The sequence below is a fragment of the Podarcis erhardii genome, assembly GCF_964252035.2.
Source record: "Podarcis erhardii genome assembly, chromosome: Z".
NCBI lineage: Eukaryota > Metazoa > Chordata > Lepidosauria > Squamata > Lacertidae > Podarcis > Podarcis erhardii.
Window position 1 is genome coordinate 41,044,769 of NC_138504.1, and position 204,822 is coordinate 41,249,590.

The window sequence follows — 204,822 nt, forward strand, 5'->3', positions numbered from 1 at the left end:
GGTTCCTTATGTAGCCAAACCAGCATCATACATGTACAAATGGGAGGTACATGACGCATGGCACTCAGCATCTGGTGTGTCCTCAACTGCGTAAATTGAGCCTTCCAAGTAAGAATGGAACTGCCTGTGCCCACTTACTAGAGAGAATAAGTACCACCAGGTCAGCTGGATGTACAGTACTTCTGAGTGAAATGTGCTACCTTATTAAAGGCAAGAAATGTTTATTTATTATTTATGTATTTATTACAATTTTGACCCAGGATCTGACTGATACACTTCTCTCAGAATAGTTATGCAAACATCTGTTTTCTTGGGGTGAGGAATCTCTTGCAGACAGCTTTTGAGACAAATTGAATGTGGTGTTGGCACAGTTCACTATCTTGCTGCACTATGTTTTTTCAGATTGCAGGACATGGGACAGAGTGGCTAGCAGCAGAGGGCAGAAATCCAGCTTGTGTAAGGTCTCCCACTGCAGGTTCCCCAGGAAAAGCTCTGGCTGTTGAAGGGAGAGGCGCTGCGCTAGACAAAATAGTTGGCAACCCTTACATGTGATAAAAGAAATGTCTAAAATAGTTTGGTATGCTTATGTATAGGAGTAGGCCATAATTGGAAGCGGGTTGAAAATAAATCTGCCACTTTCATAATTCCTAGAATGCTGAGCATATACCTTTAAACCATAGTTTAATTTAAGTGTGATGTACGACCCACTATGTTGGCAGCGAATGTGTGTTGTTGTTGTTTTTAAATCATTTGGAATATTCTGGATACTGAACCACATGATTTGAGTTCTGGGGCATGAACTGCGGACACATTCTCATTACAGTGGTAACTCAGGTTAAGTACTTAATTCGTTCCGGAGGTCCATTCTTAACCTGAAACTGTTCTTAACCTGGAGCACCACTTTAGCTAATGGGGCCTCCTGCTGCTGCTGCGCTGCCGGAGCACGATTTCTGTTCTCATCCTGAAGCAAAGTTCTTAACCTGAGGTAATATTTCTGGGTTAGCAGAGGCTGTAACCTGAAGTGTATGTAACCTGAAGCGTAAGTAACCCGAGATACCACTGTACTATGTATTAAATACGTTTATGATCTCAAGAATCCTCATCACAAATAGGCCCAGTTTGCTGCAGCTAAGCTGGTCCAGATCTGGTCCATGCATGAATGTTGGTTAATCTGGAACTGCAAAAAGAGCAGAGAGGTTTCTTGCATCTTTAATACAAACAGATATATTATGTCTTTAGTTTTAGTGGACTGGAAGAAAACAATTTATCAGATCCATTAAGCATTATCCTCTCCTCTCCTCTAAAGACAGAGGGATAGTGTGGCATAGTGGTTGTACCAGCATCTTGGGGACCAAGATTCATATCACTACTCTGCTATAAAGGCTCATTGGGTAAGCTTATACTGTACCAATCATCATCTAACCTTCCTCACAGGGTTGTTGTGAGGATAAAATGGGAAGGTGGATGTTATGTACTGAGTTGAATAGGATCCAAACTGCAGCAGTCTGATTGGTCCTAGAACAATAGGATCCAAAAGGCGGCAGTCTGATTGGTCCTAGAACAATAGGATTCAGAATGCAGCAGTCTGATTGGTCCTAGAACAATGCAGCAGTATGATTGGTTGGCAGGAACTACCCAATCATGCTCCAGATAGAAGTGAATCCACAATCTGATTGGCTTACAGTAGAAATCCGGAATTAGCCAATCATGTGCAGCCCATTGTGTAAATAATGTATATAAAGCAGATACTTTGAGGGGACTTTCATTCATTCCTCCTCACCACTATGAGCTGAATAAAGAGCATGAAATCACTTTGTGACTCTGAGTATATTTCAGTGGAGAACCCTGTGTGCCACTGTAAGTTCACTGGAGGAAAGATGTGATATATATGTAATAAATATGTACTTATTAGATGGGGGGAGGAAGTGTTATGAGGTATATATCCACTTAACATGTGAACTCAATGTACGTATAGTTCTAAGAAGGGTACAATCTTTTGTGTAGAGCCAGGCTATCCATCAATTAAAAACACATGTATACCTTAGAAAAAGTTATGATAAAATGGGCACAAGATATTGGTCATAACATTATGTTCGCTAACTGGGAACGGTTGTGGACCACCGGTTTGAAATTTACGGCATGTAGTGCCATAAGAGAGAATATTATGAAAATGATTTACAGGTGGTACATGACCCCAGTCAAGCTAGCAAAAATCTATCACCTGCCTGATAACAAATGTTGGAAATGTAAAGAAACGGAAGGAACTTTCTTTCACCTTTGGTGGGCCTGCCCGAGGATTAAGGCTTTCTGGGAAATGATATATAATGAACTGAAAAAAGTATTTAAATACACTTTTCTAAAGAAACCAGAGGCCTTTCTTCTGGGTATGGTTGGCCAATTGGTGTCAAAGAAGGATAGAACTTTTTTTATGTATGCTAGAGCAGCAGCAAGAATACTCATCGCAAAACACTGGAAGACACAAGATCTACCCACCCTGGAAGAATGGCAGATACAAGTAATAGACTATATGGAACTGGCAGAAATGACCGGCAGAATCCGAGATCAAGGAGAAGAGTTGGTGGAAGAAGATTGGAAGAAGTTTAAAGTTTATCTACAAAATCATTGTAAAATCTACGAGTGCTAAGGGCAGTGTAAATGAAATGATGGGGTTCTAGTGATTAAGATAAGTAAGAGTATAAAGGGAAAGATAAAGGATGAAAACGAATATGAATGAGCTTGCTGGAAAAACTTTTAAAGTGGAATACAAGAAGGGAAGGCGGGAGGAAGTAAGGAAAATAAGGTTTTGAAGACTACTGAAATGAACCAGAGTTTTCTTTTTAATTTTTTTATTACTATGTTGAATCCTTTTTATGTTTTTTTCCTTTTTTCTTTTTATGATTCTTGATGTTGTTTGTATTTCTGATGTCTGTTGTTTGTTGTTTCGGAGTTTTTTTTAATCTTTTGTAAAACTTAATAAATATCATTTAAAAAAAATATAGAAAAAGTTTGGTTTATCACACAGAAATGAAAAGAGACAGAATATTCATGTGCTGCTTCTGAAAACAAGGGTGCAAATATGCAGGCATCAAATAATCATTCAGTATGTACACTGTAATAAGAATTTAAGGTCTCAAATATATACAGTGGTACCTCGGGTTACATACGCTTCAGGTTAGAGACTCCGCTAACCCAGAAATAGTGCTTCAGATTCAGAACTTTGCTTCAGGATGAGAACAGAAATTGTGCTCTGGCGGTACGGTGGCAGCAGGAGGCCCCATTAGCTAAAGTGGTGCTTGAGGTTAAGAACAGTTTCAGGTTAAGAACGGACCTCCGGAACGAATTAAGTACTTAACCTGAGGTACCACTGTACAGTCATATCTCGGGTTACGAAAGTTGCAGGTTGTGTGTTTTTGGGTTGCGGACCATGCTGAACCCGGAAGTACTGGAACCTGGAAGTACCAGGTTATTTCCAGCGCTCGTGCATGCACAAAAGCACAAAATGACAACGTGCACAGAAACACTGAATTGCATCACACGTGTGCGCAGATGCGGCGCTTCAGGCTGCAAATGCTGCGGGTTGCAAACGTGCCTCCCACACGGATCATGTTCGCAACCCAAGGTATGACTGTAAATTAAATGTTCATAAATTTACACAGCAAACACATACATAAGTTTGTAAATGATTGTCTGAAATTACTGTACAGGAGAACAATCCTGAAACCATTTTGACACTCCCAAATTGACCTCAAATGTTTCTCTGCAAGGAGGAAGGAAATGGGAAAGCCTCTCCATTGTCCTTTGCTTACTGGTCTTTAGGGCATCTTTGTGTATGAATAGGGTGAGCCTGTGACCTGGATTCAGGAATTAAAATATTTACCATCACAAAAGATGGCCAGGCTGCCCAAGTGAGCAATCACTGGCCATCATCAGGTATCCTGGCAGACAGGATTTCTGTTCTAGACCATCTCCTTCTGTGATGTATGTATGATGTTTTTGGGGATGGTCATGAGCTACAGGGTGGGCAATTTCAAAAGTCTATATAAGGGCTTGCACACCATTGTTCTGGGTTCCTCCTGCCTCCTGCATGTGGTGAGTGAGGACCCTGTTGCAACAGCTTTAATAAAGATCAGGCTTACTATTCAATATTCTCTGGCTGGTGTTATTTTCACCTACCGATAGGGAACCCACTTAAGGACACTATATGGGCTCTTGGATACCCTTGGATAAGCGAAAAGGAGCAGATTTTGTTTACATCAACACACACCTTGATTATAGAGAAAAAGGGATCCCTAACTATGCCAAAAGTATGGAGAGTGAGTGCAACAATTTGTGACAGTTTCACAAGAAAAGAAATAAAAATAGGGGAGGAGTACATGTGATCTATTGGACGCTGGTGGCACTGTGGATTAAACCACAGAGCCTAGGACTTGCTGATCAGAAGGTCGGCAGTTTGAATCTCCGCGATGGGGTGAGCTCCCGGTGCTCGGTCCCTGCTCCTGCCAACCTAGCAGTTCGAAAGCACGTCAAAGTGCAAGTAGATAAATAGGTACCACTCCGGCGGGAAGGTAAACGGCATTTCCATGTGCTGCTCTGGTTCGCCAGAAGCGGCTTAGTCATGCTGGCCACATGACCCGGAAGCTGTACACCAGCTCCCTCGGCCAATAAAGCGAGATGAGCGCCGCAACCCCAGAGTCGGTCACGACTGGACCTAATGGTCAGGGGTCCCTTTACTTTTACATGTGATCTTGGAGCAAGCGGAACACAAAGACATTGATTTGAGATCTGTGCCTTCTACAAGAGTTAAGCTCCCATCTTCAGAATCCTATGCCAGGAAGGCAACAGTCTTGCACCCATTCTTTGGTCTGTGAGCCAGAAAAGTGAGGAGTGGTCCTTCAAATCACAGTGGAGCTAAGAGGGGTTCCTGATAGGGCTCTGAGCTGACTTAGATAGAAAATTCAGGCTTTAAGTATAGTTTAAACCCAAGTAAACTCTATGGAAATGGGAGAGGGCTTTGTTTAGTGAGTGAATAACAACACACCCAAGTCCTTTGAATTATTGTTTCTTCTTTCTAGTGCACTATTCATAGAATGTAGCATTAGAAGAGACCTCTAGAGTCATCTAGTCCAAATCTTTGCAAATGCAAGAATCGCAACCAAAGCATCCATGACTGATGGCCATCCAACCTCTGTTAAAAACCTCCAAGGAAGTAGAGTCAATATCTAGGATGGGAAACTACTATCCTGATTCAATCCTAAGCAACAATTTAAATCAACAGCATAGTCTATTGCCACAAACAGCTAAAAACATGATGATTCCATAACAGGCCTGGGTTTGAATTTGTTAGTATTGCTGAAACTCACTTGTGCATCCTATTTAAGCGATGGGGTCCCCCCCACCATGGTAATTGTCAGGGTTAGTAAAAATGACATTTGAGAGAGGTGGAAAGATTTGAGTTGCATCTCAAGCAAGGAAACAAACAGAAACAAAGATTAGCAACAGGTGAAGGTTTCTAGAAACCACAAGACTTATGCAGTGGAGTTGAAAGCCCCAAGAAACCCATCAGCAGCAATTGAAGGAGAGGGAAGTGGTTTGATGAGGGCCTAACATTTTCTGTGTGTTTAAAAGAATTTTCCACATGTCTAGCTCTTTCATCACATATATATACCAGTTCCTCATAGTTGCCTATAGTGGTGGCTCATATGCACTGGGGACTATTTTCCAGGGACAGCCCTGGAATTACAAAAGCCATTGTTGTCCCATTCCCAGCTCTGAGCCTTCTTCCCCTGGGGGTTCCCCGAGTGGTGCCTCCCATCTCTCCTCTGCATCCAGATGGAGGAGAAATTTGATTTTGTTTGCATTTTAATGAGTAACTACCTGATTTGTACTTCTCAAATCAATGTGTGAACTGACATGGCTGTCCTTCAAACTATGCATTTTCCCAAATTTTGCAATGCAAAAGAGTACAGTACATATAAAGAGGCATATTAAGAGAAATTTGCATAGGAATGCATATATTAGTGAAAATAGCATATAAATATACATTGTATTGGGAGAAAATGTTTGCAAAAAGATGTATATTAGTCAAATGTGCATATAAAAATGTGTTTACATGAAAATGTTAGTTAATTCTGATGCAAATTTTTAAGAAGAAACTTGCAAATTGCTGCAAAAATACAAACTGAATTTAAGATTGAGAACATGAGGAATGGAATTGACTGCAGTGTGGAACTTACTTCCAAGAAAACATGCATTGAATCTGGTTGCATGGAACCATTCCACTGGCCTTTTCTGTTCCACTCTTGTAAATATGTTCAGGATTTTAATCCTGTTCAACCTAGCGGAGATATTTTCCACTGTGCTGTGTTTGCAGAAGGCTCAGCCTTCCTCCTCCTCCTAGTCTTTTGAAGGTGTGTATGTGTCTCATAAAAATAAAAACTGATAGACTAAAGGCTGAAGCCATGCCCTAAGGAACACAATAGCGGCTGCATCAGTCCAGTGCTTTTTGAGACAAAGGATATGTTCTTATCAAGACAGAATACCTTTGAAAGCTTTGTTTCACCTTGGCAAGATTAAGAGCAATAAAAACTTTTATGCAGTGTAAGAGCTTAAGAAGAGTCCTGCTGGATAAGGCCAATGGCCCATCCAGTCCAGCAGCCTCCTCTGCATGGCAGTCAGCAGAGGAGGAACACAATAGCACTCTCCTGTTCAAGATCTCCAGCAATTGTGTACCCTCCAACTGTTCTCCAATGAAAATAGAGACATTCTATTCAACACCAGGAAGCTTCTCCCCACATTTGAGAGCCAGCTTGGTGTGGTGGTTAAGAGCGGTGGACTCGTAATCTGGTGAACTGGGTTCGATTCCCTGCTCCTCCACCTGCAGCTGCTGGGTGACCTTGGGCCAGTCACACTTCTCTGAAGTCTCTCAGCCTCACTCACCTCACAGAGTGTTTGTTGTGGGGGAGGAAGGGAAAGGAGAATGTTAGCCGCTTTGAGACTCCTTCGGGTAGTGATAAAGCAGGATATCAAATCCAAACTCTCTTCTTGATCTTGCCACACTCATAGATGTCATATACATGTATACATCTGCCGCCTTGAGCCAATTACAACCTCTCAGCTTAACCTACCTCACAGGGTTGTTGTAAAGAAAAAAATGTGTGAGGGAAGGGATCATGTAGAACACTTTCAACAGATAAATGGAATTAAATAAAAATTTAGCTGTAAACTGCCTTGAGTCCCTGTCAGGGAAAAAGGCAGGGAACAACAATGGAAACTGAGAAAAATCAGGAACCTACAAGACAGGAAATCCTACTGAGCTCAGTAGGGCATAGTTCTAAGTAAAAATGTTTAGGATTGCAGTATAAGGCTGCCCAATCGCTATGCCATTCGGTGGGATTTCATTTCTTCACGTGCCAAATTCAGACATAGTGTACAAAACTTTTCCTCGACTAAAGTTTGGCTTTCATAATGTGTTTTTTCTCCTCTTACTTTTCTACATTATATGCTCTCTCTTTATTGGGAAATACAGTGCTTTTTTCTAAAAATAAAAAAAAAATGTTTAGAGATACTCTCATTTTCCTACTCATATTGAAATACTGCCCCTCAATGAGGCCAAACTTAGATTCACAAAATATTTAGGGGTATGCGCCTCCCCAAAAAAGCACTGGGGAAATACAACTCAGCATTGCTATTTTTGTAATTTTGATTGCGTTTTTTCTTGTTTGTACTTTTAATTTTACTATTATGTACTGAGTTGAACAGGATCCAAAATGAAGCAGTCTGATTGGTCCTAGAACAATAGGATTCAGAATGCAGCAGTATGATTGGTCCGCAGGAGCCACCCAATCCAGCTCCAGGTGGAAGTGAATTCACAACCTGATTGGCCTACAGGAGAATCCCGGAGTTAGCCAATCACGTGGGGCCCATTGTGTAAATAATGTATATAAAGCAGATATTGTGGGGGAACTTCCATTCCTCCTCACCACTATGAGCTGAATAAAGAGAATGAAATCCACTCTCGATTCCGAGTACTGTATATTTCATTTACATTAATAAAAAACTTCATTTTTCAACCACAGGTTGTAAATATATTTAGTGGCCTGCATTTCTGTTCTGCAATGATTCTTTGTTTCATTAAGCATCTCTACCTCCAACTACAGGCCTGCTTTTGCTTCTGTTTATTTAGAAACTGGCCCAGTGATTGAAATATAATCCCATAATGTGCTTGCCATGTGCCACTGTGACCAAAGGCTGCAACTTTTGTTGCTGCACATTTTTGTTTAGCTTGGCATAATTTAATTCTAAAACTTGCCAGTTGAACCTCTTGCCTTCCCAAAAGCCCAGCTTTTATTTTATTTTTTCACTCTGTCTGAGCTGATACAGTTTCTTCTCCAGCCTTTCTGCTGTGGTGCTTGGATGCCCTCTAGCAGTGACAGATATATAGATATATATTTTGGGCCAGAATCAATTCAACCACAATACAACTGATAGTGATCACACAATTGCCTCATTTTCTCATATGATGTTTGGGCACGTGGCTCATATATTAATCACCCCACATACTCTTCCTACCAGCTTGTGATTCCCTGATGATGTTCTATCATATCTGCCAACACGTTACGTTGTGTTGCTCCTTTGTGAGCTGATTTAGGAGCTGATTTTTGTGAGTGTTTCTGTGTGGTCCAGTGGATAGTGTGTTGGAGTTGGATTGGGTTGATGAAGAAAGGAGGAAGGCCCAGGTTTAGATCTTTGTTTAGCTGTAGTGGGAAAGGATTTTGAGGCAGACATCCTGACCCACACCTAGCAGAATCAGCAAGAGGGCCCACAAACACAGCAGGGCTTGTGTGCCACATTTTGAAGTACAGTACTGTATCTGGGATGCAGGTGGCGCTGTGGGTTAAACCACAGAGCCTAGGACTTGCCGATCTGAAGGTCGGCGGTTCGAATCCCCGCGACGGGCACATCAAAGTGCAAGTAGATAAATAGGTACCGCTCCGGTGGGAAGGTAAACGGCGTTTCCGTGCGCTGCTCTGGTTGGCCAGAAGCGGCTTAGTCAGGCTGGCCACATGACCCGGAAGCTATACGCTGGCTCCCTCGGCCAATATGAGTGCCGCAACCCCAGAGTCGGTTACGACTGGACCTAATGGTCCGGGGTCCCTTTACCTTTACCTTTGCTGTATCTAACGTCGTGCACATTACCATTGTTAACGGAGAAATCTGAGGGCTCCCTTGGACAAAAAAACCCCAAGGACACCAGCCAGGAATACCAGAGCAAAACAGCAGTCAGTAGGCTTGGTCTTTATTGAAGACTGTCGCAACAGGACTCCCACAAGGCGGAACAAGATGGAAGCCCCGAACAAAAGAGCCCCCAAACTTTTATTAGCTGCTTATCCCCATGTTACATGCACCCCCAAACTACATCACTCAGACATCACGGTTACATCATGAAAGGGGAGGTCTGGTGGCAATAATCTGAGCATCCTGGACCCTGCCCCATGGTTCTCCTTGCCCTCCACCAAACACCCACCAAGTGTAACAAAAGAGATATTTACATTTCCCCATTTCCCAGCCAAGTTAATTACACCCTTTTGTCTTCATCTGGGTTTGTTATTTCTGGAATGGCTACCTGTCTGGGACTCAGGTATCAGGATGCCAGGGATTATCACTCAGGCAGAGGGGCTGCTGAGTAGCTGAGCTCACATGTCTATATGAATTTCTTAAGTTTTCCCTGTGAGCCAGTACATAGATACATTTATCAGTGAATTGTTACATTTGGTATTGTGCAGCAAAGGCCTTTTGAATAGATAGGAAGAAACTGTGATGAAGTGTTTTGTGGGGACAAATCACAAAAGTCACAAAAGTGATTGTGCTGATTTTGGTAGTGGGCTGCATGTGCATGATATCTGCTGGAGAGGCAACCCCCCCACCTATACATAAATTCCTGCAACACCATCAAAATGAGTGCTGGTAAGGAGGTTATTTAAGACTAGAGCCTAACATAATTGAATTGCTTCACTGCTTAGTCAAGAAGATTATTGCAATTGTGCCCATTGTTTTCTGGAACTTGTCTCTGATAACTCACTGCTGGTCACTATTCCCACCCCACCCCCACCTTTTAAAATACCGATTTTATTTATTTTAATGGAACAGAAGGTAAATTTTGAGAAAACAATTGTTACCACAGTAAACAACAAACAAATTTTCCTGATAAAACTACAGACTTTTATCATACCATGTGTTACAAGTTTCATTTGAATTTGATTCCTCTAAGAGATCAAGCCACATTTTCCTATGAGTACTGCCACAGTCTGAACAATTTATGTATTCAATAAACATTTGCCATATGTTATAAAGTAAATATGAATTGTGTTTGCCCTTTGCTTGTCACGATTTTTGAGAATTGGGAATGTTTGTTCTAATTTAGTAGTTTGAGTTACAGATAGGTAGCCGTGTTGGTCTGCCATAGTCAAAACAAAACAAATTCCTTCCAGTAGCACCTTAAAGACCAACTAAGTCAGTTCTTGGTATGAGCTTTCGTGTGCATGCACAGTGTATCTGAAGAAGTGTGCATGCACACGAAAGCTCATACCAAGAACTGACTTAGTTGGTCTTTAAGGTGCTACTGGAAGGAATTTGTTTTGTTTTAGTAGTTTGAGTTAGATAGAGTTGTCATTCTTCATGTTTTTTTAATCAGGATGATTGGTCCATCACCACAACATACTCTTTTTGAAGGGAGCTTCAGGATTCTATTCCAACCCTGAAGAGCTTCTACCAGTCAGTGTAAACAATACTGAACTACATGGGCCAATGCTCTGACTCAATATGAGACAGCTTCCTCTGTCTCTCTCCCTCTCTGTCACCCCCGACTCTAGCCTGGTCATTTTATATATAGTTGAACCCCTGGCAGTTGGATTTAGAGGACACCATCACCTTGCTGGTAACAGACTCCAAATTATTTTTAATATGATTTGAGCTTTTTGGTTTCCATGCTTATTCAGTATCCAGCTATAGCCTGAAACCCAAACAATACATTATGAGAAATTTGTAGCACCCCCTTCTCCCTTGCACATAGAAAATTAGCAGGTCATGGAGTGGCTAGGTCAAATTACTTCACTTTGAGAGATAGCTTTCTATGTGAACTTTTTTTTGAGGGGGGAATAGAGGAATATTCATGGACCCTTTATTGGGTCCATGCACCACATAATAGCCCTTAATTCAAGGCACTGGGTCAGCAAAACCTCCTTCTTTTAATTATTTTTGAGACTGGAAGCAAGTATGAAATGGATTTTATATCTGCCAGTTAATTAGCACCCAGAAAACAAAGACTGCTGGAGGATGAAAAAGCACTAATTAACAGGCTCCTTTTGGACTTTTTGGGGTGGAAAAAAAAAGAACAAACTTGTGATGACTGGGACTGAAGATTGGGAAAACACTGCTGAGCAGATTGAGAAATAGCTGGATATTATATTGAAACACAGCTAGATGTTATCCTGGAGTGTATATTTTGACTACAGTGGTACCTTGGTTTTCGAACTTAATCCGTTCTGGAAGTACGTTCTTAAACCAAAACCGTTCTTAAAGGGAGGCGTGCTTTCCCTAATGAGGCCTCCCGCTGCCGGTGCCCTTTCACTGTTTGGATTCTGTTCTTAGACTGAGGTAAAGTTCTCAAACCGGGATACTACTTCCGGTTTTGTGGAGTTTGTAAACCAAATCGTTCTTAAACCGGACTGTTCTTAAACCGAGGTACCACTGTACTTTGAATAATCTTTATGTACATAATTGGTAGATGGAGAATTGGAAGCCCTTCTTATATCTTATCTCTCTTTCTTCTATGAATTCTAATTCTTGTTTTCTTCTGCTAACTCTACATTTATGTTTTCTTCTTTGATGTTTCCTATTTAGGATTAATGAGGATACACACAAGAGGGTAATGAGTGGAAGATAAAGGGCCCTGAGTGAGGGAAAGGGTAGAGAGGATCTTTGAAGGTGGGAGCCTGGGGAGAAAGGGAGAAGCTCCCAAGTGGGGGCTGTGAGGGCTCACCCTTCTTGTGTGGAATAAAGGTTAAGACACAGCCTTGATAGAGGGCTTTGTATTAATTTATACTTCTTCATCATATTCTTCATCATATTCATCATCTTATTCTATCTTTTCTCTCTGCTTTATTTTAATTTAGCTTCGTTTGGCTTTTATTGTATTCTCTGTTGAAAACTTTTAAATAAAAAAAAAAATCGATTTTTTTTTTTAAGCTGCATTCTTAGGTTGATGTGCAGACCAGTGAGGGTGGGGATGTCTGCACATGATGTCTGTACAGTGGTACCTCGGGTTAAGTACTTAATTCGTTCTGGAGGTCCGTTCTTAACCTGAAACTGTTCTTAACCTGGAGCACCACTTTAGCTAATGGGGCCTCCTGCTGCTGCTGTGCCGCCGGAGCACCATCTCTGTTCTTATCCTGAAGCAAAGTTCTTAACCTGAAGCACTATTTCTGGGTTAGCGGGGTGTGTAACCTGAAGCGTATGTAACCTGAAGAGTATGTAACCCAAGGTACCACTGTACTGTAATCTGATTTGTTTCCCTGCAATGAACTCCTGTTCACTGAATATGTGATTTTGTAATTTTTACAGCATTCCTGTGATTGAAGCTGTGTTCCTGGAGTTGTTACAAGCATTGCTGCAATTATTTCATTGCGTTGGGTCACCTTTTGATCTTATACTTTGTATTTATATGTTGCTTTATAGTCCTCTTCTCTATAAAATTACTATCAATTAATGGTGAAATAACCTCTGGTTGAAAACGCATGTGCGTTTCAACGTTTACCTAAAGCGGGACCAAAAAATATTAAGCTGCTAGGAGCTTGCTAAAGGCCGAAATTCAACTTGTAAAGCTGGCACTCAGGAAAAAGCTTCACCCGTTGAATTCCTGCCTACTGGGCCTCCAAGTCCAGAGCGTGAGTAGAAATGCGTCAACATTCAGTAGTGCAAACAATCATCCTCCACAGTAGAGGATGATGATTTTGGGGCGTGTGTGTTTGCGGAGGCTGAGGGGTCGGGATGAGGCCTTGACCAGCGAGAGGAGCCAACGAGCTCTAAAGCGGAGCCGATTCAGCTCTTTAAAAACAAGGTCTAAGACGCGCCCGCCCACTTCGCGCGTCGTTCGCAACAGCGCATGCTCCCAAACAATGAAAGAAAAAAAAATCCTCCCAAAGGAAACACCGAGACTCTCCTATCTTTATCTTTATCTTTTTTTTTTTTTTTTTTTTTTTTGCGTGCGCGCAGGCACTTGGCTGTGCGCACGCGCACCCGTCGCACCTCCCCGAAGGTCAATCTTTCTTTCTCCCCCCCAAAAAACCACACCCCTAGCATTGCCCTTTTTCCGCTCCGCCTCTTCTCCCCCGGCTACTTCGATGATTGGTCCCTTTCCTGGTTATCACTGTCAACGGAACTCTCTTTTTTTTTTTTGTTTCTCGTTTTTATTTTCTGGGTTGGCATCAGCCGCTCGCCCGTATTCCTTCCGCCTCCTCCCCTCCCCTGCTTGAAGTGAGGCGATTTTCTCTGCGTTTGTGTGTCTGTGTGTGTGTGTGGTCGGTTTTTTTGCGACAGGACGTTGCGGCTCTTCTTCCCACCGCCCCCCTCCCCTCCTCCCGCCTCCCTCCGTCAGTAGGGGGCGGGGAAACCCCGTGTAAGGGGTGGCCGCCATCTTGGACAGAGTGTGTTGTGCGAGCGGATTGAAAGGAGCAGAGGAGGGGCGGTGGCGAGTGGCAGTAACAGCAGCGAGGGACGAGTGGGGGTGGGGGAAAAAGAAAGAAAGGAGAGGAGCTCGCTGCGCGCGCGCAGACACAGGCCCCCACCTCCCCACCCACAATACCCAGAGCACGCGTAAGGCGGTGGTGGGGCCGGCGCCAGACCGAGTCTCGAACCCGGAACGAGAAGGGGAGGAGACCTCCCTTGTTGCTGCCGCCACAGCCGGAACCAAGCTGCCCAGTCACCAGTCCCTCGGACCCAGGTAGGTTTGTCGAGGCCTAGCCGGGTTTCAAGGCCTCGCAAGGGGTTGCCTGGCAACCGGAGGCGGGGTGGGGGGGCACTTGACCCCTCCCTCTCTTGGCTGGGTGGTGGTGAAGGGGGGCTTTTGAGGAAGGGTCTGCGGTGAGTCTTGAGGGCGCCTAGGCCTCCTCCTCCTCCTCCTCCTCCTCCTCCTCCTTTGTATTGCGTGTTAGAGGCCTGCGGGTGCCCAGGCCTCCCCTCCCTGCTCACCGCTTTGCAGGTGGGCCCACCACACCCAGCTCCAGAGGAAAGGGGGAGGCCTCCGCCCGTGCAAAACCGCCGCTCACGTTTGCCTCCCTTGGAGATGTGCCCTTTTCCTCTCTCTTAACTTGGCGGGGTGGGATTGAAAGACTCCCACCCCGATCCCTTCCCGTTTCGCCCCCGCCCCTACCTGTGCATGTTTATTCGGGTGTTGCTCTTGCACAGGTGTTGCCCTCCCGGATAAGGTGGGCTGGATCCGGACTTGGTCCTGTTCAGAGCAAGCCCCACCATAATCCTGCGGGGCTTCAGCATCGTTGATTTCAATTGCCAGCTTGAGCTCGATGGGCCTGAGTCAGGGGGAGGATGTGAGGAAGAGCCCTGCTGGATGAGGCCAAGGGAGGCCTATGTAGCTCAGCCTCTCTTTCTCACAGGGGCTAAGGGGATGCTTCTGGGAAGGCTACAAGCAGGGTCCGAGTGCAACAGCCCTCATTCCTTCTTGTCACCCCCAGCAACTGGTGTTCAGAAGCGTACTTGCTCCCAAGAGTAGGGAAGGAACATAGCCATTGATAATCCTACCTTTCATAAATGTGCCTAATCTTCTTTTAAAGCCAACTCAAGAGGCCACCACTACCTCTTGAGGTGAGAATTCCATAGTTCAGCTCTAGGCTGTGTGAAGAAATGATTTTGTTCTGCTCTGTCTGGGCTTTCCCAATATTTAAGTTCTAGTATTTTATGAGAGAGGAAGAAAGACTTCCTCTTTTATCCATTTTCTCCACATCAGCCTTTGTAAGTATTGAAGATGCATATCCCACTGGGCTCGATGAGCCTTGTCTCCCCACATCCCCGTGCAAAAAAAGTAAGGGTTGCAGCCTAACATGGCTACTCCTGGCTTTAATAGATGCTCCTCTATGTGGTATTTGCTTCTTGCACTACACAGATTCTAAGTTGTTGAGCCCTGTGTCTCAAATATTGATAAGTGCCTTGTAGAGTGAATAATGCTGCTACTAGGGAGTGTGGTGCTCACTCCGGGTGTATTGGTGGGTGGTCCTTATTCCCATGGAATCTAGGTGTATTGTTAAGTGTAACTGCCCTGCTAGAGGGTGGAATATGTTTGCGTGTAGCTTATATAGGCCTAATTTCTTGCAGGGGGCAAGGAGGAAAAAAATAGGGAAAGTGGGTGGCAGAAAGAGAGAGAGAAAGGAGTACCCCCACCAATCTTTTCTTTTTGATGTGGCCCATTTTGGCTCTGGGTTTACCAGTTGCCAGTATACAGGCTCTTTTGATTACTTCTGAGCCCTTGACAGAAAAAAGGTTGCTCACCCATATATGGCAAACTTCTTCTTATTTGAACTCTTTATGTGGGTCTTGAGGTCAGCCCATCTCTAAGTCTAAGGGGATAATATGACACAAATCCAATAGATGTGTATCTGATTTGTATGCAGATTAATGATAGGTGCTTATTTCTATAACAATTTTGTTATATGCACCTGTAAGTGTCAGGGTGTGTCTGAGGCACATCACCATTTATGACCAGTCTGCTTGAAAAGGCATTGTGGAAAGGCCTGTTATGCAAATGCGTAAGACAGGCATTGCAGACATTGCATTCTATGTGAATGTGTGTGTGTTTCATGCATGATGTTTTAATACATGGTGATAGTCTCTGTGATAATGAGAAAAGCTTGTGTGCCTTTAATTTGCACATTTGTACAGTTATATGCACTGGGAATCTATTATGCAGGGGAACATCGTGCAGATTTCCCTTGTTTGTTATCTAGACAGCGTGTGTGTCCATGCACACATGCACACAATTTATAGCTCTGTAAAAGTGCTCATTATGTGCTAGTTGTATTACGTTGGCATACAACACAGTGAAGAATGAATAACAAATAGAAAATGTCTGAGGTAGCGTAGTTGGGCTGCAGCCCTATACCCACTCACCTGGGAGTAAGCCCAAATGAACTTAATTGGAATAGATTTGCATAGAATTGAACTGTAAAATTTGGATCTGAACTTAAAAAGGTACTAAGTGGCAGTATGTGCATCATTTACTAGCGCTCTAATTTTCACAGTTTAGGTTGTGCAATCCTTACTATATAACTAACTGTAGTAGTACTTCCTCAGTAAGAGAAATAGCAGATTAAGTGCTTCTGTTTCTTAATGTGTAGGATGAACTGGGTGCATTCCTCCCTCTCTCATACTGTATGTAAACAGTAGATCCTTAATGAGGGATAGGCTGTGCTTGTTTATACACTCACTTTTTCCTATGAGCATTCAGGGTGAATGTAAGTAAGCCTTTAATATGTACACTTTAAGTTGCAATTGACATGGCAGTCGATTGCTAATAATGAAAAGGAATTATTATTTCATATTAGAGAGAGCAAAGTTTTGCTTTATGGCTTTGTATAGTTAGAGAGTTTAATGTTGCAAGGCGAAATCCTGGAATATATTTTTCACTCTATCAGCAGGGTCTTTTAGAAAGCTTCATAGAAGGGAACTCACCAAAAAGTTTGATTTATGGTTGCTAAGGCATCCACATTTACCCTGCTTACATGCAGTTTTTTCCCCCTTCCACTGAAATGGCTGCTTTCTAATGAAATACTCAAAAGAAATCTCATTGAACTCAGATTCTAAGAACGCATGCTTATGTGAAATCCTTTGAGTTAGTTTCAGGAACTTCAACGGACACGAAAAAGAATCAAATGAGAATTGTCATCTGTGCATCCTAGATGTGTGTGCATCCTGGAGTGTGACTGCGTGAATGTGTGAGAATAGCTTCCCCCTGTATCTGCCTTTCCATGGGATATCTGCCTTAAACTCTGCATTTTGGGGAAACCTTGTCAGATTCAATTGCTGTGCCTCCATCTTGATGTCTGTGCTTAGAAATGGAAGTGACTGCATGTATTTTAGTTTAGTTGGTAATGAGCGTCTTGATTTTCACACAACACTAAGCCATAGTTTATTAAACTGATTTATTAAACCATGGCTTAGCAATGGTCTGCCAATTAACTAGAATTTGAAGCCTTTATTTGTTATTGGCTTACAAACCTGGTGTTAAGTGTGAACAGCAGGATTTTTTTGCCCATTCCACACTAGATGCTCACCTAGCTAAAGGCATGAGGTAAGAGCAGTGGTAAGCCATGGTTTGTTCAATCATCTGTGGGACAACTCATGGTTAACTTGTGTTATTAGCTAAGGCTTTAGTGAACCATGGCTTAGCATTATGTACAAACGTGGCCAGTGCTAGAGAGTTCATATTTTTTCCTATACTGATGTATGTGTTGTGGATTCATAACATTTAACATTCATAACATTTATTTGGATCATAAACTTTCTAAAAGGACAGTGGTGCTGTTACTACAGGCATACTTATGCAACGGCCATGCTTTTATACAGAGTTCTTATCTAAATCTGCTTTTTTAAGCACAATTGGGAATAAATTACATTGAGCCAGTGTTAGAAACTGAGATATGAAAACTAGGAGCTAAATGGCATCTTAAACCTAGATTATGGGCGCAACAACAGAATGTCTAGGCATACTTTTTTTATAACAAGAATACAAAGCTAAAAATGAATGAGTGGCTAGAAGTGGGGAAGCAGAAAAGGTCCTCCTTTCCTTCCACTCTGCAGACAAACCCTGGATTCTCTCTGTACCCCCTTTCCTTCATATAAATATATCTTATATGAAGAGCCAGTGTGGTGTAGTGGTTAAGAGCGATGGACTCGTAATCTGGGGAACCGGGATTGCCTCTCTGCTCCTCCACATGCAGCTGCTGGGTGACCTTGGGCTAGTCACACTTCTTTGAAGTCTCTCAGCCCCACTCACCTCACAGAGTGTTTGTTGGGGGGAGGAAGGGAAAGGAGAATGTTAGTCACTTTGAGACTCCTTCGGGTTGTGATAAAGCGGGATATCAAATCCAAACTCTTCTTCTTTTTCTTCTTCTTGGCACCACAATTAAAGCATATTAAATGCATATATAACTGATGGCAGAGACATCCACCTTGAGTGTCCAGTTCGCAAACCTAAGACTTAAGGGTCCTTCAATGATCCCACTCCAAAATGTGTTCTGATTTTAAGCATCACTGTTAAGAGTCTGAGGTAGATAACACATTAACATTCACTACTTAAACCATCATAACTAACTGACTAGTATATTTCAAATTAAATGTTTTACTTGGGAGGAAGCCCCATTGAACTTGGTAGGGATTTACTTCTGAGTAACAGTGGCAATTTTAATCTGAAATCTTAGGCGCAGTACTGCACCCAGAACTCAGAAACTGCTCGTGTTCATGAAAGTCTTGTCGCAAAATGCGCCTGGAACACTGGGAGTTTCGAACGCTGCATTGAGCTTGGTAGGACTTGAATAAGAATAGAGCTGCAAGTTGATTTAAGAGTACAGTGGTACCTCGGGTTACATACGCTTCAGGTTACATACGCTTCAGGTTACAGACTCCGCTAACTCAGAAATAGTTCTTCGAATTAAGAACTTAGCTTCAGGATGAGAACAGAAATCGCGCAGCAGCAGCGCGGTGGCAGCGAGAGGCCCGTTAGCTAAAGTGCTTCAGGTTAAGAACAGACCTCCAGAACGCGAGGTACCACTGTACAGGGGAACATTATTTCAAGAAATACTTGCTGCTTGAAATTTCTGAAGTTACACATTGGCCACACCCTAAGCTGCAGTTTAATGTAAAAGTATGTATCGTCCTGTGCCACTTCCATCACACAGGTTGAAGGTTCATATGCTGGAATGCTCCTTCACGTGCACTTATTCTCTCTCTCCCTTTCCCAGTGAAAAATGTCAGGATGAACCCAGTTTTTCTCCCAACATGCTAGTTTCTACAAAAGGAATCTCCTCCTCCATCTAACTTATGATCCCCTCCCCTCCTCTCCTCTCCCCTCCCCTCCTGTCCCAAGGTGGTTTAATGCGGACACAGGTTTTACAGTCTCAAAGAGAACAGTGTCTTTGATGTGTGCACATGTTGCCGGAATCTTATGCCAAACAGAATGCAACAGATGAATGTATTCTTTCCTGAGGTGTAAGTCAGTCAAAACATTCTTGCATGCTGTGGGAATCTTAATTCACTTTCCTTCAACAGCTCTGATTTGTGTATCATATATATTCAGAATATATACAGCTCCTTTCAACCACTTGTCAAAGATAGTAGGAGTTGCAATCCTACAAAGTCTTGAAGGGCTGCAGTTTACCTGTCTTACGTTCTCTTCTCCAGGAGTTAATGACTTCATTTGGATTTCATGGTAAACAGTGAAAGGGTTTGTGCGTTATTGCTGCAGCTGGAGGGAGGAGCTTTCACTTACGTTTTTGATTAACCACAGTTTAGAGTCCAAACTCTAAACAGTGGTTAATCTTAACTGTGATTTGTTGGAACTACAAGCGAGTTTCATAAGCAACGTTTTGGTGTTGGCTTGTTATAAATCATAGTTAAGCTGGTTGCATTTGGGAGACAAATGCTAAGCTGCGCTTAATTAAAATAAAATGGAAGTGAAAGCTTCCAGATTATTCATTGTAGCTGTGCTAGAGGGGGAAGTGCAGGAACCTAAGCTTGTTCCTGTTGCAATAATAGTTATATCCTGACAACCTAAAGTAGCCAATAAAAAAATGACATTGCGTATTTATTAGCAGCCATACGGGTACAGCACCAGGTAATAGTTAAAAATCACCTTATGTCATGGATATGCTCCCCAAAATTCCTCAGTACAGTACAGTACCTCATGTTACGTTTCCTTCATGTTACATTCTTTCAGGTTATGTCCCGTGGCAACCCGGAAGTACCGGAAAGGGTTACTTCTGGGTTTTGCCGCATGCGCACAAGCGCCAAATCGCGCCACATACCTGCGCAGATACAGCGCTTCAGGTTGCGCTCTTTTCAGGTTGCGAATGGGCCTCCAGAATGGATCCCGTTCGCAACCAGAGGTACCACTGTAATTATAACTGTCACAACTACAGTTTTTGCACATTGTTAGGCTGTGGTCATAGTAAAATCCCCTTGAATTCAGTGAGTTTCAGTCCTATTTGGTAAGGTAAGAATCCCCAGTAGTGTTAACTGGGATCAAAAATTGGACATGTTTGAGGCCTTTGTTAACACATTCAGTCAGTATTTGCTTTGTTTAGCAGTATTTGTTAATGACTGACCTGGAAACAAAAGTATTGATTTAGCCTATTAACTGAGGGTGGCTCCTCTGAAGAGGGATAGTGTTAATGTTGGTAATTAAAGGATGACCACTATCTAGGATTGCTTTGTACTAATGTTTAAAAGACAATCTTATGTATGAAACAGAATAGAGGCCCTAAGATCAATTAATGCTGATGTTCCCAAATTGTGGCTTATGAGCTTCATTCAGGTGGTCTGTGAATGTTCATAGTGATTTTCAATTTTATTTTTATTGCTTCTGTTATTTCTTATATTGTATTTTTTGTGTTACAATTTAAATTCTGCGGAATTTCAGTTGTCATACAATAAAATGCAATATAAGAAATAAAAATCAACCAAAAAATTTGAAAATTATACAGCATCTAGCACAACACATTAAAATTGTTACAATGTACATAAAAAATCATTAAATGGTCTGCTAATACACTTGGCCATATTCAAGAGGTCCATGGGGGAAACAAGTTTGGGAGCTCCTGATTTAGTGCTTATGAATGCAACTCAGAAGTAAAAAGGTGTATGTATGGAACAGAAGATGCTTTTGAAGATTTTTCCTCTACCAAGTTATTCTGATAATCTTCAGAGTTGGTGTTTATTTGTCTTGTGAGTGACGGTTGCAAAAAGTTAACAAAACCAAGTGTCATATGATACTCCCAATACGGACTAGCCTCAGTTGGTGTCATTCATAAATACAGCAGGCTGTCATGTGTAACAATAAAACACTGACTTCGCTGTGGTATAGTGCGCATGCTCTTCAGTGCAAAATTGATGAATTCAAATCAGGTGATGGAACAGGATCTTGTGATTAATAGCTGAAGTTTGCTCTTGGGGAAATGTCTGAGTAGAAATTGAGGATGACATAAGAGCAAACTTTGAAGTTGCTGGTTTATCATAGCTATATAGTGGTACCTTGGTTCTCAAATGCCTTGGTTCCCAAACACCAAAACCCGGAAGTAAGTGTTCTGGTTTTTAAATGTTTTCCGGAAGTTGAATGTCCGATGCGGCTGTCGGCTATTGTTTCCGGGGCGCCTGCACCACTCAGAAGTGTGCCTTGGTTTTTGAACATTTCGGAAGTTGAACAGACTTCCGGAACAGATTAAGTTTGGTTTGTTTTTGCTATTTATTTTGCATTTTTGTTTTTGAGGCTTTTTGGTTAATTTGTTTTTGTGACTGTGTGGAACCCAGTTCAGCTACTGATTAATTGATTATGTGACTGTCAAAATGAATAAAAGCTCCTCATCCAAACAATGACTATCATCAGTGCAGGTAAGGAAAAAAGTTAATTTTAATTTTTATCATCTGTAATACAGCCTTATTTATTTTATAATACAATACATTGATTATTGCTTTCATTTTATGGATCAACAGTCTCGTTAGATTGTAAAATTCATGTTAAATTGCTGTTTTAGGGGTTGTTTTTAAGAGTCTGGAACGGATTAATCCGTTTTGCATTACTTTCTATGGGAAAGTATGCCTTGTTTTTGGAACGGACTTCCAGAACGGATTAAGTTTGAGAACCAATGTACCAATGTAAGTGATCCAGCAGTTGTACATTCTAGTATTATGTCTATGAGAGGGTATCCCATTTTAAATGATTGCTGGTGCCTGCTTCCAGCATTCAAAACTCCGAGAAAAAGGAGGACCCTTTTCTGCCTTCCCACTTCCAGCCGCTCTGAAGACTGGAAAAGAGACCCTCTTAAGAATATTAGGTGGGCTGGCAGGGGAAGCATGGCTTTGTTTTTTGCAGCCTTCAAATGAGGACTAGACCATATGAAAAATGAATATAAGATTTTAGCTGCAGTTCATTCATTTTCAGCTTTGTATTCTTCTTATAAAAAGTATGTCTAGACATTCCATTGGTGTGCCCATAACCTAGGTTTAAGGTGCCATTTAGCTCCTAGCTTTCTAACACTGCTACTTCATTCTTTTTTCCTTGACAGTTTGCAGCAAAGGAGATACTGCATTCTCCTTGGAAAATTTTAAACTTATTTCAGCAATACATTATACTGGGAGGGGGAGAGCTTATTTAACTTACTCATAGATCTTTTAGTGCTGTAGCTCACATGAATGTGCTCCCCATGGTAACATTAGCAACAATTGAAGTTTGCCTGGGTTTCCCCTTCCACTCACAGTTGTGGGCTAATTTTTTATGGGGGGGGGATGAAAGGGATGGCATGTTTAGGTGAGAGTGAAGACTTTGGTGGCTTCTTCCACCCAAATTGTACCTTACCTCTCCCAAAAGGAGCCTTGATGGACCCCTACCCCAACCCCTTCTCCAGTAAAAGAATATACAGGTGGTATAGCGAAGGGTGGGGGGAAGATAGAGAAATAGAGGGAAGGGTAGGGTCACAGTGCTTTTTCTCTGCTCTAATCCTAACCATGCCTACTGGAGGTCCGTTCTTAACCTGAAACTGTTCTTAACCTGAGGTACCACTCTAGCTAATGGGGCTTTCCACTGCCCCCGCGCGATTTCTGTTCTCATCCTGAAGCAAAGTTCTTAACCTGAGGTACTATTTATGGGTTAGCGGAGTCTGTAACCTGAAGCGTCTGTAACCTGAGGTACCACTGTATTCTCTTCTCCCCTGCCCCACCCTAAAAAGAGTCTTTTTAGCATACACAGCCTACTGCTGTCTCTATAGGAGAACGTTGGGGGTGGGCAGGTGTGGCATTTAATGCTTGTAGTACATCATAGCTGAGGAGTGATGGGTTGCATTTTGAGAGCTCCCCCCCCCAACTTAGATTCCAGATTATCCTCCATGTTCCCCCTCTTCCCATAATCAGAGTTTTCTATGGGGTGATTGACTTGATTTCTGTGGGGAGCTACTGGGGTGGCTGCTGCTTTTGAGCCTGCAATCATGTGATATTGACTAGTGTGTGTGCGAGAGAGAAGCCCCTTTTCTAGGCCTTGATGCTGCTGGGTTAATGGGCCCCCACTCTGAATCTGGACTGCATAGTGGTTCTTCTTCTTGCTGCTGCTTTGGTTCAGCAGCAGAGCATCTGCTTTGCATGCAAAAGGTCCAAGGTTCAATCCCCAGTGGTGTTTCCAGGTGGGGGCAGGGAAGGTCCCCTTCCTGAAACCCTGGAGAGCTGCTGCTAGCCTATGCAGATGATACTGGGATTGATTGATTGATCGATCTGTGGTATGAACTTGGGCAGCTCCCTATGTTTCCTTTACATTAATTACATTTTCGCTGGCCCCTTTCAGTAAAAAACTAAGAAAATCACGGCTGGATCTGGCCAAAGGCCATCTAACATTTATGCAGGAGTTAAAGGGTTGGGGGCAGATGGGTTGAAATAGCTCTTTAAACCCTTGTTCAGTGGTCCCTCATATTTGAGCTGTGGGGAGGCAACAGAGTAACATTTGGGGGGCAGAATTAAGGGTGCTGCTCTGGCTCAGCATCTGTTGTGAGCTTTGTTGGTTGGGAGCTGCCTTCCCCTTGGAGGCTGTCTGCTCCCTGCCTAAGCTCAGTTAGTCTTGTGCTCCCCTGTGGCATGGAGTTCCAGAGGTGATCTCTGTGCCTAAAATTCCCTGTTGCACCTCATTGATTTCCACACTACTCCACAGACCACCTGATTTGATCAGTCTCTCCCCCCCACCTCTCTCTCTGTCTGCCACACTGCTGAGCAAATCACCTGGTCTGGTATCATGGCAGCAAAAAGAAAAGAAAAAAGGTGCATAGACATTTTGTTTTCGTGCCCACAACATAGGTCTCAGGAGTCACATGACACCTAGCTTTCCTATCCCAGTTTCTAACACTGCCCTTACGGTCTCCGTGGCAACATGAGCCTTGAAACTAGGTGCCCAAGTGCTACATACTAAATTTCCTTTCTTTGAGGGGAAACTACAGCAGAGATGGTAAAATCACAACATTGAGGTAACCCTAATTACCATTGTCCTGTGCTCCACTAGCATGTAGCAACACTCTTACGTAGAATATTAAGCATTGCTTCCATGTTGGCAAAAATCCTACCTGTTCATTTTGACTACTTGTAAGTAGCTTATTCTGTTTCAGACCTGGTGGTGGTGGCTGCTCTGATGGAGACCTTAATTATTTCTGAGTAGATGATTGGTGCTGATAAGCCAGCCTGGCACTGGCCAGCTGTTTAGAGCTGAACTTACATCAAACCCACCTAGTATGTGCTGGCTGGAGCTGATGGGAGTTGTAGTTCAAAATGTCTGAATGGTGTCTAGTTGGTGAAGGCTGTGATGAGCATAGGGATAAAAGCAGAAGCCCGTGATAAGCATTGTTCTTTCTCAGGCAGTCGGTGCTGTTGGTTTCATGGGATAGATTGGGAGAGGATTTGTCTAAAGAAAAGTCAAAAGTGCTATTGGCTGCTCATAAAATCATGTTTAGTGTAGCATTTAAACTAAATACGAGAGCTGGACGATACCTGCTTTCCAACATTGTAATAGATCGCCAGCTAAACTTTGTGATATGGTGGTATATTATGATGTTGGAAAGGAGGTGAGGAGGAAGAAGGCAGTTGCTGGTCATGGAGATAATTAGCATCACTGTGTGCATCATCTTCTTCCTGGCAAGGGCAGGTGGGTGGTACTGCCTAAGGCAGTGCACATCAGCTGAGGCACCACATGCCATGGCAGTGTGAAGCCGCCAGCCTCCCTGGAACTGCTAGCTGTGGCTTGCCCTGACAATATCCTCTTGCTGTACAAGTGGTGGCTACTGGAAGCCACCATTCGCCATGGCATGAGAAGGAATGGAGGGAGTAGGCAGCTTGCTGCCACTCATACAGCCAGAGAAATAAATGAAGGGGCTGGCTGGCAGGAAAGCGCCACTCCCGAGGCTGGTGGCAGGGCTGCAAAGGGAGGGTTGGAGGGAGTGGGTGAGCATCATGCACCCTGATTGAAGTGCACTATGCTGGCTGTGAGCAGGCCCAGGGATTCATGATACTTTGCCTGGTTGGAAATTCTGAAATTGCTCTTGTGATTTTAACTTCAAGCCGGTTTCAAGCAATGTATCAATACATCACCCAGATCTACTAGATATTGCTGAAAAGTGCACCACATCATTCAGACATCATTCCTCTCATTACAGCTCGTGCTATTCTTGGTAGTGGATGAACTAAGTATTACTAGCATGTAATCACTAGCATTGACGTGAAGCATAGACCTGGAGATGTAGACTATGGAAGAGCAATAGTAGAATAGTAGAAACACGACTGAACTATTCTGGGGGAGTGGGACAGAATACTTGCAGAATACTTGCAGACTCAAAAGTGATTCAGAAATAAGAGCCCAAGTTTAGTGTATTTTTTTAAAGCACCCTTTTCTCCAAGGATTTCTAAATGCTTTTTAAGCTGAACACAATTGTGCTTCACAGTAGGATTGTAAGAAGCCCTCTTTATGAAATTCATTCGGGTCTAATTCAAAATCCTGTTTTCAGGTTTGAACACAGCTATTGTTTCTGCTGCAGGTATCAAACTGAGTTTCACTTGGAGCTAGTGCTCTCCAGCAGAGAGAAACTGAATAAAACATGGGGATCTAGAAACCAGAAGTAGGGAAGGGGGAAGGGCAGCAAACTGGAGATGTTCTGGTCAGCTTTCTTACTTCCGTTACCCATACTTTACTCTCTTAATTTCTAAAAATGAATGTTATGTGAAGGGACTGGGAAAAGATGAGCTATGTGTATGGGCGCATAATGTGAGGTAGATATTAATTTGTTCTGAGTTCCTATTTCCCTGGGCTGATGTAGCACCATGGCTTGAGAGCATGAGATAGAAGATAGGAAGTTCCCAGACCAGGCATAAACTCAGCAGGTGGCCTTAGGCAAGGCTGTCTCTTACTCTGTTGGAGGGATAGGGGAATAATAGTTGTAAGGAATCCTCAGAGAATGCAGAAAGTGGTATGTGGAGGGTGATTAGGCACCTCAAGATCCTCTGCAGAAAGGAATATGCTAGGAAATGTAGCCTAAATGTTGGATCAGCCATCCAGTCCCAGCAGAAGTGGAGAAGCAGTCATTAGTGCATGCAAAAAAAGAGGAATGGAATTTTGCTGCGTGGAGTCTGCACTGAGTGTACTGGAGAAATGTGCATCCATGTCATCTCAGTTTTGTCTTTTTTTTAAAATAAAGATTCTTTCTAAAAAGTGCCTGGCTTGACCATCCTATCAGTGTCAGAAAGCTGGGCCAGAACAAGGTTACCAGTGGTCCAGAGGAAGACTCTTGCCTTCTGTTGGACACAGAACGTAGTATAGTACTAGTTCTACCTTTGACCCCCCCTACAGGGGAGATGAGCTTATGACCAAGCATTGTTATTTGTTCTTCCCTGTGAAATAGTAGCAGTAGCATAAAATAGATATATGCAAATTGGACTATTTCTGCTAAGCTAAATACTTTTTTTGTGTGTGTGGCACAGCACTTAAACTCCCTTGGGCACTCTGCATAGCTGGTCAGCACCTAATCCCTGGTGTCAACATATTCTTTAGCAGGCTTATCTGATCCTAAATCTCTGAAGTGCCTTATTAAGGTGGCAGATTTGCTTATGTTCTAAAATAGGTATTTCATTTTATGTTGTCATAAAATGGGATTGTATATTTGAGGGTAGCTCAGTTGGCCCAAGAGTGGAGTGTAGCTATTTGCATACAAAGCAGTCACTACAGTTTAAATACTTAGTGGACTTGGTCTTGTTTTCAAACAACCTTAACCTAGTGTTCAGTATGGTAATCCTAGCCCTGGGGCAATGTTTTGTTAATTCAACATTATACAAAAACTGACTTACTTTGTATACGATAGATAGTATATTTTATATGCATTTCAGCCAAAGGTCCACATTCCCTTCTGGGCAACTTTCCAGAGGCCAAATGTCAGTGGCGGGTGGGGCCAGAGGTAGAGGTGGGCAGAGCAACAAATGTAAATTTTACTTTTGTACAGAAGGCTAGTTCACATTGTCACTCCCTCTCTATCCTTCATTCAGGCAAGGAAAAGGCCTGATCAGAGTTCAGGGGCACACTCCACCGGGGCAAAAATACTCAAGGAGAGTGCAGCAAACAGGGAGCTTTGAGGGATGTTGTCTTGGGAAAGGGGGTGTGGCTGGGAGGGAGTGTGGCCAGGTAGAGAGACTAGATCCAGGGGTGGCCAACTCCCAAGAGACTGCGATCTACTCACAGAGTTAAAAACTGGCAGTGATCTACCCCATTTTTTTGGGTTGGGTCAAAGTTGCTGAGTTTTTTCAGGGAGGAGGTAAAATTTTGAGCTTTTTTAAGGGGAGCCACAGTTGTTCAGCTTCTTTGGGGGGAGCCAGTGATCTACCACAGATGTCCAGTGATCTACCAGTAGATCACAATCTTCCTGTTGGACATGCCTGGACTAGAGGACTGCATTTAACAACAACAACAACAACAACAACAACAACAACAACAACAACAACAACAACAACAACAACAACGTTATTTATACCCTGCCCATCTGGCTGGGTTTCCTCAACCACACTGGGCGACTTCCAGCAAAATATTAAAATATTAAAATACAATAATTCATCAAATATTAAAAGCTTCCCTAAACAGGGCTACCTTCCGATGTCTTCTGAAAGTCAGATAATTGTTTATTTGCTTGACATCTGATGGGAGGGTGTTCCACAGGGCAGGCGCCACTACCGAGAAGGCCCTCTGCCTGGTTCCCTGTAACCTCACTTCTCGCAGTGAGGGACCCGCCAAAAGGCCCTCGGCGCTGGACCTCAGTGTCGGTGCAGAACAATGGGGGTGGACCTGAGGTTCCTCATCCCTGACTTGGTGGCTTTGAGATGGCAAGTATCTAAACATTCAAAATTGTTTTTAACATGTTAAGGAACTGCTAATGGCTACTATTGAACATATATATTGAAGCATTTGAAGGGTAAAAGATTGTGCACCATAGCATCAATGGGCATGGTTCTTTAGAGCAGTTTAAGCAAAAAAAGTTTCTGCCCTGTTTCTGGCTGTTAACCAGAAGGTTGGTGGTTCAAGCCTAGGCAGGGGCAACTGGGCAGGATTCCTGCATTGCAGGAGGTTGGACAAGATGAACCTTGGGATCCCTTTCATGTCGGAAAACTGTCTGGATACAGCCTGCACTTGCAAGCTCTGGGTGGCTTTTCAGAGACAGAGAGGCAGCAGGAGACCTGAATGAATCCTTGCAGTATATATAGGTAGGTTGCATTGCAGGATAGACTTGCATTGAAAGGTTTGCACTTTTTCTAGGCAAAAGGCACCTTGAAAAACATCTGTTCTTCCAGAGGTTTGGAATTTGGCTGTCCTATCCTAGCCTTAATTCTAAACACTTTGCATTTGTCATAGTCATAGCAATTAGTCACTAACTTGTGCAGCCTTTATTAAGTCCTTTATTGGGTATTGGGTAAATGCTCTTGATGCTCAAGCATGGTTTCAGTTTCACGGTCTTGAATGAAAGTCTTTCAGAATACTTCTCACAGGGAAAGTTGGTAGTAAAAATAGTGGAATTGAGCCTTGAAAATATAATCCATGCTTTCATCAGTTCACCTCTTAGGTTTTCTGAGTTCTCTTCCTGGTCTGCTCTGCTACTGTTTTACCAGGAGACCTGGCAGGTAGGTGCAGTTGGAAAGTCTGCAGTATCTGGGTGTGTTCACTGTGGGAAAAGCTCTCATGACATTGTGTGCTGGAGGAAGAACAAGTTAACAAAGCTGAAGTAGCTTTTTGAAATAAAGGTGTTGGTGAATATGGTAACTTCTGCAAGGAATCTGGTGGAAGAAATACTGTAAGCTTTAAAATATCACTGTTTGAGCTCTCTATGGACTAGTATTTCCTTGCTCATTATAAGATAGGATTTTTGAATACATTGAAGATGGGGAGATAGGATGCACTATAAACTTAAACTCCACTGTCCCTGGGCAGGATAATTCCTGTTCTTCACCAGCCTTCTCTGATTTCACTCATTGGCTAAAATCACTGACAAGTGGGAACAGCCAGGCTGGCTCATTTCACAGAAATTTATTAGAAGGATGCCGGCACATTTTGTTTTATAACTTTCTAAGTGGGTTAGGTGCTTTTTTTTTTAATGAAAGCTCCAAGCCTGGAGCCCCCAACAAAGGTCTTCATGGGCACCAGGTTGGCAACCCCAGTTTTAAGTGGAGATGCTGCCAGAGATTGAACATGGGACCTTCTGAACTGCACTCCCAATCCTTCTGTCCGTTGACCCTCCCATGAGCTTCTTCCCCAGTTCCCCTGAGCTCTGCTGCTCCATTCTTTGCCCCTTGCCTGCTCTGTTGCCCTCCATCATATCCAGGCATAATATAGCCTGGATGGCTCAGTTGGTTAGAGTGTGGCGCTGATAACACCAAGGTTGCAGGTTCGATCCCCATATGGGACAGCTGCATATTCCTACATTGCTGCATATTCCTGCATTGCAGGGGACTGGACTAGATGATCCTCAGGGTACCTTCCAGCTCTACAATCCTATGATTCTATGAAACAATGGAAGCATTACCATGGGAAAAAAGCTTTCATGCATTTGGCTTGTGTCATAATTAATAAATTTGAATCAAAGCTGTGGAGAATCTTAGCTTCCCACTTAACTCTGTGGGTGAGAAGTGCTTTTCTACAACTTGGAGATGTCTTGTAGATGATGTGAAGAAAGTAGACAATAGCTTACTTTTGGAATTATCTCTAGCAGTTGCTTTTCCTCACATTACTTGTCCCAACATGGGATGTCCTCTTATTTGGCAAGCAAATCTGTAAAAATAGAAAGTACTCAATTTTCCCTCCTACTCTGGCTAGATAAAGGAATTTATTCCAGCTACCTTCCAGAAACCTGGTACTTCTGGGTCAGTGCCTGGGTGGGAGACTGCCTGGGAACTCTGCTCCTTTAAGTTCCACAGTGGATAGACAGCAAGCTTAGAAACACAATAAGTATAGTTGTGGCCTAAAATATATATTTATTTCATAATACTTGTATACTACTTGATTGCAATGAAACTTCAAAGCACTTTATAAAATAAATAGGTAAATAAACCCAACTTTGATGTAGCATCCCCACATGGTCACCTGAGTCATGCTGTATTCATACAGGTGACTAGGTCAGTGGCCGTTGAAAGCTTACACTTGTTAAATATTTGTGGTGCTCTGAATTATTGTTGGAGCAGGCCTAGGGAGAAATCTTAGGCATTTGGAAGCTTGGCGCAGACTCCTAGAGGCTAGGTATCTTTACCAGCTCTGCGTATGCTATATCAATAAGGAATGAAAGCATAAGGTGACCTGTTGTATAATCCTGTGCTAATCACATGCGTTTAAAGTTCAACCCTTAGATTTCATTAGAATGTAGTTTCAACTATGCCTTTGATTTGCACTCTTGGTCTAAAACCTCAATATTTGTATTGGGTCTAGTGTTAGCATACATTGTTAGAGTAGCCCCTCTCAAATTAATCAAGAAGACTGACTCAAGTCCATTAATTTCAATAGGTCTCCTCTACATAGAACTTAGTTGGATGCCACCCATTTGAGTCCTTGTATTTTATAAAATAGAATTGTATATTCTCCTTCCCAAGATGACACAAAGCAACACCCAACAAATACTTAGCTTGAAGGCTTGCAACAATGGCTGTAGCTAGCCAAGGGAAACATGATTGGCAAAGATAATTAAGGCAACAAAGGAAATCTGATGGCTTTTGCTGGAGTTATGGACAGGGAGGATGCAGCCCTGTGGAGCGTCTCAAGTTCCTGAGCTTTAAGTGGCCCAGGAGAGAAGCAGCCTGGAGAAACGGGTGATCCACACTTACACACAAACATTACATATTACTACAAACTGCATGCACTATCTGCTTTCTCAGATTTGTAGTGGGGAAAAGTAAATGGCAATTACGGGGTTTGCCTCTGTTCACACCAATGTACAGTGGTACCTCGGGTTACATACGCTTCAGGTTACAGACTCCGCTAACCCAGAAATATTACCTCGGGTTAAGAACTTTGCTTCAGGATGAGAACAGAAATCGCATGTTGTCGGCGCAGCGGCAGCAGGAGGTCCCATTAGCTAAAGTGGTGCTTCAGGTTAAGAACAGTTTCAGGTTAAGTACGGACCTCTGGAATGAATTAAGTTCTTAACCCAAGGTACCACTGTACAGGTATGCAGATCTCCTTATTAGTTAATGAACTGTTGCTATTTGTGAGTCACATGAAGGTGGGATGCAGTTTGATGTTTCTCTTCAATCAGTATCAAGGCTATAGAGATGGCTGGTTGAACTTGTGCTTCTCTAGCAATGAGGCTGGCTTTTTAGGGATCTGCAATGGTTTTCATTTGAAAACTATGGTGTGGACTTCCTAAAATGTAAGAAGAGGCCACCAACAATTTCCCAGGCATTCCTGGTTGGCTCTTTTAAGCTACCAAACACCAAGACACACACCCCTGCTTCCCAAGAGCAGCTATTGTGATCTGATTTCATTACAGAATAAATGTGAGATTTGCAAGCTGGTCTGGTACCCTGCATGAGTTGTGTAGCTTCACTCTTCACTCTTGGTAGACGCGCAGTTAGACCTGCAATTATAAATAAGTGCAGTATAAAATGGGCAGTAAAATTCCTTGTATAGGAAGAATCTCACTTAGGGAATCTTAAATGTGGCTTGGTTTTTATTTTCTACCTCTCCTGGATTTCAGATCATCTATTTAAGCAATGATGTATGTGGGGTACATTGATGTTTCAGAAGCACCAGCATTTCTCTTCTTGCTCACTACATTCATTCCGTAAAAAAAGATTACATTAAATTTCACAGGGTGGCTGGTCATGGGGCAAATCTGTTTTACACTGAAGTGTCATTTCAGGCTGAAGAGATGTGCCTGGCAACTCTGTTCACTGTGTTAAGATGACCACTTTTGATTAGAATTGTTTGATTCAAATTGCAGAGCCTACTTTACAATCTCATTTATGCTAGCTCTTGATTCTTTGTGGAAATAGTTCCCTCATCCATCTGTATGTGAGGGACAAGTGAGTAGTAGTACTTAGTTGGATACAGCTCCTTGGTTGCTACACTGGGATAGTCTAGTTAGTCCTGAAAATCTACTATGGCTTTTTGAAGGAATCCTTAAATATAAATTTTGTACAGAGAGGCTATTTGTAGCTAAGTAGATGAATAAATTCAGTTTACAAAAAGAACCAGTTAGAAAGAGCATCCAGTAAGCTCTCTGATTCAAGTAACCTCTCTGTGGGTGTTTAAAATAATGAATTCTCAGGTGTTCCTTTCCTCTCTATAAGGAGACTAGGGAATACTTCAATGAAGAGAAGTTTGTAATAGGCTAAGCAAAGCCAGAAGATGTTCAGCCACCCATGAGTAAAAGGTATGTTAGGGGCAGCTATGTTAGGTCTGTAGCTATCTGCCGGTGGCGGAAAACTCATTCTGAATCAGACCGGACACGGGTTAGAGCTCATCGTCGAGCCTACCAAGTGGCAATGGCGACGGCGAAGAGGGCCTTCTTCACCGCCTCCATTGCATCTGCAGAAAACAGCAGCAGGAGACTTTTTCAGGTGGTTCGCAATCTATCAGAACCACCTGTACCACCGGGGCCTGGTAGGGACCCCAAGATCTCCTGCAATGCTTTTGCAAAGTTTTTTGCAGATAAAATCGCTCAGATTCAGAAGGAGGTAGACTCCACCGTGGGAGCAGGGCCAGGGCGGGAGAGTGCTAGAGTTCTGTCTGGTCCTGTTACATGGGATCAATTCCAATCTGTTACCTCCGAGGATGTGGACAGGCTGCTTGGACGAGTGAAACCGACCACCTGTCTCTTTGATCCTTGCCCATCCTGGCTGATAAAAGCGAGCCGGGAAGGGCTGGGCGATGGGATCTGCGGGGTGGTGAATGCTTCCCTCTGTGAGGGAGCCTTCCCAGACCCGCTGAAAGAGGCGGTCATTAAACCGCTTCTTAAAAAAACATCTTTAGACCCGGCCAATTTGGCCAACTATCGCCCAGTCTCAAATCTGCCATTCTTGGGCAAGGTGATTGAGCGGGTGGTTGCTGAACAACTCCAAGCACGCCTGGAGGAAACGGACCATTTGGATCCCTTCCAATCGGGATTCAGGCCTCACCATGGGACTGAAACTGCCTTGGTCGCGCTGGTTGATGATCTCCGGCGGGCTAGGGACAAAGGTGAGAGCTGTTTCCTAGTTCTGCTGGATCTCTCAGCGGCCTTTGACACCATCGACCATAACATCCTTCTGGACCGTCTAGAGGGGCTGGGAGCTGGGGGCACTGTTATACAGTGGTTCCGCTCCTTCCTCCTGGGCCGTGTCCAGAAGGTGGTGGTGGGGGGTGAGTGTTCAGACCCCTGGGCTCTCACTTGTGGGGTGCCTCAGGGTTCTGTCCTCTCCCCCATGCTTTTTAATATCTATATGAAGCCGCTGGGAGAGATCATCAGGGGGTTTGGACTGGGTGTTCATCAGTATGCAGATGACACCCAGCTCTACCTCTCCTTTAAATCAGAACCAGTGAAGGCGGTGAAGGTCCTGTGTGAGTGCCTGGAGGCGGTTGGAGGTTGGATGGCGGCTAACAGATTGAGGTTGAATCCTGACAAGACAGAAGTACTGTTTTTGGGGGACAGGAGGCGGGCAGGTGTGGAGGATTCCCTGGTCCTGAATGGGTAACTGTGCCCCTGAAGGACCAGGTGCGCAGCCTGGGAGTCATTTTGGACTCACAGCTGTCCATGGAGGCGCAGATTAACTCTGTGTCCAGGGCAGCTGTCTACCAGCTCCACCTGGTACGCAGGCTAAGACCCTACCTCCCCGCGGACTGTCTCGCCAGAGTGGTGCATGCTCTAGTTATCTCACGCTTGGACTACTGCAATGCGCTCTACGTTGGGCTACCTTTGAAGGTGACCCGGAAACTGCAATTAATCCAGAATGCGGCAGCTAGACTGGTGACTGGGAGTGGCCGCCGGGACCACATAACACCGGTTCTGAGAGATCTGCATTGGCTCCCAGTACGTTTCCGAGCACGATTCAAAGTGTTGGTGCTGACCTTTAAAGCCCTAAACGGCCTCGGTCCTGTATACCTGAAGGAGCGTCTCCACCCCCATCGTTCAGCCCGGACACTGAGATCCAGCGCCGAGGGCCTTCTGGCGGTTCCCTCATTGCGAGAAGTGAGGCTACAGGGAACCAGACAGAGGGCCTTCTCGGTAGTGGCGCCCGCCCTGTGGAACGCCCTCCCATCAGATGTCAAAGAGATAAAGAATTACCTGACGTTCAGAAGACATCTTAAGGCAGCCCTATTCAGGGATGTTTTTAATATGTAATGCTGTATTGTTTTTAATACTGATTGGGAGCCGCCCAGAGTGGCTGGGGAAACTCAGCCAGATGGGCGGGGTATAAATAATAAATTATTATTATTATTATTATTATTATTATTATTATTATTATTATTATCTTTGTAATGAAGCTGTGTGACTCTGTTAGCAGTCTAAAAAAGTCTATAGGCAGCTATTATACTTTTAGTTGGCTACTGTTAAGGGATATAGTGCCTTGTAAAATAGCTGTTTATTTGGTTGCCTGTGGTGTTAAAAGTTGCTTCCATGTGGCTGGACTGTGAGAAGCTTTTGAAAAAGTTGATCTCTCATGTAGTTTATAAGTGCCTATCGTAGAGATATTTAGATGGTCAAGCTAGTAAATGTTATTGATTATTTGCAAGGCTGCTACAGTTGATACAGGCCAAATACTAAATGTGCAGAGTAGAATCTAGACTGGAGTAAAATGTAGAGTGCAGCATCTATGCTGTGGATCAACTCTTTTAAAAATAATGTGCAGAACAGTGCAGAACACCTTTTGTTTGGAAAGAACAGTGGTGGTGGAAGTCTGTGCCATCACTGTGGTTGACCTGAGGTTTGCTTCTTGGAAATGGAAGATGGAGCAGTGGTGACAAGAGAAAATGTCTACCATTTTGTCTGCAAAATATCATTCCAGCTTGGATGTGACGGTTCATCCTGTCTCTGATAGGCAGATGCTAGCAGGCTGTGGTGAGTGACTGCTCATGTCCTTGTTACCTTCTGTGCCGCCTGGGTCTTCAAAGCGTTGAGTGCTATAGTATTGCTGGGACTGTTACTGATTGTTCAGAAGCTTTAACTGTTCAGAATAAAGAAGTGTTGCACTGTTAGTGTTTTTTCCCCAAAGGGGTTACCTCACAACTGTGGATCCCAAGTGTCCCTTGCAACTTTGGGTTTTGCAAGAAGTTAATATGCCTGGCGGTGCCTGGCGTGCTCTGGTCCATGGGGTCACGAAGAGTCGGACATGACTAAATGACTAAACAACAACAACAATATGCTCCCCATCACTACCACTTGCGGATTATTTGTGCTGGATTTGAGCAGGGATGGGGAACCTGGGATGCTATAGATGTTGTTGGACTTCGTGTTCCATCAACCCCACACTGCATTGACAGTGGTCAGGAATGATGGGACTTTTATAGTCCAATGACATCTGGTTAGCCAAAATTCCCCCATTCCTCAAATTGTGATAACATTTATGGAAGGCTATGAGTATGGTAATCAGAGAAAAATATTTCAGCATTTTAGGAGTAAAAATGACTTTTAAGTTCAAACTCTTGTAGTCTGTGTTTGAAACTTTATCTAGGAACATATGTGAGCGGAACTGGATTCGGTTACCTTGAGATTTTGTAGTTCTTTACCTTAAGTCTGCTGCACTATTAAACATATACAGTGGTACCTCTGGTTACATATGCTTCATGTTACAGACTCCGCTAACTCAGAAATAGTACCTCGTGTTAAGAACTTTGCTTCAGGATGAGAACAGAAATTGTGCTCCGGCGGTGCAGCGGCAGCTGGAGGCCCCATTAGCTAAAGTGGTGCTTCAGGTTAAGAACAGTTTAAGCTTAAGAACAGACCTTCGGAACAAATTAAGTACTTAACCCGAGGTACCACTGTAATTTGGGAATTGGTGTAATGGCTTAGTGCAGTGGTTCCCAATTAGGGGTCCGGGGACCCCTGGTGGTCTGCGGAATACATCCAAGGGGTCCGCGGCCATATCCCTTGCCTCTCCCCCAACTAATTTTTTTGTCATTTTCGCGTGGTAATATCAAAAATTTTATGGTCTGTTTTACCACTGTGTGATTTTGCAATATATTGACCAAAATCTGTTTTGAAATCACACCGCAGTAGTGATTTTGATCTGGCAATACACAGCAATATATCGCTTCTTGCACGAGGGATAGCAGAGCAACTGATTTCAAGGCACTGCCCATATTACACGAGGATCTCCGCCGATAACGCTGCTGATCTGAGCTGCCTTCCCCCACGCTGAGGGAAAACAGGGCAGCTGATCACAGAGATGCAGTGTGGGGGATTTGTGGAGTCCATGGTTCCAGGCACAATGTTGAGAGGGAGCGCTAACAGGCACCCCACTGCAGACTCCTTCATCAGAGCCTGGCTCTGTGGCAAAAGTCGTTGTGCCTTGCCCAGGACCGGTATGAGGAGCAGACTGCGATGTTGGCTTTATTCAATGGTATATCGCTGCTGAAACTGCTGCTGCTCCTGAGTCCCTCTGCTAGCAGCATCCGCTGGAGGGAGCCCAAAGTTCCTTCCTCCAGGAGGCGCTGCTAGCAGAGGGACTTAGGAGCAGCAGCGGTTTTACCAGCAATAGATCGCTGAGTGAACCCGCCATCCCACTCATATGATGGAGAGGGTGAAACAAAGCTGTATTGGTGAGGCACCAATACAGCTTGTTCCTCCCTCTGCATCTTTAAACTGCTAGACTGAGGAATGTTCAGCTGCCCTTGTCTCAGTCACGCATTTAAGGAGCCCCCAGCCCGCCCGCAAGTTGGCAGCTCTGTGAAACTGCTCAGCTGAGGGGAGCACAGTTGCCGTTCTCTGCAGTGAGCAGTTAAAGGAGCCCCGAAGCTCCAGGGCTGTCTCAGCTGGGGGGGGGGCATTCCCTCCCCCTGAGCAGCGCAAACAAGCTGAATTGTTCCAGACCATGAGCCTGGGTGAAACTGCCTCAGCTCTTGAGGTGAGAGCTGAGGAAGTTTCACCCGATGTCTTGCAGGTAGAGGCTAATGCACATTGTTTTTTCAGCGTTGTGGTGTATCGCCAAACTGTGATGTTTAGCTGGAGATACACCACAATGTTGAAAAGCTGCTATTCCCGAGCTCTACCACCTGATCCCCATGACTTCTCCTTCTCTCATCCCTGTGCCTGATCTCCAATTTCAGACATTGTGATATTTTGGAATATTGTGATGTTATCTGCTAATATATAATGATAATGAAAACCAGACATTGCTTGGCCCTAGTCTGTTTTTTAGTATTCCTAAAATCTTTTTCTTATTAGGGGCTACCCCACATTTTGTTCAAAACACTGCTTTGCAGAGGTAACTGCCATAGAGTTATCAAAATCTTCAAAAGTAGATTGTCCTGTGGCTTGACTTTTGAAAAATAGGGGGTCCTCAGTAATTAGCTAATTGGGAACCACTGGTGTAGTGTGTGATAACATCCTCTCTCTTTTTTTTCTAGTGCCACCATGGCAACCGCACCTTACAACTATTCCTACATCTTTAAGTACATCATTATTGGTAAGTATAAATATAAACCAGGTCTTTGTATGTATCATTTGTTTTACTTGGTGGGTAAGTTTTTGTTAGAGGGTTGAACTGCTGTTAGCATGCTTTGGTGTTCTGATAGGCCAGTAATCTCTATGTACTTCCTTTCTGAAAGAGCAGCTAATGAGGCAGTATGAAAAGAAGTCCTATATCTGTTTAGAACTACAGATAAGAAAACTGCAGTTTGCAACCTTTGCTTAAAAATGGAAGCACCTCAGTCTTCTTTTGTTGCTTTAAAAATTGTCCCCCTTGCATGAATTTTGTATTTTTTACTTTGAAATATCTGTTTTAATACTTACTGGATTGTTGAAATTTTTATTACCTTTTCCTTTAAAAATTGTTTTGAATTGTTGATTTGCTCTTGGTATCACTGTCTTGCTGATTGAAGGAAGAACAAAGTCTCAGCTTCACAGGGTGGGTGGTGGAAATCAAATGATAGTCCTTGTGAAACAAAGCGTTTGTGAAGAAAATTTCCAACCCGCATTGGATTCCAGGAGAAGAAACAACGATAATACATATATTGCTATTATTGATTTGATTTCTCATTGATCCTTCACCATCAGGGCAGGTTACAACAATGTAAAAATAGATTATTACAATTGGTTAAAACAATTTCGAATTAGAAAAATAGGACAAGTCCTAAAAATATCTCTGATGTCAAACGCCAAGGTAAAGACATCTGCCAGCATATGGCAGAAGCTGTATCATGATGGTGCTGGATGTGCTTTTACTTGGAGGGAATTCCTCAATTTAGGGACAGTCACAAAAAAAGCCTGCTGTGGGCCACTACTCCCCATACTTTCTGAGGGTGGTAGAGCTACCAAGAAGGCCCTCTCTGCCTGGCTTAACACCCAAGAGGATCTAGAGGAAAGGGGTTGGTCTTTCAGGCGTTTGCGGCCGAAGTCATTTAAACACCAATGTGAGCACCTTGAAATGGGCCCTGAAATTAACTGGCAACCAGTTAACTATGAAATGCCCAGTGTATTTCAGTTAATGACAGCCGCCTTCAAAGACACAGAGTTAAGCAATAGTAAGTTCATGACTGTGGTTGGTTGTTTTAAACTGCTCTGAGGGGCTTAGCCTGCAGGACTATTGGTTATGCAGCCTCTGCAAAGCTCACTGGAAACTTCATTTGGGAGTATGCCATGTTGGGCAAGGAATTCCTGTTGCACAAAGCTTTTTCTCACTGTGCAGCTGTAAAAGCACCTGTAAAACTTCGTGCTTGATAGTCATGAAGTGGAGACTGAGATCGTGGCTCCAAGCCATTTCCCTTCATTTAGCTGCAGCGGCTGTTGTGCTGTGATTTGCTCAGTGCTTGGCACACAATGACCCACTGGCCTACAAATAGTCATATGGTGGTATAAAGCAGGGGAGAGTTTATAGTTGACATTGTATAGGTCATTGGGCCCTAAACTTGCAACATGGCTTATGTGCTGTTTACACCAAGCCTTAAATATTTTGTGCATTCCTCATGCTAGACGTGGCTTAGGTTACTTCTGAGTGAGGAAGAACTAAAGTGTCTGTGTACTAGTTGTTGGACTACTCGCTGCTATTCTGAAAGTAGCTGGTCTTGTATTAATGTTTAACAAGCCAGTCTTAGACTTGGGAGAGGCCTAGGTTCAGCTCCTTGCCTGGTTGTAAGCTCTCTGTGTGGCTTTGGGTTTCTCCCTCTTCAACTCTACTCTGACAGCAGAGTAGCAGTCAGGATGAAAATGGATGAGTGTTCATAACCTTGAACTCTTTGGAGGAAGTGCAGGATAATAAAAAAAATTCCTCTGTCTTATAAAACATGGAAGGAATGGAGGGGAGAAACATTTGCACTAGATGCTGAGGTTAATAGTTCTAGTGCTGTCTGTTGCAGTGCTGTAGCAGTGCTTTCTGTTTCATTTTTTAAAAATTTACTTTTATAATTCTTACTCGTGAAGTGTTACAAGCAACTGGTGCACAGAGATTATTCACCAGTAGACTGTAGAACACAGAGCTGGCCCTTCAGTAATGTGAGGTGAGGCACCTGCCTTGGATGGCACTTGAGAGAAGTGGTTTTGAAGAGTCACAGCCACAGCCACTGCCCTGCTGCTGCTTTTTACATGGTGGGGTTGCCATAGTTGCTGTGTAAAGTGGCAGCAAGGCAGGGGCTTCTCTTCGTCCTCTTCCAAGTGCCACCCCTTTCTGGACAGCCGTGGCGGACAGGCTTGCTACTTTCATTACTTATGTATGAGAGCAGCTAGCCTGTTCACTGAGCACCTGGAGATCAGCAAGCTACTGCTCCATTATTGCCGCTGCATTACACAGCGACTTTGAGGACCCACCTTGTGGAGCAGTGTCTTCCACCTTGCTGTCTCCTCCTCCTCCTCCTCCTCCCTTACCCACCTATTTCTACACTCTCTTGACTTTCCTCTGCCCACCCCTCCAGCCCATTCCCTTAATTTTTGCCTTGGTTGCTGCCTCCATTGGATTGCACATTTCAAATGTTGCTGGGCTACGTATTTACTAGAGTCTAAAGCATACATTTGCCAAATTACCGTATTTTTCGTCCCATAGGACGCTCCGTCCCATAGGACGCACCTACTTTTTTGGGGGGGGGGATAAAGGAAATTTCCCCCCCTTTATTTCCCCCCCAAAACCAGGTTGGGGAACAGTGGGATGGCGGCGCTGCGCCTCCCCGCTGTCCCCTGAGCTTGTGGGGCTGGCCGATGTCTGTCCGGCGCGCAGGGCGCTCTGCTTCAGGGCGCCCCGCCCGCCCGCCGGGCGGCAGGCTGCTATCCGCAGCGTGGGGAGCCCTGCAGGGAACTCCTGCAGGGCTCCCCACACTGCGGATGTCTGTCCGGCGCGCGGGGCGCTCTGCTTCAGGGCGCCCTACCCGTCGGGCGGCAGGCTGCTATCCGCAGGGTGGGGAGCCCTGCGGGGAACTCCTGCAGGGCTCCCCACACTGCAGGTGTCTGTCCGGCGCGCGGAGCGCTCTGCTTCAGGGCGCCCCGCCCGCCGGGTGGCAGGCTGCGGACACCTGCGTGAAGCTCGGGGCGTCCTCCAAAGGGCGTCCCATGCTCCGTGCTACCGGCTGCCGCCCGCAAGCCCTGCGTGCCGGGGGGAGTTCCCCCGGGCACGCAAGGCTTGCGGATAGCTTCCTGGAGCCTGGAGAGCGAGAGGTGTCGGTGCGCACCGACGCCTCTCGCTCTCCAGGCTTCAGCGAAAGCCTGCATTCGCCCCATAGGACGCACACACATTTCCCCTTCATTTTTGGAGGGGAAAAAGTGCGTCCTATAGGGCGAAAAATACGGTACATTGTGAAAAATAGGATGTGCAGTAGATTCGACGGTGCATTAGACTCAAGTAAATACAACAGTGCATAGTGCTGATCCTGATTTACCTACTCAGAAGTAGATCTGGGACTTTCTCCGCAATTAAGTGGGCTGTGTAACCCACTGAGTTAGTGTGTGGGGATGGGAAATAACTGTTACTGTTTTCCTCAGCTCCTGGGGAGGTTTCTATTGAGCACCCTAAAGCAAGGCAGAGGGGGAATAATAAGCAAACCCCTCTCTCCCTCAGTGAAAGCGCCACGAGGGAAAAGCCCCCCATACCCTTTTTGTCAGCCAGGCGAGCCAAAGCGTGGTTCCCACCTGCCTCAGCTCCTCTACACAGGCGGGGCCCAGCACTTCCACACTGCGAGAGAGAGAAAGGCAAGCTGGCACTGTGGGGCCTGTTTTCTTGGTGCATGCTTGCTCTCCTGCTTTGCGCTGCCACACTCCAGGGCCCTGCTGCGAGATCAACTGAGTCAGCCTAGCAGCTTCCTCTGTCGGAGGGAAGCGGAGGTGGACGCTGTTGCGCAGGAGGCTGCAGTGAATCCCACTGGGCAGGGCAGGGCGACTTTGCTGTGTGGTTTCCTGAGGGGTCCAGGCTGTGGTTGGTGATGGAGAAGCAGAGGAGGAGGAAGAGAAGCCGGGCTTCTGGGCAGGTAAGGTGGCCGGCGGGAGAGCGCGCCAGCCACATGGCTAGTCCTCAGTGTGCCCAGGCGGTGAAGGAGCCTCTGGGTCACAGGGGTGGCAGGATGGGGGCTGTAAAAAAGGAGGCATGCCCTCCCTGCAAGTCAAGATAGTTTTGGTAGTCTAATGCACACATTTTTTTTGCCAAATTATGTTTAGGACGCACATTAGATTCGATGGTGCATTCAATACAGTATTTATTGGATTTATGCTTCACCTTTTTATCCCATGAGCTCAAGGTGGTGTACATGTACACAGATTCTCCTCTTCCTCACATAATCCTCACAACCGTCCTGTGAAGTAGGTTTAGGGGTGGGGGAGGAGGAGACGGAGAGAAGAGAGAGAGACAGGCCAAGGCCACCCATTGAGCTTCATGTCTGAGTGGGGGGTTGAATTCTGCTCTCCCAGGACCTAGTCCATCACTCTGGCCACTATATCACACTGGCTGTTCCGTGTCATATCATCCCTGACCATTGATCATGCTGCCTGAGGGCTGGTGAGTGCTTGGTGTTGTACAAACGCGCTATACCGATGTGGAAAATGTCCTAGTAAGGCAGTCGGGAGGATGCATGTTTAGGTGATCCTCAGGTGCCAAAATGTTTTGGGCCGGCCCTGTCTGAATGACACATTATTGCATAGTCCTCTTCTGTGATACTAAGTTTCAAGCACAGTGATAATAGTACATCGCTTGTTACTAAGACTTGTTTCTTTCTTTTCTCCCCCCTCCCTCCGCCCTGTCCCGTAGGGGACATGGGTGTAGGAAAGTCTTGCTTGCTCCACCAGTTTACAGAAAAGAAATGTAAGTCTCTTCACATATTGACCTTCAAGTGATTTTAGATGGTAATCCACAGCATGCCTCTTCTCCTCCTTGCACAAGTTGATTTGGGCTTTTCTTGTGTCTTTGATCTGCCTGGCTCTATTTGTGAGAGTGGTCCAGCACGGCTGAGGCAAAGACACTTAGCAAAATTGTTTAATGTGCCACTATTACAGTTGGACACTATTTTCAGTCTGTCTTAACTGGGGTTGGAAGAGCATCATGGGTTGACAAAGCTTCTTCTACATTCCCTTGAGGCCACATGACTCACTTATGTTCCTTGTGCTGGTTTACTTAAGATTGACTGCCTGGTCAGCAGTTAGGTCCAGTATTACTTTTCCCATCTTAGGCGTAGGTTTTAACTGGACTGTAACTTACCAAAGCCCTTAAAGTCCAGCTATCTTTCTATCTTTGACCAGAATTTTTAAAAACAAGGCATACCTTAAATTTGTTTAAGAACAAAACAGATAACGGAGGTCAAGAGCTAGTGTGGTTTTTGGCAGGACAGTTGTCTCTTTCTCATTCCTGATGAGAAAATGAACCTGAACAGCTTGGGGATGGGATAGTGTTATATAGAAAAAAGATAATAATTTTGTTAATGAAGTACAGAACTTTATAGCAGTTAGATTTCCTTTTTCTTTTTATTGGGATGGGTGAGATGAAATCCGAAGTTAATATTAAGCAGGTTTTCAGTTTTACATGCACATGCTCAGTGTTGCTATTGAGAGCTCTAAATGGAAGTACTGGTCGCCTGACTCTCTCTCTGTCTCTCTCTCTCCTTTTTGGCAACAGTTATGGCAGATTGTCCCCATACAATTGGTGTTGAGTTTGGTACAAGAATAATTGAAGTTAGTGGCCAAAAAATTAAGCTGCAGATCTGGGATACAGCAGGACAGGAGAGATTCAGGGCTGTCACACGGAGCTACTACAGAGGAGCAGCAGGCGCTCTTATGGTCTACGATATTACTAGGTAAGAGGCCTTCTTGTGCTATAGACACCCTTAGTACATTCTTATGTTACCTACAGCAGTCATACATCAGCTGCTGAGGTTAAACTCACTACTTTCCTAGCTCTTAATAGGACTAGAATGACACTCCTGGATCAGTTGGGGGCTCCTTCTCATCAATATCTTTGCTCTCAAAAAACGGCCAGTCAGATGTCTCTGGGAAGCCCACAGGCAGGTCATGAACACAGTGGCCCTCTGTCATTATTGCCCCAGCAATATTCCCCAGAATCCCATGAATTTCGGCTCTGGGCATGAAGGTGCCATCTCAACTGTGAAAGACCTGCTTCCATAAATTTAGCTAATTCATTTCAAAACTAGCAGCAGTCACTACATTTTATGGAAGTGAATTCCAGAGGTTAGCTATGCACAAAGTAGGGTATTTATTCTCTTGTCTGCTGGAATCTACTGTTTGTTGCTTTAGGTGACTCCAGGTTCTAGTACTGCAGGAGAAAGGTGCTGGTGGTGGAATGGCCTTTTCTGCCGACTTTATCAACATAATGCACCAAGGTTTTGTTTGTTTGTTTTTGCTGATATTTCTGCAAGGGGCACGTGACTCAAAACAGATTTTAAAAGCATGGTCACTTTTTAGAAAAACAAACCTAATTACAGTGGTGCCTCGCAAGACGAAATGAATCCGTTCCGTGAGTCTCTTTGTATAGCGGTTTTTTCGTCTTGCGAAGCAAGCCCATTGACAGCTTAGCGGATTAGCACTATTGGCGGTTTAGCGGCTTTTAGCGGATCAGCTGATAAGCGGTTTAGCGGCTTAGGAAAAGGGGGGGAAAGGGGGAAAAACCCGCAGGAACTCGCAAGACATTTCATCTTGCGAAGCAAGCCCATAGGGAAATTCGTTTTGCGAAGCGCCTCCAAAACGGAAAACCCTTTCGTCTAGCGGGTTTTCTGTCTTGCGAGGCGTTCGTCTTGCGGGGCACCACTGTAGATCTTTTCAGGATGATATAAGTGTCAAGTCATTGTCTTGATTTTAAGAGGAACTTTAGCCAAGGTTGCGGCTTTAACAGCTGCTCCTTTCTTAGACCTTAATGTTATGTAATACCTGTAAACACTTCTCTTTTTTTGGCCTTGCCCAGGAACAACAGTCTGGAAAAGGAAGAGCAATATTCTTAAAAGTCAAGTATCTGGGGTTGTTGAGTTTCTGGGCTTTGGTAGCTTGCCAAAGGTTCTTTGCGAGGTTCTTACTTTGCTAGTAAGTGGGGCAGAAACACATTGGCTCATCAGGAGCATCTGTTTTTGGGAATACATCGCTATCTCCTGTGCATCTAGCTTCCTGTATGGTGTCATGGAACTGAACTGAGTGAAGAATGCCCCACGGAAAAAATATGACTATTTTAGTCCTATTTTAGTCTATTTTAAATAGGACATGAAGCCTGTTGCTAAGTGCAAGAAGTTGGGAGTATTTGTCAGCTCTGTGTTTGGCTAATAAATAAATAAATTATGGAGTCTAGTTATGGGATTGATATTTTACTGCCTTTACAGTAGGGTGAATTGAAACCAGAGGTTTCTAAACTAAGTTTAACTGTTCTAATTTTGGAAAAGATACAGAGCAAGCTTGGGAATGAGGCACATTGGTTAGTCCTACAAAAGAAGAGAATGGTTTTTCAGATCATTGCAATCCCTAGCAAACAATACCTTTCTGTATCTTGGGCATATGTGTATGTTCCCCAGATGCACAAGATCAGTGTTCTCCCCAACCCCACCCTCCAGACAATAGCTCTTTAAGAGGAGATTTTTGCAACATTTTGTCTTAACAGATTTCCCCTTGAAAATCAGGGAAATGAAAAACAAGCAACAATCTCTGTTAACAGCTCAATTCAATTGCCTAAATTGGAAGTAACATGTTCCTGTTGTGTCCAGTACCATCCTCAAAGTGTAATAGGAAATAAACTGACATATTATGCTGGTGTGACCCTATAAGTACTTAGTTTTGCCCTTTCTGTCTTCTGCAGAAGAAGCACGTATAACCATCTAAGCAGCTGGCTGACAGATGCAAGGAACCTAACTAATCCAAATACTGTGAGTTTGGCTGTTTAAAAATGGTTGCATTAAATGTAGGGCTGTCAAACACCCTTTGAACATCTGCCTTTTCATTGTTTACATTTAAAATCAAACAAATATGACCTATTTTGATATCTTTGGGAGAGGTTGAGAGTGTGATAAGTAGCAATTTGTTGATAAAGACACAAAGTTACCACTTAAACTACTACAGTACTTGCCAAATGGAAAAGCTACCTTTTAATTTATTTTTTATTTCCCATTACATCAATGCATCAAAATGGGGTTGGTTTGAAATCAAGGGTGCCATTAACGCTCATCCACACTGAACTGGCTTTAAATTTGCTACCAGTGATTAAATTGTTAAAGCGAAGATCATGGCTTTGATTAAAAGGCCTTGTCCTAAAGCATGGAATCAGAACACAAGGCTAAATTGCCACCCTGTTGCATAAGCTGCTGCTGGTTGTCATCTTATGAAGTATAATTTCCCCAAAATTATAAATGAACATAATTGCTGCCAGAAGGAGTACAATGTGAAGGTAATGGCAAGAGTCATTAAGGAGAAAAGGGAAGAAAAATAGTTGGAAAGAGCCAACCAGGCTGGATATGATTTAAATCAAATCGATTTAAATCACTACTGTAGTCAGTAAGACTTGATTTAAATCTTTTTTTTTTTTTTTTTTTTTACAGAAAGACACATAGGATTTGGTTTGGGGGGTTTTTTTGAGGCTAAATACCACCCCATCTCTGCAGTTGAAGTTGGTTTCCTTCCACCCTGTGTAACATCAAGTGATTTGAATACATCTGTTCCTGATTTGGTTCTGTTCTCCATAGAAGTTAGTTCTAGCTAGCCAGGTTCACTTCCTCATTAGTGTGACTATTTTATTGCATAATAGCCTTTCTTGAATCTGAATGGCCCTGCAGTAATAAGAAGTTGAAGTGTCACTTAACATTCACACTTGAAGTTCTGGCAGCATTTGATTTTGGTTTTCCTGATCTGTATAGCCTTGCATAAAAGGATTATCTTTACCAGCTCTACTCAGGCATGTCTACTCAGGAGGGCTAAAGTGGCAGCTGCAGGATGCTGGAGCCTAGGGAGTAGGACTAGCATGTAGCTGTTGACCTCTTGCCTTCAACAGAGACTGCCAGTTTATCAGCAATCTTTTTGTGCCTTATTCCGGATGCAGGTGATAATCCTTATAGGAAATAAAGCGGATCTGGAAGCGCAGAGGGATGTGACATATGAAGAAGCCAAACAGTTTGCTGAAGAGAATGGTGGGTGTTGCTACTCCAGTGCTGTGAGTGTATAGGTTGGATTCTAGGCCATGGTAACTCCCAGAAGCCGTTTTGGGGAGCGGGGAGACCTCAGCGATTCAGGGCTTGAGTTGTCTCATGTACAGATCTGGTTATGCAAACTACTGACCCTGGAGTTCTTTGGGGACTCTTACTTGTGAGGTTTGGTATGGGGCACTTGCTATTCCTGCCTATGCTGAAGTTGTATTTTGTTTCTAAACAGGATTGCTGTTTCTTGAAGCGAGTGCTAAAACGTAAGTACTGAGTCTTGATTTCTTGAAACCGAAATTGCTTATGTGGATTCATCCATAATGTGCTTTGAGGGGTACTTTGATTTTTAGTCTCTGTAGCTTGAGCAATTATACCCCCTTGGTACCTTCCCAATCTTGCTGTCACTACTTGCTCTTTTCCTGGAAAAGCATTAGGTATTGCTTAACCCTTTGTCCAGTGTAATTCTTCACTCAGTTGTTAATTAACTGTTTACTTCCTCACATTAGTTGTTGTGTTCATCATTGTCACATGTCTGACTTTTGCTCATTAGAATACAGTGGTATCTCAGTTTACATACGCTTCAGGTTACATACACTTCAGATTACAGGCTCTGCTAACCCAGAAATAGTACCTCGGATTAAGAACTTTGCTTCAGGATGAGAACAGAAATTGTGCGGTGGCAGCAGGAGGCCCCATTAGCTAAAGTGGTGCTTCAGGTTAAGAACAGTTTCAGGTTAAGTATGGACCTCCGGAACAAATTAAGTACTTAACCTGAGGTACCACTGTACTAATATACATTATAGTGAGTGCATAGAAGCTTAGCTAAGCCCCATAAGGTGGCTTTGGTGTTGGGGAAACAAGAGGAATCTGAGTTCTGTTCCTTAATGATAGTAAGAAGCAATTCTGGCATGTTCAGGGGTTTGACTGAGAATGTCCACACTGGCCTAACCCCAACCCTGTTGTTGCCAACCACAGGAATTCAAAAAATATAATATAATAGCTGTGTTCAGATGTCACAAAAAACCATGGTTTATCAAGATGGGAAGGAGCTAGAGTGAGCTTTGGGCTCACATTCCTCTTTTGGCATGGTCTCGAGGAAGAGAGTGGACGTTTTTGCTTCAGTTTTTTAACTGTTGTTTGTCTTTGTATGAAGTAAACTGTTGCTTTATTTTAACTGCACTTTATTGAAACGTTTGTTTCAAACAGGGAATAGTTAAATCTTCATTGCAGTTTAGAGTTTGGGTGCCGTGCTAAAACTGAGGTTTACTTTTTAAAAAGGAGGCTTTCAAATCTCCCTGTGGCTGTGCCAGAGGAGAGGAGGGAAGGAGTGTGTGAGCCATAGTTTCACTGCAATTTGCTCCATCAAGTTAAACATAATTTATCAATCATTTGATGTTTTGGGATCTTAGACTCATGAACTTTTCAGGAATTTCTGCCCTGTGAACTAGAAATTCTTGCTCTAAAGCAAGGTAGTGTGTGGTGGAATTGAAGTGCTCCATGGAACAGATGCAAAAGGGAACACTGGCTACAGGAGTTTGGGGTCCTTCAGGCAGGGCATCCTCAGCTGGCTCCATTAATCTGAAGTGGGGTGTACCAACTGAGAATCCTCTTGCATCTGCTTTCCTTGCCCCATGTAAAAGTGAGAAGAGTAATCCGGGGTTAGTTGGGACATACGGCAGGAAGGCGTGCAGGAATCCACACCATCCTGATGTGTGCTATGAAGACACTAGGGCTGCTGATGCAGAATATCTGAAGCAAAGAAAATGGCCATTGCAAGATGTTCTGTTGATGTTTCCATAGTGGTGGCGGCTAAAATAGATGGGTTGTGCAACCTTAATACCTATGAAATATGAATGGAAAAAAGGGTAGAAGCTCTGTGCTACATTGCTCCTGGATAGTTAATGGTGGGTATGTGAAATTCTTTGTGCAACAGGCTTTCTATATACATTCTAAGTTAATATTGCTGCTTTCCCTTTTATCAGAGGAGAGAATGTTGAGGATGCATTCCTAGAGGCTGCCAAGAAAATCTATCAGAACATCCAAGACGGGAGCCTGGATCTAAACGCTGCAGAATCTGGTGTACAACACAAGCCTTCCGCTCCACAGGGTGGCCGACTAACCAGTGAACCCCAGCCGCAGAGAGAAGGCTGTGGCTGCTAGTGACCTCACTTCTTGGCTCTGTTTCTGACCTTTCACCTCTGTTAGGAGCAGTGCTTTTGGCTGCTTCAGTTTCCTCTGTCCATCTTACTGGGTTTAATTAAAACTCCTGAGGCAACAGTTTAACACAGCACTAAACTGCTAAAAAATAAATAAGAGAAACTTAGATGTAATCAGGTTATCAAAGGCAAGTAGAGTCATACCCTCTCCCTGCATGGTAAATCTAGAAGTCTCCCCCCACCCCAGTCCTTGTGAATAGGTGTCACCAATACATGATTTACAAAACAGAGCACTGATGGTTGGACCTCATGATTTTTATTATTATTCTTTCTCTTTCTGCAGGGCTTTGTCTCTTGTAAAATTTAACTTTACTAGCTTCAGCCTTTCCTCGCAGTCTGCAAGTGGTCTGGATCTGTCCTTTTTAGTAACAAAAAAAAGTTGATTTGCTGTGAAACAACCTACATGATTAGAGTGGGATCCTGCATAAGATTCCTTTTTTAGTGGGAAGGATTCCCTATTATGCAGTTGTTGTTGGTGGTGGCGGCGGCATGGGAGCACTCATTGCAGGAGTGTTAGCCTTCATCCATCTTGGCCTCCCACATGGCAAGTATCTATCTTGTGCTTGTGCTCTGTAGCTTGATGCCACCCACCTCTTCCTTCTCCTTACCATTTTTACCTTTTGTGGCCCTTGTTAACAGAACGTAAATATGTATAAATTTTGAAGGAACAGAGCTAACACTTTAAAAAGTACATTCTGTGTATATGATCTTAATGAAATAAAAACAAACTGATTTACTGGCACTAGAATAGGTAATATATTGGTCTGTACAGTTCAACCTAATAATGACCACATCACCCCCAGCTTTAGTAACTGCAGTTCACTGACCATTGGCTTGATTCCGTGGTGTTGGCATTTGGAGGTTGTGCTTAGGAAGCTGGTTCCTGACACAGTGCAAAAGAACACCTACCCCAGTGTAATAGTATCTGTCCTATCTTGGCACTGTCGTCAGCCTATTGCTGCTTTTGTTTAATATTCCTGGTCTTGTGCAATTGCTGGTGTGCTAATATACTTTTCCTCTCTCTTTGGGAAGACTTTTTGCATTAATTCAGCTTCATTTCCTGCCTTATTGTATAGGAAGGATGGGCTGATGGACATCTTACACTTTTATGAAAAGATATATTCTCAACTGGACTGTCAAGCATTTTACACTCTAGGGATTTTGAACCATACCGTGGCATTTGACACTACAGTTGACATAGGCTTAATTTCTGCTCCTCCTCAGTTCTTCCTCCATGCTGTGGTTGCAAAGAACTTTGAGAGAAGTAATTCAGAGCAATTGTGTATATGCAGACCTGTCTGTCTACTTGGGTTGGAGCCACCACATATGTAAAAAATCTCAACTGTACTGTAACTCTTCCATAACCACCTGCTATTTAAAAGAAAAAGAGGGCAACAAATGGGTTAAGCTTGTTTGGGCTTCACTATGTTTCACTATATTGACTGCAATGCTTCAAATATAGCATAGGTTTTTTTTTGTTTTTAGCCCTGTAAAGACACTAAGCAAGGCCATGTTCAACTATGTAAAAGCAAAGGGTGATAACCAGCATACTGTACAGTCAATGTTAAATAAAAGCCAAAACTGGAATGTGCAGATGATTTAAGTGTTTGGATAATGTGTACACTGTCCCTTTGTGTGTTTCCTTTTTGTTTGGCTCTGGATAGGTTTCTCTCCCCCAACCTAAGATTCTTAAAATAGATGGGTATTACAAAAGATGCAGCTTGGATTGCACCATGTGGGGTTTTTGCCCGGGGACCATGACCAGTTGATATACAATTTTAAGTTTGGGCAAAGGCAATCACTTTCTGCAGCTTGTTGGTGGTGCAATACCCCCCCCCCCTTATATCCTCCAAATTATAAGTTACAGTAGGTCTTTGTTTCTGTGACAGGACTTATTTGGGCTGCTGTACTCATTTATTGTAACAATGCTATTATCTAAATATTTGTAAATAAAGTACCTGTATCTAGATAAATGACAGTGGTCGTTCTTTGAAGATGTGCACTCAAGAGGGTGTGGATTGTGGGTCACATGAAGCAAGTATCCCTTTTTATATGAACCCACTAGACCACAGTTGTTGTAGTTTTGCTATATTATTCCATGTGTGAAGGTTCTAGACCCGTGTAATATTTGTCACAGAAGGTGATAGATGGCTTTATTGTATAATGTATCAAACTTAATCCTCCCTAGCCTGCTCTCTATGAATATTTATAGTAGTGTGAAAGCAAAAAACCCCGCCATCATTCTAGGTGAGCTGCTACATACCTGTGTAGTCGAAGCACAATCAGCATGCTTGCCTTTAGACTTTAAATCCTTTTGCAGAACACTTAGTTAAAGCACGGAATGTTAAGACCAACAGATGTGCTGCTTCACCATCAACTAGTCCTCAAGTCTAGTTGCAGATCTTCTTTTTTATCTAAACCTCCTGTAGGGAAGAGCCTAAAACCTTATTGCTATAAACAGGCAACAACCAGAAAGGCTGCTAGAAAACACTAATTTATCACTAATGTACATTTCTGTGGATTAATCTTGGCTGATAAGGTAGGCTCTCCAAATAGAGGAAACTGTTAGAAAAAAATCAAGTTCCCATTTTAACAGGGGCAATCCTCACACATGGTGGAATGGTGTTGAAAATCCCACCCAATGCAGCATTACCTAGCCCTAGATTTGGAGTAGTGGAAAGTACAGTTCTCCCTCTTGAGCTTTGCTTTTGAACTTTCTGGTTCTTCTTGCTCTTGGATCTCATCAGTCTTAATCATTAAAGTTCATTGGAGAATATCACTGAAGAATTGTGAAGTTGCATAATCGGTTTGATGGAAGAAAAACTGATCTTGAAAAGCACATGTTTTATTATTGTTAGGTAAAGGGGGCTCACTTCATTTTTGTAAGTGCAGCATTGCTTAAATTTCAAGTATGTGTGGTGGATCTCAACATTCAGACCAGTAAAAAATAGCTTAAGGGTTGTTTTGTATTCCACCCTTTTATTCAAATGGTAGACCCACTGAAATTAGTAAACCTAAGTAACGTCATGTTACTTCCAATGAGTCTACTTAGAACAACCCCTAGTGAACAAACGTCAGCTTCTGCTATGTTAATAAAGTTTATGCTAGTTTTCCACAGTAGCTCAAATGGACAACAGCCATTTGCTGTGGCAGAATCCACTGCAGTCCTGGATCACAGAATGGGAGTGGAAAGAGAGAGAAATAGAGGAGAAAGTTACTTTTTATTTTAAGAGTTTAAGCAGGAATTAGAATAAAGTACTATTTGAGGTAAACTGCAACAGAATTAAGAGCTGAGACAAAACTTATGTGTGTAAACTGAGAAAAAGCTCTGTTGGGGGGGTGAGGAGGGGAAGTGAGGTGAGACAGCCAGTCTGTATAAAAGTTAAGTCACATGACCCTGCATCTTCTAAGTAGGTAGATGGAGACAACCCCCAAACTTTAAATACCTCCTTCATAGTGGGGAGTAAATTTGCTTCTGGTGGAAATATGGAAGCAGTTATTGCTGCAAAATCTAGGACACATTCAAATCCCTTAGGTGGGCAACATTTTTCAGAGAGCCTTGATCCCTTACAGGCAACCTGGGTGGAGCTAGTTTCAAAAAGTCACATCCATTGCATTTGTAAAGTAGGCAACATTCCAGCTGTGCACAGGTTGATATTTCTACACAAACACACCATGCAGGCAAAGAATGCATGACACAAGGGTATCTACCCAAGGACTAGATACATAAAGCAGCCTAGGAAGGCTGTACTTTGCTTTCTGGCCTGAGGTTCCCCATCCCTGCCTTGTAACATCCTAGATATGCATAGGAACCTGGTGGAACAACCAGTCACTAAATATTTATGTTTATAGAAAGCAGAAGAAAGCGCAAGGTGTATTTTTTTTGGGGGGGGGAATATTTATTTTTGTAAAAAAAATTCAACAGAATACAAATTTTCACTAAAAATGCTTAAAAAGCTTATGCCCATTCACCCACATATAAATAAATGCACGCATCCCTACCCCACAAACAAAAGGATGCAGACATCAATGGCTGTAACTTTCAATACTGCAAATGCTACACTCTAGCTTGCATTGCAGAAGTGCTCCATAGAAATAAAAATTCAAGTAAGTGTGCATACGTAATAAAAAACACCTGAGCTCACACCTAAAATGTCTTTAGGAATATTAACAGGGACTTGGAAACCAATGAGGTAGTCTTCTGATGCCTTCAAAGCCAGGCTATTGGCACGGGCTGCACCAATACAGCTGCATTTCGCTGCTTACCTATAATAATAATAATAATAATAATAAACTTCAGTGATTACTGTAAAATATGCTTGCTGCAAATGGCAAGCAAGGTTACAATCATACCAATTTACTGATTGATTAACGAAGGATTTTCAGTTAACTTTTTAGCAGAAGTCATTTCTTAAGCATAAAAGGTGATGCTGGTCTGGCTCGAAGTAAACTGAGGTACTGTGTTGCCTCAGGTTCTGGGTAAGCTGTTACCTTCCTAATTGCTAGCAGAGCTAAGAAAAGGGGAGCTGCCAACCATGAATGCATCTAGGAAGGGCAGTCCAGAAGGCTGGTGAGAGCACCTCCCTCTAGGTGACAAGATAGGGTTCAATACAATTGATGCTCTCCAGTGGAAGGGGCTACCTAGCTTTCCCCACAATGTACAGTACTAGAAAAGCAAGGCAACCCACCACATAGCCTTTATGACTATAGAAAAATAATGAATCCAACACAATGTGCAGCAGGGAGAAGTAAAGATCACTACAGCAAGGAGGCCACTCTAAAAACAGATGAGTTCTAAAGAGATGATAATGGTCCACTAGGGAGCAGTGGCGATTATGCCACCCAGAAATGCTTTACCTTTTGGAAGGTTGTTTCATTCAACATTACGCACCCTCTCAAACTCTGCGAAGGGTACTGTTATAGGCTTAGGCAGACCTTTACTCCATTGGGAACTGCTGGTGTGACCATCCAGGGCAGAGGTGCTATGATTAAATTGTGGTCTGTTATGTGGGCTTGACCAACAATGCTGGAAATAAAATCTAGGGGGGAAAGATAGTCCCGAGAGACTGAAAATGTCTTCAGGTTCTCTGACAGCTCCCTGGCATTGCTTCCACTAACATCTCAGATTATGTGGGAGAGGTCTTCTGCCTGATCCAACCCAGGTGCTCTTTGTTCAGTGCTGATGTGCGATTGCTTGAAGGCAAAACTGCTGCCAGGACACCATGGGCAGAATTCCATGACTTGGACATTTTAAGGAGTCCTGCTCATCACTCAGTGGGGGTGTAATCTTAATTATGTGCTTGTAAGAACAACAGGCAGGAGACTTCAAATCTGGAGGAGCTATGGAGGAACAGTTAGATGAGGGCAATTATGTCCTCTTCTCATTTTCCTGTGGCAAGATGTGACCTTGGAGTGGTATCTCCCCCTCACCCTGCTTTTCTGAGCTTTTCCTGCTCCAGAACAGGGAACAGGCTTGGATCCCACTTAAGGTTCTGGAATGCCCTACAGAAGATGTAAAAGAACCTCATGCACTGCTCTCCACAGGTTACGCTACCCCAACCTGGGGCTACGCAGAGTTGTACAAAACAGATTGAGGGCACCAGGATGGAGAAGGCTGTCACTAGCAATTGAAAACTGTAAGCATAAGTGCCCTAAATCATGAGCATGGCCTCAGTGTTTGATGCAAGATATAGGTGTGAGTTGTAACTCCCCCCCCCCTGAGTTACATGGAGGAAGGCTGATTACACAGATGCTAGACTTTCAAAAAAAGTCATACTTAGAAATAAGAACTACATACTCCCTTGAATGAGGTGGCTAACCTGTGGCCCTCCAGGAGTTGCTGGACTTCAGTTCTCATCACCCCTGACCAATGGCTATGCTGGCTGGGGCTGATGAGAGTTGGAGTCCAACATTTGGAGGGCCACAGTCACACTGCCCTAGAAATTGTGTTTATATTTCAGTCTAAATGTTAACATTTATTGATCAATTCCACACATTCCACTGTTATCACTCCACCACTCTTACCTGCTGGGATTATGCCTTGTACTGATGAATACCTGGAGATTGTGTTGAAATACCTGTTGATGTCCTGGAAGGAGATCTAGAAAACTAGAAAAGATGTCCCCATTCAATGAGCAAAAAAACTGAGAAGACAACACATTCCAAGAGTCCTTGACTTTCCTTGCTTCTGGGATATGGATAATAGCAGCAGCATAATCCCTATGATTATTATTTTGATTATATTATTGTAAAACTTACAGCAGGCTAAAATATTTGGTAAAATATAAAAAGAAAGGATACACAAAACTTTTATTCAAGATAAGCAGGTCAGAACATTCAAAGTGAATAAATTCATTGCTCAGAGTAGTACATCTCCCAGTTCCTTCCTCCTGTGCTGAAGTTTTCCAAAACCCTTACAAAATATAAACTGCTAACAAGGTGGTTCAGTAAAAGGATATAACTAGAATAAAACTTGTTATAGTCTAGGCAATTGGCTCTGCAGAGAAAGCCTGTTACTGGGGTGTCTACTAAAAGGACTTGAAAGAGATCCATGGCAGTTTATTCCAAGGCAGCCATCTGGGAGGCTTTTTCTTAACCACTGTAACATGCATTTTATTTTAGCTTTGGTGGTTGCAGCCATCTCACAAAACAGGGACAGAGGGCAAGAAGAGCCAACAGCAAAGAGGTAAGGAAAAAAGCAAAATACAAACTAGAGTGATTAAGTAGAAACAAATAGGAGAGAAAGGATACTAAGGAATTTAAAGAAATGCTAAACAAAAAACTGAGCAGAAACACAAATAGGAGAAAAAGAACATATCTGCTTTGAGTGAAAGCAGGGACTGAACTAGAAGAGGAGCAGCTAAATTTTCAAGAGACACACCCCTGCTTTCAGAGAATCAAGAGTGAAAAGCCTGTTTGGCTCAATGGGCCAGATCCTTATCAGCCCTTATGGGGCAACTTTGATAGATGGTTGGGATGTCCCTTGTGCAGTGCTTTCCCAGCGCCCAGTAGCCAGGTGATTGTCAGGGAATTGGAAAGCACTTTGCAAGTCCTGTGCTCAGTGCTCCCCAAGTGCTGAGCATAAGACTGACAGGACTGCTTTCTGCAGGGATCATTTCCACAGTCTATCTAGCCACATCTCCACCTGCCCCACAGCTGACATCAGATGGGGGACAGGTGGGTGTAGTTTGGGAGAAACAGCCTCAGTGAGATGAAATGTTGAAGTATCAGGTTATGCATGGAGGGACACACATTTTAACACAAAGCTATCACAAAATCCTGTTAAAAACCAACATACAATTAAGCTCCAAAATTTTTAGAAAATATGCATGTGAAAAGCCAATGCATATTCAGACCACAGAGAATTAATTTCTGATATTCAAGCAAACCCAATACATGGGGAGAAAGTTTTCTACTAGTTGCCTCCAGCCAGAAAGAACTGCTTCAACAGCTGTTCTGGGAGGGGTAAGGAGGGAAAGGAGGACACTCTGGACCCTGCCACTAGCAAGAGCCATGTGCTATTTTTTTCTGGTGTAAGCCACTGATCATCACTTGATCAAAAGGCAGGGTATACTTTAAAATGAATGAAAATAGAAAGGCTCTCTCCTACACAGAAGCAGTAAATCCAAATCAATGTGGAAACTTACCTGGTTCATTGTGAGAATTGACTCTTCATGCAGAGAGTCAGTTAACCCTGAGGAGTTCATGGAAGGAAACTGCGAGTCTGTTGAAGTACTGCTAACTAGTTCATCCAATGCATCAACTTGCCTCTTCAGGCTATGGAGGGTGCCCTCAGTCTGCTGTTTTCCTTTAATTAACACCTCCACTTGCTTTGACATGCACTGACGAAGCTGAGCCTTAAAGAACACACTGAGTTAACTGACTGGTTTATTAGATAATTCTGTGCTATATCAATAAAGGGGTGCATAAAGGCAAAGGTAAAGGTATCCCTGACCATTAGGTCCAGTTGCAGACGACTCATCTCACTTTACAGGCCAAGGGAGCCGATGTTTGTCCGCAGACAGTTTTTCTGGGTCATGTGGCCAGCATGACTAAGCCATTTCTGGCGAAACCAGAGCAGTGCACAGAAACGCCGTTTACCTTCCCGCCGGAGCGGTACCTATTTATCTAGTTGCACTTTGACGTGCTTTCGAACTGCTAAGTGGGCAGGAGCTGGGACCGAAGAACGGGAGCTCACCCCGTCGTGGGGAAAAGGTGTACATACTATCAAGGAAAACTATGACCCCCACAATAACTGGAAATATTAGCCCCCTGCCCCACTCAAAGGCTGGGAACCTAGTACATGAACTGTTGTGGTACCTTGAGCCGATCCTCATGGTGCTGCAGCTGTTCTCGGCGTGCTTTTCCACGCCATTGTTCATCCTTGAGAGAAAAGAGAACAGATTGAAATAGGTGGCCTGATAAAAAGATTAAGGTAGGATTTGCAGGTTGGTAATCATCATATAATGAACATAGGACAGTGACATCATAAACTAGCAGGGCTATGAACACCATGCAGCTGCAGCTACTCTGCATAAATACAGAACCCTACTTGCAAGTTCCAGCAGCTCAAGGAGTTCAGGATTTATTTATTTATTTAAAACAGGTTTTAGACCTCTAGTTTTTTATTTTTAAAGAAATAGAAACTAGGACTGTAAGTGTCACTGATCAAAGTCTAGGAGCCTGAGCGTGGGGGAAAGCTTCCTGTGTTTGTGTTTCCAATGCAGGTGTACCACAGCAGGGAAGATGCAGGAGTTGGTTGCTTCAAACTGAGATTCATAAGACGCACAATACAGAAAGAATGATTCTTGCTTGCATGCAAAATTGATGGTCCGAAGCAGCTCTGATTTTTTTAACACTGATTTTAGTAGGGTTGTGTTTACCGTGATGTGGACTTTGGAAAGGTCCAGCTTTTCATCAAAGCACAGCATTCTTCCCTCATTATTTGTGAAAGGATAATTTTCCTTCAGACTTTCCAAGTCACTCTGAGGTCTTCTTTCAATCTCAAAAGTAGTCTCCAGTTCTCCCAAAAGCTTTGGAGGGGATTGACTCAGATCCTTCAAACCGGTTCTCATTTTGTCTTTCACTTCCAGCTTAAGTGACTTCACTGTCCCTTTCATCTCTTTGTGTTGTTTCTCTAAATTCTCTTGACTCTTCATCTAAGCAATGGGACACAAGGGTGAGACAGCAGGATTTCAGAGAGGATGCCAAGGATTAACAGCCAATTAGCAAACCAGACCCAATGCAGACACCCAGCAGGCCCTATGTGATCAGCTGCAGAAATGAATAGGGTCACTGGTGGGGCTCCTAATCTGGCTAGCATTGGAGGAACTGCTGCTTATGTGAGAATAAGGTAATGGTAAAGGGATGCGGGTGGCACTGTGATCTAAACCACAGTCTAGGGCTTGCTGATCAGAAGGTCGATGGTTTGAATCGATGGTTTGCTTACTAGGCAATGCCTTTCAGCGTGCTGGCTCTGGAAGCCTTGGGATGGTTGTACAAGGTCTTGCAGGCACTCTGATGGCCTTGCAAGATCTTGTGAGAGCATCTCAGAGCCAGTGTGCTGAGTGGGCCTTCTCAGGTAAAGGAAGAGAGAATTTAAAAGTTCTTTGGAAGGTTAGGGATGCACATGAGGGTGTGGCTCCAAGGGTTTGAGTATGTGTGTTTTCGTGTATACACAGAACCCTTGGAATCAAACCTCTGTATGTGTAAAAGAAGCCATTGCTCTTGAGTTATAAAGTGAGCAGTGTTAGAAGTCAAGCCTGCCTTGAAACTGTTCCTATGGAAGCATTCAAAATGATCTTAGCTGGATCAAATTTCATCTAGTCCAGCAACCTCCTTCCTTCCCACAGGAAATCCCCAAGCAGAGCATGAAAGTAAACAGATGTCCTGTGTTGTTCGTTCTCAGCGATTTGCTGCCTCTGAAAATGGATGGCTGATAGCTTTTTCCTGGAGGAGGTGAGGTCTATCAAAGGCTATCTAATTCTGTAGTCATAAACACATACTATGGCAACGAATTCCATAAATTAATTCTGCATTTTGTGAAGTCTTCCCTTCTTGCTCACCATGAATGTGCATTTCATTGGATAATCCTGAGTTTTAATGTTTATGGGAAACAGCAAGGAAAACTCTCCATCCACTTTTTCTGCACTATAGATATACAGGCAACGACTGATTAACGCATGTTCAAAAGACATGTGATTGCACATGTGATTTCAGTCAGAAGTGACTGAAAATGTCACAAAACATGTCACTAAAAGGTTGACGTGGGCAGTGCAGGGTGCACTTACATGCGCTCTGCTGACATGCACAAGGGCCAGGAACGGAACCCCCACATGAAATGGTCATTGACCCTACTGATGATCCCTATTCTTTTGCATTTGGTGTAAAAAATACAGGGGAAGGTGGGAAGGTGGAATTGCCCACCTTTCTGCAGGATGTAGTGCATCATAGAGAGGCAATTTGTTGGATTCAAGTCCTACCTGTGACTTGAGCTGAATGTACTCCACTTGGATCTGGCTAAGGTCCCTCATAAGCTGCTTTGCTCGCAGGTGGTTGTCTTGTGCCACTTGCTCTATGGAGGCAACTTCTTTTTGCAAACAGTGGTTTTCCTGTTTTTGTTCCTAAAATAAAAATTGGTGGGTGCGCATGTTCACAGTTTTATATTTTGTTTCCCTTCAGATGACCAGTTATGCTCCTGTGAAACAAAAACTTGGCATGATAATTACCATCCAGGTAACAGTGCTTTGACAGGGCCCAACCCATGGCAAATGACATTAAATTATGCACATGTGATTGCAGCAGCTAATAGAGTGACTTGTGAACAGCTTAGCTTTAACCTTGCCAAGGAGTGAGAAGATGGCTTTGGGTGAACTCTCCCCTCCCCAACAGTAATGAGTGGCTGGGGAAACCCAACCAGAAGGGTGGGGTAGAAATAAAATAATAATAATAATAATAATAATAATAATAATAATAATAATAATAATAATACTGACCTACATCACAAGTTTTTTATAAAGAGGAGGCCTACAACATAGCAACAGTGGGGCCAGCTTGGGATCTAGTGAATCCTAGGCTTGTTCAGTCCCTCGCTGGGGTACCTCCTTCCAATACACCCCCTTCCCTCAATCTGGTGTAAAGGAGATTTAGATTGCAGCCTAAACTGGTTGAATTTATATTCCATTGAAATGAAGCAGCCAAGTCCCATTGATTTCAGTGGGAATCAGGTTCAACCAACGATCACATTTTTTATTACAACAAAAACAAAACCACGTACATGAAGTGCTCTCTCGAGTTGGGCCTTCTGCATCTTGATGGCTTCCTTCAGTCCTTCTATTTGCTTTTCAGCCTTTTCCCTCTCAGTTTGAATCTGATCATGGAGCACTGTCTCCTTGGCTTTTGAAAGTTCTAGCTCCCTTTGGAGGGATAAAACCTCACCATTTTTTTCTTGCAACTTCAGTTCTTTTTCAGAGAGCTGATGTCCTGGAATCAAGAAGATTCATTCAGCCTATGTCACCAGAAAAGCATGTACCAAATTTCAGTTCTCTATATAGTGAAGAAGTACTTTTGCAATTTTAAAATATTACATACTGTATGCAATTTTAATTTATTACATGTACATCCTTCCCTTTCGCTAAAGAGGTTAGAGAAGCATTTAAACCTATCTCACAAGGTTCTTTTGAGACTATGACTATCCAGGGATTGTACAGTTCAGTGTGTATCTCAATCTGAGAGTTCCACATCCACAATGAGGCCATAATACTACAGAGTTTATATTAGGACTTCTTCATATACTTTTTTATTTTATTAAAAAAAGTAAATTTATAAAAATACACCAGTGGCTGTTGCAGCCTTTATCTCAACGTACGGGTTTTGCTGACTGTTTCTTCAAGAGCTCTGCACCATGACTCCTCCTCTTGAAGCTTCTGGATCTGTTCTTCTTTTCTTTGAACTTTAGCAATTGCTTGTTCCAGCTGGTATTGCTGCTCTGCTAGTCCTTGTTCTAACAGCTGTTTCTGATCCTTCAGTTCAGTTGTGCATTTCTCTAGCTTCTTTTCTTCATGTTGTATGTCCTCCCTGAGGTGATGAAGGACCTGGCCAAGGACAACACGTCAAGAGTGAACCTTCAATTGCAAGGGGTGGGGTGCAGGGGTGGGGATTGACCTTCACAGGCAGCTGCTCTTCTTTCTGTCTCTTTAGTCATATAAAAGCTCTGAGCTGAAAATTTTCCTTTTTCAAAGTGGAGCTTGATACATTTTATGCAAGGTATTTTAAATTCTAATACAGTATCTCAGGGTTAATTGGGGCCAGGGAAGGATGTCCCCTGCCCAACCACTCCATAAAGATTCTACTTGATGAAGACATTGCTCTTTCTTGCCATCATCACAGAGCATCACAACCAGGTGGAGGATGTGGGTGGACTTCTGCTGGGAGGAAGGTCAAAACAGTTCTTTTGGGCTGAGAGATGGTGGGTAAAAAATCAGCAGCTCACAAAATGTACAATAGGAAACGCACAAGGCCAAGAAAAGGCAAGCACTCAAGAGACAACAAGAGGACCAGGGGCTGCTCCTTCCAGTATGGAATATGGGGATGTCATCCATCATCCTCAGATAATCACTTTGATTACGGTATTTAAATTTAGGAAGTAACTGGGGAAAGGTCACAGCTCAGTGAAAGAACACATGCTTTATATGCAAAAGGTGACAGGTTGATTTCTGGCCCCTCTAATCAAAAGGACTGGGAAAGATTCCTACTTAGATCTCATAGAGCTGCTGCCACTCAGAATATGGATTATAGTGCAGATTAAGCACAAGGCAGCAGTTTATGCTCCTTGAGATCAGAATATACGTTCTCTAATTGAGCTCCCACTCTATAAATGGATTTACTTAGAGCTGGTGTCTTAAAGATGAGTTATCCTTATATTCTAGAACTAGTCAGTTTGGATTCTTTTAAAATGAAGAAAACAAGCTGAGCAGATCATTCATGAGAGAGCAACACATACCATCTCCTGTTTGCTCAGTTGTAGTTCGTGCTCTTCTATTTCCCTGCAAAGCTTCTGCAGCTCGTTCTCCTTCCTCTTCTGTATTTCCTGGCATTCCCTGCACTTTCTTGAAGATTCTGTTATGGTGTCTTTCAGAGCTGCTTGTTCTTGAAGTAGCTCCTCTTTTTGCTTTGTGGCATTTTTCACATCCTGTCATTTCACAGCAAGAAAATCCAGAAAACAAAACACAAAAAAGGAAACACATGCAAATAAATGTTGCACTCCAACATGTTTCAGCCGTGAGACTTCAGGTACCTACAAAATGCACCACTGCTGCCAAGCAATGATGTCATGCATGAGCTAGGCTCACACCATAGGTGAAAAACTGCAGTCACAACTCTCAAAATGGCATATTTGTAGATGCCTTCTCTCAGCCCATGTATGTTTATTCGGAAGATGAATCCCTTTGAGCTGAACACCACCACCACCTATTATTTATTACTTTTGCCCCACCAATATGACTGGGTTGCCCAAGCCATTTTTGGGCAGCTTCCAACATAATGGGAGATAAACCCAAGTTAAGCACGGAGGGGATTGGGTTGTTTTTTGATAAAGGCTTCCTCTTTCAATACAGTTGTAGGCTTCTTGTCGTTATATTCCAATGCTACAAACCAACCTGTTCCAATAGTTGAAGATGATGCCTGGAATCATTCAGTTCAGTCTTCAAAATATTCAGTTCCTCCTTTTTTTCTACAGAAAATACATTTTACAGCTCGTTGAAAGAAAATACAATAATCTAGGAAGGTGCAAATACTGGCTATGGAAATAAATTCCATACATTAGGCATATATTTAAAAAAGATGACTATTTTGTTGGAATCCGGAAAGCTATTATTTACCATGAATATGCTTCTGTAAGTCAGTAATGTTGCCATTCAAAAGCATTTTGTGCTTTTGTAGTTGGTTAATATCAAGCTGCAGTTTTTTGACCTCTAAGTCCATTTTCTCTATGTTGGTGAGAGTGGCTTTATTGTTATCTTCAGCAGAAGCCAAGGATCTGTAAAATGGGATAAGATAAACTTTTATTCTGGGTTCATGTTGATATTTTTGACAAGTTTAAATTTCCTTGCAAACATTAAAATGGGAATACAGAGCGGTCATCACCAAAAAGATCTCAAGTTGACCAGGACTTTTGAGCCATAACAGCTATTTTAGAGCATATTAGTAAAGTTTATACTGCTAGTTTCCAGTACACAGGTTCCCTGTCCCTGGTATATAGCAATCTGGTGATTGGCTACTGCATGCTTTTATTTAAATAAACACTAGTGGCCCCATGAAACACAGAATCATAGAGTTGGAAGGGACCCCAAGGGTCATCTAGTCCAACCTCCTGCAATGCAGGAATCACAGCTAAAGCATCCATGACAGGTGGCCATCCAACCTCTGCTTAAAAACCTCCAAGAAAGGAGAGACCACAGCCTCCCGAGGAAGACTGTTCCATTGTCAAACAGCTCTTACTGTTAGAAAGTTTTTTCTGGTGTTTAGTTGGAATCTCCTTCCTTGTAACTTTAAGCCATTGGTTTGAGTCCTACCCTCTAGAGTAGGAGAAAACAAGCTTGTTCCATCTTCCATTTGGCAGCCCTTGAGATATTTGAAAATGGATATCATATCTGGTCTCAGTCTCTTTTCCAGGCTAACCATACCCAGCTCCTTCCACCGTTCCTCATAAGGTTGGCTTCTAGACCCTAGATCATATTGCCTTCCTATGCACATATTCCAGCTTATCAGAGAAAAGAAGTACATTCTCTGGAGTGAAAGAAGCACCGGTCTACCTCTCACTTATTCCCACACAGTTCCCATCCAAGCTTTTCAAGCCTAACCTGATGCTTGCATGTTCATGCCAGATTCTTTCCAAGTGTCATGCTCCCCTCTATTTTCTTTATACTTATTTTCCTCAAGTGAAAAGTTTTCATTTCCCCCCATCAGATTTCTGCCTACAGGCTAGGCCACAAATGGAAACTGGGGAGTGACCAGAAGGCAGTGGATAGTCTACAAAATTGCTGGATGGAAAAAGACTTAACCCATTAGTGGACGCCTCCTTTACCCAATCCAGAGAACAAAAATCATGCCACAAAATAACGGAATTATCCAAAAAGAGAATCTCCTTCATAATACCACAATATGTTTTTTCTAAGCAACATTTCCCCTTCACCTTTTGGTTTGCGACAATTTCTCCTCTAGACTCTCACAGTTTTCTTCCAGCTTTTGCTTCTCAGTGCTCAATGCCTTGATACTGTTTTGCAGAGAATGGAGCTGGGAACTAAGCCTCTCAGTGTCTTGTTGAGCCCTCTCAAGAAGTTGCCTTTGACGTTCCACTTTCCTGCACTGCTGCTGAGATGCTTGCTGGAGAGTCTCCAACTCAAGTTTCTTCTAGAAATTAAACACAAATGAAACAGTGGAGCAGATTGGATTTTACTTCATAGTGCTCCTATTTGCCATGCTTGCCTTGTGCCTAGTAGGACATAGCTTTATGTACACTATTATTCCAGCTCCTTTGTTTTAGGATACATACTTATGAAAGTTTTCATAAATCTGCACTCTGACTGCCCTACTGATACTTTGAGTAAGTTTGAGAAACCACACTTCCTATGTCATTTCCATATAGCTTACCTATGGGATAGAACTTATAAAGGTAATGTGTGAACATAGATCTTGCTGAGATAAAAGATGCCTGCAAGCTGCTCTGTAAAATGTTTTCTCTCTCGTATGAATCATGGCAAAATGAACTCTCACTTACCTCCAGGACTGCAACTTGCATTTTTTCCAATTCATTAACTTTTTGGCTTTGCTGGAGTTTTAGGCCTTCTAGTTCATCATTTTTGAGGCACAACATTTCAAGAACATGCCTGAGTTCTAATAATTTGACAGCAGAAACAAAGCTAGGTAAGTTCCAAATAAGCCAACTGAATCATACACAGCCCCCCAGGATCAGTTTCTACTATCTCCAGTTTAAACATCAACAATAAAAAAACCTCAGATAATAATGCTGGGGAAGACCTCCCCTATTGGAACTGGGGCTGGGAACCTACAACCCTCCAGAAGTTGCTGATATCCAACTCCAATCACCCCTGACTTCACCATGCTGGCTGTAGTTGATGGGAGAAGGGAGCTGGAGCCCAACAACTTCTGGAGGCTTAAGCTCCTTACCATACTGGGCCAGACAGGCTTAAGCCCTGAATTGGTGGAGGGGAGCTTTATACATAATTTTTTCATTGTGAATTTACACAACCTATAAAATCACATTCTGTTCAGATTTGATCCTCATTTGCAATATTTATATAGAGGAACAGAGATCTTGCAAAAGTTGTAGCCTTCCAGCACGTGTGGGATTTGTCCCACGTCCCCTGTCAAAAACTAAGATATGTGCAACTAGCCAGAGGCTGCTATAGAAGAGACTTCAAGTAGCCCTGTTAACCATGCAGAACTGTCAGCTCAACATTCCTCACACGGTGTTAGTGCTGTCCCATGCATTCTCATGCAAAACTAGTCTTGGGAATAGCTTTGAAACAACATTCATCTTTATTTCAAGGTTTTAAACTACCCCCAATCAAATAACCTAAGAAGCAAGAAACCTATGTTTAAGCCAACTGATTTTGGTCTATCTTCTTAGTTGTTCCAAGCAATTAGCTTAATCATTGGAACAGCAACCCACGATTTTGTCACCTGGTTGTTTTTGCAAATATGGGTATATTGTGAAGAAAATAGCAATCATTTTAAGCCAAACCTGTCTTATGCTTCATTATTTGCCCCAGGACGTCTTGCAATTTCTCCTCCTCTTTTTGGATATCCTGAGTTACTAGAGAAAGTTGGGATCTTTTCTCACTTAGTTGGGCATTGAGTTCTCCTTTCTGAACACTCAGATCCTCTAGAAAAGACTTTACTTCCTAAGCAAAAGAACAAAAATTGCCATGCTTAAAAAGTATGCTTCTACAGACAGTACCGTTTAGGGATGGGTGAATGTGTCAATTTTGGTTTCTCTCAGTTTTCCAATCTTAAGTTCTATTCTCCACATTCCACACCAGTTTCCAATTTTAAAAAAAGTCCTCATGTAAATTCATTAGCATTCTAATGACTTTCTCTTAATATACATGTTTGTATGTAATTTTCCTGGATATACACATTTTGCAATGCTATTTCCCTGACAGTAATGATTTTATGTACACTTTGCCCTAGTATATGCATTGTTTTATAAACTATTAGGCCAGGGAACTGTATTGCAAAATTCAGAGAAGTGTGATTTTCAAATAATGGCTGTGTTACAGTTTGCATAACATTTTAAGAAGAGTGAATTAGGTAGATTCGCCTATAAGTGAGATCAGAATTGAATTTCTCCTCCACCCCTAGTGGAGTACTATGCAAGACCCATTAGGTTCAATGGAACTTACTTCCAGGTCAGTGTGAACAGGACTGCAACCTTAGCATGATAGCCAATGCTAATTCTACTCAAGAGTAAACCCACTGAAAATAAAAAATGACTACCGGTAATTTATGCACAGTACTTTCAATGGGTCTACTCTTGAGTAAAACTAGCATTGGATACAACCCCTAATAATCCTACTTACTAAATTCAAATTGTTGTAACTATCAGCTGGACATTCATTCACTATTTTTGTGACTTAAGACAATGGAATAGTTTCAATATAAACCTTCAAAAGGGAACAGTATCCAAGAAAAATCCAAATTGGCTTCAAAATAAACAAGAGACTAGAAAACCTTTATTTGTCGCCGTTTTTCAGCCACTTCAGCTTCGCCATGCCCAAGAGCTTCTGTTAGGGCAGCATTTTTCTGGGCAATGCTCTCTTGGAGGAGAAGGAGCTCTTTATTTTTTTGACCAAGCAGTCTGTCCAAAATTAGCAGCTCCTGCTGTTGAGCTGCAGTCTACAAAAATGAGGAGAGGGGGAGGGAAAAACACAATGTGGGTCTTTATCGGTCACACTTTGGGACTATGCACTCCCTATGTGACCTCTGAGATTCTTTGAGCAGAGGACACTTGCTACTCTCAAGAGCTGATTGAGTGTGATGGCTGAGCTATTGGGCTAAGGGGATTTTGTTTTGAAGTTCACTCCTGGTTGTGGACTCACAAGGTAGTCTCAGGCAGTCCATTATTCTGTCTGTAAATCCCTAACCCCCCTCCCTGCTCCCTTCCTAACTTAAATAAAGAGATAAAACAGTAAGTCTATAGGATTGTTATAAGGATTACTGAGAATACTGTACATTATTTTTATATTTTGGGAACACCCTAAAGTACTACGTAAATACTTATCATCATCACCACAATCACTACCACCTATAAGCAGTGTTTCTCAGCAGGGGGATATACCCCCAAGGGGGCATATGAACATCTCAGGGTGGGATTTTCTCTCTCTCTCTCTCTCACACACACACACACACTATTAGTAAAAAACAACAAAGCACATTAAAATACAAAAGTATTAAGTGTTAGGTTCAGAAGGTGAGAAGACTGTATGCAGCTTATTACATGATCTGCATGCCATCACAGTTGCACATTTGGCATGATCTTGCAAGCACTGCACAGGATGATCTACTGTGCACAGCAGTTTATCATGCACAGTGCACTTTTTAAAAACATTTTTTCCCATTATTAAGCCATGGATTTTCTTTCTAATTAATAGTCACAACATTTTGACCCCTTTATTTTTGAGGAGCCAGGTTTGAAGGGAGGGGGCTGTTTTATGTTAGCTAAAAAGAGGTCACAGATTAAAAAAAAATTAAGAAATGCTGAGCTCCAGCAGGGGAAACAGGTGCAGGGGCCCTATGAGTGTGAAGTCTGCTGTTGGCAAGCAACAAACAAACAGGCCCTCTCATGTACATTTTATAACATAAATATATTTATATTTAGTTGATGTATCTCTTTTTCTTTTCTACTGATTTACTGTGAGATCACCCTAGACTAAAATATGAGTTTTCAAATGCCTCATTGTACAACAATCTTCTTTTCCTATGTGATCCTCTTTCACTCTGCAAGTACCAATTTTCTAGTTATGCCTTCCTATTCCCTTTTCCTATTCCATCTCACATCTAGCTCTCTTCATGCTTGCATTTGAGCACCTCCATAAGACACATTTGTTCACTATGGCTGCTTTCAAATGACCTTCATTCACTTTCCTCGCCAACGTATCTTGTGTTTGCCTTTAGGCTGAAAATCTGATAGCAAAGCCTGTGATGATTTAAAGGTTTCTACAGTACTTAGTAACTGTAGGTGCTTTATTTTAAAAAAGCAATAAGTGAGCTAATAAGATTGATATATTTCATTCTCTTTGGTCAGTAAAAATGACTTCTGTCCTTCTCATGAAAGCTACTCTTGGGCCTGGCATCTTGGACCACTTGCATTTCAAAGTGTAGGTTAGGAAGGATTTGCTGTACTACCAATTCTACTCACCTGATCCTTCAGCCTGACTAGATCACTCTTTTTGCTCCGAAGAATATTCTCTGCTTCTTTAAGAATTTGGAGGTGGTGATCTTCATTACCTTCTGCAACTTGTATATCTGCTTGCAGCTTCTGAAGGCTAGAAATGTTTAGAAGCAAAAAAATGTTTTTTTGAGGAAATGAAAATACGCTGTGGTCCGGTGCTGATCATCTGAATTGCTGAGCTAGTCAGCCACATGGAACTGTCACTGGTTCAGTTCATCTCAGCATCCAATCAGCCTCTCTTGCTGATGCCACATGCCCATTGAAGCACACTGCTGTCAGAAGAGAATTTCTAGGGCCTGGTGTACTGGTAGCCACTGAGAGCAGCTGACAAATTTACAGAGGAGAGAGGATAGGAATATCTAAATAGGTGGGCCTGGTGTGAGGCTCAAATGAAGAACAAAGCTCTAGTTCAGGAATGGGGAACCCTGTATTCTACTGAAGGCCTCATTTACTGTTGGGGTGGCATATGTCACCAATGGGCAGGGTCATCCCTTTTATTTCTCTTTCTGCCACCCCCTTTCTAGGACTAGAATCTAGTCTTTCACAACACCAAGTTTGAACAGTGAGGAATTGTAGAGAGGTGGAGACTGTTCCAAGTGTAGGCATATTTCAGAGGTAGTGACAAATGTATTTGTTTGTTTATGTGTGGCTCTTTTTGGAGTATCATTATGAGCATTTGTTGCAGTATAAAGTAGCAAGAGGAATTTTTTTGAAGTGAATTAAAAACAAAAACTCTTATGGACTGCCTTAATTAACCAGAAAAATTGATCTTTCACATACTTGAGTTTGAAACCAAACCAATTTAACTTGCCTTTCAGTCAATATTTCAATCTTCTGGCTCAAGGATTGAAATTCAGAATCTTTTGCAGATATAACTTTGTTGATTTCCTTCAGAATCCCTTCTTGTTCTATCTTGTGGTCTTCTAGGTCCTTTGCATCTGCCTGAAGCAATCTGAAATGCATTAAAAAAACTCTTTTTAGTGCTGATTGCTTTTGAATAGCATTGCAATGATAGGTCCAAATTCTTATAGGGTTTTTATTTTTAAATCATGGGCCATCAAAGTTCCAAGTTCTAGAATCTAAGACAAAAGAACAAAACTTCATAATCTTCATGCAGCCAACACCCACAATACACTGATCACTTTAAAGTGAGTACACCCCTACCTAGCTGCTTTGGCCCCAGCTTGTGTCTGGAAGACAGATGATGTGGTGAGACATGTATGCATGCAGAACTGGAACTTTCTCATCAACTTCCATTAACTTTATTGAACATGCTCAACTTTTACCAGGCTGTTGGAGGGGTGTATTTCCCCACCCCCCATCCCAGCTTTAGCCTGCTAATATATCCCTGTTATGAGACAATTGTTCTATTTGTCCTACATAAGGATCCACACTTTGAGGCTGAGTTTGCTATTAGTATATAGGATGCTGGCTCAAATAAGCTCCAGATGAGGCATATAATAAAATGACTAAGAACACCATGAAAACAAACCAACACTATTAATGAAATATTGATGACTCTTACCAAAGCAGCTGCATTATAAAAAAATTAAAACAATTGTGTCATTTGTAACAGGCTCCCAGCTGATCCAGAAACCAGGGTATCTTTGTCTGCCTGTCACTCTAGTCCCTTTCACAGAGTAGCTGTTACATAGTCACTGTGGTGAATGAGGGGATCCAGTGAAACCATAAACAAGTGTGTAGCTTCTATCTTTCTTCAGTCATGTGTGGTGCATCTGCCCAGAAGCCACAAGTGCCCCCTAAACCACAGCATGACCACCCTTGCTATAGGACCAAATAATGTGATGTTAACATTTCTGGTTTACCTTAGTTGCTGATCTGCATTTACAAGCTTCAGAGCCATCACCTGAGCCCGTCGTTCAAGCTCTTCAGCTTCTTTCTCCATCCGAGACAAATGCTGCTTAGCACTGTTGTAATTCTGAATAGTCTCTTTGGTCTAGAGAAAGAAAAAGCATTAGAAAAAAATACCTCCTATTTCATATACTACTATTCTACTTGTAGCCAAAGTGTAGAGATGTGGGGAGTTCTAAGATCTCCTTTGTAATTCAAAGTTTCTCTGCATCTTCCTGAAACAAAGTAATAAAAATCCTTACTTTCCCCCGAGTATTTTCAAGTTCAGTTTCAGCTTCAGCAAGAAGTCTGTCGGCCTCCCTGAGTTCTGCCTGTCGTTTTAGGAGAGTCTTTCCTATGCATTCTATTTCATCCACAATGTTTTCATGGTGCTGGAGAGATTTCTCTAACTCCAGTTCTGAAATCAGGCCACTCAGGTGCCCATCAACGAAGTCTCTAAAACACAAGAGGGTTAAGAAGTTAATGCAGAAAGTGAATAGCCATCAATAGCTTTTTAAAATTCTAGATTCTCTTAAGGAAGGCGACCCAAACAAAAACCCACAATTCCCACTCCCTGTCTTTCCCTCAATTTTAGCTGATCTCCCTATATAGCTTTCTAAAAGCAATAACAAAAAGTGGCTGACCCTTGGGAACTCAAGCACTGTTTTCCACAATACTGCAACCCTATACTATTACTTTCTCCACAGCTCTAAAAAAAAAGGGGGGGAGCAACTACCCTATGGGTAAAGGATCTCACATTGGAAGAAATCTGTGGGGAAAGTAAAATAAAAGATGGGCAGGCAAGTTCAACTGGGCGGGGGGGGGGGGGGAATGACTTGTTTGAACCAAAATAGGACTGTGTCATGGTAAGCAGGTGGTAATTCAACTTTCACCCCCAATATACTGTAGACTGAAGTGGAGGAGTTGGGCTGAGTTGCAAGAAGAAAAGAACACTATGCATGTGATGGGAGATTTCTTCTTCCTGAGACCCCAGAAAGTCACTGCCAGTCAAAGTAAGCAATACTGGACAATTTGATTTGGAAGAAAGCAACTTCCTACAGGGAGTTTTTAGATTCTTCCTGCTGAAAGCACATACACAACAGGCTTCTGTGGCACTGTTGAGTGGAGAGCAAAGAGGGAAAAATACTTAGGAGACTTGTTCAAGATTTAACACAGCATCCTCACTTTCGCTTATTCCGTTTCTGGGCTATTCTACGCAGCTCTGCTACTTGGTACTCCAACTCTTCTCTTTCATTCAACAGATCTTGAATGCCCTGATGCAATTCATCCATCTCTTGATCATGTTCATGATGAGAGGATCTAGGACAACTGCTTTTGGGTTGAGACTTTAAGTTTTCTATGCTGTCTTTTAGCCTTGAGATTTCGTTCTCCTGCAACAGATGAATATAAACAGTGCAATTAAATGGTTACTCTTGCTGATTATATAAGGGAGCTTCACTTGCTGACATGATGCTTCCAGCATGTTCACTGCATGATGTGCATTGAGCAGTGGTCTGATTGACACAGAATGCTAAACCATGGTTTATTAAACTATGGTATATTAAACTGCAGCTTAGTGTTATGTGTGAACCCAGCCCAGCAGCTTAACTATGGTTTTATTAACAAAGGTTAAAGATTGCTTATTAACCAAGGTTTATAAAGGACTGTCCCTGATGAAAAGCTATAAAGCTGTGAGTTGCAAAAAATCAGACTGCTCTAGAGGCTTTTGCTGGTGCTTTTAACTATTCTGTGATGTGTTAAACCAAAATTTAAGTGAACATCTGCCAGATGCCTCAGCTTCATCTAAGTTTTATTAATTATTATTAAGCATTATGTGTGAATCAGACCAGAGAAAGATCTGAAATGAAGATACATGTCTGAAAAGATGTGGAAGCACATGGCAGAGACAACCTGGGAAGTCACAGTTGGCCATGGCTCTGTGCACTGTATATTTAGATATGAATCTCAGCATCAGTTATTATAGTGTTCACTACATGAAAGTGAAATAGAAATAATAATGCCTGGAAAACTGTGCTGCAGGTAACCATTTGTACCCGTTCTTGAGGTTTAGTGTATTTTACATAAAATACGGCAATTGCAGATATATAAAACAAAACGGATATATAAAGACTTCCAAAGAGAAAGAATAAACCCCCAGTTTTATATTGATTCAGTTCCCTGGAATTACCTACAGTATTGGTAAATACTTATTTCTAAGAATATACTCACAATTTACTTCTACACAAAATGATGCACTGCTGGCAACATGTGTTATCAGCTGGTACTTCTCTCCCAATATGTGCAAAGTTCATTACTACACATCAGAGCTTTTCAAACTGTGTGTCATGACACGTTAGTGTGTCGGCTGCAGTGTGTAGGTGTGTTGTGTGACTGCTCCACCTGGGGCTGGAATCTCCGGTTCGCTAGTAGAACTGAATTACTGTGTTGCGAAAGATTCTTTGTCTAAAAAGTGTGTCACCAACATGAAGTTTGGAAATCTCTGCTGTTCCTTGTTTGAAAGACTCAGTAAGAAAAAGAGTCTTCTTTATAAAGCTGAAATCAGTTGGTCTTAAAAAAATATAAACTCCTGGCTAAGGGAAAAATCTTAGCCTCACCAGTTTGCTGACTAAGGGGCCCAAGGAACTTCTAGTCGCTAGTGTAAGTGCTGCTCTGCCAGTGAAAATGTAGGTATCTCAACAGGATGACACTGAAGTCCCCTTGGCCCCCACCTACAGAAACTCCACTGGTGTATTCATTTTACCAGCAGAGAGGTGGAAAATATTGAAGAACACGTCCTAAACATCTTCATTTCTCAATCACATCTCAGAAACCAGCTCTGGGGGTGACACAGTTAATTCCCTCCCATTGCCGAAAATGGGAAGGCAAAATACTTACTCTAATTTCAAATGAGCCAAGAATCTTACCAAGTTATGATGCTCAGGTATGTTGCAGTGATGTGTTCCAAAAGACATTGAACAGTTAGCAGGAAGAGGGCTATATACAAGCTGAGCTCCAGCAGGACATGAACCATATATAACTGTAGTAGCAGCAAGTGGTCCTCCGTTGGCAGAGACAGGAGAAGGTGGGCCACACACCACTGTTGCTGGAGGGGCTGGAGCACCATCTGGAAGCAGAGTGTAAATGATGGAGCCAGGGGGTGGCACAAAAGATGAGGCACTGTGAATCTTCACTTCTCCATTTTCTTGGATCCCTGAATTTTGGGTTTCAACAAAAATAATCCACGTTAAGAGATTAAAGGCATAGCTTAAAAGCCCTCAATATAAGATGGGGACAGAAACACGATAAAAATGATAAGATACATAAAATTAATAAGTTGATTATATATTTGATGTTATTTTTTGTTGTTTATCTGTCTAATTTTATTGCAATTTTATGAAATGCTTTTATGTGCCATGATGAAAAATTGGGGGGGGGGTGCTATTAAATAGGCCATACTTATCAAAAAATAAAATATAATAACAAATAATCTCTAGAATAGCAATACATAAGAGCAATATATATGGAGCTGCTCCTATGCAGTCAGGATATTGGTTAAGAATGGCTACAAAAATAGGGTGGTCTGCCCATGCCAGGCTTCTAAGTAGGAAGGCAGAAAGGGGTTCTAAGAAGACAACTATCTTAGCTTTCCTCCATGCCTCTTCAGCTAGCAAGAGGAGAAAAGGCCAACCTGGTGACTTTCCTACACCAACAGAGAACAGTTTCTTGCTAGACAGCCATGAACGAAAGCACAAGAACAACTGCCAGACACGGGAAGACAAGCCAACTGACTTACCTCCATTGGAAGGAGAGTCTTGCAGGTCACTCCTGCCTGCTGCATGCACCAAGCACCCTCTGGCAGCAGGACACATGGAACATTCCTTCTTGCTCTGCCCTTTTTTTATTGGGGTCAACATAGGACACTGCAGGCCAACACCAGAATCCTTGGTACTCTGAGATGCAGGAGTGGATGTCTTTAAAAAAAAATTAAGAAAGTGAAAGTAAGAATAATGAACAATTTGTGTTGAGGCAAATATTACATGGAGAAAGTCCCTGCTGCCATCTGTGTGCTCTTTGATAAGGAACTGGAAGAGTTCAAGGCAAAGACAGGTGAACAAGGGCCATTCATCAAAGGTGCAAAAAATCTAAAGGCGGAAGGAAGGAAATACTATCCTATGTGCAACTTAGATAAGCTAGTTAATAGTTTGGTTAATGCCAAAGTTAGCTCTTCCACCAAGCTAAACATGTCTAACTATCTGCTAAAAACATTTCTGTTCCAGCAAACATACCCAGGCATGCATTTTTGACACATGATTTTAGTAGATGTAAGTCCTTTAAAAATACTGATTTTATTTTATATTTTCATTTTTTAATGTCTCTTGTTTCCATTTTTGATTGGTATTTTAAGTATTTTATACTGTCTTGCAAATCACAGAAAGTTTTTTTGTTCTAGTAAGCGGTATTTACAATGAATAGCCAACACTAGGACAACACTATGCTGCCTGAAAGTATATGCTTCTTGATCAATATACATGGACACAAACAGAAAAGCATGCAACAACTATCCATGTATAAATAAACAACAGCAGTGATTATATAAATATATAAGCCTATTAAAAGTGGCAACTAACGTGACTGAGATTTGACTAAGTAAATTTCATTTTGAGTGGTGGCTTGGGTTAAACTCCAAGCAGGTGTAACACACACAAAGCAAAAAGTTACTGACTTGAGCAACATGTTTGGAAATGCACTGCACAAAAACTGAAGAATTCTATTAATAAAATGAAGGCAGTCCATGTCTAAGCATTGCTGCTTCACAGGGGATTATCCATGTGTATTGTAATTAAACAAACATCAATTTGGAAATGAGCTGCTACCATTTGCAGAGGAGACAAACATATAAATGCAGCCATTTTGCTATGCAAAATCCTCAACTTGAAGCTATTCAACAAACTGTTAGTATTTGTAATGTAATTTCATTGGAAATGTATTTCACAAAGAATAGATGGTATTGGAGAAAGGAGATGGCAGCTGGCAGTTGGAAGTTGGTTGGTTATCCTACGTAGTTCTGTCTTCACTGTGAAGGTGACAGGTGTGGGGACTTCATGCAGACACTGTCTGGAGGATTTTGTAAATAATACTTGTTGTTCAAATGTTGCCAGCCTGACAAGTAAAGATTTATATTCAGCTATTTGTGCAAGGCATATATATTTTCATCACAAATAGCTATCAGAAGCTGCAGAATTTCTTCTTTCTCCAGGTTGTGGCATGTTTCCACATGTCTGCTATCCAAGGGGGTGAGGGAATTGGCTGAGAAAGGGAAAAAGCAAGAATTTGGAGAGTCGCTGGCCACCTGATCCTCCTGTACAAACTGGCCTCTGTAGTGTCATATTGAAGAAAAGTGTAAACTTTTCTTTTTACAACTGGGCAGTATATAAATTTTGTTAAATAAATGTGTAGTTCAGGCCTCAGATTCAGAAGGCTCAAAATATTTCAATGGATAACTTTGGAGAATTCCTGTTTTTAAGGGGCTCTCCTTGAGGCAAAGGACTTTGAATAAAATGACCTTTCCCAACTATATTAATGGAAAATTACAAGTTATCTCTGAATATGATTTTTCTAAATTAATTTAAGTGCTTCTAAAGCAGGTGGCGAAAGATCTCCATATCTGATTCCTTTCCATCATTTGCTACTCTAGTTTTCATACTTGCGATGATGGCACATAATACAGATGGCCTCTCCGTTGCAGTGGATTCATTATGCTGGTGATAGCGTCATTCTGGTGAGATATAGCATGCCTGAGTGCAGCAATTTCATCCAATATGCTGTCAATTTCTTCCCTATTGCCTGCAAAAGAATTTAGATTTTTAGTCCATTATATTTGTGAGGACTACAGTTAATTAAAGAACCCCCCTCCCCCCAAAAAATCAGGCTCAGCATTCCATTTATACCAATACTTCCTTTGCTGGATGGAATCTCAATAGCTGATGTAGTAGTAAGGAGGTTGACACTCAAAGCAGTGCTTTTAAACCTGCATCTCAGCAGACTTCCTTTCATACCCTATTTTCTTTTTGCTGACATGCGCGATCTCTAGCAGCCCCATGCTTGGGCAAAAAAAATAACAGGGAAAATAAACTTAAGGAGGAAGAAAAAACAAGGGCTGTATCCAATGCCGGTCTTATGCAGAGTAGATCCATTGAAAATAATGGGCATGACTTAGATCCATCAATTTCAATGCATCTGTTCTGAGTTTAACTTAGTTGGGTAGACCCCAATTGTTTCTCTGAGAGACAACACTTACCCACCCCCACCCCCCACTGGAAGACAAATTATGAGAAAGCTGCTCTGACCTAGAGAGGCAGTAAAAAAAATCTAGGGTGGAACCTCGTCTGCCTGCGCAGGTCTACAAAGTAGGACTACATGACCTTGGTGGTCCTGGACAATGGGTGGAACAACACATGTCTGGACAGAGAATGATGGGAAGACATCTGAATTAGTTTGAAAACATGCTCCAGGAAAAAATGGAAGGAAAGCATTACCTGTCTGAACTTGATCTAGTACACGGTGCAGTCGGTCAATTTCTGTTTTTTGGCATTTCAATAGCAGCTTTAATTTACCAATCTCCTCTTTCTGAAAAGCAGAAGCTGCAGTCTCGGCATCAGCTTTCCCCACTTCACTCTGAAACTATTAAAAAGCATCTTAGTCAAATTTTCTCATGTTTTGCCTTTGTGTACATCGGAGTAAAGCAACATCAGAGTGCACAATGTAAAAAAAAAATGTAGACGAAGATTCTACAGGCCATTTTGATCCTATTTTCTGAAAAAGGGTTTAAAATGAGCAAGTCTTGGCCTCACATGCCATGTCCTGACTTCTCTCTCTCCAGGCAGATTAAATCATTACTGGCTCAGTCAATTTGAACATTTGTATATCACTGAGATTTTCTGTCCCTTGAAATCAATATATCTGACCAGGACTTGAATTTTTAGAACTCAATGGGAGACACATCCCTAAGCCTCATAGTTTTCATATTCATGTAGGAATTTTTCACTCTTGCCTTATTTCGTGTTTCTTATCAATGTGTACAGTAAGGGGACTGATAACTTACCCATTCCTCCTTTTCTTTCAGAAGTTTCTGCAACAATTCTATTTCTGATTCTGCTCTGGCAAGATCTTTAGAAGCTTGAGTAGCAAGCATACAGAACTTCTCTGCTTCCCGAAGTTCCTACAGAAGAGGAAAAGGTGTTTTATTTAGCTTATTTGATGCAATTGTTGATGTTTTGTATTATTATTACTATTTAATAAATTTTGTAGTTGCCTGTCACATAAAGAATCTCCAAGTGACTTACAAAATTGTACAATCATGATGTATAACAGAAAATCAAAAAGAAACAATACATTACAATAACAATCATAATAAACAAGATAGTATTGATTATAAGAAATCAATACTTTGACCAGAGCAGTGGTTCCATCCCTTCTCTGTACCTCTTTCACTATGCTTATTCTAGGTTCTCAATACAGCCTTCTCTGTTAATAATAACAACTACATGATATTTTATTATTAAATGAAATCAAGAAAGTTGCTTCCATGCAGAAATGTATACCTTAATGATAAGAATGACTAATAGAGACTGAAATACACTATGTGGTGCATGAGAAGTAGTTTAAATTCTGTTTTACAATTTTACCAATTATGTACCTCACTGCGTTCCTGATTAATTTTGCATACAGTTCCACGGAGTGACCTGAGCTGATCTTTGGCTGCACAGAGATCTGCTGCTGCTTGTTTATCTGAAGTAGATATCGCTCTCTTCAACTCCTGAAGCTCTTTATCAATGTCAATGAATTGCATTTGTGCCTTAGCATCTTCCACCTTTTTCTGAAAGAGCGGGAAAATGCTATTCAACAGATGTGACAAAACAAACAACATACACACACAAATATATGTATATCTTGCTTTCTTCTCTGGTAGGATGCATTCACATTAAAATATAAGCAAATAGTGCAGTATTTCTTAAAGTGTTGTGCAGAGGGACATGCCTTACTAGTCACAGGCTTTTTAATAGGAGTAGCCCTACCCTATTCTCCAGATATTCTAGTTGTGCAAGAATTCTTTCTTTCTCCTCATCAGCCTCTTGCAGCTGTTGATCTGTTAGGCCCTGGATTTCTTCCATATTCTTCAGCTTTTCACTTAGATGCTGGATTTCATTCTCTAGTTGATGTACTCTGGCTTCATTCTGCTTCTTCTCAGATTTAATCTGAAGTTGAAACAAAGGGAAGATGATGAGAGCTTGAGGATAGTTGTAATCTTTCCTAGGGCATAAAGTTAGCAGCATGTGGAATCTTTTGCAAAAGCCTCTGCTTTTTACCTCCTTTACAAACAAGTACATTTGGTCCTTTTCCAAAACTGCAAATAGCAGACACACCATGAAAAAGGCAACATAAAATCATCACCAATTTGAAGTTTTCCAATATAATAATTCAGGGTCACCAATGCACACGATCACTCATGATTCCATATCAAAAAAATGCCCTCAAGGAAATATAATCTAAATTCAACAGCAAGGCAAAGAAGAGAAAAACAAGGTAATTGGGATGGAGGCACAATCCTATAGGAGTTGTCTCAAAAGAAAATTCACTGAGTTCAGTGGGGTTCACTCCCAGGAATTATGGCAAATAATTGCAGTCTTAGTTACCACTCAAGGTAAATACTGGATTAAGCTTTATGGAAAAGTTTGATTTTGAGGAGAGATTGAAGGAAGACAGACACAAATCATGCAAATATTCATGAAGGATTGACATGTATTTGACCATTAAACAAGGTTTCTGTCAAAATAATTGTGGCAATTCGTTCCTTAAGAATTTTACAGTGAAAACTTTTGTGGACACCTGATGAAGTAGACTCTAGTTTATGAAAGTTTATACCACAGTAAACCTCTCTGTCTTTGAAATACAACAAGACACTTTGTTGCAACAGACCAGAATGCCTATCTCCTTGGAAGTTCCTTTCTCTCTCCTTTTGGTAATACAGTGGTACCTCTGGATGTGAACAAGATCCGTTCTGGAGCCCCGTTTGCATCCTGAGCAGAACACAACCTGCGTCTGTGTGGGTCACGATTCGACACTGCTGCGCATGCGCATGATGTCATTTTGAGCGTCTGCGCATGCGCGAGTGGCAAGACCCGGAAGTAACCCATTCCGTTACTTCCGGGTCGCCGGAGAACACAACCTGAAAATGCTCAACCTGAAGCTACTTTAACCCGAGGTATGACTGTAGTTGGTTATCTTACTTTGGCTTCTGCAGCTTTGTTACAGGCCAGCCTGTATTTTTCTTGTGCCTCTTCCAACTTAGCTTGCTGGGATGTCATCTCCTTCTGAAGCTGTCTCTCTCTGGCCTGGATGGCCTCATTTTCTTGCTGAGATTGAGCAAGGACCTTACCAAACTCTTTCTGTAGATCTGCAAAGCTTTCCCCTAAAATATCCTTTGCATTATGGCACCTGAAATAATCAGTTATACAAAAAAAGGAAAATACGTTATGGAGAATTGCTACCTAGGCTTACCATCAATGCTCATCTGAAGACCTGTGTCTTATGGCTAAACTAAATGTTGGACATCTTTGCCAAAACATCTAAAAAGCAGTGGCAGAGCAGAATGTGAAGAGAAGTAGCAAGTTGGTAGGCAAGAGATACTTCTTACCCCATTCAGACTCCCATGCCCAGACTGTTATTTTCCAGCTACAGCAAACACACATCTGCAAACTCAAGATGGGGAAAAAGTGAGGGGGAGGGAGATAAGGGTTGTGAAGAATAGGTGAGAGAAGGGTCTGTCACTTTTTGGATGTTTTGTGAAGACTGAGATTCCCAGTTTCAAGTCTTTCCATCCATTTTGACAGCAACATATTACTTTGAGACTGAAGGCCATTTCATACAACTACAAAAAAAGAGAGATGTTCTGCAGAGTGTTCTCCATCTGAAAGAGTGATGCTTATCTTCAAACACTGACAGATACACAGCTGGGAACTGGCTAGGCATTAACTAGCCAAGTGTTTGCAGCTAGATCTCCCCTTCTGATAAAGGTATGAAACCTCTGAATTTAGCTCACCTGAATTCTGCCCCAGTCTGTAGATTTTCTTTGAGTTCTCTCACACGAGCCAAGAATTCTTCAGGATGAATTAAGCTGTGAACTGCATGATTCAGTTGATTTTGAGTATCTTTAAGCTGTTGCTTCAAAAGGTTATTATCTTTCTGTAAGAAAAGAGATTTCAGAGGTCACTTTTACCATTATATGCTTTCAATGATTTCTTCTTGCATTGACTGTATAAGAATGTAAGAACACTAAACATAACACTTATTTCACTGCATTTCTTCACTAGCATAGCTGACCTGTGGAGCTAAATGACTAGTTGCTACAGAAAACAATCAATAAATAAAGCATGATAATTTCCCCTATTAACTCTGGATGATTTCCAAGATACAACTCTTGTTAATCTTTAACAGACACACAAGAAAGAATATACAAGGTGGTTGCATGATTGACTTTCAACAGCTAGAGCCTTTTGAAGAAGGTTATATATCAGACTGCCAGACATGCTCTCTGAAAAACAAAAAATATGAAAAAAATACTGTACCTGTAGCTGTTTAAGATGAGAAAGCAGTTTATTATTTTCCTGTTCTCTCTCTTCTGATAATTGTGCTTTTGTCAAGGCATTTTCTAAAGCTTGCCTTTCTTTGCTGAGCTCAGCCTGGAGAGCAGAGTGCTCCAGCTACCCCATCCCAAAAAGAAAAAAGAAAAAAAATTCTCTCTTTCCTCTACAAAAAAACAATGAATTAGGTAACATTTGAATAGAATATGTATTTTGCAAGGACAGCTCGTTCTTCTAAGGAAGACATTGACACTCCATAAAACAAGCAAACTTCTCAATTTCCATTTGCCCTATTGTCATGACTGGCCTCTTTTATGCATAATGATATCAGGCTTGAGTAGCATGCTAGTATGAACATGCTGCTCAATCCTAATATGCCATTAACCATGGGATATTGTATGAGTTGCCAACCCAGCACTTGTGGGCATACATTGGTCCACCAAAGTTTTCATGGGTGCCTGAGGATCATCACCACCATCCCTTTTGCCACTGCAATTAGGCTTGAAAAAGCCACATTGTAGCTAATAGAAGGCTTCTTTCAAGTCTAATTACAACAGAGGAACAATTTCAGAGGCAGAGGGTCACAGTTGGCAGGGAAGTTGTCACCCTGATGTTACCTCTTACCAACTGCCATAAGGGTTGAAAAAATTGTTACTACCTAGAATTTTTCAAACCTAAACGCAGCAGTGTGTGAGAGAGATCTTCCTTGAGATAGCACCTAGAAAAGGAAGATAAACCTTCCCTCTCCAGTTGCACTCCCCTGGAGATCATGCCCCACCTATCTTGGTGGGGAGGGGGGATAAAAACGCTTTTTCAAGCCTAATTGCTGGGGGGAATGTGTGCATGCATGTGCATGTGTAGTTGCAGTATGGGGTGGGTTGTGCCCACAAGAGTTTTTCACACTTCAAAATGTATTCATGGGCAATGTACAAACCGTGACCATGTCTTGATTGTCCTAGTACTATAAATCTGTCCTGAACCTTAATCAATAATTTAGGATGCTGTATGGGTTGGGTTGGGTGGACCCTTTACTCTTTTTGCTTGGGCCAGCCCCATGACCCTAGTACACCTCCCTTGGGCCAATGCATTTGACACGCCTAGATTAGCCTCTGCTACCAAGTTGAATCACATTTAAGAGAGTCAAAACTCTTTTTCATGGAACTAAAAAGGTTCATTGGGAGAAAGATTGAGAACATCAACATCTTTCTGACAATACTAATAGCTGCTTTTTGATTGGTAGGTGACAAGGTAACACAGACCTAACAGGAATCCTCACAGCAGGAAACTGTTCATTGAGTAAGATAAAGTCCCCCAGCTTCCTCAATCACAATGCTTCAGCAATTCAACTCCCTGTCTTAGAATCATAGAACTGTAGAACTGGAGGGGACCCTGAGGATCATCTAGTCCAAACCCCTGCAATGCAGGAATATGCAGCTGTCCCATACAGGGATTGAACCTGCAACCTTGGCATTATCAGCACAGTGCTTTAACCATCTGAGCTATGTATTCTTTCCCTAGTCTGTTAAAAAGCCAGAGTCCAATCAGTTTAAGCCACTGGAAGAGCTGGCAGGACTGCGGCAGCAAGGAAAACCAGACAAAATGTCCCTCAGCCACCCACCTACGTGAGAGCTCTTTCCATTTCACTATGACTACTACCAACCTGGATTCTTTACAGATAAGTTTTAGAAAAAAGAAGTCACATTTTGGAACCTATATGGATTGGGAGAAACATGAAAGGTATAAGGAAAGGAGACATTTCTCTCTGAATGTCCACTTACTTGACCGTGTTGTTTTAGCCTCTGCAGTTCTTCCTCATGCTGATTGGCTTCAATGTCTCGGGCTTTCAGTTCAGCCTCCAGCTCAGCCTCATATGTGATATGTTCCCTTTGAGTCTCATGCAGGGCTTCATTGAGCTCTCTTTGTTCTTCAAGTGCCTGCTCAAGATCTGCGATTTCCTGGAACCGAAAGTGTGTTTTATAATTTTGAGTTCATCAGTTCTCCATTAACATGGTTGTAGCATGTATCCCTGCTAAACAGAGACTGTGCCCCTACACATCTACCACGGGGGCAAGGGGTGGGGGGAAGGGAGCTAAGCCACCCCTGCTGCTGGACTGGAGGTGTACCTCCCCAACATACTATTTTGAAGTCCATAGGATAAGATGTACATAATTGTTGGCAAATGTGGGTTTCCCAATTCTGCATATTATCCCAGTGTGCGATGTGACAGAAAAATGGATGTTTGCAGAGGAAAAGTGGGATGGGAAGGATGATCAAGCTTTCCCTACCAGCTCCTTCCCCCCAGTGATAGAAAACATCCTGGTGTTGCAGGGATGACAAGTAGGATGGTCAAACATGCCAAGGTCTACAGAGCATCAGCAGTTGCTCTGATTCAGGAAACTGCAATCCCATGATTAGTGGCAGGTGGTTGTGAGCTGCCCACCAGCTATTAATACAGTTTAAAACAAACAAAGACAATTACACTAAAATAAAAAATGATCACAGTTAATCACATTTTTGAGTAGGTCATAAATACTTTTCAACCATCAAAGGCAAGGGTAAAGAAGTGGATCTTCAGCACATGACAAAAGCTGTAAAGTGAAGATGCTGGATGCACTTCAGTCAGGAGATTCCACAAATCTGGACCCAGCAAAGAGAATGTCCTCTGCTGGGCCACAACCACTCACCCACCAACCAACCTTATGAGTGTGGCAAAACATTACTCTAGCATAAAACTCTGGTGTTTAAAAGCTTGCATTGGCTGCCCATATGCTACCAGGCCAAGTTCAACATTTCTGTATTAATTTAGAAGACCCATAACAACTTTGATCCTTAAAGATGGATCAATTCCATATATCCCTGTCCAATCACTGAGGTATTTGAGGAATTTAGTATTGTGGGTCCACCCCAGTAGAACTTCCACCTGGCTGAGATCCAGCAGGCCGCCTTTCTCTTGAGCTTCCAGAGGTTAGTGAAGACCTTCTCAATTTAGTAGGCATTTTTTCCCTGATGTTACGGTTAATTTTAACTGATTTTATCTCCATTATACCAGTTTTGTAACTTCACTGTACACCTCTTAGAGACTATGGTGTTAAGCAGTACAGTGGTACCTCGGTCTACGAACAGCCCTGTTAACGAACTATTCGGTTTACGAATTCCACAAACTGGAAGTAGGTGTTCCGGTTAGTGAACTTTACATTGGTCTACGAACGGAAGCCGATTGGTGGAAGGGTACTGGCGGCGGGAGGCCTCAGTGGGGAAAGTGTGCCTCAGTTTAAAAACGGCTTTGGTTTAAGAACGGACTTCCAGAATGGATTAAGAAGTTCGTAAATCAAGGTACCACTGTACATAAATTGTTGAAATAAATAAAAAGGTTCTGCCAATCTTAACCTCATTGTTTTGTCCTGGTTTCTAAATTATGTTTGCCAGTGAGGAAAAGCATCAGGACTTTTTGGAATATAACAGTTCTTGCATCTTACTTTTCTCAGGTTTTCTGCATCCATAGCAACAATCTCCAGCTGGTTTCTCTCCTCCTCGAGTTCTTCCAGCCTTTGCAATAACACCTCTTTATCCCTCTGCAACTCCTTGCATTCATCACTGGTTTGTTTGGCCTGACTCTTAACACTCTCTAGATATTCCTGTAACCCAATGATAATTCCTTCCAGGTCTTTCTTCAGTGCATCATTTGCTGCTATTTGGCCTGTGAATGGTAGAGGAGAAAGAGTTAAGAAATACGAAAAAAGAAGTATTTCAGTTTGCAAGGGAACACCAAAAAGTCATGAGAGCTATCCCTGATTATCTGAAGGTGAGGTGACATCACTGAGCATGTCTCAAAATAAACTTACATAGGAGACACAAACTTTGATTTCAGTATCTGAAGTGACAGCATATTTGCATTTACCCAACATTTATGTTTTAAAGAAGAAATCTGGTCCAATAAGACTGGCAGTCATGTACATTTTTACTGTGCTTGTAACTCTGTTAGATCAGCACAGTAACATTAAAATAAAGTGGGGAAGGGAGGGAGAAATACAGCACTGGATAACCAGGAATTGCAATGTTTTCCCCCAGAAACTATACATTTTTTCTTTAAACCTAGCCAGTAAAAGTTCACAAATTTTAAGTTAGGTGGAAAGTTCCATTTCTCTTGACCAGGATCTCATCATTTCTCTAGGTAGTGCCACTTTTCCTCACTTTCCTAACTGCTCTAAGAGAAAATCAACAAGAGTTATTCAGGAAACTAATCTCCAGAGACTTCCACCAAGAGTTCTCATACTACAAATGGGAAATAACGTCAGGATAAAAAAATTCTACTTGACTAAACAACAGTAGTAGGTATCTTACACTAGTAGGTGACCTCACTTGAATCCATCAAATAAAGTCATCCCACAAACCTCTTCAGTGAGCTGGAAAGATAACCTGGATGCCATTTATGGGTTTCCTGCTAGGAGAGGCAGAATGCTGCTTTGAGGCTTTCAGAATTTGGCTGGTATTGGTGTGCTCAGAAGGGAGAGCCAAGGTGATGGAGTTTAATCTCATGCCACGTATTAAGGATAGCTCCACATTTCAAATAACAAACATGGTTGCTGCATTTATTAAGTGAGCACTTCCTACAGCAAATACTTAAAAGCATGCATATGTACTTCTAAGAACTGTTGCCTGTAGAGTGTAAAATCTGTATATGCTATGTAAACTATGGAAAAGCCCAAAGCCTCTGAGCTAAAGTCTGTTTTGAATAACATTTTTACCATCTGTGAGCTGTTGCTCCAGGTCCCTAATTTCCTCAGTTTCCTTTGCAATCCGAGACAGCATGTCATCCAGGCGACTTTCAAGATGCTTGTAATGCTTGTTCATCATGTCAAGTTGTTGTTCTTTGCTTGCTTTCTGAGCCTTCATATGAGCCTGTGAGTGGAAGTTAAATGGACATCTCAGGGCGGTAGTTTAAAAACAAACAAAGCACCCCAAACAATCCTGATCTTCCTGCACCCTTGCCACAAATGTTCTACAGCAGGGACGGGGAACTTTCTGATGATGCTGGACTACACCTCCTATCATCTCTGAGCACTAGCTATATTGATTGGGGCTAATGAGAGTTGGTAGTTCAACAACATCTGGAAGGCTAAAGTTTCCCCATCTCTACTTCACAGTACAGAACAATGAAAGCTATCTTATGCCAAGTCAGGCAACTGGTTAATTTAGTATTGGTTGGGGCTCTCCAGGGTTCCTGATGGGGTCTTTAAAGCCCAAGAATGAAACCTGGGACCTGCATGCAAAGCATGTGCTCTACCGTTGAAGTATGTTGCTTTGCCTATATGATTAACCTAATTATGTAAAGGGACAGTGTTACTTCAGTCACAGGGCTTTCAGCTAGATGGGCTTCAAGTTTCTTACAATTCTGACCACAGCATATATAAATTCTTAGGAGCAAACAATTTGCAGGAAGTTTGAAAATGATTGAAAAATCTTTTATTTTATTTTATTAAATGTATATGTTTTTTATTTTATTTTGTTGAACGGTCAAAATATCATTTATAAGCAGTATATCCTTCTGGGAGAAGCCCACAGGGATCTACTTTTGTGAAGCTGGTAGGCCACATCATTTCTCACACCTTTCTCCAAACTATTTCCTTCTGCATTAGTTGAGTTGGCTTTGCACACCTGGAATTTCTACCTGGAAGAACTTTTATTTTTAAGATTTGAAGCCTGTTTTTTAAAACAAAATCCTTAAAGTGGCTAGCAGCTTACATAGAATTTATTAATCTGTGCTCTCTCTCTCTCTTGCCTCTATACATACCACTGGTGCCATCTGTGGAGGGGCCGTGGGGGCAGGGCTCCCTAAAATTTTCAAGCAGCACTGCCTCAATTTTTTATTTTTTTTAAATCCACTATGATCCTCAAAGGGATGCACCAGTAGGAAACGCTGGCCCGTCCCTTTGATGATCACCAGGCCACCTTCCAGGAAAGTGCTCTGGTGGAGATTGCGAGAGTGGGAGATTGCCAATGAGAAGCATCTTCGTGCTGGCTTGTCCTCTGCTAGGGATGTGGTGAAGGGGTGTGTGGCACGCTGAGTTGGTCTGGATGAGTTGGGGTGGTGGCACATGTATGTTGTTTTACACACATGAGAGGCCCCTGCAATGTTGGGGGCAACTCAGCATGCCCAGTATATACTGAATGCCTAACCAATATGAGACTCATGCATTCCTTGTAAAGTTGAGCACTAATAATAAAACATACCATTGTGACAGCTTCATTCATCTGTGCCCTCAGATTAAGCATGGTAATTAGGAGATGGTGCACATAGTATCTTGTAAAATTGAAGAAGAAAACCACCACCACCACCACCTAGTCTGCTATGATTCCTGATCCCTAGAAGAGTGTCCAAGAATGAAGGGGCATAAAGTGACATCCTATGTTGCATTCTCTGCTTTCTTTCTGCAAAAAGTGTAATTCTAACCTTCACTCCCAATGTCACTGTGCTAAGTGTCTCTCTACCTCCAAATAGGGAAGTGTACAGTGTGATGACATCAGGGTATAATGTAACTTGTATTCTGCCTTACAGAATGATACAACTCAACCCACGGGTGCTGTAGCTGCAGCCCAGTGCTTCTTATACACTACCATTCTCCCCTTAAGTTACACAGACCATTCTGTAAACCCTTCTCAACCCAGTCAGACTAACCTCATATGCCTCTCTCCAATGAGTGCTAAAGAAATTGGATACTAGATCTTCTGCATTAAAATATAAGCCAATAATTTCAGTTTCATGCCAAAATATTATTTGTATACTTCTCCCCCCAAAATCTACAACCCAGATTTTATTTTATTTTGTCAATAGCACCTTTATTCAAGCAGCTATAACCAGTGTCAACTGAACACAGCTATGTGTACCATTTCTCTTAAGTACCATACTTAACCACAGTTGAATGAAACTGTTACAATGACAAGTTTGGTTATAAGCTTGATAGTGTTTGCTTGGTTTAGAAACACAGTGTCAAATCTTACAGGGCAGACTACTTCCATTCATGGTTTTAGGCATCCAACATGCATCCAACATGGTACATATTTTTTATGAACCAAAAATAGCAGAGTGCTAATTGGCATAAAGAGTACAGAACCAGCCCCCACAAAAAATAGTTAATACAAAAATGCAATCCAACTATCCGATGGTACTTTTAAAATAAATGCACAACTCCACCAATTACACTTAAAACAAAAACCTTATTAGTTAAAATCCCAGGAAAAAGCATGCTTTCCTAAATACTGAGGTAATGCAAAATGGCTGAAGCAAAAGTTTCACTTTATCAGACTATCCCCATACCAAATCTTCATTTAATTTTCTGAGCAGATAACAAAAGAGGCAAATGTCCAAATATCCATAATAAGCCAAGTCAAGTTTGTCCTGTTTTAAAAGTATCTATAACTTAGCAATGTTATCTTCTAAAATTGTATGCTGCTGTTGAGATTCCTCAATGGTATTTTGAGGGAGGGGAGAGGGAGGCACTTACAGCGTTTGCTTTGTCTTTTCTTCTTTTCAAATCCTGTGTTGAAAGCCCCACTTAAAAGTTGGAATTCATTGTGAAAGACGAGCAGTACTAAAAAAGTAGCTCAGCTCAAACACGGTTTCTCTTAATCTCTATCTAGTCTCGTACACCAAACTTTTCTGTTTGACAGTTGCACTTTGGTTAGGATGTGGTTTGAAAGGGGGAAACTAAGCCCCAGGAGCTGTGAGAGCTCTTTGTCAGGCCTGCACAGTGGTAACATGCGCTCCAATCCCTACTTGTTTCAGCTAGCTGGGCTGCGTCCTGTTTGCTTCAAATCACAACACAGGAAGCAGTGCAGGCAGCCAATCAACTCTACAGCTTGTAACAGGCAGCTCCACTCTCCAAGAGGCTGAGCTTAAATAAAGCAGTTTCCTTTCATTTAGAAAGCCTCCCTGAAACACACAGAAAGTTATTATTGGAGAGACTGAGGTCTTGGACTGTTGACTTCACAATTTCTTTTTATAATCAGCCTCTGAGCTTCAAAAATAAGCCAGATATGAATGAGACTTCAAGTATATCCACATAACTGGAAAGCATGAAAGGCTATACTAACTTTTTGTTTTGCAAAACTTTTTTTTCTTTTTGCAAAATATGGATCTCTTAACATTTATAGTTTGTTTGTGCCAACATAAAATTGTTTGGTTTATTAAAAGGAATGCATTTTTAAAATGAAACTAATATTTATGGGGGTAACTTTGTATCAGATTCTTGTAGCCCAGTTGTTTGCATGTTTAGCTAGAAGCAAGCCCAACTAAGCTTGGTGCAACTACTGTACTCCAAAGTGTGCACTGAATTGCAGCCTTAATTATGCATAACTGCTCTCTTGGGACAATGGAATGGTCTGGTCTGCCTAATTAGAGCTTTGTGACACCAAGAAGCTTATACAGTTACACCAATAAATGTAGGTCCAGTTTGTATTCCTTATTCTGTGTGATCAATTAAACAAAGCTGTCCACACCCAAAATAGTTAAAGGCAACTTTAAAATATGAGTCATCTTGAGATTAAGAAACCAGTCAATCTACATTGTTTTAGAAGGAATGACAATTTTTCTCTTAGGGTGTGTCTGCATCACATGCTGCCTTGCGGAGAGAAGGAAATCTGTTACTTCTCCTTGTTTCTGTCCTGCTAAAATATTTCTAACCAATGTGAGGTTAGAACTTAGCCTAGGATGTGCAGCAGACTGCATCAACTTTTCCTGAGAAATAAGACTTTGTGCATACTATTTCAAAAAACCACAAACTCATCTGCAATAGCTCAAAAATATGTTTAATAACAAATAATACTGAGCTTGGTTGGCTTACTTAGCATAAACATGCTTAGGGTCATGCCACATGGTTGCTTCTTAAGACAAGGGCACAAATGAATCATATTTGTGTGTGAATATGGATTGAAATGTCATGTGAGGGTAATATAAGCACCTGAATAGAGGGAGGACTATAGCTCAGTGGCTGAGCATCTGCTTTGAATGCAGAAGCTTCCAGGGTGAATCACCAGCATGTTCAGGTAGGGCTGGAAATGGCCCCTGCCTGAAACCCTGGAGAACTGCTGCCAGTCAATGTAGACAGTATTGAGTTATATGACACAGTGGACTTCCTCAGTATAAGGCAGCTTCCCACATTGATTTAAAAAGGATAATGGCTAGAATACAAAGAGCTATTAGGTGAACCTTGTGGAACATTTTGACTTTTTTTTTTTTGGAATAGCAAATCTCCATACTCAGTTTCGAAAGTAGTTTGCCATGCAGACTGAGGATGCCTGATTGACCATCTTGAGCATGCATAGTCCATTATCTGGAATGTTCTCACATGGTATTTTTTTATCTGTCACATGATCTGAAAGACTGCAGCCATGCTTTTAAAAGAACAATGTAGAATGAGGCCACCCAAACATTCCTTCTGGAGAAGGCAGGCAGGCCTGGGAAAAAAGTACAGTGGTACCTCTGGATGCGAATGGGATCCGTTCTGGAGCCCTGTTCGCATCCTGAGTAGAATGCAACCCATGACTGTGCGTCTGCACGGGTCGCAATTCGCCGCTTCTGTGCATGTGTGTGACGTCATTTTGAGCGTCTGCGCATGCGCAAGCGGCGAAACCCGGAAGTAACGTGTTCCGTTACTTCTGGGTCGCTGCAGAGTGTAACCTGAAAATGCTCAACCTGAAGCATATTTAACTCGAGGTATGACTGTATCTCCTTTCTCAATGCCTAGAGATGAAACATAGCAAGCTGACTAGGCAGGAAATCTCTTTCTGCATTCGCTTGCTGTACACAGAGAAAGGGAAACTCCTGTCACACACCCAAAATAAAACAAACTGACCATGTAGGAAGAGATGTATTCCTGCATGGCTAGATTTCTGCAAAATAGTATGGAAGAAACAAGCATGTCTCAGGAAGACTGTTTGGGTGTGGATGAAAAATGCCCAGTGGGCCAGAGGCTCTCCATACCAGGTACAGAAAGAAGCAGACCTTGAAGTAGCTTTCTTCCAATCCATTTATTACTTGAAAATGTCGTCACCAGGACTCCAGAGTTCCAATATCAAATTAATAATTGCCCTGGCTGTTGGAAAACTGGCACTGGGCTTAACATTGATTCTTGGTACACCAGAATATGGACAATAATATTAGCTAAGAAATTAACATGTTAGGACAGAGCAGCAAAGGGCAAACACAATTCCTATTCCTTTTATAACATAGGGCAAATGTTTATTTAATACATAAATTGTCCAGACTATGGCAGGAATCCACCCAATACGCATGGGAAAATATGGCATAATCTCTTAGAGTAATCTAATTCAACTTTATTACATAGCATGACCAAAGTCAGTAATTTTATTGGGACATGTTGCTTATTGTTTACTGTGGTAGCAATGGTTTTCTCAAAATATATCTTCTGTCCCATATAAAATAAATAAAAACATAAAATCAAATTAATAATAATATCACCCTAAGATGCAGTACTAATACATATTCACCACCCCATGAATGCATATATTTTCTTTTCATAAATGAAGCTTGTTTCATTATATGAAGGAAAGAACCTAGGGAACTGCATCTGAACCTATGAACTTTTCTGATGATGTTTCAGCAATGTGCTAGTTAAATGTCAAACACTGTATACGTTTATTAAAATATTTTTGAAACAATTCTTTAGAAAAAATATATTTTAATGGGCAAAGATACTCCACTGAAATTTAGCAGAACTCTTTTCCTACAATCCTGTGGGCACAGTGTCATTTACTCTATTACTCAAACAAAACTAGATTCTAATTTTATTCCTGCTAACTGGATATTTATTCAATAATTTATTTGGCATCTCCTATTAATACTATAGATATTGAATTCATGTATATATGTGTGTGTAAAACTTACATGTCTTGGGTCTTCAGGATCTAGAGAATCTATAAAACGCTGCAGTTCTCCTAACTCCTTCTCTTTTTTGGCCATGTCTTCCTGCTGCCTTTCCATCTGTTTCTCTAGTTCTAGAGCTTCTTCTCGTAGTTGATTTAGGAGAAGTATCTTGTTGCTTAGCTCTTGCCTAAGACATTCCTTTTCCACGTCTGACATCTAGATTTGAACAAACAGAAAACACACCTAACTAAGACTGAGATACAAAGGATTCAGAGACTACACAAGCTGTATGGTTTAAAAATATGATTCAGTGATTTTCCTTGTGAACTTGAATTCTGCAGTGTGGGCCCAATTCTATAAATGCTTACGTAGAGGTTAGTCCCAATGCAGCCAATGCATCTCAAGTAAACATCCACAGGGCTATCAGTCTTTCACTGCATTTCACAGGGAAAAGTTATCATCTATGAAAACCTGCCTTTTTCCTTAGTGCTACATATGGCCAAGTGTTGGAATAAGGTATGCAGCTTTACTGTGCAGCCCCAAAACATTAAATTGGAATGCTTGAAATTTGGCATTTATGCACAAAAAATAAACAGGTCTTTCTTTTCAATTGTTTCAGTTTATTGCCACATTGTTGTTTATTAAATTTGTATACTGCATTAATGTGTATACAACATAAAAATACAAACTGAGAACACAACATACAGAATGAAACAACAATGAATCAATACCCCCCTCCTACAAACACATTTAAAAGGCCATAGTTACAGAGAAATGTTTTCACCTTGTGCCTATAAATATGTACAGAATGCTCCAGGGGAGAACCTAGCAGGGGAGTAGAGGCTTATATACATACCTTTTTCTGAGCCACAACATCTTGGACTAGTTTAAGCTCCTCTGTTGCTTTTAAAACACGGTGCTCTGCATTGGCTACTTCACCTAGCAATTCTGTTAATTTTTCTTGGGCTGGGAAAATGAGAAACAAATGTTAAAGATATGCCAATTGCAGCTATCCAGTGCCAACATGGACATATGTTGCAGTTATGGTGAATGTCTCCAGAAGAGTAGAAAACAGCGGTCACAATCCAGGGAAGTGCACAGGAAAGTTTGTCGATGCTGCAAATCTTTTAGGCTATATTGCTATATACACTGATTTGGAAATAAATTCAATTGAAGGCAATGGAGCTTGCTTCTGAGCAGGCTTGGATTGCATTATATGTAGTCTTTTATGTATATGCTTACATAGATTTACTGAATGAGATCTAGCAGATCAAAAATTAGGAAGGTGTTAGGAAAAAGGTCAATCGTGAGCCAGTTTGAATGGAGTTGCATTCAAGTGACTGAATAATAGTGCAGACTAGAGCTGGGTCTTGGGACTAAATCTGGGGCCCCAAATAACCACCCAGAGAGCAGCAGATGAGGAGGACAGTGACAAACAGGTCCAGTACTGTACCTGGCCTGCTTCTGGTTGCTACAGCATCTTTTCTTATTATATTGTAAAATGTTTTATAATCAAGAGATAACCGACTAAACCTGTACATGGTTGCATATGGCTATTTATTGTTACTAGATAAACATGTTATCCTTTTCCATAACCAAATGATTCTTATTCCCAAGTAGAAGTGTTTACAATTGGGGTGGCAGAAGCAAGCCACATTTTATTTCTGTAGTCATGATGGTGCCATGATTTAGCTTTAAACTGTGGAACATGCACAGAGCATTTCCTTTTCATCAGGGTTGGCAAACTTGTTTGGATTTTGCTTTAACATAACACTGATGTAACACATATGGCCACCCCTCTTTAGACCATTAAGTTCAGGGTCTAAAATTGCTGAACTGCTCCACTTTGAAGGAGATCTGAAGCTGCTTTGGTAAAACCTATTCCTTTGGCCTACTGAAACCTACTGTAATGGCTAGGAGTGTAAACTGGGAAGTCTTGTATTCAAATGTCACCTCAGCCCTCGCCTCACTAGACTGATACTCAGATGCTGTTGAGTCAGTAATTTAACTGTCAGCTTTAACATTCAGCAGAAATCAAGAGCATCAGATGGAAGACAATACACACAGAGTGAAAGGTTTTCTACATTTAACTTTGCAAGGGGAGGGGAGGTTGGAAGTACCTCCTTTAACCTTTCTCTCTTTTTCTTCTAGTTGTGCATCTAGTGACTGAAGAATATTCAGTTTCAGCTTCTGAATCTTTTGTTCTTCTGCTTCTTCCAGATTTCCCATCTGCATCTTCTGAGCCTTGCTAGGGATATAGCCTTCTACAGCGTACATGTTCCTTTTGTATCTAGATTTCCCAATGTAAGGGCTTTCACCCGGTACATCATCAAGTTCAACATCCTGAAATAGGACATAATAGTACAAATTCAGCCAGACTGGAGTGCCTTGGCAGTTTAGTGCAACTGGAGATATGCTCTTCTACCATCCTCACCATCAGTTTGGAGTTGAGGAGGGGAACAGAGTGTCAGTTCTGATTTTGTACTTTGATTCAGATGTGCAGCACAAGTTTGGGATCAAGTAGGCTCTCTAAAACTGAAAATACTATTTTCAAATAAATACCTCTATTGGATAGTAACCTAATGGTTCAAACTTGGCATCAATCTTATAAAAAGCCAGTTCTTGCTCCAGCTCATATTGTTTCTGACAGGCTCGGGTTAATTCCACTGTCTTCTGCTTTAGCTAACAAACAAACAAACAAACAAACAAACAAAAGGTTAACAAATTGTGTCTTATAAACATATATATTTAAATGGAATGCCAGTGTCATGGGTCGCTATATGATCCATGCATGAATGACACAACACAAACATCTTTATAGAGCAAAAATACAAGGTACACTAGTCAGATTTGCATAACAAAATGCATTTGCTTTAGATGTTGCATTTATACAGATAGTTAAACAAAACACACACACACACACACACAAACAAACACACCAACCATGACAAAGCAAGCCAGTCCCAGCATGCACTTCGAGTCTTTTCAAATTGTCAGCTATGGAGTGGCTTGTCTGCTATGGAGCGGCTGGCAATAGTTGTATGCAAGATTTGCTGCATCACAACAATTTACTATCTAATGCAAATCACGCTAAGGTATCTGCAAATGGTATGTCATGCACAATGCTGAAAATACATGTACACTCAAAATAAAAAAGAATTAACCAGTCATTCACTTTACTATAGTATTCAAATATTGATAAATCTGATACTAAAATAAAAATAGGGCACCAAGTGCTCTAGCCTCATTATTTCCATTTTTCTGAACTGAATAGAATGAGGCACTTACTCTGTTAGCATTTCCCCCCCTCTTTTACTTTTATAAGCTAGCAGAACACAACAAAAATAAAAATGCTGTCTTGGTCATATTTTTCCAGTTAATTTTTGCATGTAAGTTGTATTGGGACTACTGCCTTCTGCAGATATAATACTTGATGATGGTAAGCACAAACCATGGTTTGCAGCCTAAGCCTGGTTAACAGTCAAATGCAGCTCATCCTGCCCCAGAGTTCATGCATACTCCAGAGCCACCTGGGAGACCTTCTTACTATGAGTGATGGAGAAACTGCCTTAACTTTGACTTGATCAAGTGCAACTATAACACTTAACCACAGCCCACGCAAACCTTGGTTTCATATATTGATTTGTGCCTAACCATGAACTATGGAAAACAAACAATGCTTAAGAATCATAAATGCATTGGATCAACCTAAATCTGTATGTACCTTTACCTATAATCACAAATATATCTGAAGAACCAAACAGACTGATGGAAACATAAGCAGTCCCAATTTGAAACTATCCTATTATTTTTGTTTATCTGGAAGAGAAGTGGGTGCTCTCTTTTGACTGTTTTATTGTTGGATACCTGTAGGAGAGCATGCAGCAAGGTTCCAATAGGTAGCAGTAGGAAGAACTGAAGGGACGGGGAGAGAAAAGGGTAGAAACAGGAAAGATTGGAAGAAGGAAAAGAATTAGATTTCTAAATCAAAGTATCCAACACCATGCACAACTTCTAATTTAGAAAAATATTTGACACAGGGAAGTGTTTTTGGTGAACAAATAATGATAAAACAAGTACAGCTTTCACATTATTGAATAATTCGAAACAGGACCATGCAAAGAAGCACTATGGGTTGCAGCCAAAAAAAAGCGTAGTCAAGCTTATACACACAGAGGCTACCTTTAGTGAAGAATAAAGGCTCAGTCAGCAATAAAGGAAATGGATCAAACAAACCAAGATACAGGCTAAATGAAAAGAGGAGCAAACTAAATCAGTCACCAGAAGGACAAGAGAAGACAGTGCTGAAAAATATACGTTACCAGATCAAGATACTAATAAGATTAAACTGTTTGTTCTGTTTATTCAATTGGATGTGTGTGTTATCTACTGAATACAATCCACTGAAAAAATCTAGCTCCCATTCATTTCAGTGGGATAATGACAGTGTGGTCATAAAGACACACAGCTTACAAAGCCAGTTTTCAGTAAGCCCAGCTCTGAAGAATCTTAATTAAAAGGGAAGACCTAACTCCCAGTAATTATTGCAGACATGACAAATAATGATTTAATAAAGAAACTCAAAGCTTAATTAGCCATTAAGGTTTTTAAATACAATCCTAATTTTTCATTTCTGCATACAAAATCCACCAAACCACCTGTGGATTTTACATCCAGAAATAAAAATTGGGGCTCTGTTCAGAAGCACATTGAATGTTAGAAATAAACCATAGATACAATGGGATTTATGGCAACAACAGAACACATGGCTTAATGCCCAACCAGAAAACATTTAAATCCATCTCTCTGAAGACAAAAAATGTGTACTAAGGCTAGAAAACATTTAGCTTTCTAATAATTTTAAACATAACACATACAAATATAATGATAATATAATGATGGCTATTGTCAAATAAACCAAATAGAAAGCCAAATAATGAGATTATTCCCACGACTTGATATACAGTGGTACCTCGGGTTAGGTACTTAATTCGTTCTGGAGGTCCATTCTTAACCTGAAACTGTTCTTAACCTGAAGCACCACTTTAGCTAATGGTGCTACGCCACCGGAGCACAATTTCTGTTCTCATCCTGAAGCAAAGTTCTAAACTGGGTTAGCGGAGTCTGTAACCTGAAGCGTACGTAACCCGAAGTACAACTGTACTGCTGTAGTCCTACTGGAGTCAATTGTACTACCACACTGTAAATGTTAACCTAGTGTCATTCAACAGTATAAACAGATAAAACAGTATCATTCAATGCCATAATAAATTTCTAGAGATATTCAACAGTCTACTGGGATTTTAAGAACCAAGGTTGCTTTACCAGCTCATTTTTTGTCTCTAGTTCACTCTCCAGGTCATGACAGCTTTGTTTCTGTTGCAGATTTTTTTGTTTTAATGATTTGTTAAGGTCATCTTGTTGCTGAAGTTTTTCACCCAGGTCAGAGTGTTTGGTTTTAAGGTCTTCCAACTCTTTCACAGTTTTCTCCAAGTCCTTTTCTAGATTTTCTATCTCTTCTGCAGAATAAGGCAAATCAGCAAATCATATACACTCCTTTTGCTACATTTACTGATCACTGACAGAAAAGGAAACCAACGACACTAGTGGCTTCTCCCAAAGATGCATGCGGTTAAAGCATGCAAATTACTTGATGGGCATAAAATCAACACCAAGTCTCACAGTTTAATAGACAGAAGGAAGAGGTCTTCCCATCCAATCTAATCTAGGTTCAGGTGAGAAGATACCTACCACCCTCACACTTGTTGTTTTAAAAAAGTCAGGGAAGCTGGAACTCCTCTGAAGCCCTGTCACCACACAGCAGACAGGTCAGAAAAGAGCAGTTGTCCTTCTAACTGCCAAGGACAAAGATTCCAAAGCTTATTTGCATAAGTTCTGCCTATTGTAGGCTTTCTCAAACTCGGCCCTCCAGATGTTTTTTGCCTACAACTCCCATGATCCCTAGCTAGCAGGACCAGTGATCAGGGATGATGGGAATTGTAGTCTCAAAACATCTGGAGGGCTGAGTTTGAGGAAGCCTGGCCTATATGAATAAGTGGAAGAGCCAACCTATTTCTGAATGGTGTATGACTGTGGAATAACAACTGTCTCTGCTCAACATAGAAAACATTGGGGACTTATGAGGCAGGGCCACACGTGGTAGGGACATTGGAGGCAGGATTTGTGTTCAGATCCACCCTTTCATTTAAAGATTCAGATTCACATGCTCAAGTGAATGCCTGAACATGCCTTGTGCTTTTTGTAGATGTGATACTCCCAAAGTAAAATTATATCTACTGCCTATATATTTTGAATCTTAGGTCACTTTAGAAACTACCCATGTGTGCTGCCAATAAAAAGAGTCACATCCAGTCATGGCTTCCCAAGTAATTGTTGTTACTCATGTTTATTATGGCTTTCTCACTTTCCTTTTTTTGGCAAGATTTAAAACATTTTTACTGTACTTATAATAGGTAAAGTTAAATGGACCCCTGACTGTTAGGTCCAGTCATGGACGACTCTGGGGTTGCAGTGCTCATCTCACTTTACTGGCCGAGGGAGCTGGTGTTCCGCTTCCAGGTCATGTGGCCAGCATGACTAAGCCGCTTCTGGCGAACCATACAATACAGTTTAAAAAATAAACTAAAGAAAATGAACATGCAGAGTCCTCTCTCACAGGTAGCTCTTAATTCCTGTCTCACATAGAAAGTGGTGGACCCTCCCAGCTTTCAGCTGAGAGCTTTCCTTTATTCTTCCAGCCCCATATCATGTAAGATCTCAACAGGAATTACTTCTGAGTAGACATGTATTAGCTAGAACTGTTTTATAATCCTATGATTATCATATTTACCTAAATTAAACCTCTCAAGAGCTTCTTCTCTGTCATGGTTTGTCACTGGCTGTCCCTCAAGATCTTCCAGTGACCTCAAATGGAATATGGTATACAGACGATAATGAGGAAGGTTTACAACAGGATTGTCTGCCAGAAACAGAGAAGTCAAGTCTTTAAGAGACTTCAGTTTAGCTACCTCATGGAGCTGAAAGAAAGGAGGGGAGGTACAAGAATTAGATATTCTTTGAAGCATGAAACATATTCCATTTTCTGCTTATAGACACATAATCTAACATAAAATATTAAGTCAATTATTTATGTTAAAACTGAACCCAGACCAGTGAAATCATACTGTGTCAGTGATAACAAGGCATTAACAGTGTTACACAAAGGCAAAAAAACACCAGAGCTCCTGAGACAAAATGTTAGGAGATTTCATTTGAGTGCTGAAACATGTGTTCCCAACAAGGGCGTATCTTTCCATGAAGAGATATGCCCCCCATCAGAACTGTTTCTCGAGTTTTCATCCAAGTCCTAAACACAAGTATTGTTCAGAGTGTTGTACAAAATGCCTCCAAGGGCTGTATCTAATGGTGCAAGAAACTTTGTGAAGGTCTTAAGCTTAAATAATTCAATGAAGCACATCCAAAACTTAAAGCAAAACTGAATAGTTTTGACTCAGCCCCAGTTAAAATAGAGAAAATATATCAGGTGTGGGGAACCTTTGACCCTCCAGATTTTGCTGAACTGCAACTCCCATCATCCCTACCCACTGGCCATGCTTGCTGGGGCAGATGGTCAAAGGATCCCAACATCTGTGATACATGGACCTGAATGAAGACAAAAGGCCTCAGTTCAATAGGTTTTAAAAAAAAAAAAAACTTCAGGAATCCTTTAGCATATTGTGTCTGCTGGGGCATTCTAAGGTGACTGTCATGGAATCTCAGTGCTCCACATAACACTCTATGATAAATTCTAGGGCAGTCACTAAGCTCATACAGGGAACTGTTGTATACAACCTTATTGTTGCTCCACTTGGATGGAGAACACACCCACTCTCCTCCAGCTGCGCATTGCTGGAGAGAGTGCCACTGGAGAGCCATGTGCCTATCAGGGGCACTCAGCCAGAATTACTAATCTTCTCACTGAAGAACTCCTGAAAAGCTCAAAAGGCCTTCTGGAAAATAGTTTTGCAAGCTACTGCCTTAGCATATGTCAACATACAATTCTAATCATCATACAGTGGGAATCTCTGGGGGGAAATCCTCACACTGACACTTGCTCTTGGCTTTATGGAAAAATTGCTGGAACTATATGATTGTCTCTCATTTTCTAGTCCTCTTTACATTTCATCACATGAGAAATGTACCCTACTTCATCTTATCTTCCTTTAAAATCATGTATTTCTGTGATTTGTCACCAGATGAAAGCATTCACAGGTGCTTGGAAGGCTCATTCTTTAAAAGTAAAGAAATAATAATTAAATATAGCTAACTGGTACACATGGTTATTATCAATCTTCTACAGAGACAGCAATTTTCAAATGTCTATAAGTGTTATCTTAAGGAAAAGGCTTAAAGAAAGAAGTAAGCAGACAACAACTAAAATCCAAAAACAAGGAGTGTTCTGCAAGCATCGCTCTAAGTTGAAATCACTTACTGATGATATTTTGTTTTTTCTCAAATTCAGGATGCGCAAGGACCTGAGTTTCTTCCCTACCCATGCTGGGATGTGCTCAATCTCATTCCCAGCAAGGTTCAGCTTCTGTAAATTCTGTAGATGTTCAATACCTTCTATTTTACTGGTGAACAGAGAGAAATATTGAAGTTATATATTATAAGATGAACAACATCTGTATACCTTTAAGTTTCTCCTAGGACACAGGGAACATTTTCAAACCATGATTTCTAAAACCAGGAACAACTCTCATACGTGCTCACATCTGGCTTCATAGTTTTTTAAAAGGCTTAGCCACGAACACTGGAAACCTGTTGAATATTCTACTATTTCTTCCTAAACCTTTGGGTTTGGAGTCATGGAATCCTAGCGCTCTGCATCTGTAAAGTATGTTTTGTTTAGTCTACAAGCAGAAAATGAGACTCCAAGCCAAAAAGCTTTGAGGAATTAAATTTACAGCAAGCACAAGAAAGAATAAGATGCAATTACAATAGATGTTTGATAAATGATTACAGATAGGTAGCCGTGTTGGTTTGCCATAGTCAAGACAAAATAAAAATCATATTCCATCGTATCTGAAGAAGTGTGCATGCACACGAAAGCTCATACCTAGAACTAACTTAGTTGGTCTTTAAGGTGCTACTGGAAGGAATTTTTTTTTCTTTTATTTTGTCTTGATAAATGATTATTTCATGTAAATTGAGTTCCTCCAAAACTATATGCAGCTTTTCGGCTTGATACCTGGTTTGGTGTTTGCATAACTGTTTTCATTTTGCCATTTTAAAACAAATATAGAATAAAACATATGGTAGGAGGGAAATTGCCTGTGCCCCTCTCTGCTTTTGTTTGAAAAAGTTTATCATGCCTGCGTTGTTATGCCTTGGTGCTTTAAAAAAAAAAAAAAAACCCACACATTGCTCTAATCCACATTTCATCATAGAAAAGCTGTTTCACCAAGTGAGGAAGTTACATCAAATGTAGTATGTAGAAATCAATGGGCAGCCTGATCCAAAAAGATAGTTAAATGCTAGCATTCAGGTTTAGGCAACTTAACTTCACAGAGCTAACTGTGCAATCCTAGACATATCTATTCTGAAGTGTTGCAGCCTGACAGTGAAAACTGGTGTCATCCAAAGTCCTATCATATTCCATGATGCTTACACCTAGGTAAATGGGGTTAGGATTGCAGCCTGTCATTTTAAATACAGACACTTGGTAATACCTGGTCTGCAAATCTATGTTCTCACTCTGACCTACAAACAAACAAACAAACAAACAAACAAACAAACAAACAATTTATTATTTATACCCTGCCCATCTGGCTGGGTATTTCAAAGCAGTGGCATGCAGCAAAATTTTCTGTAGGGCAACAGTAAGGTCAGAGGTGCCAGCTTGAGAGAGTAATTGTGGGGAGGACATAATGTATTTGAGCACTGCGCCTCCCTCCCTAAGCCAAGCAGAAGATTCCCAGGTTTTGGGAAGGTAACAAAAGGGATCCTGGACCCGTTGGAGCATTGTGCCTCCTTAAGCTGGGCAGAAGTTTCCCAGACTTTGGGAAGGAGGCACCAGGGGAACATTTAGGGGACTAGCCTAGTCCCCATAGTCCACTGACCACTAAAGGAGCCAATTCCTAGGGGCCATGGGGACTTTGGACCCCACAATAACACATTGGAAGCTACGCTTTGGTTTTTGAATGTTTTGGAAGTCGAATGGACTTCCAGAATGCATTCTGTATGACTTCTAAGGTATAACTTACATATCCAGAGTGAGCAGGAACACAACCAATGTGGTATAGAATGTGGCATAAGACAGCTTCCCATGTTCTACCTCTACAATCATGAAGGATTTTAATACAGTGGTGCCTCGCAAGACGAAATTAATCCGTTCCGCGATTCTCTTCATCTAGCAGTTTTTTCGTCTTGCGAAGCAAGCCCATTGATGGCTTAGCGGATTAGCGCTATTAGCGGTCTAGTGGCTTTTAGCGATCAGCTGAGAGGCGGCTTATCAGCGGAACAGCTGATAAGCGGCTTAGCGGCTTAGGAAGGGGGGGGAAGCGGAAAAAACCCGTGGGAACTCGCAAAATTTTTTCGTCTTGCGAAGCAACCCCATAGACAAATTCGTTTAGCGAAGCGCCTCCAAAACGGAAAACCCTTTCATCTAGCGGGTTTTTCATCTTGCGAGGCGTTCGTCTTGCGGGGCACCACTGTACCTTGATGCCATTTCTGCATCAAATTATGAAAGCTGCTTTGCTAAAAAAGTACCAGGACCAAAACAAAAGCACTAGAGCTACAGACTCCTACAGCCTGGGTTATTTTTAGTTCTCTCTTTGGTGGAAGCTGTTCCTGTTTCATGGTTCACAATCCCAATGTAGCAACATTTTGCAACAATGAATCTTTTAATGCACCATACTAAGAAAACAGTATTTTGCTATAATCTTGCTTACCATATTTTGTTGAATGATAGATTGAGGTCACGTAGCTTTAAAAGTTTGTCTAGTTTTTCAATCTTCTCAATCAGATTGTTACTGAGATTGAGGACCTCGAGTTTACCACACTTCTCGAGATTTTCTAGGTACTGAAAATATACACAAGATATAAAACTACTAGAATAGTGTTGACAGTGAGGTACAGTAGCCTTCTATTTTTCAGAGCCATGCTGACAAACAATTAATCATGCTATCAACTGAGATTAATAATTGAGTGTAATTGTACCAACTGATTTCGAATTTTTTTTTAAGTTTCACCCAAGAGGCATTAAAAAACTTATTTTAAGCATCTTAAATATTTGGAGGCAGCTTCTCAAGTGGCCAAATTCAGAGATGTAAAACGGTTGCAAAAAACCAGCTTTATCTCAGTCTGATACTGAGAAAGAAATTGCAAAGAAAGACATCATTACTAGGTTTTCTGCTTACCTTTGGGCATAGCCACGATTTATTTTAGGGTGGCAGGCTTTAAGTTGGGCGCAGAACCAAGTTATTTGTGATGCAATTGGTTAGTTAATTAAATATTTTTATTTACTTATTTGAATTGGGGCAGGGGTACCTTCCCTCCCCTACAAACTTTTGGCTGCACCCATGTGGTTACTCATCATTTTAAGCAAATGAACTCAATTGAATTAAAGTTATTTTAAGCTGTGCCTAATTCTCTTCAACAGGACACCACGTTTTATTTTTTCTTCCAATTGTCTTATTCACACTTCCTGGTAAACTATAGTCAATGGTTTGCTGTGAATGTGCTGATCTTGGCCAATTTTTGCTCTTTCCAACTCATGCTAGAAGGAAACAAATTGCTGGTGTAGCTTTACATTCAAATCAGGGATGATGCTTTGTTACACTACCCCCAAAATCAGGAACTGGAGCCATGGTTTGTTCTTGGCTTACTGACTGGGGTCCTTTAATCAGGGACATAATGCTAAGTCATGAGTTTATTTTGTTTTCTCCATGTGTTAGTGGGAAACAATATTCAGGGTAAACCATTAACTATGGTTTACTGCAGAGATAGCCAACATGGTACCTCCTCTAGATGTTCCCATTATCCCTTACCATTGGCCATGCTGGCTGGGGCTGATGGAAGTTTTAGTCCCACATATATAGGGCATACTAGCAACTCCTGGTCTACAATGAAATGTGAAATATGCTATTGTATTTAGTTTATTAAAATGGTGTCAGGAATTATTTGGGGAGCCTCCTGCCCTCTCAGAATGGGATCCAGCCAAGTGAACTCACTAGGAGTCTTTTTGTTTACACTACTCTCTTCAGGCACAGAAGGAAATAAAGGTGTAGAACATCAGCCTCTGTGATTTGCAATTTGTATGAATGCTCTGCATTGACTACTCAATATAAATTCTGGAGAGCCTGGTTTTCCACCCTTGCTTGGGCTGTAGAAAGGTTATTGCTTTTAGATAAAACCTCTAAGCTAGGGAATTCACTTCTTCTGGTCTGGATAATTTGCCTTGATAAATAGCCCCAGAAGCAAGTCATTGGAACAGGGAGTACCAGCAATATATAGTATAAAAAATTCGACTGTATACTTTTTAAAAGGCATGATATAAAGTCAAGGACTCTATGGGTAGTTTTTGTAGGCAAATTGGAATGTGCAGTGGTAGCTCTATATGCAGCAATTTTTTTGTTCTAGGTGAATAGACACAATTGTGACATTCCCCTGAGTCCCATCAGGGGGAAAGGTGAGAGGAAAAATAATAATAAACATTATACCTTAAACTTCTTTCCCCCATCTTTGGCAAGGGAAAGATTTAGAGTAGTTACGCATGCCAGATTTTCCTGTTTGGACAGCTTCTTGATAAGAGTCTCAGTTATGTATCTGATACCTGGACTGATACAGTTGTCATCTGAAATGAACAATAAGGTGTTGCTGTGTGTGACAATACAATAATAGAAAGAAAAGCATTCAGCTGAAAGTTTTGTCATAAAGGACAAAATATCTGATTGCATTAAAAAGTGCTTTTAGCATGTTCATAAAATATGTAGTATGACAAAGCAAACCTATTAGTGAGTTGTTTCTATCACTGAGCTAATAACTTTGGATACTGACACTTCCATCATGAACCTCATAATGGTCTATGTTTATTGACCATCAAACTTGCCATTTGTCCCCTTTGCTTTCCATTATCATGTCTCTTTACAATAGGAGTGCCTAACATGTAGCTCTCCAGATATCATTAGACTCCGATTCCTACTAGCCCCAGCTAGTATGGTCAAAAGTCAGGGGTGATAGTAGCTGCAGGGCAAAACATCTGGAGGGCCACAGGTTCTCCATCCCTGTTTTAAAAGTTCAGTAATTGTCTTTTCAAAGAAGGGTATTATCTTTCAATAATTCTTTTTCTATTTTTTATGGTTCCTTCCATTTCCCCTCACTTCTTCTCCTGAACTCTCTTCCTGAACATCTCTTACTTTAAAGGCATTCTTAAAAATTACTTTTCCATGAAACCTTTTGGCCTAATGCTTAGATTTCACTTCCAACTGAAACCAAGCAGGCATACCCTGACAGAACACTTATCCCAACATGAACATACCCAGATCCTATGTTCCAAAGCTGCCAGTCTTTGGCCTAGAATGCCCCCTTTCAGAGCTTTCTGTGAATTATTGCTGGTGGGAAAACTGCTGCCTGCAGCTTACCACCCACATGGGTGCAGCTAAGTTCTCCACCATGGCAAGTCCAACTACCCAGCATTGCTCCTCTCTATAAGCACTATGCTAACTTCTCCACCATTAATGTGGAGAGTAGGGACAGAGTTCCAAATAATACAGCAAGATAAAAGAAACTAATCTAACAAAAACAAAAATAGAGAAAGTCTTCTCTCAAAGGTAGCTCTTAACTCTTGTCTCACACAGAAAGTGGTGGATCCTCCCACCTCTTTCCTTTCTTCTCCCAGTCACTCACTCAGGGTCCTTCCACCAACCATCTTCTTCTCAGTGTGCCCTGCCTGGTGCTGACTTCAACAACTTTTTGCAGCCACATTAAAACATGCCATAGTTTTGGGCAAGGTGTGCTGGGACAACTGAAAAGCTCCTCTCCTGTGTCACCAACCTCTGACCTTCTTTTGGATGGGGCACATGGAGAAGGACCTCCGGTTCTGAACAAAAGAACTCTCTAGTGGGCCCTCTGGCACCTCTAAACACACTCAGCTGCACCTGCCTGAGAACATGTTGTGCTCTTATTATCTACAAAATGCTCTAAATAGATATTAGTTTCTGGAATGCTCTTCCTAGGGAGCATCACCTGGTACCTTCTCTTGATGTCATTTTCATGCCAGGTGAAACAAGGCATTGTGTTATTTCCTGTCTTTAACTCTTTTTTTCCTGTGTTATTATTATATGAAATTTTATCTTGGTATTACTGTTTTTATTTTTATAATTTGTTGAGGTGCCTGGAAATACCGTGCTCTATAGTGGAATACATAGTTATCAAACAATCAAGAAATAAAAGCTAGTTCAAAAGCCATATTCTATTGTTCCCCCACCAAAATAAAATAAAATCCGGGCATATGTCTAGATCTAAATGTCAAAAATGTATAGTTTAAAATGCTATTAACTACTATACCTTGTCCAATTGAAGATTCAGAGGGAATTCCTGTATCACTTTCTTCAGGTGCATTTCCTTGACGCCTTTTCCCCTTTGTCAGATAAGTAGCTGGAATACCTCGTCTGCTCAACGGAGATGGTGACCTGCTGCTTGAACTCACAGTAGACATTGGACTCCGAGTTTGAGATGAAGACAACAGTCTCTTTCTAAGTGGTGCTCTTTGTGGCTGGCCTTTCCTTATTGCACAGAATGCTGCATAGTATTAGGTGAAAAGCTACAAGCAGACAAACACAAGATCCTCTTTAAATCGTTTCCAAGGGCATAAAAATATTCATATAGCTGCTCAAATGTAATCTACAGATCTTAATTATTGGTTATGTTAAATGAACATTAAAGAAACTTTCTTTCAGAGCTTTTACAACTCTCATTCTTCATCCTTATTTTTAACTGTTCTTTCAAACTCAAAGTGACTTACAAAATGAACTTTAAAAATGAGGATAAACCAAAAAATAATAAGGAAAGCCACTAGTGCACACGTCCCTCAGTGCAACTTGCCTAGTAGGCAGCCAGAGCTAACTCAAATTTCATGCCTTCTATCTTTGCTTACTTACCACGTCCTCAGTTTGCTTTCAGGAAGCTGTGGTTTCCCACCCCACCCCCACTAGTGCAGAAACACTTTAGCTTATATGAACAGTTTCTGTTAGAGTTGTAGGATAAGAAAACCAGCCAAAGAAGCAAACTACCTTAGAGATTCCTCCACCTACAACTACTTTCTTGAGGAAGAGTATTGTCAGTTGCCTGCCTATTACAGTTATAAACATGAATGGCAAACATCAGGCCGTTTTCTCCTTAACTGTTTCAGCAAAATGGGAGGCAAACAGATGACAAATGGTAAACACACACACACACACACACACACACACATACACCAGAGAACAAACAACTAAAACTGAGATTTGTAGGGTGGAAGTCTACACCTAAGAGTGTTTTGTGCCCAGCATGTGTGTCCCTCTGTGTGTATTATATGTAATACCCTGTGTTACATAACACATTGCCTTCCCAAGAATACCTAAACCAGTCATATTGCCCAAAGCTAACTTAAAACTAAGGCCATTGTTTATTAAACTGCTACGCTAAGGTACTTCTCCCTAACATTCTCTGCTGCTATGAGTCTGCAGAAGGAAAGGAAAGTACACTTTAACCTCTGCCACCAGTCAGGGATCCAATGGCCAGGGAAGACCATACCTCTTGTCTCCTAGGAAGCAGGTAAGGCAAAAGGTAAATGACCTCTGGACGGTTAGGTTCAGTCAAAGGCGACTATGGGGTGTGGCGCTCATCTCACTTCAGACCAAGGAAGCCAGTGTTTGTCCACAGACTGCTTTCTGGATCATGTGGCGAGCATGACTAAACCACTTCTGGTGCAACAGAACACCATCACGGAAGCTAGAGTATACAGAAATGCTGTTTCCCTTCCCATGGCAGAGGTACCTATTTATCTACTTGCACTGGTGTGCTTTTGAACTGCTAGGTTGGCAGAAGCTGGGACAGAGCAACAGGAGCTCACCCTGTCGTGCAGATTTGAACTACCAACCTTCTGATCAGCAAGCCCAAGATGCTCAGTGGTTTAGACATAAGTGCCACCCGTGCCCCCTCTCCTAGGAAGCACATCATGGCAAAAGAGAAATGAATGTGGCCCAATTCATTGGCTGCAGAAGGAGAAGCGGCACAGAGCTTGCTTCTGTCCTCTCTGGCAGAAATAACACTCAGCTCCAACTGCCAGTTGCCCTGAGTGTGCACAGCCAATTGGTCTCTGCCAAAGGCTTCTTATTTGTGTGAATGTAAAGGCAGGGAGGCTCAGTTTTCCAGATCAAATACAGCAGGGACGTCCAACTCCATAGACTGACCAGGAACACCCCGGGATCAACCAGTAGATCACTATTGACCTGTTGAACATGCCTGAAATATAGTATTAATGCTGAGAGAACAAGATCATCAAGAACTGGAGCCTAAATTTGCTTCTTTCCTTTCCCCTACCCATTCTTTTTCATACATGTCTATTAGATTGTGAGTCTGCAGGCAAGGACTGAATTATCTTTTAATCTCTCTGCAACACTTGGAAACAATGGGTTCTTTATAAGGTAAGAATAGCACATTTATTATTTTAACTAGCTTCTTAAACACTTGTATAACTAACAAAACTAACATTGTGGGGCTGAGATGAAAAAGAAAATTCAAAAAAAGAGTAATTTTTTGGGTTTTAGCCAATGCTAATCCCACTCAGTGTAGAACTATCGAAAATAATGGACAAAAGTAACTTAGATGCATTAATTTCTATGGGTTTACTCTGAGTAGCAGTGCTATTTTCTAGAAAAAGAGATGCTGGAACTTACAATGAACACCTCCCTTGTTCTCTTAGAATGGCAAAGGTGCTCACCTGAGAGGTGCAAGAACTGTGTTCTGGCAACTTCCGGCTGAAAAAAAAAGCCCTGCTGAATAGAGCTCGGTTGACAAAAACCCTTTTGTCATACATGCTCTAATTTATTTCACCTAGATTTTAATACTCATAATCCTACATATCCTGCAAACAGCTTCATTGATTTGTTTAATCTGCCCACATATTATCTTTCTTTCATCTTCACTTTTTCTTTCCTAGCTATTTAACATTGTGGTTGGTGGTTAAATACTTCAGACTCGTTTGATACTGCTCTTTATCCTTGTTTACTGAAAGCATCATTAAAAGACACATCACTCAGAGTAGCTTATTTTTTTAAGAGCTGTCTTTTTGATGATGCTTTATAAAACAAGCCAATGTAACTTCAGACAGAACTTTGTTTTCATATCCATATGATGTTGGACAACAATCACCATATTGTACATCACAATCCCACACACTCCTAGAAGTAGATTGTTTCCAAAATATGGAAGACATGAAACGCTCAAAGCAGAGAGGTTGAAGAAGCTGGGAAACATGAACAGCCTCCCCCAACAATGTGGCACTTGAAAGAAGGGCAGATTATTTATTATATCTTTATCCCAATCATTCTTCAAGAAGCATTGGGCCACATGTGATACAAAGGCATTTCCTAGAGGAAGCTTTTTTTTGGAGTGTGTGCGAGTAGGATTTGCAGTGGCCCAAAGCTTATTTGGGGCTGCACACCTCCAGTTCTTTATTCATTTATATGTGTATTATTAGCATAGGGGTGCTATGTTTAACAGCATCTTGTATCAAAACAGTGTTGGACTGGACATGATGTTATTGTGCTTCATACAGGGCAGTTTCCCTCTTGTAGTGCATGTTTTCACTTATTCTGGGGTGGGAAATCCCCAGTTTTTCATTCATGTGTGGCATGAATGAAATATTAAATATTAAAGTCCCTTGTGCAAAAACAACACTTTTAAACAGAGAAAATGCTGTTGCTTCTGGTCACTGTGATGTATGAAATAGGGTAGCCCTGTGATTATATTGGTGTGAAGAACAAGTACCTTAGTGAGGCAGCTTATTTACTATCCTTAAAAAGAACTGCTTCTTTTAATCATGCTGCTCTATTTAAATTTTTTACATAAGAAATTGGGAACTAGACACCAGCCTCGAGCTCTTAGCATGCTGTTTGTTCACCAATGAAACGTCTGTCATGAAAGGCTTGCAATCCTATGCTCGCATATTGACAATAAATTCCTTGCACTCCATGGTTCTTACTCCTGAATAGACATGCACTGTAGATTGCATTGGAGATTCTTAACTGTGCTATACTATACTCAGGTAAACCTGACTCAGTTCAGTGGGAGCTTTACTTCATTCTCCCCTGTTGGTGGGGTTCCTCATCTTTTCTGGATTACCAAGAAAGTTGGGTAGAAAATAGGGCTGCTGTTGCTTGAATTTGTTGTTTTAATTTGCTACATTAGTGTGCATTATTATTGCATTTCATTTATGAATAGCTTCCCATGAAACACCTTGAAGAAAGTAACAATAAAAACACCAATAATAAATCAACAGTAAAAACAATTTCAAATCCAAGACAGACACAGACTGGGATAAAAATCTCTACTTTAAAGGATTTTTGAAAAAGGAAGGTCATAATAATATTTTTCTATTACTATTATTATTATTATTTATCATCGTCATTTATTTATTTATTTATTTATTTAGCAGGACATAGAAACAGTGGTATAGGATAATCATATTTAAATTGCACTGATATGCAATGAAATTATTATGATTATTTTTTTAAAAGAAGACTGACATGTAATGCGAGTCTTCTTTTATTATGAACATTATTTTTAAATTGCACTTCTCTCTTTCTTACTACAGTCATACCTTGGCTCCTGAACTCCTTGGTACTCGGACCTTTTGGCTCCCAAATGCTGCAAACCTGTGAGTGTTCCGGTTTGCAAACATTCTTTGGAACCCAAATGTCCAACAGGGCTTCCGCGGCTTCAAATTGGCTGCAGGAGTTTCCTGCAGCCAATCGGAAGCTGCGCTTTGGTTTCTGAACGTTTTGAAGTTCCGTTCGACTTCCAAGGTACGACTGTATTCTGTTTGCAATCCTGGAAGACATGTAGTGTGCTTTATTTTAAAGGATTTGGTTGTATTCAGCTAAGTTCTACACTGAGGACACCCACTGAAAATAACAGATCTAAGTAAGTTATGCTCATTATTTTCAGTAGGTCTGTTTTCTCAGTAGGAACTATTATTATTGATTTATTAATCACCTTATAAATCACCATCTCAAGGCAATTTACAGATAAAACAATTATAACCAGGGACACTTAAAACAGAAGGGACGCGGGTGGCGCTGTGGGTTAAACCACAGAGCCTAGGACTTGCCGATCAGAAGGTTGGCGGTTTGAATCCCCACAACGGGATGAGCTCCCGTTGCTCGGTCCCTGCTCCTGCCCACCTAGCAGTTCGAAAGCACGTTGAAGTGCAAGTAGATAAATAGGTACCGCTCCAGCGGGAAGGTAAACGGCATTTCCGTGTGCTGCTCTGGTTCGCCAGAAGTGGCTTAGTCAACCTGGCCACATGACCCGGAAGCTGTACGCCGGCTCCCTCGGCCAGTAAAGCGAGATGAGCTCTGCAACCCCAGAGTCGGCCACAACTGGACCTAATGGTCAGGGGTCCCTTTACCTTTACTTACACTTAAAACAAAAACGAAACCTTAACAAATGAACACTCATAGTAATACTTGTCATCGCATATGTGACAAGTGCACACAACCGGAGCTTCTTTCTGTTTAAAAAGGAAAGGTCAGAGCTTATTTCGTTCCTTTTCTTCCTCTGGCCCCACTCCCCTGAAACTACTCTTACCATTCACCCTGTTGAAACATAAATTTATGCTGAAAGTGTGTGGGATAGAAATTATTTATTTATTATTTATCAAAGTTGCCCGTTGTTTATTATTGATTAATTAACTGAGGAGCACAGGGCGATTTACAGTATAATGATCCTGCCCACGGCAACCCTAAACCACTTACAACCAGATAGACAATAAAGCCCACTTAGATACATTAAAACCATGAGGAAAGAGAAACACATTTAAAAAAACATCCCATCCACTTACTTCTAAAAGTCAACAGAAAGCCAAATAATCAAATATCCAGAAAGAGAGAGAGAGAGAGAATAAACTAATCTTTCCTCCTTCCCTTAACCTGTGTGGGGGCCCTGAGGTCCGACACCCCACACACCTCCCCAAAGAGAGTAAGGGCGTCCCGACTCCTCCTTTCCCCTTGGATGCGCTGAAGGGACGAAGCCACCAAACGGCAGCCGCCCAACGGCCAATTCCCGCCTGCGTTCCCTGAGGGCGCCGCTTTGATTACTCCCGTCGCCATGGCAACCCCTCAGGGCGCGGGCCGAGCCTCACCGTCACGGCTAACATCGAGGGCTTGCGGGGGAGCCGCTGCCGGGCTCGCTCGTGGCCCGGCTCGCTTTTATATAAATGTCTTCTCGACCGTCTTCCCCTTTCCTTCTTCCCTCCAGTTTTGAAACTTGATGGAAATTAAACAGGAAGGCGGCGGCTCAGCGCTCGCCGGTGAGGATTTGCCTCACGCTGACAAGCGGATCCTTTTAACAGCCCGGCGACGCCATCTTTGACGGCTTGAAAAGGAGAAGAGAGGGTTGGAGCGCGGGGGCGGGGCTTCCCGCAGTGACACGCCCCCGCCCCGCCCCCTCGCTGTCTCTTTTTAACTGTTCTTCGCCCAGATTTAGGTCGTTGGGCGCTTTCCCGCCTTTTATTGTCAATGTCCCCGCCTACTATTTCCGCGTCTCTTACTATGGCTCTTATAACTAACTAGCCCCCTCTAGAGGCGAGTCTTGTTGAGTTAAATGGGGCTGCAATGTTGGATCCACTTACTTTGGAGTAAGCCCCATTTAACTCAATAGGAGTTACCTCAGAGGAGGCTTCTATATAGGCTGGCACTGTTGTTTTGTTTATTTGTATTTATTTCAACACGCGGGTGGCGCTGTGGCCAATAAAACGAGATGAGTACCGCAACCCCAGAGTTGTTCGCGACGGGACTTAACTGTCAGGGGTCCTTTACCTTTACCTATTTATTTCAACACACGTATAAGGGGCCTTTCAGGGCGAAGCCTCCGAAGGCTGCTTGCAAAATGCAGACCCTCTGTTTGGGAAAAGTGTTGTACAGAACATGTTCTCTCTCTCTCTCTCGATATTTGATTATATATAACACATTAATTTCTAATGTTTGATGTCTTACTGTGTTTTAATTTGTCGGAAGTAGCCCAGCGTGGCTGAGGCAACCCAGTTAGATGAGCAGCATATAAATTATTATTTACCTATTTTCCCCCTGAAACAACACATGTGAGGGAATATGGTATTTCAGATAGCTTGGACCTAAGTCATATAGGGCTTTATAGGTCTTAGGCCAACTATGTAGCTGTTCATGCAACTTAAAAATCACATTTGTCTTTTTTTGCAGTCTCATCACTCTGCAATCTCATGTTCAGCTTGTGATGAACTATAAATACTCATTCTGAAGGAAGGGGTGGTGCCTAAGGGTCTAATTTATAGTGAAAGGCTAAAGGATGGGCAAGAGAGGAGATGTTGGAAATTCTAAAATGTCCTGAAATTTCAGTACACTATTACATTTCCTTTAAAGCCAGTAAAAACATCCCATGAAAATATAAAAAAATGATATATAGATGGTACATGACCCCAGTTAAACTTGCCAAAATATACCATTCGTCTGACAATAAATGTTGGAAATGTAAAGAAAATGAAGGAACATTCTTCCACCTCTGGTGGACATGCCCTAAGGTGAAGGCCTTCTGGGAAATGATATACAATGAGCTGAAAAAGGTATTTAAGTATACCTTCACTAAGAAACCAGAGGCCTTCCTTCTGGGTATTGTCGGCCAGAAGGTGTTAAAGAAGGATCGAACATTTTTCATGTATGCAACAACGGCAGCAAGGATTCTCATCGCAAAAAATTGGAAAACTCAAGATTTACCCACACTGGAAGAGTGGCAGATGCAGCTGATGGACTATATGCAACTGGCCGAGATGACTGGCAGAATCCGAGACCTGGGAGAAGAAAAGATGGAGGAAGACTGGGAGAAATTCAAGATGTATCTACAAAAACATTGTAATTTGTTTGAATGTTAAGAAGGATGCAAGATTATAAAAAACTGGCCACCACTAAACTAGATTTAAATTTGATGATAAGTGAGACTAAAGAAAATATAAAAATTTTATTGGAAAAAGTGTTAAATCATATTGGAATGTGTGGACATGAGATTGTAAACAAGTTGATAATTTGTTTGGAAAAATTTTTTTTTAATGATGTAAATGGGAGAGGGGGACGTGAGGGAGTCCAAAGAAGTGAAGAATTTGTTGTTATAAAAGTAAGATTGTTTTATGTGTGCATTTATATTTTAAAAAAAAAACCTTAATAAATATTTATAAAAAAAAAAAGAAAAAAAAAAAAGAAAATGGGCCTGAAGGATTTCACACAACAAATTTTTGTGGTGGTTCCATGCTGCAACATTTTGTTGCACTTTGTAGCAGTATATTATCAAATACAGTATTGTTTACAATAGATCTCCCATTCCTGAGTACGGTGTCCCATGTGTTTGGATTTTCTTTCTTCCACATAATATTTTTCTAACCTGTGAGGGAGCCCCAAGAAAGCTAGGATGACTCCCCTCTTTGCACATGACAAGGGATAACTTTCTTACTTTTCACATGGGAGGGAGGAGTGACCTCCTGCTAAGTGTGAAGGGTATGGGTATGATTTCATTGGTCAATGATTTCTTTTGCAAACAGTCTTTCCTGTAAACGTTGGTTAAAGTATTTGTTTAAACTTGCAAAATCTTGCATAACATCTGTTTTCCTAGGACATTCCACTTAGCATGCACAAATCAAAGACAGACATCTACAGAGGCACATGTCTACACAGTTATACTATATTTAAAAAAGCAGAAGACAGCAAGCTTACAATACCAACTTTGTTCTTACACTAAAAGTCTAATATCCACAAAATGAAGGCAAGTGCAAAATTGCTGCTGGGGTGGGTGGGTATGGCCATACGATCTTAGAATTAAGGGAAAGGGTCCCTCTGTTCATCTCATATCACAGTCCATGGTTCTTTCAAACAAAAACTCACTCCAGAGTTTGTTCACAAACTTTATTTAGATGCTCAGACAACATACGTTTAAAGCACATGGCTCCCCCAAAGAATCCTGGAAACTGCACTTTACCTCTCATGGAGTTACCATTCCCAGCATCCTTAACAAACTACAGTTCCCAGGATTCTTTAGGGGGAATCACATGCTCTAACTGTATGGTGTTAACACAGCCTGGCATGTTAGTGTGTCCTAGATACTGCACACAGTGTGGCAATAATGGCTCTAGGTTTTACTGGAAGTAAGGTTCCAGCATCAATATATAGGCAGTAGTAAGGAATCTTTTTTTGATCAAACTGCAGGAGGCAGTGGAAGACAGGAGTGCCTGGCGTGCTCTGGTCCATGGGGTCACGAAGAGTTGGACACGACTAAACAAAGGAATCTTTTTGGACGTGGGTGGCACTGTTGGTTACACCACAGAGCCTAGGGCTTGCTGATCAGAAGGTTGGCGGTCCAAATCCCTGCGACGGGGTGAGCTCCCGTTGCTCGGTCCCTGCTCCTGCTAACCTAGCAGTTCGAAAGCATATCAAAGTGCAAGTAGATAAATAGGTACCTCTCTGGCGGGAAGGTAAATGGCATTTCCGTGTGCTGTTCTGGTTTGCCAGAAGCAGCTTAGTCATGCTGGCCACATGACCTGGAAGCTGTACGCTGGCTCCCTCGCCCAGTAAAGTGAGATGAGCGCCGCAACCCCAGAGTCATCCGCGACTAGACCTAATGGTCAGGGGCTACTTTACCTTTAAGGAATCTTTTTAATCCCAGAGGCCACATTCTCTCACTGCAGGCAACCTTCTGGATACGTACATGTCAGTGCTGAATGAGTTCGGAAACAAAAGTGGGATGTAAAAGCGAGCAGAACAATGGATATGATTCTTATCTTTATATGGTAGGGTATTTTCCAGCCATGCTGAAGCCAGAAGTTTCTACACATACTCACCAGCATACAGTCAAGTAAGAGGCATAATGACACTTCAAAGACACATTCCAGCCAGGCAAAAGCAATTAAGAAGGGTCTGGAACAGGGGGTGGTGAGGTGATATGGCCTGATGAAAGTGGTTGTGGCTGGAAACAGTTCCAGGGGCCTGATAGCTACCGGTAAGTGTGGAGGGCTGCATTTGAACTGCAGGCTTAAAGCCCCACTTCGCCTTTTGATGGGTTGAGAAATAAAATGAGGTTATCAAAGTGGCTTTCCTAGTTTTAAATAAACAAGCAAATTCTAAAAAGGCATATACATAAAATAACAATGAATAAAAGATGTTAAGCAACTGTGTTGTTGTTTTAAAAAACCATGTTTAGTGTTTTTACATATGTTTAGTGTGGGTACTATTAGACAGTTCAATAATTGTGTAATCTTTATTTATACAGTGAGTTTATCCTGAGACATATTTTCTAACTTTTAAAAAACACAGTTGACAACTATTAGACAGTTCAATAATTGTGTAATCTTTATTTATCTTTATTTATACAGTGAGTTTATCCTGGGACATATTTTCTAACTTTTAAAAAACGCAGTTGCCTCAACATCAAGCTAGACATAGAAATGATAAACCAAAATGAAGCATCATGTTCCAGCCAATCTCTGCAAACCTTTCAAAAGAGGAAGGCCTTGCATTACTTCCTAAAAGGTTTGTATTCTCTGGGGAGGAAGGAGTGTCTCCCTCGACAATATCTTCCTCTGTATGCACAAGATTAAAGACATACAGAAATGAAATCTCCGAATTAGGTGCTCCTGTTTGACCCAGCCAGCTTAATTTTTTTCTGGAATAGAGAAGGGGAATTTTTCTGTGATGAAATGAAAATCCTCTTCAGATACCAGAGATCTGATGAATGATTAACTTAGAGAAATTTTGCTAGCAAATTCCATTTACAGACTTGCAGGCAACCAGAACACCAAAAGGCTTGTCTCCCCATCAGTCTCAGCTGCTCAGGGCAAACATGAATCTTCTTGGTATTTTCTTATTTCTGGCCTTTTGTGGAAGAGGTTTGACTCAGGAGCAAACGTAAGTAAGGGTTGCTTGTGTCTGTTGTTGTGTTAAAATGGGGCAGATGCAGAATGGGGCTGTCGGGTTGCTAACTATGACAAGATTGCAAAGAATTCTCCAAGAGTATTGCTGGATTCCATTTACTATTGCTGATGCAAAAGTGGCGCTTTTGATTTTGGAAGCCTTAGGTAATATGGACCCTTTGCACTTCAAAAAGCCTCTTCTTCCATAGCTTTGTACTGATAGTATAAGGCCAACAGTAGGTGGTCAGACGCGGGTGGCGCTGTGGGTTAAACCACAGAGCCTAGGACTTGCTGATCAGAAAGTCGGCGGTTCGAATCTCCACGACGGGGTGAGGTCCCGTTGCTCAGTCCCTGCTCCTGCCCACCTAGCAGTTCGAAAGCACATCAAAGTGCAAGTAGATAAATAGGTACCACTCTAGCGGGAAGGTAAACGGCATTTCCATGCGCTGCTCTGGTTCGCCAGAAGCGGCTTAGTCATGCTGGCCACATGACCCAAAAGCTGTACGCTGGCTCCCTCGGCCAATAAAGCGAGATGAGCACTGCAACCCCAGAGTCGGTCACGACTGGACCTAATGGTCAGGGGTCCCTTTACCTTTACGTGGTCAGAGCCAATGGTTGAAAGCAACAAGGCAGGCAGATGGGGGCTGGCTGAGAACAGGCTGAAGGTAGTGCGGCAGTACCCCATTTGTCCTTATGGACTAGTCTCTGCTGCTGCTGCTGGCATCACCTGAGACCCTGCCTCAGGTAAGCAGCACCTTTTGAGTGGTAGCACCCTCATTCCTGAGCTCCTTGCCCAAATATGCCCACCAACTAGCCTGTCATGGTACAAAAAGGCATTTGGAGATGTGATGCTCAAATTATATGCAGTTCTGAGTCCTGGGTAGTTTACTCCTTGCTTGTTTTCTCTTCAGCTGCTTTCTCATCAGACCTCCCTCTCCCTCTCAAGATGCTTCCCCTCCCAGCAGGGGAACAACTATAGGGTCTTGTTTTTTTCCCCAGAGGTGGATAATCCTTTTCCCCACACAGGGCCACGTATCCTAATGAGCAACCTTCTGGGTGTCAGAGGCAGAAAAGTGGATGGAGTAATATATGCAATGCTTATGTTTATACTATTGTTTGTTTGTTTTATTTAATTATTAATTAATTTGTATTCTACCCTTCCTCCCAAAAGAAGCTAGGCTGGCAAACACATACACAACTTAAAACAAAGACAGAAATATTTTAAAACAGTTAAAACATTTTAAAAACAATTATAATTTAAAACATCTAAAAGCAGTTTACAGTAACAAACATTATCCGAAATAGTGTTTCCAGGGTTGCCAGGATCAGGATTATTTGGTTTGCAATTCCCTGGGTGAACAGCAATGTTTTCAAACTCCTCCTGAAAGTTATTAATGATGGAGACAGATGCACCTCATCAGGGAGAGCAATCTACAAATGGGGGGGCCACCACAGAAAAGGCCTGTCAGGGATCAGGGCCAAGCAATAAGGCCATACCTGCAAATTGTAGGATTTGAGATAGTTGGTAGAGGGGAAGTCACCCTTTTAAGTGTTTGGGTCCCAAGCCAATTAGGGTTTTAGAGCTCCCATTGCTTGGTCCCAGCTCCTGCCCACCTAGCAGTTCGAAAGCACGTCAAAGTGTAAGTAGATAAATAGGTACTGCTCCGGCGGGAAGGTAAACAGCATTTCCATGCGCTGCTCTGGTTCGCCAGAAGCGGCTTAGTCATGCTGGCCACATGACCCGGAAGCTGTCTGCGGACAAATGCCAGCTCCCTCAGCCTATAGAGTAAGATGAGCGCACAACCCCAGAGTCGTCCACGACTGGATGTCATGGTCAGGGGTACCTTTACCTTTAACTAACACCTTGCATTGTGCCTGGTAGCTCATGCGCTTCCAGTGCAGTGCATTCAGGACAGTGTCACATGGTCCCATAAGGCTGCTCCACTTATCAATCTAGCATCTGCATTCTGCATTCTGCAGTAGCTGCAGTCTCTGGACCATCTTTAAGGGCAGCACCACATAGTCCAAGTGGGAGTTCACAGGAGTATGGACAACTGACCCTGGGCATAAACACTCTTAACTGCAGAAGCAATTTGAGAATTGAGTGGCAGCTGGAATCCAAGAGCAGCCTCAGACCACAAGCCTGATTCTCCAGGGGTGATTCAATCCTTCCCTACATTCCAGGCTACATTCCAGCAAGACGAAACTCAGATCTTCACGCAGGCAAGCAAACTAGGCTGTGCCAACGCCATATCTTTAAAGCACCCCCCCCCCGAAAAACCCCATGGGAAGTGTACTTTACCCCCTTCAAAGCTACAGTTTCCTGCACCCATAACAAACAACAGTTCACAGGATTCTTTTTTTGGGGGGGGGGTGTATGTGCTTTTAAAGGTATGATGCATACTGAACCACAAAGGCATTGTTGCAGCTGAAGTCAATTAAATGCATGGAGCAATGCCAGTGATGGCCTAGGGAGAAGGCGTGACCTGGATAGTGTCGCAAGGGCCAGATAGAGTGGTCTGGAGGGGCCACATCCATCCCTAAGGCCTGAAGTTCCCCATCTCTACCACATCTGGGGCTGGGAAAAACAGTAGCTGGAGGGGAAATAGTTAAGAACCCATCTGCACAATATGTTCTTCTTTCTTTGGGGGGGGGGGGAGTTGCTTCAGTCAGCCTTCACAGTTATGTTCCTCTTCCTTTTAACCAACCTCAGGCAGGGGAAACCTGCACAGGACTCTATGTCACTTGTATTTTCAGCTGTGTTTTCAGATACTCTTTTGATCCCCCTGTGACATTTTAATATTGCTGTCAGACTGGTTCTGTTTGTCTTATTTATTTAAATGATTACGGGCTGACGGTGTTGTTTACGTGATTTGTGTAATTCACCTTGAGGGCTCCTTTCATGCCAAAAGCCAGGTAAGAAAGAATAATAAAGAGGATAAGGTCAGATACACAGTGGCAGCCAGCCAGCCAGGGTAAGATCAGGAAGACGATATGCTGATTGCAATATGCTGACTTATCTGACAACCCTCATGGAAACAATGGCCATGTGATTTTGGGCAGGTTTTCAGCCCTGCAAAGCCTGCAGCACTTAAGGATATGAGGCACCTTATTTCCAATATTTCTTTCTGGTTGTGGATATTCAAGTTTGGTGCAAGTACATTTTGGTGAGAGAACCCCAGCAGAGATCTGAAATCACAAAATATGCAGCAAAGTAAAGTATGGAAATATAGGCTGTAAGACCTTTAAAATATGCACTTCAAACTGAGTTCCAAAGGTTCCCTATTCCCCTAGCATAGAAAAAAAAAAGACTACATGTTTGGTAAGTTTAAAAATGTGCTTTCCTTTCTTTTTTCATAGTTATTTTTATTAAAGTTTTCACAATACAATAAAATAATATCTAGAACAGATAGAATTGAAAAGACATGAGAGGAGAGAGAGAAAGGGAAAAATAAAACAAAAGGAAAAAAGAAAGGAAGGAAGGGGGAGAGAACAGAGAGATAAGAAACATTAAAGATAAAGAGAGGGGGTTCACTATCATGTTGTGCAGGCATGGCACCTCTAGGGGGCAACTCAGCACCACTGATGACTTCCTTTAGCACCACATTTCCCAGGCACAGGTCTGTGTCTCAGTGGTTTTTCTTTTGTCCTGCAACTTTCCCCAGGAAAACTCACATTTCACCATTCAGCAGTAAAACACAGTTTCGCCTGGGGAAAGCGGGGAAGCTTGGATACAGAGCTTTAAAGTCCAGCACAAAAGGCAGTCTGGATGAGCCCTAAGTGGCAGTCTGCCCTCTCTTCCGAGCTACAGCTTAGGGTTGGCGTGCCATCCCTGAAGAACCTTTACAATGATCTCCTTGCTATGGATCCAGCCTAATGCCCTTTGTTGTTTAGGATCAGAATAGCGGTTGGGAAGGCACAACCTGAGCCACCTTAAATAGCTCAGTTGTGGGGCAGATTTCCTGTAGCAGTTGTGAGCGTGGTTTTATTTTGAGAGTATTTTCTCAGCTGCTATAAAGTGAGATGTGAATAAACTCAGTGCAGAAGTGAATACGTATAACTAGGATTGCCACCTTTTCAACTTGCCTGCATAACTGCGCCTCTATTAGCAGTGGTGGCTGGCAGCATCTGGGATGGAAGGCCTGTGCCCTGCTTGCTCTAAAGTCACCACAGTCAGTTCGGGTTTCTCTAGGGGAGCCAGAAGTTCTTACCTACCCCAATTCAGTAATTAATAGATGCAGAAGAAGAAAAAAGTACTTGAGGGGTATTTACAAGGATGTGGTGAAGTATTACCTGCCTGGAGAAGAACAGGAAGAGGAGATTCTGAGAAAAAAGGTGTTCTTACAGGGTTTGGTCAGTTTGTTTTAAATATGGAAACTGAGCACAGTTTATCCTTATATAAACGGAGTACATGGGCCCCCTGCTGTTGACTGTCATTTAAGTGCTTAATAAACCTACCCCATGTCAGTGTTTGTAAAAAGCAAAAAAAAAAAAAAAAAAAAAAAGGGTTCTGACCTCCCTTTGTCTCCTCAGCCTGGTCCTCGGACCCTTGTCGGCACAAAAAGAGTCCACGAGAATATTTATATATATATATATACAACCTGCTGCAGGCCGCTGAGTCATGCTGACCCAGCTGTATTCGCATTAAAGAAACAGCGGCCATTTTAGCCGTGACACCCCACCCCCATTTTTCAGACAGTACTTTATCAGCTTTCCTTGGAATCCATAAAAAAAATAATATTGATGCCCCTTTCTCTTACAGTTATGTCGTTTCTTCACCCAAAATGTTCCGCGTTGGGGCCTCTGAGATGGTGGTGATTCAAGCCTTTGGATATGAACAAGAGTTTCCAGTCACAATATCTGTGAAAAGCTTCCCAGATAAGCAAACTACTTTTGCCTCTGGTCGTGTTCAGTTAACACCTGCCAATAAGTTTCAAGGAGCTGTAACCTTAACGGTATGTAGTACAGCATTTCTGATACATGTATGTGCTTGGTTTATAACAATGTTGGGGAACTTCAGGCCCTCCAGGCCTCTCTATGTGGCCTTCAGAACTCACCACAGACCTTATTCACCACTAGCCCTGCTTTGTACTTTAAAGCGTTTTTGTCTGGCTTGAATGTGCCTTTGAACTCTAATAATGCCTCTTGCTTGCCTGGTTGGAGGACAAAGAAGGGTTATTTGTGTATAGAAAGTCACCTACTGTACAAAAATACATCCATTGCTCCATCCACTTTTGCCTCTGGTCATGCCCACCATTGCAGGGGTGGCCCATCCCATAGATTCATAGCTGAGTGGGAATTTGAACCCTGGTCTCCTAGGTCCTGGTCCTGGTGTTATGTATTGAAGTCCTCACCCTGGCCACCAGGAGTATCGTGTATATAGTTTTCACTCAGGTCCACATCAGTTATTTTAGGCGGGAAACCCTGGGTTGTTGTTGCTACAATGTTGACAGCCGGCTGCCTATAAAAGCAGGCCGGCTGAGCTGTTTGCTGTTCAGTTCTGTTCCACCTTACGAATAAAGAGCTGCTTTGGAGAAATCTCTGTGTCGTCTGCTATGTCTACCCACTATTTAACATCTAGTACATCAGCCTAATCATAAGTCCATACTAGCTCTCTTGTACTCTTTTAATTATTTTTGTTTGTATTTTTGATTACATGTGCTTGCATGTGTATATAATATAGTTTCCTTATGTTCGTGTGAAGGCTTTGCCCAAAAACATTTTAAAATGTTTAAATACATAAATCATGACTTAATATATGCAGGGCAATACCCTTGCAACCACAAAATGCTATCTGCCACTGTTTTCCTCTCATGGGTTACTCTGGCATGTATGCTTTTAAAACTATTCTCTATCACATTTCTAGATTCAGCCAAAAGATTTGTCAAGCAGAGACCCAAAGAATTCAATTGGGCATGTGTATTTGGAAGCCATTTCTCCACACTTTACAAGAGAGAAGAAAATGCCTATTACATATGAGAATGGTTTTCTCTTTATTCAGACTGACAAACCTGTTTACACCCCGGATCAGTCAGGTAAAGTCAGCTTTCCTTTTGCTAAACACTTGGTGGCAATTCACATTATCCTGATCTTGTTTTATTTAAAAGTCCCAAACATTTTTAACCTATAGCACTGAATCAATTAATAATTCAACTCGTGGTCTTCCAAACTTCTTGTGTGTGTTCTGCTATGTGTCATTGACACAATAGCACAATAATAGTGCAGTAGTAATAGGTCTCTGTTGCAGAAAAGCAAATACTGTAAATTTCCTTCTCTTGAGTTTGTAGTTACTGCATGTGTTACTTTAAACCACACAAGACACTGTTTGTCCAGTGATCTAGCCAATGATCTCTGTCGAAGTTAACTCCACTCCTACAAGCTTAGCTATTTTGTTGTTTCTTCCAACTTATTGAGACAAGATGTCAGCTGCTTTCTCTCTTGCATCTCCTCTCATCCTGTAAGTCGTTCCAACATGAATATATCCTTTGAACTCCAGAAACTGCAAGTGATTATTCCAATATAATTCATCCAAGCTACAAGGTCTGCTAACAGTCCCATATTGTGGCCATTTCCTCCTTATTATCCTTCCACCAGCAGGCGAAAACCTTCCTATTGAGATAATTGCTGGTTCTAAATATGTTTTGATGTATTTTAACTATTGCTTTTAACTTTCTTTCTTTCTTTCTTTTTTTAATTGATGTTTTTAAATTTTGGAATTTGCCTTGAATCTCATCTTGGGGAAAAGGCAAGATATAAATAAAAAATAGAATCCACACACAGAAATGCAAATTTTATGTATGATGACGTCCTACTACTTAGGTGATGCCTAAGTGTGCATCCTGACTTCCCACTCCCCATGAGTGTAATCTGTCTGGTGATTAATTATAGTTAACATTGGTTGTTGTTGATTGCCATTGCACTGCTGCTGTTGCTGTGTGTGTTTCTTTTGCTATTGGTTGATGGTTTTCTTGTGCTTATGATTCTATTGATTGGTAGCTGCCTTGGGAAGCCCTAATGGGGAAGACTTCCGGTCGGCGCCAGCGCTTAATGGCGGTCCTCCCTTCGAGCTCCGGAGGAGGACTGCTCCACGAGATTGGGTCTGACTGCTACGGCGAAGCGGGGACCCTCAAAAATCACAGGCGCTGAAGCCTGTGAGCAAGGAGACTCGGTGGGCACCATTTGCGCCCCCCTTTACTGCAAAAGAGCCTTTTTAAAGGCTCTGGAGCGGCATCGGGTGTGCGCGCGGTGCTGAAAGTCGCTACCCAGCCCGTGGAGTGAAGCCGCGTCGCCATGAGCGGAGAGCGCCGATTCCTTCCTGAAATCTGGAACTGAATCTGAATACCCGTAAGTAGGATTGGAAGGCTTACTGGGACCTATAAAAATACCTTTGAAATTTGGCCGAAAACGGGAAAGGTAAAAATTAAGGAAGTCTGCCTTCCCCGGACTGCATGACAGCCAAAGCAACGAAATTACAAAGCTGCAATCGGATGAAAATTAACTTGAAAATTGTTTAACCTGGACATTGAACTTGAACCCCCCCCCCTAGCAGGCAGGAGCAAGGGGGAAGAGAGGTGGATTTTGCTTAACCTGCATGAAAATAGAAAAGGGAAAAAAGGTTTCTGCCGTTTTAACCTCTTGGAACGGACTGCCTAAGTAAGGCACCGGGACGGTGAACTGTCATTTGAGATCTGCTGCAAAGTTGGGACTTTATCTGTTACAAGCTTGGGACTTTATTGAAACTATTAACTGACAGCTTCGATACATTGGAAGAGTGTTACTAATAACTTATTGGGGACTTTTTATTTCTTTGTTTCTTTGCCTATTGGATACTTTGGATTACTCCCTCTAGAGGGCTGAGGGGCAATAGTTGCAAAACAGACTGTAAAGAACAATTCAGTGGAATTTTCCATTCAAAAGCTGCTCCTGCGGGAACGACCTTGGGACATGAGTGGCCCAGGGGAAGAGATAATAACAAGAGCTAAAAGTAAAACTGCACAAAAGAAAAGGGGCTCAATATCAAGTTTACTGCCAGCAGGTGCAGCTGGGCAGGAAAAAGTGACAACTATATCTATGGATCCAGTGACGCAAGCATTGGTTAAAATAAATGAATCTTTAGAAGCCCTGACAAAGCAGAGTACAGAAAATACTAAACAGCTGACAGAACTCTCAACAAAATTAGATTTGAATACGAAAAGTATTACATCTAATACAGAAATTATAAACAAACTGATTGAAGAAAACTCTACAACTCAAAAGATTGCTGAAGAAGCTAAAATTACTGCAGAAACTACGCAGGGAAAATTAGTACCAGTCTGTAAAAAGCTGGATGAACATGAGGCAGCCTTGTCTTTGTTGGAACTACAGAGGAAGGAGAGAAATCTGAGACTGAGACTAGTCCCTGAAAGTGAAAAGGACAACTTGGTGGACTTTCTCACAAAAGAGCTTGCGGAATTTTGGCAGGTAAACCTGGAGGAAGAAGAATTCAAGATAATAGCTGCCTTCAGATTGGGAAGGAGACAAAATAGAAAGAGTCCAAGGGATTGCCTGATAACTTTAAGATCCAAAGAGGAAAGAGATAAAATATTAAATTTACATTACCAAAAAACTTTAGAGATTGAAGACTCTTTTGTGCAAATCTACAAGGACATCCCTAAATACATCTTGGAGGCGAGAGCTTATTACAAGGACTTGGTTTATCTGCTGAAAAAGAACAATTTACCCTTTAGGTGGGAATTTCCACAAGGTTTGTCTTTTAACTATAAAGGAAAGAAAGTAAAAATAAGAACAGTGCAAGACAAAGAACAATTCCTGGAAAGAAACGAGGAGGACCTTCAGAAGGGAGTGGTGGAACCAACTTCAGAAGCAAAGGAAGCAACAGACGTTCTGAATTTAACATTTGGGCTTAAACCACCGACAGAGGAAGAACAACTGCAGGGAGCAGTTGGAGGAGTAACTAATTAAATAACAAGATGGCTCTGCAATTTCTAAGTTGGAATTGTAATGGACTGAACCTTCCCAGAAAAAGGCGTGAGGTTTTCCATATTTTGAAAAGAGAACAATTGGACTTGATTTGTTTACAGGAAACCCACGTGACCAGGGCACATAGAAAATTGCTTATAAATAAAAGACTAGGACAGGAATTTGTTTCATCAGACAAAGTTAAGAAAAGAGGAGTGGTGATTTATGCAAAGGAAAAGTTGGCCCCAAAGCTGATTTTTAAAGATGAACAAGGAAGATTTTTGGCAATTGAAATACAAGTCCAAGGAGAAAAAATTTTGACAGTTGGAATTTATGCACCAAATGAAGGGAAGGCAGAATTTTTTAAGAAGTTGCATGAGACTTTAATGGACTATTTGGATTACAATGTAATTATGATGGGAGACATGAATGGTGTGGTCTCCACAAATATGGATAAAGCACAAAGACAGGTGGTCTCTAAAGACGGGAGATTACCAAAGACTTTCTTTGAAATGACTGAAAACATGGACTTGATCGATATTTGGAGAACAAGGAACCCTCTTGAGAGAGAGGGAACCTTTTTTTCTGAAGCAAAAATGACATGGACAAGAATTGACCAAATATGGGTTACTAGTGGGATGGCTCCAAAGATAAAAAAAGTAGAAATCTGCCCAAAGACTTGCTCCGACCATAACGCTGTAAAGATGGAGATGAAACCAACAACAGCTGCTTCCTTCAGATGGAGAATGAATGACACCCTATTTAGAGATGAAGAGATCTACAAAAAGGCCCAAAAAACTTTGAAAGATTATTTTGAGATAAATCTGAAGACAGAGGTGGAGAAAAGAGTAATTTGGGACGCAAGTAAAGCTGTGATGCGAGGTTTTCTAATACAACAGAATTCTATAAAGAGGAAGAAACAAAATGAGAAGAAAGACAAGATTTTGGAAAAAATAAAAGAAATTGAGGTCAAAACCGAAGTCTCACGAGATTTTGAGAGAAATTAAGTTTTACCAGATGCAGTATATGGAACTGATGAACCAAGAGATAGAATGGAAAATTAAGCAAATGAGACAAAGGACATTTGAATCAGCAGACAAATATGGGAAACTTCTAGCATGGCAATTGAAGAAGAGACAAAAATTGAACACAGTTACAAGCTTAGAGGTGGAAGGAAAGAATATTTATAAACCAAATGAGATTAGTAATTGTTTTCAGAGTTATTTCAGAAGACTATATGCACGTGGGCCGGAGAATGAAAGAGAAATAGAGGAATTTCTTAAGAAATATGGATTACAAAAAATTTCACAACAAAGTATAATGGTTTTGAATGAGAAAATAACAGAACAAGAAATAGAGGGTGCCATTCAAAATATGCAGCTGGGGAAATCTCCAGGACCAGACGGATTGACTTCCAGATATTACAAAGCTTTGAAGGAATGGTTGGTACAACCGTTGAAGGAGGTCTGTAATGAAATCTTAGAGGGGGAAAAAAGCACTCGAATCGTGGAAAGAAGCATTTATCACACTTATACCAAAAACTGAGACTGAAAAGAATCAGATTAAGAACTACCGCCCTATATCACTACTTAATGTGGATTATAAAAATCTTTGCTGACATTTTGGCAAAAAGATTGAAGAAAGTGCTGGTGGGAAAGATTCATAAGGACCAGGCTGGCTTTCTTCCAGGGAGACATCTGTCAGACAATGTGAGAAATATAATAGACATTATGGAATTGTTAGAAGTTAATATCAACACGAAGGCTGTATTAATATTCGTGGATGCGGAGAAAGCTTTTGACAACATTTCTTGGAGTTTTATGAAGAAGAATCTCCATGGGATGGGGGTAGGCCAAGGTTTTGAAAATGGTATAGGTGCAATATATTCTGAACAAAAAGCAAAGTTAATTGTAAATAATGTGGTTACTGAAGAATTTTTTATAGAAAAAGGGACACGACAGGGGTGCCCAATATCCCCACTACTTTTTATATCTGTCTTGGAGGTTTTGTTAAACATGATCAGAGGGGACCAGCTGGTTAAAGGAATTCAGGTCGGAGTCAAACAATATAAACTGAGGGCTTTTGCAGATGACTTAGTATTAACTTTACAACAGCCAGACACTAGTACGAAAAGAGTATTAGAACTAATTCAAATATTTGGTCAGGTAGCAGGATTTAAGTTGAACAAGCAAAAAACTAAAGTTTTGGAGAAAAATTTAACAAATGTTGAAAAAGAGAGGTTTCAAAGTGAAACGGGATTAATGGTGGCAAAGAAAGTGAAATATTTGGGGATTAACATGACATCTAAGAATGTGAATTTATTTAAAGACAATTATGATAAATGTTGGACGGAAGTAAAGAAAGATCTAGAAATATGGTCAAATTTGAAACTTTCCTTGTTAGGCCGAATTGCTGTTATTAAGATGAATGTATTGCCTAGAATGTTATTTTTGTTTCAGACATTACAGGTTGTGGACAGAATGGACTGTTTCAAGAAGTGGCAGAAAGACATATCTAAATTTGTCTGGCAGGGCAAAAAGCCCAGAATAAAGTTTAAGATTTTAACCAATGCAAGAGACAGAGGGGGGTTTGCCCTGCCGGACTTAAGACTGTACTATGAATCGGCAGCTTTCTGCTGGTTGAAAGATTGGCTACTTCTTGAGAATACAGACTTTTGGATTTGGAAGGGTTTGATAATAGATTCGGTTGGCATGCATATATATGGTATGACAAGGTAAAAATTCATAAAGGATTCAAAAATCACATTGTTAGGAAAGCACTGTACAATGTTTGGATTCGATATAAGGATCTGTTGGAAAACAAAACCCCTAGGTGGCTTTCACCAATGGAAGCTAAGGCGGTGAAAAAACTTAATATGGAATCTAAATGGCCAAAATATTGTGAAATTTTAGAGCAAGATAACGGAAAAATTAAATTACAGAGTTATGAGAAAATGAAGTCTAAAGTACGAGATTGGCTTCATTACCATCAAATAATGGAGGCGTTTAAACAAGACAGGAAAATTGGCTTCCAGATGGAGAGATCAAAATTAGAAACAGAATTGTTATAACCCAATACTAAGAATATGTCAAGAATGTATAACCTGCTGTTGAAGTGGAATACACTAGATGAGACAGTTAAATCAGTTATGATTAAGTGGGCACAAGATATTGGTTATGACATTATGTTTGCTGACTGGGAACAGTTATGGACCACCGGTATAAAATTTACGGCATGTAATGCCTTAAGAGAAAATATTATGAAAATGATTTATAGGTGGTACATGACCCCAGTCAAGCTTGCAAAAATTTATCATTTGCCCAATAATAAATGCTGGAAATGTAATGTGACTGAAGGTACTTTCTATCACCTTTGGTGGACTTGCCCGAGGATTAAGGTCTTCTGGGAAATGATCTATAATGAAATTAAGAAGGTACTTAAATGTACTTTTCATAAGAAACCAGAGGCATTTCTCCTGGGCATGGTCGGCCAATTGGTGTCAAGGAAGGATAGGACGTTTTTTATGTATGCTACCACAGCAGCAAGGATTCTTTTAGCAAAGTATTGGAAGACACAAGAATTACCCACGCTGGAAGAATGGCAGACGAAGGTGATTGACTACATGGGACTGGCGGAGATGACTGGCAGAATCCGTGACCAAGGAAAAGAGACGGTGGAAGAAGATTGGAAGAAATTTAAAGTATATCTTAAGAATTGTTGTAAAATTAATGAGTGCTAAAATGTCAAGGGAAAGGAAAAAATAAAATTACAGCTGTAATTGATTAAGTAAGAGAAGAGAGTAAAAAAAAGAAAATAAGTAATTAGTTAACTGAAGTGAGGGGTTGCTGAAGGAATTTTAAAACAGGGATGCAGAAAAGGGGAGGTAAGGGGAAGTCTGGGAGGTTAGGTTTATGAAAAAGAGATTTTGAAATTATACATGTTTATATGTTTTGTTTGTCTATGTTTTGTGAGCTGTTTTGTTTTTAATTTGTGTTGGAAAATTAATAAAAATTATTATTATATATAAAAAAGGGAAGCCCTAATGGGACTGAAAGTGAGGGAAAGATTTCCTTATAAATAAAGTAAGTTAAATAAACATTTTTACATTACAGTGAAGGTCAGGGTCTATTCTTTGAATGAAGAACTGAAGCCAGCACGAAGATCTGCCACCTTAACATTTGTGGTGAGTCTAACATGCAGCTAGACACATTTTGTGCCGTGTCAAAAAATATTAATTTTTGCAGTGTGAAATTAGCTTTTGTGCACTTGTGCATATGAGATTTATTAAGGAGCTAGGCAGCTTATTTTTAAAAGGGGCAGATGAGAAAAGATGAAAAAGAAGAAGAAGATGGTGAAACCAGTTCTCTTGAAGTATTTGTAAGCTTTTATTAATATTGTATTATGGAACTAATTACTTGACTAGCCAAAGGAGTTTATTGACTCATATTGAACTCTAAAGCATATATGTAGGTGTATGATTGTTACAAGCAGTTAGAAAACAAGCAGTTATGCCATAGTGCATGTGAAAAATTCTTTCCTCACATTATCCTGTGTGCATGTGAAAAATTCTTCTGTTTCGAATTGAGGCGGGGCTCAGCTTCATCATTATGCCATGTGGAGTATGGGAGTGATTTTAGCAGGCACCAACAAGTGTATGGGGAAGGTGCCTGCTTGATTTCAATAGGCAGGGAGTTTTCAAAGTACAGGCACTGCCACACTTTGTCGTTCAAAGCAGTCAAAGAGCACCAGGAATAGTAAGGAACACCAGGTGTCCTTATGTGGCCTGGAATAATCATTTCCGCCAAGAACTTGAATTAGCAGCTTTCACTGAGCAGCTAGGGGAATGCTCAAGCTCTTCATGGAATATAATTGTGCTCTTTCGTTGCTTCATTACAGTCACACCTTGCATTGAAAGCACATGGCTCACCCCAAAGCATCTTGGGAACTGTAGTTTGTTAAGGGTGCTGGGAGCTGCAGCTCTTGTAATAGGTAAGTTACAGTTCCCAGATTCCTTTGTGGGAAGCCATGTGCTTTAAAGTTCATTACAGGTAGTTTAAACATATGGTGTGGGTGTGATAGCCTCGTCCAGTTCAAAAATATCCGAAGTTGGAGATAATTCATTTAAAAGATAGGGAAAAAGATTCAAAAGAGCATACATCCTTTGTGGATTTCTATACTTGATTATCCTAAGACATATATGCTATCTTACTCATTTGGATAATTAACATTGTGCCATAGCTATAAAAGCTGTTTTTATTTTCTGTAAAGGATCCTGATGGAGTAGAAGTGGATATTATCGAAGAAGAGGACGTCACTGGGATTTTATCTTTCCCTGACTTCAAAATCCCACCATATCCTAAGTAGATCTGTTCATATTTTAAATGTTATGGGTTGAATGAAACCTTTCCTTTATTTAGTATGAGGGATGTGTGCTCAGTCAGCTTTAAAATCTTTTTTATATAGCCTGAATATAGCGGATTGATCAGGACTTATCCCATGGTGCAGCGAATATTTGTCACTACTATCAAATAATTTTGGAGCCTTGACATGGTGGAGGGGGGTGGGGGTTTCAGTATCATTTTACAAATCCATTCATTAGATAAAACCTCTCAAAACTGGAGACCAAATTTTGAGTGGAAGGGAAAGGAAGAAGGCTTGTCTCGACTAGTGGTTGATATGATGGGGCAGAGGCACTTATCTGACCACCTGACAGGTGAGTTGCTGCTCATTTCTGGGAGGGTGAGGGGTGAGGTGGTGACAAGCTCAGCATGGTGCAAACACGATGGCTGAGCCCATCCAGCACTCCTGTTGATACTTCTGCACCCTAAAACCCTCCTGACTGCCTTACTCCATCCCATCCCAAAATTATTATGATTAATAATTTTATTATTTATACCCCGCCCATCTGCCTGGGTTTCCCCAGCCACTCGGGGCAGCTTACAGCATATATAAAACATAGTAAAACATCAAACATTAACAACATCCTGATACAGGGCTGCCTTCAAGGGCTCCCAGTAAGAGACAGTGATCCACCTGCTGGACTGTCAGGCAGGGGTGGACTTTGGTCTTTCAAATCTCAGCAGCACCCTCTGCAAGTCCAGAATTTGATGTTCCATTGCCTCTTGCATTCTGCTCAATTCACTACATCATAGTTGTAGTACCCACCCACCCCCAGGCTCTGTACCCAGCGAGGCAGAACTGGTTAAAGGTAACCACCCCCTGACCACTAGGACCAGTCGTGGCCAACTCTGGGGTTGCAGCGCTCATCTCGCTTTATTGGCCGAGGGAGCCGGTGTACAGGTCATGTGGCAAGCATGACTAAGCCGCTTCTGGCGAACCAGAGCAGCGCACGGAAACGCCGTTTAGCTTCCCGCCAGAGTAGTACCTATTTATCTACTTGCACTTTGACGTGCTTTCGAACTGCTAGGTTGGCAGGAGTAGGGACTGAGCAATGGGAGCTCTTCCCTAAATCTGCCTCTGTGTTAGATAAGGACTTCAGCCCCACCATGACGTCTGCTGCTAGGCTTCTCTGTGGTATAGGCTGAATAAATCTAGTTTCCTGGCCATAAAAATCCGCTTGTGGTGTGGTGATGAGCAACAGTGGAAATGCAATTGCGGGGCAGGGGAGTTGGACCATTTCTCCCAACAAATTCCCAGCAAAATCTCCCCTGAGCCATTCTTTGCACTGCGAGGGGTTTCTGTCCAGTGTCCTGCTCTCTCAATGGTAAACCAGGTGCCTATGGGGAAACCAGGAAGCAGGACCCAAGCACAAGAACACTTTCCCCTCCTCTGGTTTCAAGAAATGGTATTCAGAAGCCCTGCTGCCTTCAGCTGTTGTGTTTACAGAGCAGAGGTTTCCAACCTTTTTGAGTCCATGGCTCCCTTGACCAGCTACACTCTTTCTGTGACGCACCATATGGGGAAACATACACGAGCCTCAGATGCCCTGTTATGTCACCCTTGCCTGCAGAGCTGGCACCCCCTCATTCCTTTTTGAACACCCTCCCTTGGGGAGTGTTCCCTCAGCCTCCTCCCTTCTTCTTGCCAGTCTTCTGGGCAGCTCCCGCAGCTGCTCCTGGTCTCTGAGCCATGCCCCAAAGAGAGGTGCCTCCTCACACTGACCCACTTTATTCTGAGGCCACCTCAGCTCCTGGCAACCAGCACCCCCCTGGCCAGCCCCAGAGGCACCATTTGCCTGGGGAGCTTGTTGCTAGAGCCACTGTAAGCCTCTGGGAGACAGAGAAGCAAGAGGGCATCAGAGGAGGGAGGGAAGGAAAGAGGGATGGAGATCAGTGTTGCTCGCAGCACATCTGACCATCATTCAAGGTGCCCCAGGGTGCTACAACACACTAGTTGAAAACCACTGAGAGCATAGCTATCATGGCTAGTCGCCACTGATAGGCCTCTCCTCTTATGAATTCGTTTAATTCTTTGTAGAAGGCATCTTGTTTGGTGGCCCTTACTACAAGTTCCATAGTTTAACAATGCATAAATAGCAGCTTCAGTGGAGATTGTTCCATTAGGGGAATGGGAACATCAGTCTACCTGCCCTTACCCTGCCTTACCTGTTTACCTTAAAAGTAAAGGTAAAGGGACCCCTGACCGTTAGGTCCAGTCGCGGACAACTCTGGGGTTGTGGCGCTCATCTCGCTTTACTGTCAACCAATCCAGAGAACAGCATTGTCTGTCAGCTCCCTCCTCCTTAGTGTTATCCCTTGAGGAATTCCACATGGAGGAAGATGGAGACAAAACTAGAATTAGTTGACACGTTGGCTCTAGCGATACCTACTTTTGCCCTCCCCTCCACCTGCTTTCCACCCTACCAGTCCCACAGAACAGTTTTAAGGGGAGGGACTTTGGTTGGAACTACAGCTGTGAGGAAAATACAGTGGTACCTCAGGTTAAATATGCTTCAGGTTACATACGCTTCAGGTTACAGACTCTGCTAACCCAGAAATAGTGCTTCAGGTTAAGAACTTTGCTTCAGGATGAGAACAGAAATCATGCAGCAGTGGCACAGTGGCAGCAGGAAGCCCCATTAGCTAAAGTGGTGCTTCAGGTTAAGAACAGTTTCAGGTTAAGTACGGACCTCTGGAACGAATTAAGTACTTAACCTGAGGTACCACTGTACTTTGATTCTTCTTCCCTGACCACAGTGGTCTTCCTGGAACTCCAGCTCCACCTTGATTGCTGTTTAGATTTTTTTTAAAACCATGCATTTTAATGTCACCTGTGCAGTTAACATCACATCACATCTTGTTTGGCCCTTACAAAATCCCTTAAAGATACAATAAAGGGGATGTGCAGCACTCTCAATGTACAGTGGTACCTCGGGTTAAGTACTTAATTCGTTCTGGAGGTCCGTTCTTAACCTGAAACTGTTCTTAACCTGAAGCACCACTTTAGCTAATGGGGCCTCCTGCTGCCGCCGCGCCACCAGAGCACGGTTTCTGTTCTCATCCTGAAGCAAAGTTCTTAACTCGAGGTACTATTTCTGGGTTAGAGGAGTCTGTAACCTGAAGCATATGTAACCTGAAGCGTATGTAACCTGAGGTACCACTGTATTTGAAAGGGTGCAAAACAAGTTTCCCTTTAGCCCTCTAGGGGGTGCTGGAAATTCATTTGGTGTTTGAAAGCAAGGAGCAACATAACTGGTTTCTTCCTTAAGGAAAAGATGACAGCTCTGTTTTTTTAATGCTGTCCGCCAGCCCTCTCTAATCACATGCTACATTGCACTGTTTCAGTGTGGTGGCTCAGACTTGACTGACTGCAGTCATAGAATCATAGAATTGTTGTAAGCTTCATTGTGCAGACCCTCCCAAGTGTCCCTATTTTCCAGGGACGTCCCTGATTTAGAGAAGCTGTCCTGGTTTCTGACTTGATCCCGGAATGTCCCGCTTTTCCTTAGGATGTCCCTATTTTCATTGGAAAAATGTTGGAGGGTATGGAGTTATCTGACCCCTGAGCCGTCTGAAGGCAATCCTGTATAGGGAGGTTTTTTTTAAAAAAAAGTTTAATGTTTTGTTATTTTTTTATATATGTTGGAAGCTGCCCAGAGTGCCTGGGGCCACCCAGTAAAATGTGCGGGGTATAAATAGTAAAATTATAATTCTGGAATGGGATGTCCCTATTTTCATCAGAGAAATGTTGGAGGGTATGAATGGGCACGATTTCCAAAAGAGAGATACTAACACTCACAGACCCCATCTATACATTCATCTATAGATTTAAAGCAGTTTCAAAGCACATGACACAGTCATTGCCTCCCCCCACAAAATCCTGGAAACTGTAGTTTATTCAGGGTGCTGAGACCGCTATCCCCATCAAACAGCTACAATACTCAGAGTGATTTAACTATCATTCTGTTCCCAGCTTTGAGAGGGGATTGGGGTCTCCAAAGAACTCTCTCACACTTAACAACACCAATGTGGTTCAGTGACCAGATCAGGGTTGCTGAGGTTTTTAGGTCCCACAGCACATTTAGATTTTGGAGTGAGTGGTGTGGGTGCCACCCCCCGGCAAACTTTTTGCTCCCCCATTCTGCCTGCCATTGTCCTTCCCCAAAACAAAAAGAAATGAAATGCATGCACACAGACTACGTTTTCCAAGCAATCAATGCACAAGCCAGGTCCTGTAGAATTAATCCCAGTGCTGAAAAGCACACAGAGTTGAAAGAGGAAATGGGCAAGAGAGTCACCCTTCTAATTTCCTTCTTAAGCTCTGTGTAAATTTCAAAGGATTAAAAAAAATAACTTTCACCATCTCAAAGGAGCTGTGTCTCTCTGTGTGTGGTGAATCAGGTTTTGTAAGTGCAAGGTGAAGACCCCAAGGCAGACCCTCCAAGTATTCCTATTTTTCAGGGACAGTCGTGGATTTACAGAAGCCATCATCCCAGTTTCTGATTTGATCCCAGAATGCCCTGCTTTTCCTTAGGATGTCCTAATTTTAATCAGAGAAATGTTGAAGGGTATGGTAGGACTTCCCTATTTTCATCAGAGAAATGTTGAAGGGTATGACAAGGGCGTCGTAGGGCCCGTGGTAGGGTTGCCACTTTTGGTTGGGCAAAATAAAGGACAGGTCAGGCAAAATACAGGATGGGGGGGGGAATTGGAGGCTAAAAACTACTTGGTGTAGAAACGACTTCAAAGCAATCCATTACAATGGCACACACAGTTAACAGTGGTTTATTCAATAGAAAAAGCAAAAAACAAAAGCACTATAATTTACAACTATAAGAAAAATATTGCATATTACATGCCATAGTTGAGCTTTGTAATGCTAATTGGTTTGATACAAACCAGCATGAAACGTCACAGTTGCATAGTGTTCAGCCCAAGCAATTGCAAGCTATTTGTAACCTCAAACAATACTGGAAGGGAATTAAGCAAAATTAACATCTTGCCAGTCAGCAAGTCATTCTGTTTTGAGAATATAGTCTCTCTCTCTCTCTCTCTCTTTCTCTATTTCACCTTTCTTGTCTACTTTCTGTCACTTCTTGCTGCATTAAGCAGTGGTTTGCCTTAAAATATAATAGGGAATGGAGTTGGGATTTTGCCACAAGACAGGGAAACATATAGTTTGTTGGAGTTTTGGCACATAGGGGCATGGCAGTAGAAACACACTGGCTACTACACGCGCAGCAGAGCTCTGCTTGGTAAAACTTTGTAAAGCTATTTGCTTAGAGGCAAGCCTGGAAGGAACTTCACAGTAACAATTCCCCCAATTTCTTGGAACCGATCTGAAACCACAAACATTTGTAAAACGTTACTGAAAGGAAATAAAGCGAAATTAACATCTTCGTTTCTGTAGGTCACCCTCTGTCTGTGCAATTTTGCAGAGGAGGAGGAACTAAAATACAGAGAAAAAGGTGTTGAAGTCTAAAACAGCACAGAGGACACTTTTCTGCAAAAAGAAAAAGGAAAAGGAAAAGAAAGATGCCCTAGCCTAGCCCATGGGCACAACTCTAGTGGTTAGAGGCTTGACCAGGGAAACTGGGTCCAAATTCCTGCTCAGCCAAGAAGTTCAGTGTGTGGCTTTAAGGCTCCCTTTCCCCATTTTTTTTTTTTTTTTTAATTTTCTCTTTCTCCCCATAGATTTGGTTATTGGACAATAAAAGCCAAGTATCAAAAGGATTTCACAACCTCTGCCAAAACAGGGTTTCAAGTTAAAGAATATGGTAATGTGGATATTTATATAGATACTATAAAGCCAATTCACTAATTCTCTTTTTGGGGGAGGTATATTATAATATTCTTTGAACTGGTAATGAGTAAGATGGACATATTTATTTGTTAACTGTTTTTAGATGTCCTTAGATGTTTGTAAATGTTTTGTTTTGTTTTTAATTGTATTGTTTTGTTGTTCGTGGTTTACTGCCCTAGGCTCCTTTGGCGGGGAGTGGGGGCAGGAAGAGTGGGATATAAATTTAATGAATTTCATCAGTGGATTAATTTCATGAATGGTTAGGCAGTTGAGGGCTACCATACCTAATTATCTGTTTAAAGTACTAAATGACTTGTGCCCCAAATATCTGAGAGATAACGTCCTACCTTACAATCCCTCTCAGGTGTTAAGATCAGCAGAGGGAGCCATCTTGGTAGTTCTGCTGCCCTCAGAAGTATGGAGGTTGGTGGCTCAAAATAGGGCCTTCTCTGTGACAGCCCCTAAGGCATAGAATTCCCTCCCCACAGAGGTGTATTTGGCACCCTTGTTATGTAGTTTCTGTTTTATGCTGAAGTCAGACATCTTCACCCTGGCCTTTAACACCATATAGATATACAAATATATAGATTAGCACCCACCTTATCCCCTTGACTATAATGTGTTTCAAACTGTTTTCATTATGTATTTTTTAATTGCTGTAACCAGCCCTGGGTGAGTAAGAAATCTAATTAATAATAAGCTCATTGGAAGCATGTTCTACAATTATGCAAGGAAAACTTCCAGCTGGTTATCAGCATGGAGAGAACTGAGAGAGGACATGATAGCACCCATTAGGACATGATAGCACCCACTGGGTGCTATCTCTCCTAATATGCACATTTTTATAAGCAGATTTGCCCGATATCTAGATATTTGAAAAGCAGCTTCCCATATTTTTGTATTTTATGTTCACTAATGACTGCATTAATACGCATACTTTACCCTAATATATGCATCTTTGTATACATTACTTAATTTGAGAACTTTGTTGCAAAATTCAGAGTAGTGCCAGTTTTTGAAGGGTCATTATGCTTCAATTCAGATATTGTTTCAAAAAGTGAGAATCAGGCAAGTTTGCTTCTAAATTTGAACTGAATCAAATTTCTCCCCCTTTCCTGCTCTTAAGCAAGGAGCTGGTCTAAGCACATGCCTCCAAACTCTGGACGGAGGTCTGGTGAAAACAGGTGCTAGCCCTAGCAGTGAATGTTCTGCAGAAATAGATTTGATCTCTTTTATACAGTACTTAAAAGTAAAAGGGTTTAACTGAGCTTTCTTCCACTTCACATTTCAAGCATTGCCAAGCTTCTCTGTCATGATAGAACCAGAAAAGAATTTTATAAGCTCTCAGCAATTTGAACAATTCAGGATCATTATTAAAGCGAGGTAAGGCGGGCTTGTGCATATTGCATCCTTCTTGTTTGTCTTTGGGTTTGCTTTTTTAAAGCAATTATTTTTAATGGCGGGGGCGGGGCAGGATTTGCAATGTGAGAGTCTTGTCTTGTATCCTCTGCAAAGCTGTAGTGGATTCTGGAATGTAAAACATGGTTTTCTTCCTCGTAATTGTTTGTACTCTTGTTTTCTGCTATAATTGGTTGAACTATTTATCTAACAAAATGTATAAACCACGTAATTGTAAATAAAAGGTTGTGATCATCTAATTTCTACTTTGAGTGGACACATTGAAATTTCTAGATCTAAGTTAGTAATGAGCATTAATTTCAGTGGGTTCTTTCTGATTAGGACTAGCAATGGATACAACATAAAACCTCTTACATACAATATAAAATATACATTAAAATTGTCAATAAAAATCAAAGTTAAAGAGCTTAAAACCCCCAAAATAGAACTATAATGAATCGTTAAAACATACATTGAAGCTAAAATTATAGCTCAAAATACATGTTAATCTAACTAAGTTCTACTCAGAGTAGACCCACTGAAATTAATCAACCTAAATTACTCTTGTCAGTTAATTTCAGTGGGCCTACTCCATGTAGGACTAATGTGACAGAACCCAGTGCTTCTGAAATTTCATTCTTTACCTCATTGTGATACATTTTTTAAACAAAGAAACAAAACCCTTCTTGTCTGAAATAAATCAGTTACTACTACTGTATAAGTTTAGCTCATAGTTTTCTGTGAAACAGTGTCAATAACTGGTGGAGTGGTTTTGTTTTGAACTGTTTATAATATTGTCTTTTAAATTGCAGTATCTCACCCTGTGGTGTTATGATAAAGGGTGGGTCCTAAATTGAAATAATAATAGTAGTAGTAGCAGCAGCAATAGTAATAGTAGTGATAATAATAATATTTCTACTTTGCTGTTATTTTCAAGATATTTTTACAACAAGAGATTGGCTAATGCTCAAGTTTATGTCCGTTTTGGAATAATTCAAGGAGCTGAAAAAAAGATGCTTCCCAGAGCATTGCAACGCATTGAGGTAAGGCTGGTTCAAAAATAATTACATCAGGCCTCCTGTCACAGTTCCCAGTGTAGCTTCTGAGGTTTAGATCTGTCTCCAGGTTTACCCTGACAGTTACTGAGTGTCAGCATTCCAATTTTAAACTAGTACTATCAAGGGTATAAGGAAAACATGAACAAACCACAGGCTACTTTGGACTGAAATTGAGCAGACAGTACCTCATCACAGAACGGTTTTATCTTGGCTTGAGAAGCCAGGCCACATCAGTTGATGCATTGTTGGTTTTCCATGAAAGTAAGCCGTACTCTAGCAGGACCATGTAACATTTTAAAACAAAACAAAACACATTCGGACCAGCAATTTATTAAAAAGTCCAGATCTTACAGCATGGTCCTTTTCAAGCAAGGCTTGTCTCCTACAGCAGTGCAGCTGTGGAGTCAAAGGCATCTCTTCCAGTCTTTCTTCTTCCCCATCTTCTTCCTAGCACACCTTGTTCTAAAAGACTCTTCCTGTCACTGTGAACCCACATCCTGTCACCACGGCAATCCCTGTCTTCCCAGGCTCAGGCTCTCAGATGGGCTAACATGACATTTCATCATTTTAATGCCTCGATCCCAGGTGAGGCCCTGGCTTGGAAAGAAAGCTTAGCCTTTATTTTCCCACCGGCCTGCAAGTTTCCCTTCAATACTCCAAATAATCAAAATCCTACCATTTATTAATTTATAGGATTTGGGTTTGTGTCCCCAAATCTATAATAATTAATATTTTTATTCATAGTCAATGCTTTTCATTTTTAAACCTGAAAGAGCACATTTAAGGGCTCTCCTAGAGGACCTATTTATTGAGCATCCATCCTGATTTGCTTGCACAAAGTTTATGTGGTGGTTTGACGATATCTGGACTTTATTGCGCTTTTGTCCTGATTTGCTTGTGTAGCATTTAAACATCTTCCTGCTAATTATTCATTCATCCTATGCTTTTCAGTGCATTTCCCAGCAAAAACTCTGGATTTGTTGTGCGAGGTGCAACATCACCATCATCATTGTTATGTAAATTTCGATACTACCCTCCATCAGAGGATCACAGGGTGGTTTACAGAAATGCACTTTGTTTGAGCAAACATAGTTCTGGTTTGCTGTCAGCTGTGAATGATGAAAGTGCACTTGAATTTCCCTTTAGCGAACATGAAACTGTGTGAGGGGATTTTTGTTGTCATTTTCTGGTTGCCACTTCTGCATGTGTGCATGGAAAAGCTACTGATTCTAACACATATGAAAGGTTCACAGTAGACAGCTCACCATTATATTTTGCCTGCTTGAACTTGAGCTTTTTCTACATCCATGCTTCAAAAGTAAAGGATAAATTTCGCTCTTGATGTAGGATGAGGCTAAGAGGGGAATCTTGTTATCTGAGCAGCCTAGGACCTCTATATACAGTGGATGCTCGGGTTGCGAACGTGATACGTGCGGGATGCACTTTCGCAACCCGCGGCGTTCACAACCCACAGAGCTGCGTTTGTGCATGTGTGGATTGCGATTTAGCTCTTCTGCGCATGCGCAAAGCACAATTTAGCACTTCTGTGCATGCACGGCTGTCGAAACCTGGAAGTAACCCATTCCAGTACGTCCAGGTTTTGGCATGTCCATAACCTGAAAAAACGGAACCTGAAGCGTCTGTAACCCAAGGTATGACTGTACACTGCCCAGGGTAGCATCTTGGAGAGGTCACTGTGCAGTTTGACTTCATCCCCAGAGGTGCACTCTCTTGAAACAGACAGGTGGTACCTCATCCACCAGGGCGAGGGGGGCACTTCTCCACCAGTCTCAGTCTGGCTTCTTACTGACAAGCAGTCCAGGGGGTGGCACTGCCTCTCAGCTTCCTCCTCTTTAGGTTCAAAGTTGCCCTTGCAGGACTCAGCAGGGACGTAGATGGGGAAAAAACTATAATTTGTTGGCTCTGCCTGTCACTAGCTCTGGTGCCAGCTGTTGCTGGGCTCCCTGCCTTATGCTCTACCAGTCCCTAGTAGGCACCAGCCACCACTGGCATCTAGAAATGTTTATGAGGAAGATTGTCTCATAGCAGGAATAGACAACCGCTAGCCCATGAGTTGGAACCAACTGCAAAGTCCCTCCCAATGTTCTTTTCAGTAACATGTGCATTTTTTGTGTTATTTTCACTTATATATATATATTATATGCAATACATGCATTTTTAATGTGGATATTTTTCACTAACAATACACATTTATGTACATATATGCAATTTGGACACTTTTGAATTGGAGAATTTAAAAACAAAACAAAACCATTTTGGTTGGTGCATTGTTTCAGTGTTAATTAAAATGCAAACCCAACTGAATTTCTCCCCTCATCCCAAATCTCCACTCTTTAAAAATATATAAATGCTTTGACTTGGAAGCCAACCATTTCCACATTTTAACTAACAGCCCAGTCCACAAGCCACTTAAACATCAGTTACTTGGATTTAAGATGATGCAGACCCGGCTTCCAGCCAGGTCCTCCCTTGAGTGGGTGAGAGTGCATGTCTTTGAACTGCTTCCATTTCCAGCTGCTTCTGGGAACTCAGTTTGAAATATTTGCTATTACTTGGGCAGATGCCAATATATTTTCCAGGCAAGAAAACGTTGGTGTTCTTTAGAATTTTTCATTCTTCAGATCAGCTAAAAATGAGAAACGTACTTCAGAGTTGCCAGGATTTGTAATTCGGCAAACAACTGCCAACTATTTTGGTGCTCCTTTCAGGATTCAGAAGCATTTGTCCCAAAAACTAGGTCAACGAATGAAGTTATTTTTGTTCTTTTTAGTGTCCTGATTTCAAAAGTGAATCAGTCAGCCATCCCACTGATGAACACTTTGGTGCTAGAAATGGGTATCATCACAATAGTGTGAAATGGCTTATGTTGACATTGTGTTGCAGGATGCTATCCAAGTCTAATTGGTTGCCTGTATGCTGCTGTATTGCTTTATGCCAAGAATAAGGAACCCATGGCCCTATCAGTGTTGTCGTTAAAATTTCTATACCACCCTTCATCCGAGGATCACAAGGCGGTTTACAGTATAGAAAATAATAATAATAATAATAACAGCAGCAAACAAAAACTATACCCCCACCCCGTTTAAAAGGCCATAGATTGTTTAATTAGCCAAAAGCCTGGGAGAATAGGAGTTTTTGCCTATTGTCTAACAATATATAATAAAGGCGCCAGGCAAGCCTCCCTGGTGAGAGCATTTCACAGGCAAGGAGCCACTGCAGAAGAGGCCCATTCTTGTGCTGCCACCCCTCAGGTCTCTTACGGCGAAGGCATAATAATAATAATAATAATAATAATAATTTTTTATTTATACCCCACCCTCCCAAGCCAAGGCTGGGCTCAGGCGGCTAACAAGCAATAATAAAAACATGTTGAATGAATACAACTTAAAAACAAAATTAAAACACAACATTAAAATATTGAAACATTAAAATATTTAAATGTAGCCTCATCACAGGAGGAGAAAGGAAAAGAAAAAAGAAAGAGGGGGAGGGAATCAAATTGGCTCCAAGCCAAAGGCCAGGCGGAACAACTCTGTCTTACAGGCCCTGCGGAAAGAAATCAGATCCCGCAGGGCCCTGGTCTCATGAGGCAGAGGGTTCCACCAGGCCGGAGCCAGTGTTGAAAAGGCCCTGGCTCTGGTTGAAGCTAATCTAACTTCATTAGGGCCCGGGACCACTAGGGTGTTGCTATTTATGAACCTTGAGACTCTCCGTGGGGCATACCGGGAGAGGCGGTCCTGTAGGTACGAGGGTCCTAGGTCTCAGGTGGTGATTGCAAGGTCCAGGTCAGTTTGTAAGGGGAGAGGCAGGCCGGGAGGTATTGTGGTCCTGAGTCTTTTAAGGCTTTGTAGGTCAAAACCAGCACTTGGAATTGTGCCCAGAAAGTGATTGGCAGCCAATGCCATTGGGCCAGGATTGGCAGTATATGCTGCATTCAACTAAGTTATATTCAGATTTGACCCCCTGAAATTAGTGGATCTATTCACCTTACAAGGCTACAGTTCCCAGAGTTCCCTGGGAAGAGGGTTGTACAGTAAAACCACCCTGAGAATTGTATATAGATGAGGGGGAAAGGAGTTCTCTCAGCAACTATCAGCATTTTTAGCAAAGTACAATTCCCAGGATTCTGTGGGGGGGGGGGGAGCCATGATTGTTTAGAGTGGTATGATACTGCTTTAAATGTATAGTGCAGATGAAACATAACTGTATTTTTTTAAACCTCCTTGAAATGATTGGATGAAAGGTGATATAGATTTTTTTTTGTAAATAAAATGAATAAAACTGTCTCTGTTCCTGGATAGTTTCTGATACTGTTATGCATCTTGATCATCAGATGGAGAACGGATTAGCAGAGTGCAATTTTAACAGCAAGGTGGCTGTTGATGAAATAGGTTACGGCAGTCTCCAAGAGCTTGATGGCGCAATACTTTATATTGCCGCTTCAGTGCTGGAATCCACAGGTAATTATCTCATGTTCACACACACTCTATCTCTGTCATGTCAAAAAGGATAGTGTAGAGTTGGAAAAGTTTCAGAAAAAAGGCAACCAAAATTAGCAAGGGGGTGGAGCAACTTGCCTATGAAGAAAGGTTGCAATATTTGGAGCATTTTAGTTTAAAGAAAAGTAAGGGGGAACCATGATATAAATTTACTATCTATTTATTGCATTTGTTAATAAAGACCACTTGATATATACCACTTTACTTGAAGTAAAGCCTCTAAGTTGTTTACAAGAAATACTTAAATTATCAATAAAGGCAATATTTCTTAAACAAACCATGAACGTTCATTTATTTGCCAAAATTCATACTAGAATAGTTATTTATTTTGTTCTAAACAAAGCTTATTTCTGAAAGAAACTCAGGATGGCTAACATGACACTGGTGTTGTTTTTTGTATTCAGTCCTGTTCTCACAAGAAACATCTAATTTTTTTGCCAGGTGGCCATAGCGAAGACAGTGAACTTTTCAGTGTCCATTATGTTCTGTCACCTTACAAACTCAATTTGGTTGCTACTCCTCTTTTTGTGAAGCCTGGACTCCCCTTCTATATTAAGGTTGGTTAACATGACTAAAGGAAATGCACACTCAGCGGAATTACCATAATACTTTAATAACAACATCAAGAGATCCCTACTCCCATGCAGCATCTACTCCGTCTAAGGAAGAATATTAGTTTGTGTCCGGATGAGGCGGCTTAAAGATGTAAATTGATTGTTCAGAGATTGCCAGCTGATCACCAGTAACAGGATCAAACAAACACAACTTAATTAGATTTCCCCCAGAAAAATTAATTTGCTTGTTTTCCTCTTCCCTCCCCACTACCTGCCATGTCTTTTTAGATTTTAAGTAAGAGGGCAGGGACTGTTTGTTTTTTAAATCAATTTGTAAGCCACTCTGGGAGGTTTTCCAGCTGAAGCGAACAGTATAAATGCTTTGAATGAATGAATGAATGAATGAGAATGGGGAAATCCAGATTAAATGAGGAACGAATGCAGGCTGGCATAGTGCTATTTTATAAAGTGCAGCTTTGGCACATTTTCCTTTAAAAGTGAACTAAATAAAATTTCTCCCTCTTTTCCAAATTGGAGACGTATAAAGCATATGGTAGAACATTATTAGGGGACGCGGGTGGCGCTGTGGGTAAAACCTCAGTGCCTAGGGCTTGCCGATCGCATAGTCGGCGGTTTGAATCCCCGCGGCGGGGTGAGCTCCCGTCTTTCGGTCCCAGCTCCTGCCCACCTAGCAGTTCGAAAGCACCCCTAAGTGCAAGTAGATAAATAGGTACCACTTTATAGCAGGAAGGTAAACGGTGTTTCCGTGTGCTGCGCTGGTGCTGGCTCGCCAGAGCAGCTTCGTCACGCTGGCCACGTGACCCGGAAGTGTCTGCGGACAGCGCTGGCTCCCAGCCTCTTAAGTGAGATGGGCGCACAACCCTAGAGTCTGGCAAGACTGGCCCGTACGGGCAGGGGTACCTTTACCTTTTAGAACATTATTACTTGGTGTGATAGTGAGTTAGAATGTTCCCAAATAAATCCACTTTGTGCAAATATTTGTCATCTCTCTCCCCACCCGGTTCTGTTTGATGCCAGTGTTTCATCTGGCTGCTGCTCCTTTGGCAGATTTCCCCTCAATGCTGTTTCTTCGTGCTTCCTGGTCACATGGGTTGGTCCCATTCAATCAGGAATCCCACGGCAGTGAACAGGATGGCATCACAGCACCACATATCCAATCATATTTGGCTATGTGATAGCAGGATTGAGGGCAACTGAAGGCAACCAAAAGTGAAGGCAATATACATAAATAAGCAAACATTTACTCAACAATTATTATTTTATTATTATTTACTAAATTTGCATACCACCCTATATCCATAGGTCTCATGGTGGTTCACAACAATAAATATGCCAAAAATTAATTGAAAATGGATGTTATTTTTGACACTGCTGTCAATGCCTGTGAAAAACTGTAGAGGGTTTCAGCTCAGATTTACAACTGAACTGGGAATCCCTTGATTGCTATTATATACTGTATGTGGTAACAGTTACCTGTCTCTGATTCCTAATAATAAAAGAATACAGATATTTTGTACAAGAAAATGGTTTAAAACGTGGGTGATGTGCCTCAGGCCTGTGTGTGTGTGTGTGTGTGTGTGTGTTTGAAAGAGAGAGAGAGAGAGAGAGAATGTAGGCCTCTAAGCCTCACTATCTGGCCCTCAGACTCTCCCCAGGTCACACCTTATCTGGCTGTGCTTCATTCCCTTGTTGTTTACCTGTACAGAGGGTAGAGTTCAGCAGTAGTAAGAGTATTAACACGTTTATTTGTTTAGCTGTAAGCCATAACATTCACAGCAAAGCCACAAATTTGGCTCCTACTTTCCTGGCAGCTAAATCAAATAGAGATGCATGCAAGGTAACATAATTTTCCTTGTCCAATAGCAGAATGCACACAAAACCACTTGATGTTTTGATCCCCACTCCTTGCTGTGGCTATAGTAAAGATAAAGGGACCCCTGGCCATTAGGTCTAGTCGCAGACAACTCTGGGGTTGCGGCACTTGTTATGTACTGAAGTTCTCACCCTGGGCCAGCAGTGGGATCCTGTAGATAGTTATGCAAATGGAGGATTGAAAGTGACGTTCAGTGATTGGATAGTTTTAGAAAGTTGTTACAGTAATGTGGTACTGGAGCTCTATATAAGCAGGCTGACTGAGCCCTTCAGTTCAGTTCTGTTCCAGCTTACAAATAAAGAGCTGTTTTGGAAGAATCGCTGTGTCGTCTGATATGTTCACCCACAACTTAACAGCGCTCATCTCGCTTTACTGGCCGACAGCTTCCGGGTCATGTGGCCAGCATGACTAAGCCACTTCTGGCGAACCAGAGCAGCGCACTCAGACAGTTATTTATGTAGAGGACACTGGGTGATGTAGCGAGCAGAAGGAAACACAAAGAAATGGTGCCCCAAGGGCAATTTCCTTATAGATACCATTCGGAAACACTGAGGGCATAACACTAAGCCTTAATTTTGTAAGACTCATTTTGCTTGAAGCGAAAGTAATTAACTCCAGATAGCTTTCGGGTGGCTTGTCTTAATACATGGGCACAGCCTAGAAAATCTCAAGGATAACTCAGTTGGTTAGAGCGTGGTGCTGATGACTCCAAGGTTGCAGGTTCGTTCCCCTTATGAGACAGCTGCATATTCCTGCATTGCAGGGGTTGGGCTAGATCAGTGTTTCCCAACCTTGGGCCTCCAGCTGTTTTCGGACTACAATTCCCATCATCCCTGACCACTGGTCTTACTAGCTAAGGTTGATGGGAGTTGTAGTCCAACAACAGCTGGAGGCCCAAGGTTGGGAAACACTGGGCTAGATGATCGTTAGGGTCCCTTTCCAACTCCACAGTTCTATGATTCTGTGATTCTGTGGATAGAAGCTTTCTCTCTCACACAAAAATCTTTACTTGAGATTTAGACATTGACTGGATCCTAATCAGTATCAAGTTTTCTAGCAAGTGTATGTAGAACAGCTAACTTGTTTTTTTTTTGGGGGGGGGGAGAATTTTAGGATCGTATGTGTCTGTGTTGTAAACTACTCAACAGTGCAAAGGTAAAAATGACACCTGTTGCTCTGCTCACTTTTGCCCCTAGCTGACCCATGGCCCATGGAAGGTGGCCCTCAGGTTGAAAAGAGCTTCCCCGTCCCTGCTTTAAAAGAAGATTGTATTATAGTGAAATGATTTTGTTTCTGTGCTAATAGGTGCAGGTGAAGGATACGGCAGATGCCCCTGCTAGAAACATACCCATTGTCTTCACGGCTACTGCTTTCAATGAGCAAATGGAAGAGAACGTGTTAGTTCAAGAAGGTGCAGAATCTGGGAGAAGGCAAACAAGCCAAAACGACGGGACAGCTTTATTTGTGGTTAATATTCCTTCTGACTGCAAAGTGCTGGAGTTTCGAGTGAGTTAAATTCTTTTCGGGTTTCCGTTCTTGTACAGGCTGTACTTTGAGACTGTATATTTTGGCCTGTGTGCAGCGCATTTGGAACATTCCCCGCCCCGCTTTCTAGTTCAGATGGGTGACCTTGAAAACTGGATTTTTATATTTAAACACAGTGCATTACAACAAAAAATACTATTAAAATGTATACTGTGTATGTGCCCCCCCAAAGGGAGGGGGTGCCTGTCTTAAACCATATTTAGAAACTTGACAGCAAGAGGTGCTGGGGAAATGAGATGTGTTTCATGTTAAGACTTGAACCACAACATTTAATTGATTCATCCGTTATATTGATCATTGGTTTACCTTGTTTGGTATTGTCAGTGCTGACTTGTCAGTGGCTCTCAAGGCACCCTCAGGTTCCCAGAGTGCGGGGGAAGGAATGGCAGTCATGACAAAATAAGTGGACCCTCAGCTGATAGGAGGTTATAGGAACAAAGGAAGCTGCACTATGCTGAGTCAGACCATTGGGTCATCTAGCTCAACATAGCCTACACAGACTGGTAGGGACTCATCAGGGTTTCATGTAGCCGGAACTCTAAGCGCTACATGGAGTTGCTGGGGTTTGAACCAGGGACCTTCTGCATGCAGTGCTTATCTTCTGAGCGTCTGATGTTTCCTAGACCTTCCTGCTTGCTGACTTGTACTTTTTAAGACTCTTATTGCCCAGGTAGATTTAAATTCATTTTGTTTCCCATCATTTCCAGATAAAAACTGCAGATACCAGTTTACCAGAAGAAAATCAGGCCAGTGAAAGCTACGAGGCAAAATCATATGCTTCCCTCAGTGGAAGTTACCTGTACATCGACTGGGCTTCAAACCACCAATTGCTACGTGTGGGTGATACCCTTCACATCAACATACACCCATCAAGCCACTATCTTGATAAAATACATCACTATAGCTATGTGGTACGCACAGAAAAAAACAACCCACTTGCCTCTTAATGTGTTGTCTTGAATTGCATTGAATTGTCCCTCAAGCTTCCAGGTCTCATCCTGCCCTTGCATGCCATGAAGCGGCCACCTCAGTCAGGAGATTTCGGGCGACACAAAAGACCAGCAAATTCACAAGTATTTAAGTCTGTCTCTCACTATGCTTTCTTCAGTGTTATGTATACTAAAGCAGAAGCACCAGTGTTGCTTACATATACCTCCTATGGCGCCCACAAAGGGTCTCAGTCACTCATAATGTGCATGAGAACTTTCACTGTTCCTGCTCAGGTCTGCACTGGCTCATTTTCTCCTACGTTGAAACCTCCCCCCCCCCTCCCCGCTTAAACATGCCAACATCTCATTTGCTGCCAGGATTGGACACCCGCCTACCCTTCCATTCTGAACGAGAAGAGAAGTGCAAAGAGCTTCTTCTAAGCAGTGGATAGGGGGTTGTATCCAGTACCAGTCTTACTGAGAGTGGATTTGTTGAAGTTAAGGACCATGATTAACTTAGGTCAAATAATTTCCATGGGTCTATTCTGAGTAGGACTAACACTAGATACAACCCAATAGACTTGCCACTCAACATGTTGTCTTGTAAATCACCTCCTGCTATGATATGTCTCAGAAAGATTTGACACCTTAATAATTGTAGCTCTAGAGCACGTTACACTCTGCTAACTCTTTGAAATTGCCCTCTTCAATTTCACTGCCAATTACTCTGGCATTTTTAGGGTTTCATCAAGCAAAGCACATTGTTGATTCTCAATGTCAGTTTTGTAGGAAGCTGCCTTATGCTGAATCCAGTGGCAGAGCTTCATACTCCGTCACAGGGGCGGGGGGAGCAAGCGGGGGCGGGGCTGGCGGCATCCCGGGGGCATGACATGCCACCTACAGGGGTGTGGCACATGTCCTGGGAGCATGGCACATCACCTGCGGGGGCGTGGTGCCCAGTGCACTGGGGGGGCAGCCGCGATGGCACCCCACCGGGATCATGCTGCTGGGGGTGGTGTGCTCCCCCACACACTCCTCTTCCTCTGCCAGTGGCTGAGTCAGGGCCAAGCCCAGTATGTTCTGCTCTGATTGGAAGCAGCTCTCCATGTTTCAAGTAGGGTTCTCTCCCAGCCTTCCCTGGATATCTCTCTCTCTCTCTCTCTCTCTCTCTCTCTCTCATCCAAAGCCCATTGTTTTTAACTTAGTTCCTTTCCTCCTTTCCTTTAGATCTTATCCAAAGGGAAAATAAAAGCCCACGGGACTCAGGAGAGAGTTAAAGACTCCACTTATCAAAGTCTAAGATTTCAGCTAACGAAGGAAATGGTCCCTTCAGCCCGCCTACTTGTCTACTACATAGTTACAGGAGAGGGAGCTGCAGAGTTGGTAGCTGATTCAGTCTGGTTAAATGTAGAACAGAAATGTGGAAACAGCCTTGAGGTGAGTAACATGTAATGGGTGGGTGACACTGACCAGTTTGGTTTCCCCCATTTTTCTTCTCATTTTTCTGAACACTTCCCCACATCACTTTGCAATTTATTTCACTGCATCTTTAAAAAAGATTAAAATTGTCCTCATGAAATTTTTTATGAGAACACCTCCAACTAATTCCCCACCTCTAACTAATATATGGATTTATATGTATGCTGAACCCCAGTAAATCAATCAATCAATCAATCAATCAATCAATCATTTATTTATTTATTTATTTATTTATTTATTTATTTATTTATTTATTTATTTATTTATTTATTTATTGCCTTTCTCCCAGAGGTAGGACTCAAGGTTTGCTACTGGGGGGGGGGGGCTGAATTTCAAATCTCAGAGGAGTGTGAATTTCTCCATTTGTGTGTGTGTGTGTGTGTGTGTGTGTGTGTGTATGTGTGTGTTTTAAAAAAATATGCACACACTTTAGAGAAAACTGGGACCCAGTCAGGTACCATTGAAATAAATGGATTTCCTTTAGTGAATCCTGTTTTCCCCTCTCTTCTCCTATGCAGGTTAAATTATCAACAAGTGAAAGGACATACAGCCCAGGAGATTCAGTTTTGCTTTCTTTGAAAACCCAGTTTGACTCTTTGGTTGCTTTGTCATCTATGGATGTAGCAATCTACGGCGTCACAAGATCGAAGACAAGGCCCATGGAAAGAGTTGCGTACTTATGCTCCAAACAAAACAAAACAAAAACCTGTTTGCATTGTGTTACACCAGGGTCAGGGAACCTTTTTCAGCCCAAGGGCCTCAATCCCTCTGGGGCCACCCTCTGGGGGCACACATGCCCATGGTGGGCAGAACTGTGAATATAAATGTTAACTTCATGCAGAAGTCTAGTTACTACACACATTCACATACCTCTCTCTAGCTAGACAAACAAGGAGCATTCCCAGAGCTCAAGGAAACATTCTGGCCAGGCAAAAACACTCAAGGAGGGTGCAAAGCAGGGCCAGTGAGTAATCTGACCTTGGGAGCAGGTCACATTCGGCTCCAGGGCCTCAGTTTCCCTACATCCATGTTTCATATTTATAGCATGCGTATTTTGACAACAAATATATAATATTTGAACAAGTTCATTTAAATATACAGAATGTAATATTGTTTGACTCCAACTCTCATTATCTCTGACCATTGGCCATGCTGGCTGGGGCAGTTGCAAGTTGAAGTCCAGTGGTAATAGATGATGTGAGTTGTAGTCCAGTGGCATGTGGAAGGTTGCAGGTTCCTCATCCTTGTTTTAAATTATATGGTGTTTCCTAGGCCCTCCCACACCCATTATCCCTAGCCAGCATGACCAATGGTCAGGGAAGGTGGGAGTGGCTTTTGGAGGCTCACAGGTTTCTTACCCCTGATAATATAAGCTGAAAATAGTCCTCCCCTCCTGTCCTTTTTCTCCCCCCTAGGCACTTTTGCAGTTAGAAACCAGTGACCTTGGTTGTGGTGCTGGTGGCGGACAAAGCAACGTGGACGTGTTTCGAAGGGCTGGACTCACCTTCCTGACCAATGCGAATGCTGATGATTCAAAAGAAACAGGTGCCCCCCATCCCTTTTAACCACAAAGTGACACCTTTTCACAAGTCCTCCCTAAATATCTGGGGTGTCAAGGCTTTTTCATTTTGCCGCCAGCTTTATTAAATCACGCTTCTCTCCATTGCTACTGGTTTTATCTTCAATTTGTTTCCGCAGATGAAGCTTGTCAATCTGTTGTAAGATCCTCACGGTCCACCATCGAAGAGGAAATCGACAAAATGGGTATAGCATATGCCAGATGTTTTACTCAATAGCTTTTTTGTGTTGAAGAGGGGAACCAAGCGATTTGTGGGAAATATATTTGGTTTTCTTAATCATATCTATGATTTCATAGATCTAAGGGCTAGGGCATTGCATTATCGGTAACTTAAGATGGGGAGTGGCTGCCACAGATGGGAGCCAAGCTTAACATTTTGCCCAGAGGACAGGGACAGATAGATATGTCTATTTCATCTTCTCTTGGTTTCTCATTTTTCCACTCTTATATTCAGTTCCCTACATTTCTGCATCAATCTGCAATTTAAAAAAATGCTCATGGAAATATTAGTGAACATTTCCCCATTATACAAAATTTTGTATAAAGCTTTAACTAATATACACACTTTTGAAATCCATTTTCCCTGATAATGACTTTTAATGTTGTTTCCACTTATATATGTGCTTATTGCACACAATTTCTCTATTATATGCATTTTTATATACATTATTTGGTTGGAGAACTGCATCACAAACTTTGATGAAGTGTGAATTGCAAAGGAAAGCTGCTTTTCAGCTCATAATTGGTTTGAGAAGCATAAATTAGGAAGTTTCTCATAAAAATGCAAACAAAATTAAATTTCTCCCTGTTGAGGAACTGTTGTATTTATTTTTATAGTCATGTTTTTCACAATGACTTGTAAACTGTCTTGTAAATTAGGGAGGGAAGGATCCATCAGTTTTGGTTTTTCAATCTTAAATTCAGTTCTCCACATTCTATAGGGGATTTGGGAATATTAAAAAATCCTCTTTTAAATCCATCATTCTTGGAAGCAATATCCCCTAATATAATGCATTTCTGTATGTTATTTTTCACTTATATTTTCATTTTTATGCACACTTCCATCTAATATATGCATTCTTGTAAGCATTTTTTCATTGGAGTATTGCATTGCAAAACTCAGATGATTTCAAAGGCCAGCTTGTGTTTCATTGCACATCTTGTTTCAGAAAGTCTGAATTTCTTTAAATGCATACAGATTCCCTCCATCCCTAACTGCAATGTAGGAAGGCAGTATGCAAATTCAAAAAGAAATGAAAATGGGGAAAGGGGACTCCCATAATAAATTTTATCCACATCCCTAAGAGGGAGACGCCCCAAACCTGAAACTGGTACTGATTTTACTATGCCATGAGAAAGAGACTAGCATTATGTATTGTCATTTCAGTAACCTACTTTAAAAGACAAGACCTTCGGAACTGCTGTAGAACTGGAGCAGAACTGTATCCCATCATGCAAACTTGTGCCGAGAGAGCCAACCGCATTAAGTCTGGTGGTCGCCTTTGCATAGCAGCTTTTAAGCGCTGCTGCGAAACTGCAGAAAACCTGCGGCGGAATGAAACTCACAAGGTTTTAATACTGGCGAGAAAAGGTAACATTACCCCATGACACCATTTGGAGGCATGCTACTGTTTCACAGGGGATTTTAAACAAAGGAGATGAATGGAACGAACAGATGTTTTGGTCAGCCAATCAAATTGGGGTCTGATGCTCAAGCAGTCCTCCTGATCTGCTTGCAGAAAGCTTGTGTGGATGTTAGATGTTGCATGCCACCCTAAGCAGTGGATGTGCGGTTGTACGCTTATCCAGGGCTCGGTTCCTCTGGTAAGAAGGTCAACAGAGACTGTGGAGTTAGGATATACAGTTTGATTTACACACACACACACACACACACACACACACACACACACACACACACACACCTTGGGCATAGGATGGAGGGGCTCACTGTATCAACACTCCGAAATATATTGCTTTTCCATTCGTCACAGCTCTAGATCCCGCACAGAGCAAGCCATGTCTCTATCCCCTGTTCCTGCAGCATCAATCTCTTTCAGCTCACTCACATGCAACTCCTTAGCCTGGTCCCACTTATTACACCTTTGATTCTTTCTCACTTAGAGGCAGCTAATTGCAGCCCAGCTCATTCCTTTAAAGTGGAGTACTAAAGTGACCATCTAGTCTTCATCCACAGATGAACATTCTTGACTGGTTCCCCAACCTTCCCCAAACTCATAACAGATTATATCCTGTCTTTACTGATTTGTTCATGGGAAGATTGTATGGCAATGAGCATTCATACTGCCTTCATCCTGATTTGCTTTTGGGGTGTTTACACATCTTCCTGTGAGACATTCATTCATCTCACACTTTTTAATGCACTTCCCCAATTGCAATTCCTCATTATTAAGCAAATTTGTTGAGTACTTTAACTACATAAACACAGGGTTCTAGCCGATTCTAGTCCGCCAAGTAGTACTACTGAATTTAACAAGCATGATGAACTTAGGTCCATTCATTTCAATGTGTCCACTTAGGGTAAACCTTAGTTGGATACAACCCCTAAAGTTTTGATCAAATCCTTATTGCAAAATGTTGACACTGTGGAGATGCTTATGGAACTACAAAATTTCCTCAAGATTTCCCATTAGATTCTCCTAAACGTGCAAGTTTCCTACTATAGTTATAAATGTTTAGTACGTAAATAGTATTTGCTGTAATGGCAATCAACCAGTCAATCGTTTTATTTCTATTCTGCCTTTCCAAAGTTAAAACTCAATGCTCAAGGTGGCTCACAAAATATAAAAAAATACATAACGAACATAACAGAAGTAGTCATACATAACAAAACATCAAAAAGAACACAATCAAATTGAACAATTTCCACATTTAACATCAACAACATTAGCAACCCCCCCCCCAAAAAAACCCAACACCCACTGACTAAACCTTCCCTCAACTCAAGAGTCTTCTCAGCAGCCTCAGCTTTTGTAGCTGGAGTTAGCCAGGGCTCTGTTCTCCTAGGATAGGTAGAAAAGGCCTGAAAGGTCTTCCACAACCTATAGCCAAGGTGCACCTATTAAAAACTAGCCTCCACTGCCAAAAAGGGGTGGGGCGGGAGAGAAAATGCAATACAGTGGTTCCTCAGGTTACATACGCTTCAGGTTACGTACGCTTCAGGTTACAGACTCCGTTAACCCAGAAATAGTACCTCAGGTTAAGAACTTTGCTTCAGGATGAGAACAGAAATCGTGCTCTAGCGGCGCGGCAGCAGCAGGAGGCCCCATTAGCTAAAGTGGTGCTTCAGGTTAAGAACAGTTTCAGGCTAAGAATGGACCTCCAGAACGAATTAAGTTTTTAACCCGAGGTACCACTGTACACACTATATGGAAACTGATCCACACAAATGAGCATGTCACTCTTGACCATTGGCCATGGTGACCAGGGCTGATGTGAGCGGGAGTCCAACAGCATCTCTAAGGACTACAGGTTCCACATCCCTGTGCTGGTCCTAGCAGTTCCTGACTACTGGCTGACTTTTCTAATTTTCTGAAATTCCTTTAAAAAATATTTTCCAGCCCTTGATGCCATGTTGAATTTGGATCCAGAGATCCGAACATATTTTCCTGAAAGCTGGCTATGGGAGGTTCACCCAGTTCACAGGTACAGTACTCTGGGAGAGACTCAGTCATTTTGACTTCAGCTGTGGCCTAGAATGAAACTTCTCTCTTGAATGAGCTGAAGTATCCATTGAGAACATTTTCACAGCTAAACCCAGGAGAACTGCTGCCAGCCAGTATAGACAGGACTGAACTAGATGGATCAGTGGTCTGATAGTTGTCTGGTAGCTTCCTTATAGTGGATTGAGCACTGTCTCAGTGCATACAACTTACATGAAGAAGGTCCCAGGTTCAATTTTTATTATTTATTGAATTTATATACCGCCCTATACCTGGAGGTCTCACAATCCCCAGCTATTCAAGTAAGGATGGACAGATTTGTGATCTTAGTTCTTCATTTTTCAGTTTTCCAGATTTCTGCCACAATCTGTGATTTTATTTTTTAAAAAACCTGTTGAAAATTCACCAGCATTTTAGTGCAAATTTCTAATATACACATTTTTTTCTATAAGATAATGCATTTTTGTAGTATATTTTTAAAAAAATTTGACTGATGCTTGTTAGCTACATTTTTTTTTGATGTGTTTGCCTTCCCCCCCTCCTAATAAATGCAGTTCAAAGGCTCTTCCTGTGACATTGCCAGATTCTATCACCACCTGGGAAATACAAGGAGTTAGCATTTCAGACAAAGGTATGTATAAAATGTCTCATATTGTTGTAGCCCTTCTTAGTGAGCGAGTGAAATTTTATATGAAAAATGAGATAATTGGGGACCTCTGAGATTCCAGCTTTGCTTGACCAACTTGTCCAATACACAGAGGAGAATTGGGATGTCTCCCAGGAGAGGTGTGTGTGTGTGTGTGTGTGTGTGTGTGTGTGTGTGAGAGAGAGAGAGAGAGAGAGAGGGAGAGAGAGAGAGATAGAGAGAGAGAGAAAATGGCGGGAGATTCAGGATGAAAAAAAGAAGTCCTTCTTTGTATTGTGCATAGTTAAAGCATGGAATATTTTGGCACAAGATGGCTGCCAACCTGAACAACATTAAACCCATCTTCCCCTGTAAGGGCATTAAGATCAGAAAATGGGTTTTATATACTGCTTACATGCCAATATGGCCTTCTAAGTTGTTTGTAACATCAATGATAAAATCCATACATAATAATAATAATAATAATAATAATAATAATAATAATAATAATAAAAGCAATTCCATCAAAGCATTAAAAACGTCCATGATGTTAACCATCATCATAAGGAATGGATAAACTTCCACGTGTTTGACTCATAATTCCATTCTGTTCCATTTCCTACATCAATCTGCAGATTTAAAACAAAAAGCCCTTCCTTCCCAAAAAGCATTTTAATGGTATTTAATAAACATGTTAAGCTATTAATTCTGTTAGTACTAACCATATTGCTCACCCATATGTATAATGTGCATCAGTAGTTTTAAAAAAGCATTAGTAAATGCTATTAAATACTGACTGGTTAATTAATTACTAAATACTAAATACTACTTACAAATGGTGTTGTTTGTTTGCCTGTTTGATTTTCACACAGGTATCTGTGTTGCTGATGCACTTCAGGTGCAGGTAATGAAAAACGTCTTCATAGATGTGCATGTTCCCTACTCTGTTGTCCGTGGAGAACAGATAGAATTGAGAGGATCTGTTTACAATTACAAAGGTTCCAGAACCAGGGTAAGGCTCTGACAGAAAATGTTGCTAAGAGTTAGGGATGGGGGAAAATGTTGGATTCAGTATATATATATCTCAGATTCGCACTTTCCAAAACAATATCAGAACCCAAGCATAGCCATCCTTTGAAATTCACACTTATCTCAGTTTTATGATATGGTTCTCCAACCAATGTTTTGTTAAAAACTGCACATAAAAATTTAAAGTGTGCATTAAAATAAATATATTAATGAAAATAACATGTAAAAATGCATTTTTTTACGAAAGAAAATACCTCTTTGCACATGCTTATAAGCTACATGTTACTGAGTCAGCTGATGGAAACCTCTTCTAACCCTTTTTGACACATGCTTTAGTACTGCACTAAGGTATCTGTGGGTGAAGGCATTTGCCTTTTCGGAGGCACGAGCACTGGACAGCACGGTATCCAAGAAACCATTTGCAGGCGTCGGGATCTCCAGGGATCATCAGTTGCCTTGGCAACATTCAAGATTCTCCCTCTGGAGACAGGCCTCCACACCATCAACTTTACACTGAAGGGTGATTCTGTCAATGAAGTCCTCGTGAGAACATTAAGAGTTGTGGTAAGATCAAGCTATTTTTTCTTGAAAAGCCTTCCCACCCCTGCAAATCAGAAATGAATGATTGTTTATAAAGCACACGTGATTTTAATCCCTCTCACAACATATTAAAGGGACGAGGGATGAGGAGGGGAGAAAGCAAACCCAGGACGACAAGTTCTTAGTTGCAAAATTCAACAGAATGCGAGTCACATAGCTGGGTCTAAGGACAGTGGAAAGGCTGCTGCTTCCTCTCCTTCTGGTAACCTTAGTGGGAGGGCATTGGTAGGTGGAGGAAAAAACTGAGCTGTACCTATACCTGTGGGACGTGGGTGGTGTTGTGGGTTAAACCACAGAGCCTAGGACTTGCCGATCAGAAGGTCGGTGGTTCGAATCCCCGCGACGGGGTGAGCTCCCGTTTCTCGGTCCCTGCTCCTGCCGACCTAGCAGTTCGAATGCACATCAAAGTGCAAGTAGATAAATAGGTACCGCTCCAGCGGGAAGGTGAACGGTGTTTCTGTGCGCTGCTCTGGTTCTCCAGAAGTGGCTTAGTCCTGCTGGCCACATGACCCGGAAGCTGTACGCCGGCTCCCTTGGCCAATAAAGTGAGATGAGCACCACAACCCCAGAGTCAGCCATGACTGGACCTAATGGTCAGGGGTCCCCTTACCCTTTACCTTTACCTATACCTGTACCTGTACCTGGAATGATGGAGGGTGCCTGATTGCCATATCCTTTCCTCCTGGTGGCTTCTCAGTCCCCTTTTGCAGGGAACATTTGTAAATTCTGTTGTTAGTTGTAATTTAATATTTTACTGTGTTGATTCAGTTTTAAATGAACTGTAGCCACCACTAGCAGGGACTTCAGTCCCCAAATAAAGTTGTTGGTGTGTTCGTGTGTATTGCATGTACAACTGTGATATCTTTTTAAAAACTAGTTTTTGCTAGAGATTCTTGGGGTGGGGGAATGAATAAGCAAATGTTGCTTGACAGGCCTGCATAATGTTATCTCCCTATTCTTTGGTTTTAGCCTGAAGGGATAAGAAAGGAAATTCACGAAGGTCACACGCTGGACCCACAGGGTGTTTATGGTATGGCAAATTACCCTTTTCCCCCTCCCTTCCATTCAGTTTTCCTGATCCATTCTTTCTCTTTCAGATAAGCATTATCATGCTCATGTGAGTTGCTGTTAGAACAGTCATTTGGGCATGAGTTCTGTACACACATACCTGGGAATAAGTACCTTTGATCTCAGAAGAGTCTCCTAAGGAGTAGACATGTAAAGGATTGCACTGTATGGATTACACTATTTATTTTGGAAGATTCATTCGGCATTTGGGCACCTCTTCAGATATAACAAAATTTTACATGAATGTTCCTTAGATTAAGTAGTGGGTTTTTGTCTATATTCACATACAATTGGATGCCATTTTAAATCAAGGCAGCAGGATGAAACTTTTAAAAAAGCATTGATTTCAAAACTGCAGTGATTTATTTTTTATTTGGTTTCTTAGACTTCATGAGCAATGCCAGGCAGGACGCTGCTGGTATTTTACAAAGGGAACTAGCATGTGGGTAATTATTTTTAAGTCATTGCATAGCGTGCCTCCTGCCTCCCAAACTCTGCTGTGATCCTTTCCTTATAAGCCAGTCCCAATCCTAACTATGTCTGTGCAGAAGTGAGACCCATTGAATTAAATGGAGCTCATTCCCATGCTTGGCAGGGGGTTGGACTCTATGGCCCTTGTGGTCTCTTCCAACTCTATGATTCTATGATTCTAAGTTAGCATCATTATTGCATTGACATCAGATATGAGCACAGTCGGAAGTAAGGGTGGGTGAATTTGCCAGTTTCGTAATCTAAAGTTCACTTCTTCGCATTTCCATGTCATTTTGCAATTTTACAGAAGTCCTTATGAAAATCCATCAGAATTTTAGTGTGTGTTTCTCCTAATATACACGTTTTGTATGCAGTCTTACCCTAACACATACATTTTTGTGGAGCAATTTGTTTTCATGACTAGGTGCACTTTACTTAGTACAGTATATGCATTTTCCGTACACATTGCTTGGTTGGCAAACTGCATTGAAAAGTTCATATGAATGTGAATTTAGGCATGTCCAACTTTTAAGAGACTGAGATCTACTCCCATTATAAAAAAAACTGGCAGTGATCTACAAAAGTTGTTGAGCTAGTAGATCACAATATATGTACCTGTTGGACATCCCTGATGTAATTGTTTCAGGAAGTCTGATTTATGTAGATTTAGCTTTAAATGTGAATCAAACAAAATTACTCCCCCAACCCTAGTCTGCAGGCACACCACGTTGTTGAAGATCTAGGTCTGATCATTGCAAATGTCTACCTTTGAAAGGCAGGCTGGAAATGTGAAATAAATAAGGCTAATATAGTATACACAATTTTTTTTAGCACTAGTAATGGCATATGTAACACAATAAATTTCCATGGTTTCTCCACATATATTTTCAACAACAGGGACAGTGGAAAGAGAGCAAGTATTTCGTTACAGGATACCATCAAACATGGTCCCTAAGACAAAAGTTGAGAGGACTCTGAATATAAAAGGTAAAATGGAGTGGGTGGAACACAGTTATTTTAATCACGTTTTCTTGCTGCTTTTAAGCCTCTAAATATTACAAGCGTTTTTAGCCTTGAATCAGGTTTCATGTCATTTATTTGTAATGGAGGATAAGCTTATTGGTGGCTGCTGATAATGGTGGCATTCTACTTGTATTCAGATCAGTGGCAGGATGCCTCTGACAATTCCAGTTGCTGGGGGTATATGATTGAGAGATGTCTCTTGCCCTCATGCCCTGGTTGTGGGCTTTCCATAAGCATCTGGCTGGCCACTAGTCCATCAGAATAGTCATACCTCGAGTTGAATGTGCTTCAGGTTGAGCGCTTTCGGGTTGTGCTCCATGGCAACCCGGAAGTAATGGAGCGTGCTACTTCTGGGTTTCGCCACTTGTGCATGTGCAGATGCTCAAAATGACGTCACGCGCATGCGTGGAAGCAGCAAAACACGACCCACGCACGCGCCGTCGCATCTTACATTCCATTCAGGATGTGAACAGGGTTCTGGAATGGATCCTGTTCTCATCCTGAGGTACCACTGTATTGGATTGGTGGCATGATCTGGCAAGCCTGGTCTTATGTTCCTATCTTTTCTGAAGACCTCTGTTTACAAATCCTGCTTCTCTATTGGTGATGATTGAAGCCGCTTATAAGTTGTAACTGTGGTGACTGGTGCCCAATTAGATGGGTAGGGAATAAGGCAAGGGCCCCAACAGTAGGTGGTGCCAGAGCCAATGACAAGCAGAGCCAACTAATTCTAGTTTCCTCCCCTTCCTCCTCCCTGCTGAGTTTTACAAGGGCAACCCTGAGAGTAAGAAGTAAAATGCACAAGGAACACTAGACAAATCATAATCTGCTTAACAGCAATACTTGTTGAAATATTTATTTACATTTATTAATTAAAGGGTTTTAAAATCTTTTACCTGTCACAATGCAGCAGATGACAGAGTTAATACTATAATATTTCAAAAAGAGCAGTAATAAAGCACATCTAAGCGGGGGCATGAATTAAAAGTGGATTGAAACAAAAGCTGCTTTTAAAAGGTCGACAGTCTTGAGGAAGAAGAGCACAAGTGAGGAAAGCATAAACAACAACAGAACCTGCTCCCTCCCTGCCCATTCAACTTTGTTTGTTTGTTTTAGTTTGGTGCCTTGGCAGAAAAAGCAGTGAATAAATACAATGAACAAACAAACAAACAAACAAACAAACAAACAAACAAACACATGATAGGGTCATATACATTTCCTGGGGAAAGAAAGTCCACAGATACTGGGCCACCACTATGAAGGCTCTGGATCTTGTATCTAACCTAGGGGACAGGGAACCCTTTTCATCCTGAGGGCCACATTTCCATGTGGGCAACCTCCTGAGGGCCTCTGGCTAGTGGTGAGTAGGCCCAGAGACAAAAGTGAGTAGAGCAACAAATGTAAATTTTAACTTTGTACAGCAGGTTAGTCTCCACACACACTCACACATGCATCTCTTTCCTCTACCCTAGTAAGCGAGAGTTTAAGGACATATTCCAGCCAGGCAAAAACATTATGGGTTCAAACCAGGGCCAGTGAGGCATGTGGCTTGGGAAGAGGAGTGTATGGTCTGGCGAGAGTTCCAAGGGCAAGATCTGGAGGGCCACATTTGGCTTCTGGGCCTGAGGTGTCCCACCCTTGGTGTAATCTAACTTGTTACTCAGAGAATAGGAACAAAGTGAGTGTTAACTGCCTTGTGAGAAGTAGCTAACAGTAGAGCTCTCCTAGGAGGGTGTTCCAGTAACTGGGCCTCACCTCCATAGAGGCCCCATATTTTATACCAACTCAGCAGCATGGACAACCTCCATCCGCCCGCCAACAAAAATGACAGGATTTCATGGTACCATTTTTCTTTTGCAGGAATTCTTCTAGGTGAAGTGATTAATGTAGCTGTCAGCCCAGAAGGGCTAAAACTTCTTGTCAACCTCCCAAAGGGGAGTGCAGAAACTGAGCTTATGAATGTTGTGCCGGTCTTTTATGCATATGACTACCTGGAAAGGACAGACAGCTGGGACATACTTGGCCCAGAAACTATCACTCCAAAAGTTAACCTGAGGAGGAAGATGAAAGAAGGTAAATTAGTATTCCCTTGTGGTCTTTCAAGGTAAGGTAGACCTGAAGTCCTTGCATGATCACCAAAACAATGTGCCTTGTGATGATAATTTAGCCAGAGGCTTATGATTGGCATAATTGCAGGGAACTCTGGCATTATCGAGATGTTGTTTGCTCTTTCTGGAGATAATAGTCAATGAGAATGATCTCCTAATGTTTGAAGTAGTGGCATGAGTGGATTAAATGTTGAATACGCTGCTTTATGTACCTTATAGGACTTGTCAGCATCCTGTCATTCCAGAAAAAGGATTTCTCATACAGTATGTGGGAGAAAGGAGAGCCTAGTGCCTGGTGAGTTCTCCATATATGTTAACAAATATAGTTCTTATTATAAAGGTAAAGGTAAAGGTACCCCTGCACATACGGGCCAGTCGTGACCGACTCTAGGGTGGCGCGCTCATCTCGCTCAAGAGGCCGGGAGCCGGCGCCGTCCGAAGACACTTCCGGGTCACGTGGCCAGCATGACGAAGTTGCAACTGGTGAGCCAGCACCAGTGCCGCACACGGAAATGCCGTTTACCTTCCCGCTATAAAGCGGTACCTATTTATCTACTTGCACTTAGGGGTGCTTTCAAAGCGCTAGGTGGGCAGGAGCTGGGACCAAACGATGGGAGCTCACCCCGCCGCGGGGATTCGAACCGCCGACCTTACGATCAGCAAGTCCTAGGCACTGAGGTTTTACCCACAGCACCACCCGCGTTCCAGTTCTTATTATATAGTAACACAATTTAACACAATGGGTTCTAAGGTTGAGGAGCAGGTTTCTGTTTGTGTTTGGACACCGTAGGATCCCATTTTGAATCAAGATGGCTGACTCAACTTTTCAAATCTGCACCGAGTTAGACATCTCTCAGGATATTGTAAAACATTTTCCAAGAGGGTTCCTGAGATCAATGAGCCGCTTGCAGGGCAGTGGCTGAAGAAGGAGCAAAAAGGGTTTTTCTCCTGTGTGTGTTTCTTGTGGCTGATTAGCTGCTCTCCCTGTGCAAAGGTCAGAGGGGGCAGGGTTTCTGTTGAGGTAGGTGATTAGCTGTGGGAGGAGCTTATCAGAGCTTGTAAGTTCACGCCAAAAGTTGTGGCAAAATCATGCACTTCCTACCTCTAGAGCCCCTGGTATAAGCAAAAGAGTGATTCACAGCAGCTGTGGTTATAAGTCCATGGGCTGGAAAGGTCACACATTTACAGTGCAATGCTAGACAAGTCTACCAAGAAGTAAGATCTGCTGGGTTCTCTGAACTTGCTCCCTGGTAATCGCATATCGGATTGCTGCCTTAGTGAATGAGTGAAACGTTTAAAGCCATAGAGCAGCGCAGTATAAATACAGCAGTCATCAAGTTTGATGCTCTGTCAGAAAATTAACCTTAAATACTTGTCATGGAATACTTTGTTTGTTTGTTCAGAATTGCAGAACCCAAATTTGTGTGTGCAGGCTGTGGGTAGGAGTTAATTTCAAAATTAGCAGCCAGCTCAGATTTTCCTCAGGAAATATATTTGTTTTATTTTGTTGATGGGGCAGGCTGACAGCTTTTGCCTTAAGAATTTTGGGACAAGTGAGCCAATATGTGGCTGTTGATAAGAATTCTGTGTGCAATTCTTTGACGTGGATGATTGACAACTGTCAAATGGCAGATGGATCTTTCAGGGAGATTTCAAGCTACCAACCTGTAAAACTACAGGTAAGCAAACTGTTTTTTGTTTTTTTTAAGGAATTCGTTTTCTAACTAACAACTGACAGAAAGTTATGATTTAGATGAGGCCTTTCTTGTTAGCACAACTCATCCACTGTAGGGCTGACCCCACCATTAGACAGAGAGAGGGAATAGAGGTAAACAAACTTGTCAATTTGTTTCTTCAGTTTCTCATTTTTCTAACTGTAAACTTGGTTCTTCATATTTTTGCAGTGATTTACTATTTATTTATTGTTTTACAAAAGACTCTTGAAAATTTCTCAGCATTTTGGTGCAAATCTCACTCCAAGCAGATTTTTGTATACAGTTTTTGCTAATGCAATGAATTTTTGTATCTTTGCATTTTTGTTTATTATTTTCACCAACATATGCATTTTTATGAACACTTTCTCATAATATATACATTTTTGTACATATTGGTTAGAGAACTGCATTACAAATTCAGATAAGTCTGAATTTTGGATGATGGCTGTGTTTCAGTTCTCATATTGTCTCAGAAAGTGCAAATTGGATGGATTCATCTTTAATTGTGAATTGAATTTCCATCTCATCCCTACCTATAGGGCAGCAATATATGGGGGAGCAGCAATTAAGTTTTGTACTACTTTTTTGACCCAAAACACTGTCACCTGCCATGGGGATTTCTTTCAACAAAACAATTGCAATTTTAAGTTTTAATTATTTGCAGTTCTGAAAATGGCTTTGTTTAAATTTACGCTCAGATTTGTCTTGTGTGTTGCTTTTGTGAGATATATCATAAAGACCATTGACTACACACAATACTTTTGACACCAGAGGTCTGTGTTTTCATGGCCTGGCCTACTCCCCTGTTGGTAATCTGTTTTAACTTCTGAATGTTAAATAGTTGCAACCTGCCTTGGGACCTGCTGATAAAGGGTGGGTAATCATCATCATTATTATTATTACTATCAGCAGCATCATCTGTCTGACTGCATGCGTGTATATGTTGCTTTTTAAAAGGGTACACTACCTAAGGAACAGAAAGAAAAGACTTTGTATCTCACCGCTTTCTCTCTGATTGGATTTGAAAAATCAATTCATATCTGCCCACTGCAGGTGCGTGTAATGTGATTACTTCCTTCTTCCCACAGACTGCATTTTTGTACTCCAAGCCAACAGTCAGATTCCAAGAATGCTAGAGATCTAGGGGCATCGCAATGGGGGTGTGTGTGGGGGGGTGCGCCCTGGGTGCCATGTCTGAGGGGGTGACAAGAAGGTACACCATGGAGGCTAGCGGCGGCACGAGCAGCCACTGTGCTGCATGAGGCGCTTGTGGAGGATCCTCTGTTTGTGGCTACAGCCGTGAGCAGAGGATCCCGGCGCCGGTGGCAAACCGCTATGTACAGCGCATGTGTGGCGTCGCACGCATGCGCTGTACATAATGGCACTGCACATGTGCTTCATATAGCGGTTTGCCACCGGTGCCACTCGAGCGTCATGGGATCTCAGCTGCGAGGATACCAGCAGCATCTGTATGGCACTGGAGCAGCACTGCCAGCAAACCCCTATGTACAGCACATGTGTGGTGTCGCTATGTACGGTGCATGCATTGTACATAGCGATGCCACACATGCGCCCTATGTAGTGATGCTGCACCCCGGGTGTCACAACGCCTTCGTTCACCCCTGTAGAGATCAGCAGGATTTTTAAAGGAAGGACTGGGGAAGGGCCATAGCTTGGTGGTAGAGCATCAACTTTACATGCAAAAGGCCTGAGGTTCAATTCTTGATGTTGGTAGACAGGGTTGAGAAACCCCAGAGAACTACTGCTATATATTGTAGCTACCGAGCTACATAGACCAAAGGCCACTGAGGAAGGGTTGTAACTCAGTGGTCTGCTTTGCATTCATAAGGCTCTACATTCATTCCTTGGCATCTTCAGGTGAAACTGGTAATGCCCCCTGCCTGGAACTCTGGAGAGCCACAGCCAATCAGTGTAGATCATACTGAGCTTGTTGGACCAATGGTCTGACTTAGTCTAAAGCAGCTTCTTGTGTTCCTTAAAGTGCTCAGCTTTGGCTCGTTCATGCCCTGGATAGTTTGATGCTGAGGTTTTGTAGCAGAACAGAAAAGCACCAGGCACATTTCCAGTACAATGTCTTGTTATATAATGGTTAGAGTATTATTCACAAAGCTCACTGGGCCAGTTACTATTTCTTAGCCTAACCTGCCCCACTGTGTGGTTGTGATGATAAGATGAGGGTGGGGGAGAACCATGTTTGCTGCTGCCTCCTTCGTGGAGGAAGCGCGTGGTACAAATGTAACCAGAAGCAAGGAAAAAATAAAATAAGAACATTTGGTTCTTGTCTTCACAGAGAATTGAAGATGCAAAAAACAAAGCTAAAGATTACTTGCTACAAAATTTTCATTCTGTACAAAGCACGTTTTCCTTGGCAATAGTTACTTATGCACTCACTCTGACAAGATCCAGGCAGCCTGGCACACGCGCAGCCTACCTTGCACTGAAGAGGGAAGCCCTTGTGAAAGGTAAAAACTCAAGTAATGTCCATTTCCCCAACTTATAGTGATTTCCCGTAGTGATGGTGGCACTAGACCTCAGCTGGTGAAAAATGCAGCAGCCCGGAGTTACTTGCTGGGGTTTCATTTAAATCTCATATAACCCATTTCAAAACAGCTGTGTTGGTTGTCAGCTGGTTTCCGAGCCTAATTCATTGTTCTCACATTAGTGTTTAAAGCCCTTAAATGATCCTGATCTCAATCAAATATCTGAAAGGCAGCTTCCTTCTCTACAGACTCCTTGGGTGTTGAGAGCAGCAGAGGGTGGTTTCAGCGCCTTCAGAAGTATGGAAAATGATTACCAAGGAGAGGAGACTTTTTCTGTGGCAGCCCCTAAGTTATTGAACTCTATCCCCACAGAGGTGTGTCTGGCACCTTCACTATACAGTTTTCACCTAATGCTGAAGGTGTACCTCTTTTCACTCTGTCCTTTGACACTTGAGATGCGTATTCTTGTAATTGTAATTTGTTTTACAGTCATACCTCGGGTTGAAGTTGCTTCAGGTTGAGCATTTTTGGGTTGCGCTCTGTGGCGACCTGGAAGTAATGGAACGCATTACTTCTGGGTTTTGCCGCTCGCGCATGTGCAGACGCTCAAAATGATGTCATGCGCATGTGCAGAAGCGGCAAATCGTGACCTGCGCATGCACAGACGCCGGTTGCGTTCTGTTCTGGTTGCAAACAAGGCTCCGGAATGGATCCCGTTCGCATCCAGAGGTACCACTGTATATGGTTTTCAATGTTGCTTTGCATGCAGATGGTCCTAGGTTCAATCCCCGCCATCTCCAGCAAGGGCTGCAAATATGCCCTTCCTGAAACCCCAGAGGGCCCTTGCTAGTCAGTGCACACAATACTGGATTAAAATGGATCAATTGGTATAAAGCAGCTTCCTATGTCTGTATGGAAGGCAGTCTATAAATGTAAATACAGTAAGCCAGCAACTTGCACACATTTAACTTGTGCACATTCAGCTTGGGGTGGGTGGGCAGTAAACATTAAAAAGGGGTGGCAAGGGAGTGGGATTCCAGGAAAAATTACTTTGGTAACCCCCCCCCCGCATTGAACTCAATGGGTTTTAACTATACACAATTTGGCTTTAGGAATAATCCCTAGAATGTTACCCCTGGATAAGTTACTGGCTTACTGTAATACATATGTACATACATCCAGGTGATTTTTTTTCTGGCGCCGTCCCTTACTCTGCCCCTCCCCACTGTGACTTATCTTCATTAGCCTTCCTTTAATAGCAGGCCCACCTATGTATCGCTATTGGAAAGAAACCCTCAACAAATTAGATCCAAACGCTCCGTCAGAGGACACTGCCAGGATGGTTGAAACTACAGCTTATGCCTTGCTTGCCGCTCTAATGCAAGGAGACCAAAACTACGCTACTCCAATCATCAGGTGGTTGTCGGAACAACAGAGATATGGCGGTGGATTTTACTCCACACAGGTACTTCTCTGCAATAAATAATAAATAAATCCCCCAACACAGGGTGGTCATTATTCAACGAACTGTCTTCTTCCATGAGTCTGCAAACCATTTATGAATGTCGTTGGAGGCCTTGCAACAAGCCTTTTTGCCTTCAGAAGCACAATTGGTTGGTGAAGAAAGTCCTTCTTTGCACAGAGCATAGTTAAACTATGGAACCCACTCCCACTGGAGGCAGTGATGGCCACCAGTGTAGATGGCTTTAAAAGAGGATTAGACAAATTCTTGAAGGAGAAAGCTATCAGTGGCTACTAAACATGATGATTGTGCTGTGTTTCCATGGTTAGATACAATAATGTTCCTGAATATCAGTTGCTGGGAACCACAGTAAAAGGAGAGCGCTGTTGTGCTCAAGTCCTGCTTGCAGGTTTCCCACAGGCATTTGGTTGGCCACTGTGAAAATCAGAGGCTGGACCAGATGACCCAGCAGACTCATCTTATGTTCATATGTGTTTTCAGTAGCAGTGCCAAGGCTGTGGCGCGCTCCATTACTTTTCAGCCAGAATATATATATAAAATGAAAAAATTGTCCAGTAGCACCTTAGGTAAAGGTAAAGATACCCCTGTTAGGTCCAGTCGCGGACGATTCTGGGGTAGCAGTGCTCATCTAGCTCTATAGGCCGAGGGAGCCGGTGTTTGTCCGCAGACAGCATCCGGGTCATGTGGCCAGCATGATTAAGCTGCTTCTGGTGAACCAGAGCAGCGCACGGAAATGCCGTTTACCTTCCCGCCAGAGTGGTACCTATTTATCTACTCGCACTTTGACGTGCTTTCGAACTGCTGGGTGGGCAGGAGCTGGGACCGAACAACAGGAGCTCACCCCGTTGTGGGGATTCGAACCGCCAACCTTCTGATTGGCAAGCCCTAGGCTCTGTGGTTTAGACCACAGCACCACCCGCATTCCTTAGCACCTTAGAGACCAACTAAGTTTGTTCTTGGTATAAGCTTTCGTGTGCATGCACACGAAAAGTATCAGAAGAAGTGTGCATGCACATGAAAGCTTATACCCAGAACAAATTTAGTTGGTCTCTAAGGTGCTACTGGACAATTTTTTCATATATTCTGACTGTGTCAGACCAACATGGCTACCTACCTGAATCTTTTCAGCCAGAGATGGGGAAACTTATGGTTCTCCAGACATTGCTCCAACTCCCATCTTCCCTAAGCTTTGGCCATGCTACATAGGGATGAAAACTCTTCTTCTGCCCAGGGTTGATCCCAGGCTGCCCACATCCAAGCCCAGCAACATCTGGAAGGCTACACATTCCCTACCCCTACCTTAGACACTAGTACTGGACTTGAATGTGGGGAGCCCAGCTGTGGTGAAGATCACCTTGCGAGCTTGGGCAAGCCAAAGCGATCTCCCAAATTCAGCCCCATTTTTATTCTCCATTTGAGAAGGACAGTCATGGTGACCTACTTTCAGGATTGTTGTAAGCACTGCTGAGATAATATATGGGTAGCATTCCAAATGTCCCTTGCCAAACACCCTTATGGTTGGTTTCGTTGCGTATGCATGTTGTGTATGGTATCTACAACTTGTTCTTAAAAAGAAAAGAAAAGATGTGAGGTGTGGGAAAGACCCTTCTCCCCCTGTGACCCTGTTGATCTGCTCCTACACCTGGGCCAGATGTACAATTAGCCTGATGGATTATAAAATATCCTACTTTTTGAGGCGGACATAGTGTTTTGTACCTATTTTGTTCCCTATCATCCCCCATCATCAGGACTGCCTCTCCTCGTATGCCCCGCGGAGGACCTTACGGTCCACAAATAATAATATCTTGGAGGTCCCAGGCCTCAAGGAGGTTAAACTGACCTCAACCCAGGCCAAGGCCTTTGTGGCTTTGGCCCCAGCCTGGTGGAACGCTCTATCACAGGAGACCAGGGCCCTGCGGGACTTGACATCCTTCCACAGGGCCTGCAAGACGGAGTTGTTCTGCCTGGCCTTTGGTCCAGGCCCAGTTTGACCCCTCTATATGGGACCCTGTAAGTTACCTCTTTGGCTCTTTTATTGGCTCATGTGGGACCAACATGGATAGCTGCCCCTGATGAATACTTGAGGTTCCCGACCCCTATGGTTGTAATTTGTGGGCAATCATTTAATTTTATCCTGATTCTAATTTTTAAGCTGTATTTTAATCAATTGTTTGATTGTGTTTTAATATATTTGATATTTGATGCTAGCAGCCCTGAGCCCGGTCTTGACCAGGGAGGGAGGGGTATAAATAAAAATTTAGTTACTTACTTACTATCCCTCAGCTTCCTAGTAAAATCCTCCTTCCTGTTGCAGTTTATTATGTTCTGCTTTTGTTACACTTTAGTGCCAGAATTATTCTTTAAGTAGTATTAATGTAGCAATGTTGGGACAGCATCACAGAACTACTAAAAAAGGGGAAGAATGTATGGACAGTCCAGTATAAATCCATGGCTAGTGCACAATACTTACATCAATGACATGTTGCAGACTGCTCCCGTGAAACTCCACCACCTGCCAAAGACAGCTTTCCTTTTAGCCCATGCAATTGTCTGGCTAAAAATGCCTTGTGCTCTCAAGCTTTTAATGAACAATAAGTGTTTTTATTGCCTTTATAGTTTTGCTGATTTTTCACATTGTGTTGCTGTTTCCTCCTTGTTAGTATGGTAGCACTGTGCTGTTTTTAATTGTATGTCGCCGCGGGAATATTTGGAAAGGCAGGACATAAATGTCTTAGTTAAATAAAACCTGGCTATGGTTCAGCTCCTAATTCCTAACCCCTTGCTGTATTTGACAGGACACAATCACTGCTCTTGAAGCCCTGACCGAATATTCCATCCTCGTTAAGCGGATGACACTGTTCATGAACATCAAAGTGGCCTACAAGAACCATGGGGATTTTCATCAGTACAGGCTTACAAAAAACAATTATGTTGGCAGGTCTGTGGAAGTAAGTGTATGAATTATAAATAACAAGAAACCAGGACCCAAGGTATTTTCAAGAACCAACCTGTGGTAATCCGTGGTCCAGGAATAGCTAGCCTTCCTTTTAGAAAACGCCATAACATGTGTTCTCCACTGGTTAATAGTTAGATGTTATTTTCTATAGTAACCTGCAATTCCAATGAGCAGTCATCTTAAGTCCTGACTATGGAATATTTATTTATTTCATAAAGTTTATAAACCACTTAATTGTAAAGAAAAACCTAGAGCAATTTACAAATCAAATAAAACAATAACATTGCCTATTGTTATTAGATCATAATAATAAATGGCTGTTTAAAAACAGCTATTTAAAACTTTCAAATAACAATTAAAATCAGTGATGCTAAAAAAACACAACAGATTAAAATACTTGTAAACATTCTTCATATCTGGTTAGGGTTAGGGTTAGGGTTAGGCTTGTCTAAACAAAAATGTTTTTAGTAGGTTTTAGCAAAAGAGTATAGGGAAGGTGCTTGCCTGGTGTTAATTGGCAGGGAGTTCCAAAGTATGAGTGCTGCCACACTAAACGATGGATTTCTTACAGCATTATGATGGAATCATTGATCCTTAGGGACCCTTTTGAGTGCCTTCCTTGAAAGGGTCTAATAGATCCATTACTGAACAGGCGGTAGCATATCTGAATGTTGTAATATTTCTTAGACCTGCTACCTGCTATAACTGTTAACTCTTAACTTTGTTCCCTTTGTTCTTCTAAGGCTATGATTTAGTATTTTTAATGGGTTGTATTCAATATCCATGCGGAGGCTGCTGTTGGGCCAATTCACCAGGCAGGGCACACTCTTGATGTGATCTTTGCTGCAAGTGAGTGGCTCCCATGTCTGAGAAATTGATCCATTGCCTACCTGGATGGGGTTGCACTCCCCTTGATGGAGCAGGTTTGCTGTTTGCTGTGCTTCTGGATCCAGCTCTGTCACTGGAGACTTGGTAGCCTCAGTGGCTAGAAGTGCGTTTAACCAACTGCAACTAGTTCATAAGCTACAGGCATTCCTGGACTGGGAAAACCCTTGCCACAGTACAGTGGTACCTCAGGTTAAGAACTTAATTCATTCCGGAGGTCCGTTCTTAACCTGAAACTGTTCTTAACCTGAAGCACCACTTTAGCTAATGGGGCCTCCCACTGCTGCTGCACCGCCAGAGCACGATTTCTGTTCTCATCCTGAAGCAAAGTTCTTAACCCGAGGTACAATTTCTCGGTTAGCGGAGTCTGTAACCTGAAGCGAATGTAACCTGAAGTGTATGTAACCAGAGGTACCACTGTAGTTTATGTGTTGGCTACTTCAAAACTGGACTGCTGCAATGTGCTTTGTGCGGAGCTTCCCTCGTGCTTGATCTGGAGTTAGTGCAGAATGTTGCACGTGATTGTTGACAGGAGCGAGGCCTTGTCAGTGTATAACACTTGTGCTCAGAGATCTGCACAGGCTGCCAATTTGCTACCAGGCCATGTTCAAGGTGTTACTATTAGCATATACAGTCCTTAACAACTTGGAATCAGTATACCTACAAGATCATGTCATCCCTCATGTGCCCATTTGACCACCTTGATTAGCAGAAATGACACTTCTACTTTTTTAAAAAAATATTTATTAAGTTTTCCAAATTAACAATCCAATAAAGGCCACATTAAAAACATTCCAAATTATACAATAATCAAGCAGTCCAAATATTAAGCCAAATCACAAATGTTTGTTTGACTTCCCAGGCTCTTAGGTCGGAGGATTGCGATCATCTCTCATTTGCACTGCTTTCTTAATTAGTCCACGTGGTTCCCATAAATCAATCCAATGTCAATCCTTCGTTCGTTTTCACAGCCTCTGAGTTCATCCAGCAAGCGAGTTATATCAAAACGATATGTTTCTGTGTGGGTGATTATTTTCATCTGTGTCTTTTGCTTTTGATTCTTTATCGTACCTGTAATTATCCCTGCAACACGTCCCAAAATGGTGGAAATCTGGTTTTCTGCCAATTATTTCAGGCATATGTCTAAACCTCTCCGTTTCATCTCATACCAGAAAAGATAAGCCTGTACTTTGGTTAGAAGCCTCAGTTCCCATCTTCTACTCTTGACACCCCTCTTTCTGTTCCGACATACCAGTCCATAATTAAGATTAAGAATCCTTTAACTCCTCAGTGGCTGATCAGTTAGCAGAGCACTTTATCTCCCCTCGCTAAGAGCATGGCCTTTAATTAAGTTAGAATTATCATCTTAAAAACAGAAGTTCGTTCACTCATGTGGTGACTTTGGAGAGTTGCCCAAGAGACACAAGGTGTTTTCCACCCAGTGCCACCTGCCCCCTCATATTGGGGGCAGGTGTTGGGCAATCTGCAGGTGAAGCTGCCCCCACGTCCCGGGGGGTGGTGGTGGTTGGAAGGATGATTACTCCCATCTCATCCTCAAAATATCCTGTGCGAAATGGCTCAGATGTAATCAACACCCTCCACCATGGCAAGCCAAACTGGAAGTCAGAATTGACACTTCTACATGTGCCACATTATACCCGTTCTACATTTATAAGACCTTGATTGTTTTGAATGGCAGCACCTGCACTTTGGAATTCCCTGCAACATTCTTTTTAGACAAGCCTACCCAGATGCTTAGATAGTTGAGGTAATTTAAATCTGCTTTAGTATTTTAACTTTTGTATGTTTTTAAGTAGGGTTGTAAATTTCTCTCAATGTTTTTTTAAATCTTTTTGTAAACCTCTTTGAGTTTGTTTGCTGTTGTTGGTTTTTTTTATAACCAAGTAGCATATAAATTTTATGAAATAAATAAAAATGTTAATCCTGCTCAGAGCAGACCCATTGAAACTGATGGGCATTACTAATTCGGCTACATTGATTTCAGTTGGTCTGCTCTGAGTAGAATTTAGTTGGACACAGTACTGCAATTTGTACTTTCTTTAAAGATTGGCTGTCTGTAATACAGTGGTACCTCAGGTTAAGTACTTAATTCGTTCCGGAGGTCCGTTTTTAACCTGAAACTGTTCTTAACCTGAAGCACCACTTTAGCTAATGGACCCACTGCACCGCCACTGCACTATTTCTGTTCTCATCCTAAAGCAAAGTTCTTAACCCGAGGTACTATTTCTGGGTTAGCAGAGTCTGTAACCTGAAGCGTATGTAACCTGAAGCGTATGTAACCCAAGGTACCACTGTAGATGTTTGGCTGGATTTTAATCTTTTTTAAAATGGCTTTGAAATGCCTTTTGAATCACCAACCCTTCTATTTCCAATGTTAAAATGGTGCATTGCTGCTGCTGCTGTGGCTAAAACAGAACCACTAGGACTGGGGGAGAAATTTGGTTTGTTTCGCATTTAAAGGCAAGCCTATCTAATTTGCCCTTTCTGAGAATGCATGAACTGAAGCACAGCCAAATGCATGTACTGGGGTCAAGTATGCATAAAAATGTCATATATTAGTTCAATGCATTTTTGTATGTTATTTTATTTAGGAAAACTGCTTTGCAAAAATGTGTGGATATTAGGCAGAACCACATACAAATATGTGTCTGTTAGAAGTAATTTGCATTAAAATTTCCTGATGAATTATAATGAGGGCTTTTTTTAAAAAAGCCCACAAACATAATGAGGATCTAATTTACACTATCACTTTCTGCATTATTATTTTTTACGTATCCAGGCTCCCCTGAATGATGACTTAGAGGTTCGCACAGGCAGCAACACCGGCTTAGCAACAGTGAATGTAGGTGAATTAAGCATTCTGGGTCACTTCCAGATGACCTGTTTGCTGAGGACTCATCCTGATTTGTTTGCAGGGAGAATGGATGACGTTGGCTATTTAATGAACATGTATTCCGATTTGTTTTGGGTTGGGGAGGTTAGATTACCATGTGCCAAATCATGTATAATCCCAACTTTCCCAGTGCATTTCCCAATGTCTTGTTTAAAAAAGTCTGATATTTTGGAGGAAGTAGGTTTGTGATGGAAGGCCTCTCACTCAACTGTAATTGTGAAACGTGAATTTGCTGTTAATTTATTTGAACCCCATCTAAAAACAATGAGAGTCTGGAAGCACCTATAGAAAGTGGGCTCCAGAGAGCAACCTATTGGACCTAAATACAGTGGTGCCCCGCAAGACGAATGCCTCGCAAGACGGAAAACCCACTAGACGAAAGGGTTTTCCGTTTTGGAGGCGCTTCACAAAACGAATTTCCCTATGGGCTTGCTTCGCAAGACGAAAATGTCTTGCGAGTTCCTGCGGTTTTTTCCCCTTTCCCCCCCTTTTTCCTAAGCCGCTAAGCCGCTTATCAGCTGATCCACTGATAAGCCGCTTAACAGCTGATCGCTAAAAGCCGCTAAACCGCTAATAGCGCTAATCTGCTAAGCTGTCAATGGGCTTGCTTCGCAAGACGAAAAAACCGCTATACGAAGAGCCTCACGGAACGGATTAATTTCGTCTTGCGAGGCACCACTGTACTGTAAATGAACTGAATTTATTTAGGTAAGATTCGCTTCCATGAATAGATTGCCTTAGAAGTTCACTCTTCATTGGGTCTGAGATTTTCACACAAATTATGGATAGATTCTTGGATGCCAAATACTTGGCTGGTGAGTTCAAACTCTCTTAAAATGTAACTTGAGTTCTGTTTTGTTTTTAATCTGGACTTGTACAGGTGAGGAGCGTATATTATAAGATCAGCACCTCTGAAGATATTTGTAACTTTGAGCTGAAGATTGCTATCAAGTCACCATCTGGTGAGAAAGTAATAATTTCTGTTTTAAAGTGTTTTGGATTATGCTTTATCATAAGCCACCCGGACAACTTTTGTCTATAAGCATCATAAATAAATGAAGGTATGGGGGAAATAAAATAATTCATGAAGAGACAGGAGACATTTCAGAGTTTGGACCTGGTAGCCCTGTACTTTAAGGTGGTCGGTTGCAAGCAAGGTCTTCTGAATTTTGAATTGAATTTTAAAATTTGTATCTTACCCTTTACCTGAAGAACTCAGGATGGTTCTTTTGTACTCTTTCATCAAACTGTGAAGAAGAAGAAGGGATTTTGCTACAAGCGTCTTTCCTCATGCTGCTTGCATGAATAAGTTCTTTTTTCTTATTCAGACTATTTCTATATGGCTTAATATGTAAAAACTGAACAGTGTGCAGAAAGCTAAAAACTATGATGTTACAAAAATACACAATAAAGCCATTAATACAAATTAGTAATAAATAGGTACAGATAGCATTTCCATCTTCCTTTAACACACCTCTCCACCCAATACTTCTCCACCATCCACCTTGGCTCTCACCCGTGGCCCAAAGAAACTCACCGATCACCCGTTCCAAATTCTCACAACGAAAAAGCTTCCCAGAATCTGCTGGCATCACCATAGTCTCTCCCTCTAGGTTTGCTTTTATGGGCAGGCAGCAAGGCATAAGGTGCTTCCTCAGGCTGCCCACAGCTGTGTCCCATTCAGCTGGGTGAATTTCTCAAGGAGTCCAAAATATGGTAAATCTGACACCCATCTGCTCACCTTTCTCTGATCTCTACACACCTCTCCTGTTCCAGGAGCTGTACCTATCTCAATTTCTTCTGCCGATCTGTTGACGGTATAGAAGCCTATTCCCAATCTCCTGACCCTAATTTGAAATTTAGGGTGTGTGGAGGGGATAACATTCCAATAGCACTTCCTTTTTAAAATGGGATTTGGTGTCCTCAACTCTGCATTGGAGGAGTGTATTTGTGTTCAAATGCCATAAATCAAGACTAGGAAATCTAAGGTCCCAGGGCCAAATGCAGCCCAGCAGGCCTCTCAGCCTGGCCCTTGAGATTCTCTCCAGGTCACACCTTTATTGAGGGGGTTGGACTCCATAACCCTCGGCGTCCCTCCCCAGCACTACAATTCTATGATTATATTCTGTGAGTGTTTATGCCAGTTTTGAAGGTGTCCTTGAATTCTGATAACACGTTCTGCTTGCCTGAATGAAGGTGTGTGAATATGTGTAGAACATACCCTAATGTGCAATAGTAAAATTTTATATTTGTTGTTCCACTCACTTTTGCCTTGGCCTGCCACCTACCACTGCCATGTGGCCCCCAAAATGTTGTCCAGATAGGAATGTGGCTCTCAGGATGTAAGGGGTTTCCCCACACCTGCCTGAGTGATGAGTACCTTCTGAAATCCTGGTTTGAACTGCAGGGTGTGATGAGTACCTTCTGAAATCCTGGTTTGAACTGCAGGGCTTTTATTTATACCACACCCATCTGGCTGGGTTTCCCCAGCCACTCTGGGTGGCTTCCAACAAAATATTAAAGTACAATAGTTTGTTAAACATTAAAAGCTTCCCTAAACAGGGCTGCCTTCAGATGTCTTCTAAAAGTTTGGTAGTTGTTTATCTCTTTGATGTCTGGTGGGAGGGCATTCCAAAGGGCGGATGCCACTACTGAGAAGGCCCTCTGCCTGGTTCCTTGTAACTTGCAGCGATGGGACCGCCAGAAGGCCCTTGGCTCTGGACCTCAGTGTCCTGGCAGAACAATGGGGGTGGAGACGCTCCTTCACGTATATTGGACCGAGGCCGTTTAGGGCTTTAAAGGTCAGCACCAACACTTTGAACTGTGCTCAGAAACGTACTGGGAGCCAATGTATTATTATTATTATTCTTAGTAGTATTAGTAGTATTATAAAAAGCTCAGACTTTGGAACTAATTAATTTCCTCCAGTTGAGTGTACAGAACCAGGACTCAGGGTTGTTGTAACCATTTAGGAATCTCTGTACTGGACAATAGGTTTGGAAAGCCTGGGTAAACACATCCTGCTGTTGCATTTGCAGAAATGGATATCGACGGGAGGAGCTCTTCCTCCAGCTACTTGGATGAAGCAAAGCACTTGACGGCCTGTGCAAAGTAAGTCCAGATGAGCCAAGAGAGAGCCTGTCACACTGTGTGCCAGTTGCCAGAAATGCCAGGGTAGGGTGGTTGGGAAACAAGTGTCTTATTTTGGATTGTTTATGCCCTTGTTTTGCAAGGGCAACGCTGAGGCTAGGAAGGAAGAAGCTAACAGGCAGTGCGACCCTCTGAACATCTTCGCTGTGACTCCTGGAAGACCTGATCCTTTCCTTGCAGGCCTTTTCCCACCTTGCCTGGGAGGGAGGGGCCCTGACTGACTCCAGCTACAAAGGCTGAGGCTGCTGAACAGACTCTTGGGCTGGGGGTTTTCATGTGGAACGGGGCTGTTGCTGTTATTGATATTACTTTTTTGTATCTTTATTTTAGAGGTTATGGTTTATGTGAAAATGTTTGATGTGGCTGTGTACTTTTTGCTGTTTTATTTATTGCTTACGGCTATTTTTGTTATATTTGTAATTACATAATCCCCCCCCCCCCCATGTTGTAAGCTGCCTTGAGCATGGTTTGAAGTATGGAAAGGTGGCATACAAATAAAATGTTTGTGTGCATGTATGTATGTTTGTATATAAGAAGCCAGGAAGGTGGGGGGTGGCTGAGGACTGGTCCTACTACTAGTCTCCATGTCAAAGGAGAACATATGGAAGAATGATTGGCAGCCGTGGTGTGTGGTGAAATAGTGAGTGGAGCCCAGAATGCATGACTTTTGCAGGGGGTGGGGTGGGGGTCTGTTGAGAAAGACAGGCAGTTAAACAGGAGTTGAAGAAATGAAAAGATGGATTAATTATAATGTTGGTGGTCAGAATAGCTGTTACAGAAGGGTTAGGGATATTAGATGAATCCATTCTTTTTCAGTCTTAAAGTAAAGGTAAAGGGACGCCTGACCATTAGGTCCAGTCGTGGACGACTCTGGGGTTGTGGTGCTCATCTCGCTTTATTGGCCAAGGGAGCCGGCGTACAGCTTCCGGGTCATGTGGCCAGCATGACTAAGCCGCTTCTGGCGAACCAGAGCAGCGCACGGAAACACTGTTTACCTTCCTGCCGGAGCGGTACCTATTTATTTACTTGCACTTTTTTTGCATGCTTTCGAACTGCTAGGTTGGCAGGAGCAGGGACCGAGCAACGAGAGCCCACCCTGTTGCGGGGATTCGAACCGCTGACCTTCTGATCTTATATGATTGCTTATTCTGGTTTTCATTTTCCATTTAGATATATTTTTACTGTGCTACATCCATATAAGTCTTACTCAGATTGGAATCAATGGGCATGACTAACTTCGTCCCATTCATTTCATGGCCTCTAGTCTAAAACTTGTTTGGATACAACACCACTGATTTTTGAATTCATAGATTTGCTCTAGTCTGGGGAACCTTTAGGGCTTTCTGCCACCCTCCATGAATTGGAAATACATCCATTTATGTGCCCAGTGTTGGACCTTGGCACACCTGCCAAGAACCAGCTCAGCAGGATAAGTATGTGTGTCTCCCAAATGCAGCAGGGCTGGCTAGCCATATTTTTTAAGTCAGCGTAACCGTTAAACCAGAGAGGATGCAGCAGAGATCATTACATCCCAAGGGTTACATCCACTGTTAGTCCTACATGGAGTAAACTTGTTGAAATTAATGGTCATGACTGATTTGGGCCCATTTCAGTAGGCCTTCTCTAAGTAGAAACTTAGTTGGACACATCTCAAATCATCTAAGCCAGGGGGCCACAAACGTTTTTGAGTGAGTGGGTGCATTTGGAATTTTAGAGTGTTATGGCAGCAGTCACAAAATGGCTGCCATGGGAAGCATGGCATAATAGCTGCCACAACTAAAAGAGCAGAGAAAAAGACAGGACCACAACATAGTGCGGGTATACTCCCTTTGCCCCTGCACATACACCTGTCATCTATGTGCTTCTCTATTCAGAATGAAAGAAGAGGGGTAAGTATCTGATTCTGGCCTGAAAGCTGGGCGTGTTTAAGTGGGTGTATTCAATGGAAGGGATAGCTGGTATTCAGAGGCATATTAGTAATGAATAGGTAGAGGATGCATGTTGGAACCAGAATGGGAGAAGGTTGTTCTCTTTATGGAATCAGGGTCTTGTTCTGCTTTCACCCTGTGTAGGTACAAGCCTATCAGAGGAGAACCTCAGTCTGCCTCCTCCCATGCCGTGATGGATATATCTCTTATCAGTGGATTGGAAGCAAACACAGAAGACTTATCTATTGTAAGTAAGGTGGTCACCCCTGTTAAATAAATAACAACATCAGAACAGCTCTGCTGGATCAGGCCTAAGGCCCATCTGGTCCAGCACTCTGTTCTCACAACAGCCTACCAGATGTCCCAGTGGAAAGTCCCCAAGCAGGACCTGAGATCTCTCCCCACTTGTGATTCCTGATCCTCTGACTCTAGAGGGAGAACAAGGCCATCGTGGCTGGTAGCTCTGCAGTCCTATGCACCATGTTGTCCTGGGGCATTGTGAAAAATTTAATATGGCGGCATGTTGTCACTTTCCACTGCCACCAGGTAACCCCAAGTCTGGGGATCCTCCAGTGTAAGAGGCGGTCCATCAGGCAACCTCTTGACAAGGCCTCCCTCAAGCTGAAACCAGCCCAGTTCGGGTTAGATTACCAGTTTAACATGACAGCCATTTCATGAAAACATGCAACCCAATTCCACTCGCACCATCATAGCCTATTTTTACGGTTTTCTGCTATAGATTCTGTGCTTTTTTTCCTGGTAGTATGCTCCAGTATGCACTACCGACACCTTTTCCTGCCAGGGCCCAGTTGCTGCCCCTGCGCCCCAGGGCTGGCTGGAGTGCAAGTGTCCCACTCCCCGAGGAGTGTGAGGATAGGAGACACAGCATGTGACAGACTGCCCTGCCCTGGCTGCTGGCCTCATGTGCCCTGGTTGCCTCTCTAGCAGAGCTCATGATGGTTGTGGCGGGGCAGGGGCAGGCGCTGCCAGTGAGTACTGGAACCGTTTTTCCCTACAAAGAAGGCACTGTATATGTTAATATAGTTGTTCTTGTGGTCACAACCAAAATTAGTTGCTGAATTCTCTCTCTCTCCCTCTCCCTGCTTAGCTTGCGAATAACATTGACCAATTGATTGCAAGCTATGAGATAACCAATGGACATGTTCTGGTGCAAATAGACTCGGTAGGTTCTCTATGGCTTCTCTGTCCTTTTCATTAAAATAAAATGTTTCATCGGTTATAGTCATTTTCCAGTTCTTCTGTGCCAGGGTTGGATCTTCTCCTAATTCTTATAATCAACCAGTATCTCAGAATTATTCACCAAGTTGTGCAACTGATGTAGGGGGATACTGATTTGGGCAAAAACATAAGTTTTTGACTTTTTAAAGTGGGTTTTTTTGGATAAGGCCAGTCCACTTCCCAGTGGGTAGTATTGCAGGCAGGCCATGTGACCTCCACACTCAGCGGGGGCTGGGCTAAGCCCCCTCGTCATTAGGGAGCCCCGGCTGCGTCACGGCTCCCAGGCAGCCAATCCAGTTGGCTGGGAGGCATGGCTTACCCCTTTTAAGCAGCTGCACTGCCAGGGGATCCCCCCTTCTGGTTCTGGCTTCCGCGGATCTCCCGCCCTCTTTTCATGTGTTCGTCATATTGGCCTTGCTATGGACCTCAGTTGGTCACTGTTGAGGGGCCTGGTAGGAATTTTTCCACTTGGCAAATTGGCACTGGCCATTTGGCTTTCGCCCACCTCGTAGCAATCATCACAACTTTTGTAAGGTTTGGTGGTTAAGCATTGGTAAAAACCTGGTGTGCTGGTCCCGGGGGGAAGGTACCGTGATCGTAGTCAGAGTTCACAAGATGAGAGGCGAGGTCCGAAACTGGGAGCCGGGCGGGAACAGGAACGCTGGAAGGTCAGAAGCAGGAGGCCGGGCAGGGAACAGGAACGCTGGAAGGTCAGGAGCAGGAGGCCGGGCAGGGAACAGGAACACTGGAAGATCTGAAGCCAACAATGACGTTACTCCCGCAACCTGGGACCGGGCTGACTGACCTTTATCTTCTTCTGCCGGCCCTGGAGGCGTGGACTCCTGTGCAGGCTGGGATTCCTCTGGTTCAGCCTCTGAATCGGAATCCCAGGCCATCACACCTGGTTTGGGGGAGGGGAGGTATGGCCATCACCTGCCCCTTCATTTTCAAGGGTATTCCGTTAAAGGAAGCCGGGGGTCGTGGTTCCTGTCCGAAGCCCAAGTGGAGGCTAGGGCCATGGCACAACCTTCCGGTGACCATGGGGGGAGCTCTGAGTTGATCAGGGTTGGACAACTACCAAGAGACTGCGATCTACTCTCAGAATTAAAAACTGGCAGTGATCTACCCCCTTTTTGGGTTCAGGTCAAAGTTGTTGAGCTTTTTTAGGTAGGAGGAAAACACAGATTTTTGTGAATTCAAGCCTAAGCTCAAGGAGGGAGAAAGAGCTTACTCGCTGAGTAAGCTCCATCTTCCGTTCTGCAGCTCATGCAACAATGGAGGGCAGGGCCAGATTCTATTTTACCAACGCTAAGGAAAGGGACCACGATCTACCAAGACCTCCCGGGGATCTACCAGTAGATCATGATCGACCTGTTGGACGTCCCTGATGTACATCAACAGGGCTCCCCCTACTGGTGGTTAACCCTTGTGAGACTTCCTGCATGGCGTGCAGGAGTCAGATATAGTCAGTTCAATTCCAGTGCCTAAGCCAATACCACTCACATTCTGCAACCAATAAAGTTGTGGCCTAAATTTTGCCCATTAACCCAATATACAGTGTCCACATGTTATTATTCAACATAAGGGGAAGGCCTTGGGGTCTTGACACGCAACATTGTTTTACCAGTCTGGTGTTTGTTGCTTGGGAGGAAGGGTAGGATCGACTTGTACATCATTGTTATCTACCTTTATTATTATTATTATTTATCATTGTTATGTTACCTTTCCCGCCCCGACCTGGCCACAGTGATCCATGCGACGGTCATCTCCAGGCTTGACTACTGTAATTCGCTCTACGAGGGGCTGCACTTGAAGCTGTCCCAGAAACTCCAGCGGGTACAGAATGCTGCAGCGAGGCTCCTCACGGGGTCTCTGCCACGGGAGCATATTCACCCAGTGCTTTTCAAGCTGCACTGGCTCCCGGTGGAGTACAGGGTCAGATTTAAGGTGCTGGTTTTGACCTTTAAAGCCCTTCACGGCCTAGGACCCTCGTACCCACGGGACCGCCTCTCCCGGTATGCCCCACGGAGAGCCTCAAGGTCCATAAATAGCAACACCCTAGTGGTCCCGGGCCCTAAGGAAGTTAGATTGGCTTCAACCAGAGCTAGGGCCTTTTCAACTCTGGCTCCGGCCTGGTGGAACGCTCTGCCTCATGAGACCAGGGCCCTGCAGAATCTGATTTCTTTCCGCAGGGCCTGTAAGACAGAGTCAATTTGAGCCAATTTGATTCCCTCCCTCCCTTTCTTTCTTTTTTCCTTTCCTTCTCCTCCTGCGATGAGGCTACATTTTAATATTTTAATGTTTCCATATTTTAATGTTGTATTTTAATTTTGTTTTTAAGTTGTAATCATTCAATTTGTTTTTATTATTGCTTGTAAGCCACTCTGAGCCCGGCCTTGGCTGGGGAGGGCAGGGTATAAATAAAAATTATTATTATTATTATTATTATTATTATTATTATTATTATTATTTATTACCATCATGCAGTGTATTATTAATAATTAATTATGATCTGTTATGCCAGGTTTCCAAATCTGCATAGAGCATTCTTTCAGGTATCAAAAAAGGGGAATAGGGGAATGAGTTTTTCAGAGTACTGAGGCATCTTTCCTAAACCAGTGAAAACCAATGGCTAGAAACTTTAAAAATAAATTAAAAATGTGCCAACGACTGAGATACTTGAGGCCAGACTACAATGTGATGCAAGCTGGCTATGACCAGATATCCCAATATTTTCCACCTTTTACTCAAATACAGTTGCAGTTTGTGTTCCAAATTGCAGTGGCAGTGGGAGAGGTGCTTAGCTCTGCCTGATTTGCACATAAGTCAGACCATGGCTTAGTGCAAAATGTGTAGGCTCTAGAAGAGAAGATCCTGGCCACTTTGCTTCTCCCTGGTCATTTTGCTGCTTGCACTATTATGCTGAGCTGAGCCATGGGAAGGTCCATAGCTCAGTGGCAGAACCACCCAGAGTGGTTGGGGCAACCCAGGCAGGTGGGTGGGGTACAAATAAAAGTAATAATAATAATAATAATAATAATAATAATAATAATAATAATAATAAAATTTTTTATTTATATCCCACTCTCCCCAGCTGAAGCCGGGCTCAGGGCGGCTAACAACAATAAAATAGTACAACATTCTAAAATCATTTCATTATAAAATTAATTCAATTCAAATTGATGGCAACCATTAGGCTAAAGTTCTGTGAAGATTGCTAAAGGAGGGAGTCAAAGGCCTGGTGGAACAGCTCTGTCTTGCAGGCCCTGCGGAAAGATGTCAAGCCCCGCAGGGCCCTAGTCTCTTGTGACAGAGCGTTCCACCAGATTGGAGCCACAGCCAAAAAAGCCCTAGCTCTAGTTGAGGCCAGCCTAACCTCTCTGTGGCCTGGGACCTTCAGGATGTTTTTGTTTGTAGACTGTAAGTTCCTCTGTGGGACATATCAGGAGAGGCGGTCCCATAGGTACGAGGGTCCTAGGCCGTATAGGGCTTTAAAGGTTAAAACCAGCACCTTAAACCTGATCCTGTACCCCACCGGGTGCCAGTGCAGCTGGTATAGCACCAGGTGAATGTGATCTCGCAGCGAGGACCCCGTAAGGAGTCTCGCCGTGGCATTCTGCACCCGCTGGAGTTTCTGGGTCAGTCTCTGGGTCAGTAAGATGATGATGATGCAGAAAGTCCAGGCTCTATCACTGGTGTCTCCAGATAGGGCTCAGAAACACGCGTGCCTGATTTCCAGGGGATCCATTCTCAGGCAGTGTGGGCAGTATTAGGCTAGATGGACCAGCTATCTGACTCTGTATAAGGCAGTTTCCTGAGGTTGCAGTTTAGCTGTCCCATACAAACCACATGCCATAAATCATAAGACAAACCTTGGCTGAACCATGAACCTGGGTTTGGACAACACACCAAGCCATTGCTTAGCTCAGCACTAACCATTCAGAGCAGATTTGGGGAGGGTGCTGTGATGAGGTTGCATTGTAAGAATGGAAATCCTTATACTAATGGAAAGAGTGATTTGGATACTGCCCTGTGCTTGTAGGGAGGATGTTCGTGTGGAATTAGCGGGGGGGGGGGGGTACATTGCCCTGCATGGTGCCACCTTTTTGCCATACACCACAAGTAGATTTCATTGATTTTTTTTTCCCTGGGGCTAAATTTACATTTCTTCCCCATGACTGTTTTGCATGAATGAACTCAGGCTCTTTGGACTTACAATGCAAGGAGATTGGGGGGAAATAGGCCCCATGGTTGTGGGGAAATTCCTCAAGTCAATCCATCCTAACTTGTATTCTGTTTCCAATAAGATTCCAGCAAATGAATTTCTGTGCATTGGGTTCCGAGTAACAGAAGTATTCCGTGTTGGAATGGCAAGCCCAGGAAGCTTCACAGTGTATGAATATCACACCCCTGGTAAGGAGACGGTTCCTCTAAGCCAGAGCTTTCCAAACTGTGTGTCACGACACATTAGTGTGTCGGCTGCAGTGTGTAGGTGTGTCATGCACATGCTCCCTGCTCTTCTTCCGGGGCTGGAAAGGGGTTGTTTGTGAAATATACTTGGAGTCGAGTGTGGATTTCATGCTCTTTATTCAGCTCATAGTAGCGAGGAATGAAAGTTCCCCCAAAATGCCTGCTTTATATACATTATTTACACAATGGGCCCCACATGATTGGCTAATTCCAGGATTCTCCTGTAGGCCAATCAGGTTGCGGATTCACTTTCACCTGGAGCTGGATTGGGTGGCTCCTGTGGACCAATCAGACTGCTGCATTCTGGATCCTATTGTTCTAGGACCAATCAGACTGCTGCATTCTGAATCCTATTGTTCTAGGACCAACCAGACTGCTGCATTTTGGATCCTATTCAACTCAGTACATAACAGTTTGGTTTGCTAGTAAAACTGAATTACTGTGTCGCGAAATGATGCATGCCTAAAAAGTGTGTCACCAGCATGAAAAGTTTTGAGAACTCTGCCCTAAGCAATGGCAGTATATAGCAGGCTTTGGGTGCAAGAGGTCCAAATTTCAATCCAGGCAGGTCTTAGAAGGACCTCTTTCTGAAGATCTGGAAAACCACTGCCATTGAGTGTTGACAGTGCTGGGCTAGATGGAGCAGTGGTTTGACAGGGGATAAGGCAGCTTCCCTCTGTTCCCTTTCCCCACTTGATCTTCACAGCTGGACTTGCGCTAGTGCTTGCATCCTTGAGCAGCTGCCAGGACTCTGGCATCTCAGGAGGGTCCATCACTGATCCCTGCCCTGAGCCCTCCCGGAAATAAATTTGCCTGGCCCAGCCCTCCAAGCAGCACCAGGTGACTGGGCTTAACTGCCATTTTAATTTCCCACAATACCCTGGAGCAACACTATATAGAGGATATTACTGGGAATGGGGGCTGCCCCTAGGCACCTGGTGCTGCTTACACCAGTGCTGCCTCCGCTGGGTAAGACCATCAGAGGACCAGCCCAAGGGCACATGAGCCACACCTCTGTCATGTCTGAAGCCAGTCATGCACCAGTCAGAGTGGTGTGATTTCTAGGACCAAATGTGACATTACATTAATTGCATGAATGCAATTAATTACACAGGGTTCTTGGTTATGGAAAGAGTTGCTATGAAGAAGTCGGAGTGGCCAAGGAGCTGTGGGGTGGGGGAGTTGAATTCTTTCCCTCTTTGTCATGATCACAACAAAAATCTCCTCTCTGTAGTTGTTTGCTTTTCATGGGAAGCAACTCCCTTTGGTGTCAAGAGGAGTTTCCCCTGAAATGCAAACAGTAGCTTTGAAGAGGTGAGAGAAAAACTCCCCCTAGCCACACCACACTATTCCAAAGCTGCTCAGGCTTTTCATCTGCTGCTGTTTACATAACAAAAGACACGTGTGCTAATTGCAGTCATGTCCATAATTTCACATCTTACTTGGTCCTCATTAGGGCTCCGAATTCTTTCTGAGTTTCTCAGTAGAATTGCTCTGTATTCTTGTTTACATCTTGGCTCGTGGGACTTTGACACCCACCACTCTCTGTCTTTCTGGAACTTTGATTTCCCACAGATAAACAGTGCTCTGTATTTTACGATCCTTATGGAGAAGATTCACTCGTAAGACTCTGTGAAGGGGTAGAGTGCAAATGTATGGAAGGTAAAAATGTTTTCCTGCAAATGGGGATGGAATAATTTGCCAGCTTTATTTCTCTTTGCTTGATTTATCCAATCTTCAATTCAGTTCTCCACATTTCTGTAACAATTTGCAAATTTTCCTTAAAAAAAACAACCCTAATAAAATTTCTTCAACATTTATTCCAATAAACTATTTTTTTGTAATCAGTTTTGACTAATATATTAGGAGAACTGGCTTGCAGAATGCCTTTTGTATGTTATTTTCACTAATATATTCATATTTGTGCACATGTTCCCCTAATACATAAAAATATTGTTTGGATGTAGAACAGCATAGCAAATTTCAGATAAATGCACATTTTGAGGGTGGTCATGTTTTGGTTCTCATATTGTTTTGGAAAGTGCAAATTTGATAAATTTGGCTTTAAATAAGAATGGAATCAAATCTCCCCTCACTCTACATGCAAGTAAATTCCTACTGACTTCAATGGAACTCACTTCCCAAGTGACATTGCTGCCAGCGTTTAAATTGCTAATATATTACAGGATCGCGTAGTGTGACTCATTGCATTGAAGGCCTTAGTGTGAAAGTGTTTCCTGCTGTTAATAGGAATTTATAAGTGTGAGCTACAACAAAATGTTCCAGCCAGCCACACCAACCTTCAAGCCATTCCATTCTGTTCCCCTCCCACAACAGTAATTCAGAATTCCATGGCTGCTGAGGTCGCTCAGCCTTATTGGGCTGTTTTTTGAGTCCCCTGCCCTTTGCTTTGTAGGAACAATTAAAGGATTCTCTTGGTTCGCTGGAACAACTTAAGCAGATATTGGGGCGGGGGGAAGGAAGTTGGAACAAGGCAAAAAGTTTCTGCTTGTGCTGTTTCTCTGTTTTGCTCAAATATAGCGGAATGTGGTCGCATGCAGAAAAGACTGGATGGGTCTATAAGTTTCAATTCTCGGAATGAAGTGGCATGCCAGAAGGACATTGCATATGGTAAGATTTTGAGGGTTGGTGCATGCTATTCGTCCCCCCCCCCCATATTTACTTTCAGCATTTTTACTCTGCCTTTTAACTCAGAAGGGTTTCAGAAAGGCATAATAATAATAATAATAATAATAATAATAATAATAATAATAATAATTTATACCCCGCCCTCCCCAGCTGAAGCGCGGCTCAGGGCGGCTAACAACAATAAAATAATAAACATTCTAAAATCATTTCATTATAAAATTAATTCAAATCAAATTGATGGCAACCATTGGGCTAGAGTTCTGTGAAGATTGCCAAAGGAGGGAGTCAGGCTGTGCCCTTTAAAAATAGTATGAAGGTAGCCCCTCCTGTCAGGCTCACAGTCTAAAAAGACACGACACACAAGGAGAAAGGAGTGGGAGGGAGGAGGGGAAAGCATTCACAAGCACAAGTTCTTCCAAGTTATAGTTATTAAAGTTACAGCCAGTGTCAGTGGTGGTTATTGTGATCTTGGCCTTGATAAAGAACAGTCTCTTCCCTGAAAGCACCCTTCCTCCATCAGATCCAGGAACAGAACTGGTGCTAATGACCAAGCCAGGAGCACAGGGCAGTTCGTCCCTCAGACAGCTGACTTGATGACAGTTAGAATCTGACCAGCAGGGCAGTGTTTTAAAAGCCGTCCAGGAAGCTGGAATACAGGATTAGACAAATTCATGGAGGAGAAGGCCATCAATGTCTCCAAGCCATGATGGATATATTCTCCCTCAAGAGTCGGAGGCAATATGGGTTGCTGGGAAGTACAAGTAGGGAGAATTCTGTTGCAATCAAGTCCTGATTGTGTGTTTCCCATTGAGACTTGTGTGCTTGCCATCATGTCATCCACTGTGAGAACAGGGTTGTGGACTAGGGGAGAATAGGATTGTGGTCTAGATGGGCCTACAACCTGATCTTCTTATGTTTGTGTAATCATGGTGCCATGAAGCAGAAGAGGTACAGGCTGTGTCACAAAGAGACACAGTACCCTTCAGCACTTCCCCTTTGATCTCCCAGTCTGAGGATGTGGGCCTTCTTACTTGACTCAAAGGCTGAAGGCTCCATGTAGCTCCAGCTCTCTGCTAGACAACATCCCCAACAGGAGTGAATCCTTGAGCTAGTAGGGCCCACTGGGAACTGTCCATGGTCCTGACTGATCCAACCTGTTTAAAGAGACCTGACCAGTCTTAGCATGCTCAGAAGAGGTCGAGCCTCTGTCTGCATCCTTTCCAAGCTTCAAGACCCATGGAAAAGTATATCCTGCACTCCAGAGCTGGTGTAAGATTCTAGGTGGTAGTGTCTGGGTCAGCTTCATCTAGGAGACCTTCCAGCCTGATCTAGCAAGATAAGAATAATTATCAACTGAATTATTTTATCTCTCAGTTAGGGCCTAATGATGCTCAGAACACCCCTCCCCATCAAAGATGGGGGGGGGATGTAAAGGAGCAACACTGTGGTTTGGAGATGGGTACTATAATATGATACAGTGGCCTCAGATTGTGCCTGAGAATGTTTAAGAGCAAATTATGAGCATGTTCAGTTCTCCAGGGCTGTTGCCAGCTGTAGTCTAGTATCTTGAGGGCAACATATTGGCTGCCTCCATTTTACTGTGTTCTGGCAAGCATGCAACATGGAAATCAGGTTCAGATATTGTATAATCTTACTGGCCAGTGATTTTGGGACCCTCAGGTGCAGCCTCCCTCCCATGTGAAAAAGGCAGGGTATTCAAAGTACACATTTTCTTGTATTGCATTTGATTATCTTGGATACTCTGAAAAATATAGAAATGGTTGCACTCTTAGGGTTTCAGGCTCCTCTGCCGTTCTTGGTATTCTAGCAAATGCCCAAACTTTCCACCCTCTGGAGGTGATCTTTAATTTTATATTTATATATGTCACCCGGTGTAATATTAAACTCAAAACAGTTTGTAATTCCAATTAAAACAATAAGATGTCTGGACATACAGGAGAGAGGAATAGTGATTCAGCTGTCTCTCTGTTAGCTCCTGCTGACAGAAGATAATTATTTAGTGATTGATAACAGTGAGACAGATAGTCTGACTACTAAATCACTCTGTAGTTAAGGGTGACCTGGGAGTTAACCAATAATTACTTTTAAGAGAGGACTCCATATTCTATTTATTTGATTTTTTTGTTCTTATTTTACTGTAATATGGGGAAATCTTAATTAATTTTTTTAAAATCCCAATAAGATGTGCAATAAAGCAAATTAAATCCTGTAAGCAAATGGCCCAAATACCAACTAAACCAATAGTGAAAATTTAATGTCTAGTGTTTAAAATTCAGCAACCTTCCAGACCTTTTAAATTTTTATTTAGAATACTTATATCCTGCTTTATAGCCCCAGGAGGCTCTCAGACAACTTACAAAAGACCCCCACAGCAAAAGTTGCGCTCAAATCTGGTTCAGGAATATAAGTAACAAGGTGCCAGGATTATTTAGGCAGCATTTCCTGCCCTAAGGCTGGTCTTCAGACTATAAAAAGGGCCCTGCTGGGTCAGTTCAAAGATCCCATCTAGTCCGTTCTCACAGTGGCAACCAGATGTCCCAAAGGGAAGCCCTCAAAATGTCCTGGTGTTGCCCTTTGACCTTTTCCTACTATGCATCAGAGCCCGGTCCTGTGGCAGTGGAGTGGAGCTGAACAACTGAATCCTCCTCAGCCCACATTGGAGGTAGTCCTCTTGTGACTTTAAATACAAAACTTAAAATACAACATTTTAAAATACAAAAAATTATTTAAAATTAAAATTCCCAGGGGAACAAAAATGACTTAACTGGACTTCCATCATCAGGATGTCACAGATGAAAACATGCTGTCTGCTATTGATGGTGGGAATTGGTGATAGCAGCCTTCCACCTCTGCTCAGAGAAAATGCAGAGACTCTTACCGTCACTTTTAATGAACAAACTCAAGAATGAACCTTTGTCCAGCATTGTTGTTCTTACTGGTTTATTATTATTATTATTTCTCCTCTGTAGTCTATAAAGTGAATATCCTGTCCTCCAAGCCAGAAGGAAGCTTTGTTAAATACACTGCATCTGTCCTAGATCTCTATAAAAGAGGTGAGAGCATTTGTTATCATGAGCTGAAATGATTCCATTAAGATACAACGGGAGCAGCGAACCCAGTGGCTTTCCAGTTACTGTTGGAGTCCCAATCCCCATCAAGCCAATGGCCAGAGATTTGTTTGTTTATTTGATTGATTAAATTTCTATACCGCCCTTCATCCAAGGGCCACAGAGTGGTTTACAATATAAAAACACAAAACCACATGACATAGTAACAACACCCTACCACCGTTTAAAAGGCCATAGATTGTTTAACTAGCCAAAGGAATGGTGGGAGTTGTCATCCAGTAATCTCAGGAACACGGGTGGTGCTGTGGTCTAAACCATAGAGCCTAGGGCTTGCCGATCAGAAGGTCGGCAGTTCAAATCCCCTCGGCGGGGTGAGCTCCCGTTGCTCAGTCCCTGCTCCTGCCAATCTAGCAGTTCGAAAGCACGTCAAAGTGCAAGTAGATAAATAGGTACCGCTCTGGCAGGAAGGTAAACGGCATTTCTGTGCGCTGCTCTGGTTCGCCAGAAGCGGCTTAGTCATGCTGACCTGGAAGCTGTACTCCCTCAGCCAGTAAAGCGAGATGAGCACCGCAACTCCAGAGTCATCCGCGACTGGACTTAATGGTCAGGGGTCCCTTTACCTTTACTAATCTCAGGAAGACCCCCCCCCCAAAGTGTTCCATGAGGAGAGCATGAAGTCATGGCCATGTGGGAAACATTTTTCACCCCAAGCACCACCTTCCCATCTGGACAGCCTTCTGAGGGCTGCATGCCAGTGTTGGGCAGGGTCAGAGGCAAACATGGGCAGAACAACAAATATAAATTTTATCTTTGTGATTCTGTCTTGCAGAAATGACAGAACTACTAGCTGGCCTTTGGGCTCCTTCTAACCTCCTATTTTTACTCCAGGGGAGGCTTTTGCTCAGAAGAACTCAGAAGTCATCTTTATTAAAAAGAATTCATGTGTCGATGTTCAGCTTAATCCAGGAGAGAATTACCTGATCATGGGGAAAGAGGCCTTGAAGATAGGAGATGGTGCCAATGCCAAGTAAGTAAGCTTGGATTTACAGTGCATGATATGTAAAGAGTACGTTCGGGGCTTTTTTAATTTAGAGAAAAGTTGAGGGTATCTTATGTAGGTGGGGGTGGGGAAAAACCTAAGTAGGGATCCCAATAAATAGCCCAATGAAGAGGGGGTGGGGAATGGAGTATTCAGGAAGAGAACAGGGCTAGCTGCTTAGAAACCTGAACAGGATACTCCATTCTACACATTAGGATTGTAGCAGCAATATTTGGGATGATGGGGAAGAGGTGAGGTGGTAATAGTGTTATTTTGGATATTACCCAAATGTATTATTCACCTCTGCATTGCAAGAGAAAGAGTTGAACCCAATGTCAGACTATTTCTATTATTTTCAAAAGGTCTACAGTTCAGTACAGTACAGTTCAGTTGGCCACAACCCAAAGTATTTCAGGAAGCAGTTGAAAGTTGGGTTGTTGTTTTTTTGGTAGACTGGGGTGAAGAGAGGAGGTGGAGAGAGCAACCATTCATTTCAATGGGTCTTCTCTGAGTAGAACTTAATTGGTGACAGCCTTTAAAATGTATAAAGTTAAATGTTCAATGGACATCTCTCCTTCAATAATGTATAGTACAGTTTTAGCACTGTGCCCTGAGCACTACCTACAGTAGAAAATAGACATGCAGGTTTTTATTTAGTTAGTTATGATAATATTTTTAAACTGCCTTTTGATGCAAAGAAGGCCCCCTACATGGTGTATGACCACCCTTGGAAACTAATGAAATTGCTAGAACAAATTAAGCATTAAAACAGAATGAATTTTTTTGTACCCGCTGAGTATCTGAACACTCTTCAAAGACAGTCCCATGTAGTGCATCTTGCAGTAGTGTAAACTGTAAATGACCAAGACACGCATCATTGGCCAGATCCATCAAATTTACTTTAGCAGTTTGCATTCCTTCCATTATTTCACTTAGTTTAAAATGCCCCTTTCCTTCTCCCTTTTTTGTAGATACCAGTATCCATTAGATGCCATGACCTGGATTGAATGGTGGCCTACTGACTCATCTTGTGCTTTGTGCCACGACTTTGTAGAATCAGTGGAGGATTTTGTGGAAGATCTCTTTCTCAATGGTTGTTAAACTACTAAAAAACTTTTGTGAACAGTCTTCAGACTGATCAAAGCTTGCCGGAACATGTTTTTTCCTATGGTTCTTCCCAGCCTTTTAAACAAGGAGAGCTGTATCTGTCTACATATAAAATAGCACTTATTTTTCTAGGAAGTATCTGAGAATCCAGTTTTTGTGTGTTTATAATACAATGAGCTTAATATAAGTGGGTGGGGGGGGGGAAGGTGTTGCATGCTTCAGTACTGTGGACAATGTATAATATCCAATACATAATACATTGCCCAACATGGGACTTGCCCACACTTCTGCTTGTCTCCTGCTTAGATAGCATAGGTCTGAGTGGTTCTCCCCTTGCCCTGCTCCTTACATAGGGAAAAGCTGCTCTTTACCACTAAATCAGAGCAAAAGTCAATCTGGAGAAAACAAGGTTTGCCATTTGCTCCGACTGAGTGCTAAAGAGCAGTTTTCCTCAGGGGAAGGCAGTGGGACATTAGAAAGTGTGGATGAGCCTAACAATCCTAATAATTATCCTAATAATTCACCAAGAATCCATCTCTATTCCATATGTTTTCCTTCTGCATTCAAAAGTTATCACCATTCATATTTTGTATTTTGTTCTTTTGTTGTTGCTGCTAAGAATATGCATGTCTGGAGACATTCTAAGCCATTGCTGGTGTTTAGAAAATAAATGGGACTTAAATCATAACGATCTTGTCTCCTTGATTTCAAAGGATCTAACTTCAGCTAAGCAGCAGAGCAACCCTAATTATAGAAAGCTAGTGCCATTTATGCCCTACTTAAGGTACCTTTTTTGTTGGTTAAGTTCCACCAAGGCGCTAGATTACATGAGTGAGCTTAAAGGCAGTTGGTCTAGGTCTCCTTGCCCTGTTCTGCCCCTGCTATACCCCCAGAATGCCTCTTTCAGCGGGACTTACACTGGTTTAAGTTCAGCTGGATAAGCCGGGGTGAGTGGCTTGCACCAGCCTATCTTCAGCTCAGCTGAGGTAAGTGACTTACACCAGTGTAGCCCTGGCTGAGTTGGGGCTCAGTCAGGGAAAGCCCAAGAACCACCAACAATCCACTTATCCCAGTGGATCTTGCTTTTGGACTGAGCTCCAGGTTGAGATCTATTCCTGTAAGACAGGGATGGAGAAGATTTGGTTCTCCAGATCCCAATTCCCAGCACCCCACCCAGCATTGGTAATGATCAGGGACTTATGGGAGATGGATTCCATCAATTACATGGGAGAACCAAAGTTTTCCCAACCTTGCTGCATGGTCTACAAACTATGGTTTCTAGATCAGGGCCAATAACCCAGCAAGTGCTCCAAGCTTCTTTGGTCAGATTTGTTTATATGGAAACAAGTAAATTTGAAAAGATTGCCCTCCCAAAACGCCTAATACTAGTCCTTGAAGGCTAAAGTGTGGCAAGCCACTTATTTCTCTCTGAGTGTTTTTTTTTTTTTTTAATTGGCTATTAAACCAAGATTACCCTACTGGAAATGAATTGGTTTCCTCAGTGGCGTAGCGTGGGTTGTCAGCACCCGGGGCAAGGCAAGTAGTTTGCGCCCCCTAACCTGTGGATTTGCGCCCCCTAACCCTAACCCCCAGATGTTGCGCCCGCTGCGGTCGCCCCCCCCTGCACCCCCCACGCTACGCCACTGGGTTTCCTATCTAGCTTTGTGGAACCAGAAAAAAACCCCAGTGGACTATTAAATGGTTGACCGCATTCCATTTGGGCACTGTGAAGTAGAAAACTGTATGCACTTCAGGCTTTTACCAGGAAACTTCCCCCCTGGCAGATCATACTGTTGTGTGTCTTAATTTGTAGTGGCTAATCTGCTTGCTGTGTGACTAATGTGAGATGAATGAGGCAGCACAGCTCTGTGTGCGAGGCTCCACAGTCCCTATTCACAAATTGAGCTGGTGGCCCACACTAGCATAGGAACCAACTCCTAGGGGCTGAGGTCCCTTCAGGCCCCCCCCCCAATAAAATATTTGAGGGGGCCAGCCCCTCTCAAGTTGATGGGTATTGCCATTCAAATGGTGTGCATGCACTGCATCTTCAGACAGATTGTGCAGGGCGGGGATAACCTAGCTCCCAAATATTTTATTCAAGTTGGCACCCCTGCATACTAGTGTCTTGCAAGAGAACTTTCAGTGTGTTACAATAAATAAAGAATGATCAAAGCATCCACTTCCTGCTGCAGTTCTGCATGACTGATTGCATGGGTCTGCCTGCAGTAAGAACTGCATGTTTGATCGCTTGAGGTTTTCTGCCTTCTAGTCACCCTCCACAAGTTGCTGCATTTTTGCACGGGTTTAATTAATAAATAAATAATTGCCTTTCACATAAATCCCAAGGTGATCTATAATCACACAACTAGTGGTTGGTTTTAAAACAATACAATTAAGCACCCAAGGCAGATACGGTACTTCCCCTCCACCAACCCAACTGGAAATGCTTGAAGAGACTCCTTGCACAAGTGTGAGTCACATAACCATCTCCCCCTTGCGGGGTATCATTGCTATCTTCTTATACATAATTTCTAGTCTTCAAAAGACCAAAATAACATCAAAGTTGGTGGGTGGGAAAATAAAAAGATTTCCAGGTTACTGGTGTGTTTGCTCATTAATGGCCCTTCTGATCCTCCATAAACTCATGATGGGCAGTTGGTTTACCCTAATAATAATAATAATTTATTATTTATACCCCGCCCATCTGGCTGAGTTTCCCCAGCCACTCTGGGCAGCTCCCAATCAAGTGTTAAATACAATACAGCTTTAAATATTAAAAACTTCCCCAAACAGGGCTGCCTTCAGATTTCTTTTAAAGATAGGATAGCTGCATATTTCCTTCACATCTGAAGGGAGGGCGTTCCATAGGGTGGGCGCCACTACCAAGAAGGCCCTCTGTCTGGTTCCCTGTAACCTCACTTCTCGCAATGAGGGAACCGCCAGAAGGCCCTCGACGCTGGATCTCAGTGTTCGGGCTGAACGATGGGGGTGGAGACAATAAGATGCACCAACTGTGTAGACTGAGCATTTACAACTGACATTTTCCCAAGACACATGGAAGTGGTTCTGTGTGTGATTCTCAAGGTACCTAACTAAGAGCAGCAGCAACACTTAGCATTCACAGAACATATCTCAACTGTTCAATGTGCTTTGCATACATTAGCTTGGCAATACTTACAACAGCCCTGTAAGGTAGGCTGGCATTAAATGGGCACAGGCAAAGTAAATCAGTACTACTGACTCTGGGCAGTAAAGGCTTCAAAACCCAGTAGTGAGGAGCAGGAGCAAGGGCAAGGGCAGTGGTAGCTAGTGAAAGTTCCCAGGCTCAGTGTCTGGCATGTCTCGGAAGGGCTGGGGGAGCTCCTCATCTGAAATCCTGGAGAGCCACTACCAGTCAGTGCAGACAATACTCAACTAGTGGACCAATGCTCTGATAAGGCAGTTTCCTATGTTCATGTGTCTTAAAGGAAAGACTGTTGGCTTCCAGCGGTCTTGAGAGATAATGGTGTACACTTCTGGGGAGAAGCCAGACTGTTGCATTGGCAGCACCAAAGTGACCTCCATAGGGCACAAGCATGGGCAGTGTGTATGGGGGCTGCCCAGATGGCAAGACTCCCTCTCAGCCTTGCTGTTGTGGTTTAAAGGAAAGCAGAGCAATATGCTTGGCACCAGCTTGGCTGCAGGAGTTGCCAGAAGGCGGAGTACAAGGCACCATCCAGCTGTCTTAGGTTCTACGTTCCAGATATGCATTGGGTTTACTCCTTAGCTTTTTCTTCTCCCGATGATATCCCACAAGGCAGCAGAGCTTTAGAATCAGAGTTGTCTTCCAAGAAGGGATACCTTCCCAAGTTGACGAGCCCCATCTGCCCATGCAGAAACCACTTTATTGACTGCTGGGCCCACTGTTGTCTCATCCGCTCACTCCACCAGAACCTGTCTTTGCATGGAGGGAAGTCCCTAATTCACCAAGGGTTTGAGACCCATCAGCTACTTTCAGCAGGTTAAACTGGCCAATCAAAGCAATTCCTGGGGTGTGGCCGTTGCCGCATGCTGACAGCTTCTAGGAGCCCCAGGTGAGAACTGAGTGCAGGGAGTGGACCAAAGGTGAGCAAACTACCCAAAGAGTGGCACATTGTGTCCCCCACCAGAGGTACTACCCCTCCCCCAACATGCCAGGAAAAGGCTGTAGCTCAGTGGTAAAGCTTCCACCTTGCATAAGGAAGACTTCTGGTTCAATCTCCAACATTTCCTGATAGTGCTGGGAGAGTGTCCCTGTCCAAAATCCTAGAGAGACATTGCCAGTCAGTATAGACCATAGGTGGACAAACTAAGGCCCAGGGGCCGGATCTGGCCCAATCGCCTTCTCATTCCGGCCCATGGACGGTCCAGGAATCAGCATGTTTTTACATGAGTAGAATGTGCCCTTTTATTTAAAATGCATCTCTGGTTATTTGTGGGGCATAGGAATTCATTAATTCCCCCCCCAAAAAAAATACAGTCCGGCCCCCAACAAGGTCTGAGGGACAGTGGACCGGCCCCCTGCTGAAAATGTTTGCTGGCCCCTGGCATAGGCAATATTGAACTACATGGACCAATAGTGTGACTTAGTGTAAGGAAGCATTCTCTGTTTCTGGGAAAGGTCTGTAACTCAAGAGCGAAGCACAGAAGGTCCCAGGGGCAAATGCTGGGCATTGTAAGGATTATGTAGCAGGCAGTTGCGGTTGATGCTCATTAGGACTGGTGGGGCAGAAGGCAGGGAGGGCAACAGTAGGTGGTGTGAGTCAATGACAGGATGGACTAATCATAAAAGGTAAAGGTAAAGGGACCCCTGACCATTAGGTCCAGTCATGACCGACTCTAGGGTTGCGGTGCTCATCTCGCTTTATTGGCTGAGGGAGCCAGTGTACAGCTTCCGGGTCATGTGGCCAGCAGGACTAAGCCACTTCTGGCGAACCAGAGCAGCACATGGAAATGCCGTTTACCTTCCCGCTGGAGCAGTACCTATTTATCTACTTGCACTTTGACGTGCTTTCGAATTACTAGGTGGGCAGGAGCAGGGACCGAGCAACGGGAGCTCACCCCGTTGCGGGGATTCGAACTGCTGACCTTCTGATCGGCAAGTACTAGGCTCTGTGGTTGAACCCACAGCGCCACCTGCGTCCCTGGACTAATCATAGCCTTGCCCTTATTCTCCTTCATGCCTAATTTTGCAAAGGCAACCCTGAGACTAAGGAGGGGGAAGCAGATAGCCAAGGTCACAACCTTGGAATGGTTATAAGTAAAAAGGCAGTCAGGTGGGCAGACTGAGGTTGGTGGGCTGTGTATTGCCAACCTCTGTTGAACAAGGGATTTGTAATAGCCTCGGTGTACATGTAGGAATGTTACAAGTGTGTTCCTATTTTCAAATATTATGAGCTCCTTCTGATGACCAGTTGATTGAACATTCATCCTGCTTTGCTTGCTGATGTGGGGAATTAGATTGTAGCAGGTCTTTGCTGAGCATTCATTCTGAACTTCAATGCATTTCCCCATCACTTTTCTAACCACACAAAGTATGTTTGTTTTTTTAAAAAAGTGGGTTTCCTGCAGTAGGGCCAAGGATGGGGGATAAATTTGATTCAATTTGCACTTCAACTCACCAGTTTTGTCAACCAAAACCCAACCATCCTTTAAAATTCACGCCTCTCTGAATTTTTCAGTGCAGTTCTCTAGCCAAGTAATGTGTACAAAACTGCACATGTAAAGTGCATATAGAAATGCATATATTAGTGAAAACAACATGCAAAAATACATTATATTAGTGAAAAATGCTTGGCAAAAAATGTCCATACAGTGGTACCTCGGGTTAAGTACTTAATTCGTTCTGGAGGTCCGTTCTTAATCTGAAACTGTTCTTAACCTGAAGCACCACTTTAGCTAATGGGGCCTCCCACTGCCGCCGTGCCACCGGAGCACGATTTCTGTTCTCATCCTGAAGCAAAGTTCTTAGGCCTTCCGGGTTGGCGCCATCGCCAAATGGCGGACTCCCTCCAAGCTCCGGAAGGAGCCAGCTCGGCAGGGGCTGGGTCCTACCGCGCCGGCGACGCAGGGACCCTCAAAAACCATGGGCGCTGAAACCCATGGGCATGGTGACTCGGCGGGCACCGTTTGCGCCCCCCGACCCGCGAAGGAGCCTTTTTAAAGGCTGCGGAGCGGGTGCCGGGGGGGTGTGGTGCTATGAGTCCTCCGCTTCCCCTGCCGAGCGAAGCCGCATGCCATTCGGCGGAGAGCGCTGACTTCTTCCATTGAAAATTTGGATCAAAAAGAACAACCCGTGAGTAATTGGAAACTGGACTTAAAAAGGGGAATTTTTTTTAAAAAAAATTCGGAGCGAGCGGGGGAGGTGCAAAAAGGAAGTCAGTCTCCCCCTGGTTGTAGAGGAATTAAAGCAAAGGATTTGACAACTAAGATCGAGTGCTACCTTATTTTGATAAAGTTACTAATTTCACGATGGAAAACTATAAGATTGGGCTGGAGGAGAAAAGTAAATGTGAGCTAAAAGGCAACCCCCCCGTGAACCGGGAGCGATCCGCGAGAGCGCCGGGAGAGGAGCAACAGAGGCTTTGACAGCTGTCAAAGGAGCTGTCAAAGTTGAAGAATGAAAAGAGAACTTTGTTACGAGGACTTTGCCGGTTATATTCGTTACAAATTGGATATTAACTGTTTAAAATAAGGAATAACAAGTTACTTTGACTGTTGGGTGTGATCTGGAAGGAAACTGAGTTACTATAATCCCTCTAGAGGGGATGTGGGACACTACAAGTATTGCTGGTATGGAATTTGAATAGGACTTTTTATCTCCTGGGAAACTGCAGAAATGGAATACTATTTTGTCTACAGAGGTCTCTACACTAAAGGAGACAATGGATTTATCTATTGAGGAATGGAAGGGACTTGACGTAAAGTTTTGTTCCTGAATAACAAAGCCTCGGTAGAGGATTTAGAAGCTTTGGAATTAGAACATTTTTGCAGGGGAGCAGGAAATGAAACTAGAGGAAAGTGAGGAGAGAGAATAACAAGAACAACATGAACAATAAGAATTGGATAAAGTTGGAAGTGGGAACATTTGGGACATCCAGATTTGAAAGGTCTAAAGAAACAAAATTGGAGTTTTTGCTCTTGAATACAGAGATTTGGATGGAAAAAATGGGCCTTTTTGAGATAGAGTTTTTCCAAGATTGGACGTTTAAAATTAAAGATGACCAAAAAGGCGGCAAAGACTTTTAAAAAGACGGCAAAGTGGACTTGTGAAGGATTTCGGCCTAGATGTGGGATTTCCAGGATGACAGCAGGGATGGACATTGGGGAACGCAACCGGGAAAGGGGGGGGGGGATATTGGAATCCAAGGGGTGTTAAACTATACTTTATTCTTTTTTCTATCTTTTATTTTATTTTAACCTGTTCTGCATATTAAAGAGGGGAACTCGTGGAAGGGAGCGGGGTCGATTTTAGGGGATGGAAAAACATTTTTAACATTGGGTTAATCATAATAAGTTTAAAATTTGGGGTAAGAACTTGTTGAATCTATTTGAAGGAATTGGAATACAAAAGGGGGTGGGGCGGGGAAGTCCTGAAAGGATATCAATGAAAATAAGGTTATAAAATGGATGTTTTATTTTTCTTTTTTCTTTTTTCTGTTATATTTGAAAATGTTCAATAAATATTATTTTAAAAAAAATGAAGCAAAGTTCTTAACCTGAGATAATATTTCTGGGTTAGCGGAGTCTGTAACCTGAAGCGTATGTAACCTGAGGTACCACTGTATTGGAAAACACTGCGTATAAAAATGTAGAGAGCAGGTAAAATTCGCACATAAAAGCTGACAAATTTCCACAAGGATTTTTTTAATCACATGTGGATACTGGAAAAATGAGAAACTGAGAGAAACCAAAAAATATCATTTTATTTTCACCTATTTCTATACAGAGTTCTCTCCCGCCCCCCATTTGAACAACCCTCAGAACAACACTGTGATGGGCTAGGCTAAGAGTGATTGTTCCAAGCTCACCCAGTGAGCTTCGTGAGCAAATGGGGATTCAAACCCTGGTCTTCCATGTCTTAGTGCAACACCTTAACCACTACACCACACTGGCTTAAATAGGGTAACAAGTGTGATTTTATCTACTTTAATTCCACAAACCTAAATTCCCACTATGCTCTTGGATCCCTTCTGCAAAACTCTTGACAGTCTGGATGCACTATAGATAGTGTAGCAAAACCATTTCCCATGTTTCAACCTTTGCTGCCACCACTTCCGAAAGAAAAACAGAAAGAAAAAGTGACAGCAGTGAAACAAATGTAAACTTTTTGGTGCTTTCCACTTATTTCCTCTGGTAAATCCCCTGAATCCATCCTCTGACGAGCTCAGATAATATCTAAGAACAGGATGTGGCTGGCACAGAAATAGAGGCTTAACCCTTCGATTCCAGGCTAAAATAGCATGCCCTAGGTCAGGCATGAAGGAACGCGGGTGGCGCTGTGGGTTAAACTACAGAGCCTCGGACTTGCCGGTCAGAAGGTCAGCGGTTCAAATCCCCGCGATGGGGTGAGCTCCAGTTGCTTGGTCCCTGCTCCTGCCAACCTAGCAGTTCGAAAGCATGTCAAAGTGCAAGTAGATAAATAGGTACCGCTCTGGCGGGAAGGTAAACGGCATTTCCGTGCGCTGCTCTGGTTCGCCAGAAGCGGCTTAGTCATGCTGGCCACATGACCCAGAAGCTGTACACCGGCTCCCTTGGGCAATAAAGAGAGATGAGCGCCGCAACCCCAGAGTCGGCCACGACTGGACCTAATGGTCAGGGGTCCCTTTATCTTTACCTAGGTCAGACATAGGCAAACTCAGCCTTCCAGATGTGTTGGGACTACAACTCCCATCATCCCTAGCTAACAGGACCAGTGGTCAGGGATGATGGGAGTTGTAGTCCCAAAACATCTGGAGGGCCGAGTTTACCTATGCCTGCCCTAGGGCCATTCAGAGGCACGTGTTTTGCAATTTGGAAGCATCCTGCAACTGAAGGAAATAGACTGTGTACAGTTCCATGCAAAATTACTCTGAACAGTTCTGGTCACCTCACTTTGAGAAGGATATTGTCATTGGAAAGGGTTCTGAAAAGGGAAGCCAAAATGTTCGCAGGAATGCAGTTACTCCCCTATGAATGGAGGTTGCAGCATTTGGGACGTTTTAAGTTTAGAGGAAAGGAGAGCAAGGGGTAACATGACAGTTTCCCACAGGCATCTATCTGGCCGACAATTGTGAGAAGGGAATGCTGGACTAGTTGGGCCACTGGCCTGATCTAGCAGACTATTCTTACGTGTTTATGACTGCAGGACCCACATTGCTTAGATGAGGCTGGCCAATGCAACTAGTGGCTAGCCACTTACGGGCTTCAGTTTCGTCTTAAGTCTTTGATTTGATAAACAGATAGAGACTTGGGCATAAATCGCTCCACACAAGTATTGCCAAGAGATTATTGATTTTAATTAAAGCCTTAGCCTAGAGTGGGTTGAAACAGCCATCCTTCCATAAAACAGGGGTACATGTTACCCCACTTTTTTTACTCCATTTCTATATGAATTGCCTAGACCCTCCAAGGGCTTTCCCCCCTACAATTCCTGGCTGTCAGCTTTTGATATTGTTCTATGCAGATGAAATGTCCATTGTTTTTCCACTTCTGTGACAGGCAGGAGGCAACTTCTCAGAGACCTTGGATAAGCCAGTGTGGTGTAGTGGTCAAAGTGATGGAGTAGGACCTGGGAGAGCAGGATTTGAACGTCACACTCAGCTATGAAGCTCATTGGTTGAGCTTGGGCCAGTTGTTGCCTGGCAGCCTAACCAACCTGAAAGGGTTGAGAGGATTAAATGAGAGGGGGGGGGGGAGCTAGGCACACCACCTTGAGCTCTTTGGACAAAAGGGTGGGCTGTAAATGCAATAATAAATGTCAGGGAAAACCCGGATGTATGGCAATGCGATGGAAAAAGCAGTAGAAACATCTCAAAAAGCTTACAATCACTATATTTGGGTTAGGTTCTCCTCCCTAAAAGCTCAACAATTTGGGTTTGTTCCCCCAAAAAGCTGAATAATTTTGGTGCTTTCCTAAAAAGAGCTCAATAACTTTTCCGTTTTGAAATACTTCTCTCACTCTTCCATCCAGGCAAGCAGGGAGCATGACCAGAGCTCAAGGAAACATCCAAGCCTGCTAAGAAACACTCAAGGAGGGTGCATAGCAGAACTAGGAATGGGGGGCTGGGAAAGTAGTGCAGCCTGAGGTAAATTCCAAGGGGCAAATAGAGAGCCTGGGGGTGGGGGCTGAGGCTCCCTGCCCCATTGACTAGATGGATCTGATCCAGTGAGGTTCATTTTATCATAATGCTTTTCATTAAAAATAAATTAAAATATTGTTATTGTTTAGTCATTTAGTCATGTCCGACTCTTCGTGACCCCATGGACCAGAGCATGCCAGCGACTCCTGTCTTCCACTGCCTCCCGCAGTTTGGTCAAACTCATGTTCATAGCTTCAAGAACACTGTCCAACCATCTTGTCCTCTGTTGTCCCCTTCTCCTTGTGCCCTCCATCTTTCCCAACATCAGAGTCTTTTCCAGGGAGTCTTCTCTTCTCATGAGGTGGCCAAAGTATTGGAGCCTCAGCTTCACGATC

General features: G+C 42.3%; 3 protein-coding genes across 7 annotated transcripts; 2 read left to right on the forward strand and 1 right to left on the reverse strand.

Annotated features, from left to right (window-relative positions):
* Nucleotides 1-13,676: 13,676 nt before the first annotated feature.
* Nucleotides 13,677-51,224, forward strand: RAB14 (RAB14, member RAS oncogene family). The gene is made up of 8 exons (XM_081847808.1): nucleotides 13,677-13,996; nucleotides 37,859-37,917; nucleotides 42,670-42,723; nucleotides 43,531-43,708; nucleotides 45,706-45,772; nucleotides 46,939-47,026; nucleotides 47,268-47,298; nucleotides 49,018-51,224. Exons 2-8 carry the CDS (start codon nucleotides 37,866-37,868, stop codon nucleotides 49,193-49,195), a joined length of 648 nt encoding a protein of 215 aa, XP_081703934.1. The 5' UTR covers nucleotides 13,677-13,996; nucleotides 37,859-37,865; the 3' UTR covers nucleotides 49,196-51,224.
* Nucleotides 51,225-53,128: 1,904 nt separating this feature from the next.
* CNTRL (centriolin) lies at nucleotides 53,129-112,737 on the reverse strand. 3 transcript variants are annotated; one of them, XM_081847413.1, is made up of 45 exons: nucleotides 112,503-112,737; nucleotides 106,664-106,919; nucleotides 104,818-104,951; nucleotides 103,048-103,178; nucleotides 100,587-100,728; nucleotides 98,946-99,132; nucleotides 97,421-97,614; nucleotides 95,963-96,010; nucleotides 94,658-94,777; nucleotides 94,216-94,438; nucleotides 92,952-93,061; nucleotides 92,117-92,311; nucleotides 85,959-86,112; nucleotides 84,690-84,910; nucleotides 82,992-83,168; nucleotides 81,199-81,333; nucleotides 80,673-80,815; nucleotides 79,861-80,068; nucleotides 78,649-78,828; nucleotides 78,270-78,449; nucleotides 77,676-77,792; nucleotides 77,110-77,254; nucleotides 76,278-76,417; nucleotides 74,367-74,544; nucleotides 73,498-73,784; nucleotides 71,759-71,964; nucleotides 70,837-71,029; nucleotides 70,549-70,679; nucleotides 69,534-69,674; nucleotides 68,690-68,816; nucleotides 67,003-67,167; nucleotides 66,014-66,173; nucleotides 65,027-65,142; nucleotides 64,442-64,659; nucleotides 63,129-63,286; nucleotides 62,907-62,980; nucleotides 62,252-62,440; nucleotides 61,118-61,343; nucleotides 60,527-60,732; nucleotides 59,733-59,873; nucleotides 58,134-58,409; nucleotides 57,571-57,633; nucleotides 56,898-57,107; nucleotides 55,276-55,359; nucleotides 53,129-53,517 (listed from the first exon to the last, which is right to left on the reverse strand). In XM_081847413.1, the coding sequence occupies exons 2-44, from the start codon at nucleotides 106,812-106,814 to the stop codon at nucleotides 55,285-55,287; spliced, it is 6,975 nt and encodes a 2,324-aa protein (XP_081703539.1). In that variant the 5' UTR covers nucleotides 106,815-106,919; nucleotides 112,503-112,737; the 3' UTR covers nucleotides 53,129-53,517; nucleotides 55,276-55,284. The 3 variants fall into 3 exon arrangements, with proteins under 3 accessions (XP_081703539.1, XP_081703538.1, XP_081703540.1); XM_081847412.1 differs by lacking the exon at nucleotides 112,503-112,737 and adding an exon at nucleotides 112,203-112,395; XM_081847414.1 differs by lacking the exons at nucleotides 95,963-96,010; nucleotides 112,503-112,737 and adding an exon at nucleotides 112,203-112,394.
* A 4,199-nt stretch (nucleotides 112,738-116,936) lies between these two features.
* On the forward strand, nucleotides 116,937-194,817 carry C5 (complement C5). Of its 3 annotated transcripts, none has more exons than XM_081847427.1 (41): nucleotides 116,937-117,279; nucleotides 122,047-122,239; nucleotides 123,151-123,319; nucleotides 130,355-130,425; nucleotides 131,511-131,602; nucleotides 137,336-137,418; nucleotides 138,737-138,827; nucleotides 139,780-139,885; nucleotides 144,255-144,381; nucleotides 144,862-144,977; nucleotides 148,174-148,374; nucleotides 149,121-149,324; nucleotides 150,570-150,779; nucleotides 151,340-151,489; nucleotides 152,237-152,366; nucleotides 152,520-152,585; nucleotides 153,788-153,991; nucleotides 155,979-156,063; nucleotides 156,635-156,711; nucleotides 157,578-157,717; nucleotides 158,071-158,298; nucleotides 159,304-159,364; nucleotides 160,771-160,860; nucleotides 162,757-162,969; nucleotides 163,224-163,299; nucleotides 164,524-164,683; nucleotides 165,677-165,772; nucleotides 167,031-167,202; nucleotides 168,483-168,685; nucleotides 171,499-171,651; nucleotides 175,345-175,407; nucleotides 176,339-176,420; nucleotides 178,497-178,569; nucleotides 180,681-180,783; nucleotides 181,645-181,719; nucleotides 186,083-186,188; nucleotides 187,821-187,907; nucleotides 188,787-188,876; nucleotides 191,885-191,968; nucleotides 192,872-193,010; nucleotides 193,994-194,817. In XM_081847427.1, the coding sequence occupies exons 1-41, from the start codon at nucleotides 117,215-117,217 to the stop codon at nucleotides 194,121-194,123; spliced, it is 5,064 nt and encodes a 1,687-aa protein (XP_081703553.1). In that variant the 5' UTR covers nucleotides 116,937-117,214; the 3' UTR covers nucleotides 194,124-194,817. The 3 variants fall into 3 exon arrangements, with proteins under 3 accessions (XP_081703553.1, XP_081703552.1, XP_081703554.1); XM_081847426.1 differs by having other exon boundaries at nucleotides 116,938-117,279; nucleotides 168,480-168,685; XM_081847428.1 differs by lacking the exon at nucleotides 116,937-117,279 and adding an exon at nucleotides 121,488-121,619 and having other exon boundaries at nucleotides 168,480-168,685.
* The last annotated feature ends 10,005 nt before the right edge of the window (nucleotides 194,818-204,822 follow it).

Bases quoted from the DNA above. Each gene is read 5' to 3' on its own strand.
- RAB14 (XM_081847808.1), top strand. From the start codon at position 37,866: ATGGCAACCGCACCTTACAACTATTCCTACATCTTTAAGTACATCATT. The intron at 45,773-46,938 runs GTGAGTTTGGCT...TTCCGGATGCAG, and splicing joins ACCTAACTAATCCAAATACT to GTGATAATCCTTATAGGAAA. The intron at 47,299-49,017 runs GTAAGTACTGAG...CCCTTTTATCAG, and splicing joins CTTGAAGCGAGTGCTAAAAC to AGGAGAGAATGTTGAGGATG.
- CNTRL (XM_081847413.1), bottom strand. From the start codon at position 106,814: ATGTCTACTGTGAGTTCAAGCAGCAGGTCACCATCTCCGTTGAGCAGA. The intron at 100,729-103,047 runs GTAAGCAAGATT...TCTGTTCACCAG, and splicing joins CTATCATTCAACAAAATATG to TAAAATAGAAGGTATTGAAC. The intron at 66,174-67,002 runs GTTTTCTAGTCT...TCTTTTGCTTAG, and splicing joins AAAAACGGCGACAAATAAAG to GAAGTAAAGTCTTTTCTAGA.
- C5 (XM_081847426.1), top strand. From the start codon at position 117,215: ATGAATCTTCTTGGTATTTTCTTATTTCTGGCCTTTTGTGGAAGAGGT. The intron at 165,773-167,030 runs GTGCGTGTAATG...TTGTCTTCACAG, and splicing joins TTCATATCTGCCCACTGCAG to AGAATTGAAGATGCAAAAAA. The intron at 168,686-171,498 runs GTACTTCTCTGC...TGTATTTGACAG, and splicing joins GTGGATTTTACTCCACACAG to GACACAATCACTGCTCTTGA.